The sequence below is a fragment of the Microchirus variegatus genome (genome assembly GCF_963457635.1).
Source record: "Microchirus variegatus genome assembly, chromosome: 22".
Taxonomy (NCBI): Eukaryota; Metazoa; Chordata; class Actinopteri; order Pleuronectiformes; family Soleidae; genus Microchirus; species Microchirus variegatus.
Window position 1 is genome coordinate 14,644,630 of NC_139823.1, and position 276,706 is coordinate 14,921,335.

The 276,706-nt window shown below is 41.4% G+C and overlaps 9 protein-coding genes across 21 annotated transcripts in view; 8 read left to right on the plus strand and 1 right to left on the minus strand.

Annotated features, from left to right (window-relative positions):
- Window positions 1–1,413: 1,413 nt before the first annotated feature.
- On the plus strand, window positions 1,414–31,393 carry spegb (striated muscle enriched protein kinase b). 2 transcript variants are annotated; one of them, XM_083908858.1, is made up of 41 exons: window positions 1,414–2,420; window positions 10,502–10,588; window positions 11,170–11,233; window positions 11,368–12,908; window positions 13,055–13,198; window positions 13,282–13,464; window positions 14,082–14,248; window positions 14,374–14,462; window positions 15,648–15,823; window positions 16,180–16,440; window positions 16,526–16,684; window positions 16,910–17,099; window positions 17,187–17,416; window positions 17,604–17,723; window positions 18,105–18,209; window positions 18,280–18,486; window positions 18,586–18,709; window positions 19,078–19,250; window positions 19,333–19,445; window positions 19,533–19,701; window positions 19,809–19,905; window positions 19,983–20,183; window positions 20,288–20,345; window positions 20,435–20,512; window positions 20,600–20,772; window positions 20,865–20,891; window positions 20,978–21,130; window positions 21,225–21,267; window positions 21,395–21,463; window positions 21,560–24,278; window positions 24,376–24,528; window positions 24,819–24,935; window positions 25,069–25,236; window positions 25,390–25,512; window positions 25,679–25,843; window positions 25,955–26,885; window positions 26,999–27,238; window positions 27,334–27,557; window positions 27,863–27,938; window positions 28,155–28,304; window positions 28,397–31,393. In XM_083908858.1, the coding sequence occupies exons 1-41, from the start codon at window positions 2,003–2,005 to the stop codon at window positions 28,650–28,652; spliced, it is 10,941 nt and encodes a 3,646-aa protein (XP_083764984.1). In that variant the 5' UTR covers window positions 1,414–2,002; the 3' UTR covers window positions 28,653–31,393. The 2 variants fall into 2 exon arrangements, with proteins under 2 accessions (XP_083764984.1, XP_083764985.1); XM_083908859.1 differs by having other exon boundaries at window positions 10,502–10,558.
- A 455-nt stretch (window positions 31,394–31,848) lies between these two features.
- Window positions 31,849–32,923, plus strand: LOC310943260 (SPEG neighbor protein-like; the record flags this gene model as incomplete). The annotated part of the gene is made up of 5 exons (XM_083908790.1): window positions 31,849–31,898; window positions 31,978–32,084; window positions 32,154–32,464; window positions 32,555–32,696; window positions 32,785–32,923. Exons 2-5 carry the CDS (start codon window positions 31,978–31,980, stop codon window positions 32,921–32,923), a joined length of 699 nt encoding a protein of 232 aa, XP_083764916.1. The 5' UTR covers window positions 31,849–31,898.
- Window positions 32,924–38,793: 5,870 nt separating this feature from the next.
- On the plus strand, window positions 38,794–48,798 carry LOC310942896 (uncharacterized protein). Its single transcript, XM_083908362.1, has 6 exons — window positions 38,794–41,275; window positions 42,127–42,228; window positions 45,624–45,680; window positions 47,101–47,193; window positions 47,908–48,093; window positions 48,210–48,798. Exons 1-6 carry the CDS (start codon window positions 39,005–39,007, stop codon window positions 48,339–48,341), a joined length of 2,841 nt encoding a protein of 946 aa, XP_083764488.1. The 5' UTR covers window positions 38,794–39,004; the 3' UTR covers window positions 48,342–48,798.
- A 5-nt stretch (window positions 48,799–48,803) lies between these two features.
- On the minus strand, window positions 48,804–79,571 carry obsl1b (obscurin like cytoskeletal adaptor 1b). Of its 11 annotated transcripts, none has more exons than XM_083908355.1 (39): window positions 79,264–79,571; window positions 76,922–78,026; window positions 75,473–75,742; window positions 74,949–75,209; window positions 74,532–74,843; window positions 74,177–74,443; window positions 73,771–74,046; window positions 73,317–73,592; window positions 72,819–73,094; window positions 72,239–72,514; window positions 71,666–71,956; window positions 71,238–71,504; window positions 71,059–71,133; window positions 68,716–70,407; window positions 68,006–68,281; window positions 67,434–67,709; window positions 66,518–66,796; window positions 66,089–66,364; window positions 65,610–65,885; window positions 65,045–65,140; window positions 64,632–64,895; window positions 63,937–64,212; window positions 63,573–63,845; window positions 63,160–63,435; window positions 62,809–63,084; window positions 62,033–62,308; window positions 61,678–61,953; window positions 61,305–61,574; window positions 60,900–61,166; window positions 60,537–60,806; window positions 59,655–59,921; window positions 58,444–58,710; window positions 57,292–57,404; window positions 56,937–57,090; window positions 54,800–54,961; window positions 54,611–54,715; window positions 54,253–54,519; window positions 52,967–53,236; window positions 48,804–51,046 (listed from the first exon to the last, which is right to left on the minus strand). In XM_083908355.1, the coding sequence occupies exons 2-39, from the start codon at window positions 77,934–77,936 to the stop codon at window positions 51,036–51,038; spliced, it is 11,373 nt and encodes a 3,790-aa protein (XP_083764481.1). In that variant the 5' UTR covers window positions 77,937–78,026; window positions 79,264–79,571; the 3' UTR covers window positions 48,804–51,035. The 11 variants fall into 11 exon arrangements, with proteins under 11 accessions (XP_083764481.1, XP_083764480.1, XP_083764483.1 ...); XM_083908354.1 differs by having other exon boundaries at window positions 78,161–79,571; XM_083908357.1 differs by having other exon boundaries at window positions 71,666–71,908; window positions 76,922–79,571.
- A 6,040-nt stretch (window positions 79,572–85,611) lies between these two features.
- Window positions 85,612–170,865, plus strand: col18a1a (collagen type XVIII alpha 1 chain a). The gene is made up of 43 exons (XM_083908866.1): window positions 85,612–85,719; window positions 85,824–85,897; window positions 144,161–144,702; window positions 145,869–145,952; window positions 150,383–150,454; window positions 154,627–154,711; window positions 155,947–156,009; window positions 156,578–156,693; window positions 157,629–157,655; window positions 158,012–158,212; window positions 158,321–158,347; window positions 158,470–158,532; window positions 158,625–158,702; window positions 158,783–158,833; window positions 158,926–159,048; window positions 159,151–159,213; window positions 160,349–160,393; window positions 160,929–161,060; window positions 161,239–161,310; window positions 161,446–161,472; window positions 161,769–161,867; window positions 161,981–162,016; window positions 162,124–162,213; window positions 162,343–162,375; window positions 162,635–162,670; window positions 163,247–163,306; window positions 163,415–163,492; window positions 163,583–163,618; window positions 163,714–163,767; window positions 164,529–164,594; window positions 164,726–164,800; window positions 164,967–164,997; window positions 165,320–165,370; window positions 165,460–165,494; window positions 165,578–165,709; window positions 167,133–167,286; window positions 167,393–167,445; window positions 167,614–167,742; window positions 167,909–167,941; window positions 168,035–168,358; window positions 168,846–169,043; window positions 169,165–169,280; window positions 169,599–170,865. Exons 1-43 carry the CDS (start codon window positions 85,715–85,717, stop codon window positions 169,810–169,812), a joined length of 4,083 nt encoding a protein of 1,360 aa, XP_083764992.1. The 5' UTR covers window positions 85,612–85,714; the 3' UTR covers window positions 169,813–170,865.
- Window positions 170,866–179,345: 8,480 nt separating this feature from the next.
- On the plus strand, window positions 179,346–202,830 carry LOC310943174 (uncharacterized protein; the record flags this gene model as incomplete). Its single annotated transcript, XM_083908700.1, has 6 exons — window positions 179,346–179,385; window positions 180,353–180,468; window positions 199,929–199,975; window positions 200,115–200,179; window positions 201,807–201,886; window positions 202,747–202,830. The coding sequence occupies 6 exons, from the start codon at window positions 179,346–179,348 to the stop codon at window positions 202,828–202,830; spliced, it is 432 nt and encodes a 143-aa protein (XP_083764826.1).
- A 10,521-nt stretch (window positions 202,831–213,351) lies between these two features.
- Window positions 213,352–230,021, plus strand: LOC310942937 (poly(rC)-binding protein 3). 2 transcript variants are annotated; one of them, XM_083908407.1, is made up of 12 exons: window positions 213,352–213,455; window positions 217,078–217,101; window positions 217,191–217,223; window positions 217,639–217,755; window positions 218,305–218,436; window positions 220,006–220,134; window positions 222,878–222,952; window positions 224,924–224,965; window positions 226,384–226,462; window positions 227,588–227,640; window positions 227,850–228,019; window positions 229,842–230,021. In XM_083908407.1, the coding sequence occupies exons 1-12, from the start codon at window positions 213,381–213,383 to the stop codon at window positions 229,876–229,878; spliced, it is 966 nt and encodes a 321-aa protein (XP_083764533.1). In that variant the 5' UTR covers window positions 213,352–213,380; the 3' UTR covers window positions 229,879–230,021. The 2 variants fall into 2 exon arrangements, with proteins under 2 accessions (XP_083764533.1, XP_083764534.1); XM_083908408.1 differs by having other exon boundaries at window positions 226,387–226,462.
- A 14,725-nt stretch (window positions 230,022–244,746) lies between these two features.
- Window positions 244,747–245,547, plus strand: LOC310943096 (leucine-rich repeat-containing protein 3-like; the record flags this gene model as incomplete). Its single annotated transcript, XM_083908610.1, has 1 exon — window positions 244,747–245,547. The coding sequence occupies one exon, from the start codon at window positions 244,747–244,749 to the stop codon at window positions 245,545–245,547; it is 801 nt and encodes a 266-aa protein (XP_083764736.1).
- A 22,064-nt stretch (window positions 245,548–267,611) lies between these two features.
- Window positions 267,612–276,706, plus strand: part of LOC310943175 (protein FAM171B-like) — a gene marked incomplete at both ends in the record, with an annotated part of 12,725 nt that continues 3,630 nt past the window's right edge. Inside the window, 2 exons of the mRNA XM_083908701.1 lie at window positions 267,612–267,690; window positions 274,806–274,952. Of these exons, the coding sequence (XP_083764827.1) occupies window positions 267,612–267,690; window positions 274,806–274,952 (226 nt within the window). The remainder of the gene's footprint in view (window positions 267,691–274,805; window positions 274,953–276,706) is intronic.

Consider the following 276,706-nt stretch of genomic DNA (forward strand, 5'->3'; position numbering starts at 1 on the left):
TTAATGCAAAAAAAGAAAAAAAAAAGACTAACTGTGGTACCATTTTACTCAACCTTCTTGTGTTCATAGAGGATTTAGGAATTTTTTTACACCACAGCTGATTAATTTGTAATAATAGGTAGCTAGCTAACATTTTGTCACTGCTAACAGCTGCTAACCGCTCCCCACCCCCCTGTGTATGAAGTAAAGTTAGCTTCATGGAAGGAGAAACTAGGTGAGTAGTAGCATAGCTCAGTCCTGAATGAAGTTCTGGTTAAACTTGGTCGTAGGTTATGGTGAGTCAAGGTGTGTGTATTTATATCTTTGTCAGGCCCAGAAATCTTACAAAACTATCTTTTTAAGGACATTTTTCTGGACCCCAAGGGCTTTTTCAGGGTTAAGTCCTGGTTTAGGTTAACGTAAGGGTTAGCCACTTAGGTGTCCTCACTAAGATATGAAAAACATGTTTTGTGTACCTGCATTTGTCCTTGTCAGGACCCGTAGTCCTCTTTGGTAGACCAAAAGCTGGTCCTAATGAAGCAGAACCTAATATCTGAGCAGCTTGTTTAAGTGTAGGGCTAAGATCTTAATTTTGATTAGGTTATAGTGAGGCATTAAAGGTGCATTATGTAATAAATCTAAAGCAACTGGCCATAAAATCCTCCTAATATGTCACAGAGACTCAGGAATAATGTTCATATAACAAACTGAACTCACCAACAACAACAGTACAGACAAAATATTTGCATTAAAAAAAACATTTCGCAGACTGCAAATCATGTTTATGTTTTGAAATCATGTTTTGGCATGTGGCGCCACCTACCGCCGTCTACCAATCAGTGCAGTCAGCAGAGTCTCAGCTGCCGAGCAACCACGGGTTGCCAGTTGCGTCAGAAAACGAAACCTAAAAGACCTCGGTATTTTGAATTTGAATGTAGTAACCAAAGTTTTTGGCCACATTCTTACATATGGCACCTTTTAACTGGTTAGGTTTGGGGATAATGCTTTGTTTAGGTTGTCCAAATACATGGAAATCACCGTAGAGTCCTTGGAAGAATAAAGAAACTTTAATAAGTTAAACCTTGGTTTTAGGGTCAGGAGTAGAGTTGGATTTAGGGTTATGACGAACATCTCCACACAACTGAGATGCCAACCGCTCTGTTGTCTCCGTTTGAAGATAAATTAAACGTGTCATATGCTAACACCTCTCTCTTCCTCTGCGCCAAGTGTTGCACCATCTCGCATGTTCTACTGACCTCAGGTTGGCTAAAAATGACAAGGGGGCGGGAGCCTAGCAATGAGTGGGCAGACGGATCACCACGCAGCTGTCATTGTGAGGCTTGCTGGACTGTGACTGTCATTTCCCCGTTCGGACTGACTGGCAGAGGGCTGGGGGGAGATCATGAGTGGGGTGGCTTAGCTCATGGGGCAAGGAGGAGGGGGGACCGTGCAACTTGCTGGACAGGACCTGATGTTTGCACTCAATCGGAGGCAACGTTCAAGAAGTAATCTGAAGGACTGCTGGAAATAAAGGGAATCTCGCTGAAGACTCACTCACGTTCTGCAAGTGGCACCCACCTGGGAGATGGTGTCGAGAAGCTGAAAAGTCCGGGGAACATCGGGGGAGAAGGAAGGGGAAAAGCTGGGCCTTCACTTTTCAAGCGACACGTCAAGGGAACTGTTAATGCAACATGATCCAGAGGGTCCTGCCCTAAAAATACCTCTGGGCAGCAGAGTGGAGCTATCTCTATCAACTGAATTACCTGGTAATCAACAGTTGCTTTTTCCCTCTTCTGACAACACCTTAGCTCAGAACGGCACTTTTAGTAGAGTTCATCCATGTCAGATATGCTTCTCCATGCTTTGATTTTCGAAGTAAAACAAATCTATAAAATGTAAGAATATGCTAATGTGAGCGTTGTTCATGAACACAGATGCCCTGGTTGAAGTTTGGTTTAGAATATTAGTACTGTTTAGTTTAGTTACAAAATTCATTGGCAGGCTCTGCCAAATCACTTGAACCATGAGGAAAGGAGAAGTGCAAATGACCCTGAAAAAGGGCCCCGATGAGGCGAGGGCACCCGCAAGCCCCGTCATTCCCCCGAAACGGTCCAAAACTAACCCCGAGCAGGTCGTCCCAGAGCCTCAGGGACCTGGTTATCCCACCCCGACTCCCCCTGTGTTTGTACGCAAAATGAGGAACGCCGCTGTGGGCACCGGCTGCGACATCCGTCTGAAGGTGACGGTGGGTGGAGACCCCCAGCCGTCCCTCTACTGGTACCACAACGATGAGCTCCTCAACATGGAGAACCAGGAGTATGGGGGGCTTTGGATTAGAGACTGCAAGCCGAGCGATGCCGGCCTCTACACCTGCATTGCCAACAATCACCTGGGAGAAGCTCGGAGCAGCGCTGTCCTCGCTGTCTTGGATCTGGGTGAAGGTAAGATGTACTTTTTTTTTCCTGCATTTTGACTTAAAAAAATATCTTATTTAATTTCCTCATTGTTTTTGCAGCATTCCATGTGGGTCTAGCTCAGGGGTGTCAAACTCAAACAACTTGGGGGGGCCAATGTGTGTCTAGATTGGTCATAAGGGGGCCGGTCTATGGGAATGAATGGGGAAGTGTTCTGTTGGGGGGCGAGCACTGTGAGCTTAAAAACACAATATTCCACCATGATGTCACCATAAAGATATTAATGATGATATTTTTGCAGATTTTCAAAGTAAAAGTTCTTGTTTTGATACAACGATGTATGCTTCAGAATAAAAAATACATCTATTATAATCAAAAACAGAGAAATAAATCTAAGATCAAGTATATAATAAAATGGATAATTATTACTCACCTTAGCCACACCCACTGTGTTCAAAGGAGAATGTTTTCATGGGCCAATGTAATCATTTGGGGGGCCCACATGTGGCCCGCAGGCTGCCAGTTTGACACCTCTGGTACTTGAGATCAAATGGTATTTGACATAAGCCTGTCTAACTTCCTGTTCCTGTTGCTGCCATAAAAAAATATGATGATCCATCATATGATGAAGTGGGACATTGTTTGTTTTTGTGGTAACTACAGCTGCAAGTGCCAAACACATTTTCAGTTCTCATTCCGGAGCTAAAAGTTTGCCGTTTTATTGATATTTTTATCCCCCAAGAATGAACAGAAAAAACACTGAAAATGTTGGATCTACAAATTCAAAGCTTTCACACAGATAATGTTCAGAATCAGAGGTTGATATTTGTACCCAACACGGTGCATAGTTTCTCTCCGTGCATGCAGGGTCACTGAAAGCAAATCTCTCTTCTTGTATAACTTGACAAGCTCAAGCCTCTGGAAGTGTATGACAGTCAGATTCTTCCGTTTCTCTCTAAGGATGCTCATAAAGCTCAGAGGGCCAGTGTAGCTCCTTTTGCATTTTGATCAAGAAAACCTCTCTTTTTATGCGGCTTGTCACCTGCAGCACTGATCTAAATTCAGCTCGCCTCACCTGCTTTGAAAAATAACAATACCAACTCCACAAATATGCCCTTCATATGTATATATACATCAGCACAGGTGCTTTTTTTGTTCTGCAGTGCTCAGCATGTGTCTGGTAGAAACTCGCTCCTCGATATAGAAGTGTGTTTTCCTGCTGGAGGAGAGTGTTTTGTGGCTCACATTTACATGCACTAAGCCGTCAAGAGTCATCATCACTGCAGAAGATTTGGTGGAGAGTATAGTGAGAGCCGTCTGAGGCCGCGTAAAACGGGACACTTGGCATGCACAGAACACTCTCGTCTGACTTAATGCTGCAGCAAGATGCTTTGTGACCAGACCCGGGCACAAAACCGAAACGTGGTGATATCTGCAGAGTGGACGAGACGACCATCCAGATTAATTTGTCATGTCGGCGCGAGCGCGGAGAAAACCCAATATAATATTTCCCTTCACATTAAACAATTACACTTTTTAAGGGAATCCAATTAGCAATTTAATTTAATTTTTCCCTTTTTTTTATTATTATTCCATATTCTCTGTCGATTTAAAAATGGAATATATAAATGTTGGAAAGATTGGTAACAACATGGCATGAATAGTTTAATAAAAGTTATTTCTAAAGTGATTTCCAGCTTGGTAATGGACATGATGTTGCATATTGTCAATTACTATAGAATATAATGAGTGTAATAGGTTCACCTTTTAATAAAATACAAATAATCCTTCATTCTCCACACATTTTCCATTGTTATTACCAAGCTATGACTTGGTGATTACTATGGAAATAAAGTGGTATCACCATAATATTAATATTACATATTAATAATATATATTATGGCCTTACTGTAATGTAAAATGTTGCCAAAACATTCATATCTTTAAGTTCTTATCCTTGCGTTATAGTTTCGTAGAATATAGTGACTTTAAAAAACTTGTATTGCAACTCACTAATTCATAATTGCAATATGTGTAAAAGAAGAGAAATGCACATTTATCTTACCCAAATGATCAAATATGACCATGTTCTTACAGATCAACACTTGAAACACCTAAAACTTGGATTGGAGCTCGCACTTTGAAACATATCGTTGAATAGAGAGGTGCATATTTGAGATCCAGTATAGTACAGGTTATTGTAAAAATGCCCAATAAAAGAATTGTTAGTTCTTGTAGTGTATTTGTGGGTCTTATGCGACCGTGTGCTCCAGTAGATAATGTGATTTTAAGCCATAGTGGTGTAATTATACTGCTTATATTTATATATAATCTTAACACAGGCTTTTCTTTGCCTGTCCATTTTAACCTTCCTTGTGATTCTGCTCTCTGCTGCTTCACCATGTGTTTGGTCTACAGCTGTCCCATCACTCACTGATGCCGCCATGAGCCCTTTCTCTCTCTCTCTCTCTACCTCCCTTTTTGAAAATGTCCCCCCCCCCCTTGCCCACCAACTCTCCACAGTTATTTATACAGTGGAATGTGCCAGGCCTTAGATTTTTCTGATCTTAGCAGGCCAGCGTCTCTCCTGTTACCCCACAAAGACATCACTGCTAATTATAGCCGGCGGCTGGATGACTGTTTTTGTGCCTCTGCTAATCAGGGTTAGGGCCAATTTTTAATCCAACAACACTCATTCAATACTTATACTTGTATCATGACAATGACCACCTGATGTAATGTCACGCATTCGCTGTGGTCTATATCGTTTCTCTGTTATGTCCTGAGACAACTCTGTAGGTATAGTTGGTTTTTGTTATCGTAACTTTATTGTAAAAGAGCCTTTCAGTTCAAATTGGACAAACTTGAGATTAAAGTGTAGTAAAAAAAAAAAAAAAGAGATAAAGCATGGTAAATGGAAATTCCTATAAAATATCAATGTATTGGCTAAATTATTTTAAACACCCACACACTGAGCTATTCTATATTATACTACATGTACACTATAATACACTAAAATGTATGTGTTTTAAATAACATGTATTAGGCGACAGAAATGGCGGTAAAACTACTTATTATGAACATAATTATGCATTATGTTATTTCGTAAATTGTGCCGTAATGGTTTGTTGTCTTTAAAAAGTGGTTCAAATGCATCCGAATCACTGTCTTTCTGACCACATGGGGGCAGTGAAAACGAGCTGTCAGCACAACACGGTCAAGCAGTAGTAATATCACATTTTGGGTTAATTTGTTTTCACCTTTTCTTCTTTCTTTCTTTTTTTTTTAAAGCAATCAGTTGCCTTTTTATTTGTCCAGCCCCCACAGAGCAATTGTGGTAAATCCACCAACAATGAGCTGAAAGGGCGGCAGAAAGCAGCGTGGAACTAGAGGGACCTGCAGAGTCATCCAGAGTGATTCAGTGGATGATTTAAAACGTCTCATTAACCTTTTCTCGATAGTATATTTAAAATTTAAAAGCAGTTATAACACCTTTTCTAACCTCTCCAGACACCGAGCTGAGAGTAAGAACTTCACATGTCGTCACAGAGCGTGACCGTGGCACCTTTCCACAGTATGTTTGGAGAGTTTCCACAGTGTTGTCGTCCTCTTGGCCGGTGAATGTGAGCGAACAGGTGGAGCTGCCGTTACACACTGGAAATCCCCTTCACCGCCATGTTGCTTCAATAAGCGCAAAAACAAATGTGTTTTCTTATAAATTGACCTTAGAATCCTGAAAAAGGTAACTATAGTTCATTTGACCCCTTTTTAACCAGGTGTAACCTGTCCGAATCACAGTCACTGTGGCTTCTAGTGAGCGTGTGATTGTATTGGTGTGTGATCATCGTCTGTAAAAGGAGTGAAGGGCAGCAGTAGTTTCAGTACTTTGATGTTTTCTCAGGTCTTAAATTATTTAGCCTCTTAGAGATCAGTTGCCATCTTGTAGAGTGGAACAGAAAGTAAGTTATCTAAAATGTCTGCTCAGTGACTGATTCAAATGACTTTTAGTTGTCAACTGCTTGTACTTGGTTACATCATGTTGCTTCAGTAAAATAATGGTTTCAGTTCGTCTTTATCGAAGTCATCTGACCTGAGTAGCAGCAGCGAGTCCACACATCTGTAAAAAAAACTGCAGTGATGTGAAGTGGATGGCACATGTTTTATCAGCGTGAATGACCCTCAGGCAGAGAGGAATTAACATATATTTTAAACCAGAGTAGATTGACTAACACTGGGTGGTCTTCCTTGAGCTTGATTTGCACATAAAAGAAGTTGGAAACGGGGTAAATGGAATGGCACGCCAGCATCTGCAGAATGCACTGGGAAAACGACAACTGATGAGGAAAACCACAATGTTCCTCTAGCAAATATTACTATCGCATACTTTTTCATCTCGCTTGGCGTTCTTAATTTACATCATGATGTTGTGCCTTCTTGTCCTTCTGTGGTGTTGTTTATCTCACTGAACCAACTCCAAATATTCACTTAATAGCAGTTCTTTTACCAAAAATCGGAAAATGTACTTAATGTGCGATATATCTTAAGTGAAACCTTGATGTGTTGCTGTGCTATTGGATGCAATAATCCAGGTGATGAACAGTTGGGTGATTATAAGGCAGGATGAATGAGAACTGAGTAGTCTACCAACTTATCACCTACCAATTTATTTAAAGGTGCATTATGTAATAAATCTAAAGCAACTGGCCGTAAAATCCTCCTAATATGTCACAGAGACTCAGGAATAATGTTCATATAACAAACTGAACTCACTCAACAACAGTACAGCCAAAAGATTTGCATTAAAAAAAATATTTTGCAGACTGCAAATCATGTTTATGTTTTGAAATCATGTTTATGTTTTGAAATCATGTTTTGGCATGTGGCGCCACCTACTGCCATCTACCAATCATTGCAGTCAGTAGAGTCTCAGCTGCCGAGCAAATGGGTTGCCAGTTACGTCAGAAAACGAAACCTAAAAGACCTCGGTATTTTGAATTTGAATGTAGTAACCGTTTTTGGCCGCGTTCTTACATATGGCACCTTTAAATTTTTAACCATTTCTGGGTCCTAAACGGTGCGTAACACAACCATCCTCTGTTATGAGGTGATGATGTGTTTTCAGGTTATGGAAATTAACCAATGAGATGAGCAGGTGGGTTGCAGGCTGGTGTCGGTTAATTAAATGAAAAGCCGCTAAGTCTTGGAAAGGCTAGCAGTAGCAGGCTCCGTTTTTTTTTTACCTTTTTTTACTTATCTATCAGGACATAAAGAAAATAGTTTCAGAAACAAATTTCATACCCTATAGCTTTAAATTTGATTATAGGACATGCACAGAAGACTGCAATGTCCCCATATTTTGGTGCTGTTGGATTTTGATGACATTTATAGCCTAAGGAGGAAATCATTACATATTAAGTGGAAATGTCCAAATATGGATTCAGTTTTTTTTTTTGCAAGATAGGGGAGTGGGAAACACCTAGTGATAAATACGTCACTAAAAAGTGATGTAAATAGTGTGATCTGCAAAAGTGCGATCTTTTATATTCATGTTCTTAAGTGCCGTCAAAGGCTTAAAGAACGTTAATCATTGTGCATGTGTGAGCAAACTCTCAGCGTGCTTGGTGTAATATTTTTTGCATCATTAAACATGTAAGCAGAGGCATATTTTCCCCTCAGGGTGAGGACGTCTTAAATTGTATCAGAGATGACAACAAAGACAAACATTATGAGTGTAGTTAAGTGTGTCATCATCTCCCTGTGCAGCAGAGCGTTTGTGTGTAGTCAGTGTAAACAAGCAGTGGTACATTCTCCGTGCGAGCAATGCAGAGGCAGCGAGGAGCTTCCCTGTAGCTGTTGCAGTGATTTTTCTCTCTTTCTCTGCTGACAGCACATCATCTCGTTACAGCAGCTGAAAAATAAGACACAGACACATGGTGAGGAAGGGGAAAAATGAGAGGAAAAAATGTCATCCAGAGCACTAGATAGAAAAACACTGATCTGAAAAAAGCTGGATCACTCCCACTGTATTGTTTTTTTTTTTTCTGCCTATCAGTGTGCGCTGCATGTGGGGTGGAACAGAGCGTGGGGAAAGATGCTCACACTGTCGCTGGCTATTGTGTGGATACGGGGGGGGGGGGGGGTGGGAGTGGGAGCTCCCTCCGAGTGGATGATGTGCATTCAAAAGACATTTCCACCTGCAGATGGAGGTTTTTACGCTCTGTGCTTTTTCACACACGGATTTTTCCTCACAGGAGCCGCTGAGACTTTGAGCCACAACTTGTTACATAATGGACCAAAGTGGCTTCTCTGCTTTCCCTTTTTCTCTCTCCGTTTGACCGAGGAGCTATCACGTGCATGTTTGGCCAGACTTCCACTACATAACAAGTTGGACCTATTTACAGCCCTGGGCAGATGTTACACGCTGGTGTCTTTTATAGAGAATCTCCTGATTTAGACATGTAGTAATGGCTCAGAAGCCCCAGTGTATTCTGGGGAATACCCTGCTGCTGAGTGTAAGCCAAGACAAGAGATGTTTGTCGTGGATATACCAGCAGCCATGAAAATAACAAATCCAGACCAAAGAAAAAATCAGGCAAGTACACATTTCAGTCAAGTATTTCTTCAGTTTTTATTGTATACGTTTGTGTCTTCATTTTGAAATGTTGACAAAGGCATTTCTTTTCAATAAATAACTAACTGAGTGACTGTGTTTCCACGGTGTCAGATGCAGTGGAGATGATTAAAGGAGATGAAGCAGCTCTGTACACCCATCACTGAGAGGGAAACTAGATTAGGCGAGTGTAATTGTAAGATGTAATCACTATGGCAAACAGAAGCCAGCATCGAGGCAGCGCCATGCTGGAGCTTTGTACCAACTTCAAAGACTCGCACAAGACTTTGAGTTGCACTGAAATTTGACTCATTCTCTATTCTACTTTGTTGTAATGTGTTGTTAGATCTTATATTTGGTTACAGAGAGACCACTTGAGGACCTCAAAACAGAGAAACGGCTAAATTTGAACCAAATTTAAAGGTTCGGTGTGTGAGAAGTCGTGACATCTCGTGGCCAGACTGCAAATGGACTCTTCCACTAACTCCTACCTTTCCACATCAGGAAAATGTGGTGACATTCACACACCAGAACATTTTGTGTCCTTTGCATAATAGGAGTAGTAGTTGTGTAGTGCAATGACTTATTGGAATTCTTCAAATTATTCGTTTTTCTTCTAAAAGGATCGCATTTTTTATATATATACTAAACATTGGGCGAAAATGGACAAAAACTGGCACTCAAATCCGAACTGGCGAAGAATTTGTCCATCTGGGCTGCTGCAGAAACAGCAAATTCTATAAAAGGCTTATTCTAAAGCTATTAAAACCCAACTTTTTTTTAAATTTTAGAAACATTTTTATACACTTCTACAAACAGATTTGGGAAAGCAGGTGTAGGTCCCTGTACCGTACTATACGTGCAATAGACTCATTTATTAGATTATTATGTGCTACTCCAGAAAGTATTATTTTCATATTTGCAAAGGTTCATGCATCAAGACTTATGACACAAATAAACCAATTTGTAAGACGCTTGTTTGATTCTTTGTTTGTTCTTGCACTGAATCTCTAGTCATTGATTCTCATGTGATCCTTTACTGTAGGGAAACAATACACAGCCTCTGCCTTTTCTTTTTATTTATAAGTAATTCCACCTACAGTGAAGCAAACACCTCATGAGAGCTGCTGGGATGCCGGTGACTCAATGGTGCTTTCTATTTTGAGTTCTCCCTCTGCCTGAATTTACAGATATTTTTTATTTTTTTCAGTCTGAGGGAGAAAGAAAAAAAACAGCGATATGTCAGGTGGTTCAGCGACAACAGATGTTTATGTTCAAAACGGACAAAGGGGAGATGAACAGTGGTAGTTGATGGCAAAAGAACACAAGATCTGTAATTCTCTTTGCACAAATTTGACGGGCATTATTTATAACAAAAATACCACTCTTCAAACATTGTTCAAGGTGAAATATAACTATTATTGTGACTCAATTAAGTGAAAAAAACAATTCATGTATCGTGTTATAATTTCCTGTATCTATATGTTTTGTTTTCCAGATTCCGAAACAACAGAGGATGAAGGTGGAGAACAATTTGAGACCAAAGAAGATAGTGGTGAGTGTGAGGACCAGCCTGTGCACACAGGTATCCACCATTTTCACTTTTTGAATTGGCTATAGGTGGAATTTATTTTTGTCCCTTTATTGAAATCATTATTACCAATTGCAGACTCTTAAATGAAATGTTTCCGCTGTTTCAAAGGAAGCAATTTGCTCCATTTTGCACTGCAAACTGTATTTATTCCCTCCTGGACTGGTTTATTTCCCCTTGTATTAGGCTTTAAATGTGAAGGTATTGGCAAACATTAGGAAAGGTAGGTTAATGTAGCAGACGTGGCCCAGTGTTATTCTGAGTAGTGTTTGTCTACATGATGGATGGGAGCCAAACTTTTACTCGGCTCTATTTTGGAAATATGGCTTCTCAGCTGTTAATTGCCCCAGTGTTCACAGAGTAAGTTTGTCTGCATCTGTTTACTGTTTGGTACATGGTATGAACTGTCGGGGATATATATATATATATATATATATATATATATATATATATATATATATATATATATATATATATATATATATATATATATATATATATATATATATATATATATATATATATTCTTGCATGATTACTTACCTGTGCAATTCTCCATATTTTCTGTTTCCCAGTGATGGACAAATGTGAAGACGATAACAGAGCACATGCACATGAGGATCTTTCAAACACAACCAGGCAAGAACATAAAGAACATGCAAATAACTCCATTGTTTTTCTTTCAAAAGGCCAAAATTTGCTCCAAATTCCGTACTAAAACACAACAATCAATAGAATTACTAAAAGCCTTTGTCTTAAATCCCTAATCTCAGGAGACGGTCAGAGGATTTTACAAGAGTGTCTCCTCCTCAAGACCTCCCACCACCGTCCCCAAGGCTTGTCAAACGCCCGTCCACCTCTCCAATGCCAAGTCGCTCTGGTTCAAACACACCAGTCAATTTGAGAAAGAAAATTGTCGTGCCAACTGAATACCAAGACACGGTACCTGGGGAGTTTGAAGAAAAGGTTAAGCAACCAAAATCCGTGTCCCAAAGTAACACCCAGGACTCTCGTCCACAGACACCGCTCAGTGAGTACTCCCGCAAAGAATTGACCCTTAGACCATCCCCAAAGCTTACCAGGGCCAGCTCAAAGATTTTTGAGAAGGTCCGTGGCTTAGAAGAGCGCAGACGAAGCCTCGATCTTCCCGAGGGTTCCATCTCGGGAAGATCCTGGGCAGGGTTCAACCGCGCTGGATCCGTCGACTCTGATGATGGAGGAAGTCGGTTGGGGATCTCTAGAGAAAGTTCCAGGGAGGATCTTCGGGAGGCGCTGAAAGAGGATGCTGCTGAGCGGAGATCTATGTTCAAGCAGAGGGCTGCTTCTCTCGAGGACAAACCTCGCTACTCCCAAAAAGTTCAGGACATTGAGAACAAGTTTGCGGAAGAGCTGCAACGTATTAAAAAACTTGTTGGAAAGCCTCATATGAAGAAATCTTTTTCCACCGAGCAGCTTTCCCTGCGCGGCAAGCAGCGCCAGCCATTCAGGAAAATTGAACCAATTCCGCCCCAAGTCCTCCAAAAGCTTCAAGAACGAGAACGTGCCCAGTGGGCAAGGGAACAGAAAGAAAAAGATTTGCAACCAGTGCAACAAAAAGAGCAGACGCAGCAAGAACAGCCCAAATCACCGCCCCAAACGACTGCAAGCACTGGTGCGACAACTATAACGGTCAGTAGAGTTGGAGAAGTTGCGGGAACGCCACAGTCCATGCAGTTGGCGGACTTACCTGGTCAACGCTTTGTGAGAGAATTGAACCGAGTCAGTCCTGTAACAGAAATCATTCAGAGATCACCGTCACCAGCGTTATATAACCAACAGAGGGAAGAGTCACCGACCAGAAACACTGCTGAGATGACTTTACGCAAGATCGAACGAAGGCCACCGAGTCCGCTCGTTCAAAGAGTATCGCGGATGCAGGATTCCCCCCACGCCCAAGAATCTATTTTGCAAAAGGATGAAAATTCAGGGAGGAAAACGCCGATCGAGGTAGCGCTAAGGAAAATTGAAAACAGACCTGAAAGTCCACTGGTGCAAAAAAGGTCTCTCATAGAACAAGATCCTCTACCTCAACTACCCCCAAAACCCCCAAGAGTGTCACCGGTCACTCCTCCAGAGGAGAAAATGGAAGTGGAGCTATCAAAACCCACCCCCAAGTTCAGAGTCCCGACAATAATTGTTGAAGATGAAAAGATGGAGGTCGATGTTCCCGTGAAGACAAATGGGAGGCACCAGGTCACCACTGTTGCCAAAGAGGGACAACAACACAAGACTAAAGGAAGAAACCGTCGCTCGCGACCCTTGTCTCCAGAGTTAGGTTAGATTTCATTGTAATTCTCTCGTTGAGCATTCTGCACGAATGTGAAATGCCTGCTTGATTGATTGTTTTCCTTGTTTAGTCAGCTTTGTTATTCAATTCTAGAGACATTTTCTTTCAGGTTTGTCTTTTGTTTCACTGTGCAGATTCTTCAGATGATTCTTATGTGTCTGCTGAAGAGGACCCACTGGAGGTTCCTTTGTTTGAGTTTCCCCTACGGGACACAGTTGTGTCTGCAGGTGCAGATGTGCTCCTGAAGTGTATTATTGCTGGAACCCCCAGTCCTGAAGGTAAACTATCGCATTTTGTAATTAAATGAAACTTAAACAAGTAGTTGATACACACTTGAAATGAATTGTCTTCTCTGTTCAAGTGACCTGGACAAAAGACAACAGCAAAGTCACGGGCAACGCAAATCACACCGTCAAAGTGGAGGGCGAACGACACACGTTGTTCATCCGATCAGCAAAAACAAGCGATGGCGGAAAATACTGTGCGACTGCTGTCAACCAGGTGGGGAAAGCATCGAGCACTGCCACCCTTACAGTTAAACCTGGTAAGTTTGAGTATACGCAAGGCTGTGCTTGAGATTAAATGAATGAATCAGCATTTTTATGTAAAGATGGGACTATCACTTGTTTATTAGGATGACGTTGTAAGGCAGGGTTTAATTACAGATAAGAGAGCAGTAGTTGATTTAGTAGTAGTAGCAGATTTCTCTTCTGGTATTTATTTAACACATCTTATTGCTCCCCCCGCCTTTTTAAAAACAAGAATGTTTATTTTTTTCCTCACACTGGCATTCTGTTTCAGCTGATTTCTTCCCTACTCCCTCGTCATTATCTCTCTGAGCAAAACCTGTGTGCCATATATTCCAGCTGAACAACCTCACTTATAGTTACCATAGCAACTCGGAGGCAAAACTGAACCTATAAATTGCCCACTGAGGCTCACTGGCTCCACTCACTGTGAATCCACTGTTGTTTGGATATCACATTTGACATCTCGGAATGTAATTATGGTGGGGGGGTGGTGGTGCTGGTGGTGGTGTGTAGGTTAGACACCCACATTCCTGCATTCTCAACATGTTGTGCGCTCGGTGATAAAATTATAAAGTTTAGACATTATATAGTAATTGCTTACACACTTGAAATAAAAATGTTGTTTTTATAGCGACTGTACAGGAGCCCAGAGGGAACCTGGGTGTGCCGATGGATATCAGCAGCCCGATAACATCTGACGAGGAGTATCTCAGTCCACTGGAGGAGGGCATGGATTTTGGAGGACCGGAGACGAGGCGGACGATTGACACGCGGTTCAGGAAACCCCCGGCTTTCCTGGTGAGACTATGCTGCGTTTTTGGCCGTCTCTTTTAAGACACTGTAGTATTTTTTACAGAATGTTCTGTACTGTTGTGTGATCATCCCGACAACACATATTTAAAATAAAGTGCATTTCCAAACAGGTAACAATGAGCGATCAAGCTGTCGTTGAAGGACAGGAAGTCTCCATGTCTGTCCGAATAAGTGGACAACCCAAACCAATGCTTTATTGGTAGGTCTGCTCACTCGTCAAATGTCTTCATTTCATCCCTAGAATCACAATCTGTGACTGCATGGCTTATTCCAGCGCATGCTGCTGTGACGCATCTGTTATGCGAAGTGGAAACTTAATGATTATTGAGCCTAACAATCTCCAGGCAGACAGAAAGATCTTAATAGGCAAAAACGAGAAAATAACAGACTCTCCCCCCTTTTGCCGTGCAGCTGCTCGGGGGCCAAACTCACAAATATCTGACTCAACTAATGAGCTAAAAAAAAAAAAAAAAAATCTGGTAAATTGTGCACAGAGGGCATCTTCAAATGTTTGGTGATTACTATAATTGTATCTGTCATCACAGTCCTGGAGAGGTTCAATATGAGAATGTGAACATTCTAAAATACTTCTGAACAAGTTTGGAAAGCACTGATTGACAATAATTGAAGTGCAGAGTCTTAAGACTGGGACCCACCAAGCCAATGGTTTTCCTATCACATCATTGATGACCATTGGTGGTATTTGTTGGTGTATTGTGTCTCACATATTGGCCCTTGTCGATAAAATCCGTAAAATCCCTCAGACTGACTCTCTGGAAGTGATTCAAATGAACCCTCAGAAGGTTTTTCAACAACATGATGGTCGTTCTGAAATAATCTGACATACTTCAGCCAACATTCTTGTGATTATAGTTGTGTGTGGTGGGCCTTTTTTCACATGACAAATATCTACTGCTGCCATCTGCTGATCTGAGGAGTTATTGCATCTCACTCATGTGCAGAACAGTTTAGGAGGTGATTGAGCTCAAGTCTTTGTCATGTGCCAAATCCCAGTAAGAAGAAAAAGCCATCTTGTTTCATTGTTATTTAGTATCTGATGTCGGCCTTTATCCTTTAATACAGCAGTCAAGTATAGGCTGAATCATCCGGGCAGGTTATTACTGTTTGTCATCTCTCGAGAGACAAAAGCAGAGAAGAAAGTAAAGATCATTTTTATAGTGCTGGACAACCTCTACCACCCCCATACAGAGCTCACACCCCACCTTACTCTTACCAGTGAGAGGTTGAGCCAGGTGAATGAGTGATTGCTTGGTCATTGCATGAATTCATTTGAGCTCAGAGTGGTTACATGAGTGATTTAGCTCATTAGCTTTTCCAAAGTACATCAACAACAATGGTTTTCTTTCATTCTGTCCTCCTGCAGGCTGAGGGACAGAGTCACGGTAAAAACGGGCCCACGCCACACGGTACGAGAGAAAGAAGACGGCACTTTCGAGATGACAATCAAGTCGGCTGTCAGGTCAGACTCGGGCATTTACACCTGCAAGATCATTAATGAGTATGGAACCAAGCAGTGCGAAGGAAAGCTGGAAGTAAAAGGTGTGTTATTTGTCAAATTTAGTCATCGCTCTAAGTTTGTGTCTCTGATGTACGTTGTGAGATGACATCATACACTGCCCAGACAAAATAAAGTTGCATACATGAAAGATTTTGCTTCTCCAGCATATGGGAGATTCTCCGTGCAGTTCCATTAGTGAAAATGATGACTCATTAATAGCATTATCGTTGTGGTTTAATATACCCAAACAAAAGCTGGCTTACTGATGTCATTTTTGGGCATAATACCATTGCTGGACAGTGTATACTGATGCTGTCTGCAAGTGAATAAAACAATGACATGTAACTAATTAACAACGCTACTGAGTGTCATTTAAACGTCCTTTATTTGCACCCAGCTCCATCGTTTGAGCCGGGTCTCGCTGTCATCCGCCCGGTCAGGGACATCACAGCCAAAGCTGGGGACACGGTGATGTTCGAGTGTCACGTCCTTGGACCCAAAGACACGGACGTGGACTGGCTGGCGGACGGGAAACTCATCCAGCCGGCGCTGCTCAACTGCAAGATGCACTTTGACGGCAGAAAGTGCCGGCTCCTGCTCAACTCGGTACACGAGGACGACAGCGGGACGTACACGTGCAAGCTCAGCACAGCCAAAGGTAGTCATTCAGATTGCATATCGGAATGTGTGGAACTACGTGTCCTTTCCGTCTTCTGACATTGTCTGTAATGTCACCTCTTCAGAGGAAGTGACCTCGTGCGGCAAACTTAAAGTCATCCCCTCGGTTGAACCTCTCTTCACTCGCAAGCTGGACGTTCTGGAAGTCATTGAGGGGCGTAACGCTCGCTTCGACTGCAAAGTCAGCGGCACGCCATCTCCTACGGTCATATGGAGTCACTTTGGTAGGATGGTGCTTCATAATGTCTTGTTAATCGTTTGTCTATATCCTGTTTTAAGGATATTGGAAAGGAAATTATGCAAAGAGGAGCCAATAGCATCCACATTTTTGGCCAATTATCAAAAAGCAAAATAAGATAATCCTGGATAATATTGGTCCCTCTATGTGGACATTTGTAAGACATTTTGTAATGAATCAAATGTGAATACAAGCTCCATTTTCTCTTTAGACCACGCGCTCACAGAAAGCGAGGACCTTCGTATTCTTCAGGAGGGCGGCCGCTATTCTCTCATCATTTCTCATGTGACGAATGACGATGAGGGATTCTACACCGTCATCGCCCGTAACTGTCATGGCGAGGCAGAGACCTCTGCCGAACTTTACATTCAAGAACCGCGGCCAGCCATCTCCTCACAGATGTAAGACTGCTTTTTTGGTTATTTTTAAAAAAATGGAACAAAGTCTACGAGACCTAAAAAAAAAAACATTTACATTTTTAATTCTAGGGCTAAACTCGAGAAGATGCCATCTATTCCAGAGGAGCCAGAGGTCCCAGAGAACGAGGTGGAACGCTTCACCATGCCCGACTTCATCAAACCTCTCTTTGACCTGGATGTGATCGAGGGAAAGGAGGCTGTGCTCAAATGCAAAGTGGCTGGTATGCCCTATCCTACCATCGTCTGGTTCCACAATGGAAAAAGGATTGAGAGCACAGAGGACAGAAAGATGACTCAGCGTAAGTGTTTAAAAATGGATTAACATTCACTTAACGCAGCGGAGCAACAACAGGTCAGTTATTACAGGCCGGGGTGCAAGAGGAAAATGTAAATATAGCTTGTTTTAAGTACTGGGATGCATTTAGTTCAGTAACACAAAGGTTTTTAAAGGTTATTATACCTCGTTTGTTCTGCTTCCTCCTGCAGTCCGTGACGTCCACAGTCTTGTCATCCGCTCTGTGTGTCATGCCCACGGTGGCGTCTACAAGAGTGTCATTTCGAACAAAGTAGGCAAGGCGACCTGCTACGCTCATCTCTACGTCACAGGTACTTTTTCATTTTCCATTTCCGCTAACAAAAAAAATACTGAACAGATTTCCGCTGAACTTGGTGGAGGGGATTAATCATGATTCATGGAAGTACCCTGGGTGGATTTTGTTTAACATTAGCCCAGTCGTAGGACTGTTCTCCCCTAGTGCCTTCCAACTCTTTGCTATTTTCCACTCCTACTTGCCAAATAATTATAGGGGGGGGGTCACTGTATAAGAAATCATGAGAATGAGTGACATCCAATGGTGAGACTGCGTAGTGCAACAAATGGAGGGCTCCTCCTCATCTTTCTCCAGTCTCATGTCAATTGGCATTGACGGCATCTTCAGAAAATACATTTTAAACACCCTTTTGAGCCTTTGATGTCATTGTTTTCAGATATCCTCCCCGACCCCCCTGACGGGATGCCAGTAATAGAGTCCATCACTGGCAAAACCATCACTTTAACCTGGAAGAAACCAAGGAGACTGGACCCTTCCATTGGTAAGCAAGAAAGATAATGTGATATTTACTTTCAAGTTGAACAAGATAATAATATATTCTATTTGTTTAGATCCCAGCTCTCTGATGTATGCCATTCAGCAACAAGCGCTGGGCTCCATCCAGTGGACAATCATAGCTTCTTGCCTTAAGGAGACCCACTTCACCATATCGACCCTCTCCAAAGGAGTCCGCTATGCTTTCAGGGTGCTGACCATCGCCACCAAGGCGTTTAGCAAGCCATCCCCTGCCACTGACCCAGTGCAGCTCCTGGACAGAGGTACATTCTGCTTTTTTTTAGAGAATGTGTTCATTCCGTTCCATTTATGTGCGACAGTTTCTCTTAACGTTATAAATCTGCAATTTGGTTTTCGTCAAGGTCCCTATCTTCAGGAGGCTCCAGTGATTGTTGATAAGCCAGATGTTGTATTTGTGATGGAAAACCAGTCGGTCACGATCACCGTTACCATCAATCACGTCAACGCTGCCGTCATCTGGAAGAGGTACCTGTCGTCAATTCCTAACAAAGTGCAATGTGCTGCATCAAAAAAAATCACCTTCCTTGTTGTAATTTCCGCAGCATATTTTTATTCATTTATTTGAATATCTGGTAATTATTTGCTGTTTTACAAGAGAAACCTGCTACCTTGTGGACTCTACACATATAGGTTGCTCTGAGTGAATGACCAAAGAGCATTAACACAGTATGACAGGGTTAACTCCAAACGATTATCACTCCAACATTCCTGAGCAGTCCAACAAGTCTATTATTTTGTCCTGGCACATGCACAAGAGCAGCTGTTCTCCTACTGTAGCTACAGTACAGTATGACACATAAGTCCTGGTTTACGATGCAAAAACTTTCCCCCAGGAGAGGAACAGTCCTTTCGAGCAAACCGGGCCTGTACGAGATGGCAATGCCGGATGATGACCAGCACACACTGAAGCTGTTCCAGGTAAAGAGCACCGACGTCGGCGAGATGGTTTTTACGGCTTCTAACAAGTACGGCAACGACAGCTGCACCTTCAGTGTGGAGATGGCAGGTGCGTCCAACTATTTGTCTCTTTGTTTCTATATCCGAGTCTGTCTGTCTCTATGTATTGTAACTTGAGACTCTGTCCACAGCCCCACCAACGTTTGAGACAATCATGGAGGACTTGGATGTCTGTGCTGGAGAGACTCCTCGCTTTGCTGTGGTTGTGGAGGGCAAACCCATTCCTGACATCCTCTGGTTTAAGGTGTTGTTTTTACACATTTCACTTTGCAGGAGCTGCAGCTGTACGTTAGGAATACACTAAATCCCGGAGGAACTGTTGCTCTTTCAGAATGATATCCTGCTGTGCGAGAGCAGCCATTTCACTTTTGTGTATGACGACAACGAGTGCTCCCTGGTGGTCGTAAATGCACGAACAGATGACTCCGGCGTGTACACCTGCACTGCCAGGAACTTGGCAGGCTCTGTGTCTTGTAAGGCTGAGCTCACCATTCATGAAGGTAAGTGGTTCATCTACTTGTGCCCTACGAAAGAAGTGGAGGAACTAATCTGAATGATCATCCAGTCTTTGTTGTAATTATTTGGAGTTTGTTTACCATCCCTGCAGCTAAAAGTATAGAAGATCCAGTGGATGATGAGGAGACTATTCTACGGAAAATGCGCAGACTGACCGACTATTATGACATCCATAAGGAAATTGGAAGGTAAATGTAGTAATTAGGGAAGAAGTGGAACCAGAACAATGCTGTATTTCCTTATGCCTTCATGCCTTTTTTTCCAGAGGTGCATTTTCCTATGTGAAACGTGTGACCCAGAAGATCGGCAAACTGGAGTATGCGGCAAAGTTTATCTCCACACGGGCCAAGAAGAAGATATCCGCCATGAGAGAGATGAACCTGCTGTCCAAGCTGGACCACGAGAGAGTCCTGTACTTTCACGAGGCCTTTCAGAAAAAGAACACGGTCATCATTATCACTGAAATGTATCCTTATTTTCTTAAGCCGAGTATACGATTAATGATAACAGTACCTTTACTACATAACATTCACTGCATTTGCTATACCTTGCCTTAATTCTTCTGTAAAGATGCCACGAAGAGCTGCTTGACAGGTTTACTAGGAAATCTGCAGTAATGGAGTCTGACGTAAGTTCTGTGTTTTATGGCTGCTCTGCAAAATATTTCTAGATACATTTTTAAATGTAGTGATCGTATACATTTTTTGGGACCACTAGGTACGGTCATGTGTGAGACAACTGCTTGAAGGGTTGGACTACCTGCACCATCAAAACATCATGCATTTGGACATCAAGGTACTCGCCAACATTTGTCATCTTGTAAAAGGTTTGGACCAGGAAAATGTACTTTGTAGAAATATAATTTCTTCATTCTTTCCTCAGCCTGATAACATCTTACTGGCAGATCCCCACGGCGATCAGATCAGAATCTGTGATTTTGGCAACGCAGTGGTGTTCACACCTGATGAAGCTCAGTACTGCAAATATGGCACACCAGAGTTTGTCGCACCAGAAATTGTCAATCAGACCCCTGTGTCCAAAGCAACAGATATCTGGTAGAATGTCTTTTCAATTTATGAAAATCTTTTGTACGTTTATTAGTTTTTTCTGTCATAACACAGGTATCTTTTTCTCTTTATTTGTAAAGGCCAATTGGAGTGATCACATATCTGTGGTGAGTAGTTGTTTTTACTTATTTAAATGTATTTAGCAGAACTCTGTGGGCTGGTCATTAAAGTTGTGTATATGATTCTGTTTCAGTCTGACAGGAATTTCTCCGTTTGCTGGTGAAAACGACCGCAGTTCTGTGCTGAACATCAGGAACTATAACGTTGCCTTCGAGGAGAACATGTTTGCTGACCTTTGCCGAGAGGCTAAAGGATTTATCATAAAACTGCTGGTGGTTGACCGACTGTGAGTAACGCCGTCTTTGTAACTTTATTTGTCAAGATCTGTTCTATGTACATTTTTAATTACAACTTTCATATACTATATTTCATATATTCAGGAGACCTGATACTCGGGAATGTCTCCGACACCCCTGGTTCAAGGTAAGACGAGGCTAGTGGTACATGCTACAGTACCAGCTAGTTAGTTATTCACAACCTTTTCTACTTGCCAAAATTCAAAACTTCCCATTCCTATTTTAAATACATGTACTGTTTATTTATTTTACAGACTCTAAGTAAAGGGAAGGCTATAAGTACGGAGGCACTTAAAAAGTTTGTATCACGCAGAAAATGGCAGGTAAGGAATGTTTTCCTTACACCTTTGCATTACATTTGAAATCCACATTTAATTCCCACTTGTGTTTTTAATTGTTTCATATATCCTCTTTTGCAGCGTTCGCTAATCAGCTATAAATCAAAAATGGTCATGCGATCCATACCGGAATTGCTGAATGATTCTTCCAGCCACATATCCATCGCAGTTCCCAGGAATCTTAAAGAGGGTTCGCCTTTGCCATCATCCTCTTCAGATTCTGATGAAGATATCGATGAACTACCATTTATTCCAATGCCCCTGAACATGGAATTCTCTGGATCAAGGATGTCCCTGAATGACATACAGACCAGTGAAAACGAAACATGGAAGCCAAACGGAACGACTAAATCGTCTGGGTCGCCTGTTCAAGTACAGGAGGCAATGGAGTGTGACCTTAAAAAAACAAACAAAGATGGGGTTGAGGTCACAGGTAAAGGCCAGCAGCGGAAGAGGTCATCACAAGACAATGATAAGGGTTCTTCAGAAGAAGAACCGCCTGCTGAATTGTCCCAAAAGTCAGAGCTCCCTAGAAAACCACTGCAAAGGGGTTCAAGTATGGAATCTGACAAACCAGAGGGAGGACGACGGAGAGGAGAACTTAGACGTGGAGGCTCAGCTGACAGTGCCTTGCTGCTGAAGATTACACCCGAGGAGGAAACTGGAGAAGGAAATCAAGAAAACGGCAGGAAGGTTTTGAAAAAAGCTGTCTCTATGGAACTACCGAGGAGGAGCACCAGCCCAGGAACGGTCAAGATGAGTCAAGAAGATTATGCTCTGAAACTGGAGCTGATGAGGCAACGACTGCTCCGCGGTGGCTCTGTGGACAAGAAAATGAGTGGACTGAGAGGACCACTGCTGGAAACATTAGGAATGGGAGATGAAAAACGAACAATATCCTCAGATCGCTATTCTCGTAGTGCTCGAGTAGGTCCACCACCGCTAATTAGAGCTGCATCCACCGAATCACCAAGAGACGAAGTTCCCAAGCCCAAAATGTTGCGCAAAAGTGCTTCTTTCAGTCAAGGTGATTCAGAGCCGATAGTTTTACACCGCAGGTCTGGAGCTCCTCTTGAGATTCCACTGGCACAGGTGGAAGAAAGAAGGCTAAAGGAAGCAATATCTATGTCGGCTTTAACTGAGCAAATCAAGTTAGACTCTCGTCCAGTGACTCCAAGAGATCCTTCACCAAAACCACCGACTCCAGAGTCTGCTGTGCAGGAGAGTCCGACTAAAACCGAAAGTGAGGAGTCATTAATGGAGAAAGAGATGAAGTCGGATGAGACAATAAGTGACAAGATGGATGGGCTGACAACGGATTATGATGAAAGATCGAGCACAAGTGGTTTCTCGGAGAAGGACATGAGTATATCAGAGGAACCAATGGTTGAGTCGGAGTACACGGGCCAGAAAATCCCTACACCACCTCCTAATCTAGAGGAAAAAATGGAAGAAAAAGAAGTGGAGAAGGAATATGAAGAAAAGGATGAGATTATGGAGGAGGAAAAAGTTGTAAGTCCCTCTGAATCAAATGTGAAAGAAAATGTAGAAGTTAGCGTAGAGAATGTAGACGAGGAAGTAAATGTAGCTGCTAAATCATCCGAGATGGTCATATCCACAAGCTCCGTTATAGTGAGACCAACACAAGAATATTCCCATCCCCCAACAAATGTTGTGTCAGCTTATGTACCCCCCTCACTTCCTCCTCGAGTTGTTCTTCCAGATGGAACAACTTCAGCTTATGCAAGTATTATGCAGAGCATTATGGTCCCTTCACTTCAGCCTCTCAGTGATCCACCTTTAGGCCCCTCAACACCAGTTCCAGCTGCCTCATCATCCGCAGAGTCAATGGAAACTACAATACCTGCATCTTCTCCTGCCAGCATATCCTTAGCTCTGCCAAAGCCAACCACAGTGTCAACCACTGAGCACGCTGCTGTGTATGCCAGGGTAGCATCCCCAGAAACAATCATAAAAGAACCCAGTCCACCAAAGATGACCACACATTCCTTATCACAACAAGAGCTTTCAGCAGGAATGGACTTAGAGGACATTACTTCTGAACAAGTCTTTGAGGCTCGCTTCAAGAAACGCGAATCTTCTCTCTCTAGAAGTCTGAAGTTTTTGTCCCGATCTAAGAACGATGAAACTTCTCAACCAACTTCCGCAGAAACTGGAGATGCAGGTGAAGAGATCTACAGACCGGGGCCAGTAGGTGCACCATTGGAATTGGCACCAAGAAGACTCGAAGAGAAGTCAAAGTCAGTCCTGGACCTTCGTGAAGCTCAGAAGGACCAAGGCTTCATGAAAAGACTCTCTTTGCGCTTGAGGAGAACTCCATCGACTGAACGCAAGGATGACGTGACCAAAGAAGAAGACTCGGTGGCTCCAAAAAGAAGGCTTTCTTGGACTCTTGGCCGAAGAGGATCACAGGACAGGAAAGATGTGGAGATGATGCGCGTGGATGGTGGTGGTGGTGGTGACACCTTAGTGGAACAAGGGGAAAAGGAACTTAAGAAACCTAACGAATCACCAGTCTTAGCAATGCGAAGAAAGATCGAATCGACGGTGGCAGAAATCTCTACCAGAATCCGAAGCTACTCGGAGGAAAGGAAATCATCAGAGGACAAAGAGCAAAAGAGGACACCGATCCTTTCCATGCTTCGACGTTCAACATCAGAGAGTCGGGTTATGAAGGTTCCCGGTGTTCCTCAGAACCAGCTAGCATCTCAGGGCAATATGGGCACCTCATCAGAGTCTCTCAACTCCATGTCCAGCGTAAAGACGGATATATCGAGAGGTATGACTCAATAACCTATCCATGATAGTGAGTATTATTAATGGCAATTTCTTACAATCTTGATTGGTTCATGGAGTTGATCATTTTTCTTTCAAAGGCGCACAGGAGGTTGAACGCAGATCCCGCTGGGATAGATGGGGCCTGACGAGAGGAAGGCAAAACAAGACCGTATCGCAGCCCGACATACCAACAGCAATCTCCAGAGAAAATAGTTCATTACGTTCACGCCAGTATTCTAAACTGGCATCTGGTAAGTCACATATTAAGATATTGTTCCTTCGGTTTCCACTACTGTGTACATGTGAACTAGTCCTTTATTTAACCTGAGCGAAAACACAAAAGCGTGGTTTTTCCATTTTTCCAGATTAGTTTAATGAGATGAGCCATATGAAATCAGTCAAATTTAAAGATCTTTATTTGGACAGAGGCAACTATTATTTTTAAACTTTTGCTGGGTAGACCGAAGGGCTGACGGATAAGAATGCAGACAGACGGATGGAGAGAATGTATTTAAAATGGTATAATTTCTTTGGCTGTCAGATTTCCCTCCAGTGTTCCACATCAAGCTGAGAGATCATGTCCTGCTGGAGGGAGATCCAGTCACTCTCAGCTGTCTGCCAGCTGGCAGCCCCCATCCACATGTCGCTTGGATGAAAGGTATAGAGCTCTACTACTCAATATTGTAGATATAATGATGGCCTGTTGTTGCATATAGAGCAAATGGATATTATATACTGATCATTATAGCATCGAATATAATGAAATATCCTTTCTATAAATGCTCCCTCAGACAAGAAGCCTCTGGAGATTGATGCCAGGATGAATATGATCGCCTGCCCTGATGGACGGCAGCTACTGATGATCATGCACACGACCAAAAAGGACGCAGGGGTTTATGAGTGTGTGGCTACAAACCCCCTTGCCTCTACATCCAGCTCTTGCACAATATCCCTTGCTCGTAAGCACCGATACTATACCTGAATTTTTCAAGTTGACAGTATATTATAGTATTTTATATAAATAAATGGTCGAACACACAGATTCTGAGGTAACCGGAGAACCAGTGAAAGTTTTGCAAATTTGTATAAAACCGTATACTTGTACTTAACAGGCCTGCCCAATCGTCCTGGGACTCCTGAGATTCCTCAGAAGTACGACAAAACAGCCTTAGTACTGTGGAGGCCCTCCGACACCATGGCCCCCTGCACATACTCTCTGGAGAGGAAAGCAGAAGGTTGGTGTTTACACACAACAGTCATGTCGATACATGTTGAATATATATATATGTAAATCATTTTATTGCTTCTGAAAATGTCCTTTTTCATTTCTACTATCAGAGGGTTTTAGGGTGCTCTGGCAATCCAACCTTTACATTATACCGATCTGTTTTTACTTCACAGGTGAGGCCAACTGGCTCATCGTGGCAACAGGGGTGGCCGACTGTTACTACAATGTGGTCGACCTGCCGACAGGGTGCTCCTACAGGTTCAGGGTGGCATGTGTTAACAAAGCCGGCCAGGGCCCCTACAGCAACGTCTCCCAAGTGGTGAGCCTGGAGGCTTCAGGTATGTATGATGTATGATTTTCTTCCCCGTTTAAGGCTGATTCTATTGAGGATCGAGCTTGGGCTTAACTGTCCTATCTCTTCACTGTATCCTTTCTTTGTCCCTCACAAGAACCGGCTAAATCCAGTGCTTCTGTGGTGGTGAAGACCGTCCCTTCGACTGCACCTCCTCCCACTGTTGTGATGATGTCGTCCATGAAAGTACCGCCCATTAAGCCGGCCCCAAGTAAATCCACGACGGTGACCCTTGCCCCAACGGTCCCACCCTCTACCTCAGCTCCCAGTCTGACTGTAACCAAGTCTGCTTCTCCAATGACCATCAAACCTGTTGTTCAAGTCAATGCTGGCCGTCCGTCTGTCACTCCCACTGTGAGTGCAGCAGCCCCATCTGATGAAGCTCCTGTTCAGACCACTACGAGCATCCAAACCACAACAGCAAAAACAAACCTTAAAACCATCCCCTCTGTTCAAGCTCCTGTCCAGACCACCACCATTGTCCAAGACTCGGCAGAAAAAATCCCCCTTAAATCCACGCCCTCTGATCAAGCTCCTGTTCAGACCACCGCAAGCGTCCAAGCCACACCAACTAAAGCCAAAACCACCCTTAGCATTAGCATGTGCAAACCTCAAACCAAGTTGGCGCCACCGCCCGTTGTTCCCCCAAAGCCTCGCAGTCCTTTTAATGCAATTCACACCAGACTCAACAACCCCCCTTCTCCTGCCCCTGCTATTGGGAAACCCATTTCATCTCTACCGCTGTACGTGCCGGCTGCAACTGCTCGTGCGACTCCACCTTCTCAATCCAGTTCGACCTTGACGACCACCGCAACCCAAGTCGCTCCTGTGATTCCCGTCACACCGGCTGTGGTAGTGGTGCAGAGCATCCCGACACCCGAGAGCCGGACTACCCCATCTGGACGAATCACTCCCTCGGGGCGGCTCACGCCCTCTGGACGGAGGACACCAGTGGGCAAGCCTGGTGAGGGATCTCTGCGCCAGGGAGTGCCGCAGAAACCTTACACCTTCATGGATGAGAAAGCAAGGTAACAGGACTAAAATAAGACAGCTAAACTCATGCAGATTTGGAAGAAGCTCTGCATAAATATTCCCTTGACTGCTCTGTTAGCTTAATTGTCACTATTTTCTTGTTACAAAGGGGTCGTTTTGGTGTGATCCGCGAGTGCCGGGAGAATGCCACGGGCAACCTCTTTATGGCGAAGATTGTTCCATATGAAGCAGACACCAAACAGACTGTGCTGCAGGAATACGACATCCTCAAGTCCCTTCATCACGAGAGAATCATGGCTCTGCACGAAGCCTACGTCACACCACGCTACCTGGTGCTTATTTCAGAGTACTGCAGTGGGAAGGAGCTGCTCCACAGCATCATAGACAGGTGAAGGCTAAGTGACAAATGTGTTTGCAGTGTTGTCTGATTTGGTAAAACAGAAATTACGAATTGGATACTTTTAACAATCTGTTTTCTCTCAGGTTCCGCTACTCTGAGGATGACGTGGTGACCTACATACTGCAGATCCTCCAGGGTCTGGATTACCTCCATACCCGACGCATCCTCCACCTGGACATCAAACCAGAGAACGTCATCGTCACCTACATGAATGTCATCAAGATCATAGACTTTGGCAGTGCTCAGACGTTCAACCCTCTCTTCCTCAAGCAGTTCAGCCCTCCTGTTGGAACACTAGAATACATGTGTAAGAGTCGTACTGCTCACACTGTCCACACAAAAACACTTCATACTTTCATGCATCACATTTAAGTTTATGTCTGATATTGCTTTATTAATTATGACTTAGGTACTGTCGCCGATGCAAAACACTGAGCTAACATTTACCAGTATTGTTCAACCCTTTGTTTTCATTCTTTTCATTTAAGCAGTTGTATGTTACTGTTTGGACAGAGGAGGACGTTGTACATGTGTGACAAAGATGCTTTATAGGTTTAATGAATTGTTGCAAAATGAAGCCTGTGCATTTGTTTCCCTCTCTTCTCCATACAGCTCCAGAGATGTTGAGAGGTGATGTGGTGGGGCCTCCTACTGACATCTGGAGTGTGGGCGTTCTTACTTTCCTCATGTGAGTCCTGCTTTCGCAGTCATTATGTCCTCTTTAAATAGAAATGAAACGGTGTTCTATAGGAGACATTGACTTGCTGTATGTGCACTGATTCCTTGTTTCTCCTTTCACAAATAACCTTTGGGGAAAAGCTTACATTACATTGTTTATTTTTTAAATTTGAAATGATCTACAACCTTTTTAGATACTTGTTCAAACCTCTCCCTGGTTTTTCAGGTTGAGTGGCAGGTCTCCTTTCATGGAAAATGATCCTCAGGAGACTGAAGCCAGGATCCTGGCGTCGAAGTTCGACCTCCTTAAACTTTACCAGAATGTGTCCCAAAGTGCCTCTCTGTTTCTGAAAAAGATCCTCTGTAGCTACCCTTGGTAAGCTAAGTTGTTGTGCTAAACTCTGCCTGAGATCTAATTGTACAAGACATTTGTGATTCTTTGGGTCCTCACTGTTTCCTCTTCCACAGGGCTCGCCCATCTATTAAGGAATGCTTCAATAACCCGTGGCTTCAAGACGCCTATCTGATGCGCCTCCGGAGGCAGACTCTCACCTTTACAAACTCCCGTCTCAAGGAATTCTTGGCCGAACAGCAGCGCAGACGAGAGGACGTGGCCACCAAGCACAAAGTTCTCCTGCGTTCCTACAAGAGCTCAACACAAAACCCCACCAGCCCCACCACACCACATGTGCCAGCCTCACCCACCACACCTGTCACCCAATGAAAACAGGCTTCCAAACACCTCAGTGTGTGTGTGTGTGGGGGGGACTATGACATGGCAGCAGGTCCAGAGAAGACTCTGCCCCCCCCCCCCCCCCAGGTGCAGTGGCCCCTTTACATCTGAGATGCTGAACTTGTTTTGGAAGAAGAGAAAACTCAGTGGCTATGATGAGAAATCACTTCCAAAAAAAAATGTTTTAATCTCTCAAGAATTTATTAATCAGAGAGTGACTGCCTTTTTTTTTAACGTGTGGACCTTGTTCAGACAAGGCAGGACGGTGTCTTCAAGTTAGTACCTCAAGGTTTGTAATTTTGCATTTTGGATATTATCATTCTTTTCTTAGGGTCAGCTCTATATTAATTACAAGGGACATAACCCACACCGTACGGCTAGAAATGGTTGTTATAGACTTTTGATGTTAAATTGAATTGAATGATGAATAGTTTAAAAGGCATTTCCACATTAAACACACAGCACAACTCCATAAAAGGACTGCTGAAACGATGATGCCTTTTCCATAGCAACACGCCAACTCTCCAACTCTATCACGGTTCTCACGTTCAGATTTCTCTATGATGATCTAATTACATCTGTGATGTGTCCATCGACTTAACCTGTTTTTTAAATTACAGCAGTGTACTTTTTGCCACTTGGGGGTTTTTATACTGCCAGAGCACCTCGAATGGTTGTCGAAAAAACTGTAGCAGCTCCAGGGAGAAACGTATTACGATTAATTTGGAGTTTATAAAAACTAATATTGACTTGTGAAGATGCACTGGAGGTTTTCTCCACAAGGGCTATAGCAAAAGGGGACTCTTACTTAGCACAAATTTCTTCCCTAATCAAAGAAAATATGATCATTGCGATGATATCGTTGCTCTCCGCTCTCACTAAGTCCGCGCAGCGCTGTCACTGTGATGGTGCTTGGCAGGCAGCAGCTCCTTCACCACAGATAAGCTAACGATCACCTCACTGGCTTCCACTTTAACAGCACTCCCACTCGGCAGCCCATTGTCAAGGAAACTGCTTTATTATCCGTGCAGTTCCACACTTACCATTCTTCTCTTGAGATTATTAAAATGAGGTCCACTGAGTCAGTTTGCTGAGTCAGTCGGTGAGTCTTTATACGAGGATTGCACATGAACAGAACGCTGCCTGTGATACGAGACCCTCGTGAAAATGTAAGATTGTACGTGGGGTTTTAGTAGTAAACTGAACAACTTTAGAAACCTCTGGTGACATTAGGGTGCATCTTAAGTGCCCTTAAAGAGTTTGAATCATTAAAAAAAAAGCCTCTGCAATGCTGATTAAGACATTGTTGGGTGTATTTATATCTTAATTTCAGCGGCTAACAGCTCAGCTTCTGCTTTCTTTGGTTTATGAAAGTTAAAGGGTCATATTTAAATTGGTACTACATAAATACATGCAATCTGTTATTTGTATTGGTGCCATTCAATTTATTATAGAAATTACCAAACGATAACTATATTATGTGAAACAGGACAGCCCCTACATACTGCAAAACTATCAATTTAGAAATGTTAAACTCTGAGACAACCACCAAACGGATTAATTCAATCAATTTTAAACACTCAATTGTTGTTGTCCTCCTTTTATGATGATGTAAGTAAAATGCCAGTTGGTTTTCAAACCATTACAAAAAGATAAATCGTAAAGAGTACTCGACTCTTGTATCTTTATGCCATAGAAAAAGATCTGCAGTTGAGTCCCCCCCCCCCCCCCTTCTCGTGAAAATGGTTTATCCTAAAATGCTAGTTTTGAACGTCTATCTTTAACCACATTTTGAGAATCCTACTTGGGACGTTTTTTGCGACGTATCCTCATTATCGTGTGGTAGAAATGTTCTTCCTGTAACTTTTTTGCTTCGCCTGAGGGCAAGTTCAGTTTGCAGGCCCAGCATGCATTGAGACATTTGCACAAGTGTCACTTTTTTCTTTTTTTTCGGTCATTTGCTGGAATCATCTACGGATTAGCACACTAAGCACAGAATGTGTCATTTTTGCGGCTGCTTGCGTTTCAAAGAAAGCATCCAGGGAATTGTAAGCAGACCGTGATGTGACCGTGATTCTGACTGATATATAGCTGCACTGTACATCAAGACATTAACTATTTTATTTATTTGTGTATTGACTGTCAGGGGTTTATGGTAATTCTATAAAAAAAAGTATTCTCTATATTCTTATGCTATTGCTAGATAAATACTATCTTTTTTCTGCAGCTCTTTGTCTTTTAAGCTCAGTCATTTTCCTATGCAGAGTGAAAGTTGACCGCAAGAGATGTGTTCAAAGGCCGGCAAGAGAATGCAATGTTGCGTTAAAAAAACTTTAATGTCTGTGCATTATATTAGCTCTGTTAATCAGTAACTATGTTAAATGAAAACTAGGACTGTTTATGAGCAGACGATGGGGTTTTTGGAAAAAAGTTGCTCCATGTTTTGTATTGAAATCCTATGCCGTATTTTGTGGAATGTATTGCAGTGCCTCGTGACGGATATTTGACCGGCAGAGAAAGTAGTTTGGTAAATGATTATTTTGACTCCATGAATGTGACTGCTATGTTTGTGTGTGTGCGTGTGTGTGTGTTTCACAGTTTGTTTGTTTGAGTGACTGTGTTTGTTACAGCTTCTGCTTCTCAATTTTGTGATATCTGACTCTGGCATGGTAAAAAAAAAAAGGCATGACAGCTGTGGAGACTATGAACAATAAAGGCAACGTGACAAAGTTTTTTGGAATACACTGCAGCACGTTTGTATAAAACATTGGAATAAAAGTAGCAGGAAAGTGTTCGTATGGTGAATTTTCAATAGCCGTGTTGAACGGACAGCGGAATGTTCATTCTTTTGCTACTCCCTCTGAACGGCTTTGTTGTCCGTCAGTCAGGAGCTTGTTTTCACCAGGGATGACTCACATTTCAATGTAGCCCCCTCAACTATTTAAATAACCACCAACAAAACTATTCGCTGCTCCAAGGGTTCTCCTGAGTATCCGATTAGAATCCTTTATAAGGATGTGGAAATGTCTCCGTAGCATTTGTTGCACATCTTCAGTCTTGTCATGTAGAAGTAGTAGTTGGTATCCAAAGAAGGCAAAGGAGCTTCTGGGTGGTGATTTGTTTGACTTGGTCCTTGAGGGCCTGCAAAGCTCCTCCTGACCATCACATATAAAGCACGAGGCTTGCCGACTCTGGAGCGGATCAGAAGGAGAGTGGAGCGTGAAGAGGATCTTTAAGGTGAGAAAATCGTTGCATATAACAGTGATTGTACACCGTGCACTGGATGATGACTGTCTTCTTTGACTCCTTGACGCAGATGTTCAAAGCAAAGGCTGCGCCCCCTCCTGGTTGCACCCTGAACATTAACGATCCTCAGGTCCAGGAGGCAGCTATCCGAATCCAAGCATCATATCGCGGACACAGGTACTGAAATACGATAAAAGAATGTGCTTTCTGTGCAATCGGTAGGTTTAAAAAAAGTTTCCCACATAGGTCAAGAAAAGAGCTGCGTGAGAAGGGTCCTCCGAAGATCCTGCAGGAGCTCAAAGACGTGGTCCTTGTTGAGGGGAGCGCCGCAAAGCTGGAGTGCAGGGTGAGCGCATTCCCCGATCCTTTCATCGTCTGGTACAAGGACGGCAACAAAGAACTGAAGGATGGTCCCAAGTACCGCTACGTGTTTGAAGACCCAGATTTTGTCGCCCTCGTGGTCCGAGACGGGGTTCTGGCCGACCTGGGAAAATACACGGTGACCGTTAAGAATCCCTTTGGACAGACGTCGGGATCTGCTTGTATTCTCGTGGAGGGTGTGTACACATTGAAATTCAGTTCCTTCACTTCCTTCTGTTTTGTAAGAGTATTTTATTAATCATATCGCTGACCTCATGTTCTCTCAGTCCCTTCTAAGGTTTCCAAAGGGCCAAATAACATCAAGGGCAGGAGGGGGACAACAGTTGTGCTCAAGGCTGAAATAAGTGGAGAACCTCCGCCAGATGTCGCCTGGCTCAAAGATGGAGATGATATTGAAGAAGATGACAGGTGAATCAGAGGACCTTCACTCATATCCACACACATTTACACACATATATATATATATATATATGATATATGCTGCCTTGTCTTTCAGGGTGTTCTTTGACGTTGGAGACACCAACACAATCCTGACGATCAAAAACGCCAAGTCGTCTGATGCCGGAAAGTATGAGGTGTTCGTGGAGAACCATCTCGGCACAGACCAGTCGTTTGCCCGTGTGGAAATCCTCTAATACAACATTCAATTTCTAACACGACGAGCTCGTACTTATCAACATACTAATCTACATAAATAAAGTAAATGTTTCTCCCTGAAACCTTTAAGTGGTTTTGTAATGATGTAATATTTGTTTACAACAAATGATCAGAATCTTTCAGTGAGACTGTATCTGCAATACATCTCTGAGCCACATGAGGGAGCTCGATTTCAGACTGACACATGAAGGCCACATTTTCAAATTAACTGCTTTGTTAAACGACAGCAAAATAGCCACATTTATTTTTTTTGCTAATTTTAATGCTCCCCCACCCAACCCATTACGTCTCCTCTACAGAATGTCCCTATATGATCGATGGTCCCTGCAAATGAAGTCAAAGTCCCACCTGTGGAGGTCACACCTGGACAGATGACGTCACAGGATAAGAGGAGAAAGAACGGCTGTACGCAAAAAGACTACAGCGTACATAAATACAGAAAAGGTATCAGGTCAAAGCGTGAAAGAAAAAGAGGGCAACATTCCAAAATAGACCTTTTATAACTTACATGAGCACATTGTGGTCCCTCTGTGTGATGATGCAAACCAAGTGTAAGTTTTCTAAGGAGAAGGCAAAGGCAGTGGTTTAAGACGTGTAAAAATACACAAAAATACAAGATGAGCAGTTAATATTAGTATTAACTCAAAACAGTTGCTGAAGTTAAAGTTCAAACACAAAAGATGTAGCTGACTCCTGTAATGTCAAAAATGTGTTTTATTATTCATTTACTGCACACTTCCTTAATACACAGTTCATGTAATTTTCCATGTCATTATCTCAACTCCATGCAGTGACCTGTATCAGCCTCAAGGTGGCAGACACAGATTACTGTGGTGGTGGATGGAGATGTTTTGGAGACGGAGTTCACAATCGTGTTCTCAGGGGAGTAAAAACATTGTTTGGCTGCAGTTTTATTTGCCTCAGATTTGTAAGAACTTTTCTAAAAATGAGCTGACCTGGGATTTGCCCAGTTCTCAGAACAAGATGCTTGCATGATGCCCCATGTGCTGCGATTGGACCGATGTTTTAGTGGCATGTCTGTTGAATTTGAGGGGGTTAAATCTGCTTTTCCATGTTTTCCATGAGCGCGAGCATCTGAGTCTCGGGCTGCTTCTAGTGAGTGTACAGAGCAAAGGCAGTGCCGACTGTGTGTCAACCACACTTTAAAACCCCTGACCCTGCAGTCAAGTTTCTTGTCATGTTTCCATCATGTCTGTACAGTGAATATTTTCAGAAATGCTCAGACCTTACGGCTGACCCGATCCTATAGGAGCCATCTTGGCCACCGTGAACCTGTCACAGCGTTTGCTCTGCACGGGGCGTGAAGCGAGTTGTCAGCTCGTAACGGGGGGGGAATCGGATGTCAGTGAGTGGCAGAAAGTGGGTCGTGGGAGGCCTCGTCCTCTCTGCAGCCCGGTCCACAGGCGTACCACCGAGCCTGAAAGGGTCGCAGATAAGTCTTCTTTTAACTAACCAGGCTGAAATATGCTGACGTGACGTGAGCTCTTTGCGGCCTCTTGTAGCCTCATTATCGGCGTCTGAGCCTCTTCGCCTGGGAAGGTGTGAGGAATGTTGCAGTCCAGTTTGCGTCTTACACATTACAGACATGGGTCTTACGGGGCCTATACAGCTGAGGAACGTACTATGTGCTGGATGGTTGTTGTGGTTACTTTATATTAACCTTATTAAAATGTGGTTGCAGAGATCAGCAGTCAGTGTGTTGCCCTTAAATACCAGTGCAGTGTCGGTGTTAAAAGGTTGTCCTTGGTCTATCACGATTTGACCTACACATATAACGCGGGGCTGCTCCAGTAAAACCTTGTTTATGCTGCCGCCGGCTATGCGCCACATTGGGAAACTCTCAAAGAGACACGAAGGGTCATTGAAAAGTTTACGGCCTTTGGCAGAAGGAGATCACGTCCCTGGCTCTCATTACACGCACTTGCATTTCAATTCAGACGAACGATTAAAGTGCGATCACGCAGATGTTTTTTCGATGGCGGGTTTTGTGGTTTCAGGTAATTGAAAAGTGCAAGTGTGCAGCGTCGGGCGAAATGGACACCACGTTTCAGATGCCATCTTGGTCTCAAGTGTTGGGTTTCAACCCAAAAAATAGTTTATATAAAATCATTTATATCATCATATATTGTAGACATTCTGTAGAACCTGTACATTCACTGACGTTTTCTGTCTTTAGACCCTTGGATTTTCAATATGATCATTATATACACTCTTAGAAATAAGGGTTACAAAAGGGTCCTTCTACAAGGGCTGAGGTTCTACCTGGAACCATTTGTTTTTCAAGGGTTCTTGGTAACCCTAATGGTTCCATTGAGAACCATTTTGATCCAGAGAACCCTTTAAAACCCCTTTCCTAAATGAAGGGTTTTAAAGGGTTCTTGGTAACATTAGGGGTCCAGGTAGAAGCTTTATAAAAGGTAGGTTCTACCTGGAACCCTAATGTTACTAATAACCTTTATAAAAGGTTCTACCTGGAACCAAAAAGGGTTCTCCTATGAGGACAAGCCGAAGAACCTTATATGGTTCTACTTTGCACTTTTATTTCTAAGAGTGTATTTAGGTGGCTAAAATCCAACAAATGCAAGCACAGGCTTTATGTGGCGAGGCTGTAAACTCTTAGAAATAAGGGTTCCAAAAGGGTTCTTCTACATGGGCTGAGGTTCTACCTGGAACCATTTGCCTCTGAAAAACCCTTTTCCAGAAGACAGGGTTTTTCAAGGGTTCTTGGTAACACTAATGGTTCCAGTAAGAACCATTTTGATCCAGAGAACCCTTTAAAAACCCCTTTCCTGAATAAAGGCTTTTAAAAGGGTTCTTGGTGGAACCCTCCAAAAGGCTTCCAGATGGAACCTTTATAAAAAGGTTCTACCTGGAGCCTAAAAGGGTTCTCTTATGAGGACAAGCCGAAGAACCTCATATGGTTCTACTTAGCACTTAGCACTGTTTGCACTTTTAAACATTGACTGGAGGTTGGGGTAAAACAACATGTAGGAGATGCCATCAGGATGATGAGGAGGTTTTGGGAATGTCACGATCTCGCAGAGGTTTTATTTGAAGCCTTGTTGTGCAGCGTAAACACGTTCCTCCGCGATGTGTAGGTGAGACGACGGTTTGTTTTGTTGTTTTGTTGTTTGTGGAGTATGTGGCTCATGTATATACAGGGAATCTCATCCACATTAACCCACTGTCAGCAGCTGCGCTCACCGGCTATATTTAGGCTCTTCAGTGTGTAATGCCAGAAGAGCCAATACCCAGGGCAGCGTGATGCCTTTTAACACACTACTAAGTCTCACCTGCCCAATTACCGCCGCACACAGACGTCTCATCTCGCGACCGAGAAACGTGCCCGCTCTATAATGACCGTTCCCGTGTGGCTCGGTCCAGTTTAAGCTACAGCTTGAATGAAGAAGTCAGCAGGGCCAAACGCTTTCCAAAGTAGGTCAGCCATGGTCATAAATGGAGGTAAAACCAGGCCAAAGGTTAAAAGTGTTTTGCAGATAAGCAATTATAGATGGACGGGTGAGTATTTTTTGATCGTTATAATATGTCCATATTTCGCAAAACGGCACCTGGGCGGTCATTTTTGAAGTTTTAACGTAGATAAAAACTCTGGAAGCATGGAGGTCAGGTGTGGCGAAAATGCAATATTAGCATATAGTGCTCTATATAGCTGATTTCACTGGATATTAGACGACTAATTTGACGACTCTACATGTTTATGGGTAAAAAAGTAGCTCATAGTTGCTAATTCTGCAATAATCACATATATTTACACCCTGTTCCGTTTGAGCACCATGCTAATGTCGTAGCTGACAGCTCTGACTGCTCGCCAGCGCTCGGCAAGTTTGTCACAGTTTTTTCTTTCTTTGAAAATAGCAGCTCTCATCGCTCATCGACACCAGCTGGTGGAGTGTTTTTCGACCACCTGCGTTTGCCAACAACAGCGGTTCTGACATGAGTTAGTGAAGTCTCGAGATAAGTGGAGGTATTTATACTGTATTTTCAGTCGTACTACAACCCGTTTGCGTGTGCTGTCCGTCACGGTTTGTGTTGCTGTTGTCACCTCGTCACCTGTCTTGATATAAACGCACTACTAGCTTTAAAGCCGCTGTAACTTTTGGCTAAAGACTTTGGCTATTAGCATTACCCTCCGTTCTCCTTACCTCTCCTCATGAATAAACGTGTTTCATGGCAGTGGGCAGGTGTATTTATTCACAGGTGATCACCTGTAACCTATAAAGTAGAGTTGACCCCCCCCCCCCCCCCTTGTTGTGGGATAGTCTGGACCGAGAGAGCCATGTCGGAACTTAAACCTTTTCAATTCACCGACAACAGGCTTTAACAAAGAGTAGAATTAAAAAATAACAACCTGCACGTTTACCTGATTGTTTTCAGGGCTGAAATGTACACCTGTGCTTTCTCATGCAAGGTCTATAATGACCTTTTGCTGTGCATCGGAAATAGCCAGGGGGTCAGGCCATGCAAACCATGACGGCTCACAGCAGGGGTTTGCAGATCAGATGCACCGGACAAGCACTGGCGCCAACTTGGATATCGTGACATCCAAGTTGAATCGAATTCTGGCCAGAATGTGACCTCAGAACACAGTCAGTTCTATGTCTTAGTTGCAGATGATAGTAATATATTTTTTTTAAATTTACAGTGTTTCAGTGTACACACTGAAGAAGGATCATTCTGAAAAGGATAACAGGACATAGGAGTCAGTGTGGACATCATCCACGCTCTTCTGCTGTTTGTGTCACGCCGCCACCTGCAGTGAACAACAATTCCCCCCCACACCGTTGATGAAAGTTCCTCTGGCAACGTTGCTAACCATCCTTCGGCTAACTCCTCGCCGTGATATTAACTTTCTGTCGCCCTCGTCCTTCACAGTCTCTTCACAGCATGTGGTCGGTATTGATTGACACCTGCGTGATGCGCGAAACATATGTTTTCTTGGCTCAGGGCTGTTTCGTGTTTACTCAACTCTCCCGCGTCAAGCGGTACACCAGCCTTTCGAAAAAGTACTCCGCGTTCAGGCATCAATCAGGATTGACGAAGGTGCAGAAATCGGAGTAATTTGCACGAAGGAGTTGCACCTCTGACCGGTAGACTTCTGCACTGCCAAAAGTCCAAAAACAGCAACTGCAGTGGTGCCACAGGCAAGACACGTTACACGAGAGGCTGCACTGGAGACAGCTTTTGGCATCCAACTATAATACAGATCGGCTATCAGGCGTGAAGAAAATATATTATGTTATATAAACTGTCAGGTGGTCAGTTATAAAAGTTGTATCAAAAACATTTATTTTGGTTTAGACGGTAAATACTTTCCAAATCGATATTTGAAAAATATGAAACCTTGAAGAAACCAATTAATTGTCGTTTTCAAATTCTCTAATTCACTATTTCTATTGTTTTTGGATTATTTTCCAGAACTATAGGAATTAAAATATGCTATGACTGTAATGACTGTGTGCACCAGTGACTGATCACACCTCGTTTAACAACAATATAAGTGGGTGTACTCTTGGAAAACAACTTGGCTCTTGGCAGTTACGGTCTTTGCAGATCAAATAGTCAAACGTACTCAGGTGTCCATTCCAGATTTATGCCTTACTTCAGCCTTTTATAGAGATCTGATATTCCTGAAGTTATTTGTCACTTCAATCCAAGCCCCAAAATAAATTTCTCAGTTGAAAGCGGGGGGATGGGGGATGGGCGGGGGGGGGGGGGGGGGGGTTGAGTCAAGTGGTCGTCTCAGTTTTGGTTTTGCGACAACCCGTCATGTCATCGTGCTGCTGCTGCTGCTGCTGTTGCTGTTACTCTCTCGCACTGGTTGGAGTCGCCAGTGACTCCCCCCCCCTCCCCACAAGCCGTGTGTGAATATCCACTCTGGATGGACCCAACAGCCAGTCTCTTGGACTTGGATTCTGCAGGTTCCTTAGAAACGACAACATCTCCCCCACCCCGCGCAATTTAATGGAGCATTGACTTTCGAGAAGACATAGTCTTCTAGGCTGAGAAGTAGCTTCACGATGTATCTGGAAAACGCAGAGAAAGCTAAGCTGTCTGGAGAAAGGGAGTCACCGGCTGAAGTCATGCTCACAGAGCAACGCGAGGTTGCCAGACTAACAAAAGCTGCAGATCCTTTGCAGGACAGTGTTGGCGTAAAGGTCCTCGTGGAATACACGGAGCAAGTCGTCACCAGGGACACGGACTCTTCTCTTCGATGCAAGATGAGTAACTATGAGGCTGAATTCGGTTCATGTGGTAACGGACACGCCGACAGCTTTGTGCAATATCCGACGAGCGGTGGATTTTTGGAATCCAACCAAAGCCTTGATAATTGCGAGACATCCAGGTTAAGCCAGTCGCGTAATGAATGTGTTCAAGGCTTCTGTTTTAAGTCCTCTGAGCAGAGCGCTAATCATAGCATCGCCTGCAACAAATGCCGTCCTTGCTGTGAACAGAGTGCAGAACAACTCGGACTATTTCAACAATGTGAACCCTGCGGTCGACAGTTTGAGTCTTTTGACTTTGAGCCAGACTCGCTGGTAGTTGAATGTGACGGTTTGGGGCTGTGTGAGATGTCTGATCTCGTATCGGGAAGCAGAGACGACCTTGAATTAATCGATCAATACGAGTCTGAGGATCAGCAGAGCGAGTGCTCCGACTCTGAAGCGGAAGACTCGGAACCTAACGTCTCTGACTTGGTGGACTCGTTTGACTGTGGCGCTGAACTTTGTGAGTACGATGACATCCAGAACCAGTCTGAGGGCACAAACAGTGATGTTGACGAGTACGAGGATGATAAGGAAGACGAAGAGAGGCATTTGTGCGAGCAAAATGGAACCGAGGCGACACTGTCGGAAGATTCTGGTGACTGTGAACTCGTCAACTTTGCCAGCGAACGCGGTGAGAAATACCAGGAAGCTCGAGAACTCCCTCAGCAAACTCCCACATTAGACATAGTGTCAACAGATCGCTGCGAGACGTGCGGATATGATGACTTTGAGACAAGCGAAGAGCACGACACCGGTCCTCCGACCAATGACAGCTCAGAGTGCTGCGCTGAAGGAGACAGACTCTCAGATTGCTCCTCCGCCGAAACCAAATCTTTCAAGACTTGCCGCAATGACAGTATTCCTTTGGACCCGTTCGCCGATTTGTTTGGGGAATCTGAGAAGGGCGATTCGAGCGACGAGCAGACGCAGTGGGAGTCATGCGAAGACGAGGACCAAGTAGAACAAAGCCACGCTGATCAAAGCAATGAGGACGCAAAGAAAATGCCCTCCAATTATAACGGTTTCTTTGACTTATTTGACAGCGACGACTGCAACGGTCACGCGTTTGCACCAAAGCAACGCTACATCTCCTGCTTCGATGGCGGCGACATACACGAATGCCTGTATCTCGAGGAGGCAGTGAAACATGTCGCAGAGAACGCCGACGCGTTCGAGGATTCAAATGAGGACATGAACAACGCGCAGGATTCTGCTGCATCTTCTGAGGAGGCGCGCGAAGAGGCGGCAGATCCGAGTTCCGCGGTCGATAGCGAGTCGGAGGGAAATCCAGAAGACTGGATCACAGATACGGAGTCGAGTTTAGCAGAAGAAGAAGAAGATGATGATGATGATGATGAAGAAGAAGAAGAAGGTGAAGCACTTTACACAGAAAATGAAGAAGAGGAAGAATCCGAGGTGTGTTTGTCGTCTGGCAGTGAGGAGACGATGTGCGCGCCATGCGCTGAGTACATCTCCGTTGAAGGTGATGCTTATGAAGAGGAGTTCTGTGACAATGCCTCTGCATTTGAACACGGACAGACGACTTTTATTGAATGTTCAGAAAAGGAGCCGTATTGGTCCCTTATTGACAACGAAGAGTTGGGCGACGTAGATGTTGAGGATTACTACGCGTATCAGATCAAAAGTGTTCAGTCTCGTTGTAAACAAGCCTCAAATGGACTTAATGATCAGATGCTGTGTGGGAGCGCTCCAAGGAATGAAGGAGCAGATGATCCTCCATCCGAGGGTGAGACTGAGTTACAGGCCCCTGCAGCCGCTGATGGATTTACAGACGCGGCCAACGAAGCGGCGCCAGAATCGGACAATGACTCCGGGTCGGACGACGCTTCAACGGAAACGAGATACCCTCGAGACATCATCCACAGCGTCGTGTCCGCACGCGCCAAAATCGAGGACGAGAGCGACGGCGACGAACGAAGCAGCGATTCGGAAGAGGAGCCGAGCGACGACGAATCCTCCGAGTCCTGTGACTGCGAGTACTGCATTCCACCGATAGAGCAGGTATTATCACTGTCCACACCTTTAAAGGTGCATTATGTAATAAATCTATAGCAACTGGGCCATAAAATCCTCCTAATATGTCACAGAGACTCAGGAATAATGTTCATATAACAAACTGAACTCACCAACAACAACAGTACAGCCAAAATATTTGCATTAAAAACAATCTTTTGCAGACTGCAAATCATGTTTATGTTTTGAAATCATGTTTTGGTATGTGGCGCCACCTACCGCCGTCTACCAATCATTGCAGTCAGTAGAGTCTCAGCTGCCGAGCAACCACGGGTTGCCAGTTACGCCAGAAAACGAAACCTAAAAGACCTCGGTATTTTGAATTTGAATGTAGTAACCGTTTTTGGCCACATTCTTACATAATATGGTGCCTTTAATATGTGAAACAACAGAGAATGTGAACGTTCAGACATCATCATCATCGTTCACTCTACACAGACAAACAAACACAGCAGTGTTACAGGCGGCTGATTTGTTTTTAGAATCCCGCTCATACTAACAAACACAGATCCGTGGCCACTCGTTGAAGGACGAGACACAGTATATAGCGACTCCAATCCAGTTGCTCCATCAACAGAGCGGCAGCTGTAGCAGGTTTCCTGTAAACCCCCCCCCTCCTCCTCCCTGAAACACCACCACAACACAATCCAGGCTCTTAAGTGACAAGAAAACATACACACACGATGAGCACTACATCCTCGACAACAATTATGTCGAGATGTCACAAGTATGTACTTGTATGTTGTAGCTGCCGATCATATTGCATTGCTTGGAAGCTTAAGCGCCCATTTAAATTGCAGCTCAACCCTTTTGTCTCAAAACTGTTTGTTTGTCTCAAGGTTCCAACAGAACCGCTGCTGCCGAGGATGATATCAAATGACACGGGGAAGATCTGTGTGGTCATTGACCTGGATGAAACACTTGTCCACAGTTCATTTAAGGTAAGTTGGCCTCATTTGTCATAGTTACAGGGTATCTGCGGGGGCTTGAATTTAAGGCCTTAAAATGTCTTAAATTCTCCTAAACTCTCATAAAAGGTCTTAAATAAAATTTTTAAAGGTCTTAAAAAACTATTAACGTGACTTTTAGGTAAAAGTTTACTTTAGTTTACTAAAGTAGGTCACCTGTGCTGCCGATGGAGAATTTATGGAGCACCACCTAGTTGGTGTGTTGTGCGCGCGCCGCGGTGTGTTACAGCTTAGCATAGCAGCGGAGAAAACTTAACGAAAGCCCACAGCTAAGCCGAATTGCAAGTTCAACTATTTGTTTACTTTTTTTTTACTAGTATGGATTTGAAATGGGTCTTTAATTGTATTCATTATGGTCTTTAAAAAGTCTTAAAAAGTCTTAAATTTTACTTGTTGAAACCTGCAGAGGCGCTGTAGTTACATAACAAACCAATTTGTTAATGGCATCAAAGATATTAATGTCAACTGCATTTTCCCCCCAAACATCAAAATGACAACATCTTTAATTGTCTTATTTTGTTCACAAACCAAATATATTCAGTTTACGGTCACAGAGAATCAAAGAAATGAAAAAAGAGGCTAAAATTTCAAATCAGCAAATCTAATTTGCCCTCCCCTCTTCCTTCTGTGTAGATATGAACAGATGAGCAGACATGTTTGATTTTATTGTGATTTTATGGTCCATTTTCTTCTCGTTTAGTGCATGTATGTCACTGTGTGCACTCTTAGAAATAAGGGTTCCAAAAGGGTTATTCTACAAGGGCTGAGGTTCTAGCTGGAACCATTTGTTTTTCAAGGGTTCTTTGTAACACTAATGGTTCCATTGAGAACCATTTTGATCCAGAGAACCCTTTAAAACCCCTTTCCTGAATGAAGGGTTTTAAAGGGTTCTTGGTAACATTAGGGGCCCAGGTAGAAGCTTTATAAAAGGTAGGTTCTACCTGGAACCCTAATGTTACCAAGAACCTTTATAAAAGGTTTTACCTGGAACCAAAAAGGGTTCTCCTATGAGGACAAGCCGAAGAACCGTATATGATTCTACTTTGCATTTAATTCTAAGAGTGTATTTAAAGTGGCTAAAATCCAACAAATGCCAGCACAGGCTTTATGTGGCGAGGCTGTAAACTCTTAGAAATAAGGGTTCCAAAAGGGTTCTTCTACAAGGGCTGAGGTTCTACCTGGAACATTTGCTTCTGAAAAAACCCTTTTCCCGAAGAAAGGGTTTTAAAAGGGTTCCAGGTGGAAGCTTTTTATAGAGGTTCTACCTGGAGCCAAAAAGGGTTCTCCTATGAACCTTATATGGTTCTACTTAGCACTTTTACTTCTAAGAGTGTAGAATCCGATGATACAGTAACTTACATAGATATTGAACGAATGTAATGACATCTAATGTGAACGTAAACTCTGATACTGGTCTATTAAAAAGATCCAATAAATGATGAATTATCCAGAATAGCAAAATAGTTGCGCGATCAAGTCATATACTTTACTTTATTTGGTATTCATGACAATATTTGAGTTTTATAATGCAGTGCATTAATTGCTCTTATTGCCGCGTGACATCAAGGTCACAGCGTTTGACCTTTGCGGGAGTCAAACAATGTTGTTGCTCCGCATGCAGATTTAAAGATTTTCCCATGATTTAAAAATAAACCCTCTCAAGTATCAGCATCTCATTTATTTTACCTTTTCCAGGAAGACCTGGATGATGTGTCATACAAATATTTATGGTCAATCTTAACAGCTTCTCCACTTTTATGGATGAGCTCTATTGTATGATTGAACTACCACATGTCGCTTATTTCTTTTGGCCATGCGCGGAGCTGGAGCGCCCAGAAGTTTTTTTTTTACGTCGCCAGGCAACCGCAAAGGGAAGTTACTATTCTTAACCGAGACATCGTTTATTAAACATATTTTTTTGGACTTGTATATAATCTTTATGTTTACTTTGATACCTTTTATGGTAGCGTTTGGCAAACAAAGTAATCAATGCTGAACATTAGCGGCTCCCGTGTCTCCACAAATTATGTAACGAATGTCATGTGGTGTTTGGTCCGTCTCAGGTCACAGGCTGCCCCGAAAGGATGTCACTGGATATCGGTGCTCACTGTGTAAACAGGGTCAGGCTCTGTTAACTACATGTTAAAACACAAGGAGGATAATAAAACTCATTATTACGCTGACATACATACTAAAAATAGTACAGGGTATTAGAAAAGAAGGCCAGTGAGCTCAGGCTCACTATTAAGGCTATTCAAAATTCAACCGTACATGGCTGCCAATGGGCACACAAGGAAAAATGGATTTTAGAGTGTAGTGAAGTGGCTGAAATCCGTATTTTTCTTTGTGTCCCCATTGGCAGCCATGTATGGTTGAATCTAGGAAATAAAAGTGCTAAGTAGATCTATATAAGGTTCTTCGGCTTGTCTTCATAAACGTTCCACCTGGAGCCAACAAGGGTTCTCCTCCTTTTGGAGGGTTCCACCAAGAACCCTTTTAAAGCCCTTCATTCAAGAAAGGGGTTTTAAAGGGTTCTCTGGATCAAAATGGTTCTTACTGGAACCATTAGTGTTACCTAGAACCCTTGAAAAACCCTTTCTTCGGGAAAAGGGTTTTTCAGAAGCAAATGGTTCCAGGAAGAACCTCAGCCCTTGTAGAAGAACACTTTTCGAACCCTTATTTCTAAGAGTGTACTTACCGATACCGTGTCTGGTCAGATTAGGTTAGTCTGAATGAAGGATCTCCAACACAGACTCCTGTGTATTAAGATTGTAAAAGTTCTGATTTTCTCTATAGGTTTTGGTGCAGTTTACAAAGCACAAGCTTCATTTTCCATCGCTGTAGATTTTATTATAGGTGTCTTTTGTGAAGTGGCTTAAATCTGTGGTTCCTTGTGTCCAACATCTCGTGCTGGTTCTTGGCGACAGAGGTTCACTCAGCGACAAAGACAACAGAAATATAGTTTTATAGATGCAGCAGAGTGATAGAGAATGACTGAATTCCTGTGAAATTCTTTGACCTTTGATTTGGCGACGCTTCACCAACACAGATAATAATGCAAAGGCTCGATCACAGCCGGGAAGACACTTCTGAGATCTGAGACTTTCACGAGCCTTGTCGCGTTTTTCTGCGGTGCCCGTGTTTTAATGACGGCATTAACCGGAGTGTATTATGAACAGTGTTGTGTGACTGTAAAGATGCTGAGGCGGCGTCTCCGTGTCTGTTTGACTCATCGTGTGGTCCTGATTTACTGCAGTCACGCTGACCGCTACACAGTGTTGAATTTTATTTGTCTGGGAATTGCTTCCTTTTTTTTTTTGCCATTTACGTTCTTCTTTTTCATATATTTGTATTTATATCCTCCACAGCCATTGAACAACGCTGATTATATCATTCCACTGGAAATTGATGGAACAGATTATGAGGTACGTTTAATGCTCGTCTTCACCTCATTGTTAACGTATATAGCAACGTATATGTTTTTTGTGTACAAGCCTCATTTTTATGAGCCACGCTGTATAATACACACCACACACCAGGAACCGTGTACGGTCGAAACACCACCTGACCTGAGAAACAGGATAAAAACATGATAAAAGTCCCTTACGGACTCCGGTGTGCACTGCGCTGGTGTCTTGACAGTGCTGTAGCTCTGCTTGTTGATGGCTCCAAGCAGCAGGTGGTTATTTCAGAGGCCTGACGACACGACCAAAGCTCGTCGGCCTTCTCAGAAATCACTGGACATCAATCTCAGGCCGCGGCGCATGTCGTGCCCTGCTCCTTGGTGTTCCTTGGGGGAATGACTTCTCCCTGCAGGAGACTGTAAATGGTAACTCAAAAAAACCCAACATAATCTGTTGTGCTGGGCTGGTGTCCAGAAGACCTGGGTCTGCTTCAAGTAATCCAGGATAGGCTTGTGTTTAAGTGGCGAAAGCCTATTCTGGATGACTTGGTTCAGAAACAAGGTCACTAGCATCTCAGTAGGAGTAGATTATGTAGGTATGTCTTGATTTGGACATTACAGTTAAACATATATAATTATAGCAACATGCAGTCATAGACAGTGGGTTACCCTATCAAATATAGTTATCCTAGTTTTTAAATAGTTTAGGACATTTCAACTATTGAATACAACCCCACTATGAAATATAATTATTCCTCAAACCCTATATTTGATTTATTCAGTTTTACAGTTTCCAAATTTTGGTACGTTTTAACATTGTTGTGAGCAAAATGCCCAATTTATCAAAATGTGATACAAGGAAAAAAAATCATAAACTAAAATATATGGCAAAACATTTTGGTTGGGATTTTGTTTCATTTCCAGAGAATATTGTTATTTTATGGCTATTTTTGATGCAACATTACAGTGATTTAGTGACTCACATGCAGGTGCTGTACTATGGAACCCCCTAAGTGACAAAAAAAAAACTTGAAATCTCAACTTGAGATTTCAAAGAATTGCAAACATTTTACAAACATTTTTCATGTCATCATTTTTTTGAAACTCGAGATTTAAAAAAAAAAAAATATATATATATTTTCATAATTTTTGGGAAACTCGAAATCTCAACTTTGAAACTCGAGATTTCAAAAAAAAAAAATTATTTTCATAATTTTTTGGAAACTCGAGATCTCGACTTTGAAACTAGAGATTTAAAAAAAAAAATGTATCAGTTTTTTTAAAATTTTCGTCATTTTTTTTTTTTTTCTCATATCACCTCAGGGGCTCTGTACTGCACAACATGAGAGGATGTATTTATGTTTTTTTCACTTTCCCCTCATTATACACATACAAAGTGAAGCTGTTTCATTCATATTCGTTCATATTGTGTCTCCACTCAGGTGCACGTGTTAAAGAGACCCCACGTCGACGAATTCCTCCGGAGGATGGGAGAACTGTTTGAGTGTGTCCTGTTCACCGCGAGCTTAGCCAAGGTCAGACTTCTGCTCTTCTGATTCTGTCACCTTTTTAGTTGTTTAGTTGTGAGTGAGTGCGTACACATAAACAAATCTATCAGTAGTTGACATGTACGGTAAAGCTACACCTGTTGTTTCAGCAACTTTTACGCTCAGAATTACTGGAAGTCTGAGTTTTGTGTCTAATTTATAGTGCAATGTTTATGGTGTCAGCCGACCCTGCAGACACTTTAACCTCTTAACATTTACTTCAAACTGTGTCAACCTCAGCCTTAAATGTTGACACATCTGCTCAGTGACTTAGTGCTCCACCAACTCCACGGCACATGACGCTCTCATGAGAACATTTTGAGATTGAAATGCTGCTCGTGTCCCTGTCACTTTTTTAAGCGTCCGAGTGTGAGTATTATCACTTCTGTAGAGCTGACAGTGACGCACACGTTATCCAGGAAAATCTTACGAGCAACAGTCAAATGGTTGCTCTCAGTTAAACCTTCTGCAGGACATGGACACATTAAGTAAAAGCAAGCAAGATGACATGTCACGTCAATGATTGCAGATATAATCCTTAAAAAAATAGCATTTATATGAGTGTTTGAAGTGTTTTTTGTTTTTGTTTATGTATTTCACCACAATGCAGCTTTGTGTGAGCCGGTGTAAGTCGGCACCCACGATCTAATCTTGCACTTTTACATAATTTAACATAATCTAATGATCTCCTTTTTACTGTAGTATGCAGATCCCGTGTCTGACCTGTTGGACAAATGCGGCGCCTTCCAGAGCCGTCTCTTCCGGGAGTCTTGTGTCTTTCACAAAGGGAATTACGTCAAAGACCTGAGTCGCTTAGGAAGAGACCTCAACAAGGTCATCATCATCGACAACTCCCCAGCCTCCTACGTCTTCCATCCCGAAAACGCTGTATGCTATTTATCTATCTATCTGTCTTCACTACACTGCACTGACTGTCATGTGAAATATTTTCATTTTAATTCCTTCGTATTCTGCATTTTTTTTTCTTTCTTTCAAACCTCCAGGTTCCCGTAGCGTCCTGGTTCAACGACATGTCAGACACTGAGCTCCTGGACCTCATCCCTTTCTTTGAGAGACTAAGTAAGAGCGACGACGTCTACGACTCTCTCAAGCAGCAGACGACGAGTTCAAGTTAGCGGGAAAAAAACGGGACACAAGCACGAGAACTGTCGTCACGGACCATTGCAAGGACCATACTGCAGAGAAATGTGGTTTAAGCTCGTATATGTAAGTTTCGTTGAGTTTACTTTTGCAGTGCACCTATGCCGTTGTGTTGTTGTTGTTGTTGTTGTTTGTTGTCGCTTACAGCAGTGTTTCCCAACCCTGGTCCTCAGGGAACACTGCCCTGCCATGTTTTAGATGTTGCCGTGCTCCAACAAACGGGATTCAGATGAAATTTTTTTTGAAAAAAAAAAAAATGGACAAAAGTTGAAACATTAAATAAAAAAAAAAAAAAGTTGAAACATTCCGTTTTTGAAAAAAAAATATTTTTTGAACAAAAGTTGAAAAATTCAATTTTTTGAAAAAAAAAAAAAAAAACGGACAAAAGTTGAAATGTAACATTTTAAAAAAAAATGACAAAAGTTGAAATATAAAAATGTTTTAAAATTAAATTTTTTTGAAAAAAACCAAAAAACATTAAATTTACATTACATTTTTGAAAAAAAAAATTAACAAAAAATATATATTTTTTTATTTATTTACAGAAGTTTTCTTTTAACAAAATTTGAAACAGAATTATTTGAAGTTTGTTATCAGGCTTCTGCAGAGCTTGATGATGAGCTGACCATTTATTTGAATCAGGTGTTTTTTGAGCAGGGCAACATGTAAAACATGGCAGGACAGTGTTCCCTGAGGACCAGGGTTGGGAAACACTGGCTAACAGTATGATCAGCCTCCATGTTAATAATTCAGTGTGGTAGTTGAGAGGCGTATGAACTGTACACAGTTTGAATATTATGGCTGATCAGTGTAAGCGTAGCCTTTAATCTCTACCGTGTATAACTTTGATATGTTTTTTTCTTCTTATATGTGAATGTGTAAGAACATTTTTAAATGTTTACAAAAAAAAAAAGTAAAAACACCACAATCTTTAACATAATATTTGACTTTTTAAAGTCAGACTTCAGGGGATGGTTTATGCACAGACGTACAAAATTGCAAGTTGCAAAATTATTTTTCTACATGTATTATAAAAGTATTTTAGTCAGTCATTTTGATTTGTTTATTTTTTGAGTTTATAGCTGAATTATCCACTACTGTGTGTGTGGCCCTTTGATAATGCAGTACTGGCTGTGACCTGCTGAGGCGCCATAGAGTTAAAGTTTGATGTTTGATTTGAAAGCACACTGTCTGTAAACTTGAATTTAAGCTTCTTTGTGTCCTGCTTTATGGATCTGTATATTCAGCTTCATGGGGGCAACATAATGTGGGTGTGTGTGTTTTTTAAATAATGTAACTTAAAGGTGCATTATGTAATAAATCTAAAGCAACTGGCCATAAAATCCTCCTAATATGTCACAGAGACTCAGGAATAATGCTCATATAACAAACTGAACTCACCAACAACAACAGTACAGACAAAATATTTGCATTAAAAAAATATTTTGCAGACTGCAAATCATGTTTATGTTTTGAAATCATGTTTTGGCATGCGGCGCCACCTACCGCCGTCTACCGACCATTGCAGTCAGTAGAGTCTCCGCTGCCGAGCAACCACGGGTTGCCAGTTACGTCAGAAAACGAAACCTAAAAAACCTGGGTATTTTGAAGTTGAATGTAGTAACTGTTTTTGGCCACATTCTTACATATGGCGCCTTTAAGTTTTAAAAATGAGGGTAACGTACTTATCAATGAAACACATATTTCTACGTTGTTTTATTGAAACAGGTCAGGTTTTTCACTACAGTTGTTTGTTTTTTCCTCACATACCTAACGCTTCCACACAACATCGCAGAGGTGGAAACAATCAAATGGAAAACAAAAAAAAATAATAATAAATGGAATATGGCACACGTTTCAAATGAAAACCACTCATTCACCATCCACTTTAAAATGAAACACACACTTTTCAGCTAACCAATCACTTCCTGGTTATCGCTCAAGTAATCTGTGGGTTCTATTTATTTGTTAAATTACTTGATTTTTGTTTTTTTGGCCCAATGTATTTACATTACAAGCCACTTGCTGCAAGACAGATGTCTGTTTGTTTGTTTGTTTTTTCATTCAAAGTTTTAAAGATATACAAAAACTATTTCTATACAACAGACTTATGATTAAAATAGAGTGGAAATAGAGGCGTTGTTTGGATAACACTGGTGTCAACTGCTCTTTAAACCTAACTAACTTTAGACCAATCTTTGTTACATGGGGATCTGGAGAATGTTATATATAAATATGTGTACTTTGAATTTTACAAAATAATTATGCATATACTGTAGATGTACTCATGAATGACTGCCAAAAAAACACCACACACATTCATTTTGGGTTACAGTCGACACATTTCCACACGGAACATTATTTACAATCAAACTGCATTTTTCACATCATGAAATAGAAACTGCTTTGACATTAATTCATTTTTCTTTGCACACAACATCATTTTAAACGGAACGGAAAAGAAAAAACACCTCTGTTTATATAAAAGTGAGTTCCAGAGAACCCCTAAACTTTAACTTGAACTGCAAGACAATTCATGACAAACCCTGTTTTAACCACATTTGTAGGCTGCAAGTAGAAATATAACAAAGCGACATCAGTGTCGCAACGTGACAGCGTCCACGTCTGGATCTGTGTCTGCGAGGCAGCAGAGGGAAGATGGAAGTGGCTCAGGCGTCACCTGTGAAATGTGAGTGGAGAAGGAAAAGCATCAGTCAAACACTGTGGCCTTATTCTGTCAAAATAGATAGATAGATAGATAGATAGATAGATAGATAGATAGATAGATAGATAGATAGATAATTGCAAGTGAAAATGATAGCTTGCTTAATAACTAGATAGAACAATTGCTAGCTAAAACGATTGCTTGCTAAAATGATAGCTTGCTAGCTGATAGATAGATAGACAGACAGAATAATTGCTAGTGAAAATGATAGCTTGCTAGATAGATAGAACATTTGCTCGCTAAAACGATAGCTTGTTAAAATGATAGCTTGCTAGCTAATAAATAGATAAAACGATTGCTCACTAAAATGATAGCTTGCTAGCAGATAGATAGATAGATAGATAGATAGATAGATAGATAGATAGATAGAACAATTGCTAGTGAAAATGATAGCTTGCTTAATAATAGCTAATATATAGCTGCTAGATGGATAGATAGAACATTTGCTAGCTAAAACGATTGCTCGCTAAAATGATAGCTTGTTAAATAATAGATAGATAGAACAATTGCTTGCGAAAATGACAGCTTGCTTAATAATAGCTAATATATAGCTGCTAGATAGATAGATAGATAGATAGATAGATAGATAGATAGATAGATAGATAGATAGATAGATAGATAGATAGATAGAACAATTGCTAGTGAAAATGATAGCTTGCTTAATAATAGCTAATATATAGCTGCTAGATGGATAGATAGAACAATTGTTAGCTAAAACGATTGCTCACTTAAATGATAGTTTGCTAGCTAATAGAAAGATTTAGTACAGTTTGCCTTTCTCAACACACAGTGTGGTCTGTGACTCCATTTTGACCGCTTTATTAATTAGTATTTATTTTCTTAGCTTAGTTCTGGATATGCATCATGACACCTTCACTTTGCTGGATTTATGAGTGCCTTATGACCTAAGCCAGATGACCGAACATAACACGCTTTGGGCTTAAGCCAGCATAATAAAACTAAAAATAGTTTACGCTCCTGCACAGTCAAATAGTGCAGCATTGGGGCATGTGAGGCTGGGCTTGACCTACATGGCCACAGATGGAGTAGGACCATAAACACCCTTTATTGCTTACAGAATGCCGCGCTCTCTAAGCCAGAAACATTTACTGTATTTATTACTATGGGCACCATGTGTGATGCCAAGTAACGCAATAGACTTGAACGCACAGGACAATTTAGAATATCAGTGTGTGTTTTCTCACGCCTGTGTGTGTGTGTGTGTGTGTGAGAGAGAAGACCATCAATGGAAGAGATTTTAGTTTTGTTAAAAGTAAAAAGGTTAAATCAGAGAACTAAATAAATAAAATCAGACCAATAAATCATAATCACAGCGTGACATGGCTTTGCTGCCATAAACTCAAGACTTAGTCATTAGCTCTATCTAGTGGTTAGTTTAGGAACTGCATCACTGTTTGCTGAATTGCCCATTTAGTCATATAAACCACTGAGTGCACATAGCAGTATATTATAGCAATAATGTGTGAAATCATGAAGCATAAATATTAAGATTGTTACATTCATACAGAATGTGAAATAAAGTTGAATTAAAGTAATGTTCAAGCTGCATCACATAACTTTTGTGTTTATATTATTATTCTGCCTCTGTTATGAACAGAAACAATATAACATTTATTTGCGGTGTCCCATCTGGAAAGTGTCTGTCAAGCAAAACTATCAGACCAGACAGTTTGCATGTATACAGCAGTACCACAGGGACGGGAGGGGGCAAGAAGTGTTTATCCCAATAAACGGCTCATTAACTGGGTTTTTTGAGTAGTAAAATTCACTCGCGGACACTTCTTTGCGTTTTCAGTCATACTTTAAGTCGTGACGTGATTTGTTTGTGTTTAAACAGCTTCTTCTCTCACTCACTCAGCACCCGAAGCTGAGCGCTGCTCTTCGCTGTGCCTGACGTGAACTCCACCGCTCCACTCATGTCCGTGGAGGTCTGTCTGAGTGTTAGCCTGTGGACTGTGCCCATCTTCTCTAGGAGCACCCCAGAGCTGGGCTGCAAGGCCTCGCCATTCAGGCTCCACACAGGAGCTTTGGCATCCGGAGCAGACACTTCGCACTCGAAGATGGCTTCATCGGGGCCCACGACCTCCACGTCTTCCAGCTCTCTGACCATCAACAAAGACTGGGCTGAGACAGTGAGACGGAGCAGAAACAAACATTATTATTATTATAATAAAAAATCTACACATTTACACACATTTTCACTCGCTTTTGTGTGAATCCCCCATTACTATGTCATTCCAAGAGAAAGCAATACATGCTGTATGTGCGTTGGTATTTATTTGCCGGTAGATGGCGCTAAGGGCTTATACATGATTTTTCACACTGTCCTTGCTCTGTTGAACTTGCATGAGAGAGGAGTCTTACACTAAGAGGAGACATTACTGTTGGAATGTGACAACTTTCATTGTGGGATTTGTCCCGATGTCCTGCAGTGCATTTGATGAAGGACAAGATAAATAACAAACACAAGAACAACAACATCACTGCAGGACACTTTACAACAGGGCTCTCAAACTGGCGGCCCGGGGGCCACATGCGGCCCCCCAATCAATTACATGCGGCCCCCCAACTTATATCATGTTATAATGAAAACTTAATTTAAACATAATTTTTTAAAAACAGTGTGGAGCTGAGGCACAGAGCCAGTGAGTTGATAGAATATAATAAATGTTTGCTAGCAATATTTTTTGAAATATTTTTATAACAGTAATAATAAGACATTTGGTCATAATTATCCCATTATTAAATGTAACATATACAACATTCAATTACATATATAAGTGGGTGAAATGGTTCCTGGCACAAATTTTAATTACAATTGTCCACACTATTATTGATGTAATTTAAAATAAATGTCTGTTTTTGATATTAATACATTAATTTTGCATCATAAATAGTAATATTAAGTATACGATATCATGATGCAATATTGTGAACAGTTGTTTTTTTCCCCACTTTTTGTTCTCTAGGCCGACCCCCTCTTGACCCCGATAGATGCGCATTGGCCCCCAGGTCATTTGAGTTTGAGACCCCTGCTTTACTGTTTACAGTAGTCTACATGTCTACTGCATACTAACATCCTAGTAGCTTTGTTGTCAGATGGCATTTTGGATTGGACTCTTAACCGTGATCTTTCTTACCCTCCACTGTGAGCTTTGCAGAGCAGGTACACTCGCCGACCTGGACACTGTACGTGCCATCGTCATCCAGCAGCACATGCTGGATGATCAGTTTGCGATAGCAGCCTTCACTGCTGATCTCGAAGCGCTCGGAGGGCAGTATGACATTGGGCCCTTTGTACCAGCGGATGCTACATCTGGAGTTTGACACGGTGCAGTCCAGGATCACTCGGGTCTTCTCCAGGACGGTCTTATCCTGCAGGGGTTTCACGATGTTGATGGGAACCTCTGGAAGAATGAGAAGTTTGCAAAGTGTCTGATTGTAACTTATTTGAAGAAAATTGCACATGGTTGTGTTTGTTAGGCAACAACTCAATACCTTCCACCTCCAGGTAAGCAATAGATTCAACATGTCTGGCGACAAATTTGACCTCCCCAGAATCCTCTGGTCGCACATTACACATCAGGAGAAAATGTTTGGTCCCTGAAATCAGAAGATCATTTATATTTATATTTGCCAGTGTTGTCCAGGACGACGGGGATACGTGTTTGTCATTTTGAGACTGACCTTCCTGGCGGATCTTGACGGTGCTGGTGGGTTGTATCCTCTCCCCGTTTTTGTACCATTCCCCCGGCATGTCGTCCACCGAGATCTCGCACACAAACACGGCATTCTCGTCTTCCTGGATGTCCAAATCCTCGAGGCCCTGCACGATCAATAGCTCACGCTCTGCCAAAAGAATCAATATTTAGTTGAGCGAAGACAGAGAGAAAGGGAGAAAACAAAGATCAACATCAACAAAGATAATATATATTTTTTTCTTCTTAAAATATAAATGTATATCTATATACCTACAGCTATGTTTTCCAACCTAAGGTATGTCAGTGCATGATGTATTGCTAGTAGTTTTACTCTGTGAAGAACAGCAGATGGCAGTGTTGTGCACTTGCAGACTTTAAGTTGCTGCTGCCAGTTTAGCCACTATGTTTGTACTTGGGTGTTATAGCACAGCATTTTAATAGCACATTTTATTGGAAATCATTGGCCATTACATACAGTTATTTCTCCAACACATTATTTTACGATACATCTGGCTTGTAAAGTATTCATATAATAAAGATATATTACTTCCTACTTCTACTACTATTATTTATATTATTTATTTATGCGGCATGTAATATGGGCATGATTATGCACAATTAAATTTACATAATATTCATCTTCAACTGTTGAAAGTGCTTTAATTCTTTCAAAGAAAGAAAGAAATAACTAAACTAAATTATAAACTGCTGTTTACTACAATACTGGAGACTCCATTGACCAATAAAAAGGGTGAGTGTAATTAGCCCCGCCCAGACCTGAGTGTAGGTTTTATCAGCCACAGCTGATACCACCTGTTTGGCTAATGTTAGCCATGTTAGGCTAATGTTGTGTGGTTGTTTTGACATTTTATGTCTCACACTAGCACAATGTTGGTGTCTACTGTGAAGTTCTCAAGCTTAGGTCCCCACCTTATTTACTGTAGTTACTTTTCTAGTCGTTTTTAAGCTCTTTAGGTGCTTGTAAATACCAAATACTAGCAGTACTAGCATGTAAACGCTAGCTAAGCTAATGTCTCCAGGCTGCTAGCACTGGCATTGTGGATGTTTGGTAAGTGGCTGCTTTCTTTTATTTCTACATGTTTACAGGTTTCTTTTTAGTCAAAAATGATTCTCCATTTAAATATCAAGATTATCACAGACTCTGCTAACTGGTGTTGTTGCTTAAATTAAAATGTCTAGTCTGCTGTTGGACTCACTTTGACAATAATGTTGTTCAAGTAACTACTACCACTGTGATGGCATTTGTTTACCTCAGTCCAAAAGTAATTTAGCTTATTTTCTATACTTTTACTCATTCAAAGGTGTGTTACAGAGACTTGTTATGCACAATAACACAAAACCAGCTGATCTAAATTGAACATAAACTGATTATTTAGTTTGCCTGTGCTTTTTCTGCCAAGATGATGTACACAAAAGAATGAATTGTACAGTATGCAACTGTGATAAAGTCTCTGCAACTTGTTAATGAGTTCCAGGAGGTTTAAATTATTTATAATATACTTTTATATTGTTGAGCAGGATTGTGTGAGCTGTGCTCTGGTATGTGTACCACCAGTGGTACAAGAAGCAAAATCAGAAATACTGTTCTACTGTATATACCAGTGTATGTGATTGGAGTGGAGAAGGAATTTTGACCAGAGAACGTAGAAAATGAAACAAATAAAAAATCCTTTTTTTTCTATTTTATAATGAAATTGTAATAATTACAGTCCCCTTATCTCTTGCTCCATCTTCATCCAATTTCACTATATCGGTGTCTGAATTATATACGAGGAAGTGGAGGATGATGAGAGAGCAAATTGTGTTATTGGGAATACATCTGCCTCATGTGAAAAGTCTGCTCTGCCTATTTATATCACTGTATTTTAATGTTGCCAGTAGTGGTGTTCCTTGGAGAGCTCAATATTTTCTCAGGTGGTACTTGATATAAACAGTTTGAGAACCACAGGTTTAGAGAGACTGTGAAGCAGTGGTGGTCATGTTATTTGCTGTTTTGTTTTAAGTCTCAGTAGATCTTGCCATTTGTAAGCAAATGTGCTAACTGCAGTGCTTTATAATGTCACCTTTGTAAAATGTAGTATTTTAAAAGCAGACTTCCATACCGTAGACCTCCACAGTGCAGGATGTAGTGACTTCTCCAGCATCGCAGGTGTACATGCCAGACTCACTGACGTGGCATTTAGTGATCTGAAGAAACCTTTTTCTACCCATTGCATAAATGCGCACTTCCTTGCTGGGCTTCATTTCAACCCCATTCTGACATGGATTAAAAAAGAAAAAAAGATTTAATGTCAGTTGTAGTTAATCTTAACAACTCCAATGAGATGTGATGGCATCAACCAGTCTTCATTGATCCATTTAGATGCAATTTGATCTGACAAGTAGACGGAAGACAAGTGAGATGTTTTGATGAATTTATGATGATGATTCTAGGAAAAACAAAATTCCAGCACTTGCCTTGAACCATTTTACATTGACGTTGTGTCTCGACAGCTCACACTCAAGAGAGATCACTGCTGCTTCAGAGAATTTCCGGTCCTCCAGTTTCCTGAAAATGGTCACTGGGGGCTCTGGTGGTGGAGAAAAGCATGGTTCGTCAATAAACACCTATCGTTATTTTAAATTCCTCCAAATATTAATTCAACCTGCAGGATCAAACAAACAAACAAAGGTCAAGCGACAATGTCAACTTTAATGTGATCATTCCATCTGTTATACAGGTCTTCAAGATATCCCTACAGCAGCAGGAGGAATTATTACGACAGCGTACCTATGGACATGTGAGTAGTATTTTATCATTGACGTGGGCACACTACACACTAAGAAGTACGAGACTGTACCTAGAAAGGTACAAATGCTTTGTCGCTCCAGATGTACCCTATCAAGGTACAAACACTGTACCTTTAAAATGTATACCTGCTTGTTTGCTACGCTAAAGAAACATTTCTGCACCCCTAGTGACAAACCTGTATACACTGAGAAAGGTACAGTGCTTGTACCCAGTTGTACCATATTAGGGTACAACTGAAGCGACAGTAAAAGGTACAGTCTTGTACTCTCCTTAAACAACAAATGCTTTTGTCTTAAAAACTGTGACAAACCTCAGATAAACGCATGTGACATATCCATCCTATTGTCGTCCCCTGTGTTTTAGCCTTTAGCTCTAAGGGGTGATGCACACTGATTGACTTGGCCTGGAGAAGATTATTTTACACTCTGGCTTTAAACTCGCCCCCTGGCAGAAAAGCTAGAACTGCTTTTCATAGGGTCGTGCTAAGCTATTTTGTGTGTGTGGAACATGAGCCCACATAAAGAGAACAGTAGCAATGCCGTCCCTCCTTTGCATTATCGTGCCTCCACTGGTTGGCATTCAGTCTAGCCTGCAAGTGCTTCACCACTTCAGCTCCTCGTCTGCGGTCACGACAAAATTAGTACAGTAACATTTTGTTTTGATAGTGCTAGTGTACTGTACACAGTTCATTTTGTGCTATCTGAAAGCATAAATCTGACCGAGTTGGTTACGTCATCACAGAGCTTAATTTGTCCATGATTATTTTAAATTGACTTTTTACGACTCAAACCAAAAGTGCTTTTTAGCTAATGACCTACCTTTGACAACAAGCCTTGCAGATGTTTTCAGATTCTCTACAGAGAACGTAAAGGTGCCAGTGTCTTCCACTGATAGGTTATAGATGGTGAGGCTGTGGACTTGTCCTTTGGCACTCATACGGAAGTGACTTGTCGGCTTAAGCTTGATTCCATTTCTTATCCAAGTGCCTGGGACATTGGGATGTGAGAGCTCAACTTCAAAAGACGCCGTTTCTCTCTCTGTGGTGGTAATGTCAACCAGTCCCCTCTTGAGAGTGACTTTTCGAGCTGTGAAAGAAATTAGAAATATTGGAATTGGCAGTGAATCGTCGACAGCAGGCACTTATCTAAATGAAAATAAATAACAGCTCAAGAAAGGTCATCTGTGAAAGCTTGACCACAGTGACGAACATTTTTATTCACACTTTGTGTTACAGAGTGGACGTGAGGGCTGCTCCATGTGCAGCAGTCTGGAGTTAAACAATACAAGCTGGCACACACTGACAAAGTGATATTTTAGGCATTTGAGTGCAGGGCTTTATACAAAGACTAGCTCTGAATCTGCCAACATTTTTCACTTATTCTAACACAGACGCGCATTCCCTGTGGAAAAAAGGGTGTTTATTTTGGAGACCTGACGACAACAACCTCAGTTTTGAAGGCCGGTGTGTAAATTTAGATGCAATGAGAGGAGATCCAAATTCATAGGAGGTGCCAATGGGTGCCTAAAGTCCTGGCTTTCCCCTTCCCACCCACACCAGTGTTGAAAGAACAGCCTTTAATTCACCCACTGGCCTATGGCTCATAGGACTAAGAAATATACCAAGAATGTGCAAAGAAAAACAATCATAGGTACGTCTTTATCACTGGTTTTAGTGCGTCAACATTACTACTTAAGAGAAGCATTAGTGGAACATCTAGGTGTTGCTTTTTACAGGAGTAATTCCTTGAGCAAAGGCATCTTAACTTGAACTTATTCAGACTTTTATTGACAGTTTGTCAATACAGAAACCCTGGTGTGAGAGTCAGCTTTGGCTTCAATGCTTTCACCTGTTGGTTGCCATCGTGATGTGTTCCAGTACAAAATGCCATCCTGGTCCCAGTCACTCAAATTACTCTTACTCAGTTAATTGAGCTTTGCTTTCACAAGTCGCACTGATGGAGGTGGAGCTGTCGGCAACGGCAGTAAACAAACAAAGTACTGGGCATAGTGAGAACACGTGCACACTCACGTTCCACTGTTAGCTGTGCTTGCGTGCGGTCGTGGAGGGTTTCACAGCTGTAGGTTCCCCGGTCAGACATGGCCACTTTGTGTATGGTGAGAGAGTGTTTTCGACCCTTGTGTTTCAGGGTATACTTTGCCCCAGGGTGGATCAGCACCCCTTGCCTCATCCACTGTATCTCCTCTGAATCCAGACTCACCTCCACTTCTAAAACCGCCTCACTGTATTCTTCAGCAGCTACTGGCACCATTGTTTTGGTGAACAGCACCTGTTGCTCTGAAAATGTAAAAATATAGGATATTAATCGAGAGCATTACTGTTGATGGTTGCATGGTAAGGCACCCATAGCATAGCTCTTATTGATTATGGCTCAATAAGATTTTGATGATGATCTGTAACTCAGGATTCAAATAAGTACATAAAATAATAACCCTTGAAGAGCTGTCTCTACCTCAGACATAGCGAAATGCAATATTGCAAATTATCCACTACTCTGTATAGACCAGTCAAAGCCAGAATTCCATGCACAGAGTAAGCAAAAAGCTTTGAGGAGCCTCGCCGCCTACTGTGTCACATACACCAAACCCAGCGAGCCACATGTCTCTGTCAGTTACCAGAGGAATTCTAACAGGAGAAGCTGTTAAGCGCTAGTTGTCAAAGACACCTCCAACAATTTCAACGTCTCTTAGAGGGATATTATTTATCATATATGCTTATGTGGTAATAATGGCACACAGACGTTTCTTTTATGTTAACATTCACTCCAGTACTGCTGATAATTCCTGGTGTTAACCACGACGGATAAAAGGTTATTAAACTATTCTTGAACATTGTAACTTATGCTATTTGAGACAAATGTATATACGTGTTAATGACTGGGCAACGACTTACCTTGAACGTGGAGTTCTGCTTCAGATACCAAACCCTCTGCATCAGCTGTCACTCTGCCGCTGTCTGAAACCAGGCAGTTGTGGATGCAGAGCATGTGGCACAGTCCGTTGCTCGATATGACGATGCGCTCGTTTTGAGCCATTTGTTTGCCATTCAAGCGCCACACCAACCGAGTATCCTCCGGTGAAACCACACACTTAAACACGGCGTCTTCTCCTTCTCGGACTGTGATGTTACGAACCTCTGCTATGAACTCCACAACACGAGGAGCTAAAGGCAAATCAGTTGAATGAGATTAGATGGTTTAAATGGTAACATAATACGTTATTTCTCTCTGAACTTGTGACATTTACATGTACTTACTTTCTACACTGACAGTAGAGGACGTCCTGTCATCTGTGGTCTCGCAGACATATTCTCCGGCATCTTCTTCTGCTATTTGGTGGATGGTGAAGCTTCGCTCACGGCCTTGTGCTCGTATTGTGTGCCGGCGGTTTGGAGAGACCTCCTGGCCGTCTTTCATCCACTGCACATCTCCTTTGGGTTTATTGATCTCGCATCGTAGCGTGAGGCTGCTGCCCTTTATACACACAGTGTTCTCCAAAGGTCTAACAAATTTCACCTTCATTTCTGTTCAAATTAAAAATATATATATGTATTTATACATCTGCATGTGCTGTATTTAAAAACTATGTTTTAACTTCCTTCAATCAAGTAAGTATTTTTTTGAAAAAGGTCACATTTCGATTAGGAGTGCCAACTTCTTACCTTTGACTAAAAGACTAAAATACATCTCGTCTGTGTTGACGTCACAGACATATTCTCCAGAATTTGACAGCTGCAGAGGATTAATAGTGAGCTTGTGGGTATTACCCTCACTGGAAATGTGAATGTTGTCCTCGTTCAGTAGTTGGCCATCTTTCAGCCACCGAACATTAGCTCTTTCATTGTTCACAATGGCACACAGTGTAACGCTCTCGTTTTCATAGGCCAAGATGTTGTTATTTGCTTGTTTATTCACAAACTTGGCCGGAGGCTCTGCAAAAATGCGATTAACAAATGAGTTGCCTTCACTACCATATACACGCACATGACATTGTGACTGAAACACAAATTGCAGAAATAAAAGCCGTCATCTCACCTGGCACCTCAACAATTGTTATCAACTGGTCATCAGTGGCATCACAGATGTATTTTCCAGAGTCTGAGGGTTGAAGTCCAGAGAGAACAAGCTTTCTCACAACGTCATAGCTGTCAATTTTGATACGGGGATCTGGTTTCAGTATCTCGCCATTCCATAACCACTGAACAGTGGCATTTGGCCGAGATACCTCGCACTCCAAAATAAGGTCATCTCCTGCAGCCAGGATGTGATGCTCTGGGTGGCCCGAGTTCCCAATGATCTGGACTGGAGGCTCTGTGCAGAAACGTATGTTTGAGTTATTGTTTTTCCTGTTTTGGGGGAAAGGTAGATTAACATAACTTAATATGATTACCTTTGACTGTGATATGGAAGACCATCTTATCATCCACTGCATCGCAAGCGTACTCTCCTGAATCCTGGAGCCCAGCATTTAGGACAACCAGTGATCGGAAGACACCTTGCTCCTCAATACAGTATCGCTCAGTGTCGTCAATTAGCTGATTATCTTTGTACCAATTGACTGAGACATTGGATCTTGAGAGCTCGCACACAAGAATAATGTCATCGGAAACTAAGAACTCCTTTTCTGTTTTTGCCTCAGGTTTTCCAACAATTTTTACAGGCAACTCTGAAAGTGAGCAAGAACAAGTCCTAACAGATGAAGCATAAGAAACTGTGAAGCTCAATCGATTGAATTTGCTTTAATGTGACTCACCAGGCTACCTTTTCCATTATTACCTCTGCCAAAGATATTATGTTTGTCAGTCTGTTAGTTGGATTATACAAAACCTACTGAACCAATTTGCTCAATTGGAGTACATCTAATTTTTGGAATCAATATTTGTTTCACTGTATTTGATTTGTGAAGTGGTATTTCGAGGGATTTCTCAAGAAATAATGCAGAGATCATTATGAAAACGTCAGCTAGTTTGTGCTAGTTTGAGTGTTAGTTTCTGTTATCGGGTAAATATTGTTTAATGATCCCAATTTGCATTTTGTGTTCTGTAGATACACAGTTCCTGGCATTGCTATAGAGAAGAAGCCTATAAGAGGTGCAACAGCAAACCACCACAGAAGGAAATGGAAACTCTAATGTTGGAGTTGTCAAAGAACAGCATAATAGCCTACCTTTCACTTTTACTTGGAAATCCATCACATCATCCTTTGCATCACAGACATATTGCCCAGCATCCTTCTCTGTGAGAGAGTGGATGGTTAATTGACGCGTGGCGCCATCTTCGATGATGGTGATATTTCTGGAGTCTTCTACTTCTTCCCCGTTTTTCTTCCAGGTGACTTCGGCATTTGACCTTGAAACTTCACAGTCGAGTACCAGAGTCTCCCCAGCCTCTTTCTCGACTCTACTCGCCATCTTCCTTGGACGTATGAAGCGTACAGGGGGCTCTGTGTAGCAGGAATATAGTGTAAGCAATGCATCGACATGGCAACGCATAACCTTATCAATTCAGTGCATTTTACCTGCTATGTTTACAAAGAAGGTCACGGAATCATCTGCTGTATCGCATACGTATTCTGCCGAATCTTTGACAGTAGTTTCAGGTATGATGAGTCTTCTGTAGACACCATCCACCTCTTGAATAAGGTTATCGTTCTCCTCCACTTCGAGTCCATCTCGATACCAGCGCACCACCGCATTGGGCCGTGAGATCTCACAGCTCAGTACCATCCTCTCAGAGGTTTGTTGACAGAGTTCCATTTGCGACTGGCTTGGGGACACAATCCGCACTGGAGGTTCTGGAAATTGACATTTTGACACAACTTGTACATTGTTTATTCTCTCTAGTGAACACAGCAAGAAATCTAGACGATTCGTTTTGCTTTCAAGTTGACACCCCTGTAGAAACAGTAAAGGAACATTCATGGATTTTTACCTGTAATACTAAGGTGAAAGAATATTGAATCATCAGCTGTATCACAGACATATTCTCCAGAATCATCGACTCCACTCGAAAGGATCTTTAGTCGTCGATAAGGGCCCTCAATCTTGAGTTTGATGTTCTCACTGTCTTGCAGCTTCTGGCCGTCTTTGTACCAGCTGACGACGCCACTGATACGAGACAGTTCACAACTCAGAATAATTTCATCTGGGACATGACGGTCAAGGTGGACATCCTCCTTAGGGTGGATTATCATCACTGGGGGTTCTTTGGGAGAAGAAGAACATGTTTTTGTTTTAACACACAAGTCAATACAAGTGAATTTTTCCAATATTTTTTATTTTTTTTGCAAGATTACCTCGTATGGTGACCTTGAAGAGTAAAACATGGTCTCCTGCACGGCATGTGTATGTGCCTGCATCTGACAGTTGAGCTGAATGAATAGTCAGATTTCTTCTGGTACTCTCTGCTTCCATTCTGACATTAATGCTTGGTGGCATTTCAGCTCCATCTTTGTACCACTGGACAGTGCCATCACCTCTGGACACTTCACATGACAGAACAAGCTGTTCTTTTTCTACAACGCTCTTGAAAAGTTCTTCTTCTGGGATATCCACGAGTGTCACCGGTGGTGCTGCATAAAAAAGGTACACAAGAGATAAGCTGTTGCTTGAAAGTGGCATTCTTTGTTTATGCTCATGCGTTAAAGAAGCTGTAAGATCGGGATTTCACAGCTTAGACATGCTGATGTCAAAGTAGATGACTGCTCTTTGTGAAGAATATAATACTTTTTGGGTTTTATTCCATTTTTGAAGCAAGCAGTAACAGTTAATGGAAGCAGTGCAGTGATCTAATATAACTGTATATGCTGGTAAAATATACATGCTATGTTTTGCAAGTGGTCCAAAATGTAAAGCATGTATTTGTGAATTTTACATGTTTTATGAAATTAGCACATGAAGAAGGGAGATCGGCTGGGATGGCTGATGGAGTTTTGCGCTGTTAGGACTCTATAGTCACAACATCTTGCCAAGAAAAAGCTAAGCATATCACCTTTCACCTCCGCACAGAAACTGGTGTTGGAGTCTGAATCTGATTCATCATCAATTTTACAGCTGTGCACCCCAGCGTATGAAGATGTGGGCGACTTCATAACAAGTGTCCTCTCACTGCTCTCTGAATCAATGTTTATTCCCAATTTCGGCAAGAGTTTTACTCCGTCCTCATACGAGCAGGGGTCGTTTGTAGGGTCTGAGATCTGCAGTTTGGTCAGGCTGCCTGCTTCAACACACTTGTTCCCCCCAGCTTCTGGAACAGCTGAGAATCAAACTGGTGCTATAGGTATTTAAATTTATTAAACAGCAACCAGACAGTAATCAGACTTGCTAAGCTACACACTATTAGTTGACTGAGGATAAACTGTGCGTGTGTCTAAATGGGTTGACGCTGTTATGTCAATTACTTACATTTTAAAGACGCATTTTTAGAGTCCCCGGCCCACATTGGGTGAGTCTGTCCAATGGGACATGAAACAATTCCAATTTCAAAGGATTGGGTTCCACCTGGTAGATTTAAATGCAAAACAATCTTTGCTTGCTTCTTTCAGAAAACTTAAAGCATTACTAATTGTAGTTGTTTAAATACAAAACATCTACAGCCATAGTGCCCTTTCAGACCAGTGAGACTGCAGCCTCAACTCTCACATTCACAAAAAATGTGAGGTAAATGAGAAGTAACACATGCTGCACTGAAACACATGATAATTTGATCCACTGTCAGTGTCACAATAGGTTTTTTAAGCTCGCTCCAGGCTCTTGAAGACAGTCTGAAAGGGCCCTTCAGTGTTGTTTCTAACAAAAAAAAGCCTCTTTAGCAAATGCTATTGCAGCATAATGTCTATTTGAATCATAGTCATTAGTGCAAATTATCAGTGAATATTTTTGTTTTAATTGTTTAAAGCCTAAGTTGGTCAAATACTCAACTATTAATTGAAGTTAGTGATTCTGACAAAGCTCAAAATACTTAGATCACCTGTAACATCCACCTTAAATTCTATATGGTCATCTGTAGCCTCACAGCTGCGCACCCCAGAGTGTCTGACTTCTGCTGATTCAACGGCAAGCGCTCTTAGATTTTCGTTTATTTCAATTTCGTATCGACTCTTTGGAAGTGGCTTGTCTTCATCCTCGTGCCAATCGACTTGGGCAGTTGGCTCTGACGCTTCACAGTGCTGCTTAACCGGGCAGCCTGCCTCAACAAATGTGTGTGCTGTAATCTCTGGAAGCGCTGAAAACCTCACAGGAGGAGCTGCATTATAAAAGCAATGCAGGACACCACTGTTAAGCTGTCAAAATGCTCGTACACTGAGAGCTATCTTTTCAGACAGTGTTATAAACAATACTATTTTAATTACATGTGCAAATAAGTACACAGTTATGGTAAAGTAAATGCTAAAATGTTTGTCTCAAACCTGGAAGCTTATCAAATAAAAATGAATACAAGCAAATCACCTGCAACGTCCACACGGAATGTCACAACGTCATTGGCGAGGCTACAGCTGTAAAGGCCAGAGTCAGAGACCTTAGCAGAATGAATAATTAACTTCCTGAAGCTGCCGTCTCTCTTCATATCAAGGCCCGTTTTGCAAAAAAGCTCCACCCCATCTTTAAACCAGGACACCTGTGCAACAGGCTCCGAGACCTCACACTGGAGCATAATTGGAAAACCAAATGCAATCCTCTTGCATTGCTCTGAGGGGGGGATTGGCATGATCTGTGGCGATCGGCCTAAGAGAAAGAAATAAAGGTTTTGGATAAGAGTGGACACACTGTCCAGCCTATAATACCATGTTCTTATGAACATCAAAAACCAGTCAGTTTAAGATGAGATGGATGTGCTGTGCTGGATATAAGAGGATAGAAAGGATAGAGACAAATCACCTTGTACGTCCACTTTAAATGTGACGGTGTCATCTGACGTTGAACATTGGTAGGTGCCACCATGTTTGCTTTCAGCTGAGTGGATGAGTACCGTCCTTGTTAAACCCTCTGAGTTTATCTCTACATTGTCTTGTGGCAGGAGTTCCATACCATCCTTGTACCAGTCCACATGAGCAGAGGGATCATGTGCGAGTTCACAGCTGAGGACAATGGGAGCGCCCTCTTGGACGGATTTGTTCCCGTCAGTCTCTTGAAGCTCCGAGAACTTCACAGGTAGTGCTACAAATTTCACATATTGCAGAAAGAGTATCTAAATGAGGCTCACAAATGTGGTAGTTCCTTGAAGTTATTAGATATCCAACCAACTGTATATTCAATACAGAATTTCAAGATTGAAACTTAAATTTGAAGAAGGCAAACACATGACAGACAAAGCACAGTGGACAAAACAACATAAATATGACTGACATATCAAAGACAACACAAGAAAACATATTCCATGGACTTAAAGAGCAGAAGCCAAGTTGTGTCATTTCAGTTCCAGTTATTATTGATGCCAAACCAACACTCAAACAAGATGTGTTTAAAGGTGAAGGGCTGGTATTCAGTTAGTGTCTTTGAAATGCTAGCTAAGTTAATGACATGCATAACTGCACTGTAAACTGAGTGTTTAATAACATATTTAGACACATCTTTTTATTTTAATGGTTGTTAAACATCTTAAAAAAATACTAATAGTAGTAGTAATAGTTTTTATTCTACAGAAATGCAGTCAATCACGTTTTGGGGGTAGAAAAATTAACTACTTCATGTTAGGTGATTAGACAAATGTGACTTTATCAGACTTTATCAACTGCCTTTACAATTAGTTGCCAGTGCAAAACAGCAAAAGCACTACAAAGCGTCTGAGCATCACCTTCCACTTTCACTGCAAACTCGGTGTCATCATTGTTTGACTCACTGCAGTGTACTTCGGTGTGAGTCTGCTCTGGTGATGGGACAACTAGGCTCCTCACAATTTCCTCTGATTGGAAGGCTATTCCACTTTGAGTTGGGAGCGTTGATCCATCCATGTCCCTCTCGACCTGTCCAGTGGGCTCTGATGCCTCACATTGTAGAGCAACAGGATTGTCCACCGTGACTGTCTCTTTCTGGTCAGCCTCAGACATAGCTGAAAACTTCACAGGTGGAGCTACAGGGTTGAATTTTACACAAACTGGTCAAAAGAGGAACTGCAATAAACCAAAAAAAAAAGCAAAATACAATCCTGAAACTGAAGCCATATCAATCTAAAGCATGGTTTTACAATGCCAAATGGATTAGCTAAAACTAGGAGTTTGGGACTTTTCGGATTTTAAAAGCAGAAAAGAACTTGCATTCATCTACTTCTAATATCCCCAACGTACTCTCGGCAAAGCAAAAATGTTTAGGTGCACTTGATGCTCACTAAAATCTATTTGCAGAATTGGTGAAAACTGTTTTTGTCACCTTTAACATCCACGTGAAACTGCATCGCATCGTCTGTTGTCTCGCAGCTGTAAATCCCTGCATGAGATGGCATCGCTGACTGGACAGCCAGTGTTCTTATGGAACCTTCTGCCACCAGTTCTTGTCCAGCAGCTTCATGTGGTTTTATTCCATCCTTGTACCAAGTAACTTGAGCGTTAGGATCTGATACCTCACATCGCAGTATTAATGGTTCACCCGCTTCGACAGACTTGCTCCTCTCAGCGTCACCAAGTCTTGTAATTGTCACCGGCAGAGCTGGGGATGTTTTAGGTAACATCAAAAGAAAATTGCATCACTATTACTGACTACAACAAAATATGCCTTCAAACAGATGATCAACATATCATATCAATATTAGTCATGCCAAAAAATCTTAAGAGTTAAAAGAAGTCATCATAAAAGAAACGTCTTTGTGTTATTAGTAAGTCTATCAAAAGGTATCTTTGGTTAGACTTGAGATACCTCAACATTCAAGTTAGGATTTGAAGCTAATGTATTTACTCTTTTTCCCATTGTAAATGTCCTCAGTTACTACCCAAGCTCAATGATTTACCAGTTTTAGTATAATGTTGTAAATAAAATGAAATAAAAAAACAATTGTCAAAATGTCAACAACTGCAAAATAAGCAATCTCTTCATTTTACACAATGTCAACATTGTGCCCATCCACGTTGTTTCATAATGCTAACCATTTAAATCACCTCCAACAGCCACCTTATTTGCAGTGAAACTGTCGATCCAGTGACTGTCGCATGTCCTTGATAGATAGCTCTCTTCCGGTTGGACTGCAGAGGCCTGCCTGGTTTGGTAGGGCTCTGCAAGCTTTGGTGATCGCTGTCCTGAGTGAACTGTGCTGTCTTCCGTGGCCTCCATGGTGTGATAACACTCTGTTTGGGCAGTTGAGTCCTGCATCGATTGATACGTCACTTCTAAATGGCCAGGTAGGTCACTTTGTCTGACATGGGCCAACTGTTGTACTTTGTAATGGTCCTCTGTTCGGATGGGATCTACTTTTTTAGAGTTGCACATGTGCCCTGATTGAGAAGATATGGCTTTAGGGAAGACACTGACCTTCTCTGACCAGTCAGTCAATGTCTGTATGGGCATGTTTAATTCCTCTGACTGGTTTGTTGCGGTCCATAAAGAGGGGTTCTCTAAAGAGTCAGTTTCCATTTGTAAGCAATCAAGAAGCTTCTCAGACATGAGAGCTGGCACAGCTACGGAGTTACAGAGCTTCTCCCTTTTTATTACTTTAATATTTGAAGATGTAAAACAAAGCTCATCAGATTGGACAGCTGCAATATGTGAGGATGATAAGGGCACCTCGGATTGGGCATATGCAGTATGTGGGGATGTAAAGAGTTCCTCTGATTCAACATCTGCAGTATGTGAGGCTGTATAGAGTTCCCCTGATTGGACAGCTGTAGTATGTGTAGCTGTCCAATCCTCTGATTGGACAGCTGTAGTATGCGAGGATGTATAGAGTTCCTCTGATTCAACATCTGCAGTATGTGAAGCTGTATAGAGTTCCTCTGATTGGAAAGCTGTAGTATGCGAGGATGTGTTGGGTTCCTCTGATTGGACGGCTGCAGTATGTGAGGATGTATAGGGTGCTTCTGATTGGGCAGCTGCATTATATGAGGAGGTATAGGGCTCCTCTGAATGGACAGCTGCCGTATGTGAAGATGCACAGGGCTCCTCTGATTGGACAGTTGCCGTATGTGAGGATGTAAAGTGTTTTTCTATTTGTACGGGTGTAGAAGGCTCCTCTATTTGGATAACTGCAGTATGTTGGGGTGTAAAGGTGTTAAAGAGTTTGTCTGATTTGACGTCTGAAACCTGGAATTGGTTGGAGAGATATTCTGACTGGAGGCTCCCTTGCTCTGACTGGACAGTTGACATTTGCACTGCGCTATGTAACTTCTCTGATTCAGTGCTTTCAGTTTGTGGACAACTGCAGAACTCATCTGACTGGAAATCTGTTTGCCTGGACTTTGGCAATTCTTCAAATGGACCTTCTGCATGCTTTGCATTGTAAACAAAGTCCTCACCTTGCAATTCTGTGGACTGGGGGGTGTTATGGTGTGTGTCAGATTGTATTATAGTTGGCTTTGTAGAACTACAGTAAACTGAAGATTGTCTATTTATTTTTTGATGATCAGAGAAATCCTTCAGCTGTTCTGCTTTGAAGAAGTCCGTCGTATATTCATATGATGACCGGGAAGCTGGCATATGCCTGGAATGGTCTTCATATTTCTGTATATCTCCTCTCTTGCTACCAAAGATGTTGGAATTGTATTTTGAAGAAATCAAGATGTCTTCAGCAGGATTAGCCTCTTCGGTGGTCTTCTCTTGGTCAGATGAGAGCCTTGGCGATGTAGCTATAAGCATTGTGATGTACACAGAGAAAGGTTTTCAGTTGTTGATGTCTCAAAACTTCTTCTCATAACAGAATTGCACATCAGTGTGGGTTAGAATGGAGTTATGGGATCATCCATTGCAAAGACAAACAAGATGGTCGACCAGGTTTGGTCTGAAATTCAGCTCCTATGTTTCCCCTCTCAACTGACTTCTCATATTGTTCACCATCAATCGCTTCCCTATCACCTTAAAAACCTAAAAAGTACATTAACGCTCTTCTCTTTGACAAGGGTTCGTTCGTTGTCATTGCAACGGGGAAAGGTTCAGGGCAGCAATGCGGATGAGAGGATCTGGTGATGAATAAGATAAGATGGACTTTAAGAGTTTCAAAGTGTCTGTTACAAGCAAAGATGGCTGTTAAAATGAAGAGTCATTTGACGAACACAACATATGTTAGTATGAAGACGCTACTAAACACCCATATATTTCATTAAGAGCCTATTTGCAGAAAATGACATGACACTAGGGATGAGAAAGCAATTATTTGAAAATGCTTATGGACAAATGCTTGAGATGCCTTAGATGATTGAACTGATGATAAATACACCACTGCTGTTAGTGGCATTTATGGGCTGGGTTAAAATGGATGACTGATGCTGAAATCAAATCACCTTTGACATCCACAGTGTATTGGGCAGATGCTTCAGCTATCTCACCATTCTCGTCACCATAGTGACACTGCTCTGCTGTTTGGACAAAGCCAAAGAGAAAACAATGAGCTCTGTGATATATTTATGTATGCAGCTAAATTCATAGGTCTTATTTGTGCGCATGTATTGCAGAACACCACCTTTCATCTCCACATTTGCCTGTGTATCGGCCGATCTTTCACTCTCAGACAAGTCATGAGCCTGCAGGGTCAAGACTTGGCTGCTGCTCTGTGATTCAGAGTCGAGCTCCTTTTTTGGGTAGATCTGGGTTCCGTCTTTGTACCAACAGGCTTTGGCAATGGGATCAGAAATCTCAAATTGCTGAACAATTGCAGTACTCTTGCAGTACTCTTCAGCAGAATTGGTCGTCCCAACATCAGGACCAAGCTGATTTGTCAGAGGTGGCACTACAGATTATTGGGGGGATAATTTCAGTGTTCATTAGGATATCAGAACAGTGACTTAAAAGAGATACCGTTTTCCTGCAATGCATAGCAACAGCAAGAAGTGGACAGACGACATAAAGCGTTAGTGTTGGCTAACAGAAAACACATACAAAAAGATTCACCTTGATTTTTTTCTATCAAAGGTGCAACATCATCTGCTGTTGCACAGTAGTATGCTCCAGAGTTTGAAGGATGAGTTGGTTCAATTACAAGGGTCGTCTTGATGCCTCCCATTTGAAATTCAGACTCTCTATTAGAGTCATGTTCTTTATCCCCCTGCAATGATTTCTGGACAACAGGATCTGAGGATTCACATGTTGCTGCAGTGGGGCAGGTTGCCTCAAGTGACTGCATCTCCACAACATCTGGTGAAGGTGAAGGTGAGGGCGAGGGCGACAACGGCAACGTTGGAGCTAAAGACGATGATTCATATTATGATTTAGGACTCAACAGTGCATGTTTAGACTAAAGATAGTTGTTATAGGTTCTGCTTCCTCGAATGGGAATTAATCAGTATCTTCAACCAAAAAGTTAACATTTACAACTACTTTCATTTTGACAGTAGATTAATTTTTACCAAACAGTCACAAAGTTACACACAACACCAACACACAGACAAACGTACAGTATTTATATATTGTCAAAGTAAGTAGCATGTAGTCTCCAGGAATTTCTAGTATTTGAATAAAAGTCACCTTTAATATCCACAGTGAAGTGGATAGTGTCATCAGATGTTTCACAGCTGTATAGCCCTGAGTGTAAGAGCTCAGCAGATGGGATAATAAGCCTTCTCAATCTGCCAGTACTTTGTATATCCCAGCCATTCTGCGAGAAGAGCCTTGCACCATCTTTATACCAGCAGACAGGCCCAGTGGAGTCTGCAACCTCACATTCCAGCTCCAGAGCTTTGCCTGCTTCAAGTGACTTGCTTCTCTCAACGTCAAAGATAGTCGAGCACGTCACTGGTATAGCTAGCATTGGGAATTCAGGACAGCTAAATAAAATCAAGACTGTGGAAATGGATACCTTGCAAAAATGCAACTGCAGATCAGAAGATGAAAGGGCTTGGGAGACTTTCAATTCAGGGAGAGCCACAGCAGTTACCATACAAATATCAGAAATAGTAATCACCTGGTGTGTTAACAGTTATTTAAGCTTATATGTGTGAAGCAGTCCTTCAAACCACACACAGTAGAAGCGGGGATTATTAGTGGCATCTACAAAGAGGAGGTGGGGTTACAATATGAACGCACAAAATAAAAAGTGTAAAGTCACCTTTGATCGCCACTTGAAACTCCATCATATCATCCTGTGTGGTGCATCTGTACACACCAGAGTGGCACAGCTCTGCAGACTGAACAACTAATGTCCTTGTGTTGCCCTCTGAGTTGATTTCTACTGTGGTGTTTGAAATGAGCTGCATTTCTTCCTTGTACCAGCAAACGTGGGCTTCAGGATCTGACACCACGCACTGGAGTACAATAGGGCAGCCTGCTTCAATCGTCTTGGTCCTCATTTCGTCAGGTATTGCGGAGAACTTCACAGGTGGAGCTACAGATATGTTTAGAGCTTATGTCAACCATTTAGATTATTCCTAATGCACTTTTTCAGCAACAACAAATCTGCTAGCATGCTGTAATGCAATAAAAAAGACTGCACTTTTAAAAAGTGAAGAGAGGCAAGAGCGAACACACAAGGGTGTGATAAGAGTTAGTTGCTTTGCAGAAGAGGAACTTGTTAATGTTTCACGTCGCTGGAGATAAAGCAAATCACCTTTTATGTCCACACTGAACACGACGGTGTCACCATTTGTCTTGCAGCAGTATAACCCAGAGTGGTAAAACTCTGCCGAATGCACAGTCAGTTTTCTTTCATTGCCATCGGTGAGAATTTCTACTTCGCTTTCAGGATGGAGCTTTGAACCATCTTTGTACCAGTGCACCTGGGCAGAGGGATCTGAGAGCTGACATTGTAAAACAATGGGGCAGCCAGTGTAGATGGTTATGTTCCTCTCAGTGTCGGGAATGGCTGAAAACCTCACAGGTGGGGCTGTGGATATTTATATAGTTTAATGGATAGGTAAAGTAAATAAATATGGCGAATATAAAATGATGTGCAAAAGTGTTTTGATAAGTCAGGCTATAAATTTGGAATAAAAGTAAGAAAATGGGTAAACATCATAATGAAGACGGTTTATAAGAAATTATAAGAAACTCATGGTACTTACCCTCTACTTCCACATTGAACCTGATGACGTCATCAATGGCATCACAGCAATACACTCCTGAGTGTGATAGTTCTGCTGACTGGATAACTATTCTTCTCATGGTACCCTCAGATTGGATATGGAGACCTTCAACTGTTTTTAATTCCACCCCATTCTTGTACCAGTGCACTGGAGCCGCAGGGTCTGACAGCTCACAGTAGAGCACAATGGGGTTTCCGATTTCTACAAATTTGTTTCGATCCATTTCTGACATGGGCGAAAACTTGACAAGAGGAGCTGCAAATGGAAAAAGGTTTGCATTTTTATCAAACTAAATGAACTAATTACCACTCGCCTGACCAAATGACATAAAAATGTTTTTTTTACAAGCACATAAAAATAAATTTGAATGAGTCACAGCACATACCTTGTATGTACAGGGCTGCTGAATCCCGAATACCATATGCAATAAACGTGATCTCAGCCCCATTATCTGTATCACGTACTCCTCGAATGCGAAGAGACTGGTGTGTTCTGGAGCGACGCATGGAAAAACGGTCATCCTCCTGAAGATGACTACCATTTAAGAACCATGTACCAATAATTGAAGCAGAGAGTTCAATAGAGAAGATGGCATCTTGTCCTTCGGGCACCAAGGCATCCTGTAAGGGAGCTTGTACTCTAGCCACTGGAACTACAAAAGAAATGTACATGACTTGGTAAGTATTTTCCTAAACTGTGTTAAACTGCGACAAAATAAATCTTTTTAGAACTGAATTTACCTAAGTGAACTGCTCTTGGGAACTCAACATTGTTGCTCTTTCCGTATTTGTTCACACTGCAAATGCGAAATCGATAATCTGCTTCACATGGTACGCTATCACCAAGGATCTCCACAGATGTTGCAGAGTCAGTCGTCAAGCACTGTAGCCACTCTTGTGAGCCAGTGCCCACTTCTTGTCGTTCAAGCACATATCCCGATGGAGGGTTTTTGCGTGAGTCCTGAGCAGAAACCCACGACAGAAGGGCAGCATTCGCACGCTCTGTGTTGATCTGCACAGCCACCGGGCAACTGGGAGGGCAATGTCTGGCCGCTGAAACAAAATAAAGTAGGATGCAAAAGCAGCCAGTCAATCTGCAATATTTTCAAGGTTTCTATTTCTTTTAGAATACTGGAATAAACATAAACGGGGCCCTACCTTTGACTCTTAGCTGAGAGGAAGTCTTGGATCTGCCTACAAGGAAAGTCACAAGGCCAGCATCTTGGGGCATTGTATTGACAAAAACCAGAATGTGAGTTCGACCAAAGGACTTTATAATGGTCTGATGAGTTTCTCGCAGCTCTATGCCTTCCTTGTACCAGTGTACTTCCATCTCTTCTTTTTCCACTTCAACACAAAAGGCAGCGTTTTCACCTTCCAAGACGTCTACTTTTCTTGGGAGCTTCCGCAATATTGTACCTGCAAGGCAACACTGACATTAATCCTCAGCACATTCATCTGCAAGGATTTGCCTTTATTGTCCTGCTCACAATAAGACGGAGAAGAAGAAGAAGGTTCTTTTATCAAAATAGGCAGATTAAGAGTTCCATTACAGGTTGGAATTGTACCAAGTTTGAGCTTAAAAATTCTAGGGCAATGTTATTCATTTATCTTGTCAGTACTTGTGTGTACCTTTGCACTGTATTGATCTTGTTAAATGCATCTATTGCTATTTAATTTACCTTTTACTGCTACCTCTGCGATGCTCCTTCCCCCATCGGGCATCTCACAAAGGTAAATCCCATCGTCATCAACTCCGATGTCACGGATGGTTAATCGTCTTTTTGTTCCCCACTCCTCCATTCCATATTTGGCCCCTGGCTGCAACCGTCTGTCTTCCAGATACCACGTGATTGCAACCGAGTCCTCTGGAACTTCGCACTCAAGGATAGCCAAATCTCGTTCCCATACCTCTAGATCAATGAGAGGCTGCTTGAACCGCACCGGTGGCTCTGGGACCAATGACAAGGAATGTGGTGAAACAAACATTATTGATATATACTTATTTGTGTCTGTCTAAGTTACAACTCACATCAGATCATCTATAGTTTGTTCCTGTAAAAAATATGGTCAACTGGAATATTACGTATTTGGCAGTGGATTCAAGAGAAGCAAACGAGCTCAACAAAACTATCAGACAAGTAGCTGATTTAGTTGAGAAATGGAAAAGTCATTAAAAGACCAGATAGGAAATAAACAGTCTGTAGATGACACAATCAGATGGTATTAGACATTTCAATCCATAAGAATGTGGACTATATTTAGTTGTGTACGTGCAAAGTTCCTAGTTTCCTTTTTCATTTTTGCTTTAACAAATCCATTTAAACATAGTGACAACTGATAATATGCATTCCTGTGCCATCTTGTACATTGACTGACATAGTACAATACAGAATGTTGGTGCCGTGAGTTTGGATTTCTCCTGGCCATGTGAGAAACACGATCCCCTTCCCACAGATTTCGATCACATGGACTCCGAGACCTTTGACAAGCTAAGTAAATTTGCAGACATCTCACCGCTGAAGGAATCCACCTCGAGCAGATCTGAGCTCTGGCTGTTTACATATCTCTTGACTCAAATTTCAGATCGTGGATACGTTTCATTTATCCTCCAGTGACAGTGGACCCAATATTGAATTGCTTTTAATGCAGTTGATTACTAATTATAATTGCAGATGGTAGACATATCCTTTTATGAATCTAACTGACGGAATTGGGTTCAACAAAAAGTGAGTTAGAACATTGAAGGTTTACAATTTGATGATTTTTCCCATGTTACCATAAACCATTATATTTTTATAACTATACAATTAAACATTTACATACTTTTAGGTACAGTATATATAATTTTATTGATGCAAAGCATCAAAATACTATCGTAAAACTCTCTGGCCTTATGCCAATATATGATCTCAGAGAACCTTTTATGAGAGCTATTTCTCTGACATCACTGTTGCATCAAATGGAAATCTGATCCAAGATCACAACACACCCATACTCACTCCTTCACTCATTAAAAAAGCATCACATGCAAGATGGGCATCTACATTCACACTTATAGTTGTGTCTAAATGTGTTTATATTTTATAAAAAGGGAAAGTCTGAGGCCTCTGAAATTGATCCCAACTTACCCTTTACGGTGAGGTGTACAGCACTGAGGGTTTGCCCTGCAGTATTTGACGCAGCACAAACATAAACTCCATTATCCTTCTGCTTACAGTACAGAACTTTAAGTGTGAAGTATCCTTCTCTGTCCTCGTACAACAAGTACCGTCTTCCAGACAGTATCAGCCTGCCGTCTTTTCGCCAAATTATTTCTGGTTTGGGTTTACCAGTCACAAAGCAACGGAATTTCGCATGTTTGCCCTCTGTCACTGCAAACATTTTTACTTTGGTGGACTTGGTCATACTGTTGTCCTTGAGTCGGTTTTGCACTTGTCTACCGCTCCTCAGTTTCCCTTGGTGGGCTTTCCAGTGGCCGTTTGTGTAGCCATTCCGGTTTCCTTCGTCCTCATGTCCTGGGCCTGCATCGACAAGCAACACAGCGCCTGCCAATGCTTCCCCAAATTCGTTCCTTGCTTTGCATGTATATACCCCACCGTCTGGAGCACGAGTCTTAAAGATCTTAAGCTGAAACCATCCACCGTCCTGGTAGCCGACAGTGAAATGTGTACTTTCAAATATGTCATTGAGTCTCTTGCCGTCTTTTTCCCAGACAACCTCTGGCCGTGGTTTTCCCCAGAGCTTGCAAGAAAAGACGGCATCTTCACCACGACCCACACGGGTGGAGAGCGGCTTGATAAGGAAGCGTGGTTTATTTTCCTCTCGTAGCTCCATCTCTTGTGCCTCACCTTCCACATTTAGAGTGGCTGCTGCATACGTTTCCCCAATACTGTTCTTTGCTTTGCATATGTACTGTCCACTGTCTTCTAGCGTCACAGCAGAGATAATGAGATTGTAAACATTTCCATCCTCAAAGACCCTGTATCGTCCTTGTGGGTCAATCTTTTCATTGTTCCGTTCCCAGATGACTGCAGGCCTTGGATCACCACTAATTTGACACTTTAGGACCGCATTAGTTCCACTTTGTACCACCACAGGTCTTGGATAGGCCAAGAAACGTGGCGCACCACCAAACACATCCATTTTTATTACGTAGTCTTCTTGCTGTCGCCAACAGTCCAGGAGAGAAAGTGGCACTTCTTCACACGGCTAAGATGCTCCAACTGCAAATGTCTACAAACAAAAGGCAAGTTACCACATGTATTTCTTTGAAAATATACAGCTTGTGTGTTTGAAATGATGCACGTATAGTGAACCCAACTTGCAGTATTATAGCTAGATAATTCAACTTTGTGTGAAATACTCACTCCTTCCTGTGATAATGAAGTTATCCCATATATTTTGGATGGGAAAACAAAACTTCTATCATTGAAACAGTCAACCTCTGCCCCCTTTGCAGGCATGTGTTTCATCACAAACGAATGGCATGATTATTAGGGCTAATTGAATTAGATCTGTCTGCATGAGGAAAAAAACACACACGGGCTAGCAGTGACTGGCGGTACAACCCAGGGCTGTTGCGACATCAGTCACAACACATAGGCAGTACAGCTGGTGCTGTATTTCAATGGGAAAGTACTTAATATAGCACGCACTAAATAAAGATCTGCGAGGGAGTGTGTGTGTGTCGGGTATCACAAAGACCGTTCTGAAAGCCGCATGCTCACACAAACACTGGCAGAAATCACATCACCCAAGAGACCTTACGGTCAATATGCTGAGCCCCCAATCACACCCTTTGTTGGCAGCTCTCATCGGGAATTCTTTCTCTAAATGTCACCGTTAAAATGATTTTTCCAACATATTTCGACACAAAATTGTCTAAGGCTATTTTCAAAACAGTTTGAAATTCATGCTTGAAATTGTACTCTTCTTATGACCATTTGAGAAATTTAATTTTTGGACTAAAACATTTCCTTGAGGAGCTTTTAACCCTTTATCTAGAGTGTCATTGCAAAAAATCAAGATCAAGGAAGTTACCATATTTTAGGGTTAGGGAACCCTAAACTTGTTGAATATATAAACTTTATCTTGAGTCCTCTTCTATATGGGAAACAATATGTCAGAGAACATATTTCTGTTATACTGTACATGCACAACACATATAAAATTAATTATGTATATGTTAATGGAAACCCAGCTTGTGGTTGGCAAAACTAAAACAGTATGAGATTCAGTATGTTTTTTAGATGTGCAGGTGTTTCCATCAATGTTAAAATTTGCTTGAAAAATTATTTTGCACTGCGAGATGTTTTGTTACTGCAGTTTGCACATTGTGTTGAAAGGCTCTTCAATATTCCCTCTGGAGATTTAAAGAGAGGAGATTAACCCCGCTGTTTACTTGTCTGATTTAATTGGAATGACCTCTGCCCCCTGTGAAGCGGTGCTGTGTACCCCTCGTATGACCTACCTCGCTTCAGACGCCAGGAACGACCGTCAACAAACATTCCGCACTTACAATCTGGCTTCAAGTTAAGAAGCAATGCCACCGGTCTCCTGAAGGCTGAGTAACGTCCCAGACTGACTCCAGATCCAGACACATGCTCTCCTCAGAGTTCTCCCGTGTTCATGTCCGCCTGTCCTTTCACAGGGAGGGAAAATGGAACTTCTGTATCCGCACCAACTTCTGCGTGGGTCCCCCCCCAATAACTGTGTTGTTCAGGAGTTAGACACCCCGAGTGTCATTGTTCATGGAATACCGTTAAATGCTTTCGCAGCTGCTGCTGTCCCCTAAAAATACTGGCTGTGTCGATGACAGCGGTGAATATAAGCCAGGCACTTCCATTCACTTGCCAGCAGAGGCTAAATATAGTTCAGGTGGCCAGTGTAAGGGGGACTGCTAAGCTTACTGGAGGCTTTGCAATAAAAATCCAAGATCAAGCATCGCATCTCTAAGTATATTCATCTCACCTTCACTAAATCCCCAACGTGTCTTCACTTGGTTGAGTATTGGTTCAGTGGTTTTTGAGTTATCCTGAGATAACCATGGCCTCCTTTGCAGATATAATATATGAATACGTAGATAAGATATATGACACACAGAGGAAGTGCATGGTGGGCGTGTCCAGTGATCAGTGGTCTTTTCACCTCTTACTCCTGTCACTAGTCCTTCGTTTTACATGTTCATCTCGTTTGCTGTCTTTTGAACTGGTTCACCAGTATTCCCAGATGTTGTCGATGTTTCCGGACGCTTGTTGAATCTCTTATCTTGTTCTTGGAGGCGTGTCTCATTTAGCTTTGGTAGATTTCAACCACGACTAATTAATTCAAAGGGTTATAAGTACATATGACAGACTAGTTCAGTAGAACAGAAATTGCAATGACAAGTAACATACATACTGTAATTTCACTGATTTGTACTTGATTATTTATAGGTGTTATTTGCATGTAGCATACAGTTAACCAATACTGAATGTCATCTCCTGCATGGTTCCAGATTGCTGCGCGACTGGCTGAGAGGAAGTAACACAAATGTCTTGGTTATTCACTGTGCGGATTACTGGTTGGAACTGTGGTGTTGAAGGATAATCTGCTCTATGGCAAGTGTTGTATTATTTTAGTTAGTATTATTATAAAGTTAGTATTTTTTTTTTAATGATAAATGCGTTTCTGCTTTGCTGGTATAATGGATTATTACATGGCATACACGTTCTAGAAATACACATGCAAATGTTCTAGAAATACACATGCAAATGAAATAAGATGGACATTGTTAGTTAATGTATTAATACATACACAAGTCTTTGAAAATCTTTCAGCGTTTAAGCTAAATTATTGCTTTTCTAACATGTTTTAATGTGTTGTTGCATGTGTGTACGCATCACTTACTCACCTTAATGTTAACTTACCATGTGTTATGTTGTTTTTTTGTTGCTTTGGCTGACTTCTGTTCTGTGCTCTGCTTTGATTTTGATTTTTTTTGCTTACCGGCTTTGTGCCTGGACACCAACACCCGAAAGTCTTCTACGGGATCAACTGCTCCTCTCCTGTTACCTCACGGCCGGCCAGTTCACCAGCCACACGGCCCCTGCATGCTCAAGCCACGCTTCCCACTTCACCTGGATGTTCTGGACGATATTCTTCTGCAGGTTTTTTTTCATTTTCTAGAATTTAATTCCCTGAAAATGGCTCAAATATCCAGTTGGCTAGAATGAATGAGAATGTGTAGCATCTAATGCTGAGAGTATAACAAACCTTCTTGCCCATCCCTTTCCCAAGCGTGTCAAGGAACTACAGTGGCCTTTGCAGACCTTAAAGGATGTAAACACATGCACGACTCTCCCCACTCGCCCACTCTCACTGCTTTTTCTTCTTTCTTCTTTGTTGGTTCATGCATTGGGTCTAAGTGAGCTGAACCTTCAAAATGCAAACCTCACAGGTTTGTTCAGGCTGCTGTAGACGGACGGATGTGGTCTCAGAATGGCAAGGCCTTTACCCCAAGTACATATAAAAGGCTTATTCTGAAGCTATAAAAACCTTTTTTTTATTATTCTTAAATGATTATACACAAATACAAACACACTAATGGGTAGTATTTATTTATACAATATGTGCCAGTAAGCTCTTCTATATGTCACACACTGCCTTGGGTTCACTTGTTGGTTGTTGTTACTGGCCATGGCTAATAATTTCACATCATATTTTCATAATCTCTTCATTAAATTGGTTTATTTTGGCTCCATGTGTATGAATCTCTGTTTCCTATTAAGAGTCCACTTGATAAAACCCAATACCTGGCTGAAGACCAGCAGGTTTTTTGCAGTCACCGTGCCCTGACGTTTTCGGATCGGTCGTCCTCATTCTCGTCCTTACAAACCTCTACAGCAAGAGTGCAACAAAGACTTCTATGAAATGTAGTCAGTTGACGCCTTTATAACTCGTGCTGCAACACACACAAGACCCAACCCCTTCTATGCCATCCAGCTCTTGCATCTGGCCTAGACATCTGTAGTTCATGGAGGGGGTGGAGCCTAAGATAATGGACTGTTAGATCATGTTTGACATGTATCAACTGATAGTTAAAACACGGTAGGTAAACAAATGTGTTCTAATTCCTTAATTTAAACAGATTTTTAAAAAATTCTCTCATATGGACTGGAAGAGCAGTATTTGGCTGGCGCGACACGTGGGCTTGGGTTTTACCAATGTGCGAGACTGTGTGTGTGTGAGAGAGCTGCCATGTCTCCTCAGCTGTTTAGTGGCTCCACAGCCCCTCCTCCCTGATTTCAGCTGTTGGAAGTAATCTGATATAACTCAGGCCTCAGTCGCTGCTTATGAAATACTTAGCAAGTACACAACTCCGAGCGTTGTTATTTTATCGGGAACTTAAGTTTTCCGCACTCCAAATAAAAACGTGTATAGTGTACTGAAACATTGGTTCGCAGTAATCCAGCTTGTATATTGGATGTTTTCATATTTATTTGATTATTAACATACATATAAATACAAATTTGATTCCAAGGACACATTTCAGTCTCTTGAATGGTCTTGGATGAGAGGTGAAACATCTAGACACCTTTAACCTGTCTCAGGTTAGATGACGAGACGCTGAAAACCTTTTTATTGACATTTACTGTTTTTTTTGGGCTAAATTCCTCAGAGGTCATGTATCTCTACTTTCTCTGCACTGCTCTTTTATCCCTGGACTAGAAAAGGGTGTGAAGCTTTTAAATCTGAACAGTGCTGACAGGATCAGCAGAATGACCAGCAGCTTACCATCGCTGTTTAAGCTGAACGTGACGCTACTGAAAATAGACCCTTTTTTCTGGTCTAATTAAAAAGTATTGCTGTGCTTTTGTGTTGGTTTATATGTTAAATGTCAAACATGTAAACTGTGCGTTACATTTAGTGTTGCCTCACTCAGTCATGTGCCTTCTAGAAGGTTTAGCAGGACCTTAAAGCGTGTAAAATGTGTCAGAAAAGTAAGACAACATATTTCTCTGTATATTTTTCTTTAGAGGTGCATTATGTTATAAATCTAAATCAACTAGCCATGAAATCCTAATCCTAATATGTCACAGAGACTCAGGAATAATGTTCATATAACAAACTGAACTCACCAACAACAACAGTACAGCCAAAATATTTGCATTAAAAACAATCTTTTGCAGACTGCAAATCATGTTTATGTTTTGAAATCATGTTTTGGCATGTGGCGCCACCTACCGCCGTCTACCAATCATTGCAGTCAGTAGAGTCTCAACTGCCGAGCAACCACGGGTTGCCAGTTACGCCAAAAAAACCTTGGTATTTTGAATTTGAATGTCGTAACCGTAAACTGTCTGTATTTATATTGTGCTTTTCCAGTCTTGATGACCACCAGTTTGAATGGTGACTCTGGGATAAAATCACCAAACAACCTTAGTAAATCCTTGGTGCCGAACCTTTTAAAGCACTGGATCACTGTCCCATAGTTTGCTTTTAAGGGTTACCATTTTAGTCAAAATACTCATCAAATTTCAAATAATCCAGAAGTCAGGGAGACTTGAGTGTATGATGAGTTCAAACCTTGTCTAACATAAGCTAAAATTTGCATTTTCTCCAAATATTCTGAGTTAACTGAATGAGTAGACTGGGTATTGTGTGTGTGATTATGCAAAATAATATTGTGATCACATTCACTCTTGCTTTCCAAAATAAGAGCTGCAGGACTCACTTTGACCCGGTCCATCTCTGCTCTCAGTGAGGTTCCACCGCCGTACGTTTTTTTTTCTCCCTTTCTCTTCCCTGACAGTGGAATGTGAGTGAAGCAGTCGTCCACAGAGCTGTGGACGTGTTCAGACAGTGGCCCGCAGGCCTATACATAGAGACACTGAAACAGCAGAGGCTCACAGTGCTGTACACGATTGAACCCAGTGCCTGTTCCTGTGATAACAAATGTGCTCGGAGAACATGGACGTGTGCAGCAGTACCTGTAAGAAATAATCTGAGGGATTCATGTGTTATTAATGGTATTAATCTGTTCAATAATAGCTAAAATAATCAAGACACACGTGTGTTCTGCTGTGACTCTCACACTGATTTATGACATTTCACTGTTGAATGTTTAGCTGCATTCTCATTTTATTTCTATTTATTTGAGTTTCATGTACGTGACACAATTCTGCTGTTAAATAACAGGCATACAATCATTTCAACCTGGATTTTTTTGGAGTTTTTACATCCAGCAGTGCCTTATTATTAAGATAAAGACTGGTCTACAGAAACATACGCAAAAACAACAATGCAGTAATGAATTGTACAATTCATTCCACTGATCACCTCTTCAGCACATCTTGAAAAGAAAACCAACTTTACCCTCTAGTGGCCGTCTTTTGTAAGTGCAATTTGTCACAGTTCAGCCCATGATCATGATTTGCAATTTCCCCTCACCTTATTCACACAACATTCTTTTTGCTTGTGTGTTTTTAAAGTACTGTCCCTGTCTTGTCTCTTGCATTTGCCTTGTAATAAAATGAAGTTATATTTCAGTATAACACATTAAAAACTAAAAGAAATCCTCTCTCCTCCCTCCTCAGGTATGTCTCACCTGACTCTTACCTCTGAGCGACATGATCCAAAGTCAACAGACCCTCACTGAATCCACACGTGTGCTCACTTCACCTGGAGAGGCTGAACCGTTGAAGTGTAAACTCTGAAATGAACGACATGAAGTTCTTTTCCGGTCCAGAACAAAGCTCTTATTTACTCACAGAAAGACGTAGTTTGTCATCTGTTCACATCCACAGCAAGAGAACGTCCACAAGCTGTCAACATGTGAAAAACAAGGAGTTATTTCTATATTTATGATTCTCCACTGCACTGCAGTTTCTTTTAAATCTAGCCTGAACATTTTCTGTCTTTCTTTCTTGCATTCATTATTTTTGTTATTTCTTTCTAGATTTCTTGGTTTCTTTCTTTTTGGATTTCTCGATTTCTTTTTGGATTTCTTTCTTTTTGAATTTATTGATTTCTTTTTGGAAATCCTTCTTGATTTCTTTCTTTTTTTGGATTTCTTTCTTGCTTTTCTCTCTTTTTTGATTTCTTGATTTCTTTTTGGATTTTTTTATTTCTCTTTCTTTCTTTCTTTTTGGATTTCTTTCTTTCTCGCTGGCTTTCTTTATTTTTTGATTTCTTTCTGGATTTCTGGATTTCTTTCTTTTTGGATTTTTTAAAATTTCTCTTTCTTTCTTTCTGGATTTCTGTCTTTTTGGATTTTTTCTTATTCCTCTCTTGATTTCTTTCTTTCTGGATTTCTTTCTTTTTGGATTCCTTCCTTTCTTTCTTTCTTTTTGGATTTCTTTCTTTCTTTCTGGATTTCCCCTCCCTATTCAAATGTTTTATAGTGTTGTATCATGTCTTTCATATCTGCATTTCTCTTGTAATAAACCTGCCTTGCCATTCTTGTTATCATTATCTATCCATCAGTCTGGAAAAACAACAAAAACAATGTATTATTATTATAATTATTATTATTATTGACAGTGTGTGCTGGAATGACACGTGTCCATCTCTGGCCATAAGAAGTAATTATAGGGTTGAGGCTGCGCGTGGAATTGTTCCCTTCTAGGACCTGGCGGAAGTCTGTGATGATGTGATCTCCTGCGGGCTGGGCTCACACTCAGGACTCACCTCACCTCTCTCTCTCTCTCTGTTTCTCTCTCTTCTCTCCCTCTCTCCACACACACACACACACACTTCTCTGCCGTCTGTCTCCAGCAGAGCGCTGCGTCTCCATCAGCTGTTCTCACAGCAGCAGCAGCAGCAGTGGTGGTGGTGAGGAGGAGGAAGCACCTTTATCCACTCTTGTTCCCCGCGGGTCGTCCATGTAGCTTCAACCAGCCGGTCCATACCATAGAAAGAAGAAGAAGAAGAAAAGAAAAATGAGGTACTTTGGTTTCCTTTTTGTTGAAACGCTGTTTGTGTGTAACTTGTAAGTTTGTAGTGAAGCGCTGCAGTACAAGTGAACATGAGTGGCTGCTGCGTCTGCAGGTGTTCTCGGCGGCTGGAGCGCCTCTTCTGCTGCGTCCTGGTTCTCCTCGGTCCGGCGGCGTCGCAGCGGTCAGGTAAGAGCAAACACTGGAGGAATGTGAGGATGAAGTTGATCGTATCATTTGGAAGATTCGTTTTCATTCACTTCTGTGCAGAAAACCGCATATGAAGTTGGAGAGATCACTAATTCCATTCAAAAAAAGAAAGATGGGAAAGAAAGATAGTTTTTTAAAAGAAAAGAAAAGTGTCCTTTACATTGGAAAATAATCATATTGGAGTGTTACACAATGCATTTACACAATAAGTACTTTACTGTAAAAGGAGAAGGTTAAGTTTGCTTCTTGCTTTGGTTTGCATCAGAAGTTCTCTGCATCCAGCATTTCTTTTATGCACCACTTACTGTGGCGACTCATAGTGTCTCCCTGGTTTTGTGCTACAACAACATCAGTGTGTCTAGTCCTCAGAAGGTCAAAGTGGCTTTGGGAGGGACTGTTTACAGGGTTTTTTTTTTCTCCTTTAACCTCAAAGTCCAAAGTCTACGGTGTCTGGAAACACACACACACTCTGTCTGTGTTTGTCCTCAGACTTAACTTTTTGTCTGACCAGAGACTGAGGCTTGTACCTTTACACCCCCACCTCCTCCTCCTCCTCCTCCTCTTCCTCCCTGTGTAATGACCTGTTTACCTAAATGGCACAGTAGAATTGTTGACTTTTATCTTTTTTAAGAGGGTTATAATGTGAGGGAAAAGAGGCAATGTAGTGTTAGAGTGGCTGAATAAGATAACTCATGAATAATTGATCTTTATAACCTCACTAACATCCGTCATTTAATTTATTAAACGTACAGTTGGTGTAGCTGTCAGCTGATAGTGAGAGGAAACTGAGAGGATGTCGATTAATATTTGATTGACTGTGGTCGCTCATGGAGAAATGAAAGCCTTTTTGAGAATCCGCATTGACGATTGTGCGCCGTCACGTCCTGATTGTATCCCATCGTGCACGAAAACGAGGTTAAAACATTCAGTACTACGCCATTGATTGGACGGCTATGAGCCTCCGCTACTCTAGGTGGCGATATACTCTGTTTCACCTCTTTTAACCATCCTTTAACTATAGTATATTAAGTTATTTAAGCGTACGTTTATGGCGTACGTTTAGTCTCTTCATCAGTTCAAAATATGCACTGGTCTGAATTTCGGCAGTTTGGAACCACGCGCTTTTCTTTATACAGTCCTACCGTTTTTTGCTGCGCGAAACTGCCATGACGGCCATGAGCCTCCGCTACTCTAGGTGGCGATATACTCTGTTTCACCTCCTTTTAACCATCCATTAACTTTAGTATATTAAGTTATTTAAGTGTATGTTTATGGCATACATTTAGTCTCTTCATCAGTTCAAAATATGCACTGGTCTGGATTTCGGCAGTTTGGAACCACACACTTTTCCGGTCCTAGTGTTTTTTGCTGCGCGAAAAATGCCGCGACATTGTTTTATACACGACGATACGAACGCACTGGAACCTCTCGTCAGCCGCCGAACGCGGACTGTATGCTCGCCGTTGTTTTTTTTAATGGCGGGTTTGATTCTTCGTGACTCTTGCGGTGACGACGATCTCTAAACCAGTCAGTGACCGGCAGTCTGTTGGCGTCGCATTTTAGTATCGGCTCAGCTCGCTTGGAACCTCGCCAGAGCAGGTACACTCTTAGAAATAAGGGTTGCAAAAGGTCCTTCTACAAGGGCTGAGGTTCTACCTCGAAGAAAGGGTTTTTCAAGGGTTCTTGGTAACACTAATGGTTCCAGTTAGAACCATTTTGATCCAGAGAACCCTTTGAAACCCCTTTCCTGAATAAAGGGTTTTAAAAGGGTGCTTGGTGGAACCTTTATGAAAAGGTTGTACCTGGAGCCAAAAAGGATTCTCCTATGAGGACAAGCCGAAGAACCTTATATGGTTCTACTTAGCACTTATATTTCTAAGAGTGTACCAAAAAAAAAGCACCAGGTACAGTAAGCAAAAACATTATAAAGGATCATTTTTACTCGTGTCATGTCAACATACTGAAAACCTTTTCCAGAGAAAGTCTGTGACATTTCCACAGGAATGCTATGTGTGTGAGTGTGTGTGTGTGTGTGTGTGTGTGTCCTGCCTGAAAAGGCCTGTCACTCTGTCTCAGGAGCAGTGCCTTTGGTCGCACCGTGACATGGTTGAATTAGGTCCGATTCATTCCTCAGTCCCTGGCTGGGTCAGGAATCCCTATTGTCATGTGATCTTTGACATGCACCCACTGTGGGTTTTTTTGCCTGAAGGTGTGGGGGAGGGGCGAGGCTGTAAGGAGACACCCTGCTGTGCTATTTAATGGCTGAATTAGATGCTGCATTAAAAAAATCACAGCTGGCTTGAGGTTTTCTTCTTTTCAGAAAGGGGGGGGGGGCATGGAACATGACAAAAAAGCAATTTGAAACCTTTAGGATGAATGAAAAAAGGAGGTTAACAATGCGTAGTGTTAACAAATTTAACATTTTACACCGATGTAACCCAGTGTGAAGTGCTTCTGTTCTGATCATCTATCTGGTGATAGATGATCGAGCTGAAACTCATCACTCTTTGACAAATGGCTTTTGAACGTGTCGTCTCATACTGTATTTGCAGGAAACCACATCTATACCTCAGATGTGTCCCGAGTAAAATTACGCGAATGTTTTTGTTTTTCTTTGGTTTTCTTAAATCTGTTTTGCCGAGTCAGAAATCTTTGAAGTTCAGTGGCTTTGGCTTATAATAATTTTTGACATCATTTAAATTGTTGGTTTCCATGTTTTGCTGTGTGAATTGGTTGTTTTAAGCCCGTGACCACATTTCAGTTTGAGTAAAAGTAAAACAAATAAGACTGTAGTGGGCAGAATATCAGCCACACTGTAACTTTTAAATCTATCTTTTAATTTTCGGTTACTTTGTGTCTTTGATGAAATAGAGCTTGGAGTAAACATCCTTCTTTCAAAGTGTTTTTCTGGGTAAAAAGAAAACAGTTAATAATATGATCTGAAGGTTACAACTTGTACCAGTGGACTTAGATGTTTTAAGAAACGGAATTCAGATCGTGACCTAAAAAGTAGATCTTTAAATGGAAGATTCTACACTACACTATAAGAAATAAGGGTTCCAAAAGGGTCCTTCTGCAAGGGCTGAGGTTCTACCTGGAACCATTTGCTTCTGAAAAACGCTTTCCTGAAGGGTTCTTGGTAACACTAATAGTTCCAGTAAGAACCATTTTGCACCCTTTAAACCCCCTTTCCAGAATAAAGGGTTTTAAAAGGGTTCTTGGTGGAACCCTCCAAAAGGGTTCTCCTATGGAGACAAGCCGAAGAACCTTATATGGTTCTACTTAGCACTTTTAGCACTTGCCAATACGGTATTCAAGTCTTAATATATGTTAAATATCCATCAGATAAGAGCTTGTACGTCATATTGAATTAAACACATACAAATGAAAGAAATAACCATAGACCTAATGTAAAGTACTAATATTTTGAAGTTCAACAACCCAAAAGTAAATGTCTTTCTCTTTGGTATCCGTGTCTCTGTTTGGATCTTAACTGCTCATAAATGAAATAAATGGAGCGACTGTGCTGAGACTCTGTTAACTCAGTGAACCTTGTGATGTCTAATCCCTGGATTTTCTAGTCTGCAAACCTTCTTATTCACGATCGTCTACATCTCTGGAGGTTCCTCGTTGGGTTTTGAAGCTCCGTCCAAGCGTTATAGTTTTGTCACATTGTACACTCTTAGAAGTAAGGGTTCCAAAAGTGTTCTTCTACAAGGGCGGAGGTTCTACCTGGAACCATTTTCTTTCTGAAAAACCCTTTCTTGAATAAAGGGTCTTAAAAGGGTTATTGGTAACACTAAGAGTTCCAGGTGGAACTTTTATAAAAGGTTCTACCTGGAGCCAAAAAGGGTTCTCCTGTGAGGACAAGCTGAAGAACCTTATATGGTCCTACTTGGCACTTTTATTTCTAAGTGTACCAGCTACCGAGCACATAAACAGGCCATGAAACTGAGGACATGGGTTATATATTTGCCCGTGGAGACCTCTGCTTTAAGCCGATGTGTGTATGCGTGGTTGTGGGTGGGGGTCATTGAACATGTCAAGTGGACGTCTGGATCTCCCTCTGTCACAAAGGGCAGATGCTTCCTTTCTACTTTCCACTTTGACCACTGTGGTTAACCTGTCAGTCAATAAGTCACAAGTGTGTTAGCTTGACTTTGAGATTCCGTATGAAGCTGCTGTAACAGTAACAACAACTCCAAACTCGCGCAGCATCGGAGAATCGCTCTCTTAACACAGCACAGCTGTCAAAGACCAGGACACACACACACACACACACACACACACAAATCAGTGTATGAGATACACTCTTACTTCGTCGGCTAAAAAGGAAATATAATTGTGGTGTAGTTTACTTCAGTGTAGATGGTGTTTTTGTAAGAAAACCGTGGTGGTCACATCCTGCTTTGATTACCTAAGTCGAGCCATCTGGAGCCTGTAGTCAGTCTGAAGAGTTGTATATCTGTGCTGCGATGTTGAAAAACATGCTGCAGTCTGGTGAAGCACCTCTGCTTCAGCAGACACGCTGTTTGAGTTAGAGAGCGTATGTACACACACACACACACACACAAACACACCGAGACTACACCATAAATGTGATGGATGCTTTGTTTCTGAAGCTTTCAAGTTTTTGGACAATTTTTATCTCGCAGTGTTTGATTTCAGCTTCTTGAATGTTGAGTCGTTTCTGGTTTAATTGCCGCCCTATAACAGTAAACCGCTTATCTGAGCACTTCATCATTTTTGATGTCGAGTACGAGTTATAAAATGCCATTTTATAGCATTTTATGGACTAAACAATTGGATCTAATCAATGGGAATAATCATGAGTTGCAGCCCCAGTGGCGATTCGTATGTCCGGTGGCGACTGGCTTCCTGCTGCCTTTGCGTTTGAAAGTCACATAAAGCAACACGACTTTGATCCTGCACCTACTGAGGTGGAAGGGAGACTGTTTGGCCCTTGTCCTAGAACAACTGTAATCAGACCTGGTTAAAGTGAAGGGAAATATTTCTGGCAAGTGGTCGATTCATCATAATGACGCAAGCTTCGTGTTCCAGTGATGAAGAACTGAAAAATTCTGACCTGATTAGAGAAAGTGGAAATTTTTTACTGTTTTAGTGTGTGTTAACTGTTTGGTAAAGGTGCCATACGTAAGAATGTGGTCAAAAACGGTTACTACACTCAAATTCAAAATACAGAGGTCTTTTGGGTTTCGTTTTCTGACGTAACTGGCAAACCGTGGTTGCTCGGCAGCTGAGACTCTACTGACTGCAATGATTGGTAGACGGCGGTAGTTGGCGCCACATGCCAAAACATGATTTGCAGTCTGCAAAACATTTTTTTTAATGCAAATATTTTGTCTGTACTGTTGTTGTTGGTGAGTTCAGTTTGTTATATGAACATTATTCCTGAGTCTCTGTGACATATTAGGAGGATTTTATGGCCAGTTGCTTTAGATTTATTACATAATGCACCTTTGTCACACATTAAAGGTGACATTTACAGGGAAATACCTTTGCTTTAATCATTATACTTCATGATATGACCGCTGTCAAAAGACCGATTCATGATATAACAATGTGATATTGATTAATTGACTGAATACTCTTGTCAACCGTGTGTAAAGAAAAGCACTGGCAGGGCTCTGCTCCGTGTTTGCTTTGTATTTAATCCCTGTCATCGTTTTTTCCGGCCCGAGCGAGCCTCCTTTTGAACGCCGCTGACAGCTGTTGTTCGGTATTTTTACGCGATCCCGCCGCTCAGTGTTTCAGGTGCGCTCGGCTCTGCTCTCATGTCGGCCCCTCGTGTCAAAATGCCAGGTTCGCAGGCGAGGCAAAGTACAGAGGGACACCATAATTACTGCTTGTGTTCCCCCGGAGAAGAGAGGACTTGTCGGGCCACTTGCTCTGTTACACCCAACCATCTCCAGCGCTAATGGCATACTGAGTGCCCTCTTACCTCTCAGCACCTCTTTCCTGTTTGCGGTGAAACCTTTACTTATTTGGGCTCGTCTTTCCCAGCCGTAATCCAGGTAGGAGTTTGAAGGTGTGAAGCACGTAGCCTGCAAATAACAGGACTCTACAGTACGTGGAGGTTTTTGTTTTAAAGTGGTAAGCATGAAGAGGCTTATCGTATATACGCTCACTGGCCACTGCATTAGGGAAACACCTGTTCAACTGTCTTAGGCATGTAGATGTAGTCAAAATGGCCGCTTGTTGCAACCAATGCATGTAGAAGACAACCACTGCTTCATGTATCTAGTTATGCACACTGCCGTTCAAAAGTTTGGGGTCACCTATACAATTTTTGTTGTAGGTACCATAAAGGTGCCATATGTAAGAATGTGGCCAAAAACAGTTACTACATTCAAATTCAAAATCCTGAGGTCTTTTAGGTTTCGTTTTCTGACGTAACTGGCAATCCGTGGTTGCTCGGCAGCTGAGACTTTACTGACTGCAATGATTGGTAGACGGCGGTAGGTGGCACCACATGCCAAAACATGATTTCAAAACATAAACATGATTTGCAGTCTGCAAAATTTGCATTTTTTTTATGCAAATATTTTGGCTGTACTGTTGTTGTTGGTGAGTTCAGTTTGTTATATGAACATTATTCCTGAGTCTCTGTGACATATAAGGAGGATTTTATTGCCAGTTGCTGTAGATTTATTACATAATGCACCTTTAAAACTCACACTTTTGTTCATTTTCATTTCATTCATTTTTCCCTTCAAACATTGAACCAGCAAACTGTTTCAGCTGTGCTAACATAATTGCACAAGGGTTTTCTCATCATCCAATAGCCTTCTAACATGATTAGCAAACACAATGTACCATTAGAACACTGGAAATGAGCCTCTATACACCTATGCACATGTTCCATTAAAAAAAACAGGCATTTGCAGCTAGATTTATTTCATGTTATATTCATTGAAGAAAGTGCTTTTCCTTCCAAAATAAGGACATTTCTAAGTGACCCCAAACGTTTGAACGGTAGTGTGTAGGATTAGAGCAAAAGAGTGTGCTTGTTTGCAGATTTTCTCCAGTGTTTTGCTGCAGGAGAATCGGCGTAGTTTCTTCATGCGGCAGACTACACTGTGATGACATTGGTCATGGGTCAACATACAGTAGCAACACTTCACGGCAGTGTGCTATAACGGTAGAAATGCAACGTTGACGAGCAGCCAAGCTCCTTTGGCAAAATGCCTGCAGCCTCTTCAGAAGCCATTATATTCATGGCCGAGCTCACTTATACTCTGTGTGGACAGTTTGTCAGCACTGCAGGCTGCAGACTCGGTGAACGCCGGTTTCCATGGCCACCAGGTGCAGATTTTTCTTTTTTTTTCCTCTCTTTTTTTCCACCACAAAGCCGTATTTGGCTGTAGCAAAGGAAACTAGATCCATCTACCTGGCACTTTGTCCCAGTCACCAGCTTTAGGGAGTGATCACTTGTCCTTATACTGACAGCCTGCTGAACACAGAGGCATGAAACTAGAGAGCGTCCCTCCTCCACCCATTTACATTCTCTTGTCCTAAGTAATCTATACCATCAGCTTTTCACTCTCCATGAACTGGATCAGAGTGACCAAGACTGCGTCGTTATCTTCAGTTGAGATGTGATCTCCTGATGTTACTTTGCAGGTTTTGAACCTAAAAATGAACATATTTTCACCTTCACGTGTGTGAACAGTGTTAATACAAGCACCGAGCTACCACCCAAAGCGTTTTTTAATGAATGAATAGACCATTCAGCGTTTCGCGAGGCCCCTCTTGGGAATGTCATTGTGCGGTTCAAACCTCACTTTGCTGTTATATTCCTCTTTTTTTTTTTGCTCTCCATGTCTTCTTATCTTTCGATTGACTCTCATGATGTGCAGGCTTCTTTTTAAGCCATCCTTGAATTCCACTCATTCACCCGTCCTTCAAGAGCTGCCATGTCTGTAGGCAACTCTCTTTTTACCCTCTCGCAAATCTCCTACCATGGGGGGGGAGTGTGAACTGAGGAGAATCCCAAGGGATGGGGAGATTACCATCAAGTGTAGAGCGTCTGGGACAAAAGAGGGATTTGCTGAGTCCTGTTCCTCTGTCCTCTACTTTCGTATTGTCTTGCTGGAAGCAGGACTTGGTATGGGATTCGAGGTGAGGTATGGAATTCGCTGACTTGGACCTGTCAGAAACTGTACCTGTTTGAAACTGAGAGGTGGACTTTTTCAGAAAACAAGAAGAAGACAGACTGTGGTCTTTTGAGACTGCCTGTCTTTATATTGCATCTGTTTGCCTCCAAGTGTACTTTATCAAAAACTTTCATGAATTGGACGAAGGGTGAATTCCAATTCCTTGCTTAACCCTCAATCTAAAAAATGCGCGCTCCCGCTAGTGCAAGTGCTGTCTCGATTCTCAGAAAAATTAAGTTGAGGGACAAGTTTAAGGGCTGTATCGCCCTCAATATTGAGATTTTCCGAGACCACCATTGGGAGCAAGGGCTACCCAGAATGCATTGCGTGTTTTCACATAACAAAGATGTCGCCGAAAGCAGCGAAGCGAGTACGCTACAAATTAAGTATTTTCTTTGATAAAAGAGATATAAAAATGATGAAAACCGTTGTATTATCTTAGTTTAGGCCCATATTATGGATTACTTACGTCATTGTTGCGTAACATTTTTTTTTTTTTTTACGATCTTTTGCCAATAGCCGGCCGGTGCGGACAAGCGATCATTTGCTATGGTTTACTTTTCAATAAGCCGTGGTGTGTGGTAACTGTCAGCTGAATATGTCCGTGGTTGTGGTATTTGTATGAGTATCATCTCATAACTAACTGACAACCTAATAACATGACTGACAAATGGATCGTAATAAATAATCCTGACGTAAATGTGTTCTTCTTCTAGTTTTTTGGAGTTGACAGACTGGACGCAGCTTTCGTGTTATTCTGCCCCCTACAACAAAATAACCCTCAACACTTGGTTTTGAGGGCCTGTTAAGATTAAGGGTTGAGCTTGAGGGTTAAGATTGAGGGTTAAGATAGGAATTGGAATTGGCCCGAAATCTCAAGACTAACCCTAACCCTTTTTCTGTATACATATCCTTGCTTGACAGTCTACTGAGCCAGATGTCTTTTTAGGTCTTGTTGGATCATGTGCTGAGCCTGGATTTATTTTTTATTTTTCAAAGCAAATGCCTCGACTGCTCATAACCTGGAAGCTGCTAATTGTTGTGTGAATCATGAGCCGCGCAGACAATAAAGGGTGCCCTCTATTCACTCAGTGGTTGTTACGGGCCAGGTGGCACTGTGCCATCCATTGAGAGGTTTAGAGAGGATGAACATAGTTCAACCAAGGGGACGTTAAATATTTAGAGGGCCAGTGAAAGATTTGCAGGCCCGTTCATCTGCTGAGACGGTGGCATTTTCAGCCAGTTATACGAGCTGGACGGTCTGAAGTCAAACTCTCCACCTCATTGGCCGCCTAACTGGCCGAAGCGTCCCTTGAAACTGTGATACTGCGATGTCCAGCAGAACCCTGTGGTTTCACAGCTTTAGTTTATCACCGTATTATTTGGACTTGGCTGCTGTGTTGGGGTCTGTGCAACCTTGAGTTTCCAGATTCCTTGAATGTGTCTGCCCAAGTTCAAATCGGTAAGAATACTTGATGAGAATACTCGGTTGGCACTCGCTGCTCACTGTATGCAGGATTAGATACGCCTCTGTTTTAATTAATACGGCTGTCTACACAGGCCTTGTAATTGCTTGTATTTGGCACACACTACACACACACACACCAAATTGCTTTTAGGCTTTACTGGGCTGCAGCCATAAAGTCTAGGCCAAAGCTCAAAGAACTAGCAGCGAGAAAATCAGCTAGGTCATCTTACACTGCTTCATATCGCCTTGTACACCCTGATATTGCTTCATATTGCCTCGTGTGCGATTGCTTTCTCGCCTCATATTTCCTCGTGATCAGGCCATACCTGGTGGTGGCACTGTTGGCTTGGGTGTTGGTAGGATTTGTGCTTGTTTCACTCAGTCTCTTGTTTCTTTCTTTTGTGACACACAAGCATAAGATTATTATACTATGGATGCACATGGCTGAGAATAAGTGTAGATTTCGTTTTACTACAGAGAATACAGAGAAACCTAAAAAACCAAACCTGAAAAACTGTATCTAACAAAGTCCAATAAATTAAATGTCGACCTCACACTGTCGAGCCAGAACATAATATAACTTTCAGTCAGTTCACTAAGTGGCTTTGTTTCATATCAGGTACCAGCTCACCAAAGCTCCATCACATGGATTGTAACATGCCTTTGCTTGGATTAAGCTGAAACAGAGGAAGACCATGACCTGTGGGATTTTTTTTTGTGTGCTAAAGAACCAATTTGGGGGGATGGTTTGGCTGCAGGGGAGAGCAGTGAATGCTGGCACCCTGCACCCTAGTCTGGCCTGTACTAATTGAGGGCCCTGATATTGTCTCCTTGATGAAAGCGCTCTTTGTCCCACTCGCTGATCTTCATCTACTGTATCTCCCAGGCCTCTGATATAGTCATTGGGCATAACGTCATTCCCCTCCAGCCATTGTCTCTGCTCATAACAGGGGATTAAAGTGTCAGATGAAGTTGAAGCATAAGCTGCTGAGTGGCGGTTTAAGGTTTTGTAACACATAAGCTAAAAGTTTTGCGGCTACAGGAAACGAGACTTTAAAAACTGTGATGCCGACACCCACCGTCTTTAACCTTTGATTATGCAGTCCATATTTCACTTATTCATATGCTTCCTTATTGAAATGTGTACCAGTCTGCTAATGTCAAGGGTCAGACTTTGATGATTTCCTGCCATTTCAGAGAGGAAGCTTTGCGTTGGAGAAAGAAAGTGTTTCATCCCCGCCCGCCCCCCCCCCCCTTTTCATGCTTGGATTTACTGTCAAAGTGTTGAGCTGCATTGACGTGAAGTCTTGAAGTGCGATGCGAAGCTGAAACTCAACTCGAGTGAGGCCTGGTGGGTTCAAAGAACCAGCAGAAGGACAAAGAGACAGGACTGTCCGGCAGACTGATCTTACAATCCGCTTCTTATACGACCTAGAAACGAGATCTGTGCCTGTGCCTATACTGATGGGGGGGATGGGGGGGTGACGGTAGCTCCGTGGCAGAACGAGTCGTCTTTCAACTGGAAGGCTGTGGGTTCGATTTCCTGTTCCACTAGTCTGCATGCCGATGTATCCTTGGGCAAGACACTTAACCCCAATGGGTATGAAATGTGTATGATAATGTAAAGTAGCTTTTGGTGGTAGAAAAGTGCTACATAAATACTAGTGCTGTGCAAAAGGTTAACACGTGACACGTTTCCATGACGACTGACCTGAAAAAGACACGAATGACGTAATGTTTACCATGTGCCGCGACACCGGAGTCCAGGCACCGTTTACCAGTTAGCTCCGTTAGCTGCATTAGCTTCTTCTAGCGCCAGTTAGCGTGCCTACAGTGGAACTGGAGCGGTCTGTTTATTAAACGAAAAGAGCAGTGCTACAAATAACCAGCGTACCTGTGTACTGCGTATGTGTGCCTCTGTTTTTAAAGTTTAGCGCTAATTTAGAGACTCATTTTAACGATCCGGAGTCACGTAAACATGACGTCACGTGCGTCTTTTTCCGGTCAGTCATCATGGAAACGTGTCATGCGTTAAACGCCGTTGACTCGTTAACGTTTGACAGCACTAATAAATACAGTACGTTTACCATTTACATTCAGCAACAACAGCAATGGATGGAAACTCAAACTCTGCTCATGCTGAACAGTGAGAGGATGCACTTGACACCTTTTCCAATAGTTTAGCTGCTTTGTAAATGTTTGACCTGTGCAGACAAGTAGGATCCGTGCACTCGTGGTGAATGTAAGGATGAGTGAGGGAGTTGTTGAAGGACAAAAATATACAAAGATTCTTCTTTTTTTTTTTTCACCAGAGAAACTGTGCTTTGAAGCTCAGAGGAAAGACTTCTTTATAATTTACAATTTTTTTAACAAGGTTTCCTATGCTTTTTAACTTGTTAACTGTAAGTAGAGGAGACCCATGTTTGCGGCACAAAAAGGCTCTAATCTGAGAATCCTGAGAATGATGAAAACGGGGCTAAATTAGAGATGACTTTGAGTTGCACTTTCCTCAATAATGGCTCAATGGAGACATCATACAGTTGATTCAACACGCTGTAGGTTATCCTTCTGTATGTAAACTAAAATCCATCATGAGCGCACAGTAGAGCGTGGCATGATCCATATCTTCTTTTCTGTCTGAACTCAACCTGAGCCTGGAGCGTTGTTCGTGTTCCTCTTTTGCAGAAACACAACTGCTGCGTTTCACCTATCCGTGGCTAATCCTGTTTCTAACTTGAATCAATTTCATGATATATGTATAGGTGGAATGGCTCAAGCTCGGTATCCACGCGTAGTGTTAAAGGCAATAAACGCAGTAGAAATGTCAGCATGGGGCGGCGAAGAATGAAGCCTTGAATACACCCGATACCATCGCAGATATGCATATGGAATTTATTTTGCAAACAGTGAATAGCTGTTAATGATTATTTTTCGTAAAAACGTGGGCACTGGTGCCTCACAGCAGGAATGTTCTTGGTTCAAATCCCAGTTCAATCAGGTGGAGTTTCCCTGTGTGTGTGTGTGTGTGTGTTTTATCCACGAACTCTGGCTTCACCTCACAGTCTGAAGACATGCAGACTGGTATAAGATTTACTGGAGACTTAAATGCCCCATTTGAACTGGTCAAACACTCGGTTTAAACTGGGTTATTTTGACCAAGTGGGAATGTGTTTAATCCAGCATTAGTGGGATTTCAAGACCTGGGTGAACACGTCTTTGTCTGCTTCTTTTTTCTTTTTTTTGCCAGTGATGCAAATCTCTGCGTCATATTTGGCACACAACACTATGACAACACATTCATTTGTTGAGCGATAGCATAACCGTTAGCATATTTGCTAACCGTGAATGTGACTTGGGACAGTTGTCGGACTGTCAACTGAAAGGTGGTTAAGAGACTAAAGTGAGACATACAAAATATGTATCTTCTTCTTGGTGGCTCAGTGGGAGAGCGAGTTGTCTTTCAACTCCAAGGTTGCGGGATCGATTCCTGGCTCCACTAGTCTACAAGCCGATGTGTCCTTGGGCAAGACACTTAACCCCAAGTTGTGCCGGAAGCGTGTGAGTGGCTATGAAAGTGTGAGTGAATGGGTGAATGGGAACTGTAGTGTAAAGAAGCTTTGAGTGGTCATCAAGACTGGAAAAGCGCTATATAAATACAATACCATTCTTCTTCCTACTCATTTTCATAATTTTCATAGCGATGAAAGTCACTAATCAGGTTGTTTTTCTCTGGATGTTGGTAATTCTACCCGGCCAAACCATCCGACTGATGAGTTTTAAGTGTTCTCGCACTGCCTTCTTTTGTCTTAGATACATGTTACCGTTGACACACGTCTAGACATCGGCTTAAGAATTAATAGAATGATCCGCTCGTGCTCCATAAGACGTATAATGTTTCACTCCTTGTCTTAATTCCTCCAGGGTGATAAAAAGCCTCAAAAACCACAAGTGTCGGTGTTGTTAAGCAAAGCTTGTGGGCTTCACGTCTCATTGATGTGACATCTGATTCACGTGGTTTTTCAATGTGCAAAGTAAGAGCTGGGTCAAAGTTAGTGTATCAAGGTCATTAGATGGTCAGTCAATAAATTGTCCTGTGTGACTGGCAGGAGAATTTTAAGAATGCTGATAGCCTGGGAAATTTGTCAGTGGACGGCCTACACTCCAAAGAGGTGGGCCTCTATTTTATTAGATATGAGCATGTCTTGGAATGTGACTATAATGTACCTTTTGACTCCCTGAGCCAACAAGCGTCAGCAAGTCGTCGAGCTCTCAAGTCCTTCGAGTTCCGTAGCATTAAGACAGCTTTTGTCGACAAATACCAATTCTTTTTCTTGACATTTTTTTATTTGTTTTCCATGTCACGTTCTAAGCAGTTAGATAAATGTTATCGCCACTGACTGGCTCTTGAAAGAATAAACTCTAGAAGATAATCATCTCTAACCTCTATATTTTTGGCTCTCCCACTCCCCCCCAAACAGAGGGTTTTTCACCGTGACTGGAAAGAAAACAACAGCGTCTGTAGCAGATAACTGTTGTTGCACAGCAGCAGGTGCATTCACTGACTGCATAACGCAAACTCAGCCCATTCTTCAGCTGCTTCACAATAAAAACCTCGAAAACACAAGTTCATCAGAATCAGAATAATACTTTTATAACTAAGTCAACCCAGATGCAGACACTTATTATGACGACGGTGAACCTGGGACTGATTACACCAGCTGAAGAAACATCTAACTTATGTCACATGTGAGCTGGTCTCAAAACTGCCAAGGTTTCATACCACAGTTTTGACTTTTCTCTGACCTTTGCAGTGTTTTCTGCTGATTGATCAACATCCCTCCCACACTGATCACATACTGTATTATTGCTGTGATTAAAACCTAAGGCTGCCTGAAGAGAAACTCATTTTCTGCTCTATTCCCCAGTGGTTTTCAGTGTGAGGACGGAAAACAGGCGACAAAGCTGCTGAGAAAATGGGTCAAGTGGGCAGATTAAAGAGCTCATGAACACACTGTGTGAACCCAGTGGTCTCTAGTTTATCTGTCATTTTCTGTACCACCTTTTTTTTCCTCTTTTAAAGTTGTATAGAAAAACATTGTGTTGTACAACCATATAAGGTTCTTCGGCTTGTCCTCATAGAAGAACCCTTTTTGGAGGGTTCCACCAAGAACCCCTTTAAAACCCTTTATCTAGGAAAGGGGTTTTAAAGAGTTATCTGGATCAAAATGGTTCTTACTGGAACCATTAGTGTCACCAAGAACCCTTCGGGAAAGGGTTTTTCAGAAGCAAATGGTTCCAGGTAGATCCTCAGCCCTTGTCGAAGGTCCCTTTTTGAACCCTTATTTCTAAGAGTGTAGAGAGAGAAGCTGTCTTGACTTTGTTGGTAGAAAGATTGTTGTTTTAGTTGCTGAATCCTGGCAAGCCCTTGCGAGTTCACTGTCAGATGATCGAGACGTTGAGGCATATGCAGTCAGGAAAGAATCTTTGTTTTATCTCAGACTGTCTGTCATTTCAACGGTGAGTAATGGAAACGGTGAGTGTGTTGCTCAAGGTGAAACCTTAAGGCTACAAAGTTTAAAGGATAAAATATGGACTTATTTTTGATCCATCAAAACAATATCATTTGCCAAGACGGAGCTACTGAAATAATTGCTGACTTTAGAAACTTGTTTTTTTCAAGTTGGAAATGGGTCTTTCAGTGTTTTTGTCATTCATGGAAGTATCATAAAGTGAAATGGTAAACCCCTCAAACTCTGCACACATTCGTCTGATTTATTTCTGACACCTGACATTAGACGGACGCTAACGCAACAGGAATTGATGCAATGTCAGTTTAGAGGCACAAATGTAAGCTCGGCGGTTTTTACAGGCTTCAACTTGTTCGCAGCTTTCGAGGCAGCCCCACGAAAAGCAAGAGCTTTCCTTAAAATCCGGCTGCTGGCCAAACAGCCGTCGACTTACACAAGTCCAGCGGGTTACTTTGTCATCGTCGTTGTTGATATCAAATAAAATTGTGATTTATATGCCGGGTGACTCACTTTGCTTGTAAATTTTATGCGCACCAGCCCGTCGCGTCCAAAATAATCTATCACCGTGATAAAAGAAGCGCGCCAGTCTTTCCGCATCGGTGCTGCCGCCACATGCTCTTCATGACTGTGTGCTCGGCTGAAAGGTTTTATCCTGCCCGACTTCAAATTCACTATCACTCATTCATACGTGTGCAAAAATAACTTATTTCTAATTGAGATTTGCACTGGTGGCCGATACGGGGGAAGCACCACCGTTTCGTCGGCGGACCACTTCATAAAAACGCAGCTGGCAGTAAGTTGACTGCTGTGCCGCACGGTGAGAGCTAAGTCCTCTGAAAGCTGCGTTTTTTTCACATCTGCCACGGCGACGTTTATGGGCTTAATCGACGAACAAAATGAGTAATTTGTAGAGCAGAACTGTGGCGGAGAGGCCCCGCAGTCACGCACACGCGGAAACAGACGAGCGTTGTCACGGTAAAAGGCCTCGATCGAGCTGTGGCTCAATACGGCCAAAAACAATCTTCAAAAAAAAGTTATGTCTCAGTGTGTTATGGATATTTAGTGAAACTTATTTATATTGCTTTCAATTTTTATGGCACTGTTTTGTTATCCTCGCTTCAGCTCAGCCTTGCACCGCACTGTATTTACAGTTTAAAATGTCTTAAGTCCTTTTTTGGCTTATTATGTGAACTAATAGACTAATAGAATACAGTGAAATGAAATATCCTGCAGGAGTTCAACACGTATCAGAGTGGAAATATGTGTTGTTTTAAATTTTAAAAATAGCTATTTTATAGACTGTGTGTGAGGTAAAACTTACAAGCTGCATATATTATGTGATATTTGATTACATGATAAATAATTGGTGGGGCTCCATGGCATGCGAACATCCCGTTGAAATACTTTTTGTAACTGGTTTTTAAGTAGCAGGGGAATGGAATCTGATTTCATGGTTAGGTTAAATATAATAAGCAGTAATAAGCTCAGACAATAAACCTCATATATTGAACAATAAGATGCAAAAAGCAGCCTCAATTATCAAGCAGTCAAACATGTTTCATTACTGTGCGGTGGTGAGTGCCTTATTGTAACATGGCATTGATGGATTTTACTCCAAACCCACTATTACCACAGTATTCTTCCCCTAAGGCCCAAGTCAAACCACCCACTTCCCCGCCCTTTGGAGCCCAGGTCTTGCTCGAAGCTTGCTGGTTGGTGAAGGTGTTGGTGGAGGTTAGGTTCTTGTTTTAAGAGGCTGGCCGCTTTCCAGGTCTTGAATAGATCATTGAGAAATCACAATGGGGGGTGAAAAGTACACTGGTAACAAATTGCTCCTTGATACACTCAGTGGAGAGTAGCAGATGAGTAGAGGGTAAAGTGGGTCTGGGGGTTGTTGAACTGGTTCACTGTGTTGTTAATAAGGTTTGAAGTGTGTCAGTGTGTGTGTGTACGTGCTTCCACTTCCTGCTCTTTACCTTTTCATACCCGCCCTTTTTCCTCCTGCCAATGCTCTGGCATTTGGACACATTCCGGCCATGCATACCACCACACAGCCCATAGAGCTGTTATTGGGTTACTTAGATCTGATCTGTCCTCAAAACTGGCAGTAGGAGAAGAAAAAGAAAAGGTCTTTCCCATTACAGGTTGAGACGACTCAGCCAAAACCTCACACCAAGTGCACCTTCAAATTAAACGCTTAAATTGTTATTCCAGTGAAACCAGAGAGCAGTATAATTTCCTTTCAACTAGTAACCCTGAAAGATGAAAGCTGATCCGCTGACAGCGCAGCGCGTCTTACATCAGAGCAAAAGCCCACATCGTTGCACCACGGGGGTTATTAAACGCTTATGAATGCTTATCACATACTAACAAGCAGCGGATGATAGTTTCTTGGACTTCTTGTATGGAAAAGGAGTGCAGAAATGTGGGGTTTTTTTCCACTTAGCATTGACTGTTGAAGTAGTTACCTTCAGTAATGTTGTCCATGTATCTTGAAAGCCTGAAGAACAGGAGCATCTGGTCACAAGAGCTGCAGCGTAACGAACACACACAAAAACGCACTTTCTCCCCACTTAGAGTTCATGTTTCCAAATTCTGCTGTGACTGAGCTTCTTGGGTTAAAGATTTCTGTCACCCACAACAAAAAATGGGCCCTCACTCCTCTCATCAGCCCATCCTCTCAAGTCCCGACTGCGTTTTATCTCAGCACACAAACACACTCTCAAATCTCCTTGGTGAATAGTCACAGCTCGCGGGGGAATGTCTCAGAGCAGACAATACCCATGTATTCTTACTCAACGTCGCTCACTGTCCATCTGAAACCCCGCAGAACCCTCTCTATGAGGTGAAGCAAGTCCAGTTGCCGATAGCTAACTCCTGAAGATCTCTGTTTTGTCTTCTTTTAGTAGACCTACAGTGTGGATTTTTAAAACCGCGAGACCATCAGAGTTGCTGGATACTTGGCACAAAAGTAAAGTCTCAAAATACCAGGCACCCAGTAACCACCCACCCAACAATGTGTTTTAAATAAACCTTAAAAGAACCTTAAACGGGGGGGAAATACAGTGGGACTGGTTGGGGAGACTCTTCACCTTATACTTATCATGACAAACTCATGTGTGTATGAACTTGTCTGTTAGCTCGCGTTAGTGTCAGATTTTGGAAAACAAGACTATACAAGAGTCGACAGCCATTATTATTGCGTGGCTGTGCGTAAGCGTGATATAGTGCTTTGAGCTAAATGCTAATCTCTGGAAACAGATCCTGCACTTGAATTATACAGAATGCGTAGGTGAGGGTCGGAGGGAGGTAACGGGGGGGCTGTGAGCAGTGGTGGTTTCCATTCTGAATTTGATCGCTCACATTTGAGCAGGCTTTGGTTGCTCGTAGGGAAAGAGGTGGAAGACTTTGACCTTTTAATAATTTATCTGCGTTCATATCCAGTTACTTAGCTGTTAATCATGATTAGCCGAAATCTTGTCAGTTGTGGAAATGAAATCTGGTCATTAGATATCGTCTCTCAGCGATTCTCATGTCTCAAATTACTCGATGGACCATAAACGGTAAATTGTGATCAAGTCAATGGGTTAAGACTGAATGTTATGCAATGATGACAAGGCAAAGTTTGGCATATGTAGAGATGCAACTAACGATTATTTTCGTAATCGATTAATCTGTCGATTATTTTCTCGATGAATCGTTCGGTCCATAAAATGTCAGAAAATGTTAAAAAACGTTGATCGGTGTTTGTCAAAGCTGAAAATGATGATGTTCTCAGAAGTCTTGTTTTGTCCACAAACCAAAATGATTCAGTTTTAATGATTTCTTTGTTTTGAGGAGCAAAGAAACCAAGAAAATATTCACATTTAAGAAGCTGAAACAATCAGAAATCTTGTTTTAATAATGAAAAAAGCTTCAAACCGATTCATCGATTCTCAAAATAGTTGGTGGTTAATTTAGTAATCGATTCATCGATTAATCGTTTCAGCTCTAGGCATATGTAACATTTTTTCATCGATTCATCGGTTTCAGGGTTTTTTCCAATTATTAAAACAAGCTTTCTGATTTTTCAGCTTCTTAAATGTGAATATTTTCTGGTTTCTTTGCTCCATTTAACAGAGAAATCATAAAAATTTTATAATTTTGGTTTGTGGAACACATACTGCATTAATCCAGTTGCAGCCTTTAGTAACATTAGATATTTTCCCATATATTGGTTTGAACTGATAACAGTCACTACTTGGCAAAACATGTTGCCCCTCTTTGGCAGGTGCAATATTCGCCATATTTCCAATATTTGTTTAGATTGCTAACAGTTGCTACTTGGCATAAGTTGCAGCATGTATTTGGACCCAAACCAAAAAGATTGAGGTATTTGCCTCGATAATGGCACAATGGAGAAATGATTACAATTCATCCCGAGGGGAACGTGAATGTTGTCCAAGTAGCTGTCTCGCTATAGCAGTAAAAAACCACAAATGTGAACCTCGCTGTATTGCTCGAGAACTATTCCCCAGAGTCGCTAAGGGTTCCTCCTCTACGTAGAGAAAAAAAAATATGCTGGAATTGCAATCATGCCTTAGAAATACATTCTTCTGTGTGCGTAACAGCAGTGGCAGTGTTCTTGCCGCGTTGTCCCACTGCTGCACAAAGACGTCTTGCTGTCTTGTCAAATCTTTGATGTCTCGTGATGAAAGGAGACCCGGTGCCCGTTGTACGAGTAAAGTGTCGGCCACACCCGCGCAAACCTCGCGTTTTCTCCCACGGACAAGGTCGTAAAAAATTAAACTTGCAAAGGGACCGAGATGAGGGACAAGTAAAGTAAAGAGAGCAGGTACTGGGATGGCCGGACATGTATGCTCCACCCAGACTTTAAAAGGTGGATGGCCGCATTGTGTCTTAATGGCGTCATACTTAAGGGACACTTCCTGTTTTCTTACTGTTGCCTTGTTGAGATTTTGTTAGGCTAGTTTTACAGGGTGGGTATTTAACGTATAGCTGAGCTGTGTTAGGGTTAAGGTTAGGGTTTGAATCTGCAAAGCTCTTAAAGTTTAAGTTGAATTTGTTTTGGGATCATTGTGCCATGACTGTGAGAGTGACGAGACACACTGCGTTAGGCTACATCAACGCTCCTCTGTTCTTATTTCAAAAGCTCATCAATTCTCCTCTGTATCTGCCTGCCACCCACACTACCCCAGCGTTAAGTCTAAAAGCGCTCCTGGCTTTGTTTTAGTTCCAAAACTCCTGGGCGGCGTTTTAGTCTGGACTGGAGGGGGGAAAAAATAGATATCTTTGGAAACGATGGCGAATATACCTGCTTTCACTCCGCGATTGGTTCTTATTGGCCTCGACTCCGACGACCAGCTGTGAATACAAAGCTCTGCTAATGCGTACTATCTTTGATCTAAAAGAAATCGCTGCCTTGACGACTGCGCCGCTGTTGTTTCTCGTTGGCGATACTTTCTAAGGAAACTAAGGAAGCTACTGCAGAGGAGAGAATCTGCTTTCTGTTTACACCTGCACGCTCATGGTCAGTGTACCTGATAGATCATGTTTCAGCCATGTTAGGAGCTGAAACGCTCATCTGGATGAAAGTTTCTTTCGGTGCAGTGTGTGGTACGGCAATTCTGTCATAAAATCCTGTATCTGGAGAGCAGTCAAAATATATAAACAGTAGCACATTTTTTATTGTGTTGGCTTTTTGTACTGAGGCACACTGGGTGATAATACATTTAAGCTGGGTATGACTTCATCCACTTTGACTGTGCTGAATTTGTGTTCAGGCATCAGAAAGCCATTTGACAGGTGGAGATAAATTTAAAAAATCAAGTGGGCCCATAAAGTATTTTTGGTTACAAATCATCCGTGTTTACATCCCAGATTGTGTAGTCATGATGTGCCAGGCCTGGGTTGCAGCCAGCTTCACTTCAGCTTAAAATGGTTTGGGGGAAATTTTCGCTGCTGAGCCATTTTGAAAAATTGATGCATTTCAGAAGTGTTGTCATGGTGCTGTATCATAACTTTGGAGAACTATGTGTAAACACTGTTTATCCAGTATGAATGTGAGTATCCTGAAATACCCATGTAAGTCACAGTCAACACTTGGCCAACTTGGCCTGAGAGTCCGATTTTAGTCGGACTAAGACAATAATTTTGTTTTCTTAATGTCATGTCATGAGCCAGTCTTAGTCGGACTTACATATCTGGGTAATGTGATTTATAGTCCGATTACTCCTGTATTTAGATGGTTAGTTGGACTGGACTTGGCGTTCTGCGCATTTGCACCAAAATGTTCCTCCCTGGTCGGAAGTAGAAGATGACATATAAACTGCAGGTCAACAGGAAATTGATCCAAGATGCACTCGCTTATAGAGAGATACAGCGCCACCTAGGGAGGCGGAGTCAAACATACACGGCCAAGTTCTCCGATTGCCTTGTCTTAGTCGGACTATGGCCTTAGCTTGACTACACTGCGCATGTAAAGAAAGGTGCTGGTCATAATAAGTAACCCTGCGTGTAAAATTCAATACATACTAGGTTAATATAATTATCTTTATTGATGTTTATTGTTTTTGCGCCTTAAATCAAGTTGTCTTCTGTGAAAACCCCATCCTGGTGTCATTTTTAGATCATAACACTGTTTTAACATCACAGTGACAACTTAAAGCCCCCAAAAATGTTTCTCTTCTGCTTTAAACATGCAATAAGTCATACAAGTTCACATAATTTTTTATAATGAATCTGTATCTGGCCTGTGACGCATCATGGAAATGAGAGCTAAATGTAATCCCTGTGTGTGTCTGTTTAAATGATTGAAGCCCACAGTAATCCAGTTGCTGTTATATGTCGAGAAGATTACAAATTCTGCCATAACCTCTCCCTTTCTGTCGCTTCCTCCTCCTCCTACACTGTCAGCAGCGTATTTTCCTCAATGCTTGCTTCGTGAATGTTCTGCAGATGTGGAGTAAATCACATGTGGTTTGAAAACACCTCCGTCTCTTCCTCCTCCCAATTCCCTTAGCAGTCATTTAGACACACTTTACCAGTTACTGATACTTGATTGTTTGCCTCCCCCGCTCTTTTTTTCTTTCCCCCTCTGTAAAGGAAGTGAATGATCTTTGCTGTGACTCATATTTTTATCTGATATTCTCATCTAGTCACTGAGGGCAGTGTTGTTTTTTTGTTCTTTTTGGAAAACTGTGACCAAGGATTCGACATAAAATGCAGAATTGTGCCTCTATTTCCTAGACTGCCATTTATGTCAAAGAAAGGTTTTTTTTTGTGTTGCTTCCAGGAGGCTGTAGGTGGTAGGAAAGTCCGCCCTCTCCTGCTGACCACACAAAAACCCAAGCCTTGGGGCGATGCTCTAGGTTTGCCTGCCTGCCGTTCCCCCTTTCACATGCAGTATTTTGTTGTTGCAAAGCCTGAACCAACATGATTGGAATGCATTTTTTTTCCTCTTTTGTCCCCTTTTTTGGTGAGAGGCTCTTTTGTTCTAATGGGATAATTTAAAGTAGGAATGTTTTCACTTTAGGCTTTTGAGTCTGAGGGGGGGTGTGGAGGGTCTGTTTAGGGTTTGTGAGCTGAGATTGAAAAGATGGACATTGCAGAAATAAAAAAAGACCTTTGTTGGCCGGAGATGTTCCGTGACACTCGTCAAAATGTCCCCGTTACTTTTATTTATTTATTTATTTTTAAAAATCATTTTCCGTCATTAAAATCCTACAATAAGGCAATTTATCATGAATGTTTACTTCGCTTTGGCGCAGCATCTAAACAAAACTGTTCTTCTCCTTCCTGTGTGACACTGAGTTTATACTAAATGGGCCACCCACAATAGCTGATGCTAACTTGCTGCCATTCTGTCTTGAAAACACAGATTTTTCTTGATTTGGCATTGATTTTACACCAGATGCCCTTCCTGAAGCAACCTTCTTCCATTTATCTGGGCTTGGGATAGGCACGTATGCTCCCCTAGTGGCTGGATATATTATATTTGGAACTAAGCGTCTTGTTTATGGACACACCGGTAGATAAAATCCCCAGCCTCCCATTTGGAAGATGATCAGCATCATCTTGGTCTTCAGACTTAATGAAGTTGTGTCTAGTAATTGTTAATTAAAGGTTGTAAGTGTATGACTTCTATATGCGCAGTATTGTCTTTATACACAAATAAAATGCCAAGTAGAATCATATAAGGTTCTTTGGCTTGTCCTCATAGGAGAACCCTTTTTGGTTCCATGTGGAACCTTCACAAAAAGTTCTACCTGGAACCAAAAAGGGTTACCAAGGGTTACCAAGAACCCTTTTAAAACCCTTTATTCAGAAAAAGGGTTCTCTGGATCAAAATGGTTCTTACTGGAACCATTAGTGTTACCAAGAACCATTGAAAAACCCTTTCTTCGGAAAGGGTTTTTCAGAAGCAAATGGTTCCAGGTAGAACCTCAGCCCTTGTCGAAGAACCCTTTTGGAACCCTTATTTGAGGGTTCCAAAAGAGTGTACTGCTCTCAAGAAGACAAGAAGCTCTCAGTCATGACTATGATTAATTGGACACATCGAGAATGTTGCCTAACTGTACTTTTCCAGATGTTTTCCCCAATGAAATTCTGATTTCTGAGTCAAACATTGCGAAGTAGAGCCTAGCCTACACACACTGTCGTTCGCTAAATGAATACATTGACCACTGAATTATGTATGTATACAGATCTGGTCTGTTTAGAATTAACTTGAATATGGAACACACCCAGGGTGAAACCCACGCTTCTTTTTTATTCCCCACAGTCTAGGTACAGTCTCTCTGTGGTTAAAGACACACAATGTGCGAGACACATGGACCTAAAACCACAATATAGCCGTTTCCCCTCATCCATTGTCATGGTTTCAGTGGCTTGTGATATTGTGCAGTATTGTGAACATGATTCAGCACTATTCTTTCCATTTTATAAGCACTACCTTTGTGTTCATGTATTGTCAAGTCTTTCGTGGAGGCTTCTGAAACAGTTTTCCTTCTTTTTTTGCTTGCTGTGGATTATGGAGATAAAGTTCAACTGAGCATGCAAAGCCAGATAATTTCCCCTTTTATATCCCTGCTCTTCCATAACAAGTCGTTTTTCAGAGCAGATCTGCTGCACCCAGAGAACAATTCCCTTTGAAATAACTTAAGTGTTCTCACACTGCTGACTCGTATGCGTCCACGGGGCTTCTGAGCTCAGGGTTGGTATTCAATCTTGAGCTAATTAAACGAGCCCAACTTTTACTGCAGGCATGATCATGTTTGGTCCGAATTCACGGCATGATTCAGGCAGATGGAAGATAATACACTTAGCATAATGTGTTTTAGTGATAGGGCTGGTTAATTAGGGTTCGAGCACGACTGTGCAAGAACCCTATTGAAACTGAAAGAGTTATTATTAGGGTTCGAGCACGACTGTGCAAGAACCCTATTGAAACTGTAAGAGTTATTAGGGTTCGAGCACGACTGTGCAAGAAACCTATTGAAACTGAAAGAGTTATTAGGGTTCGAGCACGACTGTGCAAGAACCCTATTGAAACTGAAAGAGTTATTATTATTATTAGGGTTCGAGCACGACTGTGCAAGAACCCTATTGAAACTGAAAGAGTTATTATTATTATTCTTATTCTTCCGCCAAATGAATCGCCTTTTTGAGGCCTTTCCCATGCCCAAAAACTCACAGATTTTTGCGACCACGTCAGGCCTGGTGAAAATTTACGTATTTCAAAGGTTCGGTGAAAAAGCGTGGAAAATTGGAAGTGGGAGGGGCAAATAACTGCTCCGCCCCACAAAAGCGTTTGTCCAGAACATCAGCTTTAACGTACATGCACGAAACTCGGTACACACGTTCCTTAGGTCAGGACGGTCAAAAAATCTAGTGAAGACCTATGCTCTAAAACGAACAGGGAAGCCGCCATCTTGGATTGAACGTTCACTAATTGGCGATTTTGGCGAATTTACACCATCGCTACAAAATCTATCTCCTCCTACAGTTTTTGAGCGATCACCTTCAAACTTGGGGAGATCACTGTGGACAAGTTGAGGAACAGAAACAATTGGAAGGATTTTTTAAATATCGTATGGCGCACGAGATAGGGGGCGCTAAAGTTGGCGAAAATTCAGGTTTTTCGCCGCAGAGAACGAAACTCTTATAACTTTACAACGAAAGGTCCGATCGGAACCAAACTTGATGTGAGTGATGATGGGTGGTTTCTGAAGAAGACTATGAAGAAATGGTCCATTTTGAAAACAGCGCCTCCTGGTGGTGGCAGGAAACATACGAAAATTACACCAGCGCTACAAAATCTATCTCCTCCTACAGTTTTTGAGCGATCACCTTCAAACTTGGGGAGGTCACTGTGGACCAGTTGAGGAACAGAAACAATTGGAAGGATTTTTTAAATATCGTATGGCGCACGAGATAGGGGGCGCTAAAGTGAGTGAAGAACAAAACTCTTATAACTTTACAACGAAAGGTCCGATCGGAACCAAACTTGATGTGAGTGATGATGGGTGGTGTCTGAAGAAGACTATGAAGAAATGGTCCATTTTGAAAACAGCGCCTCCTGGTGGTGGCAGAAAACATACGAAAATTACACCAGCGCTACAAAATCTATCTCCTCCTACAGTCTTTGAGCGATCACCTTCAAACTTGGGGAGATCACTGTGGACAAGTTGAGGAACAGAAACAATTGGAAGGATTTTTTAAATATCGTATGGCGCACGAGATAGGGGGCGCTAAAGTTGGCGAAAATTCAGGTTTTTCGCCGCAGAGAACGAAACTCTTATAACTTTACAACGAAAGGTCCGATCGGAACCAAACTTGCTGTGAGTGATGATGGGTGGTTTCTGAAGAAGACTATGAAGAAATGGTCAATTTTGAAAACAGCGCCTCCTGGTGGTGGCAGAAAACATACGAAAATTACACCAGCGCTACAAAATCTATCTCCTCCTACAGTTTTTGAGCGATCACCTTCAAACTTGGGGAGGTCACTGTGGACCAGTTGAGGAACAGAAACAATTGGAAGGATTTTTTAAATATCGTATGGCGCACGAGATAGGGGGCGCTAAAGTGAGTGAAGAACGAAACTCTTATAACTTTACAACGAAAGGTCCGATCGGAACCAAACTTGCTCAGATTAATAACAGGCCAGGCCTGAAGACATTTATATGAAAATATTCAACTTTCAGCGCCCCCTAGTGACAGCAGATAAGCAAACTGTTATAACTTTGCGAATCCTGGTCCGATCTGAATCAAACTTGCTCAGATTAAAAACAGGCCAGGCCTGAAGTCATTTATATGAAAATATTCAACTTTCAGCGCCCCCTGGTGGCTAAAGGCCAACATTGTCCGATCTGCAAGAAAATTGAAATGTGAGGCAAGTGAACTTCCCTGAACACTTTTACGGACACGACTTTCACCCACAGGAAGTCGGCCATTTTAAACAGGAAGTGCCCTCTAACTTTGCCGTACGTGGCAATATCACCTCAAAACTAGGAACCTGCTCTGATGCGTTCGTTGCACACGTCGCGATGGCTCCTCAGACCGACATGCGTGGGGACGCCGCTGAAAATAACTAGCCCCGCGAGCGGTGAATGAACGGGTTCGTGGGCGAGGCGAGCGAGGAGGCGTGGCACACGCCGACGAGCGCGCATCGGCTCGAACCCGTTCAGATCCGCTCGCGGGGCTAGTTATTATTATTATTCTTCCGCCAAATGAATCGCCTTTTTGAGGCCTTTCCCATGCTCAAAAACTCACAGATTTTTGCGACCACGTCAGGCCTGGTGAAAATTTACGTATTTCAAAGGTTCGGTGAAAAAGCGTGGAAAATTGGAAGTGGGAGGGGCTTCAGAGTGACGCAAAAAAGTGCTAGTAGGTCATCTCCTGTCGGGTTTAACGTAAATGAACGAAACTCGGTACACATGTTCATTAGGTTGAGCTTTAAATAAAAGTCGATGACAAGCGTCCTGGGAATCCTACGGGAAGGCCGCCATCTTGGATTGAAGGCGAAAACGGCGGCGTTTTTGGCGAATATACACCATCGCTACAAAATCTATCTCCTCCTACAGTTTTTGAGCGATCACCTTCAAACTTGGGGAGATCACTGTGGACAAGTTGAGGAACAGAAACAATTGGAAGGATTTTTTAAATATCGTATGGCGCACGAGATAGGGGGCGCTAAAGTTGGCGAAAATTCAGGTTTTTCGCCGCAGAGAACGAAACTCTTATAACTTTACAACGAAAGGTCCGATCGGAACCAAACTTGATGTGAGTGATGATGGGTGGTGTCTGAAGAAGACTGTGAAAAAATGGTCCATTTTGAAAACAGCACCTCCTGGTGGTGGCAGAAAACATACTAAAATTACACCAGCGCTACAAAATCTATCTCCTCCTACAGTTTTTGAGCGATCACCTTCAAACTTGGGGAGGTCACTGTGGACCAGTTGAGGAACAGAAACAATTGGAAGGATTTTTTAAATATCGTATGGCGCACGAGATAGGGGGCGCTAAAGTGAGTGAAGAACGAAACTCTTATAACTTTACAACGAAAGGTCCGATCTGAATCAAACTTGCTGTGAGTGATAACAGGCCAGGCCTGAAGACATTTATATGAAAATATTCAACTTTCAGCGCCCCCTGTTGGCTAAAGGCCAACATTGTCCGATCTGCAAGAAAATTGAAATGTGAGGCAAGTGAACTTCCCTGAACACTTTTACGGACACGACTTTCACCCACAGGAAGTCGGCCATTTTAAACAGGAAGTGCCCTCTAACTTTGCTGTACATTTACCGATAAGCACAGAACTTAATATGTGAGACCAGGGACCTGTCCTGAACATGTCTATATAAAAATATTCAACTTTCAGCACCCCCTGGTGGCAGCAGATAGTATTACATGCACACGTCGCGATGGCTCCTCAGACCGACATGCGTGGGGACGCCGCTGAAAATAACTAGCCCCGCGAGCGGTGAATGAACGGGTTCGTGGGCGAGGCGAGCGAGGAGGCGTGGCACACGCCGACGAGCGCGCATCGGCTCGAACCCGTTCAGATCCGCTCGCGGGGCTAGTTATTTTTATTATTATTATTATTCCGCCAAATGAATCGCCTTTTTGAGGCCTTTCCCATGCCCAAAAACTCACAGATTTTTGCGACCACGTCAGGCCTGTTGAAAATTTACGTATTTCAAAGGTTCGGTGAAAAAGCGTGGAAAATTGGAAGTGGGAGGGGCTTAAAAGTGACGCAAAAAAGTGCTAGTAGGTCATCTCCTGTCGGGTTTAACGTAAATGAACGAAACTCGGTACACATGTTCATTAGGTTGAGCTTTAAATAAAAGTCGATGACAAGCGTCCTGGGAATCCTACGGGAAGGCCGCCATCTTGGATTGAAGGCGAAAACGGCGGCGTTTTTGGCGAATATACACCATCGCTACAAAATCTATCTCCTCCTACAGTTTTTGAGCGATCACCTTCAAACTTGGGGAGGTCACTGTGGACAAGTTGAGGAACAGAAACAATTGGAAGGATTTTTTAAATATCGTATGGCGCACGAGATAGGGGGCGCTAAAGTTGGCGAAAATTCAGGTTTTTCGCCGCAGAGAACGAAACTCTTATAACTTTACAACGAAAGGTCCGATCGGAACCAAACTTGATGTGAGTGATGATGGGTGGTGTCTGAAGAAGACTATGAAAAAATGGTCCATTTTGAAAACAGCGCCTCCTGGTGGTGGCAGAAAACATACGAAAATTACACCAGCGCTACAAAATCTATCTCCTCCTACAGTTTTTGAGCGATCACCTTCAAACTTGGGGAGGTCACTGTGGACCAGTTGAGGAACAGAAACAATTGGAAGGATTTTTTAAATATCGTATGGCGCACGAGATAGGGGGCGCTAAAGTGAGTGAAGAACGAAACTCTTATAACTTTACAACGAAAGGTCCGATCGGAACCAAACTTGATGTGAGTGATGATGGGTGGTGTCTGAAGAAGACTATGAAGAAATGGTCCATTTTGAAAACAGCGCCTCCTGGTGGTGGCAGAAAACATACGAAAATTACACCAGCGCTACAAAATCTATCTCCTCCTACAGTTTTTGAGCGATCACCTTCAAACTTGGGGAGGTCACTGTGGACCAGTTGAGGAACAGAAACAATTGGAAGGATTTTTTAAATATCGTATGGCGCACGAGATAGGGGGCGCTAAAGTGAGTGAAGAACGAAACTCTTATAACTTTACAACGAAAGGTCCGATCTGAATCAAACTTGCTGTGAGTGATAACAGGCCAGGCCTGAAGACATTTATATGAAAATATTCAACTTTCAGCGCCCCCTGGTGGCTAAAGGCCAACATTGTCCGATCTGCAAGAAAATTGAAATGTGAGGCAAGTGAACTTCCCTGAACACGTTTACGGACACGACTTTCACCCACAGGAAGTCGGCCATTTTAAACAGGAAGTGCCCTCTAACTTTGCTGTACATTTACCGATAAGCACAGAACTTAATATGTGAGACCAGGGACCTGTCCTGAACATGTCTATATAAAAATATTCAACTTTCAGCACCCCCTGGTGGCAGCAGATAGTATTACATGCACACGTCGCGATGGCTCCTCAGACCGACATGCGTGGGGACGCCGCTGAAAATAACTAGCCCCGCGAGCGGTGAATGAACGGGTTCGTGGGCGAGGCGAGCGAGGAGGCGTGGCACACGCCGACGAGCGCGCATCGGCTCGAACCCGTTCAGATCCGCTCGCGGGGCTAGTTATTTTTATTATTATTATTCTTCCGCCAAATGAATCGCCTTTTTGAGGCCTTTCCCATGCTCAAAAACTCACAGATTTTTGCGACCACGTCAGGCCTGGTGAAAATTTACGTATTTCAAAGGTTCGGGGAAAAAGCGTGGAAAATTGGAAGTGGGAGGGGCAAATAACTGCTCCGCCCCACAAAAGCGTTTGTCCAGAACATCAGCTTTAACGTACATGCACGAAACTTGGTACACACGTTCCTTAGGTCAGGACGGTCAAAAAATCCAGTGAAGACCTATGCTCTAAAACGAACAGGGAAGCCGCCATCTTGGATTGAACGTTCACTATTTGGCGATTTTGGCGAATTTACACCATCGCTACAAAATCTATCTCCTCCTACAGTTTTTGAGCGATCACCTTCAAACTTGGGGAGGTCACTGTGGACAAGTTGAGGAACAGAAACAATTGGAAGGATTTTTAAAATATCGTATGGCGCACGAGATAGGGGGCGCTAAAGTTGGCGAAAATTCAGGTTTTTCGCCGCAGAGAACGAAACTCTTATAACTTTACAACGAAAGGTCCGATCGGAACCAAACTTGATGTGAGTGATGATGGGTGGTGTCTGAAGAAGACTATGAAGAAATGGTCCATTTTGAAAACAGCGCCTCCTGGTGGTGGCAGAAAACATACGAAAATTACACCAGCGCTACAAAATCTATCTCCTCCTACAATTTTTGAGCGATCACCTTCAAACTTGGGGAGGTCACTGTGGACCAGTTGAGGAACAGAAACAATTGGAAGGATTTTTTAAATATCGTATGGCGCACGAGATAGGGGGCGCTAAAGTGAGTGAAGAACAAAACTCTTATAACTTTACAACGAAAGGTCCGATCTGAATCAAACTTGCTGTGAGTGATAACAGGCCAGGCCTGAAGACATTTATATGAAAATATTCAACTTTCAGCGCCCCCTGGTGGCTAAAGGCCAACATTGTCCGATCTGCAAGAAAATTGAAATGTGAGGCAAGTGAACTTCCCTGAACACTTTTACGGACACGACTTTCACCCACAGGAAGTCGGCCATTTTAAACAGGAAGTGCCCTCTAACTTTGCTGTACATTTACCGATAAGCACAGAACTTAATATGTGAGACCAGGGACCTGTCCTGAACATGTCTATATAAAAATATTCAACTTTCAGCACCCCCTGGTGGCAGCAGATAGTATTACATGCACACGTCGCGATGGCTCCTCAGACCGACATGCGTGGGGACGCCGCTGAAAATAACTAGCCCCGCGAGCGGTGAATGAACGGGTTCGTGGGCGAGGCGAGCGAGGAGGCGTGGCACACGCCGACGAGCGCGCATCGGCTCGAACCCGTTCAGATCCGCTCGCGGGGCTAGTTATTTTCATTATTATTATTATTCTTATTCTTCCGCCAAATGAATCGCCTTTTTGAGGCCTTTCCCATGCCCAAAAACTCACAGATTTTTGCGACCACGTCAGGCCTGGTGAAAATTTACGTATTTCAAAGGTTCGGTGAAAAAGCGTGGAAAATTGGAAGTGGGAGGGGCCTCAGAGTGACGCAAAAAAGTGCTAGTAGGTCATCTCCTGTCGGGTTTAACGAAAATGAACGAAACTCGGTACACATGTTCATTAGGTTGAGCTTTAAATAAAAGTCGATGACAAGCGTCCTGGGAATCCTACGGGAAGGCCGCCATCTTGGATTGAACGAGAAAACGGCGGCGTTTTTGGCGAATTTACACCATCGCTACAAAATCTATCTCCTCCTACAGTTTTTGAGCGATCACCTTCAAACTTGGGGAGGTCACTGTGGACAAGTTGAGGAACAGAAACAATTGGAAGGATTTTTTAAATATCGTATGGCGCACGAGATAGGGGGCGCTAAAGTTGGCGAAAATTCAGGTTTTTCGCCACAGAGAACGAAACTCTTATAACTTTACAACGAAAGGTCCGATCGGAACCAAACTTGCTGTGAGTGATGATGGGTGGTTTCTGAAGAAGACTATGAAGAAATGGTCCATTTTGAAAACAGCGCCTCCTGGTGGTGGCAGAAAACATACGAAAATTACACCAGCGCTACAAAATCTATCTCCTCCTACAGTTTTTGGGCGATCACCTTCAAACTTGGGGAGGTCACTGTGGACCAGTTGAGGAACAGAAACAATTGGAAGGATTTTTTAAATATCGTATGGCGCACGAGATAGGGGGCGCTAAAGTGAGTGAAGAACGAAACTCTTATAACTTTACAACGAAAGGTCCGATCGGAACCAAACTTGCTGTGAGTGATAACAGGCCAGGCCTGAAGACATTTATATGAAAATATTCAACTTTCAGCGCCCCCTGGTGGCTAAAGGCCAACATTGTCCGATCTGCAAGAAAATTGAAATGTGAGGCAAGTGAACTTCCCTGAACACGTTTACGGACACGACTTTCACCCACAGGAAGTCGGCCATTTTAAACAGGAAGTGCCCTCTAACTTTGCTGTACATTTACCGATAAGCACAGAACTTAATATGTGAGACCAGGGACCTGTCCTGAACATGTCTATATAAAAATATTCAACTTTCAGCACCCCCTGGTGGCAGCAGATAGTATTACATGCACACGTCGCGATGGCTCCTCAGACCGACATGCGTGGGGACGCCGCTGAAAATAACTAGCCCCGCGAGCGGTGAATGAACGGGTTCGTGGGCGAGGCGAGCGAGGAGGCGTGGCACACGCCGACGAGCGCGCATCGGCTCGAACCCGTTCAGATCCGCTCGCGGGGCTAGTTATTATTCTTATTCTTCCGCCAAATGAATCGCCTTTTTGAGGCCTTTCCCATGCTCAAAAACTCACAGATTTTTGCGACCAAGTCAGGCCTGGTGAAAATTTACGTATTTCAAAGGTTCGGTGAAAAAGCGTGGAAAATTGGAAGTGGGAGGGGCAAATAACTGCTCCGCCCCACAAAAGCGTTTGTCCAGAACATCAGCTTTAACGTACATGCACGAAACTCGGTACACACGTTCCTTAGGTCAGGACGGTCAAAAAATCTAGTGAAGACCTATGCTCTAAAACGAACAGGGAAGCCGCCATCTTGGATTGAACGTTCACTAATTGGCGATTTTGGCGAATTTACACCATCGCTACAAAATCTATCTCCTCCTACAGTTTTTGAGCGATCACCTTCAAACTTGGGGAGGTCACTGTGGACAAGTTGAGGAACAGAAACAATTGGAAGGATTTTTTAAATATCGTATGGCGCACGAGATAGGGGACGCTAAAGTTGGCGAAAATTCAGGTTTTTCGCCGCAGAGAACGAAACTCTTATAACTTTACAACGAAAGGTCCGATCGGAACCAAACTTGATGTGAGTGATGATGGGTGGTGTCTGAAGAAGACTATGAAGAAATGGTCCATTTTGAAAACAGCGCCTCCTGGTGGTGGCAGAAAACATACGAAAATTACACCAGCGCTACAAAATCTATCTCCTCCTACAGTTTTTGAGCGATCACCTTCAAACTTGGGGAGGTCACTGTGGACCAGTTGAGGAACAGAAACAATTGGAAGGATTTTTTAAATATCGTATGGCGCACGAGATAGGGGGCGCTAAAGTGAGTGAAGAACGAAACTCTTATAACTTTACAACGAAAGGTCCGATCTGAATCAAACTTGCTGTGAGTGATAACAGGCCAGGCCTGAAGACATTTATATGAAAATATTCAACTTTCAGCGCCCCCTGGTGGCTAAAGGCCAACATTGTCCGATCTGCAAGAAAATTGAAATGTGAGGCAAGTGAACTTCCCTGAACACTTTTACGGACACGACTTTCACCCACAGGAAGTCGGCCATTTTAAACAGGAAGTGCCCTCTAACTTTGCTGTACATTTACCGATAAGCACAGAACTTAATATGTGAGACCAGGGACCTGTCCTGAACATGTCTATATAAAAATATTCAACTTTCAGCACCCCCTGGTGGCAGCAGATAGTATTACATGCACACGTCGCGATGGCTCCTCAGACCGACATGCGTGGGGACGCCGCTGAAAATAACTAGCCCCGCGAGCGGTGAATGAACGGGTTCGTGGGCGAGGCGAGCGAGGAGGCGTGGCACACGCCGACGAGCGCGCATCGGCTCGAACCCGTTCAGATCCGCTCGCGGGGCTAGTTATTTTTTATGCTTATTTTCATAATCGATTAATCTGTCATTTCTTTCCTTGATTGATTTGATGCGTAAAATGTTGAAAAATGTCCACAAACCAAAAATATCTAGTTTTAATGATGATTTGTTCTACTGAGTTCTACTCTATATTCACATTTAAGAACCTTGTTGTAATTGATTCATTTGATTGTCAAAATAGTTGACGATTAATTTGGTCATCAATCAATCAAATAATCGATTTAGCTGTCAACTCTACTCATGATTAATGAGTTGACTGGGATTTCCCCACCTCAAACTTCTTAATTTTTTCCCCTCAAAGCAAAGCTAGAGAAGCAAATAAACCAGAAAACATCTACATTCTGAAACCATTAAATTGATCATTATAACAGTTGGCAATTGATTTAATACGTAGTACGTTCATAATAAATGAATCGTTTATCGTTTAATTCACTACACTGAGCGACAACAACGCTGAACGCTTGGCTAAAGCAATTTCTGGGAACGACTCCCCTTCGCTGGCCTGGTCACAGAAGAATGCTCCTCTATCGGCCACGGTCCAAAGACCTTTTGATGTTGAAACACATGCTTCATTCATTTTGGGATTAAGAGGCTGAGGAAACGGGCTGCTCGATATTGCTGCAACTGCCCAATGATTTGCGAAAGTCCCAGGTTTAATTCCTGCTCCGACAGTTCTCCTGCTCCCCCCAGTTTACTAGGTTGATTCGTTAGGTGCAAGTGCAGCTAAATGCATGAATGCACTGAAAAGCGTCCAAACCTGACAAATCTCTCCATGTTGTTATAACCACAGTGCAGGGGGAGCATCACAATCATTTTTAATGTTGATTTTAAGAAAATAGGATAATAGGATAATAGGAAAAACATTAATGCTGTGTCACCGTGTCATGGCAGACTTTTGAATTGAATGCTCTACTGTATCCAGCTCTGTGAAATGGAAATAATCTCTATAAGAAATCACAGTCCCCCTGATTTAATGAGGGCATTGAAACTATAGCCTTTACGTTTACTTTAAGTCTGACGTTTGGTGCTGGAGGCAAGTTAGCGGAGCGATAACTGCTATAGCGCCTGTGCTGGAATATTTGCATAAACCTCTGACACATGCAGCTCACAGGAAGTGAAGCAAGGGGACCCCCCCCCCCCATGCAATTCAGCACGTATATCGACTATTACTCCACGTGACTGTGCCTTAAGGGTCCCATATTATGCAAAATCAACCTTTCAATCATTGTGATACTTATATTTGGGACTCTGGAGGCCCAAAAAGATGACTCAGTCAAGTTTTTGTGGTCCTCCTCAGTCTAAGTACAGTAGATAAAACACGCGATGTTGACTTCCGCACTCATTGAGACGACACAAGACGCTAAATTCCCGGAATTGTTGTCTCGCGGGGCTCTGCTTTGTCCGTAAAACACACGAGAGTGCCGGCGAGGTCAACGGCATCCAAAAACCGGAAGTCCGCGAAGTCTGCAAAAAAGTTCTATCCTTGGCTCCACAGTGCAGCACAGAGTTCTACACAAACTTCCAGCCTCAGAGGATTTATCTGTCCAGTGGATACATGTCATATATGACGGCAATGTGCCTGCTAGAGCCTGCAAATGATCACTTTTCCAAATGCTAACTGTTGTTAGCTCCCAGTAGACTTTTTTAAAAGAGATACTACTAAACAAAGTGTTGTGAACAGGGCTGTTTTGGCAGGGTGATTGAACTGCTGTGGTGCTTCATCCGTACGGTGTTTTGACCAAAGCATGTAACAGACATGTTCATTAGGACACCAGGGAATTAGTTTAACTAGGAGAAATAGGATATAATATGGGACATCACAGTCGCTGCTCTCTCACATCGCTTTCACAGATGTCACAGATGTCCCTATAAACACTGGACAAATATTTGTCTTTGTGTTTAAAATGCAAATCCCACTCGCACGAAAGATCACTATGTTCCGTGTGTTTTGCTCTTGTCTGGTCATCGTAACGCATTTCCTCTCCATCTGCTCCATCGTACGTGGGAGAAATTTCCCGACTCACCTCCGCTTCTTCTGACTCACGCCACCCAAAGCAAAGTTTTACTCATCTTGGCATGAGTCAGCGGACGGAAATAAAGGCTGTCTGAGACCGAGATATCATTTCAATCTCGTGCGTGAAACCCCCCCCCCCCCCAGTGCTTTGATTTATGTTCAGTATGTATTGACTTTTAACTTCATATCCTGAGCATTGCAGAAACAGTCGTAAAAGAATGTGGCGGTTTTTAAACGTCTGTTTATAAGGCGTGTTGTACACGAGTTGGTATTGTTTTATAAATTACACAGAACAGCGTGTGCAGCAGGCTGTCTCGCTCTGTTCCTGGCAAAGTCTGTCTGTAGTTTTATGACATGGATGAGGAACATTAAAGAGGTTACCACTACGGGAATTCTTCAGTAATGTTGGCAAAGAATTGTTGCCAAATCAAAATCCCACATGAAAGAGACGCTGGCTTCAACAATGAGACTCTTAATGGTGTCTTTCACGGTGTATTACACCAAGCAGGACCAAACAAACACCATTTTTCTCCTCTTCAAGTACAGTTATTTTGCCTACTTTATCATCAAGGAGTTTTTGAGTAGCATCGCTGTACTTCAAACATCTCACACAGCCATAAAACAAAGCAGATTTAAATATTTTATTTCCCAAATTGAAAGACTACGCAGTCTAGATGTCGTCTTTTTGGAGAGTGCTCTTCCTGACGATCAACAGAGACTCTCATAACCCAGATTCATTCTGACGTTGCGCATGTGGGAAAGCATTTAAAAGCAGCAGCCACTCATGCTAAAATAAATACGGACATGAATGAATCCTCGGGAGACAAACACAGTGTATATATTAGCGCATACTTGTCGCAGCGTAGCAGACGCAGCAGCTTGTCTGAGGGAAAACAAAAAGGTCAAGGGACATTTTGAGGGATGCCTGTCCTGTTCACACACACACACACATGTCTCTCAAAGAAGTTATTCTTTTTCTTTCTTTCTCTAACCCAGTCGGGTATGGATCCTAATCCCTAGAGTCAACTCTGCTAATTCCAGACTTCCGATCTCCATGTTTCTTTCCCCCCATCCTTTTGAGAAGTGGAATGACAGCGTTGCCGTCACTGGCTGGTCAACTATTCCCCAAAACAGTCAGTTTGCCACAAAACCTGAAATTATCAATAGGCGGTCGTACGTTGATTTTCATAAATATAGCTTTTGCGTGGAATCTGGCAGTTTTTATGAGGTGACAAAATGTGGCCTGGTATTTGGCCCCAAATTGGACACTTTGGCCTCTTTCATGTGTGTCAGATGTCTGGAGAGGGAACGGTTGAGACTTGCCGTGCGTGGACCGTCCTGTTAGGCAGCGAAACAGCTGGCGCGTGCAATTCCTCCACTAACCTCTCCACCTCCGTGACTCTATATTTGGTGGTGTTTAGCAATAATGTAGTAAACTAATTTATGAATAATTAGCTCCTGTTGCTTCTGCAGTCCCCATGAGCACAAAATAGCCTCCGATTTAATCACTTCATGCAATGATTTTATTTCTGTTCTGTATGACTCACAACTCTAATTTGCTGCAGGCTTGCAGTCGCTCGTTGCATGAGCAGATCAAATCAAAGCTGAAAACACAAGTTAAACTAAGGTCAACTGGTGCTCACAAGCTGGGCAACGACCCTGAGAGTCATTTATCATGAGTCAGCCAGCAGCTCCGGTCATTGGTGAAGTGCCTTGCTTAAGGACATCTTCGTCACAAGGAGATGATGACTCGCTTACTCATTTAGGCCCCAGTCCAGATGGTTTGTGGAGTTAAACCAGTGACTCTCTAGTCAAAAAAGACCCATCTTCTGACCTGAATGACCCTGCTATGTTATAGCTATGCTTATATTTAATATGCGCTCTCAGAAGCAGCGTCTTCTGTCGTAAATATGTAGCTTTGACTGAATGGGACATATATTTTTGGAAGTCTTTTAAGTCCGTGACCCTCCAACCCAGCCCTTATTAGACGAGCAGTGTCTGGATTCCAGGTGTGGGAGAGTCCCTTTCCTTTCTTTTCAGGTCTGGAAAGCAGGTAAATGATTTGTCAGAGTAAGATGACCCTTTACTTCAAGTTCAGCCAAACACTCATCATCATCATCACAGCTGTGTGCTCGGCTCTTTGCGAGTGCACAAACTTTTAAGCGTCACATTTTGCACATTATACAATACACTCTTAGAAATACGGGTTCCAAATGGGTCCTTCTACAAGGGCCGAGGTTCTCCCTGGAACCATTTGCTTCTGAAAAACCCTTTTCCCGAAGAGGGAAGGGTTCTTGGTAACACTAATGGTTCCAGTAAGAACCATTTTGATCCAGAGAACCCTTTAAAACCCCTTTCCTGAATAAAGGCGTTTAAAAGGGTTCTTGGGAGAACCCAAAAGGTTCTACCTGGAGCCAAAGAACCTTTCTGGTTCTGCTTAGCACTTTCTAAGAATGTACCTAGACCCATCATGCCTTGTGTCTACTGTACAAGTACAGGTCTAGGTTGTGTCACTTTTATTTAAAATCTGTACATAGTTGTGATTAATTGGTGACTTATTACAAGTATTAGTGTTTGAGTAGAAACTCTCATTTAAACTCAGATACTGACTACTTGGTACATTCTTTCCAGTCGCTCCAATGTCTATTTATATGGCACAAATAGTATTTTAAACCTGCAGTGCGTAACATTTGGCGAGTTGTTGATGTTGTTGATGTTATTATTCTGCATTATTTGTATGCCGCGTCCGTCATCTGTCAGACTAATGGAGCGTTTGTGTATACAGCAGCAGCACAGGGGCGGGTGGGCGGGAGTAAAATACCTAGGTTTTAAGAGCAGGTGAAATACATTATATAATTCCTTCATTCATTCATTCTGTCCTATGCTTTATCCTCCACGTGAGGGTCTTGAATTGAATTAATTCCCGTGCGTGGGAATGTGTGGAGCTGAAAACATTAGAAACGAAGTGAAATTACTTGGCAATCATTTGCAAAATAAACTGTCAAATACAATATAAAGTGACCAAAGACGTTTGCCTGCCTGCTCTTTCAAGACTTTAATGTGTAACATGGCACTTTGCCCCGAGTCAGTGTTACTGAGTAGTCAGGGTCTCTTTCATGTGATGACCTGAATGGACTTTGTCATCCTGTTTGTCCGCCACACCTGTCTCTCATATGTTGTACGTGTGTGTGCGTGTGCTAATGACAGCCCTGTGACCTAAGTGATTTGGACTGTAATGAGGTCAGTGTCCCGTACAAACCTCCAGTGGCGCTCACAGTGGTTTGGTCTCCCTCTACTGACGAAAACGGAGAACAGCACTTGTCGTGCAGCAGACATGGCTGCATTGAAAAAAAGAAAGAAAGAAAGAAAGAAAGAAAGAAAACTCCTCCCTTTACTGTATCTTCATTAAAAGCACTTAGAGGTCTGTTTGAAACAGAGTTTAACTCTGGTTAAGAGTGAGTAATTATATCATTTATCCATATGTCTCCTTGCAAGTCGTTTCATGTGCAAATTAGTGTTCAAGGCAAGTCTGACGGCCGATTCCCACAGTCAGGAAAAAAATAATAACCATGAACATGTGCTTGTGGTTTTTTTTGTGATGTGAAAATGAACAATACAGGTGTGTTGGGCTTGGCCTTGTTGTAATGATTTTTTCATTATCTTAGCGAGCATCATATTAAACACCTTTCATCTCTGCGGAAACTCTCAGTAGCTTCTAGCTGTTTGCCGTTGTTTGCCTCGTGGATGTTGTGTTTGATTTTCCGCAGGTGTGTTTTCACTGGGAAGAGCAGCGCCTGCGGAGTGAGGCTTTCTGTTTTTTAACCAATCATCTGTTAATGCTCTAGTCATCCTGCGGTAATCCGTGAGACGAATTAACTCCCGCTCTGGTGTGGTTGCATTTTAATTGTAGATTGTCTGAGGCTAAAGATTGTTTGTGTCTATTTGTGGACTTTAGAGGGAGCTATTTCCCCACAGTTAGGCCTCTCCTCACCTCTCTGGGTGGTGAAGTGACACTTGAGGCAGAAAATACTGTAGCGCTGCCTCTGTAAAAGCTGCAGCTTGTTCTCAGCATGTTGTCATCTGTTTAGCATGTGGATCCGCAGAGCAAGCCGTGTATCCCCCCCGGAGGGTGAAAATCATCCTCCTGACTCCAAACACCTGCCTTTAATAGCTTTAAATAGATGGTAATGAACTCACAAAAACAGTAATCAACCAGCCACAAACTTTTTTTTTTACAAGTTCACTGTCTTTGGCAATGCTATTCACGGCAAACGAAGAAGAGAAGAGTCCAGTTTCAGCTCGTCTCACCGTGTACTGGTAATCAGTCAGGGGTTTGTTTTTAGGCAGAAGAAGCACCGACACCGTGTGTCTGTCATTAGCTGACATAAAACCTCCCGGGGGCCAATTTCAAGCCAATTATAGTTTCAGACATTTCCGGATGCTCCGACTTGACAGTGCGCTAATTAGCGGAGTCATCTCAGGTACAAGAGAGCGCTCGAAGGAGTCCAGATCCTTTTGGTGTTTCGCTTAAAAATGTGGTGGCAAAGGCAGCGTGGTTTCAGTTCTTGAATAATTACCTGTATTACACCTTTTTTGAAAGTGATAATATGTTCATTTTGATGAGTTACAAAAGTAGACTTTGTCATTTATTTACCCCCCAAAAAATACATGCTTTACTTGTACATTTTCCAGAACATACAGTCCACGTTTCACTGGCTTTGATTAATCGTCGAATCAACAAAAGAACCAACCACTCGTTGGTCCGCAGGGAATTTGACAATGTTTTCAAACGTGTGGTTGACATAATTCCCAGGGTGTAATTCACGTATAGAGCTCTAATCTAGCTTTGATGTCATGTTTGTCGAGGAAATGACGCTTCTTAAACACACTAACGCACTTACATACAGAGCATTTAGCTATGGAAAAACATTGAGTGCCTTTGTTCTGTATGCCGTATAAAGTCAGCGCCTCTTTTGCTATACTGTAACTGTTGTTCAGGCACCACAGGCCATGCATTTTCCCTGTTGTTATGGAATGTGTCTCATTCAGAGTGACAGCCGAGCTGTTTCTGCTTGCCCGAGCAGGACCGTGAGGAGCCCCGCAGGGCTCACCTCTTAAGGCTCCGTCTCCTTCCACAGGACACTGGATCATTCAGGGGAAGGATGCAGCAGCTTAGCAGTCTCTAAAGGGCCAATAAGGAATTTTTACTGCCTTTCAGCACATCGCCGTGATATATAGTGTCTGCGGGGATTTATAGGGTTTTATTAATGACTCTCGGTGCCTTGTGGTGAGATTTCTGTTGATTGTGAAGTCTTCTTTTAGGGGTTCAGGTTGGAGTCAGTGGTGGGCGACTTTTAAGACAGTTCTTTTTTTAAAGAAACAACCCCTGTGCCATTTATTGTCTAGATTAGTGTTTCCTCATTGTTTTATGTCTACTACCCAGTAATGACATCACTCAGAATCAGATTTTTGAAGCATCAAGATTCACAATTTGGCTCCACCTGCAACCAGACTCACAATACAAGCTGTGAATCGCATTATCATCTACATGCAAACATAAATGACAATCTTGACATCATATGCAGTTAAAGGTGCATTATGTAATAAATCTTAAGCAACTGGCCATAAAATCCTCCTAATATGTCACAGAGACTCAGGAATAATGTTCATATAACAAACTGAACTCACCAACAACAACAGTACAGACAAAAGATTTGCATTAAAACATTATTTTGCAGACTGCAAATCATGTTTATGTTTTGAAATCATGTTTTGGCATGTGGCGCCACCTACCGCCGTCTACCAATCATTGCAGACAGTAGAGTCTCAGCTGCAGAGCAACCACAGGTTGCCAGTTACCTCAGAAAACGGAACCTATAAGACGTCGGTATTTTGAATTTGAATGTAGTAACCGTTTTTGGCCACATTCTTAAATATGGCACCTTTAAATAAGACCTGAAACTAGTGATTGAGACATTCGTTTTGCAGGAAAATGTTTACTTATATTATGAATCAAGTGAGAAGTAGGTTCTTTCAGTTTATTTTTCCACTACGGTTCAGTACAGTTCAGCTCGCCATGGTGTGGTTTGGAATGGTTCTGTACACCCTGAGCTGACTTCCCATTGCAGGATGTGTGGGCCGGACATGTAGCCTACGTAGCTTTTCGCGTAATACGGATCAGCTATGTAAATAGTGAAACATCATACCAGCGCAGCACAGTGAAAGCTTGCCAATAACGTCTACAAAGGAGTGACGCAGTAAACAAATCCAGCATTCCGTGTTTTTTCCATCATGGCATTTTTTATTTCTTGGACGTGTCTATACAAAATATAGCAACGTTTGTATAGTCAACATCCTGTGACAGTGTCAGCCTCTCTGCAGGGAGGGTTCCTCGCTCACAGAAGCTCCTCGAGGCCACTCCACGACTGTGATAAGTCTCTATTTGTGGGAAGCAGGGCCCGTTTTCCCTCCTTAATCTGATAACCGTAACCTCCTGACCTCCACTCTGTCAACCAATCTCCCCCAACCCTCATTCTCAGACACTCAGTGACTCACATTCACCGGTTGAAGAGCTCAGAGATGTGAGAGCAAGATTTGAACAGCGCAGTTGTGTCCGAACATAATCTGTTGCCGCCTGTAAAACGAGCCCCTGTAACATACATTTACCCCCTTGATATACGGCCCGCAATGTTGTTTCTTTCCTTTTTTTAAATGCACTTTGTCCTCCGTTCCCAGCAACCTTTACTCAAAAGAACGTAAAGTTTACATGGTGGGATATACTGCATACAGAGGCGATTCTAGAGTCTGTAGGGGCCATAAGCAAAAATTTCCAGGGGGCCCTTGCAACCAGTGTTCATCGCCATTATGTTATAAATAATCTGACACCAATGAAAAATGTATGAGTTCAAAATATTATTTTTTTTCGAAATGACATGGAAAAACCTTGTAATTAAAAAGTATGTGAATTTATAAATGTAAAGAACAATAAAATACTGTAAATAGCTTGTAAAAACTATATAAACTTAGTAAAAAAAAATACATTACACTGTAAAGAACCCACATTATAAAACAATATAAATATATAGAACAATAAAATACTGTAAATAACTGAAAAACATATATAAATTAAGTAAAAAAAAAAGATGTATTACACTGTAACTAATCCTCTTCATTTTCCAAATTGCAGAACGATAACTTCACACAGGTTAAAGTGAGGTGGGGCCCCTTTAGGGAGGTTTCCTACTGAGATGTCATTGCAAATCGCCCATTGTTTTTTAAGGGGGACGGGGAGGCGGCTGGTCACTGCACATTTCAGTAAAAACTGCCCTCAGGCTCCGAGTGTCGGGGGGGGTCCCCTATCGGCTCAGGGGCCCCAAGCAGTTGCCTGCCTTGCCTGTTCACAAACTGCGCCTCTGACTGTATATTACACCACTTCCCTAGGATACATTACCGCTCACTAGGTGAATGCACAGTCTGTCTTTGCAACAGGCTTTAAATTTAGTTTGGGAAAAAAAAGTGTGAATAGTCCTTTACGGTGCTGCGTGGTGACAGTGATTCACTGCTGCGTTGAAACTTGTGTGTGTGAATTTACCCAAATGTGTACATCAGGATGTTTTTCACTGTTTATATCAGCTGTGATATGCTGCATGACTGTCTTTGTCAGTGTGTGTGCGTGCGTGTGTTTCAACCATATGTGTGTCTGACCAACCTAATTGTGTGTGCGTGTCGTTTAAAACTCCCAGCTCTTGGAGTGCCTCGGAGCTTAATGCCTGTGTAACCACAAAGACAACGACTACACCATGACTCACAGTGAGAGGTCAACGACCCCCACTTGCTGAAATAACATGAGTGTAGGTGCAGGTTTTGTTGAGGAGGGGAGGGGGGGTTGTGGGTTAGTGAGCGCCAAAAGGTTGTCTAACAGTTCTAATAAAGGCCTCAGAGAGAATAGAGCCCTCACAGTCTGGGAGTGTCACTCAGTGTTGTCACGTTTGCTCCTGTGTTTGTCCAGCAGTTATACGTCAGGTCAAAGTGACGCGCTGTCGAGCGTTGCCATGCCGCCCCCACCAAATCCTCATTAGGAGCAAAAACTACACATAAAGCACGACAACAGGTAATCCTGCAAGCATATACATCACCTTAAGTGCACACTATGTGTAAAAATATGTCGGCTGCTTTATCTTAAACCACTCACTTCCACCGCACCAAAGTCCACAGAAAAATAAAAATCAACGCTGCCTTGTTATCTGTCAGTTAGTTAAGTCTGAAAGAACGATTCAGAACACCCAAGTGGAAAATAACACATTTGAACTGTGCGTCATGAAATAAAATGGCCTTATTTTCTCTGTGGACCTTGGTGTGTGGGAGTGAGCGGTTTACAAAGAACCACAAATGTCAGTTTTCTGTCTGAAAAGAGGCAAAAGCAGCAAACATATCCTTAAGGTGGCGTCAGTTAAGATGACGTAAAGTATTTTGCTCAGTGGCTAAAAGCGGTTTTTTCTTCTGTATATAAGATGCTGATTATAAAGGACCTCGCACAACCTCACTTTTAACATTTAACTTCATAATTAAGCTGCAGCGATGACTTACTTCAAAATCATTCTTGTTGTTTTTGCATTGTCAATATCCGGTGCAGGATATTGTGTTGCGTCTCAATGACCTCCATATCTTTCACTCATTCACAAAAGCTATATTTAGCACGGATGAAACTGGCGATCTGAATATGAAACGTGATATCTGAGCGGCATTGCGAGCGCGCCATAAAATACCACCCTGCAGTGAGTGACACATAATTGGACGCCTTCTGCGCTCCTCGTGGATTAAGTTCAGTGGGTTTTTGTTGCCGCTGTAATTAGCCGAACATTTATCCTCCCACTGATGGTCTCAGGCCTCAGTCCTGGTATAAGGTTTCATGCTTTTGTCTTGTGTATTGTGCGGACAGACACTGGAATTGCACTTCAGCCGCTGCTCAAACATCGCCGGGTTTCACAGACACAACATAAAACTCATAAGGGACACTAACATGTCCGTCATGTAAATAAATGCAGTCTGTGTTTTTTTTCTGGAAGTTAAGCTGTAGTCTATTTACGGCATAAACAAAGGAGTCAGAACAGACTCCAAATGCATGACTTCAGCCATTTAATAGAGGGCTTTCAGGCTTCCAAACTAACTCGGCACCAGGGCTCAAGATTCATTACTTTCCCTTTTCTTCTTTCTTGCTCCAACTTTTGGGTCAACTTTTGTTGATTCCACTTCCTGATGCATCCTTTTCTCGTTATCCAAGCTCCCCCCCCCCCACACACACACACACCCGGTGCCTGGATATATGAGGTCACTTTGGGGTTAAATCTCTTGCCTGATGACACATTGGCATGTAGACAATGGGAGACAGGGATCAAACCTCCATACATCTTCACTTTGTAAGACATCCATAGCAACCAGATAATGATACCACATTTAAAATATCAACTTAAACCTTAAAGGTGCCATATGTAAGAATGTGGCCAAAAACGGTTACTACATTCAAATTCAAAATACCGAGGTCTTTTTGGTTTAGTTTTCTGACGTAACTGGCAACCCATGGTTGCTCTGCAGCTGAGACTCTACTGACTGCAATGATCGGTAGACGGCGGTAGTTGGCGCCACATGCAAAAACATGCAAATGATTTCAAAACATAAACATGATTTGCAGTCTGCAAAATAATTTTTTTTTTAATGTAAATATTTTGTCTGTACTGTTGTTGTTGGTGAGTTCAGTTTGTTATATGAACATTATTCCTGAGTCTCTGTGATTTTATGGCCAGTTGCTTTAGATTTATTACATAATGCACCTTTAAATAATATGTTTAGCTTTCAGTTTCTTGTAAACATAGCATCGTACACAAAAGTGCTCATCAAAAATCATAAGGTTCTTCAGCTTGTCCTCATAGGAGAACCCTTTTTATTAAGGTTCCACCTGGAACCCTTTTGGAGGTTTCCACCAAGAACCCTTCAAAAAACCCTTAGGTTTCAGGAAAGGGGTTTTAAAGGGTTCTCTGGATCAAACTGGAACCATTAATGTTACCAAAAACCCGTTCTTCGAGAAAGGGTTTTTCAGAAGCAAATGGTTCCAGGTAGAACCTCAGCCCTTGCAGAAGAACCCTTTTGGAACCCTTATTTCTAAGAGTGTAGATTGTGAAGTTAATACAATTTGGGCTTTGATGAATGGGATTTCTATTCTGGTCCTTGGATAAGGATCAGTGGTTTTTGTGGAAAAAGTCACAGAAAAATAGGAGAAAGTCTATGTTTAATTGCTGACTCGTGACAGCTTAAATTACAGATGAATTAAAAACTGAACTAGGGGTTTTCTCACCAATCGTTGCCACACCTGCATGTAAACAGCACCTTTACAGCAGCTTTGAAAATGCAAACAAACGTCCAGATGTTTTTCTGCTGTCTCAATGATGTCAGCGCAAAGCTCGTCACATTTTTTCAACACACACTGTCGGAACAGCGGGATCGGGTTTCGCTCACGTTTGTGGACATGTAAACGCTTCTTGTTTCACACACACACACATACAGTGAGTGTGTGTATTGTCTTCTGAACGCTGCCAAATGTGGCCGATCTATATTCAACATCGTGCCCTAGTCGACCGCTAACGTTTAACTGAAATCATATGAAATAATGCCTCTATTTCATCGTAATTTTTTTTGAGTGCAATGATGTGGTTTCAAAGAGCCCGTGTGAAAAACCCTCGCTAACGTCCTCCAACAGGACGAGCTGCTCTGATTTGTTGTTTGCTGCACAAACAATACAATAAGCCGCAAGAGTCCATGAGAGGGTGTTTTTTTTGATGTTTAAGGCTAATCATTACCTGTCACAGCACAGTTTATTACCTCCAGGGTTTTGCTGAACTGAGATCCTGCTATAAACACTGTTTATTTTGGTTTGCACACTGACAAATTAAAGCCAGGCAATTACTTTGAACGTCGAGTTTGTCTCACCGCAGAATTGCCGGCTTGTGGCTGAGAAGGCATCATGGGCTTCCTGCCTGTACCGGAAACATTCGTCTCTGTGATGCAGCGCTTGAAAGTCACCTTGAAAACGACTCATTTCCCTCCACAGAAAGTTGTCATTTTGGAGTTTTTCCTCATGGCTATAAATTATTTAACGATTTTTGGAGTAAACAATCGCTTCGGGGACACAGGAATGTTTATCCTTCTGCCTCGCTGGGTTAACTAAATATTGGAATTATGTTACAGCCACTTAATTAAAATTGTGTTCATCAAGATATATTAGTTGCTTTCTTTCCCCCCCCCCCTCGTTCTCTGTTCTTTGAAGAATAAATGTTCTCATTAAAGTCACCAGGGAAGGACAATCACGAGGGCCTTAGTGTTTGCCCAAAAGGAAGTCGCTTTTCACAAGACACAAACATGAATTATCCTTTCATGAAAACTTTCATAAGACAAGAAAGTTAAAAAATAATCTGGTCTTGTGATAAATTACTGACCTTCCTTTTTTTTCCTTTGATACAGAGCAGTAAACAAGTCAACAACAACGTAGTTAATTTAACATAAAATATACACTACCGTTTAAATGTCCTTATTGTTGAAGGAAAAGCACTTTTTTTCAATGAATATAACATTAAATTAATCTTAAATACACTCTTTACATTGTTAATGTGGTAAACGACTATTCTAACTGCATAGAGGTGAATAGAGGCCCATTTCCAGTGTTCTAATGGTACATTGTGTTTGCTAATCGCGTTAGAAGGCTATTGGATGATTAGAAAACAATCATTATTTCCAATCTTGTCAAAGTCTTGACTATCTCTTCTATTCATTTTGCAACTCTTTTGATGAATTAAAGTGTGACTTTTAATGGAAAACTTAACTGGAAACTGGAAAATTGTATAGGTGACCCCAAGCTTTTGAACGGTCATGTAGTGTAGCCCTCCTCATTGTTTAGAACAAACAGTCTTTCAGGGATCAGTTAGAACATAATTGGCCTCGAGGCCACGACAGGAAGCTAAAGGATAAAAATTGTCAAGCTTTTCTTCAGGTTCGCCGTGCACAAATGGAACTGTCTTCTTTTCTATCAGCGACCGCTGTTGTGTGCACAATATGCCTGTTTTCATGTTTAAACCCTCCGTGCTATTGGATGGGCACTTCTGTTCCTTTTGTCGCTAATCTGTGATTAGCAGATGTCGAGGGTCTCTGACAACTGATCCCACAGTGCAGTATGAAACCAGCCTGGACAAGAAAGTGAGGACTGGATTACTGTGTAACCACAACTGGAATGAGTAAACGGTGTCAATATATGCAGGGAGTCAGAAAAAAGCTCATTAGTTTTTGTTGTGATGTGCACTTTATATACATATGTCCTTTATTGTATGTATATAACCTGTCACAGCAGGAATTAATGGCACTTTTCTCGTACAATGGGTACATTTTTGATCTATTATGGGGGACGTCAGCGCTACTTTTGCTCCGACCACATTTTCACACAATTTTAAACCTATATCTATAGTTCCTTCTTATTATCACGTGCGAACAAAGAGAACAAGTCAAGAGGAACAAATTGCCCCCTCTCTGCACGACACTGAAAGCATCAGTGTTGTACACTGAAAGGCAAGGCTGCAGTAATTCAAAGGTATCAGTCAGCAGGAGAGATCGCTTTTCACTCGTGTGACAAAGGGAGGAGGAGGAGAGGGGAGGAGTCAGGAGAGGAAATATTGGCAGGGCAGCCAATACGGTGCACATCTCCCTTTTTGCTCTTCCCCTTTACTCTTTTGAATGGGGCACTCCTCTTCACTTTTCCTCTCTGCCTAGTGGAGTGTGTGGGGGGACAGACGTGGAGTAGAGTGTGTCTGAGGAGTGGATTGGCTCTGTGGACATGTCATAGTCACACTCTGGGCCCCCTGATCAAGTGGCTGGACGTGGTCAAGATTTGACATTATGCCCACGATGAGGATACAGGTTGGAGTTTTGATTTTGTTGGCCAACTGGGCGGTCTATTCCGACGCCTGGTTCTGGACCTGGACCGGTACAACAACTTTGGCACCGACGATGGACCACGAGGGGTCAGGCAGTCCAGCAGGTAGTGGAGAGCAGCCACCAGAGGACACAGTGGCGGCGCAGATCATCGATGAGGGACATGGGATCCAAGTGACTGGGCAGACCACTCAGACCGTTCAGACCACCGAGGCTCCCTTACTGACCACTTTAGTACCGACTACAGCACAACTGGAGAACGACCAGGCGTCAGAAACAGGCACAGTTTCATCTCACATAACTAAACCTGGTAATGGAGCATCTTCTTTAACGGGTATGGGGTCTACAGTATTTGATAATTTAACATTTACAGAGTCTGAATTAGCAGCAGGTACTGGGTCAGGTCTTCGGCCCGGCTCTGAAAACAGGTCTGCATCTGGGTTTGCAACAGAAGTTGAAACTAGTCGGTTGTCTGGCTTAGAAACACGTCGTTTTTCTGAGGAATCAGTAAAACCCTCTGATCCAAGCATATTGGCTCATGGGGATACTTTGGTGTCCCAATATAATGAATTAAATTTATCTCAAATAAGTGACTTCATCGTTCAGAACAAAACAGAAGAGGATAATAAACTTGACGGCCCAAAACCAATGCGAAATCTGGGTTCTTTGTTTGAAATCCCCAATAACAACAGCAGCGATGGAAAACTTAACATGAGCTTTGATTTGTACTCTCAAGAAAACTCAACTGCAGTAGATTTGCCAACTCAAGCTAAAGACAACAACTCTGCACTGATTACCCAGGCAACTAAGGGCACCCAATTAGTGGAAGTTACTCATTCACTAGCTGGTGAATTAACAACTAGTCAAGAAGCTTTAGTTAATAAGATTCTACAGAATAGCCAAGCTTCATTTGTGAGCCAGGCATTTTCCACAACTCAAACACCAAAAGCCACAGTAGCTACCCGACAGGAAGAGCCGATCTTAGAGCCTACACAACCATCACTAGTCATAGAACCCCAACAATGCTTGTTGCTTGATACACATGTACCTTTCTGCTCCTTTATGCATGGGCAAAGATTTGTTGTGCCCAATTATCTCAACCAGACCAGTGTGGAGGAAGTTCAGGCACTTCTGAATAAGTGGTCGTGGCTGTTGAGTTCACACTGCCACCACAGTTTGGAGTGGTTTTTCTGCCTTTTTTTGGTGCCAAAGTGCGGCTCCGCGGGCTCGCTGCCCGCGTTGCCGTGCCGGAGTTTCTGCGAAGTCTTGCAGGACAGTTGCTGGATGCTCCTGGATGAGGGACACCTCCCTGTGGAGTGCCACACACTACCAGATGAGGAGGAGGAGGATGGGTATCAGTGCTTGTCAGTTAGTAACCAGAAAGGTAATCACTGGTTCAAATGAATCCTACATTTATTAGGATTTGAATTTGAACCAGTTTTGGAAAAAACCCCACTGACCAGTTTGTCTGGTGTTCCCACTGGTGTTCATCCTGTACCCAAAAAACCCAGTACCCATTACCTACCCGATTAATTGACATTATCATTATTGTTATAACATGAATCTGTGGGATTAACAATGTCTTGGTTCCAGCAAGCATGTTTTAAATGTGGCTACAGCTTAACAAGCATGACGCCAATTTGTTTTGCAGAGTTTAACCTGTTGCATGGATGTTTTTTTCCCCTCTCCTGGATTGATTACTCTCTTACTTTGAGGGAGGACACACACCCACAAACATACAGATAGTGTAAGAATGTTGTATTAAGCAAAGTATTTCCTCTGTAGCTGACTGATTCAAAGTCTGATACTTTGCTCAGGTGCACCTTATTACATGGTTTTGCTCATATTCCTACAAGAGACAATACTTACTAGTTTAACTACAACAGAACAGTGTTAGTCAGTAATAATATATAACGATAATCAGTGATTATTCAGGAAGAACAAAAATACTACTTCTGCATGGAGTACTGTAGATACTTTGGAGACTTGCATGTGTCTTTTGACAGGGACTTGCCTGCAGGCATTTATCTGTCCACAGACGGGCAGATTAGGTTGCCATGCATCCGTGATTTGTAGTGTGATGTCAGTTTATACAACCGTGCTTGTCAAAACACTTCCGACAGCTGGAAGTTTATTGTACTCCTGTTACACATTGTATTGAAAAGTGTCAACATAAAAAAAAACAATAATACGCATTCAGTGCATGGGTTTCTGGTGTACTTTATGAAGACAGTTGCAGTTAACTTGGTTGTTGGACTGTGGTATGTCAACGAGAGACGTTTCCTCGCAGTAACTAACAGTGATGTGGCAGTGATTTATGACGTAAACCTACACATTAAGTGTGATGTAGTGCCCTGTGAAATATAAAGTAATAAATACAATCCTCGCCCCTGGTGACTTCAACATCTTTGGAGAAAGTGACTCACATGTTTACTGCTACTTTATGAAGCTGATTCATGTGAGAACATCCTGTAAAAAAGTCAGCCACAGCCCCCTTTTACTCTGTTTACCTCCGCTCTCCATCCATATCTCTCTGACAGTGTTCTCCGTTGACAGACATAAGTGGACATGAGTTTCTGGTTTCCCGGACTAAGTGACCCATCTGGGCCCAAACAAATTTTAAAGTTGAAATGGTTCATACTTTTGCATCTTTTTTTTTTACTGGTCACAAAGAGTTGTTGTATCGTGTGTCTACACCAGGGGGTTCAGGGGGTTAAGGAAAGGGGATTAGAATCTATGACCCAAGAGCACAGTGTGATTTTTCCACTCCATATAGCATAGTGTTTTGGAAAGCTTTGGAAAGCATATACACTATCATCCAATAGCCTTCTAACGCGATTAGCAAACACAATGTACCATTAGAACACCATGGAAATGGGCCTCTATACACCAATATGTACATATTACATTAAAAACCAGGCGTTTGCAGCTAAAATAGTCGTTTACCACATTAACAATGTGTTTTTCCTTCAAAAATAAGGACATTTTGAAGTGACCTTCTTGGTGGTTGGTCTGTGTATGTTCACGATAGGTCTGGATGACGTATCATTGGATTTATTGGGTTCTGCGATTCAGTGATGAATTGGAAATGTTTTTTTTTATTCACAGGGTTCAACACCGAATGTTGCACTATTGCAAAATCAATAATATTTTACAGTCAGCCCCCCTCCAATGAACAGAGCCAAGGCATTTGTTAGGTATTGCAATAGCCTGGAGAATTAGTGGAGAGCTTTCAGTCTCTTTGAATCATACTGAAAACCAGTGTAACCAATATCATCTGCGACAGGATATTCAAATGCAAAACCTACTAATGAGCAATGCTCATTAATTTGTATAGTGGACAAGTGGCTCTTGTATCCTCAACTCTCAAATGTGTGGTTCCTCTGCTACAAACTGCCCTCATGCTTATGTGTCAATGTCTCATTTCAGCAGCCTGTCATCATACATGGCTCGAGCTGGCCCGAGCATTTTATGGTGGCCGAAAAACAGAATTGAAATTGTTGCTCCACAATAACGCTGCCTCTATGTCTAAGCAGCAGGAATTGATTTAACTATTTGTTTTCATAGTGCATTTTTGTAAGATTTTACAAAACACACTCTTGTGAGACACGTCAAAAACTCCTGGGGGCCCCGTTTTTGGAGGCCACGGGGGGGCCCCCCCTAAGCAGCCGTACCTCGTTTGCTTATGCGTTGGAACGGCTCTGTGAATGACATCAGTCACAATGTGTCACGAAGCTCTCTGCGAGAGTTTGACCTCGAGCCAAACACGCTTTGACCTCTCAAATCCACTGACCAGAACCCATACTGGGCAGCGTCTGGGAAGGTCTCAGACACCTCGCAGCTCTGCTGGCCTGATGTGTGGGAGGAGGGCATTCATCCAGCCTGAACACCCCCCCCCCCACCCTTTCTCCTGCTACATTTAACTATGACCTGTCATGAAAGAATGCCTCATGATGTACTTCCAACCTTTTGAGATGGGACCTTCAAAGACGGGGCTGTTAGCACGGGGAGCGACAAAGACACTTTTGCACTAAAATATCTGAATGTAGCCTACAGATGTGTTCATGTGGGCAATTACTGTGGGAAGATTGTGCAGATATCAGTGCACAGAAACATTTTTGAATCCTGTCAGATGTGGTCTCTTACTACCTGGGTGGGAGACGCAGGGTTGTTGAGGGACACAAAGGGCCTTTTAATGATGTTTTCCATGGTTACCAGCAGTCTCTTACTTGAAAGATGAGCACTCATTCATCTCAGGGTCTAAAGGTCAACTGCATTTTATTTTGGCTGTAGTTCTTAAAGGTAAAACTGTAACTTATATATCTCTTGAAATCCTACCCCTGTCATATTTTAATATTATGTTGGATATTTGATATTTGGGAGACATGCTCCGTTGGTGGTATCTCAGTGTCTTTGACTCTTGGGCCTTCACACACTCTTGCAGGTTGAATGCTGAGTCCTTGCAGCACCGTGGTTCCATTGAGCCAAGATAGATATTGTATCTCCTGATAGGAAGTTGCCTGATGCTGATGCTGGCTCCAGCTCTTCAGCGCGATGCCTGCCAGGGAATCATTTTGGCTTTGGCTCTCAGGAGAGTTCCAATTATGGACACAGTGTCTTTTGCTGCCAGAAACTCATTGCCCCCCCGTGGCTTGTGTTACACTAGTACAAACCTGAACTGATGAGGCAGTGATGCTAAATACAGTGTCTGAGCACAGGGATGAGCTTGATAATAAGCCTTTTTTTTGACACTCTTTAAAGGTTTTTGACAAGACTGCTGTCTCAGCTTTTCTTTTTTCTTTTTGATGATTTGAAGAATCCACTGTGCCTCTACGAATATCTTTAAGGTGCTAATTTAGTTCTGAAGACATATTTTTGAACTATTGTGTCTGGAAAAAAGGGATCGTCAACGCCCTGTGTTTGACTTCAAAGCTTTTTTTTCGTACACATAGAAAACTTGAACAGTATCACGTGACTCCTTCCCATAAGACTAAAGTGAACATGTTGTGGTAGACGCATCTTCTTTTTTTTTGTGGTTTGAGAATTACAGCTTAGCTTGTGCCAACACAAAAGTCTCCTTCCTGGACTGTGATGTCCCCCTCAGGGATATCAGGGTTTTAAAGTTACGGTAAAGGAATCCAGTAACATCAGAAAACTTATAAAACAGAGATGCTAAATGATTAGAAGTAATAATATAATATAATATACACAGAGCGAATGGTTGTGAGGGATTGCATGTGATATAGCGCTGATATACGTGCTAATTGCACAGTTATATTTGCATTGAAAGACATTGCATCGTCTCAAGCAACAAAATCAACTTATTCCACGCAATACTGAAGAGAAGCTCAAACCGTCATGTGGTCAAATTGAATTCCCGTCTCCTTTAAATCAATTGCCTGACAGGTGACCCAGACACTGTTTATGTTGCAAATGCATTAGGCTTCTTTTTTTTTTTTAAAGTCACGGGTCTATAATTTTCCTGCCGCAGAGACGAACTGTGACACTCCAAACACACGGTCAGACCCGCTGACCAGATCTGTGCAGAGAGATCACTGCCCTTGTCAGCAGGCCTCCAGGGATGTTTTAAAGGGTAATGGAGTGCAGTCAGTAAAACCATAAAGTCTCCTCGGAACCGTCCAGATGTTCCAATGTCCCCCCCTCGGATTATACAGGATTCTGTACTTCCCAAAGCTGTGTATACATTTTCACTCTGTATATACAGCTTTATCAACAGGGTTTCACAAACTCTGGTACCCCATCCTTGGAATGCTAGGAAGTGAAAAAGAGCTATGTTCCCGGTGAGCATGTGTTCTTCTCGACAAGACAGACTAGCACCGTAAATCCAGCGCAGCACCATTCATCAACAGTTCTTTTCTACGCCCAATTGGCCTCGAAGCTGTCATGGGGACAACAAAAGCTGTTGGGGAACCTGAATTGTGATTGCACTAAAAATGCTAATGGCGCTTCCTTTGTATGGCCAACACATTTTGATCTTAGACAAGAACTGACTGGCCGGACCTTATTTACATCCGGTAATTAAATTGCCTTTATTCACAGTTTCTTTTTTCTTATTTATATTTGGTATCACGCGTTTGGTGAGTCAATACGTGCTTGCAGTGACCGGAGTGCAACATCTGGTCGCGGCAAGCGGTGACCAGTCGAGCACATGCTTCACTAATGAAGCTCTAACAGGATTCCTGCTGCTCCTTTGGCCGATGCGTTAGAAAATCAGATGTTTTTTGCGAAAAAAAAAGATGGAGATATTTTGACTGGGGGAGAGTGAGAACTCAAGCCTCAGTCTGAACTTTGGAGGAATGCTGCAAGCTGCAACCAGGCTCTGTATTAGAGCACCTCACATTCCATTTTATTACAGACCTTGAAGTTTAATCTACTCACAAATCAAATCATTTTTATCACCAACCGCTGGCATGTGCTGAAAAAGAGGCAAATAAACAAGCAGGTTATCCGCAATCAATGCATTCACAGCAATTTATCATGTGCTGATAAAGAGTTGCCATACATGCTCAGTCACTAAGATGCGTTGTGATGTGTAGGCGTTAAAAACAGGAGGATTGGACAAATTAAAATGGTGTGCTTTCCCTCGTCTACAAGATGGATTTCACCACTGAAATGACTACAGAGCTCTGTCTTCTTCAGCTCTGCCCTGGCAGAGACCGCGGGTTCAGACATGTGAGCACAGGCCCTCCGCAGAGACCCTCAAGGTTTCTCATTCTGACTTTATCAGAGTAAACATCTGGTCGGCCTGGTGCGAATGACAGTTTATTGTTTACTGCCATTCATGCGGCAGCCGTGGATTCTAACCGTCTCCCTGTAGGTTGTCAACCTGGGTTAGAAAATACCTGCTCTAGGCAAAGGTGTTGTCTTTTTGAGATTTTGGAAACATGACTATAATACTGTACTCTTAAAGGTGCCATATGTAAGAATGTGGCCAAAAACGGTTACTACACTCAAATTAAAAAGGTCTTTTAGGTTGCGTTTTCTATCGTAACTGGCAACCCATGGTTGCTCGGCAGCTGACTCTACTGACTGCAATGATTGGTAGACGGCGGTAGGTGGCGCACATGCCAAAACATGATTTCAAAACATAAACATGATTATATATAATATTTTTTTAATGCAAATATTTTGTCTGTACTGTTGTTGTTTGTGAGTTCAGTTTGTTATATGAACATTATTCCTGAGTCTCTGTGACATATTAGGAGGATTTTATGGCCAGTTGCTCTAGATTTATTACATAATGCACCTTTAACTTCCATAAAATATGCTAAATATTCAAATACTGAGGACTTTTGAAAGTTTATAAAGTTGCTTGATCATTGTCCATCATCGTGTGCGTCCTAATTAACTGGTCTTTTATTTCCCTGTAAGTAGCCAATCAATGCTTTTCGACCTAAATTGAACTATGCTTGTTCCAGCACCATGCAAGTGCAACAGTGTTTTCTCTACATTTTCACATCTGTACCTGATGTAGAAATATATGTTGTGGCATGTTTTGATACCTGCTGTTGCTATTTCGGATGAAACAAGTCCATATCTTAATTTACAGCCATGGACGTTATCTCAAAGTGCCTGTCGGATTGGCACGGACCGCAACAGCATAATTAAGACTGGAAAGTATTTTTATTGCCTTTCTGTTACAGCTTGACTGGGCTCTGTGTGTTAGCTCAGACCTAAAGCATCTTCAGTTCTCAGACAGCGTGCAGAATATTCAGACTGGTGTTCATGGTTGTGGAACAGAAAGCAAGGTCTCGGGTTCAGCTAAACACTCTGTGTGTTTAAGCTCTCAACAAAGCCCACTGCGGACCCCACAGATCTCTGACAGTCGGGGCAGTGGGGAGCCTTTGAGCCGAATACATTAGTCACCAGGTGGCCAAGCAAAGCATTTCTTCAAAGCACCAGAAACTCCCAAAACAGTGATTTTTGTACGTCTCTTATGTTGTTTTGAGGGAAAGACTTTGTCTGACAGAATAGACATGTGAATGAATGTGTCTGTTTAAAAAAAAAAAAAAAAGAACATGCCTTCAATAATTATGCGTTGACCTCGCCTGAGTCACCAAGGGTGATGGAAGAGTGAGCGTGGATATGCAGGAGGCCCAGCTGTTGGTCGCTGTGTGCCCCGGAGCAGTGACATTTAGCAGATGTCACACAAGTTGGACAGAGAAAAACAATATATTTTTAGGAGCAGGAATGTGATGAGTCGATATCCATCACATAATAGATGGGTAAGGGCTTAAAAGATGAGATGTTATGTGTTTTCCTGTCAAAGAGATGTCCGTTTCCATCATAGTTTTAGCTGTTATGGCACATATTGTATACAATAAGAGTTATAACACCATACCTAGGACTACATGTACTGTTTATTTGCAGGTCACTACTCAGATTGGGAAGTAGGAGCTTGGCTTCAGCAGGTCTTGTCTTTGGATTAGAGGTCTTACAAAGTCTGCTAGAGTGATTTTTTACTTTTATTTGTCTCAAGGGGCCCATCCATTTTCTTTTTTGGGATGTCGGTCCTTTCCGTATTAGGATCTCGAAGTTCTAAATAGGACTTTGTTTGTTTGTGATCCCCTGAGGAGAGTACTTTAGAAAGCAAAGCAAAGCAAAAGCCAAACAAAGTACACTCTTAGAAATAAGGGTTCCAAATGGGTCCTTCTAAAAGGGTTGAGGTTCTACCTGGAACCATTTGCTTCTGAAAAACCCTTTCCTGAACAAAGATTTTTTCAAGGGTTCTTTGTAACACTTATGGTTCCATTAAGAACCATTTTGATCGAGAGAACCCTTTGAAACCCCTTTCCTGAATAAAGGGTTTTAAAAGGGTTCTTGGTGGAACCCTCCAAAAGGGTTCCATGTGTGCCATGTCCTTTACAAAAAGGTTCTACCTGGAGCCAAAAAGGGTTCTCCTATGAGGACAAGATGAAGAACCTTATATGGTTCGACTTAGCACTTTCTTTTCTAAGAGTGTACTGATCAGTTGGTATTGCAAAAACTACAGTGAACAGACATTCACCACCACGAGTCTCACAGAACCTGGTCTAATATCACACCCTGCTATGCTGCCCTACCTTCTAACCTACACTATTATTTGCATATCGTGGCCTAACACTATATCATTTCTCCCTCCCTATAGAAGACAGTGGAGTCACTTTGCTGCAGCTGATCGGTGACCCTCCCCCCAGTGAGATTACCCAGGTCTACGGGCCCGACAACAGCCCCGGATATGTCTTCGGCCCCACGGCCAACACGGGCCAGCTGGCGCGCGCCCACCTGCAGAGCCCTTTCTATCGGGACTTCGCCCTCATCTTCAACCTGAAACCCACGTCTGACAAAGGCGGGGTCCTCTTCTCGGTCACGGACGCCGCTCAGCAGATCATGTACGTCGGCGTCAAGCTGTCGGCCGTGCAGGGCGGCAAACAGAACGTCATCCTGTACTACACGGAGCCCGGCTCGCAGCAGTCGTACGAAGCGGCCAGGTTCCCCGTGCCCTCCATGAGGGACACGTGGACCCGCTTCGCCATTGCTGTGAGGGACGAGAAGGTGATGTTCTACCTCAACTGTGACGCAGACCCTCAGGTGATGCGCATCGAGAGGTCTCCGGATGACATGGAGCTGGACACTGGTGCCGGTGTCTTTGTCGGGCAAGCTGGAGGAGCCGATCTGGACAAGTTCCTGGTATGTACACATGCAGATAAGAATCTGGGGGAAAATACAGTTCTGTGTTTTGATTTTCTTGAGTCAGACATGTGAAACGTTTTGGCTGAATCACCGTCATATGACTTAATTGTCCAAATTGGCCTAACATGAACGTCAACACCGCCTCACTGTCCACCAGCAGAGTTTCTCTGTGAATAATTGGGAATCCTCACAGTTGGGATTGTAATTAACTCAAGTCAGTTGACCACAGTAAATCTAAGCCGTTGACTGCAACAAATGTTGGCCTTTGCTGTTGATGGGTTATAGCATTTCAACCCCCCATGGATTCCTGCACGGAGGAAAAATGCATGTAAACAGTGAACTGTTTCATTAGCACAACCGTAGACAGAAGGTACACTGCAGTTTTTTTTTCCCACAAATGAAATCTATTCAAGCAAAAGGGAGGAAAAAAAAAAACATAATACTCCACAGCTGAATCATTGTACTGTGAGAAAACAGCATTTGTACGATTTAGTCCACACACCTCGGGGGAAAAGAAGACTTTGACAGTTTTAATTCTCCGTATGAAAAATAGCTCCTTCACTCTATTATTTTTTGAAGTGAGACTTGAAATTACAGCCACGAGCTCATCTCAGGCATTTGCCTGTGGTCGGGGTCTTTTGTCAAAAAGTGAAATATGATTTGTTTGGATCTCTCTGTGATGATCATCCATTACGAGCAAAAAAAACACACGCTGCAGTGACATCTTAGTGAGAGGGGGCTACAATTTCGAAGATCTGAGGCCGTCTGTTTGAAAAAGACCATAACATGTCTGTGAGTCTGTGTGGAGACGGAGTTTAAAAGTCAAAAGCTTTTTAGAATTTCTCTTCAAAGACGAAATTTAAAAGAAAATCCATTACAATTTTTTCCTCTGACCACATCGGCAGAGGAAGCACCTCCACATACAGAGCTAATGGCCTTTTCGATAGAAGGCAAGATAGCATTCATGCTGCCTGTGAGCATCCTCTATGAGAACATCAGCTCTTTCTTTGGTACAGGGATACAAAGATAGTGGCACTTCACAGGCTGGAGACATCAAGAGTCTGTCTGATTTTGCGGAAATTGGGATGTTCCCTGCGTGTGAGATTCTGTGTGTCATTCTGCCATCAAACATCAAAACACCATGTCCTTGTTTTTTGTATCAGGGCGTGATCGGGGAGCTGAGGGTGGTGGGAGACCCCCGCGCTGCTGAGAGGCACTGTGAAGACGACGAGGACGACTCGGATATGGTGAGTGACGGCATTTATTTGAAGTAAAAAAAAAATACACACTTATATACATACACTCTTAGAAATAAAAACGCTAAGTAGAACCATATCAGGTTCTTCGGCTTGTCCTCTGGAGGGTTCCACCAAGAACCCTTTTAAAACCCTTTATTCAGGAAAGGGGTTTTAAAGGGTTCTCTGGATCAAAATGGTTCTTACTGGAACCATTAGAGTTACCAAGAACCCTTGAAAAACCCTTTCCTGAAGATAGGGTTTTTCAGAAGCAAATGGTTCCAGCCCTTGTAGAAGAACCATTTTGGAACTCTTATTTCTAAGAGTGTACTGTACATTTCCCCCTGAGGTTAAAGTGCAACCGAACACAAATCTTTGTTCTGCCTTTATTTGCAATCACAGCTCCAACCTTAGAACACAGAGCATTTAAGAGCTGCTTTCTTTCCATTACCATGTTAAAACGTACAGTTTATACAGAGGATATAAGCAAGGCTCAGCAAAATGTTTAAATCGGATTGAATTTGGTCGAATTTGTAAATAAGTCACAGTTCACTTGGCTCGTTTTTATGAACAAAAAGAAAAGAAAAACACTCTATTTTTGTGACTTCTGCGCAATTATTGCTACTTTATATCACTAAAAATGCGTTAAAAATGTTTATTTAAAGCCTGAATATGTGACCTATAAACACACACACACCCAGGATGTCCATATAAGGAGTTTTTCCCTATTATTCCCACAGCAATTGACCAAGAGTGCACCTGTGGCACTGATCCATGCCGCGTGAGCACTAAGGGTTAATGTTTAGGAACAATCCTTCACTGTTTCCTGCTGTTGCACCACTGTAAACTACGGAAGCCCAAGGTGGAACAGCAGTAGAGTTTAAGAGAATTCTATTTTCATCAAAAATGTATTAATTAAATCTATCAATCACCGACGTAGCCCTATCCAGTATCCAGTCATCGTGGGAGTTGAGGAAGCCTCCACCTCCCCCTTATTATCAGAATGAGCGGAGTGTATCCTTGTGAATCTGCCGTCCTCCCCCATCTCCATCGTCTGAGCAGCAGCAGGGAGCAGCAGAGGCAGGGAGTTGTTAAACACAATGTTCATTGTGTGTTTCTTCAAGGAATTTAGGTGGTAAAGAAAGAAAAAAATTGCGAGGGGGGTCGCGTGGGGTCACGTCACTTAAAAACGACCCTGGTTTATCGCGTGTATCGTGAGAACCTCGAGATCTGAACCGAAGACTTGTTTTATTTTTGTTTATATCATTTCCAAAAGGAAGTAGAAGTAGAGATGGACGATAAGTGGAAAATGGACTTGTAGAAGTCCCATAAAGATGTTCTTTGCACATTAGGTCATTTCCCCTCCTTAATAATAAAAAAAACACCAAACAAACAGAAAGAAACATTGACTGAATACATGTGCTTTTAATTAAGTGGTATAAAAGAGACACTGACTGTTAGATCAGGATTTCCCAAATCTTTCAGCCTCTGACCCTGAACTCAGTGACCTGTAACCAGATCTATTCCTGGAGGTGGACGAACGATACAAAGGACATTGATGTGAGAAAGTTCAGAGGGAAATCCCTCACATGCACACAGTGTTGCGATGTTTCCTGTGGTGCTGTAATTGCTGTTATAATCACCAAAGGGAAGGCAAAGAAAACCAAAAGCTTGCACTAAATCGCTCTATGATCAAGCTTGTTCTAGTTATTTTATTTGAGTTATGAAAGCCAACACGTGGTGTTTTGGGTCTTGACCGTTAGTTTGACGCCACGTTTGCGGGATTATTTTTAATCTTTTCGTTTTAATCCATTCCATCACAAACTCTTATCATCATCACACCTGGCTAACAAGTTTTATCAGCCTAGTAACCTCATGTTGTTACTTTTAAAGCCTGAGAATGAGGGCGAGATTTGATAATGTGAAGATTCCTGGGAGCCAATGGTCCCTTTAGACATTTATTTTAACAAAAAAAGTTACAAATTTGTTTTATTTGCCACAATTAATCTTTTGTAAATGGTAATTAAACTTAATCTAAGCCCCACAGAAGTCAAGAAATGAAAAAAAAACTACCTTTCTTTCACTTCTGGAGTCAGATAACATAGAAACATATACACTCTTAGAAATAAGGGTTCCAAAAGGGTCCTTCTACAAGGGCTGAGGTTCTACCTGGAACCATTTGCTTCTGAAAAACCCTTTCCAGAAAAAAAAGTGTTTTTCAAGGGTTCTTAGTAACACTAATGGTTCCAGTAAGAACCATTTTGATCCAGAGAACCCTTTAAAACCCCTTTCCTGAATAAAGGGTTTTAAAAGGGTTCTTGGTGGAACCCTCCAAATGGGTTTGAGGTGGAACCTTTCTAAAAAGGTTCTAGTTGGAGCCAAAAAGGGTTCTCCTATGAGGACAAGCTGAAGAACCTTGTATGAGTGTACTTCTCACTTTATTTATAATGCCAGTAAACATGTTCCAGATTTAAAGGGGTTTAACATGGGTTCTTGGTAACACCAATGGTTCCAGTAAGAACCATTTTGATCCAGAGAACCCTTTAAAACCCCTTTCCTGAATAAAGGGTTTTAAAAGTGTTCTTGGTGGAACCCTCCAAAAGGGTTCCATGTGGAACTTTTACTAAAAGGTTCTACCTGAGGACAAGCCAAAGAACCTTATATGGTTCTACTTAGCACTTTGATTTCTAAGAGTGTAATAATATTTACAGGTACATAATACCAACAGTTATAGGCAAACTGAATTGAATGAACTGAAGTGCATATCGTGGCATTTTCAAACAGAGAGGAAAATAATAATATCTTGTCTAAGTTGTCAACAAGCAGAAATGCACCTCAAAGTAACAGTGAAGAACAGGATGTGGTGAAACGTAAGTGGACTGCGTCTATTTATTCCATCTGGCTAACGAACAGTAAATCTGTGACAAATAAGAGTGAGAGAGGAGGCATCTCTCAGCATCTCCCCGCTGACCCTGACCACCCACACACAAACACACACACAGGTGCCTCTCTGCAAACCCAACAGCCGCCTCAACTGTGTTATTGAGTAAAACATTGGCGTCACAGCTGTTCCGCTCGCTGAGACCACCAAAAAAGCCCTGTCCTTGGTGACGGAATAAAGTTCAAGACTCCACCGCTTGTTGTCATGAAATCTTTATATGCTGTTTGGATTAGTTAGGGGGAGGAGGAGGTAGAAGGAGAGGGGGGAATCACATTTCCAGTGGAAATGACGGGTTTCAGATTGCAGGATGTGCCTTTTATCTAAAACGATCAAGCTCACACACAGCTGCCTGACAGCGAAGACACATTGGTGATAGCAGATTACGAAGAAACCAGGGATTAAAAGGCAGAGTGTGTGTGTGTAAATAACCTTCTTTAGACGGTGTACAACAAGCAGACAAAAGTGTTGTGCATTGATGTGATTATTCTGCCTCTTTGAGCTTTACGAACAGTAAAGATCTCTAGTGCCGTGATGCACTTTGTCTGAATTTAAAAGAAATCACTTCCTGTGTGCAGTGTAGGAATGTCACCGGGCGACACAAGCTCTAAACACCGATATACTGAGAATCTTGCAGAGCCATGTGAAGATAATGTGATTAATCGTCAATGTGTGAACTCATTTGACAATGTTTTTTTTTTTATTCCAATCCAATGCGATCCAACTTTATTTGTAAAGCACTTTAAAAACAACCACAGTGAACCTAAGTGCTGTACGGAAGAATAAATAAAAGGCCTAATAGCTCACAAGAGGCGATAAGATGCATCTAAAACAACTAAACTACATTAAAAGACATCCAAAGATGGATTCAAATGGAAATAACATCATTCTGCCTTTCAGGATTAATTTACCAGGTGAAATGCAGCATAAAATACAGATTAACACACAGACGTGTTCAATAACAGCATTAAATACCAAATGTCATTGTTGTTTTGTGACTCATTCAGCTTTTCAGAGGTTCCAGGAAAAAATACATAAAAACTAGATGTTTAAAGGTGCACTATGTAATAAATCTAAAGCAACTGGCCATAAAATCCTCCTAATATGTCACAGAGACTCAGGAATAACGTTCATATAACAAACTGAACTCACCAACAACAACAGTGCAGCCAAAATTTGCATTAAAAAAAACATTTTGCAGACTGCAAATCATGTTTATGTTTTGAAATCATGTTTTGGCATGTGGCGCCACCTACCGCCGTCTACCAATCATTGCAGTCAGTAGAGTCTCAGCTGCCGAGCAACCACGGGTTGGCAGTTACGTCAGAAAACGAAAAAACTAAAAGACCTCGGTATTTTGAATTTGAATGTAGTAACCGTTTTTGGCCACATTCTTACATATGGCGCCTTTAAATATATGTAAAACTGTACATTTCAAGTCTATCTCTGTCACTTCATCTTATCTTGTGCATTAACATGTTCAACATACGCTTGCTTTCCACAGGCTTCAGGTGAAGGAAGTGGCTACGAGCAACCGAGACCTACAAGACCAGCCGTGGAGAAGCATAGATGGACGGTATGGAACATTTAATATCATTATTATTATTATTATTATTATTATTATTTAACTCGTCGTATACTTGCACTGCTGCTGCTGATGATGATGATGAAGGTTTGACCTGGAAATCAACACCAGAGCAAGAAGGAGAATAAATAAATAAACAAATAAATGGATGAGTAACGTTCTCTTCCCTAAACAGCTGATTATAAACAGCAGACAATGCTTCTGTAAACCGAGTCATCTCAGTCGTTGGATATGTACTGTACCGCGCTGATGTCTCGGGTTACTGCGTGAGTGTAAGCGAGTAAACGTCGGTCCCTGGAGAGATTAAAAAGTGCTGATGACTTTGAAATTTGAGCTGTGTCTGTCTTAAACATTCAGAGTGAGCTGCACATGCCGTAACCACAGGGGATTTTTCCTGGTGTTGAAAGGTTAATGTTCAAAAAAAAAACACAAGTCATCTCCATCATTGTATTTGTGTCTATTTGTCCTCCTTTGATGTCACGCCCCACCAATTTGTCTCTCGATCTTCCGCTGTCTGCTCTCCGTCCGTCTCACACTCACTCACTGCGCACAATCAAAATTCCCCCGACACCCACTCACGTCTTCCCCGCTCTCAGAGATAGCCCCCGCGAGCTGAAACGCCCGCCGCACCGCCGCCCACCGCCAGGCGAACAGCGCTGTCTGACTGCCACTCACAATTATAGCGGAGAGAGAAAACCAGATGTTAATTTGGACGCAGTCTGATCCAAGTCAAAAAAAAAAAACCTCCCACCCACTTTCACCCCGTACTCCTTCAGACTGGTTTCTCAATCAGCTGTGTGCAGGAAAGAGACCTAGAGGAGACACTAAAGTCTCTTCATCATCATGATCTTGCTTCCCCTTCTGTATCAGTTTTACAAGCTCTGTTCCTTTCCATTTATCGGAATCATGTAATCAGTGCGGCGTGAAAGACGACAGCTGCCATCCGATGCCCTCACCTGCTGGTTTCCTTTTCCATTTGATGTCTGTGCGCATTAAGTATAACCCACACTGGCAATTTGGACAAGTCGAGACATAGAAAAGCCCAGAGAGGAAGAGTTGTACAAGTGAAACTTTTTCCACTTTGTCATGCCGGAATTCATGTTGATAGATAGATGGCAAGAGCGAGTCAGTCGTCTGTAACGGTGTCACTGTTTAAGTGTTCCTCTTCGGCAGGAAGACAGAGAAGGCACATTTCCAGGGAATGAATCTTGAATAGTATGCATATAGTATGGTAGAACATCTGCACTTTGACATTGTTTGGAAAAGAAGTACAAAAGTTATCGGTAAAACACATTCGCAGGTACTTTTTACCTGAAATTGAAGCACCTAAATGATGTCGTTAATACATAATTAATTATAACATTTGCATACAGAAAAAACAAGACCTGCTTCCTTCATAATAGGTGGTAAAAAATGGCTTTTTGGGAGGTTTCTAGAACTGGAACTGTGTACGATACAGGTAGAAATTATATATTATATACAGGTTTCTACGAAGACTGAGATAAAAATTGGTATAATCCATGATTTGTGATCAAATCAGACCACTTTTTTATAGCCCAAATTCAGAAATGTGTCCTGAGACCTTCAGGAATTCAGGAAAGGGACATTTCACAAAATAAAGAAGAGCCACTGAGGAATAATATGTTGTGCAGAGAAGGTCACCATGACTACAGAGTACACAAGTACTGTAGTAATGACCTATGTGAGTACTTATGTAGTAATATAGCAATGACTTCTAAATGCATGTGTATAATGAGTAGTTAGAAAAAGTCAAGGTAAAGGATTTATTATGTATGTATTAATGAAGGTATTACTAAGTAGTAATTTAATAGTTTAATAATGCTAAGTGCTCAGTACAGATGTAATGTAGTGATACCCACTGAGTAAGTATTTAGTAATGCCTACTAAGTACTTCATCAAAATGTAATATGGAGTAGTAGTACACATAAAGTACACACAAACTGTGGCAACCATGTAGCTTTGCTATAATGACTACTGAGTCCGACTCCTGTAAGTATAGCTGTTCTCTGTACTTTCTCCTCCTCTGATCCTTTCTGTTCCACAGATCCAGTCCTTTATAGTCGACCCTTTGTTTTTTTGCGTTTTATAAACAGCTGGTTTTCCTTTATCCTCAGGCAAACCATAAAAAAAATGTTCCAATTCCAATAAGTTTCCTCTGTGTTCCTCGTAGGACATGCACTGAGAGAGAAGAAAACTAAAATGAGAAAAAAGCCTCCCCTGTGATAGCCAGCGGAGCTGCATACCTGCTCTTAAGTCAGCAGGTTTGTGTGGTTTCAGCTCCATCAACACTATGTTGTCTAAACTAAAGGGAGAGCCTACCCACCACCCGTGATCTCCAGCTATGATGGATGGCGGTTGGGGAGTGAACAAGCAGGGCTATTCTCTTCATCACATTTAATACATACATCAATTTGGAAGAGTCCATAATGCGGTGGCTGGAATTCTTAGCGTGGTCAGTGACACGGTGGAGAGAAAAGAGCTTCCCACTCACCGGTTAATTAACGCTCTTACATTCTTCATCTCATCCCCCCTCATCTCTTGAAATCCACAGGTAACATTTTTGAAATGTGTCTCCAGTGAAGAATGAGCTTCTCACACATTTTAAACCCCCCCGTCTTCCCTTCTGCCCTCGAGCATTCAATTACTCATGTTGCCTCTCTCATTCCTGCTGTGTTGATAGGACAAAAAAACCTCCCCCCAAATACACTTTGATTTGTGGGAATTTGCAGGGTAAAATTGTGGTTTTGGGGCATCCGTGTTTCGGCAGACACCATCACACACACACACACATACTCGATGAGGTGGGCACATGTCATCTAAGTTCATTAATTGTAGTCCAGGTGGCGCTATAACTCTGGATAATGACATGCTGCTGCAGGAGAGATCACCGTGATAGACCGGGGGGGTGGGGGGCTGCTGTGTTTCCTGACAGATTTAATATGCTTCACATAAAGATGGGGTTTTTGCAGTAGGAAAAAAAAAAGTCTTATAGAGCTGGGAAACACTAGTTTAGTTTGTTTGAGAGTGAGTTTTTGGCTGCACAAGATGTAAACATGAGTGCGGTGGAATGAAAACATGAGGGTTTTCTGTGGGATTGTTTAGGATGAATGTGAAGAAGAGCAGAACTTTCCCATTGTTACTGTCGGGTGAACATCTCGTGTGGAGTTTTCAGTGCTAATAATCAGCCTTTATGTCTATGACAGAGGCCTCCAGTTAATCACAAAGTAAGAATATACTCAATAGCCACCAGGGGGCGATTCTGCTGGTTTCCAGAAGAAGTCTGTGACCCTACTTCTCACTTTATTTATAATGCCAGGAAACATTTTCCAGATGGATTAATAGTCTCAATCACAAGTTGCAGGCTTTGTTCATAAGAACCATATGTCAATTTTATAAATTCTGTTCTTATTAAAACCCTTCGTGCTCACAAGGTTTGGATCTGTGCCACAGGTGTGGGAGTACTCTTTATATGTACTTTATATGTGGTACTCTTTATATGGACATCCTGGGTGAGCGTGTGTGTTTATATATGTTTATATGTTCTTATGTGTTGTCGAGTCAAAGTTATGACTGAGTCTATATCGCATAAAAGTGTAGTAATAGCAGTGATCGGGAGCAGAAGTCACAAAATAAACCGTTTTTCTTCTTTTTTTTTTTCATAAAAATTAGTCAAATGAACTTTGAAATGTGAGTGTTGAGAGTTTTTTCCCCCAAAATTTCACCAATTCAATCAAAAATGTAGTACTTTTTTCTCAGGTGTGTTTATATAGTTGGTGAAAATGGAAAAAACAACAATTTAATCAGATTGAAAAAGAAAAAGGATACTCTATATTGCACATTCTTGTAGCAATTCTTTTTAACATTATAATGGGAAAAAATAGCTTAAATGTCTGTACAAGCAGTATTATGATAATATATGAATGCAAACATTTATTTTCAAATGAAATTGAAATGTTCCATCAGCTAAAGCAAAACTGACGCTTCCGCAGTTGCTTCGAGCGAGGTGAAAATGTCTATACACCATGGAAAACGACTTAAATATGATTTTAAAGGGTGTGGAAATGGGATCTCATCATCATGGGATCTTTTATATATATATATAAATGTGTTTCTCTCTCTCTGTTGAATCGTTTTTCCTGCAGACTGCTCCTCCATCTTTTTCACCCATTCCTCAGCCTCCAGTGATCAAGAAGACGGAGGAGGTGTCATCAGTTTCCAGAGAGACAGGTGAGTTCATTTGAAAAACAGGGATCAGTTTGTCAGATTACAATATTGTGCTTGGTCTCATTATCACAAGCTTTAGATGGAATATAATCTGTGGATTTTACCATGTGCTGTTTTGAATGATCAAACAGATGCTCACCTGGTGGGTTAATCTGTGGAACGACTAAAGCAGCTCATGGCTGCGCTCCACTTGTAAGACTTTCACTGTGACACAGTGCCATCTAGTGGACATGAAGTGAAATGCAACACGAGGAGCGGTAAAATCTCACATGCTTATTGTGAAATGATACCCTAAAATAAAATTTGAAAATTAGATTACTGAAAACTCTTGACATGAATAGAAGGTTGTTGAAAATGAAGCGGGAGACCACAGAGAAGGATCAGCAATGTTGGGAAAGAGGACATGAGGACAATATTGGTGTAACAGAAGAAGACACAAGGGAGAGAACAAGCTGGAGGCAGAGGATCCGCTGTGTTGACCCTTAGAGGGAGAAGCACAGTGAAAAGAAGGACAGTACTGTGTGAATCCCTGAAGACAGCATTAGATTTTCTGTGTCAGCAATGCTACAATGACTAGTGTCAAGAACATACAGGAAACATGAATGCAGCTTTAAAACAAGGTTAAACTACACTGGTTTTCTTCAACCTGGAGCTGAACCCTGATTAATGTTATTGGTAAAATCTGTGTTTGTTCTACTTTTTCATGTTGAAACATATCTGCTTTTGAAATAAGTATTTTTTTTATTTAAGACATGCTTTGTTCATCACATACACATGCTGTGATGAGTTTAACTTATTGTTGACAGTTTGCTAATATGTGAGACCAACTTTCAGTCACGTCATTGCAATCAAAACACGAACAAAAACAACCAAGCTGGAGATATCCAAACAGTATTGTACAAAAGTATATTAGAAACATGTTGCATCACTTGCACTTGTTTCTACATTTAAATAACCACATTAAGAGATGTATCTGCTCTCAAAATTAGAATGCTATTTGTTTATTCTGTCATAATTCCAATTGCAAGAGGACTGTTTCCCCCATTAACATTTTTGCCTCCAGAATGGGGTGCAAATTATTTTATGTTTACTCAAAGTAAGAAACCTGTGTATCTAGGTTTGACAGTACCTACGATATTTGTATTTAAAAAGAACAGAAAACACCAAGAAAAAACACAGGCCAGGAAAAGCCTTTAACAGAACCTTATGTTAACTTCTGTCTTCTGCCTTGTGTTTAGTCAGTAACACGCAGCACGTTTCAGTATCTGTGGAGTCCAGGCCCGCACTTCCTGGTTCACCAGGTGGGTGGAGTTAAAAACACGAAGAGTCGAGCTTCTTCAGATCACCTGTGTTCTCTCTTGTCCTGCTGCTCTGTGTGCTTCATGTGTGAAGTTCTCGCCCAGGAACGTCACTCACGTGGTTTTCAAAGAGCACACTAATAATGCATGGATGGGTGGTGGATATAAAGGCCAGAGCGGTGGAAATGTGTGTTTTCAGAGAGAAAACAGACGTTTATATACTTGTTAAGGCTTCTAATATCATGCATTCATACTTAATTTGTACTCGTGAATCATAACCGCTGGAGTAAAATATTGCCCAAACCTTCCAGCAGTGGACGCACTGTTGCTGTGCATGTCAGCAGTGATGGAGACGGGTGATTTAAACACAATTGTGGGAGTGGATTTGCACTAGTGCAATGGTGGAGGACCAAGTTGCATGCAGCTGGATGGCGTGTAAATGCAGCTGGTTTATACAGTGGGATTTTATTCCTTATGTTTTCATCTTTTTTGTGGTGGGAGCAGTGAATGTCCTTACCTAAGGTTGTTCATTCAATCATTTCACGAGGGTGTAAATGTGTTTTTATTCCAGGACAAGCTGGGTCTAAAGGAGACAGAGGAGACCGAGGAGAGAAAGGAGAGAGGGGTCCGATTGGGTCGAAGGGAGAATCAGGATCCAGCGTCCGGGGTGGAGCTCGTGGAGAGAAGGTTCGGACCGTTTGTCTTTTCTTTTATATGTAAATAAATGCACCATAGAAGCACTAGAGGGAGCTATAATGTCTGATTCAATGCAAGCATACAGTCATGTGATCCATCCAGAATTTTTAGTTGTGTGTTTTATTTCCTTTTGTACATGTTTTACTCTTTTTTTTTTATCCTCTGAAACAAATAAAACTATAAATATTTTTTATTTAATCGTAGCATATGAGCAAAGGACTAACACACAAAATACTTCAATACACTACACTGGAAAAAGAGCTGTCAATCAACCAAACAAAATAACCACATTTCTTATACTGAAGCTTGTAACGATTCATGTTTAAATGTAAATAAATCAACAGAATATAACACATTTCTGGACAAAGCATATTAAAATGGACATACATTAAATTTAGATAATCTCCCATGAACAACACATGGAACTTAACACACTATATGCACTTAGTCCAGAGAGACAATACTCGTATTATTATGACACTGCTCCTCTGTTCAGTGAATGCAAACGACTGCAGTTCCCAGTCCTGAACAGCAGAGTGTGCTGTGACGACCAAGTTGTCCTCATAAATCACAGAAGTTCAGTTTTCTTCTGTAAGAGCAACGACCTGTGCTTTCTTCATCATCTACATAACATGTGTTTATGTCGGCTTATCAACTTTTTCATGCTCCAAAATATCCTTATTATATCAGTTTTTAAAAATCCACTCCCAGTCGACCATAGGTGACTTTCCACTTACCTACAAAAGTTGAATTTTGATTTATGTTATAAGCAGTTTTTTGTCATTTGTTTGTGTTAAGGTTCGATTTAAACATGTTGTATTATAGGTTATATTATTTCATTCTAGGTTTTTTTTTTTCTGTGAATTTATCTTCACTGACTGACTTCCTGCTACTCTTTATTTCTCTTTTTTTCTCTTGATTGTCAGGGGGAACCTGGTGAAAAGGGATTAAAGGTAAGTTTCAGATTCTCTCTTTTGTGGGTGATATTATTGGGCTCAGTTGATGAACAGAAATGTGAGGATAAACACAGAAACTCAGTGACTCACGAGAGTTTCTAGTTTTCACAGGATTTTCAGATTCAGTAAAAGAAAAAAGCCTTTAGTTCCTTATTTGAACAATGTTTTAATAAATTAACACTCATTAGGGAATTTCACCAGTGCATTGGTTTCTTATACAGTTTTGTGAAAAGTTGTGGTCTTGAACAAATGTTATTAATGTACATTGAATTGACAGATATGTCAAATAATAATGTTTAGTTTCTCCTGGTTCCTCATCACCAGCCTCATCACAGATGCTTCTTCATTTGCAGGGCAGCGCAGGATTTGGTTACCAAGGAAAGAAGGGTGAACCTGGTCCCGCCGGGCCGGCCGGCCAACCCGGCCCCCCGGGCCCTGCCTCTGAGTATTCACTTAGCAATGATGGAACAGTTGTTTCGTCAGGACCACAGGGACCACCGGGACCGCAAGGTGTTCCCGGCCCAGCAGGACCATCGGGAGCCGAAGGAGAGCCAGTGAGTAGAGCGTGGATATATTTGTCTTTTAACTTGGCAACAGTAAACACAGTAATGCTGTTTCTGTTGCTGTTTTCTCAATAATCCTTATTTATTTAAATCTTGCAGGGTGACCCTGGTGAGGATGGGAAACTTGTAAGTAAACACAAAGAACAGTGGCTTTAACTTTTACATATATTAAATTAATAGACAAAAAAAGAGATATTTTCATTGTTGAGAATCTGTAGCACCCTAACTTTATCGTTTCTTCAACACAGGGTCCTGATGGACCCCCAGGCTTCCCTGGAACCCCAGGAGACACTGGACCTAAAGGAGATAAGGTGAGAAAACCCTTCTGTAAAATCTCTACCATGATTAATAAAAGACAACAAAACTTTGGCCGACATTGTCTTCATGAGGCTTCTTCTTACAGGGAGACCGTGGAGATGGTCACCCTGGCCCCAGGGGCCCCCCAGGACCTCCAGGGCCTCCTGGACCAGGAGTCAGATCTGTGAGTTAATCAACATCCAGAAAACATGTATAAAATTAATGAACAGAACAACAGAGCTGATATAAGTTGGTGTTTTTCAGACTTTCGTGGACATGGAAGGCTCCGGTTTCCCTGACGTGGAATCCGTTCGGGTGAGTTTTGTGTTGACTATCAAGTTTTGTGTTATGACTCTAAAAAGTGCAAAAAAGGACTAATGGTTGCTGAATTTAATTTCTCTTTCTAGGGACTACCTGGGCCACCAGGTCCTCCCGGTCCCCCTGGGATTCCTGGTCCCTCCACAGCTGGTACGGTGTTGAGTTCTGGTGCATTTGGACCACCAGGAAAGGATGGGGCACCCGGTCAAGTTGTAAGTGTTGATATTCTTGTTTCTTAACTCTACTGGCTAAATAATAACTGTAGATTACAACTACAACTTTAGCTTACTTTAACCAAATCTTTTGGTCTCCAGGGTTTGCCCGGTTTACCAGGTACCGATGGCCTTCCGGGAACTCATGGTTCTAAGGGAGAAAAGGTATTTTCATCGCAAAAAACGTACTGCCAATTGCTAATGTTTAGCTTCATTGAAAGTCAATCCATAAACTTGGTTAATACTGATATATAGTGTGTCTTCCCCAACTTACCCCATGATGGAAACCCATGACGTCCCATCCTCCATACCTACTCACTAGTTAAAACTGGTGTGTTTTTTTGAGTATCTCTATAATTTCAGACCAGTCTGGCCATTTTCCTCCAATCCGTGCCATCCACGAGGCATGTTCACGCCCAGAGAGCTGCTGCTTACTTGATATTTTCTCTCTCTTTCAGACCATAACCCCCTCCCCCCTAGAGATGATTGTGCTTGAAAAATTCCAATAGATCAACAGTTTCTGAAATAGCAGACCAGCCCAGACTGGCACCAACTTCAATGCCACGTTCAAAGTTACTTTAATCACCTTTCCCCTCCCCCGCCATTCTGATACCTGGTTTGAACTTCAGCAGCTCATCCTGAGCATGTCGACATGTGTTTGGCTTGTTATAAATATGCTTTAAGAAGCAGGCGAACAGGTGTACATAATAAAATCCCATGAGCGCAAAAAATGTATATACTGTATAACTATACATACTCATATTTTTATATTAGAAAGTGAAGAAAGTCAGCTCACTATCAAAGTGCATCAGGATGGATCAATTCATGGATTTCAAAAATTCATTAAAATTATCCCTTAAGAGGTTTGCAAATATTTTTAATGGATCCTTGTTCAGGGCGATGTCGACTATTGTGAAGGTAAATTTCAAGTCATTCCAAGATACTTTTGGTTTTTGAGAAGAAAGTCAGCTCACTGTCAAAGTGCATCAGGGCAAATGGATCATTTCCTGAATTTCAAAAATTAATTCAAATTATTCCTTAAGAGGTTTGCAAATATTTTCAACGTATCCTTGTTCAGGGTGATGCCGACTATTATGATGGTAAATTTCAAGTCATTTCGAGATACTTTTTGTTTTTTTGAAGAAAGTCAGTTCACTGTCAAAGTGCATCAGGGCAAATGGATCATTTCCTGAATTTCAAAAATTAATATTTTCAGCTGATCCTTGTTCAGGGCGATGCCGACTATTATGATGATGAAAGTAAATCTCAGTTTTACAGCATCTTCTTTCCCCTACACTAGGGTGATTCGGGCGAGCTGGGTCTTCCAGGAGCAGTTGGACAGAAGGTGACTGAATTTGAATTTTACTTACACCACTTTCTACTCACGCTGCAACCGGCAGCTGAGACTTTATTCCATATAATCCTATATCTATAAATAAAGTCAATGCTGCTGCTGATGCTCCTCACTTTTCATCCATCCCTTGTTTCCTATCCTTTCATGTCTCTTCAGCCAAACTCCTACTTCTCTTTTCTTACCAATCTGCTGCCTCACTATTTATCCTCCTCCTCCTCTCCTAAGCCTCCCAATCTGCAGGTACACGTCAATATATCAAAAAGGGGGATTTGCGTCGTCTAATAATATGCACACGTATAACATACTTGAAGATTTGAAGTGTGGTTTGACTTAACCTCGATTGACATCTTTGGTCCAGCAGTGAAATGAGTTTTGTTGTCTGTGCGGTGTTTGTTTGAACTCTTAAATATTACTAGTGCTGGTTACTAACCGCAGCATGACACACAATGCACTTCACTTTAGATGAATCCTTTGTTATTGCTTATGCGGTGAACACTGATTTTACTTCTGTTTTATCTTCGTACAGGGAGCTCCAGGAAACCCTGGTTTTCCTGGACCTCCAGGACAGACTGGACTGGCTGGTCTGCCAGGACCGATAGGACCAGTTGGGCAAGCTGGACCTCCCGGACCTCCTGGACCAAGTTATCGTGTTGGATTTGTAAGAACTGCTCAATTGTTGATGATTATAATCAGAGAAAGCAAAAAAAAACACACAATTTTGTATTCTCATTGCATTGAGATTATTTGTTGCAGATGTAGAAGATTGAAGCTGAGTTATGTGATCAGTCGTATTAAAAATAAACTGTACATGATCATTTCTTTGTTGTCATTTGCAGGATGACATGGAAGGCTCTGGTGGCGGTTTCACGTACGGACATTCTGGTGGCCGAGGACAGGAAGGAAAACAGGTCAGAGCCACTTAACTGAGACTTATTTTTATCCTGTTAAAGATAATATCTGTTATAAATAAAACAAACACTAAGTCTCAGATCACCAAACTTTAAATAGATAATATTCCTTATACGTATGTTATGTGCTTTCAGGGTGCCCCTGGTTTTCCTGGACTTCCGGTGAGTAAATAATGAATGCGATCTTATTTTGGATATTATATTCTCAAAGTAAGTAGCCTTTGTTGTCAAACTACTAGAGATGAAATACTAAAATGCTACATTAGCAATGTAGCTGTAGAGGTTTGGTTTTGGCTCATGTCCCTGTTTGGATTAAATTCACTGTTAATATGAAAAGTTCTGCTCCAAAATATAATCATTAGTTGTTGCGTTGGAAAAACAGAGGAATTTTTAAAGTGGGTTATTATGAGGACTGTTCAAATATCTTATTTCCATAACTTGAGTGTATGCCTCCTCAGGGTAAACCTGGATTCCCCGGTCTGCCGGGTCTGAAGGGCATCGAGGGTCCTACTGGACGAGATGGGCAACCTGGGTTGGATGGCTTCCCTGGACCTCAGGTTAAAAAAAAAAAGCATTTCCCCTCTGAATGTGACCCAAAAAACATTTCAGTTTGTTAGAAAACATGTGGAATGTGTATATTTATTCAATTATTTTTCTTTTTAAATCTTAGGGGCCGAGGGGTGACAGAGGTGACAAAGGAGAGAGGGTGAGTATCATCTCAAACCCTGAATATCTCTTTATTTATACAACGATCCACATGTGATGTATTCAAAAATAATAATAATAATAATAATATTTTTTTGATCATTTTAGGGTGAATCAGGTCGAGATGGAACCGGACTTGCAGGTCCACCAGGCCCCCCTGGACCTCCAGGACAGATCATCTACTCCACATCTGGCAATGTGAGCTACTCACAACAAGATTAAAAGCAAACACATGTTCAAATAACAACACACAGCATAGGGACATTGTGTCAGGCAATTCAAAAATGTATTCATTCTTTTTCTTTCTTTGTGTTTGTGTCCCTGTAGTTAGACGGTGTCGTCGGTGGTGTCGGGCCTCAGGTATGAATTCACATCTGAATTCACACCTTTTTTTTACAATTATAGTAAAGTGGCTGATTAACTGAGAAATTACACAATTATACCACATGGTGAAACATACAATCAGTGTGTCCTTGGTAGTTTGGAGTAGCTATAAAGATGAATTAGCATGTGATTTTACTGAGGTGGAAATCACATTTACAAAAGAAAGCACTGTTCTCAATAATGTCTGATCTGATTAAACTGAATTATGGCTTAATGCTTTTGTTTTCCTGTACAGGGTGGACCTGGTTTGCCTGGTCAAGCTGGATTCCCTGTAAGTTTCCTTACATGTTTTTCTTTGTTTTATAGCCTTACTGTATATATATGAAGCATATTATCAACAATAATTCCCCAGCCTTTATACATGCAGCATCCCCTCATTTCTTACAAAGCTGACCAAAAATTTTTTGTCTATTAATTTAATCCTACTCTGCTCCCTTTAACGTGGAACATTACAGCAGGATCTGAGGCTGTGCAGCTTGATTTGATAGAGATGTTAAGTATTTTGATTTCTGCAGATTACCTGTGTAAATTACATTACATACCACTAGTAAACACACACATTGTACCTATGTCTCTGCATCAAGAGGATGCTCCACAAGAGAAACAGAGCACCTGAACAGGGACTTGAACCCTGGACCCTCAGAGTAAAGGTCTGATGCTCTATAAGCATATTATTATTTATTATTTCCACAGCTATGAAGCTCTAAGACTTATTATAGTGGTCTAGCTTTATGAGGCTTTTTGTGAATGGTCATAAAAAGCCTCATTAAAATGAAAGTGTATACAATACAATGAAGGATTATTATTTGTTATTATCAATGTCACGTTTCCATTTTTCATCCTGCAGGGTCCCGTCGGGCCAAAGGGTGACACAGGTGACCCTGGTCTGCCTGGATACGCAGTGAAGGTGTGTGTGTGGTTGTTATTGCCTTTTAATTCCCAACCAACCATTAATCGAGCCACTCCTCATCATCGGCGCAGCACGTCATGAAGTCTTTTGTCTTTTGTCTCTCAGGGTGAGAAAGGTGAGCCAGGCGTCGTCATCGGACCTGACGGAAATCTTCATTACCTGGATGGATTAAGAGGTTTGAAGGTGAGTCTCTCTGCGTTTCACTGTCTGAGAAAAGAATCATATTTTGCTACTTGAATCTACATTTGTGACACTCTCTCCTCATACCCACAGGGAGACCATGGATCTCCTGGTCCTGTTGGACCGCCTGTAAGTGTCTAAGCATTTCTAACTCAGATATTCAAACGTACCAACACTGTTATTGTTATTAATATCATCTTCTTTTTCATTATTTATTGTTATAGGGCCAGTATGGGCCTTCTGGCATCAAGGGTGAAATTGGAATGCCTGGAAGACCTGTGAGTGGATCTCCTCTATCTTGGTGTCTTACTTTTTATAATAATTTCAATGATTGAAAGATAATTTATAATTTATATTTATCATGTGTCAGAGATAACTTTTTAATAGAGTTAAAAAGTCATTAATCTTCACTGATAGTGACTTATGTAAATGACTCACGATTGTGTTTATCCTTATCATTTGGTTTTAATGACAGCAAGGGAAGCTCTGCTTTCTCCAAAATGCCATAAAATAAATGGTCAAATATGCACTTGTTGTATTTACATTTTATGACTAAAGGTTCGCTAGAACATGATCAACTATATGAATAGTGTAGAATAGAATAATATAGCCGCGCTGTGCCTTTAAAACCAGTGGAAGCTCATCTTAAGTCGATCTCTCTGAGACAGAACAGAATCGATTTTTTTGGATAAATGTGACAAACTCCAGATAAAGTGCAGTGTCTTTAGTTGAGGAATCAATAACTAGGCCTGATATGAGTTTCTCTGTCTCAATAAAATACAATAAAATTGTATATTGTCCCGTCTCTAGTGACCACACAAAGTTTTTAGAGACATACACGATAAAGTGAAGCAAGAGAGTAAATGAGAAAGTTTTGTTTTTTTAGGACTTGTGAGACTTTCTTAAAACATGTTTTTGATGCTGACTGATTTCAAATTAAATGTAAAACAGTGTACATGTTGATGACACAGTGTTTATTATTACATTTTAGCCTCATGGTTTCAGTGCAATAGTGTAATCAATGAGTTTCTCCCCTCAGGGTCGCCCTGGTGTAAATGGATATAAGGGCGAGAAAGGAGAGTCTTCCGGTGGCTATGGCTACCCAGTAAGTATTAATTATATTATTATTCCAACAGTTGAGCTCATTTAATAGTTAAATGGAAGTTAATAAACACAATCTGACACCACCTAGTAACTAGTGTTCATATTAAGACTGAATAATTCTGCTTTTATCAGGGTGTCCCTGGCCCTGCGGGACCACCTGGACCACCTGGACCTCCTGGACCCCCGATTCCTCTTGATCGCTTCAATGTGAGTCGTCTCATGCACCAATGTTGTGGCTGAAAGTTGAACCGTTTCATATTTTAAATCATCTTTCAAGCCTAATTGTTCATTTAAATTCGAAGCTTCTGACTTTAGCGTAGATATTTACTCTGTTGCTCCTGGTGTCATCGAGCCTTTTTCTCTCTGTTTTTAGCGCTATGATGAATCTTCAAGGAATTACCAAGGTATCATCTAACACACACACACACAAACACCAAAGACATGATCATGTAAGACAGACATATATTCAGAATGGAGAAGATTAGTAGATTAAAAAGAAAAAAGTATTTCGTTTTAGCTCGACTTCAGTTTGATCCAGCCTCTTCAGCCTGGAGTGAATCCTTTATACACTAAATTGTCAAGAGATTAAGTTGTCAAGTCATTTATGATTTATGCTGAATGTCCTCATAAAACATTGTCATCACGATCATAAATCCCAGTTTGTCTGATACACCTGAGGGATTCTGAATCACAGTCGAAGTGTTAAATGTACATGTTTTGTTGTAGTTAAAGGGGAAAAAGGAGAGCGAGGCGACAGAGGAATTCCAGGAATCCCAGGTAAATCTTCGCCTTCTTCATGGCACCATCACTACATACTGCTGCTTTCAAGTCATAGTTACTAAAAATATCTGTTTTTCTCCCTATAGGAACAGCTTCAAATTTCGATATTTATGCATTCAAGGTAAACAAGATAACGGCAATACCACCAGGTTTATTACTGTGATGAAAATAACTCATGTGCAATGTCTAAACTGTTTCCAACAGAATGAAATGAAGGGAGCGACTGGTGACGCTGGTGTGAAGGGAGAAAAGGGAGAGCCCGGTGGTGGATATTATGACCCACTTTTTGGAGGAACACAAGGCCCAGCGGGGCCTCCTGGCAAACCAGGCCTAACTGTGAGTACTGAGATTAAAACGTTCAAAAACAACCTGCCCTCAGCATATGAACACTTATTAAATATAAATCATCAAAATGTTCTTTTTAATCCACAATGTTTAAGAATGAGTGATATCAAATAGTTGAATAGTATATTATACTAATACTACTATACTACTATTATACTCTTATACTAAATAGTATAAGACTCCAGACTTTAACAAGCGCAACCGGTTCAGCTAAACCGTGCTAGCTAAACCGCGCTAGCTAAACCGCGCTAGCTAAACTGCTCAGGTAAACTGCAACGGGACCGTTTCTATGTTCCCCGGGTCCTATGTTCCCCGCTTTTTATGTGACCGGGGAACATAGGACCCTTTCTCTAAAAAAGGGTTCTATGTTCCCCGCTGTTCACCCAAAAGGACCCGGGGAACATAGGACCCTACCCCTTACCCTAACCCTAACCCCTAACCCTTTACCCTGGACCCTCCACACCCAGGCTTCAACAAAGTGGGGAACATAGGACCCTTTTTTTTTTAAAAAAAAGGTCCGATATAGGACCCGCGGAACATAGGACCTGGGGAAAATAGGTACGACCCCAACCGCAACTGCTAGCTAAACCATTCAGCTAAACTGCTCAGCTAAACCGTGCTAGCTGAACCGTGCTCAGCTAAACCGTGCTCAATTAAACCGCGCTCAGCTAAACCGCTCCCTCTTCCCAAGCTCATTAGGAAACTACGGTGGCCTTTAAATACCAAAAAAAAGGATGTTGTTCACCTCCATTTGCATAGTTACTTCAAAATGTATTCTGACTGGCTGTAGAAATGTAAAATAATTATTCTGCGAGCCTTTGCACACCACATTCGCTTTCTTTCGTGCAATTAATTGAAACTTAATGATATTTTTGAAACCTGAGCTTCTATCAGTCCATAGGCAATTCTAGCCAAAGCGTAGATTCAAAACCCATAGAACATCTGCGAGGACATCTGTAGATGTCTGTCAACAGGCAACAGACTGTGGCTTTTAACCAATGCCAATTTTTGAAGATGTGACATTAGCACAACCGCACATAGCTGCAGGACCAGAGTAAAGTTTAAGCTCGTGAACCAAGTGAGTTCTCCGCTTTTCTTCGGTGTCAGCTGCGTCAGGTATTTCCTTTCTTTTTCTTCATATTCAGTGAAATCACAGAGCTCCAGCTCATCATCGCTAGACGCTGACTCCAGCTGGTTTTATAATATATTCTCTTAATCACATCATGCTTGATGTGAACTGAGTGCATAGAAATTCACTTCAACTTTTGTGTCCTTTATTTGCGTCACTGTTGGCTCTGAAAAACCAACGATTTCTTTTAATTTAAAGTGCTGATACACTTATTCAGACTTATTCAGAATTTATAGAATATTGAATTTCGCCCAAGTATTACACACTATTATCTATCTCTTCTAGGGTCCAAAGGGAGATTCCATTGTCGGACCCCCTGGGCCCCAGGGTCCACCAGGGCCAACAGGCGTAGGATATGATGGACGCCCAGGTTCTCCTGGACCACCTGGACCTCCAGGACCTCCAGGCTCGTTTCCTGGAGCATACAGGCCAAATCTATGTAAGTGTACTCACGCAGTTCCTTTCTACACTTAGACAAAATAGAGGTTTTTTTGATGATGACTTTTCAAATGCTATCATTTACAAGCTTTTGTTTTGCTTTAAAGCTGGACCTCCAGGCCCTCCAGGTCCACCGGGAACTCCTGGTCAATCGTCTAGTGTAAGTGCCATCACACCTCAATCACATCATAATATTCTCTTTGTTGGTTTAAAGTAACCTTGCTCCCTAGTTTGGGAACGTGTTTAGTCTAGAAGTCTAGTCTCAAGAAGAATTTCCCAGGAAAGGAAATATTCTTATCTCCTCTACGTGAAATCTATTTTTCCACAGGTTATAGTGCTGAGGTCCTACGACACGATGATTGCTTCTGCCAGACGTCAGTCAGAGGGCAGCCTCATCTACATCATCGACAAAGCAGACCTCTACTTAAGAGTACGAGATGGACTGCGGCAAGTCATGGTACGGCAATCTGCTTTTGTCTTTTCTCTGCTAGTTTTCGAATGAAATGCTTTGAATTTTCAACTCGTAGCTTAAGATGGTCACTAAGAAAGTACATCAAAATAAGCACAACCACATGAATGAATAAATATGTAGCAGTAAACAACTTTATTTCCCCCTCTCTCAGCTCGGCATGTACCAACCCTTCTTTAGAGATCTGGTAAGTCAACTCTACAAAAACAAAACAAAACAAAAATATAGTTTGACCCTGCTTTTCTGACTGATTACCGTCTTTTTTGTTTTCCCTTCACAGGAGAACGAGGTGGCAGAGGTCCAGCCTCCACCTGTGATCCTGTATCCTCAGTCCCACGACCAGTCCCAGAATAACGGAGCCGGTCATTACTCCCAGGGCGGCACCGCCATACGTCCCATAGAGCCTCCGCCGCGGCCGCCTGCAGAGCCCAGATTCCCCCCGCAGTACGATCCCAGGTTCCCGGACCCCAGACACACGGGTCACACCGATGGAACGTTAGTCACCGAGAGGACGGAGAACAGATACCCTGTCACGCCACAGAGACGACCCAACGTGCCTGTGCCGCAGCCTGGAGTACATGTGCACACAGGATCGGCGTCAGGAGTGAGTAGTAGCAGACGGAGGCAACAGCAACATTGGGCTAGTAAAGCGAGACGGTTGTAAACTGACTGAAAAGACAAAGAAAATCCAGTCATTCAGACATTTGATGAGATATAAACACTTCTTACTCCCGTATGACCCTATGATATTGGTGTATAGACACAAACACCCCCCTTAGCAGGTCTGATAGTATTGCTTGACAGCCGTTTTCACTTGAAGAGTTAGGCAGCAAAACAAAACAAGTGGAGCTTTAAGAAGATTGCAAACCGTTTTGAATTCAGATAAATCTTTAGTAGTAGAGTATTGGATCAGGTATTTTCCTAAATATTATTTATTTGAAAAGCAGATTTGAACTGTATATTTAAGCCTAAAATAATTAAATCTAAAGATAATTTAGTTGTCCATAATGCGGCTTTCGTCAGAGCATTATGTGACTGATGGTGGTGTCGTTACCTGATTAACTATTCTAACATCAACGCGTCTTCCACAGCTGCATCTCATCGCCTTGAACGCGCCCCAGACTGGTAACATGCGAGGAATCCGCGGGGCAGACTTCCTGTGCTTCCAGCAGGCTCGCGCTGTGGGCCTGAAGGGAACCTTCAGGGCGTTCCTGTCCTCCAAGCTCCAAGACCTGCACACCATCGTACGCAGGTCGGACAGGGAGAACCTCCCCATCTTGAATCTCAAGGTGAGAGACTTTTATTTTGAAGGGTTTACTTGAAATGTAGTTGTTGTGTTTTATTACTATGTCTACACAAATGATTCCGTGTGCGTCCTGTTATTTCACCGTCACGTTCTTCCCATTTCAGGACCAAGTATTGTTCAGCAGTTGGGACTCTATCTTCGGTGACGACTCGAGCAAAATGAGCGAGAATGTACCGATCTACTCCTTTGACGGCAGAGACATCGTCAGGGACAGCGCATGGTGAGTGTGTCAAAAACATACCAATACAGGCACAATTATCATCAGAATGATTGTTTTCAAATCAGTATATATTGATAATTATCACAATAAATTGATTGTGTCTTTTTACCGAGTGAAACTTGGACAAATCAGTAATTTGAGGACTTTTTATGGACAGAAAACCTTTGTTCAATCACACATTAGTGAAATTTGTATCAACTATGTCAGTATTTACTAATATTGAAGAAAATGATATTGTAGTACATTACATATTGAATGAATGTCTAATATGAAGCATCTTCTGACCTTCTTCCTGCTTGTTTTCTTGTTTCGCTACAGGCCGGAGAAAATGGTCTGGCACGGATCGGACAACAAGGGCCACCGGCAAACAGACCACTACTGTGAAACATGGCGAGCAGGTGACCGCGCGGTCACTGGTCTGGCATCGGCGCTCCAGAGCGGCCACGTCCTGCAGCAGACGTCCAGCAGCTGCTCCGGCTCATACATCGTCCTTTGCATCGAGAACGCCTTCATCGCAGGGTCCAAAAAATAAATCCATCCCCATCCATCCGTGTTATTTTTTGTTTATTTTTGTTTGTTTATTCTGGGCCCCTCTTAAACACAGTTTCAGTGTCCAAGCAGCAGATTCCCTGCTGACGCTCCCTCTGTGAACACGCTGCGTCTGATGAACTGGTCCCGCCGCTCTTTGCCCGGCAGAGACACTTTGCATCGTCTGCTCCTCCCCCTCCACCAAAGAGATGGGTTGAACAGAGAGGGGCGGACTGCTCCTTTTTCTTCGGGCACTGGCAAATATTTTCCTTTTAAGATGTGGAACAACGGCAGAGAAGTTTCTCAAATTGTATCCATTTTCTTTTTTTTTTAAATTCTGTATATTACATGTTTGTCGTATTATTGTTTTTATTTGATGTTATCGATGTTTTACATTTTGAATTGTTTGCTATATCCATCCTGTTTCTGTTTCGGATCATTTCCATATTTTTTTTTTTTTTTACAATTGCATCTTTAGAATTGTGGGTTATGATGGGCTACAGCAGACTTTTAAGGATTATTTTTGAAAAAATTTAAAGATGATAATAGATATTTATTTTTAAATGAAGTTATGTAAGGATGAGTTAAAAAAAGAAATGATTCGGGGAAAAATTCAAACAAATATACCCTCATTTATATTATACACAGCACAGAACATATTTTTTTATTTTGTTTTTTTTTGTTCCTTTTTACAGAACCAGGACTGCGTCACGCAATTCACTCATATTGTTTACCACTTCTTTTCAAAGCATTACATATGGACTATAACTGTTACTGTGACTTAAGATGCTTTTACCCAAAATTCAAATTCAAATTGAAAGCAGTGTTGGTTGTAAACGATTGTGGTGCTACTCTTGGAGTGATTGTTGTCACTGGTCTAAGGAAAAGAAAACAAAGGCCTCACATTGAATTTCAGAGACTAAACTTGGTCTTAGTGCTACTAATGTGTTGACTGAACCTGTGGATGTCCATTTTTTATTTTTATTTTATTTTTTTATAACAAAAATGTGCTGTACTGTTTCTCCCAAGCACTGAATTAAAGTCTTTTTCAACCACAGCATTAACGTGATGTACTGTACAACAGTGTGGTGAATGATGTCGAAACAAACAGAACCATCTCGTGATTGTGATTGACCTTGGTTGCGTTCGCTCCTGCAGCTCTGACCAGCAGCTTTATGTTCTACCCGCAGGGATTAAATTGCACCGAGTCGGCCACAAATCAGCTTCCCCGGTGACACCTTCGTCATACATCATCTATTAATCTTCAGCATCTGTAAGGTAATTCACTTCAATCATCATCTCCGTTCTATTGGACTGTGTTGATGTGCTGTTGGCCCTCATGGAGGAAAACTGGATAACCTAACTATATAATACAACCATATTAGGGATGACTGCCGATTCCATGGATATGTTCAAACTAAAAAAAAAAACCCACAAAATTCTGTATTCCTCTAAAAGGGAACAGAATCATGTTTTATTGAAATTGCCACATATATCAAAGTATATATTTCAAACCACCTCCAACTGTGGTTTCAAATCGCATGTCTTTTTTCCTGCTGCTTTGTGGCAGCAACTGTCAATCAGGATCATTTAAGACTCACAGCTCAAGCTCACGAGACACAACCAGGCAGAAAAATGTTTCTCGTTCCAGCACCAAGGGTTAGACTTTATGACTTAGATGTTTTAATAAATAAAAATAACCACACTGTATTCACTCCATACGAGTGTGGAACATGGGTGCAAACTGCAACTTGATTAGTGGGCTGCAGATCTTCAAGTGATGTGGATTTTAACTGAATTAGGTCACCAGTCTTTTTGGCGATGGATTATGAACATCCCCCTTAAATCTCTTTTTTAACGTACAGTATGGAGGCATTTCAAGATAACACTTGATTAAGAAGATTTATTTGATTTATTCAGAGTTGGCCTAATTTGGTGGTTCTTTTAAAATGATATGGCCAGCTAAGGTCTCAGCTAAGGTTACTTTTTCATGCCTTTTTTTCTTAATTAAACTTCTCGTGTTAGTATCTGAGACTCAGTAGTGGTTAGTGCTTATTATACTTGGATATTATAATTTTTTGAAAGGACAGTTGTTTTTTTTAATTCAAGTACATTTTTGTTTTTGTCCACTGGGGAGAAGCAGTGAGTAACTTATTTATTTTCACACTGTGACATGAAACAGCTGATATTATATCAAGGAGAGTGAACCCAAACTGTGAAGAAAATGAGACACACAAAGCCAAACAGGCTGAGTATAATAATCCATTTTGTTTAAATAATAAGTATTAATGTTGTCCATGATTTTTACCATTTATTTTAAAGTCCAGTGTGTAAACAGGTCTTAAATAAATTTTAGCCCCAGTTGTGTGCTTTTATACTACATGACATATTCTTAATCAAGCTGATTTATGTAGAGTTACTTAAAGCTAATAAAGCTAGCTGCTAATCAACTACTACTCTTCTGTACTACTACTACTCAGAGGTGGAAAGTAACAAAATACATTTACTCAAGTTAATGTATTGAATACTTTTTTTGTGTATTTTGTACAATTTAAAATCAGGATTTTGTATTTTACTTGAGTACATATTGACTCAGGTATTGTACTTAGTTACCTTATAAATCCTATCCGTTACTGAGTAAAAATTAAAATTACTAGCATTGCTAATAGTAGTAGTAGTAGTAGGTACAGAAGAGTAGTAATGCTAATTTTGCAATAATAACAATAAATAAAAATAATATTAATAATAATAAATACGTGGACTGGGTAAATAAGCATTGTGTTATACAAGGTAGAAAATTATATACAATTTGCGAGACGCAGACAAGGTACGTTAAAGGAAAAATAAATTAATTAATTGGGAGACCCGGGTGACATTGAAGGTAACACAGGTGGCTGTCACGTGACGATGCGTCGTCACTGAAAAACAACATGGCGGCTGAAGAAGAAAAAATAGTCAACAGTTTGTTGAAGGTTCTTGCGCAGGAAAACCGGAGGAACGACACGGACATTTTTTTAGTGTAGCTTGTAGTTTGATCAACACGCGGCGTTCGTGTTCCTAAACTTAGGTAAAAAGTGAAGAAGCCGCGATGTTATTCCGAAGAATTTGTGATACAACGGAAGTGAAAATGTTCCCAAACCGCGCGCGACTGCGTGACGACACACCATCGTCACCTGCTAACTACACAGGTAAGTGTAATGTACACACTGAGAACATCTGTAATTTACACTTAATTTGTGTGTGATTGTGCTACAGAAAGGTTTATTTTAACAGAATTGTTCATAAAACCCCATTTTAAATATATGTTATAAAACGAAATTAAGTTATGTCAATTGAACAAGGTAAAATAGTTTAAACTGAATGGGTTATCAATGTATTTATTACTTCATGTAGAACATATTAGAAATGTATTCAAAGATAAATAATAAGTCTTTATACACATATTTTTATTTTCACAATCAACCATGATCATCAATCTATTGATTGTTTTCTTGATGAATGCTGAATATTAATGTTGATTGCTGTTTTCCAAACCTCATAACGATCAAATATTTTATCCACAAACCAGTTTTAATCAGTTTGACTGATTTCTTTGTTATGTGTGAAGCAAATAAACCGGGGGAATATTCACGTTTAAGAAGCTGGGGAAAAAAAGTCAGAGCTTGTTTTAATTTAATCTAGAAAAGCACTAAAACCAATTCTTCTATTATCGACTTATCATTGCAGCCTGACATTCAGTGTAGGTGTTCATTATTCCTCAAAATAAGATCAGGACAGAAGAAAATACTTGTAATAAATTCCACAAAAAACACATAATTCACACAACTTCTTTTCTTCCTCATCATTTTTTAATCTGCCAACCTCCAGGGTAAGGGTAAAGATGGTTAATCATAGGTGAACAACTAAAGACCTCTTTGATAAGTTTGCTTTAATATAAGATCACATCCTGCCAGTAACTTACTTTTTGTGTCCATGCTGCATGATCAATTATTGTTATAAATAGACTGTAGTCCATGAAGTATTGTGTGATTTACTCCAAAAAAATTATTCTCTCACCCTGTTTTCACCCTGGATTGTGTAACTTTGGGTGATTTAATATAATAATTAGTTGTTGTTGTTGTTGTTGTTGTTGTTGATATTATTCTGCCTCTGTAACATCTGTATGCGATATGAGAGGTGGGTGGTTGAACGAGCGGATTTTTTTGAGCAGTAGAATTCACTTCTGAAACATTTTTATTAGTGTTTTTCAGTCGTGATCCAACCGGTTTTTGGAGCCGTCTCGCTTTACTTGTGCAATGTCACTGTTGCCTTTATCTGTCTTGACCTCCTGTGTGCAGCACGACATTGTTGCCGGGCGTCAGAAGATCCAAAACACGGCTATATTTACTTAAACGATAAGGGTTGGATGATGGGATTAATAGGTTCGTGTACTGACAGCTCTGACTTACAGCAGCAGCACAGTGCATTTTCCCCCTTTACTGTTATTTTAGCACATTCTGCATATGACAGAAATAGATAAACATTGAATATGAAATGCCAAAACAAACCAGCTACAGGTGTGTTTAAGGTTTGCAACTCAAAAATAGTTGTAGTAGTATAGAAAACATGGAGAGGAGCGATCTGAGGTCGTCCGTCAATGATCAGAAGGTGTACATGCAAACAGAAGCGTGCATGTTTACACACAGTATACAGCAGTTCTGTTTTCACAGACCATCCTGTAACTGTGCGCTGCAGAGGGAGTCGATCCTGATTAGTTACCGCACTCGCTCAATTATTTTGCCACTTCGCAGCTATCTTCACAAGTTACTGCGCTCTTATACCGACAGCCTCGTCTGATAATGAAAAATGTGTCCGTGTTGTTTTCATTTGATTTAATTTTGTTATCATACAGCACAAGATGGAATGCAAACATTTAAATTGTTCCAGTTAAACTGGTGTGAAATATTACAACACGGAGCAAGAACCCAAACAAACAAATCAGCGAGGAAAGAGAAAGCAACAAAACAGAATCACAGACAAACAAGACGTGGAATGTGTGATGTGCCATCTCGCTCATTTATGAGTGTTTTAACAGGCTGCAATGATTAATCAATTACTAAATTAATTATCAACAAGTGTTCTTGCAAATAAAAACGTTTTTTCTGATTTGTCAGCCTCTTAAATGTGAATATTTTCTTGTTTAGTTATCGAAAGACATACTATCTATTTTTAATATTCAGAGAAAAAGCTTGGTTTATGCAGATTAATGTTACGTATTGTGTGAATAAGAATGGAGAGAAATCGACAACTTGGCCTCAAAAATGATCCAAAGTGTTACTTTGAGTTATATTATCTACAAATACAACTACAACAACACAGAAAATCCTTCTAGTTTGCTTTTGAATGTTGTCATACTTCCATAATTCCATGGATTTGTGTGATCGACAGTCCTGTAATTGAATCCTGGAGAGCAAACTTTGCTGGGGTCACTTTTGACATTTCTGTAAACTTCTACATTAAATAAGTGAAGCCTGAAGGCATCGTCCTCGCTGGTATGTCAACAGAGAATCGAGTGTGGCTTATTTGTACCCAAATTTATCCATTCGCCAACACTAATGAAAAAAAAAAAATTACATTTCCCTAAAAAAAATAATCAGTAAATACAGACAGTCCCCACTCAATGTAATCAAATCTGCCGCTTAAGCGTTTTGGCCCACCGAGCATCCTTATGAGAGCGATTAGGCTTATAATAATTCCCTGTTTGGAAGAAAATAAAGTAGCGTAATAACTCCTGTCCAATCCCTCACTGTCCCTGCTTGAGTAAATCTTCAGAAAAAAAAAAACCTAACTAACTCACTGAGTGGCATATCATCCATTTAGGTCTTGACTGACTGCAGTTAGAGTGGGCGGGGGGTGGTCGGGATGTAACGACCCACAGCTGGCTTTGCAGCGCCGTGCTATCACGCTGGCTGCCTGGGGAAAGCTATATTTAGTGGGCGCTAAGTAATAACTAAGTACAATGCAATGATCCGGCGACAGTAATTATACAACAAGGTGACAAGCAGATATCGAGTGGGAGCGGAAAGCCACACTTATCAGATCTCTGGACTGTGTTTATGTGACGTCGGGTGACTCACCGGCTGCTGCTGCTGCTTTTGCTGCCGCTGTGTTAACTTAAATCCACTACTTTCACTTTGCAACCTCCCCAGTGTGTTAAAGCTGAGAGAGGAGATGCCTCATGTTACTGCTCATGTTATACCAACCTCAATCTTTTTTTTTTTTTTCATACAGGAAGCACAGTGTGACTGGCTGCCATCACGTCCTCCAGTGTCACCACTTTAATGGACCGTGTCTCATCGTCGTCCAACAACAGCCCCTCCCTCCACAAATGAAAGGGTAACATGAAGAAGCAACATTTGTGTAGTGACTGAAGTGCGTAAGTCTTACTGCAAGGCTTTTGCGTTTCACTGACATTTAGATAGATAATGAGTAACAATCCCCCAGTCTCTAAATCCCCCCGTGAATCCACTGGCATTTAAGTCTATTTCCCCCCCCCCCACTGACTTTAAATATTTGATGAGGAGGGATGTTATCTAGAGAGGATATTCCTGGCATTGTGCAGATAGGCTTTGGCCACTGTGTCATACATCATACTCTCCTTTCCTCTGTTACATACATTTGTAAAATAACCAGGGAGAAACTGGAATATTGTTGATTATGTCCTCAGTTAATCTATTTGTTATTTGGTCCCTTATCAATCAATGCTTAGTGAACTTTAAAATAACAACGTTCTGTAACCAGAGCATATTGACATTTAAGAAGTTTAAATCAAAGAACGTGTTATTTTCTAAACACTCAAACAGATTAATTGATTTCCAGTTTAAATTTAGTCGTCGATTAATTATCAATGAACTATAAATTCTGTATAAATCAGCGGCACTGGCTGTCAAACGGTCTTCAAGGACAGGTTAATGACTAGATGTGGAAAATATAGACTGATTTACCGCAGTCGTAATTGCTCCATCACTCATTGCATTTCTTTTTAATTAATGGAATTAAATTTATGACACGAGTGTGTCAGCGTGTACATTTGGGTTTAGTGCGCGTTTTTATGAAAACGGCATTTAGCAGCCCTGTAGAAACATACAGTAGCTTTTCATCAATGAGCAAATCAAATCTTTACCCTTCTTGAAAAATGACACAACTACATCATTTTTTCGACCCCCTGCTCGTTCCCGATGAGTCTTCCGCGTCGATGGTGCCATTTAGAATTCACCCAGGTCACTTCCACAGCGCCAGTTCGCAGCCATGCACCTCCTCACCAACCCTCATACAGCTCAGTAGCTTAGCCATCAGTGCAGCGGGCTACATATTCGATATGACATCTCCTTCCATCTGCTAATGAATTTTTTATGTCCCTTCCTCTTGCACTCACACGCAGTTGGGGGGCCGTATCAGCTTCGTTCTGTAAAACTACGCTGCACTGTAAATGACAACGCTGCCTCTGGAATATGCGTCCCCATCGCTATAGATTGCTCTATAGTTGTTGTGTTGTTTTATTTGTTTATTCAGGATAATGTCCAGTCAAAGTGTTGTTGATATTCTAACTTTGTGTCAAAATCATTATGGACTCTTCTGAAGGGAGATATGTCCAAAAACATGATCCCAATAAAACAAGCTGTACATTTAATCAATATCAATATTTATCAGATAGAAAAAGGTGGCCTTTTGCTCTTTAAACAATGTTAAAGAAACCATATAATATGTATTATTGATTTCTAAAGCCTCTGCAAACCTTCATTTAAAGGGCAATTACATCACGTCATGTCATGTGTTGTACTACAGGGCCGCAGGCATGCAACAGTTTTACCTTAATGGAAGAAAACATTTTCTCTCTGTTTACCTTATCTGCTGTTTCTCTCTTAACTCCTCAGAGGGTTGTTAATAATTAAGCAGTATTCAAAATCTATGCAGGATAGTCAGCAACAACCAGGAAGAAGCACATAAATGCTGTTAAGTTAAATTGCTATTTTAAGAGTTTTCGCTAACCCGATTAAAAATATCCTTGACGTACATAAATGAAGACTCCTAAAAACCTGTTGATGCATTTATTATTGCACCCATTTCAGCGCATCACAGCGTTTATAGCGACTGGTGCTAATTAAATAAGATAAAAATCACATACGTTAAACTACATCTCACCCAGAAAGACTGTTTGATTAGAGATGGAGTCCATAGTTTGTTTTTGAAACACATTTAATCTTATTTTATTTAAATGATCTTCCCGTCTCGAGAGTCATCAATAAGTAAAGTTGAAAGAAATTGGTGTCGGTTGCTCTCGTAATACTGTAATAAACATGACCATTCACTAATTCATTCTTATTTGATGGTGGCTCAGGATAATATTTAATGTTTTCTTTACTGTTGAATCAGATATATAAGATAATAAGTTCAAATAAAGTTAGTTTCCCACTCTCAGTACAGTTTATGTATACAACAGCTAGCAACAAAACATGCTAGCATATTTAACATTTTAACACACGACCTAAATACATTCCATGTGTTCCGCTAACAGACAGTAGGGGGAGCCCCTAATTTCCCCGTAACAAGACGTATAACCATCAGAATGACTTTGAAGCTGTTAAGTTAGGGTAAAAATCCTGCTTAGTTCCAAAATGACCGACCCTTCCCTTGGGTTACCAGAGTAAAATGGTACTGTGCAACCCATGACCGTCAGCTGATTGGGTGACAGAAAAACGTCACTCCTCTTGCGACCGGTCTTTCTTCAACGCCCCTTCTCATGCAAAGCTTGAAGTCTTGTTGAGACAAAAGGCCACAAACCAAGCAGACCAAAAAGAGATGCTGGATATCCTCCGTTGTTGTCTGTTGTGTTGCTGACTGCTGTGTTTGTTGTTGTCGTCGTTCGTTGCCGTTGCACTGGTACGATGTCATGCTACGTGTGGCCATCCCACCTGCCAATTAAAGACCCAGGGCTTTACCGTTCCAAACCAAGCCGTACCATGAAGGAAATGCATGCTTGTAAAAGGAAAGCTTGTGTTTTTGCAGTAGTGTAAAAAAAAAAAAAACTGCCTCCCCAACAACTGATGGCCCCTGAGACTTCACTGGGAAAAACTCTGTTTTCAGCAAGTCACAGCATCATGTTTTCTGACAGAAAGGCCGACTACAAAGCGCCCGCTCCTCTGCTCTGTTCTTGATGTAACGCTATAAAGCCGTGTTTCCTTCTCTTCCCTGTGCAGCATGACGAGAGTAACCATGACGCGCTCTTCATTCCTCAACCTGACAGTTCCCCATTGATCATGTGTTAAGCTGCACGCCTGCCAGAGACATCGATCGTGTTTCTGTGGATGCCTCGGACTTCCTGAAGTGAAGCGTACGCTCCGCGCTGAAGGTGCATGCAACAACACATGGTGAAATTTCACACTCCTATTATTATGCTTTTCAGAGTTGTTGATGAAGGCTGTAGCAGACCAAGATTGTAAATGTGTCCCTCAGACTTAGGATTGCATGTCTTCCTTAGGACATATTGATTCCTGTACGATGCCTTTTCTCATGACCAATTTTGAGAAATCTGGTTACGGTAAATTCCGTATCGCCTTCTTTTAGTTGGACACAGAACAACTTTCTGCTCTCGTATTCACTTTGTTGATTAAGTGTATAATTAAACACACGCACTCACATGTTAAGCCCTGACTTCCTCTTTTCCTTTGAGGAATGAGCTCACGTCGTGACTTCCTGCATGCTTTGAGTCGGCCAATCACGAGCTGAGTTAGATCTTGGTCAAACAGCATTCATGCTGCGTGCTTATTGGCTCACTGATGCTCTTAAGATTAATTCCTTATGTATTGAAATTTGATATTGAATAACAACATTTTTTTTGCCAATATTTGACACCACCTAAGTATTGAAGTTACCCAGTCAGCCTTACTGGTCTGTGTTTGTAGCATGCATGAGAGTGATGCTCCTGTGCAGTTGCAGAGCTTTTGCCAGGTCTGTGGAAAAGCATGCTGGGATGTTGTGCTGGCTTAAGTGGTCCAGAATCTAATCACTCTAATGTCTGTGGTGGCTTTAAATCATGCTCACTGGCGAGAGTGCAACGCTCACGCTGTCCTTCAAAAAAAAAAAAAAAAGGGAAGCTTTTCCTTTCATATACGGTAATTATTCCAACTGGATATGAGCTATTGCACTTATTGGCTGGGGCAAGGCACTGGCTGCCTGGGCTCTCATTGGCTAGTCGACGCGTCTCTGCAGCCTCCCATTGGCTGCCTGAAAGGAGAGTGGGAGGAGAGCTCGCCCCATCCTCTCCCTGTGGTGGAGTGTGTAAATGTGTAAAGACTCTTTCTCTGCCTATTATCTGAGTGACTCTGGTTTTTAGGGTCTGCCTCCGAGCGCGTGTGTCAGAGAGGGAGTGTGTGTGTGTGTGTGGAGGGAGAGAAAAGATAAAGGGAAGGAGGAGGCAAGCAGCGTTTGTTCTCCCCCCCTTCAGCTTCCCCCGTCTCCCTGCTCCCTGTCACTCCATCCTTCCTCCCCTCTCCTGGACCCTCCAGCCCTGCTCCGAGCCTGGACGGAGAATCCCACCTCACCCCCTCCTGCCTCCCAGACCACCCCGGGACCCTTTGACTCTCCTGACTTCTCCATCCCACCATCCTCAGCCTCTGAGCAGGTAAGACTCTGCTTATATCAGCGCATGCTGACAGCTTTAAAAGTAGTTCCTGCTTCCTCACTCTGAAACTGCTGTTGTTGTTTTGTCGTCTCTCAGCTTGTCCTGTTTGCATATGTTTATTTACCCACCCTGTAGCATTTCTTGGAAAAAAAATAGTTGCGAGGAGATGTTATCAGTGAGGTCACTTGCACTTCTCCTTCTTCCTTTGATGTTCCACCCTGATATCAACTTCCTCCCTACAATCTCTTCATCTTCTTCCCTCGTGTCCTTTGCAATCTCATCCCCTCCGGTGCAAATTTAACCCGGAAAGGGAACCCGCTCTTTTTTTATTTCCAAGTGTGCCAACGGCACGAGTCAACAAGGACAACATGCCGTATCTGTATCTGTATCTTGGAAAATGTGTCGCTAATCGATTTCTGCGAAGTGTTTACGTTAGTTAGGTGTTGACTATTTATAGGCGCTGACGTGTCACATGCACACGTGCTTCCGCTAGGCTGCTTCTCTGATGCCCGGGTCAGAGCGCAGGACTGTCCACTGGCTGCAGAACGCATGACATTGCACAAAGTGTAATGACTTTACAAGGCAGCGACTTGCTTGATTGAATTGAGCCGTCTTTTCCGGCAGTAGAACTCCAGTATTATTATGGCCCATAAAGCATTCCTGGCAACCCGGGTGCAGGAGGGGGGAAAAAGTGCTTAGTTCTCCATCCCCACATCCTGTACTTTCCCAGGAAGGGGAAGTGGATTGTGTGTGTGTGTGTGTGTGTGTGTTTGTGTATGTGTGTATTTGTGAGTCAGATAGAGGTTCCTCTTAAGTGCTTCAGACATCAATAATGCCAGCCTGGAGTTTTTTTAAACAGCTTTATCATATCTGAAAATTGGATCACAGAACAATTATGTCAACAAGTTCTTCTCCTGATGTTTTGATTCTTTCGTTTTTCGGTGGAGGTGAGCGTGTAAATATAAGTGAAATCTCAGCATCTTTCATTCACAGCGATATTTTGTTGTTCGGCTATGGAGTGATATTTTGTAAAGACTTCGAAGTATTAGTGTGAATTTTGAGCAGAGTGACGTCACACTCGCCTGTCATATTCACAGTGTGTTTCACAGAGAGCTCAGGATGTCCTGCACATGATTTCCCTTGTTATGAGTACACATCTGCGGGTTCAGCATGAACACAGCAGTAGTTATGGTGGCAAAAAAAAAAAAATTGTATTACTTCCAAAGAAAGCCCTCCTAGGCTGTGGCCTCAAAATGCCAAAAAATAAAATAAGAAAAATAAATTGTGTGTGTGCACAATCACCTTAATTTAGTCCAACATGCTGGTGCTTAGTTTTGTAGTTTGCACCTTTTTTAAATCTGTGACTTTTTTTCTCTGTGAAATAGTCTTTCCAGCAGATATTTTGACCTTTCTGTCGGTGATAATCGCTTCTTAATTTAGACACTGAGTGAGGGGGGTGGGGGGGAGCTCTGGGGAATCGTGGGGGGTTTTCCCAACAGGGATGCGCTTGGAAGGACCGGTTTTCGCCGAAAGGCTTTTATTTTGATGGGTTGTGCTGAAGAACTGGGTGAAGAAAAGTGAAATCCCTCTGACTAAAATATGCTGCTTGGCTATTTATGATGTTTTTAAGCGTAAATATGTCAACAAAGAGCATATTTATGATGTTGTCGACTGGCTTCACACTATCACTTAGCTGGTGGCCCGTTGATTTATTAGGAAGTGTAAATTGGGCGAGTATGTGTGTGTTTTTTTTTTACTTCTTTAATAAACATGCAGATGTTTGTCTCAGATTCCCATCTGACTTCGGACTAAATGCTAAAGCAAATCTACAGCATCTACAGTTATTCCTTTGTGTGTCACTAAAACCTTGTCGATACACAGGGCTTTTGGACTGAAATTAAATGACTTATTACGAAAATAACATTCAAAATCAAATGTTCTGAAATCTTCTCCATCTCTTATGGATGAATGGACGATTCCTCTCTTTTTGAGTTTACTTTTACACTGACATTTCAAAAATCGATTCACTGAATCTCCACTTCTCCATGTAACAAACATCTGAAGCTCACATGAAAACGGAGTGGTTGTGTTCAGCGATGATTTAATACATAAAAAGTAACGATGAAGCTATGAAAGGGAAAAATAGAATGGCATGTGCTTTCTTCCACATGACTCTTTTTTTCCCTCTCCACTTTAGCCCCGGCAGCTCTCATGCAGCTATATTTAATGCACTTACCACACATCAACTTTTTCGGCGTAAGCCCTCATAAGAATGCACACGTAAAATCCCTTGTAGAATGAGATATTTATGAGCCTCTGTGATGTGTTTGTGCCCTCGCACGCCTTCAAATAAAGCAACCGCTTCGAGCTTACATTGAGCTGTGTGCACTTAATGCAGACAAAGAGCGCGGCTCGCACTGTCAGTAGTAGTTTTACATCATGACATCACATATATATCGCACATTTTTCTGATGGGCTGAAGCTGAAGATGGGGATATAACCTGTAATAACATATATATATATATAAACAAATATGGAATCGCATGTATCCAGTATATTCAGTGTGGCCCAACTTCCTTCTTTGTAAAAGCCACTGCTCTGCAAGCAGCTGGCCCTTTGTATCTTGGCTCATTTTCGAGCCGTTCTCCGGATCTCCTGCTGGCCTGGCTCAGTCTGGGGTGGGGACTGGCACAGTGTGAAAAAGGCCACTGACATTGACAGGCTGCTGTCTTGTTAGTGGACCACAGAGACTGAGGGCAAACGGTCACAGACAAAAGGGCTGTGGGGGAATTTGTGTGTTTGGTGAGATGATGCTGACCTCAGACTTGTAACTTCACTCTGGAATCTTAATAGGAATAACCAAAATCTAGACGAGTTATATCTAAATGTAAAATTCAAATATAAGTATGTCGTATTTGTCTTAATATAGAACAATAATACCCCTTAAAATGTATGCAGTATATATTGTTATCCTCTATGTCTATTTATTTGAAGGTGCTTTATTTATTTTCTGTCTTTTCAGTTGTCTCCAGGGCTGCAGCTAACGATTATTACTGTTGTTTTCTTGGTTAATTGAGTACTTGTTTGGTCTGAAAATGTAGAGAAATGATGCCCAGCGTTTCCCAAACCTGGATGATGTTCTTGAATGTTTTGTTTTCTCCACAAACCTTAATGATTCAGTTTTAATATTTGTTTTTGTTATATGGAGCAGAGAAACCAGAAAATATTCTCATTTAAGAAGCTGAAAAATCAGAAAGCTTGTTTTTAATTATGGAAGAAACACTCCAAACGAGTTGATCGATTAAAGGTTCCAGCCCCATTTGTTTGTAAGCTGACCAGCTTTTTACTAGACATTGAGGGATATGGGTTTCTCTATGGCTGATGCCAATAATCATCTTTAAAAATCTATAAAGTCCATGGCTGATATATGTTGCTGATTTCTTTTGCAGATATGCTTTGCTTATTACAACAAGTGACACACAAAATTGGCTAACTATGTAAACGTTGATTGAACAATCTGCAGTGCACTTGTATATCAAACATAATTAAACCATTTATTGCAACAAATGGAAATGCAGTTGCAGACTTGGCACTGCATATGCCTGCTTTTTAGCACAAACCCTGGATGGGCCAAGCTGCTTACTAAGCCAAAACAGGAAGCACAATGCAGGAAAACCCTGTGAGCCCCCCGAAAAGACATTATATATAACATTTTGAACTTTTGAGTCTGTTAGACTCTGATCTCTTAAAGGTGGAGGCTAGGAAGAGGGAGGAGTGTTACTTAAATGGACTGCCTTGGTGTGAGAGTGGCGGTGATTGGGGCATGAAAGACCTAAACAGTATGTAACATGAAACTCCAAAAAACTTTCAACACTGACATAAAATCAATATATTTTATTGCATACACCATACAGTTATACTACATTTCGTAGGCCACAGCACGGCTGAGTCACAGTGCAAGACAAAGCTCATGCATCACTCCGTCTTCTTCATCAACAACTTTCACATAAAAGCAGACCAAAACCAACAAATTCATCCTGCAACTTTTGTCTTTGCTGCATCGTTTTATGCCCATGGCAGAGAAATGTATCACTGTCCTAAATTAATTAAAATCACTGCTTCCTTTGCCTTCAACTTTTGTTGAAAAGAACAAAGCCTGTATAAATTATTCTCAAGCACCAGTATCCTCTTCACTGTTGCTTTGACCTTGTGCCAAGTTGCAAAGTCTCTTGTCTGATTCCTTCCAGTTGATTATAGATGGTCTATCATTGTTGATGGTCTGGACTCCCCCCGAAGTCCTTCAGTGTTTTCTACAGTTTTATTTCAGAGCACTCCTATATTTAATTAGGTTGGGCTCAACAACATTTTTTTTGTGTCAAGGCTGACGTCTAAAGAAGTTATTTCTGTCACAGGAGGTAATGATTATTTTCCAGATTTGTGATTTGCATCTCAAAGACGGTCATGACGATATCCTGCCCGAGCTACTACATTTGTTCTTTGTTTTTTTTTAAGGGTTTGCGTCGTGTCACATATGCTCATGCTTTTGTTTAGGGTTGCAGCTAACAATTTATCGATTGGTCTATAAAATGTCATAAAATGTTGATCGGTGTTTCTCAAAACCGGAAAGGATGATGTTCTCGAATATCTCGTCTTGTTGTCTTGTCCAAAAACCAGCAATTATTCAGTTTGAATGATTCCCTTGTTATATGAAGCAAAGAAACCAGAGAATAGTCACATTCAAGAAGCTGAAAAATCGGAAAACTTGCTTTAAATTCCTTAAAAACACTCCAATTAACGACGATTCATTTATTCATTGTTTCAGCCCTACTTTTGTTGGACTAAGAAAGGGAGTGTACAGTGGGATAATCCACGTCCAATACATAGACTTTATGTACTTTGTTCTATGTCAATAGAGTAATCCTGCACTTTTAACTTCTTCACAGGCCTTTTGTTTTCTTCAGTTAGACAGATATTGTGATGTGTCGCCATATGATTGTCTTGCCATATATTTATTATCACAAAGTTGCTGTATTGTGACATTTTTCACATTGGTATTGGTGATTCCCACCCCTATCGTCGGCCGTTTGGATCCAGCGAAGGCCACTTGCAAGGTTTCATACCACGATAGCGACTGCACAAGAGGGACCTGTACACACTGAGTGACTATGGCAAAAGTAGCAGCAACAACACCACCTCGGGGGAATGCAAGCTCACATGAGGGAGACCCGTCTCTCTGCAGATAGCAAGCCGCTGCTTCGGTGGAGAGGACATGGGGTGCAACAAGTAACCCGCAACTCTCCGTAAGCTTGCTCATAAATATCTGTGTGAGATCCGAGCGCGAGTTCTCATCCGTGGCTAATATTGTAAATAAAAAAAAAAGAGAGCTGCACTCAATCGATGCTGTTGATCAGGCACTGACAGAAAACTGTGCAAGTGATCCACAGGGCATTCCTGCAGCCACTGCCATCCCCCCCCCTTGTTACTCCCTCCTTCACCCTTGTTTGATTGGTAGGCAGCATTCTGTCACGGAGCTAGGCTGTAAACTTAAAAAACAATCAATCCTACATCATAATTCATATCAGAACGCGAGGGGCTGGGGGGGGGGGGGGTGTGAGGCATTGCCACAGGCTGAAATTGGACATGGCACCTTTTAGAAGTTGAAGCTATTGGGGAGAATTATGATCTGTGAAGGCCGAGGGCCTTTTTGTCTTGGTTCAAAGCCACTGGCTTATGTAATTCAAGCTAGTGAAGGGTTACGAGATCAATCAGAGAAGATGCAGTCTTCGGAGTGGGGGTGGGAGGGCGGGTTGGGGGTATAGAAGAGGATGAGCATTAAGAATGGAAAGGTGGGGCAGGAACAGCACTCTGGTCTACCCTGCTGCTTTCCTAGCATCACACTGGGTAGTCAAGGATGGTCATAAATAGGCAGCCTCTCTGCCCCCTGTGCAAGTTCTATTTTTATACTCCCTCTTGTAGGGGGGGGGGGGGATTGGTGAACCAGCTCAAGAGCTGAAGTGACAAGACAATGTTATTGTTGCCTTTGAATTAATAGAGCTGTTGTGATGAATAGACTATTTGCATTTACCCGTAGAGGAAAATTAGCCTTGTGTCACGTTATTTTATTAAACTCAGAGCTTGAATGTTATGACTCTGGCTGTGCTCCCGACTGACGTGTTGAAGAGTTTAAGTATTGGCTCACCATCACACTATTTTCAGAGTGTGATAGTGTTTTTGGTTTGAGATGCACCAGGGCTGAGGTCATTTATTGGTTTTTATATCATTTGCTTTTAGGTTTAAAAGACATTTACTTGAATGTATTAATATGGGAACAGATTGAGTGCACTGGGTGAGGTTACTCAAGTTGATGGAGAAAATCTACCCCCAACCACTGACAAATAGCTTCAGTTTTTCATAAATTACAGACTTGTTGTTTTTTTAATTGAATGCTCAAGACCTCTTAACCTGAATCATTTTCTCTTTATGAAGCCGTCTTTTTTCGACTGGTGTTTTTTTCTTGTAATTGAAATGGGTACAATCAGCATTCACTCTCCGGTCAAATGACTCTGCAGTAGACTTGAGGTTTTTATTGGCAAAGGTTGTGATCAGCAGTGGCGGAGATGGGAACATGGCACCTGGGTGAACGTGCCAATGTCCTCTTCTTTTACTTTATTGTAGAAGTTCAAATGCTGAGTCAATCTAAATCTCTCCGTATGCCAGTTTTGTTGTAAAAGATGTACCTGTAAAGTTAAGTTTAAATAATTCCACTTTATAAGTTCAAACCATGTGATGCAGCCATGAACTCTTAGAAGAGAGTCATTGTGTGCTCTTTGTTTGTCTCAAACATGTGATTTATTAATGAATCACCAGTCTGCAAGGGACTGGGTGTTTTTTTTTCATACCCTGCGTCTCACACTGAGTCAGAATTTCCAACCACATATGCTCATCCCTCCACAGATTTAATCCTGTCTGAGAGAACTTTTGGCCTGCACCATGCTGCAGGCAAAAAATCAAACGTGTTTCTTATGATGATGGGTTTTTGTTGCTTTGACCTCAAAGTCCAACCTTTATTGTGCTCATGTAGAGTTCCATTGACGGCCATTGTTCTTCTGAGATGGTATTTATAGTCTGAAGTAAATGATGAATAGAAGCATTTGGACCCTATGTAAACAAAGGTGTTTGCTTATTGTTCATTGAATGTCCTTGTAAACCCGAGGAGAGTTGTGTCGGTGTATGTGAGTCTACAGGTTGACCAACACATGGTCAAGATGGATGATAGCTGTTGTGTAAGGGACCCAAATCCAGTGCTTATTTACTTTAATGTCTTGTTTATTTTAAATGCTTTAGGATGTTGTCAGAATACTACGGGTCTGGGTTAGGGTTAGAGTCTGATACTGATCACAATCACTACATCGGATATCGGACAGATACAAATGTAAAATCCTGTGTGTTTCAAGAACTTTAACAGCGAAATATGTTAAAAATTGATTGCCCCAGATCATTAATCAAGCAAACAATTCGAGTTATACAAAACTTGTTGTACCTTTGGCACTAATTAGAGAGTAGGGTAAAGGTAGGACTTGTTATGGGGACTCATAAACTCTATGCTATATTTAAAACCATATGCAATACATGCGCTATTTTAGTTTGAGTCATAGTGGCGACATACTAGCATGGCTGTCTCCAGAGTGTTGCTGGTGTGACTAAAAATAATAGAGATTGTCGATTGTCATGACGCATACAAAATACATCAGACACATTTAACAGCAGTGAGTTAATAGCAGAGATTTTAAGATGACATTTTATTTAATTTTGTTGTTCTGTGAGGTACTTGATGATTCATTTGAAACAGAAATGTGCAGAAAAAGTATTGTGTTGTCATTGTATAGAGAAAAAAAATCTAATGTGTGTACAGCTTACAGTGAAAATGTATGTCTGGTGAAATCAGTAAAAAATGTAAAGGATATTTTAAAGCTCCTCTCTTAGCCTGGCCTCCTTGCACTCGCTACTGCCTCTCAACGGTGTCTCTCGATTAAAAAGCACCCAGGAGTTTGTAAGCTCGTGGTAGGTGCGAGTGCACACCAAGGCAGCTTAACATACTGATTATTCAAGCCTCTTAGGCTAAGCCATGGCACTCGAATGATGAACGTCAACTCCCCTCTCTCCCTCACACAGTCTCAATTTCTCCCAACTCCTTATTCCTCATTTGAAAGAAGTGGAAAGCCAGTGACAGCTTGTGGAAGGCAAACCTGTTGTCTGAGAAGCAGAAGGGATCAGTGACACAGTGATTCATACATCGCCGGTGCTTTATTTAGACATAATCCACCCAGCACAGGGTCCTCGCTTGCATTGTTCAGTGTGGCACAGGCTAGCAGTCGTAAGGGTTTTGTCCTTCATTGTGGTCCATGTGGAAAGTCCCTCCAATGAGGTTAAATGCATTCGTGTTAAACACACAAACACAACACTATCATTTTACCAAAATGGCTTGATCAGTGGCTACTAGGATACCTTTAAAGTCCCGGGAGGAATTCTGAGTAATTACCAAAACAATGCTGGCATCTCTATATGATGTTTACCATCCCTACCTCTCTACTACTGAGTTGCAGTTGGCATTTAGCCCTTCAAAATGCTTTGGATCCAGTTTTTTTAGCAGTAGAATTCACTTCTGAAACTATTTCTTGGCACTTAGGGTCACTATTCTCCAACCTATTGCAGCCATCTCCCTTTACCAGCACTATCGGCTTCTACCTTGTCTCCGGCAGTCATGACCTTAAACTGTTTAATTCCTGTGCACAGGAAGGAACACCAATACACTGAGAGACACAACATTTGGTTTATTCTTGGTGCCCATGGAGATGCATGTGGACAGTCAGGGTAAACAATGGGAAAACATTGATTTAATCTGACTTTGAGTTCTTGATTTTGAGATTTGGGCTTATAAAGCCCACTTCCTGCTTGATCTTTATTGGCTGCCTTGGTGAAATTGGGATAAAAAGTTGAACATTTTGTATTTTAACACCTCAGTTTATTTAGATGTTTTCCTTCAAAATGTTAGGGTGCCCATTGAAAAGTCATCCCAGATACATGGAAGATGAGTATCTGTTGTTTACTGTAGGTTGTACCGCCATGTTTGTTGTCCTCCTTTGTGTCAGGGCTGGGCTTGGATGTCCTCTCGGCTCGCTGGCGAGGCCGTGGCTGCCACCGCCGAGCCACACCTGACCAACAGATTGGCCCCAGCTGGAGGCTGAGGCAGGAACACGGGCATAGCGGACACTCACACCTATTGATTCAGCTGACACTGTGGACATGTATGGTGACACGAGTGCAACTCGTACTGAAGATTTTCCAAAAACAAATAGGCTGTTAAAACACTGTGTTTACATGTGACTATATTCAGATTGCACAGATTTGGTTGCATCCAGAATAAATTACAAGGTGAAATTGTGTGTTTTTATCGTGTTTTGGCAACAGTCGTTCTTTGTGATGCAACAATAATGTTTTTAGGAAAGTCTTGTTACTATGCAGCTCTGGCCCTATCGACCTATCTAAAAGAATGGGAAGAAAACTTCAGGACATAAAAACTACATTATGCAATTGGTATTCAAAAGTATGTAAGAGGCTCTGGCTCTTCTCTACAGTATCTCTGAATAATATTCAGAGCCTCATAAAGCATTGGTTACTCAGGCAATTAATGTGTTTTCTCTTTGGCATTTTGTTGCAGAATTTTTTTAAATTTTGTTCAAACCAAAGATATTCAGGAGCAAAGAAGCCAGTTCCTTGCAGCCCTATGTAAAATGTGATCATTTTTAACCTAAATGCAAATCACAATAAGCTAAACCTGGCTGCAAATGCATTAAGGCAACTGTTGGATTTATTCCTTTTGTTATCATATTATGACTTCACTGGCCATGTCTATTTCTGTAACCATGTGGTTTCATATTTCTCCGTGTTCAGTCCTTCTCCTCTGTTGCACCCATCTGTTCAGAAGGGGGGAAAAAATATGCCATTGCAGTGCTTTGTGTCCCTGACACAGTTTTTTCCTCAGTTCTCTCTTTATTTTTATTCACACACACACACATTCACATACTGTATATACTGTATTTCTGCGCAGCTCCTGTAGCATCTGCAGATGAGGGCTGCAAAGTCAGCGAGAAACGCAGCAGAGTGAGTTTAAGCAGATGTAGAAAACGAGGCGGGCGCTTCAGGAGCTTGACAAAATACTTCCTGAGGTCGCCGGTGCTGCTGCTGGCGTTTACTCAATGTCTTGGCTCGTGGATCTGATGGGCGGTGGGAGGGAGCAGCCTGTGCGATGAAATGGGGGCAGGTCTGCAAAACCCACATTGTGATTTTTTTTTTTCCTCCACCTCCCCATATGGACATACTAATTTATTAATCACTGAAAAACGCAATACACACCACCCAGGGGACGTGTTGATGAAATCCATTATGTGCTATCAAACCTACCTTTGTTGCTCACTCCTTTTCCCTTTTTAGAAGGAAAAAGAAGAAGCAAAATCTCTTAAACCATCTGTTCTTCCTCTATTAGTGTGACTCGTCATACTGCCACAGGCCTGGTGTGCAACAATGGTGTTCCCTCTCATTTGCCCTATAATCGCGTGTTGTCACCCGGTGACGTTTTGCAGCTTTATTTGAGACCAACATCCACTTTACAAACAACACTTCTGCAACATGCGACCTCTGTCTGTTGACATTTGAACACCAAGTGGAGCACAAAATGTGTAAAGAAGATTTTATTTTTGTTGCACTGCTCCTTGAGAGCTGAGCCACAATCTGTTTCCCTGCAGGCGAATCAAAAGTGGAAACAGATTATTGAACCAGCATGGTGTGATCTTCTCCACACACCCAGATTTTGATGGAACTTGATCTATCGGCTAATTCGCCATTGTTGTTCTGCAAGCTGCATGACATCATGCAGTATGTAGCACACACTCGCATGAACACAAACATATTGCTCTTGTCACTTCGCAACTCTTGTAACACGTCTCGTCTGGGGATATTTAGTGTGGTTATTTTTAGGGGTTCTGAGAAGCCCCTTAAATATATACATACGCATGGATATTAAGCCAGGAAAGCTCTAAATGTATGTCTCTATACATGTGTCGAGAATGTAGTATGGAGTATTCATCTATGTAGTGTGTGTGTGTGTGCGTTAAGAACTATCAACTGCAGGTGGTTCTTAATATTTTCCTCCCTCTTGAGGATTAAGTGGTTGAAGACTGGCACATCAGAGAGTTTTTGAGAGGAAAGGCTCTTTTGCTGAAGGTGTGAAGTATGGATTAATATTTTTGCACAAAATGAAACACTTTCTCTCACTCTCTCTCCCAGAAACCTCGGGGATATTGACTAAAATAATGAATGTACCCCGTGATATTGGCGGTATTAATAATTATTAAGGTATTTACTGTACGCTAATGGACATCGAGATGAGCATACAGCTTTGTTTTGTCACAGCGGGATAAGCAGATAATGACAGTCTTTTGTCAGCCGTTGAATTATAAATGTCTCTCTCTCTCTACTTTTTCGAGTTTAGTGTTTTGGATGAGGTGTTTGTTCAGGATTTGCACAGTTTTACCTTTGATGTGTAGCTCCATTCATCTTAATATAAATCGACCACTACAGTAGCTTGTCTCCTATGCATGCTAGCAGTTGTAGTATTGCAAAATGCAGAAATAGACTTAGCAGCAGCTGTCTGAAAAGCTTTGTTATTGGTTATTCATGCTGCATTCGATTAATCTGTCATTTATTTTCTGTATGTCTCCAAAAACATTGAAATATATATCAATTTGAGTGTTTTTTTTTATTGTTTCAGCTTTATAAATACCAATCTTTCTGCTCTCTTTGCTCCATATAACAACTAAATCATTAAAACTGAATAAATTTGGCTTGTGGACAGATCAACATTCTCTGACATTTTATGGACCGTACAACTTATCGATTAATTAGCAGATTATCCGTTGATAAACATAAAAGCCGTTGTCGCCCTTAATTTTCCACTCAATTCGATTGGTTACGGTTCTTTTACTGAAATAATCAAATTTTTTCAAACGATTGAAATATCTTTTGTGATCCTGAATAGTCCTCCATAGTAACGAATAGGTTTATAATAAAAAGACATTTGTGTGTAACACCGTCTCCAACATGAGATCATTCACTCGAGTGAGAAGCTGAATTAAACATCATGAAGTCTGTAGCTCACCACCTCGGGGAGCAATCAAGCTCCATTTTGCAATACATCTTCATGGAAAGGAGAAAATCAGGTAATGCAACCTGTCAGGAAAAAATTGACTGGTCAACAGTTTGCATCTGGTAATTTATCAGATTTATTAAAGCTGACACTTTTCATCTGCAGAAAAAATGTACCAGTAAGGGGGAAAAACAGCTGTGCTATTTCCATGCTCATAAGGGGCCTCATGTCTCATGATGCATGGAAATTATTTTTTGGCTGACTGTGTGTTCATATGGAATAGGGACACACTGGACACATTATAGAAATCTATGTTTATCAAATCAGAAATATACAAATACTAGCAGAGAAACAGGATTGTTTTCTTTGTTCCGTCTACAAATGTATAAAATAACAAGCTAAACTATCCTAACAGGGATTATTTTATCTTAATTGCTATAAACTCTGTGACTGCATCATTAATGTGTTTCACGTTAGTCTTCACAAAAGAAAAGCTCTCCTTTTAACCTAACATAAAATAAGAAAACGAGATAGCAACTTCATTGCTGCATTCAAAAGGAAAACAAAGAATAAAGCTTTTTCATTCAAACAGATCTGGGGAAATGTTTGCAGTAAGAGACCGGCAACTGTCTAGACTAAAAGAGAAGGCGGGTCACAATAATTTTAATCAAATAATTTATTAACCTTCCTGTAAAAAATATAATCAAATACTAGTGCCGTGCCCGTAAGAAGTATGTATTCCTATTGTGGGAGCGGAAGAATATTTTTCAGTTATGGTAATGCATGATAAGGAATGTGCATCAGGGCAAATGGATAAGTTCCTGAATTTCAAAAATTTATTAAAATTATTCCTTATAAGGTTTGCAAATATTTTCAACGGATCCTTGTTCAGTGCGATGCCGACTATTATGAAGGTAAATTTCAAGTCATTCCGAGATACTTTTTGTGTTTTTGAAGAAAGCCAGCTCACTGTAAAAGTACATCAGGGGAAATGGATCATTTCCTGAATTTCAAAAATTCATTAAAATTAATTCTTAAAAGAAACACCTATGACTCTTCAAAACTCTCAAATGGTTTGATGTAAAAACAAACACGCTTCTCCCCGCAGTAGACGATGTTGCGACTTTGTGACAAATCTCCACTGCAGAAAGATGCAGGTTTGTCTTTGACCTGACTGATAAAAGTGATCAGGGAAGTGAGCAGGTTATATAAACTAAATCATGTTTGTGTCATTTGAGAAATGATCAGCATTCCAACCTGTGTGCATGTATCTGTGCTCATTTACGCAGATGTCACCAAAGATGACCTTATTTGAATCAGCAGCTGGGGGAAGAAGTCATTTATCAGACAACACAACAGCCCATAAAACTATCATGACAGGCTTCAGGTCGCTCAGACTTTATTTAATCTCTCTGTTTTTGTCTTTGTTTTCCATTTTCCCTTTGGGTTCAGCATTCATAGCATAGATATTCACTGTCATGCCTTGGCTTGTGAGTATAATCAAAAACGGAGATTTTGAAGGAGTCAAAATCCACATGGGTCGTCTGTAAGGCCGTTAATTTAAGAAATCGTTTTCCTAATTTGCTGCTCTGATGGTGAGAGTCAGCGGCCCAAGGCGGTTTTCTGCTTGTCTGTCATTATACCATTCATTATATTTCACATGTGGTATGTTTTGTTTAAAAGTGTGGCAGTTAATGAGGTTAAATCTAAATTAATAACAAAAAATCTTGAAGATATGTGGTAGAAATGTTCAGTTCAGTGTTAGGAACCTATATATATGTGAGTCACAAAGTCTATAGCTGTATCTTTACTTGACTTTAAACTGTTAGTTTACATTCAGTTCTGATGGATTATATCCAGTGACTAATGCTCGCTTTGGTGCTGCTGATGCAGATAACTCTTCCCACACCAAAGTCCATATAGAAACTGTGCTCAAATGTTAATTTTTTTGTGACTTCTTGTTTTGAAATCGTTAAAACCCCAGCGACACAAACTAGAACTTAAGACTGGTTTATAAACTTCAGTTTTCCAGCCAGAAAAGACTGTTTAATGATAAGAAAACACGGCTGAACATATTTTTTAAGATGTATATGTAATTAGGTGAGCCTTTTGGTAAACAGCTAAAATCAGTTTTTCCTTCTGTCAGTGCTGGCAGCCACGTTATCAGTGAAAATGTCTCCCAGTCTGCTTCAAGGAGTGTTGATAATGTGTCAAAAACCTTATAGAAACGCTTCAAAAAACAAGCACTATGCCTTAAATACATGTTAGGCTGCATGCTAGTGTCTTAATGTCAAAACTATTTATCCCACATGCTGTATATTCTGCATTTATATACCTCGATTGTAACATTTAATATGCTTGAGCTATTATTATACTTAGGATTGTGATGAATTATGATTCATTTTCATTGTGCTTCAGCACCGTGACTTCTCTCAGACTGCGTGTTGCGTGCGCAGAGCGTTTCGTATTACGCGAGAGGTCGTTTCCATTTTATTTTAATATATACATATCCTTTCTTTGACCCCCCTTCAGTGAGTGTGCATCATGTGCGAGGCCCACGCTGTTGTCTGTGTGCACCGCACACCTGCGCGCAGGGGCAAAAAGGCAATCGTCGAGGCTTCAGCTAGATGGAATTGCTGGTCGTATATCTTGACACTGGACATATTTATGCCCCGAGAGGCTCGCCTTTCTGCCTGTTCATCACAGCTGCTGTCAGGTGGTGAAGTGTGTACGTCGGATCTGCTGGTGCTGTGTGACCCAGCATGTGTGTCCTCTTTATGCTATATGTAATTACTATGCTTTAGTAATATAATCACAATCAGACATTGATGATTTGCACTCGCTGAAGTCTATTGTGTCTCTTACGGCGTCAGCCCCAGGGAAAAAAAGAAAAAATCCCTAAAACTCAGCAAAGACTGGTGCACACTGGTGCAATAAACATAGCATGACTAATCCCTCCTCACAAATGACAAGGCCTTGTCGTCGCCGCGCACAAAAACTTCAAAGCAAACCGTTTGCCACGAGTCGGACTTGAGTGATGGAGCTGCATTGCTCTCAGTGGCGTGCAGGGTTAACAAGGCGAGCGATTTCAGCAGAGCAGCATTTGCTAAAAAGCTTGATGGGGCCAGCTAAGCTCTCGTGATTGGCCTTTGTGTGTGAAAGTGACTACTTAAGTGCTGTGCAGCCCCTCCTGAGTGTGTTTAGAAGCATAAGCATTTCCTCTGAAGTTTTTTTTTTCTTTTTTTTTGCTTCGGTGTGTGTGTGTCCATCTGTCCTTGAGAATGTATTGGCGTGTGTGTATATGCTCACAGATGCATTTGTGGTTGTTTTGCTGTGTGTGCACTGCAGGTGTGTGAGAGAACTTTTCTGTTTTCATACCAGTCCTATTCCATGGTGATTGTGTGTGTGTGTGTGTGTGTGTGTGTGTGTGTGTGTGTGTGTGTGTGTGTGTGTGTGTGTGTGTGTGTGTGTGTGTGTGTGTGTGTGTGTGTGTGTGTGTGTGTGTGTGTGTGTGTGTGTGTGTGTGTGTGTGTGTGTGTGTGTGTGTGTGTGTGTGTGTGTGTGTGTGTGTGTGTGTGTGTGTGTGTTGCTTCATTTTTAAACAAGGTTTCAATGTCTAAATGACTGAATTAGTGCAATGGGAGAGTAGCAGGGCTGCAACTAATGATTATTGTCATTATTCGATTACTCTGGCGATTATTTTCTCGAATATAGAGTAATCGTTTGGTCCTATAATGTCAGAAAATGTTGATTTGGGTGTTTCCCAAACCTGGAAATTACGATATTCTGAAATGTCCTTTCTTATTTATATGAACTAAATAAACCAGAAAATATTCAAACTAATTATTGATTGCAGCCCTATGAGAATAGTAATACATTCACATCTATCTCATAGACTTAAGCTTAGTCATCTCAATTACTCTGATCTCTTAGTATGACATTACTAGTTTTTCTTTTAAAGTACTAAAGTAAAGCCATAAAAAATGACGTTACTACCATGATGCAGTCCAAAAAAATAAAAGCTGCCATCAATCTGCTTTCCATTGTTTTGGCTTCACTCCAGTACAGTACATATATATATATATATATATATATATATATATATATATATATATATTATGATATATGAGGCATTTGTTACGAGCTTCAGTCGTACAGTAAATGTCGTCCATGATGGCTTTAAGCCTGAAACATTTAAACACTGTACTCACAAAAATGAAACTGCGTCTGTAACCACAAGCCCAACAAACCTTTTTTTTTCCCAGGCTTGATTTTGTTGTGCAGTCATGCATATTTTGCACACGTTCAACCACTTTTAAGACTCAAGACATCAGAACCACTCGCTGAGAGTACCAGGGCTGCAACGCACAACGACTTTTGTAATCTATTAATCCGTCAATTATTTTCACGATTAACTGAGTACTTGTTTGAGCCTTGAAATGTCATGTTGATCAGCTTTTACCAAATCTGGAAAATGTCCACGAAACAAAATGATTCAGTTTTAATGATTCCTTTGGAGCAAATAAACCAGAAAATATTCACGTTTAATAAGCTGAAAAATCAGAAAACACTCAAACCAATTATTCGATGATCAACATATGTGTCAATCAAATTAGTAGTTTATTAATAAGCGATTAAGTGAGGAATCGGTGCAGCCCGAGAGAGATCTGTATAACACAAGTGTGAAGTCTTCCTCCTGTTGTTGTAATTAATGTCCTCCAGGTTTGCACAGCCTCACTTGACCTATGTGGTGACTGAACTGTGCTCTTTGAGAAGCAAGGTGCAAAATCATTTCCTCCTCGTTCGTATATTTGAGTGCTGTCATTGGGGCCAGAGAGCAGACTTCCATGGGTGGCCCATTATCATTTCAAAGCCAGCTTCCTTTGGTGGAAAATCAGAAATACTGTTCTATTATTATATACCAGGGTATGTGATCTGAGTGGAGATGAGGAATTTTTGACCAGAGTGCATAGGAAACTAAACAAATAACAATAATAAATTAAATAATAATAGAGCCACCCTTATCTCTCACTCCATCTTAATCTTATTCCACTGTACTCATGTGTGAGATTATGTCATATTTCTTATATCTCTCATATTCCAGGATATACACATCTATTCAGCCAATCACAGGGCAGCTAATTGGTGCATTTGGGTGTGTAGACATTGTCAATATGACCTGCTGAAGTTCACACCCATTATCAGAATTGGAAAGCAATGTGATTTAAGCTTTAAGTTTGGAATGTGGCATGGTTGTTGGTGCCAGATGGGCTGGGCTGAGTATTTCAGAAACTGCTGATCGCTAGGATTTTCATACACAACCATATAAGATCTCTAGGGTTTACAGAGAATGGTCCAAAAAAAGGAAAAAATATCCTTCCATGAACACACACAAAAGCAAAGCTTTTGAAGCAGATTCATAGCTATAGCTGCAGACGACCACACTCAGTGCTGCTCCTGACACTAATATGTGTCTTGTGTACCTAATAAAGTGGCCAGTGAGTGTATAATAGCGCTCTGCTGCCTCCCCTCTCACTGGCTTAATTACTGCCTTTTATATCTTGTGATGGTGCAGCAGAAGACGATCACAATCCCCCCCCCCCCCACTCCCCCGTTGCTGTTTCTTCTTTCTGTGAAAAGGCTTTTATTTAAAATGTTTATATGGAGCTGTGTTGTTTATTCCTGCTCCTATCATGGAGGACACACTCTGTCTGCCCTCTGTCCTTCACACTTCCCATCTTCAGTGACCCTTTCAGGAGACCGAGATCCCACTTTACACGTCACCGGATGCCCCTGCCACCACCCACCTCATCACCTCAGACCCTCTTTTGTTAACATACTTTAAATGCGGTGCTTCCTCTCTGTGTGTGTGTATGAGACGCTTTTACCATCAGTGAAGGGCGAGTCCTTCAGCAGATGGGGGGGGGGGGGGTGGTCAGCGCTATAATCTGATGGGGTGATGATATTGTGAGGATATTAATTTAGAGTATAAAAACAAATGGGGATGGATTTCTGCATGTGTGTGTGTTGGGTTGATGGTTAAGGTTAGGCGTTAACTGGTTATGGTTCAGGTTCGGGACAAGGCTTTTTTTTAAGGCTGTCCAAATAATGGAAGTCTGTGTGAGTCCTTTAAAGGATGGCTGTGGAAACCTGTGTGTGTATTAGCCTTTTTAGATATCATTAAACATTAATACTGTCAGGGGACTGGAACACATTGGGGACCTTTTGCATTGACTTTCATGCAGCTTGCTAATCGAGTTTCAAACCCGCTGCGGCGCTAAAGCTAAGGAAAGATCAGATTGCCAGCCACCTCGCTTCTGAGGATGAGATTAGTGTGTGTGTGTGTGTTAATTTTAGATTATGTGAGGTCATGCTCTCTCTGCATTTGCTCATTGTATGTGATATATGCAAAGTATAACTGCTATAAAACTATTATGTGGTCCCATGTGGGAGCTTGCATATATTAACCCACATATGTGTGACTTTTCCATTGTCATTCCTTTAAATACAGAGCATACTTTTGCAGATATTTCAAATTTGATTCTAAAAGTGGCGTTCACTTCAGTTCATGTAAGAGACATTTTCATGCTTGTTTTGCTATTATTTTTTAATTTGCAATAAACATATAAAACTTCAAACAAAATATATAACTATACGTAAACCTTCATGTTCTTCAGAAAGACTGAAAAGAAGAATACTATGAATGCTTGATTTGTTATCTAAATCGTCTAAATCTACTTTCCTGTACTACTTTCCCAGCGTTTATTCCTTTACAATAATGTACATGACTAATTCTGAATGGTATCATTTTACACAAGTCGTGTGTAATGTGTGAATGGTGTTTGTCACATAAAGCACCACCAGAGGGCAGTCACTTCCTTCTAAAGAGAAGAAGCTTGGCTGCACGCACAATAACTCAAATGTATGTGGCTGAGTGTGTTTATACTTAATAAACACTGACCTCATCAGGATAAGACCAAAACCTGGTCCTAATGAGGCAGAATCTCATTCCTGTGGAACTGGTTAATTAAGTTTCGGGTTATAATTTGAATTGTCGGTAGGTTTAAGTTAGGGTTGGGTAATTAGCTGCTTTTGGTTAAGTTTGACCTGTCCAAATTAGTAGAAGTCAATGCTCTGTCCTAAGAAGAATAGCTGTATACACGTGTGTTCTATTTTGTGTTTTGTACACTTGCTGGAAATTAATGAGCCATTGAGCAAAAATGTGAAAGCAAAATTAATACTTTCTTCTCTTTCACAGGGTTTCCCCTCCCCCTGGTGTGCTGACTGTGAAATCATCTGCACTAAGTAAGAAACAGTGAGACATTTAGTGATTTTTTTTTTTTTTAAACTGAAGGATTAATTGTGACAGCAGAGGTTTTGCATGGTGTACTTCTTAAGAAGTGCAGTATTGTCTTTTAAAGCAGCATTTCCTTTTCTCTGTCAGATCCACTGAACAGCAGCTCTGCAATCGATTTGATCTAAACGCTTCTGCTGGGGCGGCGCAGCAAAGTAAGTCGTCATATTGAATTTAATTCAACTAAACACATTCACTAGGGTATTCCGAGTCCTGCTCCCACGACAGTTTCTGACCATCAACACCTGCTCCGGCTGTGCGAGTTTGACAGAGCCCACACTTGTCCTGGCCGCTTCTGCCCATGTCCAACGTTGCTTCTGGCAATGACGATAAATATTAATGTGTTCATGGAGGACACAAACCATGACAAATCACTTGTGCGTTACCGTCAGCCACAGAGAAGTCTTTCCAAATGTCAGATTTGCCTTTTGATGACTCACTTTTATACAGCTCTGTGTTTTCTGCACTGCACACAGGAAGTGATCCGTTTCATGTCAGTAAAGATGGAGGCATGATTGGATTATGATTGAAAATGCACAAAAAAAACTTTCAGTATGAATGAATCTTGGCCCCACCGGCCCCTGCACTGCTGTTTGTATACACAAACACTCCCTCAGTCAGGTCTTATGGTACGTATGGTTTGTTAGACTCGGCATCAAACTAATAATAATACATCACTTCTGTTCACAAAAATCTAACAGAGGCAGAATAACAACAACAACAAAAAAGCATCTCAAGTCTCAAACTAAAGTCTGTTTGGATTCCTATTGAAGAAAATAATTTGCAGGCATCATTTTTGGTATTTATTGTGAGTAACAACTATTTTTTGCAGTTCAGTTAAAACAACAGATCACCAAAAGTTATACACTGCTCATAATGTTTTTACAATGACGTCATTCCTCCTCAACAGGATGAATAGAGTCTGCCCACTCGCCCTCAGTAATCCCAATACAAGCCTGCTCTGTGACTCATAATCTGTTGTAAATTTCAGTTTTCATGAGTTACTTTTATGGTCTTCTTAGATGCGGGGGGGGGGGGGGGGCTCTGAATTATATCAAGCATATTAACTATCTCTGATATTGAAGTCAAGTATGTTTGGCTGATTATAATTAACGTGCTGGTGGTGGTGACTAAATTGTTGTGAATTATGTGGGACGTGGGACATGCAGCATAATTGCGTCAAGTCCTGAACATCTGTTTTTAATGTTATTTATTTTTCAACGAGAAACCTGTGTAGCTGTAACCAACGCTGACAGCAACTACAAGCAATTAATGATTATATTATTTTATTATTTTGCAGCTAAGTGCTTGTGCATTCACTTATTTATAATTCGTTCATATTTATCTCTGCTTTAGTTCACTACGTTGTCATCCATTACATCGAGTCTAATGAAGGTCATTCATTCATTTTGCTCAAGTTTTGACACGTTGGAGCCGACCCCTTTCAAACTCTCTGTAGTCAAGCACCAAATAGCTGTCAAACGAAATTAGTAAGCAATAAATAAACCAAAAAGTGATCCTTTTCAAAATGTAACGCCCATGGCATTTTGACAGATGAGTTTGATGTCCACAAGTACAAATCTTGATGATTACTCTTCTAGCACTTTGTCTTATGTGTCTGGGAGGTGCTCATTTTGAGATAAGTGGTTGTTGTCAGTCATTGAGTGAGTAGACAACAACAATACTTATTATACTGCACCAAATTTAATGTGAAATTACCTGCTCGTTGTAACGCTGTGTGTCACTACAACTGACATATTTTCATGTTTTGACCCGGTTTAGGTGCATCGGCCAAAACAACCCGCGACCCACATTCTGCTGGAAGGCTGCCAGCCACGGGTCACATGACCTGGAAGAAAAAAGTTAGGATACTTTTGGGATCCCTCTTTGGTCAGTCGCACTTCCTCATTGTTATTACCTACTGTGACATGATTCATTTAGTTCCTGAGAATGAGAATGATCTTATCGTGTTCATATTCAAAATGGATGGATCCTGTACAGAAACTACAGAAAAAGAAAAAATTTCATTTTCTTTTTGCTCATACCGATTATATGGTAAAATATAAATGCTAAGAGCAAAAAAAAAAAATACAGGAAAGATTTATGCAGTAGTAAGATAACACATTTTTCCTTCTATAGTTAGTTAAATATTTAGTGTGACCTACCCGTACACTTGAACAAATGCATGACCCTGGCTCTTTTAAAACTTTAGTTGAATCCTCATTAATGTCACTCGTAAAAACCCACAGTATTTTTGTCCTCCTATTTCATTTTGAGAAATATATGTGATTTCTATTACACCAGTTTTATTCAAGACATCCTTGAGCATTACATACAGCGCTGCCCCGCAACTAACAATTATTTTGATCTGTCGCTAATTTTCTTAAGAACTGTTTCGTCCACAAACCAAAAGGGTTCAGTTTTAATGAAGAAACCAGAAAATAGATTCACATTTAAGAAGCTAAGAATCAGAGCGCTCTGACACGGTTTATTGTTTAAAAATAGTCGCCGATTCATTTCCCCATCAATTTTATAATTGATAAATCTATTGAATTGTTTCATGCAAATATATTAGAGCAGCCTTCAATCACATTATCAAATCCAAAGATAATTTTGGTGGGGCTCCCTCTAGTGGGGGTTTGTGTTGGGTAGAGATGAAGAATTTCTTCTTCTGTTTAGGAACCTCTCTTGTAATATGTGCTCTGTTTTCTCTGGACTTTAGCATGGGCTGGCAGTCCTGAAGTACCTGAAGGAAATTCCAAAGGCTGATGAACTGACCTGCACACCTGCGTGCATGCGTGTGTGAGACCTGCGTCTGTGTGGTGTCCTATGCCCTGGACGCACAACCTCCAGCACAAACGTGGTGAGTAACAACACACATATAACAGGATTCTGTGTGTCCATCCTTAGATGTTTTCATAATGTTTAATAGAGGCTGTGACACTGGTGCTCTGGGCAGGCCTTACAGAGCCCCAGGTCACCCCATCAGGTGGTTTACTGTATATGAGACAGTTACTTTAATCTTAATACCTTTCCAGGAAGAAAGAAACTTTGTTTCTATATGCTGCAAAGGCACCAAACGCATCTGTATAATCCCCAAGTCAGATTAGAGGAGAGCCTGTACATAATGTGTTGTGGTGTCTTTTAAGGTTTGCTGAGACTTTCAGTCCACTTTTATTTAACCATTTCAGACAAAAGTAATAACAATAAAAACATAAAGACAGTGAGCAAGAGGGAAGGAAATACACTTATACTTTTCTGTATGATTGTACCTGTCCATGTGCCATTTTGTTTCAAATCTTTCTACCACATCCCTTGAGCGTGTTTTCCATTTATGCACATATCCATATGCACACGGTGTGTGTTTTGACTATTAATACTTATGGCAACGCTTTATAGATTGATCCCAAAGAGGAAAAGAAGCTGGCTCTCTCTACACAGCATTGCATTGGACTGATACGACTCAGTCAGCAGAAACTGGCTTCCGTTCACAATCCTATTGGCACAACACACTGTGCCTCCTATACCTCTGGTCCTAATGTTGAGTCTGTAGCATAGGACATGCAGGCAGATTAACGAGACACAGACACATTCTATATTTTATTCACTCTGGCACTCAAGAGTTCAGAAAACTCACCTGATGCAGAGCAAAGCTTGTTTTCAACTGTCATTCAACAGTTTTTTTTGCACAGGGACAAATAGTCACTGTCACTGTGTGTGTGTGTGTGTGTGTGTGTGTGTGTGTGGGGCTTTTTATTCTTTTAATATTCTCTCCGGGGGTTGGAAATAAAGCAGCACAGGCAAAGCAAACCTAAAAGCAGGCGAATTCTGTGGCAGTGGATGGTGAGAGATAAACGGGCTTAGGCAGTTCTATGTAGAAAGGCGGACAGAGGTAGATAAACAGATGTACCAACGTTGAGCCACCTTACAATTTAAGACCTACCTACTGTATGTGAGAAAGGAAGTGGAATCAGGTGTGACTATGATACATGTGAGCAGGTGCATTAGACAGGATCTACAGGGTTTGCAGGAGGACACCTGGTGGTGCACCAAAGAATGAGCGTGGGGGTCTGGGGAAATTGAAGACTACAACAAGGCCTGGCAGAAGTGAACAGGGACTGGAGACTGAAGCTGCTAAGGTGCCGTGTGCAACATATTCAGACAAATGAGGATAATATTGATCATAAGACTGGGTCAAAACATCAAACACAAGGGTCCTTGCTGAGACTGAAGTGCACGTTGTGTATTTTTAAATGAGATTACACCTGATCAGTGTTGTAGTGCTGGAGTCTCGGACTCAGACTGGACATAAACTATGATTTGAGCATCAATGACTTGGACTTGGACACAAAGGCTGACTACATTTACACCCTATGGACAATAAAGCTGCTAAATTGCTGCAATATTACCATATTACAGCTGTAATAGACAAGGTGTTTTGGCTTACACCTGTAGTTAGAATTGGATTGACAGTGTTATGGCAATAGAAAAATGTCACCATTGTTATTATGTCCAAATAACCACAGAGATTAGCGCGCACAATAAATCACCAGCTCTGAGGAGAACACCTTTGTCTTTACAGGCAGTTTTGCTCGTGCCTTGTCTTATCAGTGAGCAGCAGGAACTGCCAGTGACATGAAAGATTTCCGTAGGCTCTTTGACACGGGAAAAAAACATGTCCGCAGAATTTGTGAACCCTTTGTGTGCAGAAGCGAGGACATGCGTTTTCACAGCCTACATAGTTGAGATAGTGAAAGTTGTGATATTTGGGGTTTTAATTTACATCTTTTCATTTGTAACTGTGGAGTCCGATCTTGGAATTGACTCAGACTCAAGTAGGTTAATAGGGACTGGGACTCCAGGTTTTAGATTACTAAGAACATTTAGAATGAGTCAGTCCCTGTGCAGCACAATACGTCAAACTAAAACATGATGGTATGTGCTGATTCTTACATAAAGTACTCACCCACATTTATTCCAAGGTGGGTTCACTGGGTATATCCGCTCATTCTCCGCAATTTCACACCTCACTTTGATATACTGCACTTGCTGACATCATGACTTAATTGCAGAGTGCAACTGCCCTGGTCACCACGCAGTTCCAAATGAACCGCTGGGGAATAAAATACGACACAGGCCGGGGCAGAGAGAGAGAGGGAGAGAGAGAGAGATATGGATCTTGTTGATAAGGAAGAGGGTTTCTTCATCCTCTACCTCATCTACTCAGAATATTCAACATTCACGCTCCAACAAGAGGAGAACTACAGTTTTATTCATGCACTAAAGTAAAATATTATTGAGCTGGCTTTAATTAACTTTTGAGCAAATCCTGTAAAGGCAAACTCTCCTCCTACTTGAAATAATGAGTGGATTTAACTTGAACTGCGCTTTTTGCCCACGTACTTCTTTCATTTAAGAAAATGTATTTTTTCTGAGCTGAGCATCCCTGTATGAAGATTAAACACATTAAATTGTAAATGCACAGTGTATTGAGAGCATTTATCTTCTGCTTTTTTTTTTTTTTTACTTTTATTACTTTTATTGAAGTCTTTTATTAAATTAAAGCCAAATTGTTATGTGCCAGTCTAAGTCTGGCTCATTGTGTCCTGGAAGTGCAGAGAGCACTCACAGAAACTCTCCATGTTAGAGAGTTCATCTGATTTAGATCCCACAGTGAAAAACCTGAGGTAATAACGGCAGTAACCTGTAGCAGTAACAGTAGTAACCTGGAAATCAGGATGGTATTTGTCATTAATTTCGTTCTCGTATAACTTAATGAGGCAAATCTAGCTTTTATTTAACTTTCCATGGACCGAGATACAGTGGTGGAGTCATGTATAGATTTTGTTTGAGCCGTGCACACTCAAACATGCGTCACACTGACGATGAATCATGCAGCGGTTGAGTTAAATAGACCTCTCTGTCCACTAATATAGACAAAACATAGGTGGAAGAGTAAAGGCAAAGCAAAACAGTGGCAATCAAAAAATAACAGTGGTAGAATGCCCTTTATCGTGGTCACAGTCAGAATAAATATTACCATCTACTCTCATACCTTTAAAAAAGGAATTACCCACAGCTCACTGCTGGGGCTAAGTAAGTGCAGTTGGGAAGGTTTACTACATGGAAGCGGGGTCTGACTCCCTCGCATGAAGGAGTATTTAATGTGCTAAGTGATGAGTTTGGCATATGGGTGAAGATGCTCAGTAGATGAGACCAGGCATGTGAAAAATAGATGGGTGTGGCTTACTATTAAGGAAAAAGAGCTATATATGGCCATTGCTTGCTACACTGCATTACTGCCTTTAATCTGACTTTAATCTGGCATCCATGTTCTCTTTCTTCTGCTTGCTCCTTTCCATCTTCTCTCAGTGTTTGCCTTCTTTCTCTCTCCCCCCCCCTCCCCTCCATGCTCTATGTTACCATGACATCAGAAGTAGATTACTATCAGCTCAGCTGTGACCCCTCCAAGCTCCCCCACCGTTCTGTCAGATACTAGTGTTCGATCTTTTCTGTCAGTGTCAGGAAGGTTGGGAACGCCTCACTGGAATGTGCATTTTTGTTGACAACGTGTTGCGCTGTGCATCAGAGAAAAATAAGTCATACCCAACTAGATGTGCGAGACATCGCTGAACATCTTTTCAACGTGATAACCCGTAACGGTTTATATAGTTCATCAGATTTTTTGGCCCTGAGCAATATCATTATCTAAATCAACAACTGTGACCACATGTGAATCAGGCAGCGTTGTTCATCAATGTTTCCTGATGGGGACATGATTGACCTTTATTTTTAACTTAAGTAAAAGTATTGCAATTTTTTTTGATCTTAGGACCTTGTTACACCTTAACAATAAGTGGCTCTATGTGGCATACAACTCTCGTATCAGTGACCCAGAACTGTGGGATTTATTGACATGAAATGAAAATACTAGGGCTGTCAATCGATTTAAACCTGACGCTTATAACAGATATTTATTTCCATACAATCATGGAATGAATGTAGAATCAATACAAAAAGTATATTTAAATTCAAAGACTGTTTTTATGGCTTTCTTTAAACGTTAAAGACAGTTTCTCTCCTGTGAAGTACACATTTGGAACACAGAAAAGAGGCATCTTGATGTTTTAAACATGTTTGTTAATCTTTACACAGAGAAATTCAACACACACACACACTTTAGTTTTGTCCAACAAGCCGTCAGTTAACTATTCAAAATAACAATTTCTGCCTAACAGTCCATCCTTCTTATCCATCTCTCTCTCTGTGTTTAAATATTTAAATGAATCGACAAAATGAACGCGTTAACGTTGACAGCCAGACATTTGGAAACAGTGCTCACTCTGCTTTAATAATACATTGTTTTTCTCATAATGCATATAAAAACAGCCAAAACCATAACTAGGTCCTTCTTCTTCTTCTACTTCTTTGAATTTTGATGGAGGTCAGCAAAGCAGCTTATGTGGAGTGTGGAGCAGACTACTAACATATATTAGATATAGCATGTGTATTATGTTTGGTTTTCCCCAGTTACTTTTGAGAGCACAGACCTATTAAGGGAATTGCAACTCTTGACAGTGATGCTATATATTTATATGATACAAGAACGTGGATAAAATAGATTAGTAAATGTTGAGAAAGTAGTGGTTGATAAACGTACAACAGAAAATACTTTAAAATGACAAATTTGGGCATAAAATTTGCGCCAGCGTACGCTCAACCGTCACTTCCGGTTGAGTGTACGCTGGCGCGGTTGGCTGCCGCTGCTCTCCGGCCCCCCCTTCCTGATCTTAACTGTTATCTGAACTTTTATCGTCCTGACTCAGACAAAAATGTTGGTTTTATAGTGCACACTGGTTCTTCTGCAAACGACTTGCTGTTAGCACCGAGTGTGTTTATCTTTATGGACGTCTTTTACCTGTTCGTGGTGCTCTTACTCCTCCCGACCGTTATCTCCTGGTGCCTCTCACTCGCTTCAAGGCCATCCACAACCTCTCTCCCCCATACCTCTCTGACCTCCTTCAGACCAACACCCCTTCTCGGTCACTAAGATCTGGCTCATCTATCAGCCTCATTGTGCCTCCTGCCCGTCTGACCACCATGGGGGCCAGAGCGTTCAGCCGATCTGCCCCCCGCCTCTGGAACTCCCTCCCCCCCGGCATCAGGAACATTGTTTCATTTGCCATCTTCAAATCCCACCTGAAAACCCACCTTTTTAAACAGGCCTACTCCGTCTGACTCTTTAACCCTCTACCCGTTGCTATTACCTTGTATTTTTTTTTTTTTTTTTTTTTGTACGGCGACCTTGAGTGTCTTGAAAGGCGCCTTAAATATAATGCATTATTATTATTATTATTATAAAGTGTAAGGTCAGTTGTTGATTGATTTTTCAGCGTAACATATATACGCTTTTCACGTATTATAGCGTATGGAGATACTGTGACTCGCCAATAAACCTTTCACTCACACATACACACTGTTTTGCATACAGGTTCTCCATTAATATCGTTATAGCACAACACTTATCTTTGTCTTGCAGGCATTGCCGGGAGCGGGCACTATCACAAATAATCAGAAATTAACAGAACAAACATAAAAGCAGCGAGACTAAGATAAGGCTCAGGTTTGCATGTGTGGTTATTGACCTACAAAGTAATTGAAAATGTGTTATCAGGCAATCTAAAAAAAAAAAGAAAAGCAAAGTCTAGGTCTGAGTCCTGAGGCCACGACATGAAATTATTCAATTTCAGAGTTGATTAGTCCTCCTTCTTTCTGCCTTCTCCGCCTGTAGCAACACAGTGGAATAAAATCACGACTGTACGGTCATTTTTGTGTTGCCGGGAAGGAGTGACCAGACGAGGCTGCACGATTGTAGCTTACGAGAAGTTTAATCAATAACTTGTTCCAACATTTCTGAGAAAAGCAAATAATTAATGCGGTGTAAATGAAGCCCAAGGCAGCAACACAAAGTTTATACGTCATATCAGTGCAATACTCAAAATCAAGAGTTCTGATATTGGAGCAAGTTTTAGCAGAAGATCAGGGGGTGTCTAACTCACCTCAAAATGACCTCGGGGCCAATGAGCATCTAGTCTGGTCAAATGTGGTCCTGTCTAGAAAAACAACATCCGCGAAGTAGCGGATCGGCAATATGACCTTAAAAGTTGAACACATAATTTCATCATGATATCGCAGTTAAGATGTCAAGGTCAAAGTGCTTGTTTTGATATGAGAATGATGTATACTTCACAATAAAAGCATATTTATGATGCAAAATAAATATTTTAATATATTTAAAAAAAAAAAAACTCTTAGACACCTCTGCAGTTGAGCTAACACCATCCGATGGCTTTCCTAACTTGTCACTCCAAATATCAGGACACCCAATTCAATTGTTTACCATTGCCAACTGCCCCCTCCCCCCTGTAGACCCTGAGGGCCATACTAATGTGGGGCACCCATCATACAGTATCTTCTGCCCATGTAGAGAAGCACACTTTGCCAAGCGGTGGTCGAAAACACGATGTAGCGGCTCTTACCAGCTTAAACCTTCATCCGAACTCCAAATGTTTCCGAGTGCGTGCCAGATGTGACGTCACGCGACGCGATGCTTCGCCTTCGTGACCCTCGCCATGTCTTGGCCAACGGCTTGCCGGCTTTGCATCGTCTCGTCTCGTCTCAGCGACGTGGGAATGTAATACTTCTATTCAAATTATTCTAAGCTTTGTTAGAACAGACAGCTGTAGTGGTGGTCAACTGTTGGGATCTGTGTGAAAGGTAAATGCTTCCTTATATTGTCAAAAAATGTGATGAATATTTCTCTGGTCAACATGATCAGACTGTAAGTATCTTATGGTAGAGCTTGTCTAGGCTTTGTGGTTGCGGTGATGTTTATTGGCTGTGTTTCAGTTAGCATTAAAAATATTTGCCTGCTTGAACTGTATCTTATAAACAGACATGTATGTTGAATTTTCAGGTGTGTGTGTGTGTGCTGTGTGCTGTGTGGCCGATTTACTACCAACGATATTGTTCTTGTAGAGATGACTTCATCTGGATTGTATTTATTTAGACAGACAAGACGGTTTACTCTGTCTGCATCGATGGCTAACGAGGTGGGAGGATAGTTAATTCACTGTGATTGTAATGGAAACAGTCATTAGTCATTTCCTTTTTTTTTTTGTCAGACTGAAGAAACGGGGTAACAGTCGGAGCGAGCATGACTTATCAGATAGTTTGTGCAGCTATTCTTCTCCGTGTCACTGCAGTGACATTCATTAATTTGGACAACCTAAACAAAGCATCATGCGTAACCTTAACCAGAACCAGACAATGGCTAAGCCTAACCTTAACCTAACCACAATTCAAATCTTAGCCCTAAACTTAACATACTTAAGGTTCTGTGTTATCAGGAAAACGGTTTGTTCGCCATGAGGACTACTGGTCCTGACAAATTCAGTGTTTATGCCATAGAATGTCCCAAAGAGCATGCACACAACACACACATGAATAAACTGTGTTAGCCATTCAAGCTAATGCTTGTTGGCAGAGGACCAACACAAGGGCCCGTTAGCTCGTGACCGTAATTGAGTCTGACTGATAGGAGATGACAGTTCTACAACCTATTTGGGGCTAAATGGGAGGGTCTGGCTGAACAGTGGACAAAGAGAGGACTCTTCACCACGTACTGTACGGCTACAGATGCATTCAGCCTTTCTGCTCTCCAGCTCATTTCCGCAAGTAGTGGTGGTGGTGGGCTATTAGCCATTTTCAAGTCTCGGAAAGTGCTACTCTGGGAAAGGGTCGCTGCTAATGGGACATGCTAGTTTGTAAGAGAGGTTCCACCCAAAACGAGGGGTGACTCATCTTTTCTGAGGCTGTCTTCTCAAAGGTGTTTCCGGCAAGAAAATCCACTTAATTGGGCCTTGGTGCTATATTTAAAAACGCAGCATGCTCTGGTGAACTGCTAAGAGCTTGCTCAAGTACTGAGTGTCCTTTAATGTTCTGCACTCAACCTCTGCTCTTGAAAGTGCATTTGTTTGATATTAAAAAGGATGAAATATAAAAGTATGTGTTGGAAAAAGATGCGTTGGCCTCATCTGCTAGGCTGAAAGATACTCAGAATGTTGTCTAATGTGATATATTAGCTAATACACAAGTCGAAATGAGTCTAATTGTTGAAATGGCATTGAGACTTCATTTAAGTATCACCGCCATACATATAAAGTGGTATCTTCAACCATGGTAGTGACTGAGTTTTTGCATATGGGCAAAAATGGGCAGCATTGAAATGTTACTTTTGACTTTTTACAGCAAACGCTATGATATATAATGTAGTCAGTCCACTTACTGTGTATTTTCCATATAGTATTGTGGCCTTTCCCTCTCTGAACATTCCCATGACTGAATGCCATTAGCAGTAACACAACATTCACATGTACTTTGCAAATGTATGCAGGAGATTCATTTGTAGAACAATGCACCTTAATTGGGTGGATTTTCTTTCGGTCCATCTCCTGGCTGACATCAAGTAAGCTTCATGCTGCCGCTGCCGCTGCTGTTGTACCTTCATTGTACGTCAAAGGATAATTGCATCCCTAAAGCGCTGGTTGTCCTTGGAAACCCCACGAATGGACACCATGAATGATGAATTAGACATGCAATACTGTGTCTGATCTACTGTCACCAAACACACACAATTATCTCAAATGTTTATGTCAAGGGCAACTTTAATATTTCTCGTTATAAAATGTGCCTTAAATTATTACCTGTAAATACCATTTGGGAAGAAAATGCTTCATACTTAATGTATGGACAGTATATATACAGACACACGTGTGTCAGATATAATAAACAAAAAAACGTACTGCAGTAAAGGGCTGAACAAAGTCCATTTCCATTAAAATTCAGCTTCAGATTAATATTCATGTGTAAAATATTTAAACCATCATGCAGCATTATTACACAGGATTCCATCAGTAATATTAACATGCCCATATTCTAAAGAATGAGCACTTTAAGACATGAATTGCATTGGCATCACAAATATCAGTGACTTTGTTAGATGAAGTAGTAATAAGAAAAGTTCAAATAATTCCAAGTAAAATATAAAAGGATGTTTGGCTGAGTCACTGATTTATGATTTGGGAGAACAGCATTAATTTGCAAAACCATTGACATTAGAATATTTACTCTGTGTGAGGCTAATGCTGCGTTGTGTAAGTTCTAAATTCCAGCCTTTGTGCTTTGCTGATTTTCTGTTTGTTTCAAAGAGCGATGTTGACAAATGACCAAAACAACGGTCAGCTGTTCAGCCCTGATTCAAAGGTAAAGAAACTCTTTGTAAATTTGTGCCAGGTTTATAATTATTAATCATCTTTTCTAAACAAATCATTTGACCTGCTATCCCCCCTTTATTTTAATATTCATGATTAATCACTGTTGTGCGAAGTAGCACTACATTAATTATGGTAGAAAACGAGTGATGCCCTGATGAGCCTTTCTTGCCTTTTCCCCGTCAGTGACAGAAATGATCGCTCACCTGCCTGAGTGATTGCAATATAGATTTAGCTGTTTACCAATCTTTTTGAAATGAAACACCACTCACACCACTCTTGTAGCTCGAGGGAACAAGGAGTCCCAAAGTAGATGGTGTGGCCTCACAGAACCCTGATCACGTGAAGAGAAAACTCCCAGACAGGCTATATGTTTGTTTGTTTCTATTCTTTTTCAAGTTTTTTAGAAAATACACACCTAGAATGGCACGCAAAAGACAGACGTCCCACTGCAGACATCAAATAATAATGTAAACAACACTATATACAGCACAGGGGTACAGACAGATGAAAGAATCAGCTATTGTCTCTCAGGAATAAGTAAGAAACGTAAACATTTTCAGAGATCATTTGTCAGTTTCTCCAGTAGGAGACTTACAGATGACATGTCAGTCAAAACAACATTCAGGAACAACAAAAACCAAGCAAAGAAATTTAAAAATTAAATCCATTTTTTAAAACTGCATGGATGTGGTGAATCCTGGAATCAGGTGGACTTTGTCTGCTGTGTGAATGGATTCACCCACATGTGAAATGACTACAATACACAATGTCAAATCCTTTTTCTTCTATTTATTTTGTCAGTCCGGATGCTGACTCGGCTGCTTGATGGTGCAATCCTAAATATTTCATACGCTGCTGAGTTTGAAAAGCTTGTCGTGACCTTGGACGTGTTTCAATAGGGGTGGAAAAATTGAATTCTTTGTGTGTCTTTGTCAGGTGACTGGTTGGCTGGAGCGCCATCTTACTCCATCTCCTTCTGAGGACATCTCATTCCAGGACTGGTCTTACCTCCTCCTCCAGCATGGAGCCCACCAAAGTCCAGTCAGAGGGGGGTCTCAACGTCACACTCACCATCCGCCTCCTCATGCATGGAAAAGTAAGCAGCTGTTACACTTGCTCTGGGCAAGGGTTTCAAATAGCGCATGGCAGGGTTCTTTAAGTTGCTTATAATATTCGAAACAACAATTAGAAAGACTTCTGAAAGTGTAACTAAACCCCCCTCTTCTGCATCAAAGTCCACCTAATGAGAAATAGCTGATGTTTGATCAGAGTATTTAAATTCTTTACAGTAAACTATGAAGGAGGGGTTTAGTTACACTTTAAACGCAGATACTGTATAATTGCAATAATGAATTTGGTCACGCTGGAGTTCATTAAGTGAAAGCATTTTTTCGTATGCCACAAAGAGTGACTGGCTTCTTCTGCTGTTGACTTCCCTTTGTTCTTGTTTCTTGTTCATGTTCTTTTAGTTTCCCACAGTGCAAGTTGGAACACATAAGTGGGCACCAGTGTTTTATCTGTGTTTTTTTTTTTGGAGGCACTTAAGTGGAGTGTGCTCTTTCACTCCCAGAAACTCTTACACTTCAAGAGGCTTTGTATGGATGTCGGCCTGTCAAATGTGTCATATCAGTCGTGCTGAGTTATTATGGCTCTTGCCTTCCTGTTGGTCCCACGGCCAGGTGCTAAAGCAAGTAAAGAAACTGTCATCAAAGCAGCTCTGTCGTTTATAGTTGCCAACCAATTTATTACACTTCCTCTTTACGGAGAAATTCATCTCACTTGTTATTATTATTATCATTATTATTATTGTACATTTTTATCAAAATAGCACTTTAAGCATATGCTCAGAGAGCAACACAAGCAAAAATCACTAAAAGATACACATTTAAATGCAAAACATTTATCTAAACATAAGAACATAGGTTATATTCATTGAAAGCACTTCTGAAAATGTGGATTTGAGTTCAGTATAGTCTATAATGTGTTTGCAGAAGGAGTTCCACAGGGAAGGGGAGGTTAAGGGTCAAGTCTGAAGGGTAGTCGAAGTAAACGTCATGTCTGTAAACAAAATACTAATATATTTTATGAAAATGTATCACAATAGTAACCTGAAGTGCATTATGTGACAAATACACCACATTTAAATGGCAAATCTCAAGAATTAGTAACACTTTGTCAGTTACACATCCCAGCAGAAGCTGCTCTTACTATGCCTGACTGGGGACTTTGCAGTACTGCATACTGTATATGAATGGTTATGTAACAGTTGCTCAGTTTACATTCTTAAATCTCAAGGGAGGTCTTCTAGCAGCTGGACTGCTTTAAAACCCAAACTACAAATCTCTAGTCAGTTGGCAGTATCGGTAGCATGTGCGTCACAAAGGCTCGAGCCAGCATCGTTCACGCGTTTTTCTGTGCCAGCCAGTCTGCAGGTCAAGAATCTGCCCACTGCATGGCTGCTCGTGCAGGACGTGACAGCCTCTGGTGACCAGGTGAGAGTTTGAATAACCAGACGGAGCCAGAGAGACTTCAGAGCCTGGTGTACGGTGGCCACAAGGGGTGTGATTTTGGCAGTAAGAGCCATTCATCAAGGCCATCCTGCCCCCCACACTGCAGCTAACGGGCTTGGTTAGGTGTTGTACACTTTTCGCTATAATTTGTCTGAAGCAGGTAGCAGGTTAATCTGCCAGCAACAGTCCTTCACCCTTTACCCCACTGATTCACATGGGCTGCAGGACTGCTCCCTGAACATGTTACCCCAACTTCCAGGATGTCTGGAAGACTTTGCGGTTAATTCAGCAACAGCTCCCCAGAGGTGGTGCATGTAGTGTGATGAATGTTTCTTCCCTGCCCTGAATTTATATGAGCAGGTAAGCACAGAACACGCTGTTCACTGTGCAGCAAAACTGACGACACCGCACAGTGCAGCGTTACTGTGATGTAGTGTGGAGCTGTTTAAAATGATTGTGTGAGGTATCACTGCAACGAAACTCTGATTTGGCCTGAGTTATGTTGAGTTTGAAACTCCACATGCTAAGAAACTTCCCGAATTAATAAGAGACCAGATTGTGAGATTTCAGAACGATGGGAGACGACACAAGAGGACAACCTGCTCTTTACACAAGCTTGAATCAAATAACAGAGCCGAGTCAGTCGTGCATGAAATCAACCTCTGAGGCCGATGTCCACAAGAAACAAACAGTTGCTCACAAAATGGCACAAAAATGCAAGATTAGAGTGAAAGGAAGCCAGATGAGTATTGGCTGCTCAACCCACCTGGTCAGATGAAAGCAAATAAAAAAAAAAAATGTTTGGATCAGATAAAGTCCAGAATGTTTGCGTTGACCTTGCCAGGAGTGCTGTCACACAAAGACGTACAAGTGTTGCAGGTTTGATGAAAAGTTGGCGCCCAGTCTCAAGTGGAAAGTGGAAAATAAATACTAAATGTGTCAGTCTTGCACCAGGAATCGAGGGCTTGTCTTGGGTCATCCCTCGCATATGAATCGCCTGCACCTGCTGTTTTTATCTGGTGGTGGAGGCTCAGGACAGAGCACCCCATCGCCTTTAATTGTCTCATCTAACTCCCAGCACGAGCCCAAATAAGCGTTTTTTGTATATATATTGAGCTTTTTCTTCAGGCGCATCCATTATAATAAAAAAAAGGTTTTAGAATACACACAACAAACATGTAGTATTCTGATGTTACTGTTTGGTAGAGCGGTATATACTTTCTGTGTTGTATATTGTGTATATAGCAGTGACTGAATTTCCCCTCATGTGAGTTCAGAGCATAATTTTAATAGATTGTTTGTGTGATTGATGGTGAGGTTGTCAGGTGTGAGTGAGTGAGTATGTCATTTTGGAATGGACCGACTCATTTTGATGTATTATTATGTGTCTAACAAAAAATAAATAAAAAATGTGTGAGGAAAGAATACTTGGATGATACAAATTATAGAGACGTAGAATTTTGGGATGAAAATAATTGAAGAATTGAAAGAAAGAATAAAACAGCAAGAATTCTGACTTTTATCTCAAAATTCGGACTTCATCTCAGCAGTCTGACTTTAATCTCAGAGTCCTGACTTTTTCTTTAATCTCAGAATTCTGACTTAATCTCAGAATTCTGACTTTAATCTCAGAGTTGTGACATTTTCTTAAATCTCAGAATACCTTTTTCTCAGAATTCTGACTTTAATCTCGGACTTCAATTTTGATTTTAATCTCAGAATTCTTGATTAAAGTTTAAATCAGAATTTTCTCAGAATTCTGACTTTAATTTCAGCATTCTGACTTTTATCTCAGAGTTGTCTTTTTCTTTAAACTTAAAAAAAAAATAATTCTCAGAATTCTGAGATTAAAGTCAGAATATATGCCTAATACTCTTCCATACACTACCATATTCGACTTAAAACACAGAAAATCTACTGTACATATGGTGTGACTAACTTTGCACAGCCTTTGCTTTGGCACAGCTTGAACAGGGTCATGACCTTAACCGTCACGGGGGGGTGGTTTGACGCATGCAGCCAGCGCTGCCCCCGTGTCCTTCGCCCACTGTGCCACACCAAGCATCATGGAAGTGCAAAATAAATAAAGTGCAGCTCCTGCAACACCAGCGTTGTAGTTGTGTGTCCTCTGCAAATCACTTCAGTATTACACATTTATCCAGAAGTTTCTATAATGATTTGTGATTGTTTTGTCTTTTCTCATTGCAGGAAGTCGGAAGCATAATTGGAAAGGTATGTATTTTTATTACATGACGCATGTCAGTGCCAGTATTCTCAGAAACCGGGAATGACCAACAGTGACATATTTTTTATTTTTCCAGAAAGGAGAGACTGTGAAAAAGATGCGAGAAGAGGTGAGTGCCAGAATCAACATTTAATTTATTATTGATTTTCCTATGCATTATATAATTACCTTTACCCAAGCACACAGTGTAGTGGTTTGAACACACAAAAGTATGAGAAACTCTTGAGCTATTAACCAGTTGCTCGAGGCATTTATCCCCCCCCCCCTATCTGCTGATGGTCCAGTTTTCTTTTAGTGGTAGAATCTACTTCTGAAACTCATGGCCGTTTTCAGCCACAAGCGTCTTGTGGAGGTGACATTGGCTTGAATGTAGACGACATTGATTCTTATTGAAAAAGTTAGGCACTGCAGTTCTAATGATGAAGAGATCATTTGTTTTTCTGTTGGCAAATATACTCTACATTCCTGGATTAAGCTCTCACACTGCATATTGAATTGTTGTTGTGTTTTTTTTTTGTGTCCAGAGTGGAGCCAGAATCAATATCTCCGAGGGCAACTGTCCAGAGAGGATTGTCACCATCACTGGACCAACAGATACCATCTTCAAGGCTTTTGCCATGATTGCCTACAAATTTGAGGAGGTACGAGAAGACTGACAGTTTTCTATGTCACAGCAAACGCGTACGGTCTTGTGCAGCCACTCAAAAAGTAAATTGTTAGGTGTACTGATGAAGTCCTTTTTGAACCTCTTTATGTGCGCACACACACACACACACCAGCTGTTTATTTGTCTTCCTCTGCTTTTCTGTTTTCATTCTCCTGCAGAGATTTTGCCCCTTCCGATTTAAAATAGCGTCTGCTATTTCAAAGATCTGTCTGTGTACGAACAGACCACAGTTTAATTTCCTTTTTTCTTTTCATTTCATTATTGCGACATAAAAATAGGAAGAAAAACATGTTCTCAATATGCATTATGTTACATGAAAAACTAGAGTGGAAGAAAGAAATTACCAGGTGGGGGAAATAGACAGGTGCGTAATAAAAAGCAAAACAGCAGTATCTTCTCTCTGTGACCTGTGGGATAATCCGCCATGACCTTCAGAGAAATATTAAAGCTCGATATCTTCTCGAGTGTGACGAGGTAGATAATATAACGCTGTGAAATAAAAACACATTTTCTTGTTTTCTAGGACATAATCAATTCCATGAGCAACAGTCCAGCAACCAGCAAGCCCCCCGTCACGTTAAGGCTCGTCGTGCCAGCCAGCCAGTGTGGCTCCCTCATAGGAAAAGGAGGCTCTAAAATAAAAGAAATGAGAGAGGTATGATGATGTGAGATTTTTTCATGCATAATCTAAAAAAGAAAGAAAGCACAATATAACTTTTCAGTCTTTTGCTGTTTTATTTATTTCACATTACATAACAGAAAATGTAGCGCAGCCGCGTTTCCTTATCTCGTCTCACTCACTGTGTTCGATTTTATTCCTTATAAATAATTTCATAGGAGACTAGATAAAGAAGTCATCATTTTTTCTGTGTGTGACATTTGATTTTTCTTCAATGTTTGTTTTCATTTGACCATGTATGTGAATGGGTTCAGTGCAAAAGGTCACCTCCCTCTTCCTGGTCAGTGATTTGAGTTAATATGTTAGCTGTTTTCAATAGTGACGGACACAATTACCTGCTTTTTTGTGAACTGGCTGCCCCTGCTATAATTAAAATCCCATCTAGAGCATAAACACCCATGTATTTTTTAGTGGCTATCTGTTTTGTTTTTTTAAGACGAAAATTAATTATATATATATAGTATATTATTTTGTCGGATTGGCAGTACAAAATGCACAGGATTATTGTGCATTCAACAAAAATAAAGACACCACTTTTGTTTTCTTTCAACTCTTTCCCAAATGGAAGTAGATATATAAGAATGAATCTATGCAAACAGGCTTAATTTTAGCAAAATTTTGTTTTTTTAAAATCTATGTTAGTTATCAACTCACCTTTCATAGCATGTATAGCTTGTCAAAATAATACTGAATATGACTATAATATACTATAAAATGTACACTTTTAATAGGCACTGAATTCCAGTTTTTTGTAGGGTAGAAAATCAGTGTGTATCATCCTCTATGTTGTGATTTGATCAGGTAGCACTCAGTCAATGTGGTCAGAAGTTCAACTAACCCTTGTCAGCATACAAAAGCCACTGTAGTGTCATCAAATCATGGATATCCGTACCACGGCTGATGAATGGACGGGCTATTGTGAAATGTCAGCTCTTGATGGAGGAAAAGTCATGGAAACAACAGCGTCAGTCGGATTCATTTCAGAGCCAGAAATAAAATGGAACACAATGTTCCCACAATGTAATTATCACAGAGATATTATAGCATGTACCAAAGTGGAGGACTGAGCACTAGAAATTGCCACAGCCAAGTTTAGCAAAACAAAAAATAACCAGGCAGAAAAAAAGTAAAAAGGCAACTTCATATAACATAATTTGCTGTCTACTATGAAGACTATGGATTTTGTTTTAACTGTTGGGAGAGAACTTGATTCCTGTAGCAAACGATTTGGAGCCAAACCCAGAGGCGTCACACTCTGCTCTTAAAGGCGACATTTTCTGCTCCCTGATGCCTTTTTATTGCCGTGTTTTCAACGCTGAAAATGTGTAGATAAAGGGCTCCTTTGTTCAGCATGTGCGAGATGGAATCATTTGAAGCTTTCTGACACATTGAAAACTGTGTGTGTGCTCCCCTGCGGACGTAGGGGGGTATTTGTAGAAAAAGCACTTCAGAGCCTCGAGAGCACTGCCACGGCCCAGGTGAGCTTGAGTTCAGTCGTGTCGACATTGTCATCTTTTCCTTAAAGTACACAACTCTGCTCTGCAGTCCACAGGAGCCCAGGTTCAAGTGGCAGGGGACATGCTGCCCAACTCCACGGAACGTGCAGTGACAATCTCTGGGACTCCAGAAGCCATCATCCAGTGTGTCAAACAAATCTGTGTGGTTATGCTGGAGGTAGAGTATGACGAGATACACCCAGACTGTTGCATTTAAGTGTCTAAGATGCAAATGTTGCGTTTACACCTAACGCAAAGTGGTTTTTCAGCTTGTGGAACCACTTTAGATGTAATTCAGTAAGGGAAATCACTGTGGTTGGCTCCAGTAAATGTGTAAATCTAAAATGTCTTAAATACACGTATGCCACACATCAGAAAAGTAACTTTTAGTATACAGACATCTTACCCTACCTACTATACTATATCTACAATCTCTCTTAAAATGCCCAAACATATTCATTGCAATAAAAGAAAAGGAATATGCACCGGTGTTGCAGTAAGAAAACCGTCACTTCATGTTTTTATTTGAAGCACATACCTTTCATAAGTAGACACTCCTCCCACTACAGAACAGCGTCTGTGGAGGAAAGCCGATTAAGCCTCCTTACACTGACTCCAACAGCACTCTTTCTGCAACGCAGCGTGAATCAATAACTCTGTGTCATTATAATAAGCTTGCAAAACAGAACACCCTCCGATTTTTTTTTCCCCCTGAAAACCACCTCCCAAGCTGATAGGTTTTCTAAGAAAATGAACATGCGGAGGTTCATTTAAACTGTGCTTATCATTTTCCACACAGACGAGGTCTTTTTTTTCTGCTGTTTTGAGGTGAAACATTATTTTCAAAGACTCAGTTTGACATTGAAAAAAAAGCTTTTAAAGTTTTTCCTTTGTGGAATTAGATGAGAAGATAAAAAATACTGATGTCTGCCTATTAAAAGTGATCCCACAGCCAGCTGATGGTTAAATTTATAGGACAAGCAGTAGGTCGACAAAACAAGGCGTGACCTTGTGACCTCAGTGTGATCTGAACTGAACTACAGAGCAACAGGGAGAGCAGATGTGTGACATTAGAGGACACGTGTAAGGCAACACCATTATCCGTCCACAATACATGATTTTTGTCGTTCAGCTCGTTACGCAACAGATCATAAATGAGACTTAATTCCTACATGAGCTGTATCCACCACGCTGAATCACAGTGCTAATTCTGGTGCCTCATTTCAATGCCTCAGCTGTTTCCATGTTTCCCCAAATGTCACCCTGTTCACTTGGACAAGAAGACACAGCTCTGTAGCTGTGGACAGACAGCAGGGCCACAGTCCATGTTGCTGGCAGCTCACAGGGCTGTCATGGAAGAACTTACACGTCTGCTGTGTGTGTGTGTGTGTGTGTGTGTGTGTGTGTGTGTGTGTGTGTGTGTGTGTGTGTGTGTGTGTGTGTGTGTGTGTGTGTGTGTGTGTGTGTGTGTGTGTGTGTGTGTGTGTGTGTGTGTGTGTGTGTGTGTGTGTGTGTGTGTGTGTGTGTGTGTGTGTGTGTGTGTGTGTGTGTGTGTGTGTGTGTGTGTGTGTGTGTGTGTGTGTGATTTAAACATCTGTTCCCATCTGGTGCAAACAGATCTGACTTAATATTTTAATGAAGTATTATACACTACTGTTCAAAAGTTTGGGGTCACTTAGAAATGTCCTTATTTTTCAAGGAAAAAGCACTTTTTTTCAATGACTATAACATTTAATGAATCAGAAATACACTCTATACATTGTTAATGTGGTAAATGACTATTCTAGCTGCAAACGTCTGGTTTTAAATGGAATATGTACATAGGTGTATAGAGGCCCATTTCCAGTGTTCTAATGGTTCATCGTGTTTACTAATTGCATTAGAAGGCTATTGGATGATTAGAAAACCCTTGTGCAATGATGTTAGCACAGCTGAAAACAGTTTTGCTGGTTCATTGACGAAAGCAAAGTTATTAGTTATTTCTAATCTTGCCAATGTCTTGACTATATTTTCTATTCCGTTTGCAACTCTTTTGATAAATAAAAGTGTGACTTTTAATGGAAAACTTGGAAAAATTTTATAGGTGACACGAAACTTTTGAACAATAGTGTAAATCATTTAGATTTTGTGTTGTACTGACAATAGAAACACCGTGTAAGCGTCGGCACTTTTTCAAAAGCGTTGGTTGAGCACTCGTAATGGGACAAATGTTCTCTGAAACCGTCAGTACTCGTAAAACATGCCCAAGCCTGAATTTCTGTCCAACAACAAAACCCCTGGACTTGATTTAGGACAAGCATCGAGATAAAATGTAGTTTTATAAATAATGAAACGAAAACAGCTTTGGCTGACTTTGTTCTTACCCTTCAATCGTCTGCTCGTTCACCGCTCTTCTGGGAGAAGTGACGTGAAAGCGGACAGGATTTGAGAGTGGTTTTCATCAAATGGAATGTGTTCCCCTCATACAGAGACAGGTTACTGATACCCTCTGTTCTCTTTATTACAAAGCTAGGTTAACAGGCTGCTGGCTATAACTTCATATTTAATGAACAGATATAAAAGTGGCATTGATGTTGTGGTTTTTTTTGCCTTGTTTTTTATCTCCCACAGTAAGACCTACATGTGGGTAGAGTGAGAGTAGCTGTTCCCCATGTTCTTTCTTCATACTTAGTTAATATATTTAATTATTCGAGTTAAAAGAGTTTTTCCCCCTCTCGTACTTTTCCCCCCTACTCTTGATGTGGGTTCAATGTCATGACAGATGATGCTACACACCCTGTTCATCCCTATCAGGCAGACTGTGATCTATATGGTTGTTTGAGATGTACGGATGGACAAATGTTTGCAGATGGGTCGATAGATGACACCAGTATTCATGTTTATTTTACTCAATCATCCCTCTTTTCCTCTCTCTCTTACAGTCTCCACCAAAAGGTGCCACCATTCCTTACCGCCCAAAGCCGGCCTCCACCCCAGTCATTTTTTCCGGTGGCCAGGTAAGAGCTGAGCTGACTTCAGCTTTGTTAGTTTGTGCCTCCAGCAAACCTGAGACTTTTACTGCAGCATCAGCCGGTACGCGTTTCTGCAAAATCTTTTCATTTTCAAACTACCTCAACCCTTTCCTATAAGTAAGGCTGTTTTCACTGGGGAAACAAAGCATTACCGCGGTGTTTACCGTTTCCCTGACCGTTATTTATTGTAGCCGTACAAATAATAGCACTCGGTTGTAAAGGCAGAAAGCGTGGCCACGCTAAGTGTGTCACAGTGTCTCCAACCTGCAGTCATTGTTGACAGGGCAGATAGGAACATGACGGAGCTGTACCTGAAAGCATCATTGTCTTTGATTTAGAAACGACGACACGAGTGTCATTTAACAACACAGGACACAAACAAATGTCCATCCAGCTAAAGTGGATCATTTAGTCGCAGATCTGGAATGAAAGCTTTGTTATGGAGCCAACGGGAGATAAATGTGAGAAACGGGTCCACTAACTGCTTGTGATGGCTCCGATTTGGAGCGCTTGTTGTTTGTCTACAAATTATACACAGTTAATGCTTATTGGAATGTAAGACGCAGTGTAATGACACGAGCCTGTTTCGGATCGGAATGAATCAACCAGACAGGGATGAAAATACATGTGCAGGACAACACAGTTCTGCATAAACATGATCAATTTTTATGGTGCAGATGTTGTGTCCTGCATCAGTCCGATGCAATTTGAAGGAGATGCATGCTCCAAAAAATATGCTGCATAATTTTTTTTCAACAAACATGAGTTGTCTGATACCTGACCAGGGATTTTTATTTAAAAAAAAAACACCATTCCAAGTAGTCCCTGTTCTGACAGTGCCCTACATTGTTCCTGTATGGCAGTGATCCTGTAGGATGTTAAAACTCTCTGTAGCACCATTTCTGCTGGATTATCATCTGTCAGTGTACTCCCCCCCCCCCCAAAAAAAAACATTCTTCACCTCATTACACCACGAGCAACAGCAGCAACAGCCTGGACTGTTGACGAAAAGCAGTCCAAGGTTTCATGCGTTTTTGAAAACTAAAATGTGACCTTGAATCTGGTTAATTAAAATAGCTCCTTTCCTATTCTCCTCTCCTATTCTCCTCTCTCATCAACAATTGTGTTTAACTGCTGCTCACCTGGTGTTTAACGTTGACAGATGGCCAACACATGGAAACTTAGAAAAGTTTAGCACCCTTACTGTCCCTAAATTAGCATATATTTGCATATGCATCGCTGTTGCCACATGAATGACTACATAAGTACACTACCGTTCAAAAGTTTAGGGTCACCGAAGCAATTTTTTTCGTGTTTTCCATTAAAACGCACACTTATTCAACAAAATAGTTACAAAATGAATAAAAAATATAGACAAGACATTGACAAAATTAGAAATAATGATTTTTATTCAAAATAATAATTTTGCCCTTCAAACAAAGAACCAGCAAAACTGTTTTCAGCTGTGCTAACGTAATTGCACAAGGGTTTTCAAGGGTTTTCTAATCATCCAAATAGCATTCTAACGTGATTAGCATACACAATGTACCATTAGAACACTGGAAATGGGCCTTAAACCAGACGTTTGCAGCTAAAATAGTCCAGAAGTTACCACATTAACAATGTATAGAGTGTAGTTCTGATGAACTTAATGTTATATTCATTGAAAAAAAGTGTTTTTCCTTAAAAAATACATGCATAAGCAGCTTGTATGCAACGTGTATGTTTTCGTAGTACAGTACTCAGTGTGTGCAGTAAATGAGTGTATAGTACGTGTACAGTAACTTTGCAAACTTGAATGTACCATGTTTCATTACTTTTAACATTAATCTCGGCATCCGCTCCTAGAATAACTTTAAAAATTAGGTTACAACACTGCATAGATGGGGTTTTGTGCAAGAACGATCAAACAAACTGTACTTTCTGATGTTTCTCTTATATTTTCCGTCTTTCCAGGCTTACACAATTCAGGGACAGTATGCCATACCGCACCCAGATGTGAGTTCTTGGTTTCTTCTTCATTTTCTGTGTGTGTGTGTTTTTTTTAAGGCTATACCTGACAAAAGAAATGTGTCAGTGGACTCAGCTTTGACTGGTGAAACTGTTACAGTTGTGAAAAGGGTTTGGTTGACATTCAGGGCGCCACTGACAAACTGCAATGAGGACACGTCAGAAATGTGACACGTTTCTTGCCGACACTAGATTTCCAAAACAAAAGCCACAAATGATAGATTATAGTGTGAGTTATTTTGCCTTCAAACCAAATGTAGATATATGAGGTTCCCAGGTTGTGTTTTCTTGCATTACTCACATTACACACAAGTAAACACAATGATCCTCTGGCCAAAAGTAACACAGCATGAAAAATCACTTGGCATTTGGTCCAAACGTGCCTCCAGCCTCACGCTGAGTGAGTTCCGCAGCTGCCTGTGCCCATGACATGACTACCTCACCAGGTTGACAGGATGACAGGATGTAGCTGAACGAATTGACGTGGGAGAACAGGGTAAAAGTGATGAGCACTCTCTCCAGAGCTACCTCTGGTCACCGAAATATCTTCATGTTCGGCTTGTTAGAACCTCAGTTGACTAAGTGAGTCATTCGAGTACACCTTGATTATATGAACACGCCAGCTCATAAAGGTTACGTGGAGACGATGACGCCACTGTGAAATCAACGTCTGTGAAGTTAAAGGTTGGACCGCATGCGTCTCTGACCAGACCTGGCCGACACCACAGATCTAACCTTCGGGTGATAGTGATAAAGGCACGTTTTGATGGTGAGACTCTTTTAATTCCAGTGGACCATGTAGTCTCCATTAATAATCTGCCTTCATCTGTCCTCGTCTGGAGAGCTTTCAGGAACTCGCTTCTGTCAGATCCACTAATTCAAAGTTGGGCAGTGATTGATGCCGGTGGAGGTGGTGGTTGACGGTACGATCACTCAGCTACAGACCTGACAGCCTCTTCCACCCTCATTAAATATCCTCTTTAAAGGAAAAGAAGGCTTGAACACACGTCCGTCTTCCCACATTTTCTGATGGAAATGATGCGCAGCAGGGGATGGACATCCTGTGACCGTGTCAGGGAGTAAGAAGCAGCAGCAGCTGTGAGTCATGTAAAACCAGACGTTCTGCTGTTATGAAAAGACACATTAATGGAGGGGGGTGAAGGTGCTTCTTTCCATGAGAAAGTGACAGAAAAGGTGGCTACAAAAAAATCTAATTAAACTCAATTACAGACACGTCACTCTCCCTCTTTGTCCATGTCTCTCTTTCTCTTACTTTTTTTTCCTTCACCACCCTGTTTCTCCTACTCCTCACAATTTCTTCACTCTAGTTTTGTTTGGCTTCATTTTCTCGGTGTGACCTGTGTCTCAGTAACCTCTTAGTTCTACTTTCCCTCCTAACCCTTCAGCAGTTGACCAAGCTCCACCAGTTGGCTATGCAGCAAACCCCCTTTACCCCTCTCGGACAGACCACCCCTGCTTTCCCTGGTACGTACCCACAAAGCCCTTTAGGTAATTCCTTCTCTTCCTTCTCTTCCTTCTTGCATTCACAGAAATATTTTCTCTTTCCCTACCTTGCATCTTATCTCTTTTGTCACAGCATGACTTGCCGCCCCCCTGTGGTTTCTCTCCCTCTTTGATTTCGTTTTTCCATGTATATTTTCTCTTTGCTCTGTCTGATAATGTCAGTAAAAGGCAAGAAAGTGACACCGGGCTTCACTTTTAAAAACGCGTTATCGCATTGCAACAGGACGCACCGTTCCCTCCAACACCTTTTTAGTTTTCATTTCCAGTCAAAAATGGAAGATCTCCAGTGCAATAGTTCATCCATGCTGTCATGTAATTACTCTCTGAAGGTGTCGTATATCTGAACAGACCTCGGTGCGTGCAAAACACCACGGTATCATGCATAAAAACAGACCATTTTCCTGGGGCAGAAAACTTTACCCACTTACTTCCCAGGAGTTAAATTAGAAGATCAATACCACTCTAATGCCAGTTAGCACAGCTTAGCTAGCAACTCGAGCACTGGAGTCCGGGCATTCTCTGGAGATGATGCTGGGGGGAGGGCGCGGCTGCAGATGTAGATGTCTCGAAAGTTGTTCCAGACATTTGCTGGAGTCAAATCCCCGAATAATGTCTGCGAGTGAGCTCATGTGAGAACACAGCAGGAGAAACAGGTCGAGACAATCCATGGCAAGTGAATGGACGTCACTTGTGATGATCCTCGTGCAAGCTGAGGCCAGACACCAGCCCCCTCGCCTTGGATCCTCCAGAGATTCTCCAAACTCACTGTGAGGATCTCCTGCTGTGTTTGTCACGTGTGAACGGCAAACTCCGCAGAATGTCCGGACACAATTCTCTCACAAATGTTTAAGCAGGGACCTGGAGACAGTTAGCTTTGCCCTGCTTTCATGCTGGTAGGTGGATTTTATTATCTAATGACAGTAGTCGCTGTTTACCCCTATCTTTGAGGTATATGGGAGTGGTATTAACATTTTAAATAATCTCTAATGAGTGGATCAACATTCATTTGAAAGGTTTCAGCTCTGTTAAAAAATTATGTTTTGAATCCAAATCTCATTTCTCTTTTATAATTGCTCCCCGACGTAGGTTTGGATGCCAGTCCACCAGCCAGCACCCATGAACTCACCATTCCTAATGATGTGAGTAAAGCTAGAAAGGTTGGGTTAAAGGACACTTGACTGAAGCTGTGTGTCTTTGAATCATATGTTCTTCCAAACTCTTCTCTATCATCTAATTCCTTTTTTTTCCTTTTAGTGTACCAGACAATCATCTGTGTGTAATCTACAAATGTATGAAAATGTAGGGCAAATAGATTTTCAAATTTTTTTTTTGCTGTTTTTTTTGACAGCTAATAGGCTGCATCATTGGACGTCAGGGAACCAAAATAAACGAGATTCGACAGATGTCGGGGGCGCAGATCAAAATCGCAAACGCCATGGAAGGCTCGTCAGAGCGCCAGATCACCATCACGGGGACTCCTGCTAACATCAGCCTGGCACAGTATCTCATCAATGCAAGGTAATCTTGTTCCTTAGCTTGTTGTAAAACACCCAAGCAACACCTGAACGCCTCATCGAGAGGCGCCAAGAAAACTGTAATCTGTGAATGTGCGGTGTGAAAACACACATATCTTACTTGTCAAATTTCCACAGCCCTGATACGTTGATGAGTTGCCAGAAAACACTCCGTCATTCCTTTCTTCTTCTTTTTTTCTTGGTTGTACATCACTTTTCTCCCTTATTTCCACCCAAGTGTTGACATTCAATTGCATTATGTTGCTGCAAGCACACTCTTTGCACATAAGTGGCTCATGGGAGCAATGCCAAAATATGAGCCCAGTAAGCTGTGTGGGTTGTTTTTCTTTAAAACACACACACTCCAAAGGAGTAAATTGGATGAACAATAAATGACCCATCAATCAATAAACGAACGTGTGTTTCAACTATCAATTTAAATTTATTCTTGCCGAGACTCACTCAGCTTTTCATTTTCCAATCCTTCCACCGAAATCCTTCACTTCATCATCGGCAAAGAAAATAAATGTGTTATTGCGCCGATGTGTGAAAACTGGAGCTCTCTGATGTCCTCACACAATTCTGAACCTCGCAGTCAAATGTTAATTTCAATACAGCGAGAAGAAGCCACAAGCTCACAATTGGTGACTTTTATGTCTTTGACCTCTTAGGGCGAGTTAGAGAACAGCAAACTAATGGTTTTTGCTTTCCCACAATTCCACTGGGGGACGTGGCTGCCATGTAGAATGACCTGTCGTCCATGGCAACATAGTGAAGTCATGGTTGAGAAGACGGGATCAACTTGTAACTACAAGTTACAGTTCTAAACAAACTGGTTATTGAATATGATGTTGACGTCGGCAACGTTAACGCATGACGTGTTTCCATGACAACTGACCGGAAAAAGATGCGTGTGACGTCATGTTCACGTGACCACCGATTGTTAAAATGAGTCTCTAAAGTAACGCTAAACTTTAAAAACAGAGGCTCCTTCTGTTTAATAAACAGACTGCTTCAATTGGACTATAGGCGCGCTAACGGTGCTAAAGGAGCTAACGCAGCTAATGGAGCTAACTGGTAAACGGTGTCTGGACTCCAAACATGAAGTCACACGTGTCTTGTTTCTGGTCAGTCGTCATGGAAACACGTCATGCGTTAATTTCACGTTAATATTGGCGCCATTAACCGCCATTAATGCCTTAACATGCCCAGCACTGATATAAACATCAAACATTTTTAATACTTTAATATCGATTTGAAATTGGGAAGACTCTGATGCATTTATTGAAGTTAAAATCTCATCTTTTAATCCCTCACACTACGGGATAATTTGGCCAGGTAATCTGTTCAAACCAGCCTAAAATCTGAAGGCACACGTGATTGTCGGAAAGGTCCAGATCAGGACTGTAGTCTGGCCAATTATCCTCTAGTGTGAGGCAGGTTTTAGTCTACAAATCTGGTCTTTGAATTGGGTCAAAGTTATGGCACTGAGGTGACAACTTAAGTGTTGAACTATTCTTCTTCTATTTATTGAAAGAATAATATTGCATTTAGTGTTAATTAGTAAAATAAATAAAGATAAAATCAGAAAAATGACACTGACTCGTGTCAGGAGGAGGTGTGATGGGATGTTTCTGGATATTTTATGACCCCCGCCCTGTGATGATTTACTAACATCTCCAATGCTAAGATGTCCGAGGTGAAGAAGTACAGTGAAAAAGCCACTGCACCATAACTTTCATTGACACTTGTTTTCTCTCTCTCAACCCCTCTGCCCTCCCCCTGCTCCCCCCCGCTCCGTCCCACCCCTCTCTGAATCGATATAGGCTGACGTCTGAAGTCACTGGAATGGGCACGCTCTAATATCTACTCATCTTGAGCTTATGGCACCGTGTCTGGTTTTATTTGCCATTTTTTGCGTATTTGACGGTCCTGTTAAGTGATTTTTTTTTTTCCCATTTCTTGTATTTTTTGTGTATCACGTGTATCTGCACTCTCACCTACTGTATCTGACACTCGATTTCTGAAAGACTTTACTTCCTAAATTTACTTCACTTTACTTTCTCTTTTGACTCTTGTACCTTTTATGGCACCTCGTGCACGACACTGCTTTGTTTTACCTCATGGTCACTTTTTTTGTTGCTCTACAGGCACCTGAAAGTAAATATTTCGATTGATTAAACAGGTTAAACCATTGATGTCCCTCCTCCCATTCAATTTTACTCTGACACATTTTAAATTCCACATTGAGACTAATACATAAAACACTTCTCAACACAGCAACTACTGTATAAAGCAGACGCTTTGTATATTTTTCACTATCGCTGAGATGCGCGTTTACCTGTGTGCCCGTGGACGTTTGTTTGCCGTACGAACACCACAGACTGATCTGCATGATGTGTATCACGCTCGTTGTAAACGCAAACCTGTATAAAGAATCCGATTGGAACAAGCCATGAACAAGTCTTGATCTGCACCTGTCACTGTGACTCCAGTGTGAATTTACTGCACCTCTCACAGGTAAATACCGAACAAAAACGTCCACTCACTAACGCACAAACATCCGTTTTCTCCCAGGTTTACTGTATGTGAAGCCTGACACATGGGTTGGAGCGGAGAAATGGAAATAAGGCGCAAAGGAGTGTAATTCAAAATGCACGTTATTATTGCACCGCATAATATTCACCAGTATTCCACGGTCATGTACTCATGTTATTCATTCACTGCAAGTCTAAGAGGAGGCAACGAGGGCCCTTCGGAAGCTCTCACAATACAACATCAAAATGACTGGCGAACTCCTGAGTAGAGAGACTCTTAACCGTCGATCACATCTCTTTTTTAGCTCGTTATTCGCAGTTTGGACGTCAACGAACCGTTCTAGATACTCAAAATGTCACGTGTTTCTGGCCCAGCAAGTATAAAACCTTATGCATCTGCTGTACATATACACGTATGCATGACTTCCACTTGCCATCTCCTGTAAGGCAGTACAGTATGTCCACAGTTAACCCGACACGTGGACGGACGTCCAACTTAAGGCCTTTAGCTCAGTCTAAACCTCAGGTTATTACGAAAGAATATTAGTCCCGATCAGACCTGAGTGATGCCGTCTCCTGTGACCTCACATCCGCCCCCCACCAAATATGGCTTTTGTCAACACGTTAGTCCGTGACGGTGTGCGAGTGACGGAGAAAGAGAAAAGAGTCTGCGAGTGAATCGATGCACTTACGCACACGGCTGTAGCACCAGATAAGATTTTCGGTGTGAGGGGGAAAAAAAGAAAGAGACTGTCAATCGTGGTCAATATTTGTCTCAGTGAGTCAGAGGACACACGTGTGTCATGAGCACTGATATAAGAATATGATATGACATGTGAAGAGACACTCAGATAAGGACTAAGCTGAGAATGGATCACTCAGGATCTGGACATTTGAGTGGAGCGTGCAGCCATGTCTGAACAGGGCCGGTACAGTAGAATATGATGTAGAATACGAGTGATTATGGGCAGAATCCTCTTTTTTTTCGCTACGGAGCTCCCCCTACAGTTTCAGAGTACTGCATGTCCGATGTTTACTCGTGTGTGTTCCCTCGCTCAGTCAGACAGCCGCTTCCTCCTTCCCAACGTTTTACTCTGCTTCTTTTTCCCCCCGCCATAAAGAACGTACAAAATAACACTATCACCGACTTGCCGTGAATCGATTTGTGTTTCTCGCGACACATCCCGATTCTGAGGACGCTCCTGATCTCGCAAGGCTGGCTTTCCGCTAACGGACAGTAGGAGGAGCCATTTGACCATCACTATGACTCTGAAAGTGTTAAATTAGGGTAGAAATCCTGCTTAGTCCATGTTGTGGAAATTCTCTGCTGCTGGTCAAGAGTGAAATAGAGAACTTCTGCCGGCCGACAAGGTTTTTATTTTCATTGCAAGGAAAAGGTCAATCTTCACTTTTGCATTCGCCCAATAGACAAAGGAGCCTGGCTTTCCCGGCCATGTTTTCACACCCCTTTGTCTACTGTAGGTATCGGGGAGCCGACTCCCTGCGGATGTTGTCGGAAGGTGCCAGTTCAGGCTAGACATCCTAATTACACAATACACAATACACAATACACAAAAGGACCTGGTATTCTGTGTTGGACAGGTAAAGGGTGATGGGCAGTTGTGGCTCTGAGACAGAGAAATGTAATTCCCCATTACAGTTCCGCTTTAAGATTGTAATCTAACACTTATTATAAGATTATAATGTTAAAACGCAGACTAGAAGAACATCTTTATAAAATGTAACACTCCAGTTTATGATAAAATAACTACAAGTAACTTTGTAATCCATGTTATTTTAGCGCAGTTTTCAGCATTACTCCTGTACTCATTTAGACAAAATGTAAATTATTGACGTCATTATCGGCTTGTGTTGATTACAACTCTGTTAAAACGAGGCTGCCTTACAGTGATACACTTACAATTAGACACTTACACCACATTTACATGATTTTAAAAGGAGTCATTTAAAAACTTGCCATAACCACATTCGTCTGGTCATTAATGTATTTTAAATACTTTAAAGTGCCAGTTAAGTACAGACAGGAAGAAAACAACAACGCCATACTTATAGCATCACTCATATGTTTTTCATCCATCTGTTCTATCCATGTTGTGTTAATTTACATGGTACATTAACACTGGTACATTATTATTTATTATTTTTTTCTGTTACAGTGCTGGAGCAACAAAACCATGAACAATGATTGACGAGGTGATATAAATAATGCCGTTTGAAGAAAAAAAAATGTGTCACGCCATGTTTACGTTAGATCATTTGCATCATGGAGGTCTGTGTTGGATTTGTTATTTATGGAGGTGAACTCTGAAATGTTTTGTAAAAAAAAAAAAGAAAAAAAGAAGAGAATAAAGTTTGTGTTTCCTCTCCCTTGACGTGGACATCGCATTTTTTCCCCACCTTTTTGAACAGAGGAAGGACTCATATTGCCCATTTTCCATTTTGGTGTTTGTCACAGTTGATTGTTAGTTGTCCTCGAAAGGAACGAGCGTCGACTTTCCGCTGCGTAATTTGCAACATGACAGTTTGATCCCATTGTTCGCCGTTGACGCTAATCTCGGCGTTGATTCCGAGTAAGACGATATTTGAAAGCGAGGCCCTCGGGCGTCGACGTGTGCGCTCTCTTCACACTTGCAAGTGTTGCTTTCATCAGAAACGAGTCACTTCTGTTTCATCGAGGCTGTCCACGGGGGGGTGCGTCGACGTCTCCGACTACAGGCATGTTGCAAATTAACGTTGTCCCTCTTATTTGGATGGAGACGAGAGGTCACCTTGTGCACGCTGGGTCTTTTTTGTTTGTACTCCCCGAGTCCCCGACTGATTTCGTAGCACATTCGCCGTGTTTAAATGAGGCGAGATAATCTCTGTGCGCAACCACTGACAACCTTGACAGATTTAAAGCTCTTTCAAGCACTCTATAATGAGTCTCAAGTCATAAATTGCCATGTAGTTTCCTGCATTGATGCATTTATCATGTTCTAATCAATGATTGTATGAAGAGATAATGTTTCCCCCCTTTATGAATTCCCTTTTTCCACATGCCCTTATAAGTGTTTTGTTTGATGAATGATGGATGAATTATGGAAGCTGTCTCGGTGTCCATCAGCTTATTATTCACGTGGTCCTTTTATTATGAAGAGCAGACTTTGGCACTTGAGGATGAAGACGATGTGATGAATGCAGAACCGGTTTCACCACTGCAAAGTCAGCGGATAAAGGACATTTAAAGGAAATGTATTTACTTCTCACTCTTGAATTTGCAGCAACAAGACCCAGGCCTTTCTGCATGGAGTTTTGCATGTTCTCCAGGTTTTCCGGTTTCCTCCCACATTATGAAAACATGCAGATTTGGGGATCAGGCAGAATGGACCACGGTTGTGACTGTGAGAGTGGACGGCCCAGGGTTGTACCCCCGCCTTTCGCCCTATGTCGGCTGGGATTGGCACCAGCGACCTTCACGTGGAGGATAAAGCGGTACGAGATGAGTGAATAAATGAATAATTTACCTTTCACGAGTTATAAGCCTAAAGCCAGTGTGAGAAGGGAATAAATAAGTGCACGTAGTGTTTGAAAAATATTATCCAGATAAAGGATTTTGTGTGTGCCAAGAGCCACAGAAGGAGGAGGGATGAAAATGACTATTAACGCAAATAAATCAGATGTTAAATGGGGAAGAAAATTTGTTCAAATTCACCTTTTCTCTATTTTCCCAAAACGATGTCGGGAGCAGCCGCTCAACTCGTTATATTTTGTCATAAAAATAATGTTTACGAATGTCTGTTTTACATCAAATGTGTGTTCATGGCGACACATAAAATATAACGGTTTTAGAACGAGAATATCTAAGTCAACAAATGATCTCACGCCGTCTTTTGTTGATTATGGGTTTAAAAGAAAAGCTTGACCCACTCGCATATGCATTTTAATCATGGAGTCTTTATCATAATCTGTAATTTGAGCAGCATAAAGTGGTGCAGTCTGCTTCAGTGGTGTGTGTGTTAGCAGCTGCTGCACAGTTGGCTGTGGTTTTTGCAGCTTGATGAGATCGGATGATTGGATTCGTGGAATGAAAAACAGAAAAAAAGCAGATGTCTGAAGCCAATTTTTTAAAAAAGAAAATTCATTTTTCGTCACTGCCGACGAGATCAAGTTGCACACTCTGAAACTTCTGTCAATTTTTATCTAAGAAGAAATAAACTTTGACGCTCTCGTAGCGATTAATACGACAGAGTGTTAGGGCCAAATAACAGGAAAGAAAATGAGTCTTTCGAGAATGAAGTCGTGATATTACAAGAACAAAGTCGTAATATTAAGAGAACAAAGTCGTAATATGATAAAGTCGTAATATTAAGAGAATAAAGCCGTAATATTAAGAGAATTAAGTCATTATAAGAGAATAAAGTCGTTAGATCGGAATAAAGTTGTAATAGAGAATAAAATTGTCATATGATAATAAAGTCCTATCATTAAGAGAAGAAAGTCGTAACATGAAAATGAAGTCGTAATATTAAGAGAATAAAGTCGTAATATGAGAATTAAGTCATAATATGATAATAAAGTCGTAATATTATGAGCATAAAGTTGTTATATTAAGAGAATAGCCGATCATCTTTGCCTGATTAATAATGATTTTATTCTCATAATGTTGCCTCTTTATTCCAAGAGATTTTTTTTTCTTTCTTTTCAGTTAATCCCTTATACTTCACAGGTAGAGAACTCTGTCATGGATTAATTTCTACCACTGTAGGACGAAACTCAGGGGGACATCAGGGACAAGGACACCTGTCCATCACAGGTAACCCTAACCCTCACTCTCACATCCACACCTGCTCAGACCAGGTCTCAAACCTGGACCTTCTTGCTGTGAGTCACCAGTGCGAGCCACCTTTCCGCCGTGTTAACAAGACCAATTAGTTCCATGGTATAGCAAGTAGTCTGGGTTTGATTCCCAGCTCCCACTCGTCTACAAGGGTTAGACACTTGACCTCACGTTGCTCCTGACGGCTGTGTGTGTGAATGAGTATGGGAATGTAAAGCACTATATACACATACAGACCATTGACCATCACCGTCATGTTTTATGCATCGCAAACACACGCCACGTGTGTAGACAGAACCCTTTTTAGCTCCACACCCCCACACGAGAACATGAATAATTCATACGTTTAAATGAACTCCCCTCCATAGCTTTGTAAAATATTAATCCTACAATTCTTGCTCAGAACTAATCCAAACCTAAGGGTGGATTCACTTCAAACCCAGCATGCCTTTGTAATTTTACTCGGATAAGACGGCGCAGTACGGCGTCTGTTGTGGACCGAGGAGTTGAAGGACAAAAGACGACAGGGATTACGTTATTTGTTTTCCAAAGAATTATCAAAATGATGTCAATAAAAGAACTAACTCAAAAAACCCAAGGTGAGAACATAATATACAAGCTGATCACACCATTTTACAAGATGGGAAAACACACACAATAACTACACTCAATACAAAACACAATAAACCCCCCCCTTTGCTTGTCAGCTCTTGGTTGGGTCCAATTCCAGGACCTCTACATATAGCCAGGCTCCACCCACAGTACAGTGAATTAACCCAACAATGAGTACAATGCCGTTTCAAAAGTAAAACAAAAAGAACTGCAGTTGTATTTGTTCATTTGTGTGTGACTGTAAAATAAATCAAACTTAAAATAATGATTTACACACGGCAAATGCTGGAGACGACAATAAATGGACAGAGACACAGAGTGAGGACAGGTTTGTGCTGCCTTATTCCGGACAGCACTGATTCTGTCTGTCTGTCTGTCTGTGAGCAGGATTATGCAAAAACTGAAGCAAGTTTCTGTTAACTTTGTTGTTGAGCGGGCGTAAAGCTGAGGGAAAAGTCCTTCCAAATGTGTGATTGCATCAGATTAAATGTCCAGTGTGTGTCAACTGGGATTAGCTTCAGCTCCACACAACCTTCATGGAGACTAGAGGATATTGCTGTAGATAATGAATGAATGAATTATTATTATTGATATTATTATTTATTTTTAAGTTGCTTAATGCTCTGTAAGTGTATAAATATAACAAAAACGTCATGTACTGTGATGTGTTTAGGTGATGCAGCTTCAGCATCGTGGACAAAATACCCGAAACAGCTCATGATGAATCATATTCTGCTTTTTTTTATTCCTAATCACAAAGATATCGAAACCTATTATCACAGTTTCATCCTTAACTCCGACCCCTTGCCTGCGTACAGTATATAGACCGTGAGTCACTGACACACACACGACTGATGAATGGCCTCCGCTCGTCATCAGCACCTCGACCCGTTTCAAAAAGGCAGACGTTTACTTTGTCATGGGAGAATCCAGAGTGATGCACTCGAATAAGTAAATAGGCCACAGAAGAGTGAAGTGACCAGAGGCAGCGGACGCCAGTCATTTATCTCTCTCTGCTGCTCTGGTGATTCATTAATAGGCAGCAGGTGAACAGGAAGATGAGGAGGAAAAAGCCTCAACGTGGACTTTAGTAAAGTCAGTGTCAGGAGCCGATGTGGAGGGCAGTTGACTTCCCAGTCTCCGTAACTTGGATTAATGTGTTTTGTGTGTGTTGCTGTTACGTCTCCCGGGGGGTAATTACAACCAGGCACCGGTCAAATTTTTGCCCCAAACCGAGCTTTATCTAAATAGATGGTCGTCGTTAAAAACAGTTGACCGTGATGTTAATTATGGGAGGCTTTTGGACTCTTATTTATGGTTTACCCAGCCCACCATCAACGAAGCTCCACTCTGCCAAAAGTAGTGATGCTGGTGATCAAATATTAGGATGGATTTACAAGCACCGGCCAGTTTTCCTCTTCATTTCCTCACACACTCAAGAAATACGTTGAGTCACTTATTGGAGCCAAATAAGACTAATCTGAGTTAGAAGTACTTAGAGGTGGGCCAATTCATCTGAATAATAATAATAATAATAACGACAATCCAATGATGAATTATGTACATTTAACACACCTTTGCTCACAGCTGCATTTTGAATCCAAAAAAACTTATTTTGGCGCCATACATAAGAATGTGGCCAAAAACGGTTACTACATTCAAATTCAAAATACTTTTAGGTTTCGTTTTCTGACGTAACTGGCAACCCGTGGTTTGCTCGGCAGCTGAGACTCTACTGACTGCAATGATTGGTAGACGGCGGTAGGTGGCGCCACATGCCAAAACATGATTTCAAAACGTAAACATAATTCGCAGTCTGCTAAATATTTTTTTTATTATTATTCCTGAGTCTCTGTGACATATTAGAGAGGATTTTATGGCCAGTTGCTTTAGATTTATTACATAATGCACCTTTAAAGAAAGTTTTTGTGCACAAACGAAATAAAATGTAATAATGAAATGCTCAAGGTTGCCCCCTGGTGGTCACGGGGACCCTAATTAGCCACAGAGTTCACTTTTTGATCTTCTAACTTTAAAGTTTGCGCAACGTTTTTTATTAAAAACGTAAAAGTTCACTGCAGTGCAGACACCAAATCAGATCAGAGAGCGACACACTATTATTTCTGTGTATAATTTGTCATTATTAAAGTACTATATTTTATCAGATGGAGATGTGGGAAATAAATGAAATCAGCCGCTAAGTATCTCAGGAGTTCATAAGCTGCTTTTCAAGTGCAGCCGTCTCCGGGTTTTCACAGAGCATGGTCCTGAAAACCAAAAATATCCAGTGAGCAGCAGCAGCAGCAGCAGCAGCAGCTGTCTGGGCGTAACAAATGCTCTACCAGAGGTCAAGAGGAGAGTGATTTTTTTTTTGAGATTGGACTGAAATGAAAGAAACGGTCACTCGAATAACCACCGGTTATATGTTCACAAGCACGATTTGCAGCAGGGACCGTTCTTGAAAATGCACGACGTGTTTCGACCTTGAAGCAGACGGTGCCACAGCATCAGTGAAGACACGCACCAGGTGTGGTACGAGGTGTCCTGTGTACACAATAAAGTGGCCCGTTGAGCGGCGTGGCGCTGCCCATTGAGATGAATCGATCGCTTCGCTCACAGAACCATCAAACACCAGACTTTCCCTGCCTGCAGCTTTAAACTCATCAGGAGCGGAAAACCCTGCTCCATGTCTTTGCAGCGTGTTATTTCTGCACCGCGTTCCTGACCTTGGCTTTGTTTTATCCCATAATGACCCTTTATCTGGTCAGACAAAGGATGAAATTTGTCTCGGCATCGTGCTTCATCGTCGTTGTTGTTGTTTTGTTTTTTTTAATATCCTTGAGCTTGTTTGTTCTATTTTAGCATATTAATGGCCGCTCCAGCCGCCCTGTGTTTGGACTAAGTGAGAGATGGATCTGTGATTATTAGCGATCATGTTGCGGCTGACAGATTAGAGAACGACGCCGATTGGGCCAATCCGAGGCAGAATAAACTCTCGAGTGGAAGCGATTGAGCCAGACAAAGCTTTGTGAGTAGCTCTGATGAGGCCTTGTTTGGCTCGACCACCTTGTCTGCGAGTGTCGTTATCGATGTTGGCCGCGCGTCAAGCAGTTTAACGGCATTTTACCAGCGCTGCGAAATCTTTATTTATGGATCATATGCAGCGTAATGGCTTTTTCGCCGCCCTGTTGAACTGCGTTTAGATTTGTTGTGATGCATCCCAGGTCAAGGCGCTTTAAAGCTGCAGTGCGTAACTTTTGGCGAGTGACGGCAATTATTCTGCCTCTCTTTTGTTTTGGATTAAATCACGTAATACAAAAGGGGTTCGTGGTCAAAGAGCATCGTTATGGTCCTTTTCGTTCGTGTTTTAGTTTGACGCGCTCGTTGCCGTATTTATTTTCCATCAAGAGAAACCACTTTTTTTCACCATTCCACGAGGAGCCGGAATTGAACTCCAAGCCGACTGATTTAAATACCCTGTTATCTTATCTTAAAACTTATCTGGAGCCTATAAAATAATCCAGAAGTCCGTCTTCTTACATTGTATTTAGAGAAACACCTCTCATTCACGTCCACATTTATCTTAAAACCAACATTAGCATAGGCTTATACATATTTAACCGTGCAAGCTGAGCGAGTGCACTTTCACGGAGGAAGTCGGGAACAATGAGTAATCATCGAAATTTCAAACTGCTTAGAGAGCGTTGTCCTTGTGTTATTGTGCTCGTAAAAAGCACCTGATGTTTGGGGTTTTCGTCACATTGACTTTTTAAAGTTCTCGCTCAAATCTAATTGAGTCTTTCCACACGATATTCGATAGCCCTTTGAAATTGAACGTCACATCTTTTCTCAGTCAAGTCAAGGCAGTTTTATTGATACAGCCCAACATCACAAACACAGTTTGCCTCAAAGGGCAATAAAGCCGTACAAAGAAGAACCGTATAACCCAGAGCTAGAACCTACACTTCGTAACTGGATCACACACTGTGTTGTGATTAAATACACAAACACAGATAAATGAGTGTAGAATCAGGGCGACGACGACCCATTTATCGGGCCTGGTCGGTCGCTGTGGATCGAAAAGAGAGTGAAAATGAGTTGAATGATATATTTCGCAGCCTCCGCTGTCACCGCATCATCAAAACAACCAAATGAAGGAGCGTCTTGTCAGTTCAGAGACTTGGGGAATCAATTCCCATAATGCTTTTCTGACAGCTATACACTTCATGTCAGTTTTTTTTTTGTGTGTGTGTGTGTGTGGTTCATTGTCACACATACAGTATGTCGGCACCGTTTTATTATGTCTCTGAAACGCTGAGGTCCTGTAATGAACCTGCGCTCCTTGAGCTGAAATGACACCTGGAACACTGGGACCGGACGACCTACATTTGAGTCACATGGGGAAGTACAAATGGAATTGAAGCGGTCACTTAAACTCACCTTCCTGAAGCTATATTTGCTTTCTTCTTCTTTTGATCTTGTCAAGGTTATCTGGACGTTGACATGACAGTTTTTTTTTAACTACCTGCACTAAATTGGGGACTGTATCTATGTTCCCCGGGTCCTATGTTCCCCGCTTTGTATGTGACCGGGGAACATAGGACCCTTTCTCTAACCCTAATCCTAACCTTACCCTTTTTCAAAAAAAGGGTCCTATGTTCCCCTGTCACATACAAAGTGGACCTTTTTTGGGAAAAACGGGGAACATAGGACCCGGGGAACATAGGTACGACCCCCTAAATTGCACTAAACAACAAACTCTGAGGTGTTCAACTTTTGCTGAGCTAGCTTATATAGCAGCTAGCTTCGCTAGCACTAGCTAGAAAAGTCATGAGTGGGTTAGTTAGAGTGCGACATCTGACACAGGAATCAAACCAAACAATGCCGAACTGTAGAACAGTTAAAAAGACTTAAAAATCCTGAGCATGTGCGTTAATCTCCAACATTTAGCAAAGCAAAAAAAAAAAATTCTTAATATTTAACAAAAGAGTCTGGAAAGAAGTACTGAATTAAAATTTGTGAGGTTTTCAGCTTTTGCTGAGCTAGCTTATATAGCAGCTAGCTCCACTAGCACTCGTGAGAAAAGTCATGAGCGCGACGCCTGACGCAGGACTCAAACCGAACAATGCCGAACTGTATATCGGTTAAAAAGACCTAAAAATCCTGAACATTTGCATTAATCTCCAACATTTAGCAAAGCAAAATTATTGCTGAGCTAGCTTATATAGCAGCTAGCTCCACTAGCACTAGCGAGAAAAGTAATGAATTCATATATTTTTTTAATGAACTGATCACATACCGTGTTATATGTAGTGGCACAGTATTTCTGATTTTACTCCAAGTACCAACCAGAAGACGCTCTGGTGGTGCACGAACCACAGTTTGAGAACCAAATTACAATCATCATCATCATCATCATCATCATCACTTATAATAATAATGATACATTTTGCGACCTTCAAAGTTATTTAACAACGCTGTCTGCGGTTCATGTGTTCACCACACACCAACTTTCAAATGTACAGTAATTTAATCTCAGATAATTGGCTTAGAGGAGAGAGGAGGACACACACGCGCACACACACACACACACACACACACACACACACACACACACACACACACACACACGCACACACACAGATCGGTGTATAGGAGGTGCCAACACAACAGCAGCCCCATTCCACGCGCAGCCGGGAACTCCTTCTGTTGCGCGCAGCGAGATGGGGTTAGAGAGAAGGAGGCGGTGGGCGCGTGCAGCGGCTCCTTACCTCACCTCGAGTCTTTCTACAGAACATCATCATCATCGTCACCATCATCATCATCGTCATCATCATCATCATCATCAATCTCAACAAGTGCTTGTGGCGCGCAGTGCGTTCATCTGGAGACATGAACTAACTTCTTCTTCTTCTTCTTCTCCGCGCGCTGCTGCTGCTGCCGTTTAGGAACTTTAATCCCGGACAGACGCGCGCACGCTGCAGACTCTTCTTTACAGGACATATGAGGTAGACAAATATATGCTTTCAACGACGTTATAAGGAAGATAATATGAGACAGATGTGAACTATCAAACAAAAAAAACAGACAGTTCTTATGTTTAGGTGAGACTGGATGATGGGAATGAGAAGATCTTTAATTTCATAAAGATAAAAACTGGGTAAGTCCACTTTTATTTGTTTTTTGTTTGTTTGTTGTCATCCTGCATATATATGTATATATATATACATACATATGCAAAATCCAAAGACCTCATTAAATCTAATGATGCCTGGATCATATGTGTGTGTGTGTGTGTGTGTTTGAACTCTTTGTTTTTGCTTGCAGAGCTTTGACCTTTAACCGATGCATAAACGTGGTGATAAAGGCTCAGGATTTAAATTGAAATGTCTCCTTTGAGTCTCCAATAAAAGGAAAGAAAGAAAAGAAAGGAGAGCTCCGCTGATGTGTAAGAGCCAGTTTTCCTTAATGAAAATCAGACTGAAGCGACACTACTACGTCCATGTGTGAGCCCTAATCCACTGCTTAATGATGTGCTATAGTGTCATAACAGCACTGCAGGGTGCAGTCTAGAGAGTGTGTGTGTAGGTTCTCCATGTCCTGTCCACTCCTGCTGAGCTGAGACTGCCTCAGGGGCTTTTTAAAGATGTGTATGTGGAATGCATTCATTCATTCATTCATTCATTCATTCATTTATCCTCCACATGAGGGATGTGGGGAGCTGGATCTGGACACACCCCTGGACAGGTTGCCAATCCATCACAGGACCAGCACTCGGAGACGAAACCACCACTCACGCTCTCACGTTCACAAATTTCTGGGAAATATTTGGAAATGTTTCGTTCATCATGGTGACAATCGAGTTCATTTTGTCATGTGTCCATTTCCGCAGTGGTTCCATGTGGACCTGACGTCCTGACAACTGTGAGCACCCACACGTTTTTGACTCAGCATGGACAGTACTCACTCACTCACTCACTGACCGACTGTTCATGCTCCCCACACGGCACACTTTCTGGTCCATTTGGTGGCGGTTGATTTATGATATTATGTGTGAGGAGGTGTGTGCGAGTGTAGCCACACATGTGCAACCCCAAGAAACAGGGTGAGAAATCACTTCTCCTGGAATAGAACATGAGGTTGAGTAAACGTGGAGTGTAACCCAGTGTTTAGGGTTAAAGGAAGGGTTCAGAGTTGATTAAGGTTAGTTGAGATGCTTAAGCTTAGGATAGGGAATACGTTATGTCTCATTGGTTTCTATTTTATTCTTACTTTTTGACAATTTAGCTGACTTTACTCACATTCAGCTCATGTCCCTGTTGAGTGACTGTTATCAAAATACATGCAGTATGTAGAAAAGTAAATATTAAACCTAATTGTTCAATCAAAATATGAAATCTGAAATTCAAATCTTACCTCTAAAGGTTAAAGGTGTGCAAATTTTAATGTAAATTAACTTTATTTAGATTTTGCATGCACATTTATGTTCAGAATGAATAGTTAAATTTAGATTTAACATTTAGAGCAGATTCTTACTATACATTCAACATTTAGATTACTGTTGTGGTAAAACTACAATCACATTTTTACACTTGGCATCTTATACTATATAGACAGTGCATGTACTTGTATTTATATCTTTGGGAGGTCCAAAGAAAACACACAGATCTATCTTTGTGATGACATTTTTACCTTGAGGGGTCCTTTTGTCTAGCTTTTTCATGGGTAAGACCTGGTTTTAGGGGTTAAGGGTCTTGGTAATGCATTATGTCTATGATATAAAAGGTTTGTGTGTGTGACAAAGAGGGGAGAGGAGAAGGCAGTGTGTCTGCAGGGTGGATACCTGCAGGCACAGCGAGGGGAGTTGCTTGTGTGATCAGTGTTTAGTCCACCAGAGGGCGCACAGCAGTGAAGCGATGATCCTCTTGCAGGAGACGGCACAAAATAATTTAAGAGCCCACAGCTGTAGAAGCTATTACCATCATGAATGAGAGACATGAGGTTCTTCAAAGAAGGGATCTGCGTGTGTGAGGAAAAAAAGAAAAGAAAAAGAAGATGACATGAGCTAATGCTATTATGATTGATTTACAAAGCAGGCAATAACTTTGTGCCGTGTTTATTGCAGATAAAGCATAAACGAAATTGCATTTTGCCAAAACTGAAAGACAGAATGCCCACATTTGTGCCCCGGTGGTTGATGCGCTCTACTCAAGCAAAACTGATTTCCTCAGTAATCACATCGTATAGCATGGTGAACATTGTGGTAATAAAAAACATTCACGGACATTGAAAATGCCCCCGAACAATATGACATTAAGGTTCTTATCATGTTCATCGCCAGCAATTGACTGCATTCAATAAGTTCTTTTTATGTTGGTGTTGTAGTTTGTCCTAAATAACACTGTTTTCTTTTCTTCTTCCAGTGTTGATGCTAATGATGCCTGGTCTGCTCCAGGCTCTCTGATTTGCTGGACGAATAACAACAGCAGACCTGAGATTACGTCCCCTGCTGTTCCTGGAATATACTCAGTGAGCGGCTTCGTGTTTGGATCGGCGTGTTGCCTTGTTTTGCTTCTCAAAAGCCTATGTGGAAACACTTCAAAATCAGTTTGAAGGATTATCTCGTGATCGGTGCACATGTTCGTGTGGATATTTTTCTTTTCAAAACCCTTTAATGCCAAGAAACATTACACGAAATAATGGCTGTTCCTGCCTGACAGGCCTTGTGGGAGGTCACTGCTGAATATGCAGGACTTGGCAGGGCCTGATATGTCTAGGAAATCCACAGTCTTTGATGGTTTCCGCCTCCTCTGGGGCTTACTCTTTGGATTTATCATCGCGAGTGCACCAGTGATGTCCTGCCCCACGGGTTGTCACTGCATCGAGAAGGCTGGCATGACCGTGGTCCAGTGTGTGTCCCGCAACTTGGAGAAGATCCCGTCGGATCTCCCGAGCGACACGGTTGTCCTGCTCCTGTCGTCCAACCACATCACGCACATTCCCAACCATGCCTTCAAAGAGCTGCACTACCTTCAGGAAGTGGACCTGTCCCACAACGACATCGAGACCATGGACGTCGGTGCGTTCCAGGGTGTTACCGACAGCCTCCTCGTGCTGGACCTGTCCAACAATCACATCCAGAGCGTCCCCAAAGAGGTGTTCGCGCGCCTGCAGGCGAAAATCAGCCTCTCGAACAACCCGTGGCACTGCGAGTGCACGCTGCAGGAGGTCCTGAGGGAGCTGCGGCTCGACCCCAAGACGGTCAACGAAGTCATCTGCCACACGGCGGTGCAGGACGAGTACGCGGGCAAGCCGGTCATCCAGGTGCTGGACTCAGGGATCAACTTCTGCAATTTCCACCACAAGACCACGGACATAGCGATGTTCGTCACCATGTTCGGATGGTTCACCATGGTGATCGGGTACGTCATCTACTATGTAAGACACAATCAGGAGGATGCCAGGCGCCACCTGGAGTACCTCAAGTCACTGCCCAGCAGCTCTCAGATCAGCAAGGACTTTGACACCATCAGCACTGTTCTCTAGCAGGGCTGCATGCGGCTCAGGGTGTGTTGCTATATGGATTGGGGATGATAGATTCAACGTAGAGAGATAAACGATCCCACTGTGGTGTCGATCCTCAGTGGGATTCAGTTTGGGTTGAGACAAAAGAGGATGAGTGTTTCTCACAGCTACTTTACAATGTCCTTAATGTCACACTGTCATGTTGAAGGCCACTTTATCAGACGGGTATCATAAAACCTCCCAAATTAAACTACCGGTCCAAGAAATAAGGTTGCACAGCTGTTAATTCTTCACCATGCAACTATCGCAACATTACAGAACTCTCTGCCAAGGTTAACCATCCACTCCAGATAGAACAATGTGTCACAATTTTGCACCAACACACCACAGAATTCAATTCATTCAAATGGAAATGGTAGCACAAATCATTATAAATGAGGATAAAAGTCATCAAAAACTCAGATTTCAGGTGATATAGTGTGCTATTTAGATACATGCACTTATGTCAACGCCACCCAGGCCCTGTTAGTGGTGAACAAACAACAAATGAACTTGCCATCGTGATTACTGTTATCGATTAGACCGTAGCATTAGACCCAGGACACGCTGGAACGTTAAAGCGCTTCAAACGGCTGCGAAAGCACCTTGAAGATCAGCCGGGTTTCCATTTCGAGCTCCATGTTTAATCAATCATGTTTTTTCTTTCTTTTCTGCAAAGCAGCTCAGGCGCCAGAACACCTTAGGAAAGTCTCAGAAATAAACTGCGTTACGACAGAAACAGTTTTAGCTTCTGATAAATGATGAAATGCGAATGAGACGTCAGGCCCAAAGCGGAGATGGAGTATCCCGGGGAAATGCAGCTTTGGCGGTCGCGGTGCTTCTGCAGCCATACGCGGCCCAAGGGAAACTCTGCTTGGACACAAACCCCGATACGTTTTTCTACTGTCTTTGGGCTGTTTGTTAGTCAGAAGGTAATTGTGTCAAAGTGCCTTCTCTCTGGGAATTCTACACCACAGCACTGTGCATGAGGTCGGACACCTCCAGTGTCGAGTCCTCTTCCTGTCCACCCTTTGCCACTCAGATTTAGCCACAGCCCATTGTACACTGAGCCAGTGTCTGTGTTCAAGGCAAAGGACCAGATTATTATTATCATCATCCAGAGGGTTGAATGTTTCTAAAGGAAAGGCCAAGACAGCAGTGTGTTAGAGGACAATGACGGTAAAAAGGGGTTTTAAAAGTAATTTTACAGCTCACCGTGTCTGTATTCATATGGTGATTACCAGTGATTCTCAACCTTGGGTTCCCGGCCCCCTGAGTGGTCAAAAAATACATTACAGAGTATCCCATTATTTTTGAAGCAATACTTTTTTTTTTTTTTACAGTTCTTATAATTACATGAGAAAATAGCTCAGCATTTTTGTGCTATTACGGTGTTGCATATCGACCAGTGTCAGTAATAACTGTGATTAAAGGTGCCATATGTAAGAATGTGGCCAAAAACGGTAACTACATTCAAATTCAAAATACCGAGGTCTTTTGGGTTTCGTTTTCTGATGTAACTGGCAACCCGTGGTTGCTCTGCAGCTGAGACTCTACTGACTGCAATGATTGGTAGAAAGCGGTAGGTGGCGCCACATGCCAAAACATGATTTCAAAACATAAACATGATTTGCAGTCTGCAAAAGATTTTTTTTAATGCAAATATTGTGGCTGTACTGTTGTTGTTGGTGAGTTCAGTTTGTTATATGAACATTATTCCTGAGTCTCTGTGACATATTAGGAGGATTTTATGGGCAGTTGCTTTAGATTTATTACATAATGCACCTTTAACTGTTATTATGTCAGGTGGATATTTTAGATGTTCTATCGTGGTGGTCGTTACCACTTCTTCAGAAGTAGCATACAGAGTAAAAGCACAAGAGCATTTGTTTGTTTGCTATGACGCTACATATCAAGCTAATACGAGTTATTCATCGAAAAGCTTTCAAACCTCCTTGTAAAGATTGTGTCACTGTCACTTTTACATCTGAAAAACAGATTCCGTTCTGTCATTCACACCTGCAGTGTTACATAAGTGAAAAGTGACAAACGTGACCGTTGTAGCTATCGGAGTTTAGCAGGGTATTGACTGTCATGGCTCACTACATAGCAAGAGTTGCTAATGTTGCTAAAGTCACGGTGGTGGGATGTCCGCCATTGTTAGGTGCACTTTGGCTGACAAAAAACATCAGTAATCAAGTTTCCATGAAGTGGAACGGTTCAGTTTGGTACAGTATGTACTTTTTTTGGCTTTCCATTAGGAATATTACCTAAATAGTAGCTATTGGGCAAAGACCACGCTCCAAACACAAGCCTGACCCAGGACTGTACCGTTCCAAACTGTAAAGTACTGTACCAACCTGAACTCTACCATGTTGGAAATAGCATAAATGCTACATTTGATTGAATTGGCTAGCGGCTGTGGTGGAATATCTGCATACTGTGATTTGATTTGGCTCTCGCTGAATTATTCCTCAATTTCTTACACTCTGTTAGTCTGTTGTGACACTAAAAGGTTGAGAAACACTCATCTAGTATATAAAATTAAAATATGATTAGTGACAGATACTAGAACAGACTTGTTTTTTTTTTAAGTTTTTGACAAAGTAATGTTTTATATAGTTCCTCTGTCGGGTTCTTTGTAACAGAAGTGTGTGTCTTTGTAATTTTAAAAATGTTATATATCAATGTGTGTGTACTGGCCAACATGTACAAGTTTAAAGTGTGGATGAATCCACCCACCATCTGTGTTGTCATGTAATATTATTGTATGTCTTCAGCTGAAATCACAACAACAACAAAGTGTTTGAATGTCTCCAAAGTGTTTAATGTATTTTCTTCCTCTGAAGAAGAAGCTCTGTGATGGAAATGAAAGGGCTCCAATACTTTTGTGTTCAATAATGTGATAATCACATCAATTTTCTATCTGTTTCGGCGTCTGCTGTGTCTTTGTTTGTTTTATTGTCTGGTTTTCAACTGACACTTTACCAGCATTTGAAAATAAAGCGTTCTTTTTTTCCCAAAACAGTTCAGTCTCTTCAAGTTTGCAATAAATGACTTGATCCTTTCCTGGAGAAATCCATCTGTCATCACAAGCTCAGCCTTTTTTTTTTCTTTCTTTTCCCCAACCTCGTTCATTTGCACCGCATGGTTTCAATCTGCAGAATGTGCAAAACTGTGGCTTTTTGTAATAACTGCAGTTTTTTTCACACATGAAATAGCACTGATGTGACTAATACTCTTTGTACAGAGAAAGAAAATATAATAATTTCTGAAGCGATTTATCAGCAGTCAAGGACTTTGGTCCCTTTTCTTTGTTGTGAGAAGATTTCCTGCTGAAACAGACACAGTTGGTATTACTATGATTGATAACAGATTCTTATCTGCACCTCATCACAGTGCTGGGTGTCCACAAGAATATTCTCTTTTTGGGGTTTTGGTGTATCTGGCCGTGCACAGGACGTAAATCAATGAAAGTCTCAACACTGAGAGGAAGTTATGCCTGCTGATTTAAAGGCCACTGTCTCAAAAGCTGCGTGAGTTATTGTAGCAATTATTTGAATTGCGTGGCATTTCTTGGACCCTCAGCACTACGTTGTGTTCTGTGGCTATTTTTTTCTGCTGGACCTTGCAGTAGTTACAGTTTGTGAATTTGTTTGTTTTTCAGTTTCTGCTCCTAATTAAAGAAAGGAAGAAGACAGACATCAAATTATTCTTTTTAATAATAAGATGATGTAAAAAAACAACAACAAAAAACATCAGGAACATAATTATATTTCTTAAAATAAGACATTTATTAGTCTCATAACAGGGAAATCATGTACAGAGTGGACAATTTGACGGATTGTGCGTGTACAAATATTGCACATTTGTATAAAATAAAATAAATACATAATCAGTATCGCTTAAACATCATAAAGCGTATTTAAGACTAAAACGTCAAAAAAAGTAACTTGAAAAGTCAAAAACAACTGCATACTGATTTGTTGTTGTCATTTTAAACCAATGAGTGCGACTGTAAAAAAGTTAATTTTGACAAAGTAGTTTGTGTTTAATTGGTGCTTTTACTTTGAAAGGATTAAAGCCGGAAGTTAAGGTGACACTTCGAGAATAAAGTCTTAATTTACGACTTTAATCTCGTAAATGTATTGAGAATAAAGTCACACTGTACCGCCGGCGTCTGTAACAATGGGAATTGTTGTCATTGTTCATGTTTTGCACGGACGTCTTAGAGTGACGGACATCACCAATCAAGGCTCATTTCTGCTTTATATGTAGCACCTGGCTGACGAGGGCACAAGGTTTGTAAACGTTTAATTTCATACTTCGCGTATTTTAAGTTGTTTTTTAATGTCTGTTCGTGTTTTTATGGACTTTGGTGAACATGCGGAAGTTATGCTAGTAGTCTGTCCACTTCATTAGCGCTGCATGTTCTTACAGATGATTAATTTTAACCCTTTGGGGGTGGGGGGTTTATATGATGAATTCATCAAAACGCTGTTTATTTTTTCCATTTTAACTAATACATTGAGTTCATTAAAGTTAGAAACATATTTTTTGGAGTAAAACAATTAATAAACCATAATTTAAAGAGCCAATCCATAATTCAGCTGGGGCTCCGAGTTGCCTGCAAAGACAAAGAAGGAGGAGATTTTAATATACTTCTTAAAGTTCCTTCATTAATTATACGCTAAACAGACATAACTGAAAAAGAAGGGGGTGGAAAATAAAATAAAAGCGTTATTATTGCATAATTGTAACAGGTGCGCATCACTTAATATTCTCTTTGCTGATATTTAATGACCACCTGTCTGTTCTGTGCCAGTTACCTAACGCTGCATTTCACTGTCGCTTCCTATAATTTAATAGTCACCTTTCTACCCAGATAAAATAATTTTATTTTCTCTCAGTCTTTCTCTCTTTAATGGCACAAGAGAGAAAACTTGGGTCATAAAATCTGTCACTGTTTCAATTCAAAATGATTAGGTTTGTAGCTGAAAAACGTGACAGCATTTAATGTGTTTTGTCTGAACATATAAGAATGAACGCCATTCATTTTTCCTCAGAATTCCTATGGGTGGATCCATCCATCTACTGCTTTATCTTCCACATGAGGGTCGCTTGGCTGGTGCTGCCAATCCCAGCCCGACAGGTATGAACAACCATTTACTCATACCTACAGATTAACTTCTGCATGTTTTTGGACATTTGTGAGGAAACCACAGAACTCTTGTGTGTAAATTGTCAGGCCACATGCCTGTGTAGGGGCTAGCTCTGTTACCTTGCAGCACTTTTAGAGCCATTACAGTACCGTTCATGATAAAAACTGTAAAGCTGTTGAATTGACCAGTTAATGGTTACATAATGTGTATGAGTCATTTAATATTTAGAGGGAAACATTATAAAGACATCTCCCGGTCTCAGGTGCATTCACTATGTCTCTATTCATACATTGAATGCCACTGAAATGGTAAAAGGAAGCTCTTGAGGCTTGAACAGCAGAGGTGAGTGAAAATTCTCAGCTTGAATTAGAATCGTTTATGCTAAATTGGTAATAACATAGAAGGAATATGCTTTGGAGTTTTGATGCAGTAAAATCAACAGCTTTTGAGGGCTAAATTTAAACTTCATACTCGTCTAAGACCAACTGTTCAGTGTTTTTTTGGGGCAGGACAAAGCGTTAGACTTAAATAACAACCCTACTTCCACTGTGTGACACTTTTAGTCTTTATGAATAAACCATGGCTGTCACAGTGTGTCTGCAACTCACCAACCTCAAACTCTTAACTCTTATATATTTGGACAGTTCTCATAATTTGAAAGACATGGGTAGCAGGTGGCAGGGAGACTGCCAGAGAGAGTCAACGTTTGCTCTCCTGAAATGGTGAACATGTCTGGCTTCATCAAATTGCCCTTGAGCAAGGCGATAACCAGCTACCTGCCAAAATATTCCAGGATATATTGATTAGATTTTTAAACAGTTTTGTTGCCCAAGTCCACAAAATACTTCTTCCTAGTTTAAATTTGCAGATGGATCGAGTGTATCTCAAGAAACCAGAAGGCTTTTTTTTTTTAGTAGTGCTGCAGAAAATGCCAGTATTATTTCACACTTCTTATCTCATAATATAATAATAAGCATCCCTGTATTTCCAGAGAACAGCTTTTTGTTTTGTTGTTTTGACTATTGTTTCAACTTTATGTCCATAATTGGATTCTCCAGCAACATATTGCTGCATTTTATGAAATAATGCCTCAGACTGGGATATACATCTATCAGAACAGCTTTGTTTTATACTTACCGCAGCGTGTTGGGCATGAGGCTGTGCATGCCCGACCTCATCACCTCCGGGCGTGTTTGGCACAAGGGCTTCGAAAGTTGTTGCACTATGTTGCGCGAATGTTGCGCGTCTTTGAATTTTTCCAACGAAACAAACGCTGCAGGAAAACTGGCTTAGCGGATTTGTTTTTATAAGCAGTTCTATTGACCTGAGAGACCTGAGACCTGGGGGCCACATGAGCTTTAAGTCTGGTCAGGAGGGGGGCCGGTCAAGTGAAAAAAAATCCAACTGTGTGGGTGGGAAAAAGCATCTTTTCTGTAAGTGGGAAGCGATATGAGCTTAAAATGATATCATGATAATCCATCATGATATAAAGTAGATAGAGTATATATATATATATATATATATATATATAAAGTGTATAATCTCAAAATAAAAGGAATGATATATAGAGTTTACAATAAAAAACATTAGTGCTGGGCCCGCTACCGTCGTTATCGGCGTTAGCTTGACGTCATGTTTACATGACTCATGATTGTTAAAATGAGTCTCTAAAGTAACATAGTTTTTCGGAGTCCAGGCACCGTTTACCAGTTAGCTCTGCTAGCTGCGTTAGCTCCTTTAGGGCCGTTAGCACGCCTTCAGTCGAACTGGAGCAATCTGTTTATTAAAGGAAAAGAGCGAAATAACCAGCGTACCCATGTACTGCGTATGTGTGCCTCTGTTTTTAAAGTTTAGCGTTACCCTAGAGACTAATTTTAACAATCGGGAGTCACGTAAACATGACGTCGCGCGTCTTTTTCCGGTCAGTCGTCAATGTGGCATGCGTTAACGCCGTTAATGTGCCCAGCTATAAAAAACACATTTATGTTGCAAAATGAATCTATAAATACCAAAAGGAATAAGAAATGGTTTACTACCGGGCCGTATGAAATCAATTTGGGGGGCCACAGTCTTGTAGTAATTAACAAAACAACATGGGGGAAGGCATTACATGTAAGCCGTATCAAACACAGATGCCTCCCTTACGTATCACACATTTGCTGCTTTAATGTAGCTTATTAGATGTGTGCGGTGCGTGATAACAAAAGATGATTTATTCTGTGCAAACCCTGTATGCCCTGGCAGTGATCAGCGGACGTTATCTCAATGACTTCTTGTTTATCCAGACTAGTTTATTTGTCCGCCACCTTGGGGTTTAAAAGCATGTGGAAAAACTGTCGCACTGTGACCATAATTGCCTGCTCCTGGTGTGTGTGCTGTCTGCAGAGGTCAGCATTCTACCCCATCGAGATGAGAAAGCACTTTGCTTTCCCAAGAGATCAGACGCAATTAATCACTTTGTCCTACCTGAAAAAGAAAAAAAAAATATGTAGTCATAATCTGAACTCTACAGGTGTGAGGAGGGGAACATTTTCAATTAACCCCCTGCTACATTGCTCCTGCACTGCTGACACAGTAGCTGCCGCTGCTGCTGCTCTAGTTTGCAGCTCTTGCTCAGACAATCATCTGCGCTCATATCCATTTCTGTGGACGGTAGAGTTTACAAGCGCCCTTTAACCCGTTTCTCTGATTTGATTCATCTCCACTTTCTGTAAGTGATCGTCCTATTTCTTATTGTACATTTGTAATCTCACAACAGTGTGCTTTTTTCGTCGGACAATCCAAACTCTACCCTCAAAAACCTCGCTCCAAGCACTCTATTTGTATCGGTGAAGAGATTAATGGCAGGTGTACGAATGTTCGCCATGCATGACGTTAAAATCCGAAGGGCATTGGAATGAAATCAATACCTGAATTTCAATAACATGATGTCAGGCACCGACGAGCAGTGCGGACGAGTAAATCAGATTGTCTGCGTAGCCTTTGAAAGGAGGCGATCTGCTGCTGAGCAACATTTAGTAAATGGGTTTTCAACATGGGGACATCCAAAGCTGTGGTGGATGCTCGACCAGGAGACGTGTGCTATGATCATATGATCAAAGCGTATAGGGCAGCAGCATCAATCGCTGCGAGACGGCAAAGCGTTTTTCTATAAACGTCGCATATGTCAACAAATGCATTACATAGATAAAACGCGTGCTTGTTATCGCCACTGGTAGCATGTTGTTCTGATACGTGTAGTATGCTATTCCTGTGCTACAGAAGAGATTATGTTGGCTCTAAGGTGTTCAGATAAACTGCATTATTACCCTACACACACATTATGTGGCTCATTTGCAATGTGGCAGGGACTGAGATGAGAAGAGTGTTGTGCAAGTATCTTCAAGGTGTCAGTTTAAAGGAATGTCAAACTGGCAGTATGGTATGTCCTCTTTAGAACACTATTCTGGACGGGGATGCACAATATATTGGCTTTAAAATGTATGATCTGATCACGCCAAGATCCCCTGATATGACTAATGACTAATGACTAAAACAGAAGGCTGAATTGGCTGCTGCCTCCTTGATGTCTATGCATGCGCTCTCTCCAGCTGTTATTTTTTTGTGTATTTATTGGGTTTGCACAATGAAGAAAATGTAGATCTTCAGCTGCTGTGATCCGAGTATGCAAAAAATATGATGTTAAATTACCTCCGCCATGCAGGGAAGAACATGCAGTATTATAAATACTCCCAAAGTATTGGGAACAAGTCCAACATCGCCAAAAAGCTCATACACAAATGCACATACAGGATTTGGCCTGGCAGATTCTAGGATTGCTGCACAGCACACACTTATTATTCCTGGGATGACATTGCACCCTCTCACCTAGATGCAGCTTGGACCTTTACTGTCCCTCTCAAGATGCAAGATGTTAACGTCATATCAAACTTCTTCTCTTTGGTAGAAAAACAATTTTAGTGTCGCAATAAAACACACAGAGTCTGGTGCATTCAAGAACATTTCCCCCCCTTCTTGTAAAGAGAAATGAAGTGTGTAAGTCAGTCCCACGGTCGAGCAACAACTTTGGAACATGTCCAAGGGTATATGGACCACGTTTTCATTTGTTACCTTTTTGTTATTGCTTTTCTTCTTCTGAAATGTTCTGAAACTGCTGGGAGTAAAGTGTCCTGTGGTCTTCTAGCATTGGCGAGTGCACTTTATTCTATATAGAGAAGACTATGAAGTGTAGAGCATTTATTTTTATCTATCGTTTATATAAATAAATGAGCTGAATGTACATTCCTAAATCTACAGTCACAGCTTATAAAATGGTCATTTTAGCTCCGTGACAACATGTAGCTGCATACGTATGAATGATTCTGGTTGCCATGTGTTGCTCTGAAATATGTAATTAGGAGTGCAAATCCTAGATTCAGGCATTGAAATAATACTGTCCATATACTTAGATTGTTGTTCTTTGATGCAGGTGCGGTATGTGAACCCTTTGGAATTGTGATGTAATCTTAAATCTTTTGTCATAATAATCAACAAACACAATGTGATTGCTGATTGCATTGATTTTTGTCCATAATGAAATTCACAGTAAAGGGGAGGGAAAGGTATGTCATCCTCTTGGCTCATGACTTCAACAAAAGCTAATTGGAATAGGAGTCGACACACTGAGTATCCAAGGAGGTTGGATTAGAGTTTCATTGCCAAGCTCTATTGCCATCTTTCACACACAGGAGGAAAAATGCAGGCGCGGCAATTAAGCATAGATCATGACATGATGTTTTCCTAATAATAATATGAATCAGACAAAGGACGCAGCTAATCTGATGTGCAAAACAAGGTCACAAGACCAATCTCCTCTAACGACCAGGGTGTATCACACACACATGTCCTTGTTCAAAGCATCTGCATGGCCAGCAGCAGAGCCATTTGATTAAATCACAAGCACAGCAAAGTGCAGAGCTGCAGCACAGAGCGTTCTCGGCATACAATACATAAACAGTCTCAGAAATGGATTTACCCCAAGAGTGTGTTACGAGCTACTTTGAGATGTTGTGTGTTCATGGATTTGTCTGAAAACACTGGGACACACAGTACGTTCACTACTGTTCAAAAGGTTGGGTTCACTTAGAAATATCCTTATTTTTTAAGGAAAAGCACCTTTTTTCAATGAATTTAACATTATATGAATCAGAAATACACTCTATACATTGTTAATGTGGTAAACGACTATTCTAGCTGCAAACGTTTGGTTTTTAATGCAATATCTACATAGGCGTATAGAGGCCCATTTCCAGTGTTCTAATGGTACATTGTGTTTGCTAATCGTGTTAGAAGGTTATTGGATGATTAGAAAACCCTCGTGCAATTATATTGAAAACAGTTTTGCTGGTTCTTTGATGAAAGCAAAGATTGAAGGGCAAAATTATTATTTTGAATAAAAGCGATTATTTCTAATCTTGTCAATGCCTTGACTGTATTTTCTATTCATTTTGCAACTCTTTTGATTAATAAAAAATGTGACTTAATGGAAAAATTGTATAGGTGACCCCAAACCTTTGAACGGTAGTGTAATTAATTGGCCTTGTACGTCTGACACTGAACTGAATCACTGTTTCCTGTTGACTTGTATGTTGCAGAAAAACAAACGGAGAAAAAAACCTCAGCAGTCGTACCTGAATCCATCTGCATGACTGGATACCAAAGTGAGAAAATATATTGTCATTTTCTAATTTCAGCAAACTAAACGCACAATTCAGGTATGTTTACACCACCATGTAAACATCTAAACATGTGGTTTCTACTCAAAGTGGCATTAAGCTAACAAGACGAGGGACCAGCCTGAACCAGACGCCGTTCCATCTCATAATCAAACTTTAATTTGATTGCAATCTATCCAAACAGCTGGTGGCCCTTGGCATGAGGAGCGCGGTTTACGTCACGCCACTGTTCATCACATTAAGACACATGACAAACCCCACCCTGAACCACTGCGGACAGACCGCAGACTCGCAGATGGCAATAAACGAAGTGTCTAGCATTGAATGGGCATTTGAATGGGAGGCAGGTAATCTGCTTCCTGCGTTGTCCCTTCTCAGTCGAGAGTATTTTAATCACACTACGGCCAACCAAACACAACTTATGAGAGGGAACTCTGATTATAGCTTTCACTCCAGTGCTCCACAAATGGTTTTGAAGGATGCGATTGCAGCATTGAATTATCCCGCGTCTGTATGTGAACTGATAAATGGAGAAAATAGCACTAGATTTAGATTTATTCTGACTGCTGTGCACATTCCGTAAAGCACTTAATAACATTCTCCTAACTAAATAACATTCTCCTAACTAAAGTGCCTCCAGGGTTAATTACTCAAGAAAATGTTGCACTTTACTATCGTACAGCTTTCAGCTTCCTCTTGTACAGCGGTTTCAAAACTGAGGGAAAATACTCAACTAAGTAATTAACCTGTCAAGTTCAATCAAGTGTGCACAAATAGGCTTTTATACGTATTCATTCAATCATTCAGTCCCACGCCGCTCGCTCGCTCTCTATCTCTCATGCCACACACTCAGTGACCCTTGTGCACCTGGAGTGCAACAACACATACATATTACTTCTTTTGTGAAATATAAATATCCACTGTAAGAACGAGTGGCATATAATGTTGGGACTGGGAATCATCCACTCGCTTCTCCCTTTCCCTTGGCCCTCACATACCCGAAAGTGACCCGCATGTCCGCTCTTCTAGTTCAAAACACACACAAATGTGGTTGCTATAGAAACATGACATAGCAGCACATATAAAATAATAATAATACTAAACATTTGGCGAAGAAAAACAAACTCAAATCCATCCAAAGTGTTCCACACTGGACCTTTCCTGATCATCATAGTTTGCACATTTTGTCTTCTGTGATCTTTCAGGGGTGGACTTTTTTTTTTGCAAATATGCAAATGTGGCCATATATTCTAGATTCCACAAGCTTAGCATCATCATGAGACATTGCAATGATTCAAAAACGGATTATCATCCTACTGTGTATATTTGTTTTTTTATTGGGTTTGGCTGGGAAAAATGTTGCTCTGAATGGAACCATAATGTATAAAACAGACCTAAAACCATTTCACTCCTCATAAATATGTCTTTTGTTATAAATCAAGTAAGAATTAGTGTCATTATCTCATACGAACTAACGATATGGAAGTCGACTGAATGGCCTCCAGGTGGAGGCAGAGAAAACGAATGAATTGCCTCACCTATGTAGCCTGTAATACATTTTATTTGTTTGTTATAAACTCCTAAAATATAGAATCACACCTTCACCTGCTCCAATATTGAAGCATCTAAACCTGGGAAAGGAAAATAATCCCCAGCGAGAAATGACAACGATTTGGTCTCCCTGCTTCTCAGTAACTGGTGATTACTCCTAAGTGTTGCTGTGACACTGGTATTGATTTACGCTGATATTCATCATCTAATCACCTCTGTGCTTTGTCCAAGCTTGGCCACCTCAACTCCTGCGAGGACCCGGGGAAGGGGAGAAGTTATTTTTTAAGAGAATCTGAAGGGAATGGAGCACACATTTATATTTATATATATATAATTTAACTGTCACTCTAAACCCATCTTTCATGAACTAAATCCATTTTTGTATTTTGACATAATTCAAGACTGCCACGAGAAAAGGACAAAGGCGAAAATGGTGAAAGCAAACGAGGAGCGAAGAGAAAATTGGAAAGCACCAAGGTGATTATATGTAATACCCTGCTTGTCACATCATACGTGGTGGCTGCACTCTGTGGACCTCGGTGAAATCGCTGAGAAAATAAGGTTCGGTGTAGTGCGTGAAGCGCCAGTACTTAAAATGGACTCATCCCTGGCTGCGTTCTCAGCTCTGTAGATGATGGTCATCACCAGATGCTTGAAATCGTATTACCTGGAAGGTGTGCTCTTGAAATACTGATTCAGTCTGAAGGGCCCTCTCTGTCTGTGACAAAACGCTTTGTATTGCAGTAAACGTATGCAGGGCACGTATATGAGTGCGAGGAAAAAGAGAATTTTTGAATGAAACTGCTATAGATGTGATACTAGTAGAGTGTGGAGTAAAGGATAATACTGTGTAGTACACAGCCATGTTATTATTGTGAACAAATTATATGATGAGCCAACACTGAATGACAGCTGTAGTCTACTGTCGTCAACTGGCCAATGTACTCCTGTTCCATTTCTATTGAGGTCCAAAGAGTTCTCAGCTTTGACCTTCGCCAACCAATTATTGAGACTGGCGTGTTATTAGATTCCTTTGAGTTAAAGCTCCCATATATGTGAGTTATGGAGGTATATTTACAGACATTAACTTGTTTTTATGGTCAAAAACCTCCTACTTGCTGCAAACCGGCCGATCGAAATCTCTTCTCACTTCAGACTGAAATCTCACCCCCAGAAGACAGAACTGTGTTGTGATTGGCCAGCCAACAAGAGCTTTCCCAACTGTCTCGTGATTGGCCAGGCACCTGGAAGTGACGTAATTAGCACGTCAGTTCTCAGAAGCGCAGCTCCCCCCTCTGGAACGGTGGACGCACTGCTACTCATTATGAAAACATTGTTTTAACAATGTTTAAAAATAGCTTTGTCACCACTCCCCGCCGCAGTCCCTTTCACGCCTTTGACCCGGAGTCAGAAGACACCTCCACAACAGACGTTCTTCTTCTTCTGTGGTTCAATGTACGCAACCGCGTGTGCCCAGATTAGTGCCCGGAGCAGGAGGATCTGCTTTTCAGGAGACGGGATCCTTACGTCACGATTCTAGGCTTTTTCAGAGCGCTTGCAGAGCCCGAGAAATCCAACGTTCTCAGCAGTGGCTAAACTGTTTGTTTAAAAAATGTAGGGCTTCATAAACGAGGTAATGGCACAGATACACCAAAAAAACAGCGTGAATTGTAACTTCCGGTCTATGGGAGCTTTAAAAGGGTCAACTGACAACTTTTTGTCTCCCTAGCCATTTCAGTTTGTTCACTGTTGCAAAGACTCAGGCACAGGAAGACGGGTGAGGACACGAGTTCTTGTCCTCACAGAGCTCGTGTTTGTCATAATAAGCACACCTGCGTTTAAAACAACAGATACTGGGTGAACGCTATTCTTGTTCTGCTGCAGCAGCATCGAGGAGACACTTTGAGTTTCCAGCTTTTTGCTGACATGCGTAATTAACCAACTAGGTTTGTTTGGACCAGTGGGCAAATGATGCATGACCCCGTGTATGTTCACATCCAACAGGCCCCGAAAAAAAACCACAACAAAACATTTTGATGTCAGCATCTGCACCCATTTTTGAATCACAACTAATGCATGTGATACATGGCCTCTTCGGTTCTATCCGGTGCACCTGCAGCTGACCCATTTCTGTGCCCTATTTGGCATTTCGCCCATCATTTGGAGGAAGACGCATGATTTACGCCCACCACAAAATGGCCGTGGGGTTCCCCGATGAAAGGGAGATTAATCTTGCGATACACATGGGAGGATTTATTGAACCGGCCCCCTGAACCTTGAAGTGATGAACGGAGACACAAGCACTTACCTGGTGCCATCTCTGACCAATAAAGAACCGAGGAAGGAAAGAAGAGATGTGTCTGCGACTGCCCTATCCCCTCAGGGTAGATGTGATGCTTGTGATACCTGCATAAGTCATCCACCGGCACCTGCTGTGTCTGTGGAGACTGTTTAACAGTGAGTGGAATTAATCACACCTACCTACAGTATCAGGCTATTCCTCTATTTTGGGGCAGCAGAACCAAAAGGGAAGTAGACACCGCAGTGTGTTTTGTGTGCTTCAATTATTTTCTCACTGACAGGGAAAAATAACGAGGGCACTGGGAATGTTTCAGCATATTTCCCTTTATATAGCTTCTGTACGTTTATATAGCTGGTGCTAGAGAGCATCTTTGCAGCATCCAATTACGCTACTGCACTGTCAAATTGAATACAACCTGAGTTGAAGAAATCTATGTTCCAAATGACCTGAACATGTTACAGTGAATTTAAGAAAATGACAAACAAAATCTAAGATGCTTATTATCCCGTTTCTTTCTGTGCAGGGGGGGAAATTTCTTGTCCTGGTTACTGAATGGTTTGAGTTGATGCCATAAAGTTTCCAAGTGAAATTATTTATATTCATGGTTCTGGCTCGATGACTTCCACTCTCCTCGTCTGTCTCTGTTGTCTTATCAAACACAGACACAGATCCAATGGCTTCACTTTATCAGCCTCTTTAAAGGTGCTGCCTGCTCACTTTCTCCATTTAATTCAATGCAACCAGATTTTGGAATTGCCAGTGCCAGAATGACAGGATTGGTGGAAATGACAGTCAAGAGCCACTGACTGCATTAATATCCTTGTACATGCTGTACAGTGAGAATGCAGGCATTATTTGTTTGCTAAGGCAGCAGAGAATTAAAATGAAGTGCTTATATTTATTCCTTATCTCGTATCACTTGGCGTCCTTGACATTTAGATTAATCGTATTGAAGATGTTTGTCTCGCAGCCTGTAAGTAATTAGAATGAGTACTACTTTATTAATAGAAAGGTGATATGCTTTAAATAATAATGATTAATAAAGTCAGCCCTGCAACCACAACAGTATGTGACCTCTCTGTGAGTTAACATTCAGTTTGTCAGTTTTTCTAAGCTTAAGAATACATCAAAAGGAAAGGTTTGAAGCCGGCCTTGCATAAACATATCTACTTTGAATGACATTATTGGTTTTGTCGTCATATGCATTAGTTATGAATGGGTCACAGAGGTGTTAACCCGGTTCACCCTTCCTCTGTGCCCTTCACCAGAATCCCTGAGGCAGACCAAGCCTTCAAGAGCTGAACAGATGCATCACAGCTCCCATTCGAATGGACTTTGGGGACCTGTGGGGCACCACTTTATAAAAAAAAGACGACTATAGCACAAAATGTGTTCAGTGCGGTGTCCCCACAATTCCTCCAACAGAAGTCAGTCTATATCTAGGACCACAATTTTCCTTCTTGGACCTTCTTGTCTTTCTCAGATACGCCAGGTTGTGTCTGTGGAAAAGCTCCCCAATAACCTTCAGCTAGCATTCCTTACCCAGCAGTTGATTTAGTCACTGACCCACTGTCCTCCCAAGGTTGCACTATCGTACTTACCATAATCGATGTCTGTGAAGGAGCTCGGTCAACCACGACATTGAAGCTCCTTCTTCAAGAAGAATTAAGTCTGGTTGTCTGTATCTATGCTCCCGAGGAAGCCATATTGGATACCATTTTTTTCCTTCTCTGTGGAATCCCCTCAGGCATCACCTTCAACTCTGGTCTTTGTTTCACTAGTATGGAAATCTTTCTTTCAAGCCTCATGTTCATGTAGCCTCTGCTTCCTCTTGGAGCAATTCAAATCTGGAGAGCTGCTCTCGGATTCATCTCCATCACCAATATGGTACCTTGTCACAATATTCCTACAATTCCATGACTTGCGCTGCCACTGAGATGTTCTTATTTGTTATTCTTTTGATTTACCAACCCCCTCCCTGATAGGAAGATGAGATGATCTGATTTTCGCCTCTCTGATGCCCACTAATCACTATTCATCTGTTCCCAACTGTCAGCCAGGTTACAAGGATTGCCAACAGAACTTAAACTTGGGTGTTTGTGAAAGAAAGACACTACAATAAAGGTTAAATAAAAATCTTGGCTACTTGACATTACACATATTATTCGTCTTGACAGGACAGAGATGTACTGATGTACTTTTTTGACAAAAAAAAAGAAGAAAAAAAGCCACATCCTTATGGTGAATTTTATATTTTTTATTACATGAGGCATATATTAAACTCCTTTATTTTCCTTTTATGACAGTCACTACGTGGCTCATTGGTATCAGCTACATGCAGCGTGTTGTCCAGGGAGCAGCAAAGGCCTTGGAATGAGCTGGAATGCGATAGAAAGTCCTATCTTTTTCATTTTTCGCTCTATATGTGAGGAAGAATCCATTTCATTGTCACTGCTTTTGGATCCTATTTCGTGAGGCCTTGGGTATAATTGTGTATCTTCTATTGTAGCTCCAACACTGTTGTCAACTCTGATCTTTCTCATCCCTAAAAGGTATTTTCTTACCACCCACTAATGCTGCAGCTGTGGATTCATGCTTGCATAGATGTACAGGCACAGTTTTATATCTTTACTTACAGTATATATGATAATACTCTTTGCCTTTTTGGTTTTGTGTACTTTTATTTAAAATATTCTTCGACTGGTCATTCTGTGGTTCTATTAGTCCTATATTTACTCGACTTTCATCTCTAATACTGACTGAAAATGATAGATTCCTCTCTCAAATAAAATACATAAAATACAGATCATACATTAAGATTATGTTTATCCCGAGTAGAAAAAGTACAGCTAGCACCGTGGTGTGAGAAGCTAGCACATCCAAGTGCTGGATAAAAGGGCTGAAAGTGAGAATTGCCTCCCCACTGATTCTGAGTAGTTTTCAAACCTTCTGGGAGACTTCATTTATCTGAGATGCCGTGACCTCTGAGAAGGTCTTGTAAGGATTTGCACAGGTATTGTGAGTCCTATATTCAGGCGCACAATCAGCTGATCGAATGCACCTCTGGGAACTTCTCACAATGTTGAAAATAATGGATGCCTCCCATGCGGTTAATTTTTCATAGACGAGTATCGGATTTTTAGATTTAATGGCGTCTTTTAGTCCGAGCCATCAAAGTGTGATGATCAACTCACCTTTGGTCAGGTTAGAGTGTCCAGTTGGCTCCCCTGAATACGAGACACGCTGAAAGGTCTGAAACATGCTCTCTTTTGTGTGTATTCTCTTCATTATTTACCATTTTCTGCACATCGATCAGTGTCTCCACTATTAAACCTAATGCTATTCCAGTAATTGCAACCCATGTGTAACAGTGCTGCACTCGAATCACCTACATTTTAATGTTATCGTGCCTCTTGAACTTCTATTCACCGAATTGGACGTTGTTATTCGTTGTGTGTAGGCCTTGCTAACGGACACACGTGCCTGCATGCGTGTCGTGGTTGTAAGACAGATTTGTTGTTTGAGAGATGGACAGAGTGCTAAATATTCATAGTATTCACGGTGAGAACTTTTTGTCCTTGGACAGCAGTGTTCAGTCATGTCCTTCTCGACTAAAAAAAAAACATTCAACATTTACTTTGTTTCATACTTTAAAATTCAGTTTACATTCAGTAAGTATTGTGGTTTTGAACTGAACTTAATGAATCTGTGGTCTAATAATTCTCACAAAAGCACCACTGCATACCATTGCAGAGCTTTTGGAAATTTCTAGAACTAACTTTAGACCAATTCTAAATGTGTTTATTCTTTTATATCCCGAGGCTGAAGCAAGGAAATAAGAGAGAGAAAGAAAAATTTGAGTCGTGGGAAAAAATATACAGGGTCATTAATTGTTTTATTCTGTATAGGCAGGCACAATGTTATGATCCACAGTGCATAACACAAACACCCTTTGGGACTATTTGGATTTTTTTTTGTGTGTGTGTGCATGACTGTGTTAGCTGAAAGATAAATTGGAGATGTTAAAGGAAATAAATTGGCCCCTCAATGGCTCCATGCTATTATTTATACCACTGGTGGGCGCAGTCCTGCTAAGAGCAGATATGAGTGGCACTGCAGGACAGGCCTCAATAGGAGCAGTGGTACAGAGTAAATATTCTGGGAAAACTACATGTCTGATGATAACGATCAAACAAAACAAACTATTTCAATGCTCGATCTTCTCCATGTCTCTCTCTTCAAAGATGGTGTCGTGGACCAAACATTTAAAGGACAAGGGATCACGGGATTTGTCAAAAAGAACACCAGATAACAGTAAGACATCACTCAGATGGGGGGTGTAGTTAAAAAGCCTTTAATATTCTGTGTCTATTGAATCATATGAGAAGTAAAAACATGCAACAGGCATAAATATACTGAATATACTACCCAAAGGCTCCTGGTCTCCTGGTGTTTTTAGGAAAGGCAATGGAATGAATGGAGGTACAATCTGCAGTGTTATGAGTTTTTACACACCAGACCTTCAGTAGAACACAGTGGGCAAATTTCAGATCTGCAAATAACTAGGTTTGGTGGTGTACACCTAAGAAGTATAATCATCCACCTGTTATGAGACACAGTATGTTCCAGTGTGAATGCAAGAGGTCACTAATTGTTGTGGGTCCACAGACTAAAGGAGGATAAAGCGGTAGATAATGATGGATGATTGATGGATGATCTATACAATTGACTCACCAGCAGTAGAGCAAGTTGGAGTCGCATGATGATCAATCCGTTTTGAGCCCGTTAAGCATCACTTAATAGCCTCTAAATGCGTTATTTGCTAAGTGAACTATAGAACTGGCAATCTGTCCCTGGTTGACCCCGTCTTCTGCCCTGTGTCAGCTGGGGTCGGCAATAAAGGTTGCTATTTTCGGCGAGAAGGCTACTAAAGGCGGCACTTTCCACACGCTGCATCCATCTTTTATCTCATCCACTTATCTTGTTCAGGGTCATGTGAGGCTGAAGCTGTTCCAGTCATCGGGGCAAACGCGCGCACACACACACACACAGTCGGACCGAAGCATCTATAGCCTCTGTATTGTCAAAGTGCAATTTAGACTAACTTGCCACTTTATCTAAGGACAGGAGACACGAAATGTCCAATCAATACTCATAAGCGAGACCAGACTTTGACCCTTGGTTGTGTTGGGTAAGAGCTAAGTGAGTTAAACACTTGGCAACACTTGGGATTGAAAGAGAAAAAAAGTTTACAGTGACCCCCTGACACATGTGCTTATTTAACATGAATCCAAAACCATGATCTTTTCCTCACCTCAACATGAAGTTTTACATTCTGTGGGTGTGAAGATCGTTTAATAGACAAACAGACTTAGAAGTCCTCAGAACACAGAGATGACTTTACTGCCTACAAAATGTGTTTGCTGTTGCAGTTTAGTTGTATATGTATTAATATGATTTAGCCTGTAGGAGACTGGATTGAATATTAAAGAGAAACAGCTAAACCATTTGTACGGACGAGGATTAGGGCCACACAAGAAAACAATATTTGAGTTCTGACTTTAAACTCAGAATTTCTGACTTTAAACCCGGAATTTGGACTTTATTCTCAGAATTTCTGACTTTATTCTCAGAATCTTTGACTTTATTCTCATAATTCTGACATTATTCTCATATTTTTTAGTTTAAATTCAGAATTATAAGAATAAAGTCAGAATTTTGAGTTTTAAAGGCAGAATTCTGAGTTTTAAAGTCATAGATTTTGAGTTTGAACTCAAAAATCTGAGAGTAATGTCAGAATTTTTAGTTTTAAAGTCAGAATTCTGAGTTTTAAAGTCATAGATTTTGAGTTCAAACTCAAAAATCTGAGAATAATGTCAGAATTCTTAGTTTTAAAGTCAGAAATCCAACTTTCAACTCAGAATTTCTCACATTAAAACTTAAAGAAATTAAAGAAATTAAAATTTCTGACTTTATGCTCAGAATTCTGACATCATTCTCAGATTTTTGAGTTTAAACTGAGAATTTCTGACTTTAAAACTCAAAATTCTGACTTTAAATTCAGAATGAATTATTAATGATTCTGCCTCTGGTCTTTGTAAACAGACACATTTTCAACAGGACCTCTTACCATGGCTCTCTGACACATTTGGGGGAAAGTGGAGCTCACGATTTATTGAACACTTTATGTAAGATGACGGTCAACTTTTTTTGAGGGATTGCTAACATCATCCTCCTGGGTTACATTACAGTCACATCGCTCAGCTGTGGGTGTAAGGGGACCAGAGTCAACAACTCAAACTGATTTAGCTCAGAACTCAAAGCTACTGGAGTCCTTCACAGCAATAATATACTCTTCAGGGAATTCTCAAGGGAGAGGTCATCCACTTAAAAAAAGAAAAAAAAAGAAAAAGTGTCTGGCTTCTCTGTCCTTCGCCATATTTTTGGATGTCCTGATGTATTTTATTGCAAAAAATTGTGATGTTGGGCAGAGAGCTGGGAGTTTATGATGTTCTGCCGTTTTTACTGCCTGGACGTTCAGACAGTATGCACAATTACCGTATGTTTAGTAGAATTCCCAAAATTGCGCCTGCTCTCTGCCTGCGCCGTATGCATTTGTACTCGTGTCGGCGTACGTGTTGGACTTCTGCCTCGTGTAACAGCTAGTGAGAGGCATCAATCACAGGCTGAGAGCTGCAGAACTGAGCTAAAAGCACCAAACTAAGCAGCGTCCTGTGATGCTCCTTTCCAGCAAGATGAGCAGTAGCAGCGCATTACTTTTCATATTTCAAAAAAAATATCTCGCAGGTTGAAGCTCAGAGTACAGTTTCTTTTCATAACCTTGGAAAATATATACAGTATAAAAGACGTGGAGGGATGGAGCTTAGTCAAATCAGTTTAATTGAATTTGCTGACGCTCCTTTTATTATATTTTCTGGTAATGTTTTTTTACTTTAAAGAACCTTTTCAAGACATTTAAAAAGAAAATACAGGTTTTAGGATATTAGCACAGTTTAGATGAATATGTTACTGAAGATAGTGGCACAGTATGTTCAAGTTTGAATAGTAATCCTCAACACAGGGACAGTGTGATCACCTGAAGTAACTCTTTTTAGGGGGTAGAACCCACATATCATGCAAATCCAGTCTTTTTTTAACATGTTATTTTATTAATAATGGAGTCTAAGAAAGAAAACAATAGCCTTGGTGATGGTAATAATTAAAAGGTCTTGGTTACAGATAAAATACACCGTGTACAGAAGCAGGCCCCGACTCCCTCTTAAAAGCTTTATGGAAATTGGGCAGCTGTCCTCGATAATGCAGTTGGAGGAGATTCTGCATGCGTCCGAGGATGTCGGCTTCGATAACTCACCGCTGCGTCATGCGAGTCCGGAGCGTTGGAGCCGATGCTCCACACACCGACTCTGTCAATCACTCTGAAAACACACCTGCTCTCCGAGCCTTGTTATTTCTCCGGATCAGGAGAAGCAGGAGGTCAGTTTTAGTGCTGATGCAAGCGGACCGGCGCTGGTTGTCGTCGCCGGAATAAATAGCGCCATTTAACGCCGCCGCTCGTTTCCAAACGCAATTAATTTCAGAGAGCATTTACAACGTCTGAAGGTTCTTCTCCTCCTGAGAGAAATATCATTTAACAAACGACAGGGTTTGAATTAGGAAAGGGAGCGTTTCAGACCACTTTGTTGTCTTGCGATGGGTAAAATGTTGACACGTACAGTAAATCTCCTAAATACGGCAAATTTGAAGGCTGCGTTAAGACTGTAGTAAAGTTGGTGCACATGAATCTTTTGTCTGTAACCTTTTCCCCACATTTTCAGTGAATATGTCGTCCTATAGCTATAATTAATGATTTTACACACAGTGTGTCTCACTGACCTCTCTGATGTGATGGCTGGAACACCTTCTCTTTAATAAGCTGTCACATATGACAGGTTTGATGATGATGATGCTATTCACAGCTGATTTTTTGCTGAAAAAACTTGCCCTTCGTATACTGTAGAAATACATAGAGAAGTACCTTTTTTTTTTTTTTATCTCTGTGACCAAGTCTCATCACTTTATCTTTCATTTTTCCTTTGGAAACCATAGCAAACTCTATTTACTGTTTGCACAGCACTGATATAGATCAGATATATAGTGCTTATGACCACTCGTAATAAAAACGAGAATATTTTGGATACATTTTGCTAACTAAAAGTTATATTTGGCAACTGAATTCACCTTTTTATACCCATATGTGAGCCGGAAATGAATCAAACACAACATTCAGGCACTAAAACTAATTTTTCTGTTCAGGAATACAAGTAAATAACTATATATAATCAATAATTATGTGTTTTACTATTTTTTTTGAAAAACAGTAAATTTGAAAATTCATGGGTGACACAACAATAATTATACTTTAGTATTAAGCCTAGCGTTTCGGTTAAAGAGCTTCTACGGTATTTTGATAATTAGCAATGCTGTTAATTTAGGGCAGCTGTGGCTTTGGGTGGAGGTTTAATACATGTGTTTGTGGGCGACCACAAAATAGCAAGGGGACCGTCTTGAGGAAAGTTGGTTATTTTCATATACACACAAAAAAATAATTGCTTGTTTTTCCGAGTTGAGTTATTCTGTATTTGTTAAATTGTTTTGCAAGCCCTGGAGGCTGCAGAATCGCAAACCCATGCAACGTCTTTCCTGGTACATTTCCTGGTATTTCAACGCGTTGATGACCGAGCAAAAAATATTATTATTTTACTTCAACTAAAATTCATGCTGGATTAAATCTTACCTTACGTCAGCCTGACAAAATGCATTTTTACAGAACAGGAAGTGATGATGGTTATCGCTGGAGAAGCTGCATTTTTCACATTAGTTCATGCTTTGATTAAATCACAGGGATAAAATGTTCCGTCTTGCTCATCCACTGCTTTGTGGTGGAGTTTAGAATGTCCATATATGACATTAATATAAACTTATCTGACTCTTAATTAGAGTTTACAGCAATGTTGATAACGCTGAACTATAATAATGGCATTTATCTGAGTTAGTACAAGGACATCTCTGAATAGCAAACAAATGCCTCACTTAAGGCTAAATGTAATTGAAGGTAAATACTGAGTTTGTGTCAAAGGAGACATGTTAAAACACTCTTTCTTGAAATGTAATCAAATAGTTTTCATTATGTTGTGCTTGCAAATGTTTTTTAAGGAGCAAGGGTTCAAGATGAAGTGATAATCGTTGTTTCGCAATTTAGTGATGAATCTCGTTATTAAGCCAAGACTTTGCGGCTAGCGCCTAAAAGCTGGAGCCACAGAGTGTGATAAACTACTGCATGAAAACAAAATGGATATATCTCAGCCTCATAGGATACATGTTTATTAAACAGAAGCAGTCAAAGAGCACAATTGTCAGTTAAACCACGTTGTTGGTTGTGCAAGAGGAAAAAGGAAAGAATCATGCATTAGGATGCACCGACTTGAAACCACAGTCTATGGTAGATGCTGAGGTACTGTCTCGGATAATATTGGTTTATTGGAAACACTGACCTGATAGTTGTGCTCGATGAAATGTCATGGGGATCAACAAACTCATTTTGATGTACGCTGTACGTGCTTTTATTCATTCTGCTTTTCCAATATTCCCGTTCTCAGTCTGACTGGCATCGGAAGACGCGCAAACACTCGCAGACACAAAGCTTGGGTATCAGGCGTCTTATTATTTGTTAATAAATTTAATAAAATTGTAGAGCGTAGAGCTCCACACGACTCTCTATGTATTTCTAATGATGTTCAGACCTCATGTCACCTGGCTCTTACGCTGCACTAAGGAGGTGTGTTATGTCAGGACAGATGGAGGCAACAGCGGCGTGACGGAGAAAAAGTTTGAAATGGAACGGTTTGATGTCTCCGTGTATGGAATTAGACATCTGTCAGTATTTTCAAACAACACTTTTTTTAAGAAGCAAACCACTATGAATAGAGCAAACAAATGAACCACAAAATTGCAAATAAAATATTGATTTAATCATTCAAAAATATTGTGTTTTAGTTACACTTTTTGTTTTGCGTTTTTGAGTTTGGGCTCCCTGACTTTGCGCCATGTTTTTTTGTTTGTGATTCTGACAGAGGGCGGGCCTTATGAAGCTGAAGCTGCTGATTGGCTACTGAGTTTCGGAGTGACAGCTCAATGCAAGTAGACACAGGCTTGGAGTCACTGTCCGTCCAGAGGCGATTCTAGAGTCGGGGCCCCAAGCAGTTGCCTGCCTTGCCTGTTCACAAGCTGCGCCTCTGTGTCCGTCTGGATGGTGGAAGTCTTCCCCGTTGACATCCGACAAAATAATTGTAAGTATCTAATGTTTGTCAGATTAGAAACGTTAGCTCAATCACAATTATTTTGTCGGTTTTGAGCTGTTGCTCTAAAATTCAGTAGCCAATCAGGAGGCAGCTTCCCGCCCATGGTCAGAATCACGCACAAAAAACAAGTGAGGGAGCACAAACCTGTCGTCCTGTGGAGGATGAAGCGGTAGAAGACGGACGGATGCTTATCTCGATGTCTTATTTGCAATTTGTGTATTTTTGATTGTGTGGTTCATTTTTGTTCGCTCCGGTTCATAAAGTGTTGTTTGCTTCGTGAAGTGTGTATTGACACACATCTAAATCCATATCTGTGCCACTGCCACTGCTCTATTCACACAAACGCTCGCTCGGTGAGGTCTGAAAAGAGTTCTCGCTCATTCTCAAACGAAGGACGCAGCATACAAATAATGTTGCTTCATGGAAAACCAAACGGAGGTGAGAATAATATCGACAACAAAAAAATGCCCCTGAGGTTTGGATGAAATCCAGTTTATTGTTAGTTGTTTTGAGTAGAAGAGGACAATTTAAGTTCATATCGTCCGTGAAAACTCGTCTTGTGTCCTGTGGAGAAACATTACAAAGCATTTGGGTTGTGTTTTTGAGGTCAGTGCAGTCTAACAGTCCTGATGTAATGTCCTGCAATGTCTCCCCCCTATGAAGTACCACGGTGAAAGGTTGACTTTCTAAACTTTTCTAAAGTCTTCCTTGTCTTGCAGTCATATTCCATGGCATGTCAGTAAGTCTATTTTATTTTTGTGTTTTTGTTGCTGATGTCACCATTATTGATGGCGAGTCATGCATCTGTCTCTCCGGGCAAGGCCTTACTCAGCCTGTAACGTTGTCTATCACTTTTTCACACTTCCTCACGACACCCGGCTGTCAGTTTGTTGCCTCTGGTCCGTCTCGGTTGGTATTTTGAACCAGAGCGCAGCTGTGAAGTCGCACATTTATAATCCCTTCTTTTTTCACCTGACGGGCTGCTGTCGTCTAGACTAATTAACAGAAGTCGAGCCATAATAGTTCAAATGACCACGAGATATGTCAATACTTCTAATGTCATTGAGAGCGTAGAGACGTGCGTTAATGTTAAGCTGTAAAACGGGGTGAAATGTAAACAAGGCTTGATTCAGTACGTACTTTTTTATACAGACCAAGTTAATATCGCTAAATTAGCTCAAAGTCAGCGTGAAGCACTTTAGTTTAGTTTAGGGTAGTGGTTCTTCATTTTTTATACCAAGTAACACATGCAGATTTATTCCCAATAAGATAATTTACTCCCTCATCCTCCTCTTCCTCACGTATACTTCCGACACTGGTATAGTGAAATTAGATGATGATGCAGTGAGCGATAAGGTGACTCCGGTTATTAATATTTTTTGTCTTATTTGTTTCATTTTCTACACGCTCCACCACCAGAGGGTGCTCACGTACCACAGTTTGAGAACCATGGATTTAGGGGAAAAAGACATAATTAAATAATAGTATTTATGATGATATTTCACATAATTTAAAAAGGTGACGATAAACAGGTCGCAATATAAACATATTTTTATGAAGCAAAATGAAAAAATACAGAAAATAACCCATAACATGATATTAATATTGAGACCTTTGCCCTGGATAGAAAAAAATGATAAATGCATATTAACCATTCAATATTCTTAGTTAAAAATAATAAACGCACACACACATTGCTGGTGGCTGAATGTACACGACTTGGCCTTTGACAGGTCAGACCAGAGCAGTCGATGCCTGTAAGGTTTAATGCGAGGTTGTGTGTGTATATATATATATATATATATATATATATATATACACACACAACTATATATATATATATATATATCTTCATCTGTGAGGAACATGATCGTGATCCTCAGCTCTACATCGACACAGCTCTTTAAAAACGTCGTTCTTGTCAAGCGGAAACATAAGAAATATATAAAATGGTCTGACTGCACAATTTAGTTCTACACAGTTCACATTATTATTTTACACATTTCAGCGCACGCATATATACTGTGTCATTATGTGCGAGTGTAAATTGACTGCACACAAAGTAATTACTGTGCTGCATTTTACTGGCAAACCTTCCAGCCCCACTAAATGGTTCTTTAAATAGAGTCGAGTGCCAATTCTGTTATGACGTTTAACCTTTTCTACGATTGTGAAACGCCACAATTGAGTTCGCAGGTGGGGAAGTATTGATTTTAATGACCCTGTGGTCAGAGCTGGACGAAAAAATGAATATAAAGATACTGACTACACGATTGTTATCAGTAAAGCCAGTGGATGACACTCGAGAGAACTATTTAAAGTAATGGACAAAGATAAGTGCTCCCCCCCCCCACTCATTTATAAAACATATCAATTAAACATTCATGTCCTCCTCTCTACAGAGATTTCTGCCAGCAGGGGGCGACAAACTGCATTCACAAGAGTCTGCTTTCACAGTCACCTGCCCTACTTCTCCGGTATGTAATACACTGACATGACATACTGTAATTAAAAGTAAAAATCCTAATGTTTTGAAGGGTTTTAGTATGAAACTGTTGACGGAGAACGAAGCACAGATGTCTTCAACTCATCAATAAAACACCAGTTGAGAGTGAATGGCGTTCCTTCTTTTCTCACGGTCTACTTAATTTTGTTTGACCAGGAGGTAAAAGAAGTTCAAGGCTGGCGAAATTAGATTTTGCAGCACTGTATTAAAATGTCGAGAAAGTCACAATAAATAAAAACAAAGAGAAAGGGTAAATCATAAATAAAAAGGTACAAGAAAACTAATCCTAAGAGAAGAACCGTCACAATAATTGAATGTCTGCATTCATTATAATAATAATAATTGACATTTAATGTTTGCATTTATTAGCCCTGGAACATCCCACTAATGTAGAGATACCTAATTAATAAATAAATGCACCTTTTTACGGAAAAATTGCAAACACTACTATATTACTGCTGCTATTATAAAAATAACTTTGATCACTGCTGCCAACATTACCATGACGACCACTGCTGTAACCACTCCTGTCAACATCAATGTCTATTTTCATAAATTGATGGGCGTAATAATGATGGTCCAACGAACTTAAGGGATTCTGTTGTTGAGCAGGATGTTGCAGTATCCCCATCTAGTGGTGGGAAATGGGTAATGCAAGTGTAAATGTAAATTGATGGAGTTTAGTGAAAGAGAAGTGCAGTTTTACTTTCCTCATTTTGGTGTTTCGATCAAAAGTAGTGGTGGAAAGATCTAGTTGAAAACCTTTGCTCATAAAAATACACACTTTATAGAGTGGGATAGTGGTGGCACAGCACCCCCTAATGGCTAAAATCGATATTACATAAACAAACACAACAAAATCTTTAATCTTCATCTTTATTTTATTTTTATGTAGGGGAATCATCCTCAATTTGTTTTCCCCTTTCAGGACTTTTGTCGGAGTAAAGAGGGAAGGAAACTTCCTTTTCATTCCTTGTAGAAAACCTTTCCTAATAAAATCCCCTAATGGCCCAAATCAGTACTGCATGCTTAATCTTCTCTATCTTAGTCAGTTTGCCTTAAAATATTTGTTTTTTTTGGTTCGTTTTTAGACAATAGTAAGGTTTCCTTTACCTCCTTCACCACAAGTTTCGACGTGTGTGCAAAGATACACACTTGGGAGTGGTATATCGGTGACACAGTGTCCCTAATGGCTAGAATCAGTATTACAAAAACACTTTGAAATGTTTGATCTTCATCTTTTAAAAAAATGACTCCTAAGAGCCAACATTTTTTATTAACTTTGGTGGAGATTTAGCCCCAAAAATTGTCAAAATCAACCTTTTTCCTCTTCTTTTTTCCGCTTGTGTACAAGTAAGTAAAGTAAGTTTCATTCTACAGCCATTTTAATTAATGCCACTGCATATTTTAAGATAGATGGATGGAGAGATGGAGCCTCACAGAGCAGCTTAAAGGGGAGGAGTTTACTTTGCTGTGTGAACAGTGGCTGAACGGAAAGTAGTTGTGAGGACAGAGCAGTGGAGCGAGCGTCTCTCTGTTCTCTGTTAGTCATAGATGAGTCCTGTGATGAGTGAGAACTAGAGAGACTCTCGGTCAGAGTCATGCGTCTGTCGATGTGTCTCATATCTGCGCTCATTTTGTGCACAGACAACAAAGCTGCTGCTGCTGCTGCTGTGGAGTTCACTGAGGCTGCGGGACGCTCTCTGCATGTCGATGATGGCAACTTTTCAGAGCCGGATCAAGTGGAACAAGAGGCCTTTCACCACCAACAGCAAGTGCTGGATCCACTGCCAGGTTTGAGCTGCACTCGCACACAAAAGACCACAGCACTGTTTCACAGTATAAAAAAACACATTGTTTAAGGATGTGTAAGGAAGTATTTTGACAATGTTTGACAAGCCATCCCATGGCTTTGCTTTAACGGATTATGGACTTAAGATGTCCTCACTTAGATCTCTGCAGACCATCTGTATCAGGACTCGTGTCCTCATATCAGATCAGCTGATGAGCGGCGAGGGATGTGGGCGCTCGGCTCGCTGTTGTCACTGCAACAACAGTGTCTCCATCTGTCTTTATCACCAACGAGGCATGCGTGAGACTCTGTTGCTCTGTTGTTGTGTTGTGAATATTGACATTTGAAGTTAGGATCTCAGTCGTCCAGACCATAGCAGTCTACAGCAGTTATCTGTAGGCGACTGGACTTTGAGTTTGAAGATGTTTCACCTCTCATCCAAGAGGTACCAGAGGTGAATAGTACGGTACAAAATCCACATTCAAACCAACGAAAGAGAGTTCAGAATAGCTTTGTAGGTTGGATGATGGTTGGTGTCTTGGTCCACCTCCTCTGCTGACTCATGGTTTCTCCAGTACATCCAGCTTCCCTGGAGAGAACGCCGTCATTTTCGTAGAAACACAAAGAGGAGAGGATTCTGAAAAACCACCTGTTTACACCGCAGCGCGCTCATTCTTGTTGCCACGTCATGTGATACGTATATGACATAACACCCTCTTCCTTCCCATCCCCACTTAAGTATGTCACATCAGAGACGTGCGCACTCGTCACAGGCGTCTCCTTGTTTACAGCGGAGCGCTGGAGATGATCCACGTGAAAGAAAGTGTTTGTGACTTGCGACGTCGTCCACTGATTCATGACTAATTCATGTTCCTGTAGGAGTACAGTCCCCTCATCATGCATGTGACTGCGCCCCCCCTGCCTGGCTTTTTCATGATTTATCTCTTGGAACTGCACCCGTGCATTATGTCTACCATTCCCGGCCCCTGCAGCCAAATTGTTCCTCCTCCTCCTCCTCCTCCTCATGTCACTTCAGTTCACAGTTAACTCGCAGGGAAATGACCCACTTTCCACTCTACTAAATAGTAACAATCATGTACCCCCCAAAAAAACACCTTATTTCATGAGCCAGATGGCCAATTCTCCTTCTATCTGTCTTTTATTTATTTATTAAAATTACCCAGGGTGCTTTTGCTTGTCAGGGTGCATCTTTTTCCACCTCCTACATTACTGGAATACGTGGCCTAATTCCAACACGGATATAAACAAGCATGATTGTGACGGGGGATATGGGGGTGTGTGGTGACCAGAGATAAATCCCTGTGGGACCATCTGTTTGTGTCGTGTAGTCGTCGTCGCAGAACTGACCAGCAGTCAACGTGCTGTATCTGTGTCATCATTGTGTTAGCATTAGCATCGTATTCAAGCTCCGTTAGCCTCAGCCAGTGTTGGTTTTCAGTCATTTCTGAGCGTGCCTTTGACTCGGTAACAACGAGTGCAACATATGTGACCCAGATTTGCACGAGTCAAGTGAGTAAGCCTTTGGAAAACACCGTTTTCGGCCTCACACAGCCCGTTTCATTATACATCATAAACCCGCTTTGTGGCACGGTTCAGTTCGCCCAAATGGGAAGATTATAGTCATTCTGGCACAGCGCACCTTCACTTCACCCACCACACTCACGCCTTCTCGTCCATCTGCACTGGCAGCACACTTGTTGTTTTCATTTCCGTGGGTTGATGCTAATGCAGCCAA

Excerpts from the sequence above, each read along its gene's own strand:
- LOC310942937 (XM_083908407.1), top strand. The coding sequence starts at position 213,381 with ATGGAGCCCACCAAAGTCCAGTCAGAGGGGGGTCTCAACGTCACACTC. Across the intron at positions 222,953-224,923 it reads TCATTTTTTCCGGTGGCCAG|GCTTACACAATTCAGGGACA; the intron begins GTAAGAGCTGAG and ends CCGTCTTTCCAG. Across the intron at positions 226,463-227,587 it reads GACCACCCCTGCTTTCCCTG|GTTTGGATGCCAGTCCACCA; the intron begins GTACGTACCCAC and ends TCCCCGACGTAG.
- obsl1b (XM_083908355.1), bottom strand. The coding sequence starts at position 77,936 with ATGGATGTGTTTGGTGGTGCGCCACGTTTCTTGGCCTATCCAAGACCT. Across the intron at positions 74,444-74,531 it reads CCCAAGAGCAGTTCACTTAG|TTCCAGTGGCTAGAGTACAA; the intron begins GTAAATTCAGTT and ends TTTCTTTTGTAG. Across the intron at positions 67,710-68,005 it reads GTTTCACGTGGATGTTAAAG|CTCCACCTGTGAAGTTTTCA; the intron begins GTGACAAAAACA and ends TCAACCCTGTAG.
- spegb (XM_083908858.1), top strand. The coding sequence starts at position 2,003 with ATGAGGAAAGGAGAAGTGCAAATGACCCTGAAAAAGGGCCCCGATGAG. Across the intron at positions 14,463-15,647 it reads CCCAAACCAATGCTTTATTG|GCTGAGGGACAGAGTCACGG; the intron begins GTAGGTCTGCTC and ends GTCCTCCTGCAG. Across the intron at positions 26,886-26,998 it reads TTCATGGATGAGAAAGCAAG|GGGTCGTTTTGGTGTGATCC; the intron begins GTAACAGGACTA and ends CTTGTTACAAAG.
- LOC310942896 (XM_083908362.1), top strand. The coding sequence starts at position 39,005 with ATGTATCTGGAAAACGCAGAGAAAGCTAAGCTGTCTGGAGAAAGGGAG. Across the intron at positions 45,681-47,100 it reads TTGATGGAACAGATTATGAG|GTGCACGTGTTAAAGAGACC; the intron begins GTACGTTTAATG and ends GTCTCCACTCAG. Across the intron at positions 48,094-48,209 it reads TCTTCCATCCCGAAAACGCT|GTTCCCGTAGCGTCCTGGTT; the intron begins GTATGCTATTTA and ends TCAAACCTCCAG.
- col18a1a (XM_083908866.1), top strand. Across the intron at positions 164,595-164,725 it reads CCGGTGGCTATGGCTACCCA|GGTGTCCCTGGCCCTGCGGG; the intron begins GTAAGTATTAAT and ends TGCTTTTATCAG. Across the intron at positions 164,998-165,319 it reads ATCTTCAAGGAATTACCAAG|TTAAAGGGGAAAAAGGAGAG; the intron begins GTATCATCTAAC and ends GTTTTGTTGTAG.